The following is a 285,970-nucleotide window of genomic DNA, read 5'->3' as shown; positions in this document are numbered from 1 at the left end:
CTGTTAAGCATATGAATTTTGAATATAGAGAACAGTGAGTAAAATAAGTGATCAGTACTGATGTTACTCATAATACTGGTGTGTGGTTGGTGGTCATACACAATAACCAATAGAAAGTAGAAAAATGACCTGTGTATACTGAGATGACAGATTGGCCAAATGTCCTACAAAGGATATTTACCTTCATATAATTTCTTCTTCTTTTTTTAAACACAATTTATTCTTTAATTAGGTGATGAGACTTGTAGATGGCTTTACTTCTTGTAGTGAGATACAGATATCAGCAAATTTCTAATTGTAAGCATCCTTTCTAGATGATTCTTGTCTCCTAGCTTTCACTTCCTTATGTAATCTGGCCTTGCCGAGTCACTCACATCTAATGAATAGACTAAAACAAAAGTGGTGAGATATAATTTCCTAGATTACATTTTGAAATGACTGGCTTCCATCATTCACAGTCTCTCTTTGGCTTTATTGCCTTGTTTGCTCTGATGAAGCCAACTGTCAAGTTGTCAGCTGCTCTATAGAGTTCCCAGCAGCCAGTAAAGTACAGAGATACTTTGTTCCACGGTCCAGGAAGAACTGAATTCTACCAACAGCCAAATGAACGAGTTTGAGAGCTCATTCAGTTGAGCCTTGTGATACCTGCATTCCCGGGTGACAGACACCTTGATTGCAGCTGCGTGAGAGACACTGAGCCGCAAGACCCAGCTAAGCCATGCCCAGATTCTTGACCTGTAGTAACTGTGAGATAACAAATGGTGTTGTTAGCCACTAAGTTTCAGAGTTATTTGTTGCTTGCTAATAGATAATTAATACACCAACCATGATAATGCCCAAGAAATGAAATTTAGGTGCATCCCTGTCCCATGTCCTAATACGAGGATTGGCAGATGGTCCAGAGTTTGCTGCCTGGGCTAGAGACAAAACCTTTCTCAATTGTGTCTGTTGAGGCTTCTACTACAAAAATACATCTGCTAAACTCACTGTTAACCATATATAAGTATAAGAATATGCATTAGGATGAGAATAGAGTTAATAAAGAAAGAAAATGTAAAGATTTTAAATACCAGAAAAAATTTAATCTGTTTTAGTGCAGGTGCAAAAAATTCATGTCACTGTTACTTTGTGTATGTATTTTCTCTATTTCTTAAGAAGTTTAAGGCATTAAGATATCTAATATAGTACATATGAGATTCTGACAGAAGTAGATTTGAGTTAAATTTTAGAATAATTCGACTAAATAATTTATAATCAATGTTCAGATGTTTGGGGAAATGTTGACTTTTAAAACATTTTTTTAAGTTTTTTTTTTTTAAGATTTTATGTATTTATTTGACAGAGAGAAAGAGAGTACAAGGAAGGGGAGCGGCAGGGAGTGGGAGAAGCAGATTCTTGGCTGAGCAGGGAGCCTGATGCAGGGCTCAATCCCAGGACCCTGGGATCATGAACTGAGCTGAAGGCAGACACTTAACGGACTGAGGAACCCAGATGCCCCTACTTTTTTTTTTTTAAGATTTTATTTATTTATGAGAGAGAGAGAGAGTGCACAAGTAGGGGTAGTGTCAGGCAGAGGGGAGAAGCAGGCTCCTGGGTGAGCAGGGAGCCTGACACAGGACTCGATCCCAGGACCCTGGGATCATGACCTGAGCCAAAGGCAGAAGCCTAACCAACTGAGCCACTCAGGCGTCGGGAAATGTTGACTTATTAATTATGTAACACAGTGTAGATATTTGTAAGAGTGTTAATTTTAAATTCCTGAAGGATTTTTACATATTTAATTTTTCCTTTGTGTAAATAATTTGGATGTCAGGAATATTTTTCTTGATACACTAAAGCTCCTTGAACATTAAAAATTTATCAATATTAGATATTAACTGAGGATTTCTAAAATTTTAAATCCCTATGAAATGGCAATGCCTCCTTAAGCTTTCTTCTCCCCATTATAAATGGGAGCAACTTCTAATGACTTCCAGTGTTAACACATATTCATATCTAAGATCATTTCTCAATTACCTTTTAATGGTAATTATTGAAACTAGATAATATTAACTATTGGTCAAAAATCAAAGGTGAGTGTCTTGGTTATCGGGTATGTTATTGAACTGGTTATTGCTATGGGTGAAGCCCAGTGCTCTGCAGAATCACGTAGAATATACATAAACTTTTTTCTGCAAAGGACAGAAAGCCAAGGATTTATCCAGCGACTGTCTCCATTTGGTTGAGTGTTGCCCTTGAGAATCTTTGTACTTTTGACTGTCTAGGAACCCCAGTCCAAATGCATGAAAGGAACTCTAATTCAAATGAAAGAATGCAGAGTAACTCATACTTGAGTAATTTTTTAGGTAGCTTATAGAGGGCTGTATTTATTTTGTAATCTCTCATGTTATATTCAAATTCTCCTTAACAAGCACTTTCTTTTTTTCATAGAAACTAATTGTAGACAATGGTGAGAGTTGTAGGAGATAGTGTGATATTTCAGATAGTGACAGATCCAGAGACACTTCTTCCCAGTCTTTTGGGGATGGTTATTTTTGCTTTTTCCCCACTCCTGAAGTCTCATTCTACATGGAAAGTATAGGCATATCTCAGAGATATTGTGGGTTTGGTTCTAGACCACTATAATTAAAAAGAAATATCACAATAAAGTGAGTCAAGTGAATTTTTTTGGTTTTCTAGTGCATGTAAGAGTTATGTTTCGGGCACCTGGGTGGCTCAGTTGGCTGAGCATCTGGTTGTTGGTTTTGGCTCAGGTCATGATCTCATGGTCATGGGATTAAGCCCCATGTCAGGGTCAGTGTGGAGTCTGCTTGGGATTCTTTCACTCTTCCTCTCCCTCCCCACTCCCTCCCCCTCAGCCCCTCCCCCTGCTCCTGTCTGCACTCCCTCTCTCAAATAAATAAAATCTTGTAAAAGAGTTATGTTTACACTATACTATGGTCTACTAAGTGTACAATAGCCTTATGTCTAAAAAATATACATATCTCAATTAAACATACTTCATTGCCAAAAAATGGCAGCCATCATCTGAGCTTTCAGTGAGTCATAATCACTGATCACTGATCACAATAACAAATATAATAATAATGACAAAGTTTGAAATATTGCAACAATTATCCAGATGTGATACAGAGACACTAAGTGAGCAAATGCTGTTGGAAAAACGGTGCCAACAGACTTGCTCAATGCAGGGTTGCCACAAACCTTCAATTTCTGTGAAGTGCAATAAAGCAAAGCACAATAAAATGGAGTATGCCTGTATTTAATTCATGTGACATTTACGGCCTCTGCCCATGCCCTTACTCCTCCCTTAGAGAAGAAAGAGCAACTTATTGGATAGTTGAGTTTGGATGGAGAAACTAGGCAAGCATAGTTTATTTGTCTTGACTCCCATTTTTCTTGGGACCTACCTATACAGAGAGAACACACATAGGGTTTGACTCCTCCTGCCATAAGTGTTACAGTGATAGACCCCTCCACTTGAAATGCCTGTGGTAAGTTGTTGCCTGTGACTGTATGAGTAAGTATGAGGAAAGCCCCTGGCCTGTTAGCCAGTCTCAGTAGTAAAGGTGATATTTTGATTTCTGTCTGCTTGATTCCTCTTTGTTTTTCTCTTAATTAATACAAAATATGGTAATGAAAAGGAGGATGCTCTCTACTATTCCTAGCCCAACATTGTCCTACCTTTAAGTTACAGAAACAGTTTGAAATTTCCTGACAGACTCTTCCTTTTTGTATATACTTACTTACAAATAACAATGATTGTAATGTTTTGTAACTTCCTCATGAATGTAGTGCCTCTTCCACAAATCTCACATCTACAGTTAGATTTGCATTTTTTTTCCAAATCAGGCGTACATTTCCACAACATTGGTAGAACTGTGATATACTTTGTCATTCTTCTATGATTTTACTTCCTCACAAAACCATTCTTAATGGACAAAAGATATTTTTCTTTTATTTGTTAATAACATTAATGTAGGCTATGATTGACTTTACTAAATTATTATGACAAATTGCCCTTTTTTCAGGTATTAAAATGGACTGTTCAATGAGAAACATCTTGGTAAGTCTGTTACACTGATAACTAGGCTAATTTGTGTTCCCCGAGAAAGGCTGAGACAAGCACTTTGGGTACTGCTAGTTTATTTGGCTGGGGGTGAGGGAGGAAGTTGTGGTTAGAAGTTAGGAGAGTGAGGCAGGGAAGGAAAGTCTATAAAGGGTGTCTTTTTGACTTCATCTCTGCTGTGTGTAACTGGAGCTCAGTTCTTCTGGTGGTCCTCTGAGGAACCATATAGAAGGCACTCAGAATTGTCCCAGGCCAGGTCATTTGTCTGGTGGAATTTTCTCCTTAACTGATGAGGGTCATCCTTGAGAGAATTAACTCCCCCCAAATTCTGGGCTGCCTCTGCACAAGCAGAATGAAGAAAGGTGGAGTGAATACAGCAGGGACTTGAGAAGGGTGGGGATGCTTACAGCTTGCTCCAGATTTGTCTACCACAGCTGCAGCTGAAGCCCGAAATGAACGGAGGAGATGTGGCACAGGGCTCCAAAAGTGGCTGCTTCAGGTGTTATTCAGAAAATATTTGAAAGCGAGCAACCATTCACTACCTTCATCCCATCAGAAATCGCCTTAACTGTTCACCTGGTATGGCTAAACAATAGTTTGCTTTTTCACAAATTAAAGTTAACTTGCTTTGAGTCCTTCCAAATTCCAGAGCAGTCAGATACATCTGTATCTTTATCTATATCTGTTTATCTATCTCTATAATGACCTAGTCAAGACTTCCTTTATGTTTCACTGATGTTGAGTTAAACATGTGTAATACTTGAGTAATAATTGTGTGTTGATATTGATTCTTAAGCAACATCAATTGACAATTAAATTAGGTTGGTCCTTAAAGAGAATTTCTCCTGCTTTAGTCTTGTATGTGTGTAAGCTCTGGTACAAAAGTTGGGATTGTCTTGTGATTTCAAGATGATGACTGTCCTGCTGTGACTTACTTCACAAGAGTGAAGTCAGGGCTTCATAGGTCACAAGGCACATTCCTTCTGGAATGGTGCTATTGACAGGGAAAGAGGTCTGTCTCCAGGGAGGGAACTAAATTTGAAAGTTTGGGTTATTGAGTGGTAGGTGCTGAAGAGAATCTCTCTCTTGGAAGCCAGTCCATCTGAATAGGATGAGCAACTTAAGCTTCAGGAAAAAAAATCATTATTTACAGTCTAGATTCTCTATATTCGAGTTTTTTTCTTTGTATATTCTTCTTTTGTTGTCCTCTGGCATTAAATATGATCTTGTTGAAATGTTTTAGTTTCTTCTCCATCATGCTCATGGATATTAAATAAAGATTTGGTGTTCACCTTTGACCCTTAGCGTTAAGGGATAATAGCATTTACATTTGGTTTAACGTGGTGGTGGTTTCTGAGTAAGGGACTTTCCAAGAGGAATCTCCAGTTCACACTGTGGAGATTTCCCCTGCTTTGTCTTTTGTTGAAGAGCAAGCAAAGTACCTACTACCTTTGGGTCTCACTATAAATAGTTAAGGGTCTCCTTAACTATTGTTTCACTTCTACACCGGTTGATTTTATTCATCTGTCTTCTAAAGCACATTGAGTCAAAACCACCTTTTGTACTGTAATAACAAATGTAGGGTTTAATTCGTCACCACAAACTGTTTTATTTTGATGATCTATTTAACCACTTAGCATTAGGGATTGGTTCAGAGGCTGGTCTTATTAACATCTTTATGAACGATGTGGAAAAGAAAGTGTTCACAGTGAAATTTCCAAGTTGCCAATGACCCTAAGCTCCTCTAGTTAATGAAGTGCCAAGCTGATGGGGATAAACTGCCTGAAGACCTCATGGAGTTGCGTTAGTGGACAGAAAATTGAGCCATAAGATAATGAGCCATTGCATTTAGGAAGAAAATAGTCCAAAGTATACCTGCAGAGTAATGGGCTTGGAGTTATCCATTACAAATCTGGGATCATTGTAGACTCTTCTCTGAAGACAGTGATGGGTTCATTAAAGACAGATAAACATTCTGACAATCACCAGGAAGTGAAGAGAAGAAAACAAAACATTGTATCCTCTTCTTACAGAAAATCATCATGCAGATATACCTGTTATTCATAGTTCTGATCACTATATTCAAGACTTTACCGAAAAAAAAAGCACTAAAGGGTAAGACATCTGAAACAACCAAGAAGAACGGCAAGGGTACCCTGTAAGTGTAGATTTAAAAGATATAAACTCCAATATAGAATGGCAAAGTTTGAGAGAAAATAGAGCCAAGACCTCCAAAATATTTAACGATTCTATTTTGTATGTGAAAACTGGCTAACTCTCTTAAAGGAGGCAAAACAAAGACAAAAAAAGAGGCATTTTTAATTGATAGTTTCGACAGAGAGTGGATTTATGAAACTCATTTCCTGGAGAGAGAGTTCTTGATGAAAGTAGAATTTCCAAAAAGAATGGAATGAACTCTTGTAATGTGCATTTAAGTTGTTATTTAAGGGGGAAATGATGATTGTGGATTTATTTCTAGCTTTAAGCTGAATATCAGTATGTATATATGCATTCTTATTTATTACCTATCCTTTGGTATCCATCAGAGGCAGGAAAAAAAAAAGGCAGCTTCTCAGGACCAATAGTTTCATGAGTTGAGAAGTTAAAAATGGAGATGTATAATTAGTACATGAGTTTCTCAAACATCTGTCACATCATATTGTTTAGTTACTATTGAGACAAGGCAGTGAACATCTAACAGATTTAATTTTTATAAAACAGAAACATTTCTCAACATTTTTCTTTCTTAAGCGAATCAATGAATTCTCATCTGGGGGAGACCAGCCCATATTAGCAAACTCCCTGCCAAAACAACGTGGAAACTCAGGAATTTCTTTATGATTTGAGTTCATGGGTTTAAAAATACTGGACCACAACCTTACTCGTTTGGGTACTGTTGATTTTCAGTAGCTAATCAAGAGTACCCTGGTGTAAATCAGTCAACGCAGTGTGACTGGCACTTGATAATATTCAAAGACAATCTTAGAATGGTTAACGTGATAGCCATGCATAGACACAGTCTACTTCTAAGAAAATTATACTTTGTTGGCCACAATCTGTTCTCATTAGTCTACCCAATTTTTAAGGATTAATGATAGTAAAAAATGATCTAAGAGGCGGTCAACAAATATTTTTTGAAAAGGTCCAGGTAAGAAACATTTTAGGCTTCCTGGATCATGTGGTCCTTGTTGTTATTGGTCAGCCTCGCTCTTGTAGCACAAAGACAGCCCTCGACAATACGTAAAAAGTTAGGTGAGGCTATTTGTTCCTATGAAACTTTACTTCCCCAAACAGGCACCAGGCCTGATTTGACCTTTGGGTCAGCTGACATCTAAACTAAGGGTGAGGGCCCCCGGGTGGCTCAGATGGTTAAGCGTCTGCCTTCAGCTCAGGTCATGATCTCAGGGTCCTGGAATGGAGCCCCGCCTTGGGCTCCCTGCTCAGTGGTGATCCTGCTCTCCCTCTCCGTCTGCCTCCCCCCCTGCTTGTGCTCTCTCTCTCTCTCAAATAAATAAATAAAAATCTTAAAAAAAATAAACTAAGGCGGGGGGCTGAGATTAATGAAACATAATTTATGCAAGCTTTCCAAAATAAAGACATTAAATAGACGCCTCTATTTCATAGGAATCCCCTTTAATTTAACTTGTGTTTGTGGTATACCTTTACTTTTAAGACTTGTTCTGCTCAGCCCAGGTTTTATGTTGGAAAGAATATGGGATTTGGGCGGAGAAGGCCTGGGTTCAGGCCCTGTTCTTCCACTTGTTACTTGGGTGACCTTGAGCAAGGGGCTAAACTTTTCTAAGTCTTGTTCTTTCTTCATAAAAATGGGACTATAATAATGCTTAGCTGTGAGACTTAAATAAGATTAATGTAAAGGATTTTGTAAAAATCACCTACAAATACTTAAAGACAGCAGCAGTTACTGTTACCACCATCCAGGGTTGCTGGCCATTTTTCTCTCAGTATCTTTCTAAGCTTATTAGCTCCATGTACTCTCCCTAAATGAGAAAAAAAGCTAATCCAAGGAGGGTCTTGCAATATCATATACTTTATAAAAATAATTAAATTGTCCATTAATAATAAGCTTTTAAGAAGTGTACATTTGTAGAGAAAAAGAAACCTTAGAGTTTATAAAAACAAAAAGTAAGAGAAGTTATAGTAGCTGACATTAGTGATAATAGGAGTTTAAGAAGAAAAGAATATTAGAGGTTGAGAAGTTAGAGACAATAAGCAGAAGATGAGAGATAACTCAAGGGGCAAAGCCAAAATAGGGCTAACAGTGGGAGTTTAGGAGGGAAAAGAATTCAAAAGGCAAAGTTAATGAAAGTAGGTTCAGTTCAAGGCTAGTATTAGAGTCTGCCAGCGAAGCACTGTCTATAGGAAGCTTGCAGCTCTGGGTTTATCAGCCCCATTACCAGTGTGACCATTTGACTTCTATACTTTCAGTTATTACACTTAGGACCTTTCCATTTGTATCTGTATTTACTGACAGGCATCCAAAAGATAAGAACCAGGGAAGCATTTAAAATAATAGCCCACAGTTCTGTTGGTTCTGTATTTCTAATCAGAGAAAGCTTCCTTGGGAAAAATGACGCCCATGTGCCCTGACTACAAAATGAGTTAAGATAAATGAAGATTAAATAGCAGACTTGTTAATCAGGATTTGGGGTAGACTTACATTTTCACAGTCCATTTTCTTGCTCTCACTTTCTCGCTCTCTCAAGCCTGCATTCCTGCTTATACATTCTCACAACACACATCCACACCCACGCACGCCTGTCACACTTTCTCTACCCAGATGGATGAAATGGACTGAAGTTGGGTGCACCAATGTGTCTTTTATAATCAGTATTCACTGTCTCAGAGTCAGACAAATGAGGAGAAAATAAAGAACATACTTTTTTTTGAAAGCCGAGAAATGACATTCCTATTTTTCTTCCTGATATGACTCAAACTAACCTATGTAGGTACCACGTTCATATTAAGTGGATATTTGGTTGTACCATCTGGCAAACAGAAGGTTAAAAGTATGACTGTTTAAGGAGAAACAAACAATTCAAGAGGGTTTTATTTTCATTTCAGAAAAGAAGTATTTGGAGTATGTCTCCTCATCCCCAAACATAGTTATTTTCAGTCATTGGATTATATGTGGACTTGGCTACACCAGCAAAAATATAAAAACACACTGAAGAACTGTATATTATCTTTTGTTAATTTGAGTTTTTAGTGGCTTTGGAAGTTTGGGCTTACTGGGAAGAGAAGAACAGTTAAATAATGGGAACAAGAAGATTGGGAGGGACTTGATACGTGAGGGAAAGGAATTAATTGCTTTGTGGAGAAACATTCTGCAAATTCTATGAAGTGCTATCTGGGGTTCCCAAAGATCGAAGATCTTTCAGAAAAAAATTTAAGGTCAAAATATTAATGGCACTTTCATATTCTTTTCTGAGTTTAAGAATGGAAGAAAATGTGTTTTGGATACATCCTAAGTATCTGGAGAGGGGGAATACATATTCTGGTGGTAGTAGCATCTTTCTTTGTTTCATTTTCAGCGATTGAGGTATCACTTGGTAACGAAAAGCAGATTGAATAGGACTTTCCTCCAGGCCCCAGATCCTCTATCTTAATAAGATAAATCATTCTATATTCTTCTTTCACAAAACTTCTTTTTTCCTGATTCCAAACTTATTTCAGCCCCTTCTATACAAAAGAGAAAGATTCCTAGTACTATGCTTTCAGTATATGTTCTTCCAAAAAGATCGAGACAGTCCATCTAAATTTTATTATTTTTAGCCCAATTGATGGAGAAAGCAAGAAGAAAAGATGAAAGCGTTACAGGCTTCCCCCAGAACTCTCCTCACCCCAGGCTGACAGGTGTATGATCTTCTCCCCATCATCCCAACTCACTCACAGAACAGTAGCTTCCAAACATAGCAAGACCATTATTTTAACCAGTAACTAAAGTGAAGACTTGAAGGACTGACCTGAATTGGATTGAAATTGCTTATCTCTAGATGGCCTTTTAGATAATTATAGATACCTGAAGTAATCAAACACAAGCACCTAAGCTTGCAGAGCAGCTTGTCAAAGTCTGTTTGCTTAAGAATACCCTGCTTTTGCTCTTTTTTTTTTTTTAAATGCATTACAGAAGAAACACTCCACCATGGTAACATATGATGAAAGTGACACTGATTTGGAATGTAAATATATGCAGGGTGTTTTAAACCGACAGCATTTTGTATAAAAAAGTACTTTTAAAAATATATACTGTATTTGAAATTCAATTGACAGAGAATAAAACAATAACAGTCATTCTATTGTAATTTTTAAAGCATACATTGAAAGAGGATATTCACTCAAGGTTGTAACTTTTTTACTTAGTAAGAAAAGAGTGAATATCTTACTCAGTTATTTTTTAGTACTTGGCTATTAAGTGAAGCTGGTTGAAAAATTGGCTTTTCATTAGGTGGAATCCTATGAAATTGCTGACATTCAAGTTTTTTAACCTACATGGAGGCTAATTTCACATGGTTTAACTTAAAATATAAGGCTTCTTCAAAGGAACAATATCTCTCCAAAAAAAAAGATACTCATTAAAGCAGTAACCTTTTTGTGTTTTTTATATCTTGAATGGCATCTAAAGACTTGCAATTATATCACTTAAAATTTATTCCTGTAATTTCTCAGGGCTATTTTCTGGAAATTGTATGAAAAATTTAGAATCCACATGGATTTAGGACTCTAATCTGGACTTACATTTTTTAACGTCTTGAATAGAGCCCTATTTACACGTTTTGTTGCATTTACACACACATAGATCCGCCACCACAATCAAATCGTAAAACTTTTCCTTCACCCCACTTTATGCTCCTCTACAGCCAAGGCCCCCGCATACCCAGGCAACCACTGATTTGACTTCTATCACTATAGATAAATTTTACTTTTTATAGAACTTATGGAAGTGGAATTACATAGTATGTACTTTTTTTGTTCCAGGCTTCCTCCAGCATAATGTTTGAGAGATTCATCCATGTTGTTGTGAGTATCAGCAGTTCCTTTCTTTTTATGGCTATGTTATAGTATTCCTTTATATGAATACATCATAATTTTGTTTATACATTCACCTGTTGATGGGCTGTTATTTGTTTTAAGGTATTGTTAAACATGCTATGAATACTTGTGTACAAGACTATGTTTTCATTTTTCTTTTTTAAAGATTTTATTTATTTATTTGTCAGAGAGAGAGAGAGCACAAGCAGGGGGAGCGGCAGGCAGAGGGAGAAGTAGGCCCCCTGCTGAACAGGGAGCCCCATGTGGGACTCGATCCAGGACCCCGGGATCATGACCTGAGCTGAAGGCAGACGCTTCACCGACTGAGCCACCCAGGCATCCCATGTTTTCATTTTTCTTAAGCAAGTACCTAGGAGTGGATTTATTGGATCATATAGTAAATATGTGTTTAAATTTGTAATAAACTACTAAATTATTTTTCAAAGTGATAATGCCATGATTTTTGTTTCATAGCCTCTTTATTAATTTTCTTATTGCTGCTATAACAAATTATCTTAAATTTAGTGGTTTAAAACAACACATATTTATTACGCTATCGTCCTGGAGATCAGAAAGACAAAATGAGTCTTCTGGGGCTAAAGTCAAGGTGTCAGTAGGGCTGATTCTTTATGGAGGCTCTGAGGGGAGAATCCATTTCCTTGCCTTTTTCATATTTACCTGAATAATCCAGGATAATCTCTTATCTCAAGATTCTTAAGCAAATCACAAATGCAAAGTTGCTTTTTACATATAAGGTAATAGTCACAAGTTCTGGTGATTATGACCTGGATATTTTGGTGGGCCATTATTCAGCCTACCATACTCTCTAAACTTGTAATCAAGTAATTTCAACTAAAATTACTCATTTGGCCAAAACTCTAAGGATGTGTACATGTTTTTTGTGGGACTTCCTTAGGCTTACTTGGCTACTTGCGTTTGGTGGTTACTGTGTGCCAAATACTAGTACGTTGAGCTGGCAAAACCACAGGGTGATGTAGGATCAGGCTTTTTTTTTTTTTTTTTTTTTTTATCACTTAAAGGGAGATGAAAGTGTGATCAGCTGGTGGGAAGGTGAGAATCTGAGATGGCCCTACTAGTAAGCTTTAGTGGTGGCCAGAAAGGGCTCTGCTTACTTACATTTTGGGTAGTCTAAACCTCAGGGGGAAAGCAAAAGTCTGATCAAGTCTGTGGGGATTCCAGAGCAGATGGTACCATGGTGGAGTTCCATGGGGTTCCACCTCCAAACTGCAAAGCTTAGAGAGGCCCCAAGTCCAGCATCATGCCTGAGAGGTGGATTGGAAATGCTGGAAAAGATAGATATCTGATCACTTGATTCAAGAACAACCTCTCAGAGCCCCATGGCACGCTAGTGGGAGAGACAAGAGCTAAACATAAGTCAGTAATCCCAAAAGGGGCAAATAGTTTATCCGCTAATATCTGGAGGCTGTGACAGGACAGGCTTGTCAAAAACAGGACAGGCATCAAGTGTGCACGTGCACCCAAAGACAGAGTGAACAAAACACTCATCATTGGCCAAATGAAGACTGAGGATGCACACTTCATAGATGGTCTTGGCCTGATGCTGGAGACATACTGTAAACCTCATAGAATTTAGATTATCCTTGAGGGGAGGGAAAAAAGAAAACCATGAAATAATAGATCTTTTAAATCCAAAGAGATTGAGGCACATCTGGGAATGACTGAGCCACCTTGAATTAGGAAGACTAAATTTTCCCTTAAAACAAACTTGAGAGTTAAGGGAAATCATTTACAGAAAACAAAGGTTACATTTTAGCAAACCTGACATGTCCTCTGAGAGCATTGTGCTCCTTAAATAGAGAGAAGGTATATAAAAATATTTCAGCAAAGGTAATGCAATCACCAGGCTTGACAAAGATTCCATGACCATACATACTGTTCCTTGAGATTTCAGGTTCTTTGTTCCTAGGATCATCAGGAGTGTTAGCCCTAGAGATTTTTTTTTAGAGATTATTTTAGAGGTTAACCTTCCTTTAGATCCCGGGGAAGATTGTAAGAGGTAGTGTGTGTGAAAAATTTATGGAAAGTCGTACTCATGTGTGAAAGACCATTGTTTTCATTTTTTAAATGGCAAAGCCATGTTCTCTTAACTGTGGTCCAATTCCTTTTCTATAGTATCAGATAGTGGTCTTTCACATCATGAATCCCCCTTTCGTGCCCCCGCCTACTATACGATGACAGCGTCCTGTGATGGCGAAAAGGAAAGTGCTCAGGTTCTCCCGTCTTTGAGTCACACAAAGCAAGGGAATATTATTAGGTGTCTGACTAGTTGTTAATAACAGCTTGAAAATGTGAGTGTTGCTGGGCTGTGAGTATTTCCTAAAGTTCATCATTTTGGCAATTTAATGTGAGATATTTCATAAGGGGGGGTGGGAAGGAGAAGATGCAGATTTCGCCTCCATTTCTTGTTGATTGTAATCATGTTTGTCACTCACCTGTTTGAACTGCTAAAACCCTTTAGGAGCCTGATGGTCGAAGCCTCCTGTTAAGTGGAAAAAAGTCTCCCCTGCCTCTTAGCAAATCATGGTAAACATGTCAACACGTTAGGGGATGTGGTAAACTTCTGAATATATGAACATCTGATGAGGAGATCTTTTTGATCGGAACTTTTGTGTTGGTTCAATAGGCAGGACTAGTTTTCCACTTTGTTTACTTTCAGGTAACTGAGACAGTTAGACACACATGCTGGGACCTGGGGTCAGCTCTCTGTGAAATGTATGGAAACACATTTAACACATGGGCCTTTGAGTTCCCCCGCCAAACCCGGCACCTCTCCTAGTATTTTAAATGGGAGGTCCTGCCTCTAAGATGGTGCCTAGATATTCTAAAATAGATACATTAAATTAAGTACAAAATGTGGTTAGCTTTTTTTTTTTTCTGGGTGTTTGCAGCACATTTGTAAAAGTTGTTAAAAGACTTGTTTTGCTGAATTTTCATTAGCACATTCTTAGTGAGATAGTAACATTCAATATCACTGACAAATATATTGGGCATCTCTAGTAAGAGTTTTCTAATTATTGGATTTGTAGTTATTCAGGAGCTGGCAGAAATTCTAAATACTAATAATTTAAGGAATCTAACAATTACTGCGATGACCCGAATAGTCTAGATGGTAATAACCACAGCTACACTTACTGAACACTTACTGTGTTCCAGGCATTGCTTACAGTGCTTTCCATGTGTTACCTTATTCATCCCAACAACCCTCTGAGGCAGGTGCCCCTATCAACCCCCTTTATAGATGAGGAAACTGATACTGTTTTAAACACTGTTCTCTAGTTCACAAAGCTAGTGAGTGGTAAAGCTGTAGTGTGAACAGAGTCAGTCCAGCTCCATAACTGGTATTCTTTTTTTTTTTTAATTTTATTTATTTATTTGACAGAGAGACAGCGAGAGAGGGAACACAAGCAAGGGGAGTGTAAGAGGGAGAAGCAGGCTCCCAGTGGAGCAGGGAGCCCGATGTGGGGCTCGATCCCAGGACCCCAGGATCATGACCTGAGGCGAAGGCAGACGCTTAACAGCTGAGCCACCCAGGTGCCCCTATAACCAGTATTCTTAATCACCACCCTAATTATATTCCACTTTCTTTAGTCTTTATTTATTTTATTTTTTAACTAAGACTTTTTTTTTATGGAAAAATCGAAGGGAAGGTATAGAGGTTTGCCATATACCTCTGCCCTCCTGGGCACAGCCTCCCTCTTTATCAATATCCCCCACCAGAGTGCTACCTTTGTTTTAACTGCTGAACCTGCACTGACACATCATAATCACCCAAAGTCCATAGTTAAATTAAGGTTCACTCTTGGTGTTGTACATTCAGTGGGTTTGGACAAATGGATAATGACATGTGTACATCATAATGGTCACAGAGTATGATACCCTAAACATTCTCTGTGCTCTACCTATTCATTCCTCCCCCCTCCTCCCAACCCCGGGTAACACTGATCTTTTTATTGTCTCCATAGTTTTTGCCTTTTCCAGAATGTTATTTGTTAAAATCATATAGTATGTATAGCCTTTTTAGATTGGCTTCTTCACTTAGTAATATGCAGGTAAGCTTCCTCCATAACTATTCATGGTGAGATCGCTCATTTCTTTTTAGTACCGAGTAATATTCCATTGTCTGGGTGTACCACAGTTTATTTACCCATTCATCTGCTGAAGGACAACTTGGTTGCTTCCAAGTTTTGGCATTTATGAATAAAGCAGCTATAAACATCAACATGTATTTTTTGTGTGGATATGATCTTCAACTCCCTTGGGTAAATACCAGGAAGCACTACTGATGCGTCTTATAATAAAAGTGTGTTTAGTTTTGTAAGAAATCACCAGAGTGGCTGTGTCACTTTGCGTTTCCACAGCAATGAGTTCCTATTGCTCCGCATCTTTGCCAGCATTTGGTGTTGTCAATGTTCTGGATTTTGACCGTTCAAATAGGTGTATAATGGTATCTTGTTGTCTTAATTTACATTTCCCTAATGACATATGATGTGAAGCATCTTTTCATAAGATTATTTGCCATCTGTATATCTTTTTTCATGAGGAGTATCTGGTAAGATCTTTGGACCATTTTTTAATTGGGTTGTTTGTTTTTTTATTCTTAAATTTTAAGGGTTCTTTATATATTTTGGATAATAGTCCTTTACAAGATCTGTCTTTTGAAAATATTTTCTCTCACTCTGTGGCCTGTCTTTTCATTTCCTTGGCATTGCCTTTTGCAGAGCTCAAGCTTTTAATTTTGATAAAGTCCGGCTTATCAATTATTTCTTTCATGGATTGTGCCTTTGGTGTTGGACCTAAAAAGTCATTGCTCCCCACCCAAGGGCATGTAGGTTTTCTCTTATGTTGACTTCTAGGGTATTTATAGTTTTAGATGTTACATTACGTCTATGATCCATTTTGAGTTAATTTGTATGATGTGTGTAAATTCTGTGTCTGGATTAATTTTTTTTTTCATGTAGATGTCCAGTTGTTTCAGCACCATTTTTAAAATAGTTTTATACCTTTGCTTGACAATCAGTGGTTAGTTCTCATCTACATTAATTGTAGATTTTTGAAAGTGGTGACAAGTATATAAGTAGCCAACATATGGAGCTTGTTTGGTGAATCTTCATCCTCATTATGTTTTCTGAACAACTGCACATGGATACGGTATGGAACGTTCCTTATTCTTTTGGCCCAGACAGCTTTGTTGAACATGGTGTCGTTGCACACATCTGGAGTTCCCATCTCCTTCATGGCAAATTTCTGGGTCTCTTTGAGTGCCTGAGGAACACGATTCTTGAAACACATTCCATGGATGTGCTTGTGAATGTTGATGGTGTATTCTCTGGTCGTACCTCTTCAATGGCAGAATGGCTCTTCTTCTTTCCACCCTTCTTTGTGGGAGCCATTCTGCCAGGTCCTGGTTGGAATGCTCAGCACCATTTATTGAAGAGAGTGTCTTTTTTTCTTTTTTTAAAGACTTTATTTATTTATTTGAGAGAGAGAGAGAGAGGGAGAGAGAGGAAGAGCACAGAGGAAGGAGCAGACTCCCTGCTGAGCAGAGAGCTGGACATGGGGTTTGATCCCAGGACCCTGAGATTATGACCTGAGCTGAAGGCAGACGCTTAACCGACTGAGCCACCCAGGTCTCCCTTGAAGAGAATATCTTTGCTCCATGTATTGCCCTTTCTCTTTTTTTCTATTTATAAGGAGCTATTTATATACTCTCTATTCTGTTCCATTGATCTATTTGTCTGTTCTTTTACCAATACCACACTGTCTTGATTACTATAGCTTTATAGTAAATCTTACCCCTTCTTAGTGCTATCATAAAGGGGGAAATATGAGCTTGGTAAAGGTTAGAATGTGAAACTGACATGACTTCCCCCCTTTTTTCTTTTTTCTCTTTTCTCCTGCCATATGCCTAAGTCTTCTGACTGAAGGGACTTTAGAACTGAGGATGTCTAATGAGAAAACTGTCCTAAGTTTTCCCTACCTAAAACTCACTGCATTATTTTAAGTTTTATTTTATTTTATTTATTTTAGAGCGAGAAAGAGAGAGAGCTAGAGCATGGTGGGGAGGGACGGAGGGAGAAAGAGAGAGAAACTCTAAGCAGACTCAGTGCTGAACACAGAGCCTGACCTGGGGCTTGATTTCGCAACCCAGAGATCATGACATGAGCCAAAACCAAGTGTCAGTGCTTGACTGACTGCACCACCCAGGTGCCCCTAAAACTCAGTGTTTTGAGCCTACTTTGCTAAATTGGTCCTAGACCTTGTAAATAGGTTTTTGTTAGTTTGTTTTGGTGGTTTTGTTTTTTTTGTTGTTGTTGTTTTTGTTTTTAACTATTATCTTCCCATCAGAGGGGAACTTAGTTTCTGAATCCCAGTGAATGGCTGGGCCATTGATTTCCTGGAGTTCCAACCAGCCTTTCCACCAAGTTTTAACAAGGTTATACTCCATCCAGTTTTTACTACCCATATCAAATGAACATCTTAGTGATAATCTAGTTTTCCCCTGATGCTGAGAACTGATGCTATCTAGAACTTATATGTACTCAAACAGTTTCTTGAACTTCTCTTGTCTCAGCACTTAATATACAGTTTACTTTCTTATCTTTTCATCTAGACTCTCAACTTTCTGAGGACAGAAATAGTGTCTTTTTTATTATTGTATCTCTAGGACCTAGTAATATTAGTTGACTACATAAAGGCCTATATCAGGCAATACTCTTTCTGTTGTTAATGATAGAAAAATCCAACTCAAACTAGGTTAAGCAAAAAGCAAAAAAAAAAAAAAAAACAAAAACAAAAAAACAAAAACAAAAAAAACCCAACAACAACCAAAAAAAAACCCCAAAATCAAACCCAAAACAAAACAAAATGAAATCTCCCAGCACATTAGTTCATGTAACTGTAAAGTCCAAGACTCAAGTAATGTTTAAGAAGCTTGTCTTTCTTTTTTCTCTTTCTCTTTCTCTTTTTCTTTGTCTTTTCTTTTTTCTTTTCTTTTCTTTTCTTTTCTTTTCTTTTCTTTTCTTTTCTTTTCTTTTCTTTTCTTTTCTTTTCTTTTCTTTTTTACTTTTTGCTCCCTCTGCTGTGTTTGGCTTCACTCTCAGACAGGCCTTCTTTAGGTGGAGGCTCTTGTTATAGCAAATGCAAATTTTAGTTCTGATTGGACCCAACTGAAGTCAGGTAGTATTAGTCATCCAACTTTGTTCTTCTTTTTCAGTATTGTGTTGACGAGTCTGGGTCTTTTGTCTCTCCATATAAATTTTAGAATTAGTTGATGCCCACAAAATAACTTGCTAGGATTTTGTTTGGGATTGTATCGAATGAATGTACAGACTAGGTTGGGAAGAACTGAATCTTGCGTCTTCCTCAATATGAACATGGACTATCTCTCCATTTTAGTTTTTTTATTTCACTCATCAAACTTCTATAGTTCTCTTCATATAGATTTTATACATATTTTAAAAGATTTATTGCCTAAGTATTTCATGTTTGGTGTTGGTGTAAATGGCGTTGTGTTTTTAATTTCAAATTTCATTTGTTTATTGCTGGCATATAGGGAAGTTAATGGCCTTAACCTTGTATCCTGAAACCTTGTTATGATCACTTATTAGTTCCTGGAGGGGTTGTTGTTGTTGTTGCTTTTTCAGATGTTTTGCATGGACAATCATGTCATTTGTGAACAAAGATATTTTTATGTCTTTCTTCCCAACCTGTATTCCTTTTCTTTCTTTTTTCTTGTCTTATTGCACTTGGTAAAACTTCTAGTATGATGTTGAAAAAGAGTGGTGTGAGAAGCTATCTTTGCCTTGGACCTGATCTTAGTGGAAAGTTTTGAGTTTTTCACCATCAAAGTAGGATGTTAGCTCTAGGATTTTATAGATGTTCTTTATCAAGTTGAGGAATTCTCTATTCCTAGTTTATTTAGAGTTTTTATCATGAACCAGTGCTGGATTTTGTCAAGTTTTTTTCTGCATCTAAATAGATGCTCATATGATTTTTATTTTTTAGCATGTTGATGTGATGTATTACATAGATTTTAGAATATTGAACTAGATTTGCATGCCTGGAATAAATCCTACTTGTTTGTGGTATATAATTATTTTTATACATTGTTATATTCAATTGGCTAATATTTTGTTGAGGATGTTTGTATCTTTGTTCATGAGAAATATTGGTCTGTAATTATCTTTTCTTGTTATGTCTTTGTCTAGTTTTGATATTAGGATAATGCTGACCTCATAGAAAGAATTAGGAAATATTTCCTATGCTTCTGTCCTCTGAAAGAGATTGCAGAAAATTGGTACAATTTCTTCTTTAAATATTTGGTAGAATTTGCCAATGAGCCCATTTGGTTCCGGTGCTTTCTGTTTTGGAAGGTTATTATTATTGATTCAATTTCTTTAATAAATATAGGCTATTCATATTGTCTATTTCTTCTTGTATGAATTTTGGTAAATGTGTCTTTTAGGAGATTAGTCTATTTCATTCGGGTTATCAAATTTGTAGGTATAGAGCTTTCCATGGTATTCTTTCATTATCCTTTGAATGTCCGTAGGATTTGTAAAAATATCGCCTCTTTTATTTCTGATATTAGTAATTTGTGTCCATTCTTTTTTTTTTTTTTCCTTAGTTAGTATGGCTTGAGGCTTATCAATTTTGTTGATCTTTTCACAGTATCACCTTTTGGTTTTGTTGATTTTCTCTATTAATTTCTTATTATCAGGTATATTGGTTTCTACTCTAGTTCTTATTATTGCTTTTCTTCTGCTTATTTTGGATTTAATTTGTTCTTCTTTTTCTAGTTACATAGGTGAAAACTTAGATTATTAACTTTATATTTTTTTTCTTCTATAGTAGATTAATGTAATGCCATTTAAGCACTGCTTTTGTTGCATCCCACAAATTTTAATAAGTACTAGTTTCATTTTCCTTTAATGCAAAATCTTTTAAAATTTCTCTTCAGATTTCTTTTTTGATCCTTCTGTTACATTGGTGTCTGCTGTTTAATCTCCATGTATTTTGGATTATCCAATTATCTTTGTATTATTAATTTCTAGTTTAATTCTACTGTAGTCTGAGAGGAGATGCATGATTTCTGTTTTTTAAAATTTGTTAAATTTGGTTTTGTCACACAGATTGTGCTCTGTCTTGGTGAATGTTCCATGTGACCTTGAGAAGAATGTGTATTCTGCTGTTGCTGGATGAAGTTGTCTATAGATGTCTATTGACTGTTGGAGTTTTTGAGTTGAGCTAAATACTTACTGATTTTCTGCCTGCTGGATCTGTCCATATCTGATAGAGAGGTGTTGAAGTTTTTTCCAGCTATGATAGTGGGTTCATATATTTCTCTTTGCAATTCTATTAGTTTTTGCCTCACTTAGTTTGATGCTCTATTGTTAGCTGCGTACATGTTAAGTATTAGCATGTCCTCTTGGAGAATTGATCCCTTTATCATTACGTAGTATTCTTTATCCCTGACAATTTTCCCTGCTTTGAAGTCTGTTCTGTCTAAATTTAATATAGCCACTCCTGCTTTCTTTTGATTAGTGTTAGTATGGCATATTTTTCTCCATTCTCTTTCTCCATTCTCACATTCTTTTATATGTGCCTTTATATTTAAAGTGGCTTTCTTAAAGTAGACAGCATATAGTTGGGTTGTATTTTTTGGTCAATTCTGACAATCTTTGTCTTATAATTAGTGCCTTTAGACCATTGCTGTTCAAAGTGATTATGGATATAGTTGGGTTAGTATCTATCTTATTTGTTGCTGTTTTCTTTTTGTTACCCTTGTTCTGTATTCCTATTTTTGTCTTCTATTCTTTTTTTGCCTTTTGTATTTTTAATTGAGCATTTTATATTATTACATTTTATCTCTTTTCTATCAGTTATACTTCTTTTTTTTACTTTTTTTAGTAGTTGCCCTACATGTATAGTTAATACAAGTCCAATTTCAAATAATATTATGCCACTTCACAGGTAGTGTGAGCACCTTATAATAACAGAATAATCCTAATTCCTCCCTTGTATCATTACTGTCATTCATTTCATTCATATAAAAGCATATATTAACATAAGATAGATACACAAGCATACATAGTCAAATACTTTGTTGCTATTATCATTTTGAACAAACTATCATCTATTAGATCAATTAAGAATAAGAAAAGTAAAAGTTTCTATTTTACTTTCATTTATTCCTTCTTTGATATTTTTTCTTTCTTTATGTAGATCTGAGGTTCTGACCTATATTAAGAACTTTAATATCTCTTGCAAGGCAGATATACTGACTACAAATTCCCTTAATTTTTATTTGTCTGAGAAAATTTCTCCTTCACTTTTGAAGAATAATTTCACAGGGAACAGAATTCTAGGTTTTTTTTTTTTAATCAATACTTTAAATATTTCACTCTACTCTATTCTTGCCTGCATGTTCTGAGAAATCAGATGTAATTCTTATCTTTGTTCTTCTGTATATAAAATGTTTTTCTTCTCTGGATTTTTCAGTATTTTTTTCTTTATTTTTTTGTTTTGTTTTTGTTTTTCTTTATGTTTGATTTTATGTAGTTTAAAAATGGTATGCCTAGGTATAGTTTTTTTGGTATTTATCCTGCATGATGTTCTCTGAGCTTCCTGGATCTCTGGTTTGATGTCTGATATTAACTTGGGAAAATACTTAGTCATTATTGTTTCATTATTTCTTCTATTCCTTTCTTTGTCTTCTCCTTCTGGTATTCCTGTTGCATGTGTGTTACACCTTTTCTAACTGTCCCATGGTCGTGGATATTCTGTTCTATTTTTGTTTTTAGTCTTTATTTGTTTTTTTTAATTTTCAAGGATTCCACTGATATCTTCTAGATCCGAGATTCTTTCCTTACTTCTCTCCAGTCTACTAATGAGCTTATCAAAGGTATTTTTATTTCTGTTACAGTGTATTTAATCTCTAACATTTCTTTCTGGTTCTTTCTTAGGATTTCATCTCTCTGCTTACATTGCTCACCTGTTCTTACATGCTGCCTACTTTATCCATTATAGGTCTTAGCATATTAATCATAGTTGTTTAAATTCTTAGTTTGATAATTCCAACATTCTTGCCATGTCTGGTTCTGATGGTTGCTCTGTCCTTTCAAATTGTTTTTCTTTTTTTTTCCGTAAGAGACTCTTAATCATAGGAAACAAACTGAAGGTTGCTGGAGGCGAGTGGGTGTGGGGGGATGGGATAACTGGGTGCTAGACATTAAGGAAGGCACATGATGTAATGAGCACTGGGTATTATATAAGACTGATGGATCACTGATCTCTACCTCTGAAACCAATAATGCATTATATGTTAATTAATAAAATTTAAATAAAAAAATTAAAAAACCAAATTGGTTTTTAAAATTTTTTGCCTTTTAATATGCCTTGTCTTTTTTTTTTTTAATAACTAAACATGTTGTATTACTGCTATAAATAAGCTTTGAGTAATATGGTGGTGTGGTGTTAAGGGAGGGGAAATTTTTGTTTCTTTCTCTTTTTTTAGAAATTATATTTAATTTTTTAAAACATATTTATTTTAGAGAGAGAGAGAGAGCAAATGTAGAGGGGAGAGGGGCAAAAGGAGAGGGAGAGAGAGAATCTCAGGCAGACTCCCCACTGAGTGTGGAGCCCAGGTGGGGCTGAAGCTCATTACCCTGAGATTATGACCTGAGCTGAAACGAACGGTCAGACATTTAATGGACTGAGCCACCCAGGTGCCTCAGGAGGGAAAGTGTTTTATAGTGTATGATTAGGTTTCAGTCTTTTACTGTGCCTATGTCTCTGGACTATGAACCCCACAAGTGTGTCTTAGTCTTTTCTTCCCCCTTAGGTGGGATAGGATGTCTAGATTGTGTTAGAGTTGGGTATTACCCCCTTTTCATGTGGAAGGCTGGAGCTGGCTGGGGTTGAGTATTTCCCTCTTCCCAGAGCCAGTTAGGCTCTGATAATACCCCAGCAGGTTAGGCTCTGGTTAATTAGCTTCCCCCAATTTCCAAAGGAAGAGTGCTTTGACGTATTTCCAAATGGTTTCTTATCTCCTCCCCTTGCTGGGAGCATAAGAGGATTTTTCTCTGATATTTTCTGTGGGAACCTGGTCAAGTTCCTGTAGGTAAATCTTGCAATATTTTGGAGACTCCCTTATCTCTGAGTCTCCCCTGGAGTTTTAACTCTCAGACTTGTCCTCACTGAGCCTCTAGCAATTTTTCAATTATAATTCTGGTATCCTACACCAGCACTTTCTCCCTTGTTGGTTTCTCCTTATGAGTCTATCCTCAGGTAAGCCATGACTCCTTGTGTTCATCTGCCTATCTCTCCAATCTCGGGGGCAGTGGCTTTCCCTGTGTCCTCCCCTCTCTTATGGATCCAAGAAGAGTTGTTGATTTTTCAGTCTCTTCAACTTTGTACTTGTTAGAATGGACTGGTGTTTTATGCATGGATAAGTGGCTTCTTAGAAATGGAACCAAAACCCGCAAGTCTAATCTCTATTTTTTTTCCTTTTCCTTTTTTTTTTAAACTAATTTCCCCTAATTCTGTTGCTTTTTCTTCTTTTCTCTTTCCCTATATCTTCGTCACCTCCTTTCCTCATTTTTACTGGTCTCCCTTGCTTCTCATACTCCCTTCTCTTTCTCTCTTTTTCCTCTTTGCCTCACTTCTACTAAGGTTACATTTTCCAAAGTGTTCTAAATGTAGAAAATGTATCACTAAACAAACATAAACCTTGGTACCCAAGTTTTAATTAGAGACTTTTAAAGAAGAGAACAGGTTAGGCTCGTGAGTTCTAGCATTGAGAGAAGTGAGTGGGGGGAGATTATTTTACCATTTGGGTTGAGGCTTCATCCAAAGGTATTTAAGGCATTGAATTTCCATTGGTATTCAATATACTGGTCCCAAATACCTTTTTTTCTTTTCTATTTTGTTTCTCCAGGGGAATTACGAGGGGGGAAAAAAAGCAAATAATAAGGCAGTATGTAGACGTGATTCATTAACCATAGAGTGGTTTAAAATGTGAACAAAACTCGGAGTGGGAAATGACTCACTGAGAAGCAATCCAGGGAAAATCTCCTATGAGAAAGAAAACTATTAGCTGAAAGACAGGTGGCCTTTGGAAAAGTTGTTATAGGTCTTTAATAGGCAGAACACCTGAGAGGTTTGTTCATGCCTAAAGTTTATTAGTAATTCTCTTCCCTATTTTAAAATACAAGAATAGGAGTGGCTGGGTGCCTCAGTTGGTTAAGCATCTGACTCTTGGTTTCAGCTCAGGTCAATAATCTCGGGGTCATGAGATTGAGCCCCATTACAGGCTCCATGCTCAGCATGGAGTCTGCTTGGGATTCTCTCTCCCTCTCCCTCCCACTCTGCCCCTTCCCCTGCTCACAGGTGCGTGCGTTCTCTCTCTCTCTCAAATACATAAATACATAAATAAATAAAAATAAACTATAAACAGGCAATATTCATACAGAGCATCCTATGTACTGGGTACTTTCTATGAATTATTTTATCTTCATAGTAACCCCATGAGGCAGACATAGGTATTACCTGCATTTTTAAGATAAGAAATCTGGGAAGTTAAGTACCTTGTCCAAGAATACACAGCAAAGATGTGACAGAACCAGCACAAGACTGAGGCCACCTGGCTCTAGAGCCCAAGTCTTACTCCGTTAGGCTGCTTTAACAGAATACCATAATTTGGTTGCTTAAACAACAAACATTTATTTTTCATAGTTCTAGAGGCTGGGAAGTTCAAAGTCAAGGCACCAATCAGTGTTTGATGAGAGCCCACTTCCTGGTTCATAGACAGCCTGTTCTCAATGTGAGGACATAGAAGGGGCAAGGGAGCTCTCTGGAGTGAGTCTCTTTTATAAGGGCATGAATCCCATTCATGAGGGCTCTAGCTTCAGGACCTAATAATTTCCCGAAGGCCCCACCTCTAAATACCATCACCTGGAGATAGGTTTCAACATGAATTTGGTGGAGGACACAAACATTAAGTCTGTAACAGGTCACCAGCATGAACACTTTTTAATATTGTTTCCCATTATCAATAAATGATTAATTCTTTGGTGAAGGCATGGGAAGATGATCTTTTTTCTCTGATAGGAAAGTTCTGAGAAAGGATAGGAGAGATTGAGTGACTAGAAGGGAAGAGAAGAGAAGGTGAGATATAGCAACAACTGAACAGAAGCAAAGGATGATAATATTAAAAATAAAAATAATAATACAACTCAATGCCAAGAAAACAAATAATCTGATTAAAAAATGGGTAGAGGACCTGAATAGACATTTTTCCAAAGAAGACTTACAGATGGCCAACAGACACATGAAAAGATGCTCAACATCACTAATCATCAGGCAAATGCAAATTAAAACTACAATGAGATATCACTTTACACTTGTCAGAATGGTTAAAATAAAAAATGCAAGAAATAATAAGTGTTAGTGAGGATGTGGAGAAAAATGAATCCTTGTGCACTATTGGTGGGAATGCAAATTGGTGCAGTCCCTGTGGAAGAAAATATGGAGATTCCTCAAAAATTTAAAAATAGAATTACTGTATGATCCGGTAATTCGACTACTGGGTGTTTACTCAAAGAAAATGAAAACACGAATTTGAAAAGATATAATCACCCCTATGTTTATTGAGATATTATCTATAATAGGTAAGATATGGAAGCAACCCAAATGTCCATCGAAGACAAATGGATAAAAAAGATGTTTTATGCACGTGCGGGCGCGTGCGTACACACACACACACACACACACACACACACACACTGGATATAACTCAGCCATAAAAAAGGATGAAATCTTGCCATTTGCAACAACATGGATGGACTTAGAGGGTATAATGCTAAGTGAAATAGATCAGAGAGACAAATGCTATAGAATCTCACTCAGATGTGGAATTTAAGAAACAAAACAGAGGGGAAGGGAAGGAAAAGTAAAATAAGACAAAGAGAGGGAGGCAAACCACAAGAGACTCTTAAATATAGGGAACAAATTGAGGGTTGCTGGACGGGGAAATGGGTGGGAGGATGGGGTAATTGGGTGATGGGCTTTAAGGAGGGCACCCTATGTAATGAGCACTGGGTGTTATATGCAACTGATGAATCACTAAATTCTACCCCTGAAACTAACACTACATTTTATGTGAACTAATTTGAATTTAAATAAAATCTTGAAAGAAAAAAAAAGAAAACAAACGATCAAACAAAATGAAAAAGAGACAAACAAAGAAACAAAGATAAAACCAGACTCTTCAATACAGAGAACAAACATGGTTGCCAGAGGGGAGGTTGGGTGGGGATGGTAAAATAGATAAAGGGGATTAAGAGCACGTTTATCTTGAAAGCACTGAGAAATGTATAGAATTGTTGGTTTATTATATTGCACATCTGAAACTAATATAACACTTTGTTAATTATATCTGCAGTAAAAACTATAATTAATAGTAATATTTCTTGTATGTTTCATCTGTTATGGGAACTCTGTTAGGCAATTTGTATATATTACTTCATTAAATCCTCAAAAATACGTTACAGATAGATGCTTTTATTTTACCTACTTATATATGAAGAGACAGTCATGGAGAAGATAAGCAACTTGACCAACATTGCACAGCTAACACCTGGCAGAGCTAGAATTCGAACCCAAGCCGAGATGTTCTTTTTCCTCAACCACTTTACTAGGCACATTGGAAAAACCTCATAATGATAATTTGGGGGTAAGTCTATTCCTTTGTAAAGGCACCAAATTGATCATCTTTTGGGGTCTCTGACATTTTACTTGTAGTTTAATCATTATAGTCTAAATAATTTGTACCCCTCCTAAGAATTGTTACTGAGAATCACAAGATTGAGCAGAGATTAGGAGGTTCATCTGGGGATAGCTATGTTAAAATTTTAACAGTGGGGCCTAAATTTGTAATATTTTGGCAGTCTTAATGACCATTCTCCCTTCCCCCTGCCAGGAGACCATGTACTTATAAATGAGCAAATGGGAACTATGATGCTGAGTCAGGAGGCATGCTCAGCTGCAGAGTGGACAGTATGACCCAGTATAACATAACAGAGGGACTTTTTGGAGGAAGAGATTATGTAAACAAAAGAGTTTCAAAGCCTAGAGAGAGAAAAAGGCTGGATTTAGCAGGCAGGAAACAGCAGTTTGTACTGGAGGTGGTTATGGTATCACTGTGGCTTCTACTCAAGTCAGCTCTTCCAGCATTTAGAGAGAAAGATGAAAGGATCTTGGTCTCTCAAAGACCCAGAGGACCAGAGGCCAGAGGCAATATGTATTGTACAAGATGGAGTTGGAGCAAAGTCTGAGTTCAAACTTCAGGGTTTAGTCTAAGGCCTGTTTATTGAAAAAGCAATCCCCCTGGTGGGGATTGCAGAATTCTCTGAGTCCTTGAAGGAACTTGAGTCCTGTGGAGTGGTTTGCCTGGGGAGTGATTGACTACTCAGGATCCCAATTAGGAATACCCTCAGGAAAAGCGCTTCCTGGTGCCGGCAACATTCCCCTGTTTACCCAACAAACATTTGCATTATCTACTGGCAATAATGACATGGAGAGACAGACTGAAGGAGGTTAGACCAGAAACCAGAGGACCAAATGGCAAGGTTAAAAAGGTGAAGATAGAGATCTTTGTTTTTGTCAGCATTATAGGTCATTTAAAGATAAAGCATTTATCCCCAATTTTCTAACTTCTGCTTTTTGACCAATTTGTGCCTTATTTTTAAGGAACCAACTTTTGACCTGACTGATCCTCTTTATTGCATGTTTGTTTTTATTGTATTAATTTTTTTCTTACATGTATCTTCTCCCCCCACCCCCCATTTTCTTTAGGTTGTTCTTTTCCTCTATTGAAATGTTTCGGGAAAGGGATGTTTAGATAATTGAACTTCAGCCTTGCTTTCTTTTGTAGATTCATTTAAGGTCATAATCTCAGAGTCAGCTGTATTTCATGAATTTTGATAAGCAATATTTTTACTGTTACTCATTTAAAATATTTTCTGGACTTCAAGACTGTGATTTCTCCTTTGGCCTTCAATTGTTTAGAAATGTATTTATTATTTTTCAAACACATGTAATTTTTTTTATTGGTTTTAGTTTCTTTCCACTGTGGCCACGCGTTGTACATACTTTGTACCTAATTTCAGTTTATGGCCCAGCAGATGGTCATTTTTTGTCAGTGTTCTGTGGGCAACCAAAAAAAAAAAAAAAAGTGTATTTTACAATTGTTGAATATGCAGTGTCTGTTGTTATGTGACAATAGTTCATATTTGTTAGCCATGTTGATAAAATCTTCTGTATCTTTCCTAAAGCTTTTATCTGCTTATTCTATTAGTTTCTGAGAGAAGAATGTTATAATATTCTACTATGGTTATAGATCTATTTATTTTTTTCAGTTCTCTGTATTTATGTTTTTCATGTTTAGAATTATTGTATCTTCCTGATGAATTGAGCCTTTTGTTCTCTTGAGCCCTACTAATGCTTGCCATAAAGTCTTTTTGGTTGGATATTAATAGGCTATATCAGCTTTCTTTTGGTTAATATTTGCAGCACATACCTTTTTTCTTTTATCCTTTTATTTTCAATCTTTCTGTATCCTTATATTTGTTTCTCTGTGGGCAGGAAATCGTTGAGTTTTGTTTTTTTAATTTCACTCTGATAATGTGTCTGTTTTGGGAACATTTAAGCCATTTACATTTAATGCAATTACTGATATATCTGGATTTAAATTTCTATGTAATTTTTATTCACCCCAACTCATTTTGATTTTTTGTATCTTTGTTTTTTCCTTCTTTGGATTGGTTCCATATTTTTCCTATTTTTAAAATTTCTCTATTATCTTAGTAGTCATACATTCTTTTATATTCTCTTAATGGTGGCACTAGAGATTAAGGCATACTTCTTTAAATTATCAAAGTAATCTAAATTAGTACTGTTTTCTTTTTTTCTGGATGATAGAAGAATCTTAGCATTCTTTAACTGCATTTATGCTCCCTCACAGTTTTTATACTATTGTTGCCATCTGTTTTGATTCTTAGTAAATATTAAAGCTCACAAGACATTATTGTTTTTGTTTAAATAGCCAGTATTTATTTTGAATCTCTGAAATTCTGTCTAAGACCATATCTCTCCCAGCTTCAATACTTTTCAGAATTTTCTTCAGTATGGATTTGAAATAATTAAAATATTGAAATAATTAAAACAATTTATTTCTCCTTAGTTTTTAGATGTTGTTTTCTCTCAGTGGCAAATTCCAAGTTGAAGTTATTTTCTTTAAACCATTCCATTGTCTCCAGCTTCCCTCATTTCTATTAATCCTTCCCAAATCTCTTTTTCCTTGCCTTCCTGGTTCTCCAGTTATACCTGTGTTAGATTTTCTTCAATGAATTTTTTTTTTTTTTTTTGAGAGTGAGAGAGAGTGAGCGAGAGAGAGCAGGGGGAGAGGCAGAGGGAGAGAGAGAATCTCAAGCAGACTCCCCATCATGACTTGAGGTGAAATCAAGAGCCTATCACTTAACCGACTGAGCCACTCAGGTGCCTCTCTTTGGGTCTTTTATGCCTTTAACATATTTTCTCTATTTGTCATACTTTTGTCTCTTTTTGAATCTTTTCATCTGACTCACCTTCAAGTTCATTAATGATTCCTTTACCTTCTCTAATCTGGTTATAAACCCTTACATAAAGTTCCTGATTTGGGTTATTGCATTTTTCCTTTCTAAAATGTGCTTTATTTGGTTCTCTGTCAAAACTATTTTATTTCCTTTAACATATCAAGCATAGTTATTTTAGTGTTGACATCCCTGTGGCTCTCTTTTTATTTTCTCATGTTTTTCTTGTTTTTGATCAGATTGTTGTTTTGTGTCCTCTTATTGCTCTTTACTTTATTTAAGGTTTTCTTTCTTTCTTTCTTTTTTTCTTTCTTTCTTTCTTGACTGTGGGGGAGGGGCAGAGGGAGAGAGAGGGAGAGAGAGAGAATCCCAAGTGGACTCTGCACTCAGCATGGAGCCAGAGATGGAGCTGATCTCATGATTCCAAGATCATGACCTGAGCCAAAATCAAGAATCCGAGGCTTCACTGACTGAACCACCCAGGAGCCCCTCCTCTTATTCCTCTTGAATTTGGATTGCATGTCTGATATTGCATATGGAACATTGTAGAGATAACTTCAGGCCTAAGAGATACTGTCTTTCCACGGAGAGATTTTACATTAGCTTCTTGGATATAGGGACACTCTTCAATGCCTTTATTTCAGTTAGAGATTAAGATAATTTGAAGCTTGGCTCCAAAAGACCTATTTTATCTTCTGTTATCACTGACATTTTTCTAGTATTCTGAAAACAGTGCCTTAGCTCTCACCTTACCACCTGTCCCAAATCTTTAATGGCTATCCATTGTCCATAGTTTACAACTTCAAATTACAGGGTTGGTATTCATAATTCTCTTAAATATGTTCTTTACTGACCTTTCCAGTCTTATCCCCCATTATTCCTCAAAATGTACTCTCATTTTGTGAAAACAATTTATCTAGTGCCCTATTGATATACTCACCAACCTCTCATTTCTGTGCCAGCATTCTCCTGCCTGGAAAGCTCTCTTCTTCTTCCAGATCTTCATTATCTGCACCTAGAAGGCCTACTCCAAATTTCATCATGTTTATGAAGTCACTTTTTACAATCAAGCTCATAGCATTGTTGGCCTCCTATGGATTCCCACACCTTTTATTTGGCAAGCATAATGCATTGGCTATAGTGCTAGTTATGACAACAAGAGATTTATTTTCCCAGCTAGGTGTAGGATAAATTTCTTATAGCAAGTGCTTTGACTCTCTCATCTAATTATTTCTGCAGCATCTAAAAATTTCATGTGTAATAGTTATGAATAAAATAGTTGTTTGTACAATACAAATGTTTAAGCCTCCGTGGTTTTCTTAATATCTGATAAGGCCATTTGGTCCTGAGTGCATTTTATATCCCGAGTCAACTTTTTTTTCAGATTTAAGTAAGGTGAAAATTCCTTCTGAAAGCGTTCTTATGGACCCTGAGAGATAAACTACATTATTTTAATACAATTATTCTTTAATTAAAACAAAAGTATTGGGCATAAATATATGATGTGTATATATACACACTATAATAGTATATGTATTATGTGTGTATATATGGGTGTGTGTATATATATATATATACATTATATATAATATAGTATGCATATATTCTTCAAACCTGCAAATCCCCAAAAAACTTGTCATCGGCCTTGGAGGAGTTCAGTCTACAGATTCAGCTTGGCAAACACTTGCTTCCTTGTTCCTATAGTATCAAAATGTCACACATTCTCAATCCTTTATAAAGAGCCATACTTGATTGCATGCGTACAAAGTAGTATTCTAGAATTCCAGTACTTTCAGAATTCCAGGAATTCGTCTAATTTTCATAGCTAGAATAATAAATAACACTACTATCTCCTGATCTCCTTTTGTGTTGGTAGAGCAGGTACTTTGGTTCTTTGTTACACATCCTCTTTGCCACATCTAATATTAGCTGTGGCTACCATGTTTAGTTTGTTTGCATAGAATCAGACTCATCTCATGTTGGTAGCACTTACTATATTGTGTATTTCTACTTTCTTCTTCAGGGACCTCTCTAAAACCATGGGAACCTACCGTGCTTCTTGGGAGTGTAGGCATGTTAATGCTCCCAGGGTGGCTGTCTGTCAAAAGAGTCCACAGATAAATGCTCCAGACTCCTATTTCTCGAGTGGACATTTCTGTGAGTGTTCTGTACGTAGGCAAGAGGTTCTGGGGGTAGGGGAAGTTGAGGTCCTGTTAACTAGAAAGTGAACTTGATTATAAAGCTTTATATTGGGTTTGCTCCTCCCCTAATTCACCCCCTCCTCCCTCATTCCTGTTTCCAGAAGTTATTTTCCATATAAACTACCTCAATCTGAGTCCTTGTCTGATGTTCTATTTTAGGAAACCCAGATTAAGACATTTAGATAGGTTTTTTTTTTAATGAGTTTAAGCATGAACTACGACTATATTCATTTAACACATATTTGCTGAGGCCTACAGTGTTCCAGGCACCACTCAAGGTTCTGTTGGAGACGAAGAATTAAGACAACAAAGGGTCTCCCTTTATCAAGCTTGCATTGTAGTGCAAATCACAATCAAGTCCTCAGGTTTTTCCATAGTGAGTAAATCTGGATTAGGTCTGTAAAGGAGCAAAATTGGAGAGAAAGATTGGAGAAGAAATTAGAAAGATTCACAGTCTGAGGTTGAGGAGCTGGTGTTGGTTCCTCATACAGAGAGAAGCAGGGAGTCACTAGATTCCTGGAGGGAGAGAAACATATTTACAATTTGTTAAAAGTTGGGGCACCTGGGTGGCTCAGTCAGTTAAGCGTCTGCCTTTGGCTCAGGTCATGATCCCAGAGTCCTGGGACCCTGGAATTCTGGGATCTAGCCTCATAGGGCTCCCTACTCAACAGGGAATCTGCTCCTCCCTCTCCCTCCGCACCTTCCCCTGCTTGTGTTCTCTTGAACACTCTCTCTGTCAAATAAATAAACAAAATCTTTAAAAACAAAACAAAACAATTTGCTAAAAGTCGAAGATGGGAAGGGGCCAGACCCAGCTCTGCCTCTGTCACTATTTCTCATAAAGATCCAGCCTAGTTAATAAATAGATGCTTAATAAAGTTATTGATCTGTATATAAATAGAAGTTCAAGTCCAGATTCTATTGTTCTCTTTGAACATGTAATTTAACTTCTCTATACTTATTTCTACATCTATAAATAAGGATAATAACAATACTGATCTCAGGATTGTTGTGCAGTACAAATAAAGGATTATAAGTGTAAAGCACAGTTTAAATTATAAAGCAGATGTGAATATCAGTTGTGGGGTCTGAAGGGCAAAAGAATATATCTATTAAAGTCAGGTTAGCAAATGTGTGTGTCAGAGAAGTTCAAGGTTCATATGGAGGGTTCTGTGACTACTGAATCAGTCATATTTTGCTTTTCTCATCCAGTTGGGTCGAAGTACCTCAACAGTCAAGCTACTTGGTAATTTGACATCTGATATAGGTATTACTAATTTGCTATGGCTTATAGTCCATGCCTAATCTAAATGGTGCCAAGTGTTTTGTTGATAATGACATCGTAAGTGTAAATACAAGGAAAGCAAGAAAACTGACCTTTTAAGAACAACCATATAGTGGTATTCTTTTCATTTGAAGACCATGGTGCCAAAGCTGCAGCCTCATTGATGTTAAGCAGTATGGCTCTATCACTTTGCATATTTTCTTTCTTTTTCCCCTGCATGCTCACAAATGCCAAATTAAAAAAGAAAACAGCATCCATGTGAGCCATTGTCCTCAGAACTATTAGGCAAGCGAATGAGTATTTCATAGACTTAACGTGACAATGAATTACACGTCCAAAACAGGTTGTGTGTGTGGCTTAGCAAAACAAAATTAAGAGTCATTCTAGGGAAGGACATTGCCACAGCTTTGGCATAATTAGGAATCATCATAATCAAATACAGGAAATTGGCACATCTGCTTTTCAGGCTGTTGATCCAACTGTGAGGCTGCCTGTGCGCACTGGCACGAGCGGTTCTGATGCATCTCGATGTGTTCTGCAAAGCTGTCTTTGCATAAATATTTACATAATTTTCTCCAAACACCACTATAAGCAGTTGTTTTTTATCACTTTTTCTCCCTTGGGTTATTATTTCTTCCCATCCCTACTCCTGGTGAAGGAGTGATCACTTGTTATTCTAAGGATTTCTCTTTCTTCAAGAGACGTTGAGAGGAAAATCGTGGAACCTGAGAGTTTTATAAAACGACACCGAGATGGGAGCAGTACATTTCATTTGGCACATTTTTCTAAATATGCAAAAAGAAAAGCTAGACACAACCCAGCTGTGGAGACTGCAAAGGAGAGCGACAAGAGAGAAGCTGGAGAGAGAATTCACTCGGGGTTTGAGATTGATGAAGAACACAAAGTCAAATTAAGTGAGGTGGGATAGCATGGCCTTCAATAAGTGATCTACCCCTCCTCCCATTTGTTCTGTTATTAAAGGTTTAAAAAGCCTCCTACAGAAGCACTGGTTGAGGAGTTCCTTCACTTTCTGTCACTTAGTTCTGATAGTTTCCTCTTAAAATGATCTAAAGGATCTCTTTTGTCTTTCCTGGTTTTGATGTTCTGTTTTACATTTTTGAAACTACACATATTTTTAAATGAGACATATTTCGTACTTTAAAAAATCCAATTTAAAAAACTACCATCTTTTCTATTTTTCAAGCATTGTTTTGCTTTCCAAGGTACACATTCTAATTTTATTATTATAAGTTTTACTAATAACATTTAAACTGTAACATAAAATATTTGATAATATTCCAAATATTTGTATGTGCTCTCCAATGTGGAAGGCCTATTTGTTCCATGTTAATATGAAGCCTTTGCCTTTGACGCAGACTTTTGCAGACATATCCCAGGGAGCATGGAATGTTTACATTTAATGGTGGTGTAGGATACATTTTCATAACAAAATGACTGGATGGTTTACATGGGGAAATGGTATGTTTCTAAAAGCATTAGAAAGAGGCTGCTTTTCAACAATTTGGAAATAAGAGAAAAGATTCTAACTAGAAACAAGCAAGAAATCTCTCTTAATCATATCCCCCACTCTGATTTACCTTAATATACAAATTATGAAGCATTGTCAGTTTTCAGTTGTATGGTTAGTTATGTGTAAATTGAATGAGTGGGGGGTGTGTGTGTAAGGTGCTTATTTTAAACTTTTTGGTGAGCTTTACATAGTTTGATTACAGAGTATACATCACTTAGTTTCAATAAATTCTTCTGCTATATTAAACCATATTGGATCACAAGAATCTCTTTAAGTAGTATTAAAAGGGCTTTTTCCTCTTTTTAATCTGCCATCCTTACCAGGTCTTTTTTTTTTTTTTTTTTTTTTTTGAGAGAGAGAGAATGTGTCAGTGGCGGGGGAGAGGTGGGGGGGAGGGGCAGAAGGAGAGGGAGAGAAAATCTTAAGTAGGCTCCATGCTCAGATTGGAGCCGTCATGGGGCTCTATCTCAGAACACTGAGACCAGGACCTGAGCCAAAATGAAGAGTCAGGTGCTCAACCGACTGAGCCACCCAGGAGTCCCTTTAGTGCATTGCTTTTTGTTTTCATGCTATTTCTTCATGGAACCCAGATAACTGTTACAGCACCAAAAAAATAAAAGTTAGGTAAAGGATGAGAAGTGGACTGTTTGAAGGTGTTGTGTTGATGACCTAGTTTTGTTTTCTTTCAGTCTCTTTTTCTCCTGGTGTCTGTCTTACCCTTCCGCCTCCCCATGCCAGACTTCTCCATTCAGTTTTCCACATGAACTGGTAAAGGCTCCATGTCAGTAACCACTGAGTGCTTTCATTTTGCCTGTGGAAACCTCTGGGAGTGTAGGTCCTCAAAATGATCCAATGAGTCAGAGTCAGATTTAGGAATAACATCATGTGTCCAGAGTTTGATCCACAGTTGTCTTGTACCAACAACTGATTCAATCTTTTATAATTTTAGAGTTTATCCAGACTGTTTTTGTATGATGCACACGTACACCTATGGGTATTTTTAAAACCCTAAAACCCTTGCATACTTACGGCGGTGGTGCTGTCTGTGTATCTACAAATCATTTTTGTCCATCTATTAATGAAACATTAAAATTTCAAACTTTGGGGGCACCTGGGTGTCTCAGCCGGTTAGGTATCCAACTCTTGATTTCAGCTCGGGTCTTGATCTCAGAGTCCTGAGTTTGAGCCCTACACTGGGCTCCATGCTGAGTGTGGAGCCTACTTAAAAAAAAAAAAAGTTTCAAACTTTCTCTTTCCTTCTTAGTCTAAGAACTATGGATTTTGCCTCTTCCCCGCCCCCCCAGGTCCTGGGAGTAAACACCTATGTTATGTCTTTAACTGGTCATGGTTGTGATTTGATTTAAAAGCTGAGGAATTGTCAGCAACTTCTTTGATCCTATCTATATCTCACAATCAGCTAGCAATTTTAGATTTTTTCTGCTTGCATTTATGTAGGGCAAGACTTTTTTTAACTCCACATATGTCTTAGCATATTTGCATTTTATAATATAGTTATTATCATCCCTGTCTCTACTTAAAGTTAGTCTGAGAATATGTAATACATACTTCAGAGTTTGAGAGACAGTGTTATGTGGTGAAAAGAGCTCTTCGCCAGGAATTTAGTGTTTGTGTCCAGGAGCTGCAGTTTCTCATCTGTAAGTGAGGAAATTGGACGAGAGAAAATTTTAGTCAACGTTCATTGAGCAACCACCATGTGCCAGCAACTGTTGTAGGTGCTACTGAGAAAAAGAGACAGACCCTCAGAGCTTGTGATATTATTGGAAGAAAAGTCAGTTCATAAGCAATTACAATAAATTATAAAAAGTCTCTATTAGGAAATTCACAGAATGCTAAGGGTGGATTTATTCTTCTCCAGAGAGAGTCAAGGAGAAATTCTTAGGGTAAACTATGTTTAAGATGAGAACAGTGAGTAACAAGTAGCAGTAAGACAAAGAGAGGTGGAGTAGTATTTAAGATAGAAGTCCCCATATGGTATCAAAATACTATTATTGGGTCATTTCAGCTGCATCTGCATAATAGTTGGGAAAATAAGATTACCTACCTTTTAGAAATATGCAACTTTGGGCTTGATCTGTAATGATAGATCCTTACTTATTTTTAATTTCTTATATTTTTCTTCTTCAAGAGCTCCCTTGGGCCTGCTAATTCAGAAAAGAAATGTTCGTAATTTGAGCTGCATAATTGCCGTAAAAGAATATTGAAGCTGGAAACAACCTGCAAGCTTATTGAGTCTAGCCCTCTTATTTTGCATGTTTCTTTAGGACAATGCTCAAGCGACATGTCTACTAACTTCTCATAGCTGGTTGAGTTTGCACTGTATGTAGTTTCTGCTTCTTGGCTTACTGATGGTTCAGCTCTCTCAGGTTGTCTTTTATAACGTGAGGATAAATAAATGTACATTTCCCTAGTATTTTATATCCAAGTAGCAGGAGAAGAAAATTATAAAAAGGAATAGAGGCAGAAATGGAATGGGATAGTGTTTTTGGTTTATTTGTTTTGTTTTGTTTTTGGCTCTCTGGTTAGTGGTTTCATCACGGTGGTAGTTATGAATGTGTTTCTAAAATTAAAAAAAAAAGGGCCCATTCACTCTTGCTTTCTTCAGGTTACATTTTGGTGTTAATTATATATCTATGCTAGTATTGCAATTGAGAAATAAATATTATTTTCACCTAGAACAGCTAATATGAGTTTGAATTTCTCTTTTTTCGTAATGACATCTAATTTTTTGGTACTATCTTTTAAGTTAGAGATTACTTAATAAATGCATATGCCAGTTTGGTTGGCCGAATATGATAGTGGTTAAGAGTTCAAATCCTGGCTTAATTGTTGGTTAATTCTGGACTCAGTATTTACAAGCTATGTGACTTTAGGCAAATAATGTAACTATTCTCTATAATCCTATTTCTTTATCTGTAAAATGGAGATGAGATTGTGATGGAGATTTAATGAGAAAGTTTATGTAAAACATTTAGCCTAAGCCTGGAAAAAGGTTCACTGTATGTCAGTTGTTATTACTGTTATGATTTATAAAAAGACAAGTTCTCAGTAAAAATATGGTTGGAGGTGGTCTCCAGAAACACTGCTCACAGGAGTATTTGTCAAAGCAAATTTAAAAAATTTTTACATTTGTGGAATGGACCAAACTAGTTTTGATATTGATGTTACAACTGCTGTTGCTGGAAACCAGATTTAGTTTATGGGTCTTGGCTGCCAGATGAATGAAGTGGAGAGCCAATTTTGTACAAGTGGGCCCCACATGATTCCTGGGAGTGTCCGGAATGTGAGGAAGGCGCAATGTGTGTTACTGTTGCAAATCTCTCTTCCTGCCAGGAGTGACATTATCCGGATAGCTTGGCTCAGCCTGGTCATCCCACCCTGTTGGCAGCAGGACAACTGTGAGACAGAAACAAATAGCCTAAGCTAGGCGAAATAAACCACTGGGGAACGTGGGAAGAGGGTGCAGAGCACCCCTGGCAATACAGATAAGACAAGGAAGAAGTTTGGGTAGAAATGTGATAAAATTAAAATTGAAGTAAATCAACCCCATGGGATTCCAACTGGAAAAGGTGGGATAATATATTTGAGATATTAATCAAGCTTTTCTTGGCATTTTCCATTCCCACTGTCCTTTTTCCTAAGCTCATCCTCCAGCCCTCCCTCTTTGCAGACTGAACTGGTTGGCACATGCCAGGCAGACAGATGACACAGAGAATCAGATTCTACCTGTCCTTTCTTTACTCTTTCCACAAATATAAATGCCTTGGTAGTAAAGAAGCCCCTCTGATTGTAGATGCACCCTGAAAAAAAGGGAGTGGAGACTTACTCAGATTGACTGAGATTGTTCAATTACTTGAGGGACTTTCTACCCCAGTAGAAATTTAGTAGCTAGAACTAAGGAAATAATACTAACTTCTTGAACATCTGAGTTTGAAGACAAGGTTCAAATGTGAAGCATATATAAATTTTTTAAAAAGATTTATTTATTTATTTATTTATTTATTTATTTATTTATTTATTTTGAGAGAGAGAGAGAATGCACATGCACCTGTGCAAGCAGGGGAACGGGCAAAGGGAGAGGGAGAGAGAGAATCTTAAGCAGGGTCCATGCTCAGCACAGAACCTGATGTGGGGCTCCATCTCATGACCCCAAGATCATGACCTGAGCTGAAATCAAGAGTCAGATGTTTAACTGACTGACTCACCCAGGTGCCCCTGAAGCATATATAAATTATATATTTTTTTTCCTCTTAAATTTCCAGTGTCTATCCAAAGTAGACCTTAGGTAGAATATCTTTAAAAGATTCAATATTCTCATAATAATATTAATATTATTTTGTTGTCCTCTCTGATGTGTCTCCACCGGGTCCCGAGACTCCTTGATTGCCATAACTTCAAGCCAACAGATGATCCTTTCTACTCAAGAAGATTCATGTATATTGTCTGTCTTGGATTCATCTGCTTTTGCCTTTCATAATTCCTACATCCCCAACTGAGCCACGTTGATCCATAGGTAGGGGCATCTTTACCCCCTATTCCGTAGGAAGAAGTTACAGAAGATAAGACCTTCCACCCTCAGCAACCTTAAAGATTTAAGTGTCAAAATTGTTCATGGGGAAAATGATGGGGAGAACAAAGGCAAAAGAAATGCAGCTAAAATTAAGTCTTCTTACAACTTGCAGCCCATGGATAAATTCCTGAGACATGCAGAGCGTGACATTCCTCAAAGAACTCATGGCTGCCTTAATGTTGATGTTTCATTAAATACTTAAAAACAACCTTGTCTTGACAGTGGCTAGCCTTCCTAGGTTTTGGAGATCTTGCTTTCAACGTGCACAATTCCCTAGAAACTTCTGTTATCCCTAACCCCCACGAACTGAAAAGTTTATAATCAGTCACTCCTCACAATCCCTGTGCAGCTCTTTCTGTCCCTGGGTCCTGTCCCCATGCTGTAATAAAAGAACTTTTGCAAAGGAAAAAAAAATAAAAGGATTCATACTCTTGCAGCACTTGTGAACAAGGAAGTATGAGAAAGTTTCTTAGGAGGATTTCACTGCTCTTCTCTATAATCATGAATCATAATCATTTCTCGCTGAACTGAACTAAACCTTTACCTGAGGGGTAGATCTTTGTGTTCATCCTTTCAGCAAACATTCATTGAACACCAATTATAGGTCAGGCAGCATGCTTAGCATTGGGCATATATTGACAAGAAGCAGATATGGTCTCCAAGGAGACCAAATATGCAAGTAGACACGCTAAAATTCTATGTGAAATAGTAGTGATGGAAGTATGGATCTTAGAAGTAATTTCACATAAGGTTATTTAATCATTGACTTAAATGGAATGGATAATCTGTAATTTCCTCTCTCAACCAACATTCCCTTTCCCTAAATAGCTTTGGAGAGGGCCAGGATACTGAGAACACTGTGGGCAAGTGTGTTCTCATTGGTTGATCTGGTTTGCTAATTCGAAGTATAAGACTTCACCTCTCAATCACTCACTTAACATTCCAGTACATTTTTGGAACAACAGATAATTTTGGAAGCTGCCAAGCAGATGGATGAATGGTGACTGACTTAGCAGATCTAGGAAAGCTGAAACCTAAGCCTACCAATAAACTAATTAAAACTGCTGAACCCTGGGAAGGCTCCCAAATTGAAACCACCAGGTGCTTCAGAAGTTGGGAATGCAGGGCAGAGCTGAAAACAGGGAATGGGTTGACAGTATTATGGCGAGGAGTTCCCAGTTCCTCTTTATTCCCACTTTTTCCAAGCAGAAGCCTGAAAGTTAACTGGTTGAATCCAAGGATTTCTGCTCTTGGAGATACTAGATTCAGTTAAGTGTGGATATGTTGGGAAGATACCATAATAAACATGGGGGAAATGTGAAAGTCTACATTCTCAAAAATGAGACTCTCAGAAGCCATTTCCATGGGGTTAATACCCAGAATATTGAAGGCTCAATTTATATGCCTTAGGCAGGAGATTGTAGGATTCTTCTGTGGAAAAACATAGCTCATGAAAAAACCCCTACAGATATTGTCAGGAATACAGCTTTTTTAGAATTGAAAGATGGGGGGGGGGGATGTTTGCATGTGAGGCAGTGGTGTAGGGAGTTATATCCCATCTTTTATAGCTTGTAGTCATTAGTGAAAAATCGGGATATATCATAATAAGCTTGTTATTTGTAATTACATAGTATTGAAAATATTGAGATAATACAAGAAAACGGCGCTAACATATTTGAAAATGGATTTATCAACTTTCCTCCTTCTATCAAGGATTGGGAGTTGGGTAAGTAAAGGAGAAATGTTTTACTCTAAAACACGCGCACACACACACATGCGCACACACACACACACACACAGACAATCAGTAGAACACCATGTAGTCAAATATCTGGATTCAAATTTTAGCTTCTCTACCTATAATCTCTGTGACCTTGATCACGTTGCTTAAATTTCTGAACTTTAGTTCTCTCCTTGGTAAATGAAAAAATAGGACCAAGCAGACAGTAAGCAGTCAATAAGTAATAGCTACGTTTTAAGGATACTTTGAACATTAAATGAGTTAGTATATTTAAATACTCACCTAATAAAGCTTAACTAATGCTATTATGACAATACTTTGTGAATGATGGGAAGGAAAAATCACCTCAGAGTAAGGAGAGGAATATATATTTGGCTCTGAGTACACACACACACACACACACACACACACACAGTATATAAAAAGAAGGGGAGGTGAGTGACGGGTAGAACCAGATTAAAAGAAAGAATATCAATTCTAGGAAGAAAGAGGATGAGAGGTAAATTTCCTAATAATCTTTTGTTGTCCCACCTTAACTCCTTTGTGGGACAAGATCGTTTATAAACAAATCCAAAGTATTTACTGAGTACTTGCAATGTGGAAGGCATTGTTTTTCAATTACAAAAGTACATAGTTGTTCTAGTTCATAAAAGTGCTTTCACTTATATCTTTTCACTTCATTTTCATAATTGCCTATAAAAGAGGTAGAATAACAATTCATAGTTGGTTTATTAGGAGGTAAGAAATGAGGAAGAGTGGTAAAAAGAAAAGGAAACTATAAAAATTGCCTTAACATTAGCATAGCTATGGAAGCAGGATAGAGATAATAATTTTGTTACAGCTCCCTATTTTTATGACTCAGTGTGACAGTTTGTTTATTAATTTCAGTGAGAAGTACAGTCGCCAAATTAACTAAAATACTGATATCACCTGGTTTGCACCTTCTCTCTTCTGTTAAAAAAAAAACCAACAACACATTTCCACGGAAATTCAAATGAGTTAATAGAAATGCAATCAGAACAGTTATGGGATGTCTTAAATGGCTGATATCATCAGATTATGACACATGATGTCCCCCAATGCACCCTAAGGGTGTATTTGCCAAGTAACCAGAATGTCCATGTCAGCTGGCCGAGTCACCTTCATCTCTGGGTGGTGCTGAAAGTACGCTGACAGAATTGTGTTCCTTGACTTCACGCAGACCATCTGGTGACATTTATTCTTCAGCTCTATCAGTGCAGTTGGTTAGGTTACAGCCTTCTCTTATATCAAGTCACATTCCAGGCTTGCCTTCTTGATGAGTATTATATATTTTAAATGACAGTTGGAAAACTCAGTTCTGCAGGGATTGGAAATGAGTAATATATCCATATGGTTTTCTCATATTCTTTTAAGTACATCTTTAAAAGAAAGCCCAACAATTAACTAAAATGAACTCGAGTTCATTTTGATAAGAATGAAGCTAAAGATGATTAATCTATTGGATTAAACAAATATGGCATTAGAAGCGTAGGTGCTAGTGTCAGAGTGTAGAATGCACAGTCTGTGATCTTCTTTATATTGTGTGTACATTTAAGATACTATCAAACTCTTTTAATCACCACCCTTATGTTGGAAGCTTTGTTTGTCTTAGCTAGTGAAATGTCACTTCAACAAAACCAAAAGAATTTAAAAAAATACCCACATGCTTAGAAAGCAGAAAATAGCAAAATGTGGGAAAAAAGTCATCTTTGCAAGGAAAGGTCGGCAGAAACATATGGATCCCAAGTGAAATTAAAATAAGGTTTCTGTACAGACTAGATACTGTGGCAGATAACGATGCCACAGGCCAGACAGAAGGTTCCCAAGGCCCCAGGCTGCTTTCTTACTTCTGCTCGGCTGAAGACTTTATCCAACATTATTTTGGTGATAACACTTGTTATACATCCTCTGGATCCTCAGATGCTAAATCATCCTGTATTAGACTTCATCCAGGAAACCTAAAGGCCAACCATATTTCATCATTTCTTAAGTTTCAGTGATTATAAAACAGCCATCTGTACATGTCTGGAAGCATATTTTTATTTGGGTTATTATTTGATAATGTACAGACAATCCAATCTCCAATCCTCTCTAATGTGTCTATTTAAAAAAAGTCCATAGGAAATTTTTAAATGGTTGTATTTTTTATATTCATATTTTATTTAGTGGAAATGTACATAAGACTTCTTGCACCCATATTAAACAGGAAAAGAGTAAGTAATTACATAGAATGACAAAGCATATGTTCATTGAAAATGATTTGACTGTATTATCTCATTGATTTTTTTTTAATTAAGCAAACTGCCCATGTGCTTAGAGTTGGAGACTCTATAAGCATCCTCTATAGAAGGCTGTTCTGGAACTTTCCATCTAAACATACTCTTTTACTCTTGTTTAATATTAATGTATTAACCTATCTTGTTTTATGTATTAGACGCTTTTTATTACCAATCAGATCCAAAGTAGGAAGAGAGTAGTTTAGATGCTATAAAAGTAGCTTTGAGATTCAGCCCTAGCCAATAATCCCTCCCCTTAGGTACAGATTTTTGAGCTTACATGGTCAAAAACATGTGACCCTAAGCCACCTGCAGCAGATGCCTGACACGCTGACATTAGATGTTTATTCTTTGAGATTAAGGCAAATATGCAAGTACTGTTGGCCAGTTTGGAGATGGGGTAGAATGGTAATACATTACAAATTTATTAGTGATGCAAATATTAGCTGGAAGAGCTTGTTTGTCTAGAACAAGGATCGCAGGAATGATTACTTCAATGGGAGCAAGAGCGAGAGCGGTTGAGATACAGCATGATAGAAATGGGAAGTGGGATAGAAGTTAGTAGAGAGATGGAGTATGCTGTTTAAGGTTATGTGGTACCAATCAGGTTCCCAGCAGGCTAAAGAAAACATTCAAACTGGATAATCCAATAGAGAGATGATTTATAAAGGATGGGGAATGAATAGGTCCTAGGAAGGAGAAGATTCTAGAAGCAGAGACCTGTGCAGAGAGGGCCACCTGTAGAAGTTGTGCTCTTCAGTGGGAAGACCCTGCAGAGCAAGGGCCAAGGCATAGTGGAAAGCAAACTACATGTGGCATCCATCAAAAGACTTGAACTTGGGTGCCTGGGTAGCTCAGTCAGTTAAGCATCTGCCTTTAGGTCAGGTCATGATCCCAGGATCCTGGGATTGAGCCCAGGCTCCAACCCCCCTCTCATGCTCTGTCTCTCTCAAATAAATAAACAAAATCTTAAAAAAAAAGAGACTTGAACTTAAGTCTCTGCTCTGCAATGTGTACTAGCTAAGTCTGGATACTTGGTGCCTCAGTTCTCTCATTTAGGAAAGATGATCTTTTCCAGAAAATGATTGTGAGGGTCGGATTCTATAATTTGTATAAAAGTTACAAATGCCAAGCCTGACGGAGAAAGAAGGTTGAAAGAAATGAATGTTTAATCCCAAGAGGATGCAAAACTTAAAGGCACAAGTAAAAAGAAAGGAGGACCTTCTTTAGCTGAGGCAGGTCCTAAGGCTAATACATAGGAAGTAATTAGTTTACATATATGCGCTCACAGACAAATGTTTCAGAGACATATGTGTATAAATATGGGATCAGTAAGTCAGCAAAGCTAGGATGAGAGAAGGACAGAGAGGGAGAGGAAAAATACCTCCCCTCCACCCCTAAAAAAGTCCAAAACTTTTTCCTGAAGCATTAGGATCAAGAATATTAAATATCTGTTTTGCTAGTGGAAGTCTGACTAAAGGAAGAGCCAATAATGCAGATGCAATCACAGGGTTCATCCCCTCACATACTGGAAATGGAAGATCTTGAACCTTTGAACAAAGTGGAGATTGCAAGTATTTTGTCATATTTCTTCAGAAATTTATTTCATATTCACATATACATTTTTAGTCTGCACTATTAACTTTCTTAGTAAGCCACAGAAGGAGACTTAAAAACACTATTCTTTTTCCTCCTTGTTTCCCTATGGAACTAGCTTTCAGTTTAAATCCCAGCATATAGTAATATATGAAGAATGTCAATGCACTTTACTTTCTACAAGATACTCTTGTAAGAAAAATTACTAGTTAAAAGGGATGATACACTTCTTAAGTCTGCATCAGGGAAAAGAGAAATTATTTGTTTGATCTCATGAGTTTGGTATTGTGTTGTGATAGCATCTAACACGAATGCAGTTTAAAATTCTATGTGAAGTCCCTCTGTTTGGACTGTCAATTCAGGGTGGAAAACCATTTTGTTAGAAGTGTCAAGAATATGATGAATGGTGAAGATATCAACTGTGTTAGCTTATTTTTTTGACTGCCACATGATTCTTCTTGTACTATATCATGTATGAACAAAAAAGGCATTAATTCAAAGACTAGAAATTCAATGAGTTTTAAACTAATCACATCAAGGTGCAATGAATTTATCAGCAATATCTTTTACATATTGATGTCTGTGCACACTCCACTCCCTTGGTTTATATTTGTGCCACAGAAAGGAAATCATTAATGAATGCCTTTAAAATGCAAATTTGTCAAGGTCAGAGTTTCAAAAACAGAAGCGTGTTGGTTGAACCATGCACTGCATTTTATTTCTCTTTAGTAGTTGGTTGGATTATCAATCAAAATGTTGACTATAATTGTTTAAAAATTAATTTATAAAAGCTATTTTCAGCCTTTCCTTTGTCTGATGTGAGAGAGGAGATAGATCAGTACATACAATATAGATATTGCACTCTGGAACTGAGGTATCCCAAAGAATGTGGCTGAAAGAATTTTTGCAAAGTGAATCTTGCGTCCTCGATGACCCTCTACAAAAAAAGGGCTTATGCTTCTTGTAGAGGATACCCTTTGAAGTATCTCCCTAGCACCCCATTTCTAGGAAATGTCCTCTCTCCACCAGGGATGGTGCCCTGTCGGCCATGTTACATGTTCATGGTTGATTACACGTTCATGCCGCCGGGCTTGAGCTGCAATCCAGGGTGGACACCTGATCCAACCTAAGTCAGTACAGCAAAATCTTCTTGCCTGAGAATTTGAAATTAGGACCTGAACCTTCCAGGTTAGACTGTAGCCCATCCGTAAGTGCCCCATTTTAGAGCTTAACAGTGTTTCGTTTTGTCTTTACCTGGTTCACATTGGCATCTGTTACTATAACCAAATTTACTTCTTTCTTGGGATGACCTTCATGGATTGAATTCAAGACTGGTTTAGAAATGGCAGGCTTACTATTTACTGTCAAGTCATCCTGGGACCCTATTCCAACCACATGTTCTTCCCTCTGCGCCTTCTCATCCAGTCCGTGCATAGATGCTCAGCCTCCCAGCTTTTTCGCAGGCACATCTTACCTCTAGGCTACATACACTTCTCCGAGGCACAGGACTTCTCTTTACCTTTCCACTCTTAAGAGTGTTATTCTTCTGATTTTACTGTTAAACTCACAGTTTTGAATGAACCTAGGCTGTAGTATGTCATTGAAGACAAGATAGAAAGCAATAAAATAATACTAAATTGTATCTATTTTGAAAATAGTTTTAAGGACTCTTGGCTCTTCAGTTTCTTTCCCCTCTAACTTGTCTTAGCCACAGCAACCTGAACATTCTTCCAAAAGCATAGCTCTGTTCAAACCTCTCTGATGTTTAAATTTATTGTCTTCACTTTTTCTACACACAGAGTACATACACTAAAATGTTTTTATCTAAGGTAGAGGTTGGCAACGTTTTTTAATTAAAGGCCAGATAGTAAATACTTTAGGCTTCTGGGCCATATGGTTTCTGTCTCAGTTACTTGACTTTACTATTGTAGCACAAAAGTTGCCACAGACAGTGAGTAAACAAATGGGCATGGCTAGGTCCAATAGCCTGGGTGGTTCAGTTGGAAGAGAATCTGATTCTTGATCTCAGGGTCATGAGTTCAAGTCCCACAGTGGGTGTGGAGCCAACTTAAAAAAGAAAAAAACAAAACCAAAAAACCCTTCCACTTTATCTATAGAAACAGATGGTGGGTAGGATTGACTTAAAGTACTCTACATATTAGACTTTATCCAACTTTGCTTTGCTTTCTACTCTATCCTGTCATGCACTGAGTGCTCAACTGAAATTAAGTTTCTGTGTCCTTTAGGTGCTCTGTACATTCATTATTCTATACTTCTGTTCCCTTGGATGGGGGCTGGGGTGGGGCAAAGGGAAACTGATTTCTCCAAGCACATTTGCTATACAAAATGTCTGTATATCAACTTTAAGATAATATGTAGTCATACTATTTGTTAAAAGTAGGATGATAATATTCCAGAGAAATCATAATAAAATGCATGATTAAAATACAATGCTAATACTATGATACAAGTAATACCATGAGACAGATAAAGAAGATAGTAAAAAAATTGTGCTTATTTTTAAAAATATGCTTGCTCTTCTACTTATCTTAATAACTGATGTCATCCTTCTACCAGCCCCCACTCTCAGGTAGAAGCTGGTTATGCCTTTTCTTCCTACAGTTTCTTCCCTTCATCTGTATAAATCTTAAAAGTGCGATCCATCTTTCAAGATGTAGTTTAAATACTCCTTCCTTTATCAATCCTGATCTCTCTGGCTAAGAGTATTTCTCATTCTTTGGAATTCCTATCACAGACCATCATACTATTTTAGTCTTAGTATTATGGTTACTTGTGATATAGGAAAGACTTTAGGATTTAAGCCAACAGCCAAGAAGGATTTCTTGAGATGCCTTTGGTGCAAAAAGGTGGTTTTATTAAAGCACAGAGACAGGACACATGGGCAGAAAAAGCTGCGCTGGGGTCATGAGAAGTGGCTGATTATATACTTTCAAGTTGGGAGGGGGTTAGGGATAGTGTAAGTCTCCAAGGAATTTTGGAAGCAATTTGGAAAGGTCATTTGTTATTGTCTAATAAAACCTTAGTCATGAGACCCTTCAGATGTATATCGGTGGGTCATATGCTTAGGGGATGATTGCCAACACGTATCATGCGGGGGTAGAGATAAAAGAAGTTTCCAAAGGAACGTCTATAATCAAGTAGACTTATAGGATCCTGTGGGTTGGGCTAAGGTTGCCTTTTGCCAGTAGCAAAGTATTAACAGCCAGGCAGCTGATTTCCTAGAAGAAGCTCGCTCTGCTTGTTTCAAGGACTTGTCAGTGGGCTAACGGTAGTAAGGAAATTTAATCATTTTTCTTCTACCTTTGTTTCCCACATCAATTTGTTTAAGTATCTTAGTTCAATGAGTAAAGATATAACTGGAGTATCTCTTAATAGGTCTGGGTATCCCAAGGATTGGTGCTTTGCGGAGAGTAGGCATTAAGTAGTTACATGATTAATACATTTTAAAAATTTGTAAAAATGGATTTCTTCAATTGAAGCTCCCTTTATTTGATGAAGAAGTATTAACTTTGTATAAAGATCAGGGCCAAAAGCAAACCTCTGGTTTAGTTACCTTTAAAAAATATCCTCAGGCACTATTAGTCCAGTGTTATTGAACTTAAGTTGGTATTTTTGCTAGCCAAATTTGCTACATGTGAAACCCATTGGCCATTTGGGGATTGACAACTTTCCTACTGCTCCTTTCAAAGAACTTCCCAAGAAAACTGGGATAGATAATCTATGTGCCATATGTGCTGTTAAAATAAAGTTGGATATGCACTAATCAAGCGGTTTCCATGAGAAACACAAGGACTCAAAACTATGAAAAATCTTTTTAATTGTAGTACTTATGGTAGGCACTCCAAATAGCAAAATTACATTTCAAACTTTTTTATCTAAAAAAATAGTTTATACCAAAGCTTAAATATCTTGGAGCAGAAACACTATGGCTGTGTAAATGTTATATAAAAAAGTTTGAAACAAGCAAAAAAAAAAAGTATTTTCATGTTGCCTACAAAATCTTTAAATTAGTGCTTAGCTTGAAAGAGCCTTTCTAAAATTTTTTTTTGCTTTATGAAAATGGTGGAGACAAAGGTATAGGGTGCCCCTCGACCATGACAGAGTGCAGGGAAGAAAACAAGGACAGACAAACTTGAATTCTCTCAGCTGAATGGATTAGCTAAGAATGTCACCATTTAGACATTGTCCTTAGGTATAACTCCCAGGATCATCCCGTCGTCCTTCTTATTTGTTTGTTTCTTTTGAGGAAGGTGATAGATATGAAAGAATTAAGATTGAATACTGTTAATTTTTAATGCACCCAGCATCAAAAGCCAACTGGTTGAAAACTGGAAATGTTGATCAAAAAGACAATGTCAATAGAAGCATCTTAAAAACTATAAATTGTTATCCACATTTGTTTTTATTGTTATTTTCCAAGTTTTATAACATATCATAAAATCAATATTACAAAGATAATTTAAACTCTTCCAAGTTTTTCTATATTGTAACCCCTTAAAAGTAGGTGTAAACATGCAACTTGTTTGTTTAAAGTAATCTGGGAGAAACAGATTGAAAGATTACTTACGTCCTTTGTAATTTTAATCATTCTCAGCTGTAACTTGTTTCATCTCCCTTCTGAGTTGTCTGTTTCTATCTACAGTCACTCCCGTTCTTTGAATTTGTTATTTAAAATTCCTACTTTTGTGTCCATAGTAGCTAAAAAGATTTGTACTTGTCTTACAAGATTCTCAAAGAAGTAGATTGGATCTTCTTCTTCTTTTGAAATCTAATTTCTCTTTTTCCTCCAGAGTCTGAATTTACCAAGCAGAGGAATAGTATCAATTACGTGCAATGGATAATTTAAAAATTCCCAATTTCTTATCTATTTTCTTCCATTTATAGCCTTTTATTGAAATTATGAATGGCAGCAAAATGACTAAGTTAAGGTTCATAGAGATTACAGAATGTTAGAAATTGTAGATGTCTTTGAAAACAGATCTGCTGTAGCTACTTTAAGTGAAAGGGACTTATTAAGGAATATAAGTAGCTCATAGAGTCATTTAGATTGTTGAAGAGGGAGAGCAAAGGCCAAGCATTCAGGATCCCCAAGAACACTCCAGCACCGCGCTGCAAGGGAGCTGCCTGCTGGTTCTGTGGAGATGACGGAGGAGGTGAGCGGAGCGGGAACCACCTAAGGAGCTCCAGATGCTGCCTCCAGCGCACAGCCTCCGTCATGACCTGCACCAGCAAAAACGACACCCGTGCCCTGCCCCTTTCCTCCTGTAACTGGGTTCTGATTCAAAGTATTTAGCGTACGTGGGTGGGATCTAAACCTGCCTACAGGGCAGTTTAGGAAATGCCCATTCTAAGCTTTTTCTAGCCTGCAGAAGGGCATGTGTAGAGGGGAGTTAGATCAGTGTTGAGTGAGTGCAGTCAGGGTGTCCTCCATTTCAGTCAACTTTTATCTTCTGTTTTCCTTGATTCTCACCTCTTCCCCAGCTGGGACGCCGATAAACAGCAAAATGACTGGAATTCGAAACTTGGAATATGAATCAAGTTGTGTCAAGATGCCTCGAGGACTTATGAGAACTATTTTCCCATTTCCGTCTTTGTAACTTCCTTATCTGGTGGTGAAAAATGTACCTTCCCTTTTCTCTATTTACTGCATTTGTCAACCCTTTTGTATGTAATCCCTTTCTTACCACCATTGCTGCCTTCCCCCGCAACACTGATTCCTTCATCATGCAGGAGTTCTGGCATGGTCACCACTCAGACTCTGACACTCTGAACCTTGCTGCTGCATTGCCTGGGCACTTCCTACACCCATTTGGGCTCTGACACCCTCGGGCGTGGGGGGGGGGGGGTGACCCTTGCAAAAATGTCCTCCATATATTAGTTGGGTTTCAGAATCCCCCACCAGGCTGCTCCCTGTTCTGAAGCTCTCCTTAACTCTGCTTGGGTTCAGCCCCACACCAAGTGGCAGCCTGGTGCAGAATTCCTCTTCACACTGTTGGTTCTTATACCCTGCACTCTGCTGCCAGCTGCCTTCTTGCCCCACTCATGCTCCCACATTCTGGACAGCTTGTCTTCCAGGGCAGACTCTCCTCTGCCTGTTCTGCTTTGACATCCTGAGCTGGGGTGACACCCATGCATGGAAGACCATAATTGGGTTCCAGCTACTCCACAATGAGCGTCCCCCTTGTACGGAAGTTCTTCTGCCTTCACTTAGGCTAAGAAACCTCACACTGGTCTGTGCCAGCTCTACACACACACACACACACACACACACACACACACACCCTCCTCACCTGGCCCGTTCTTTGACTCCTTATGTTCGGCCACTCCCTCCCACGTGGACATTTCTCTCACCCTTCTCGGGCTCCAGTACCCCATGCCAGGTGGCCCCTCCCTGTACCAGAGGGATACGACTCAATCTGCTTGGCCTCTGACGCCCTGCTCTGGACTAATGTAGCTCCTGTCCACCCTGACACCATTTGCTTGCACCCATCTAATGGCTTTTGGTCTGAATTGTTCTGTAAGGGAATGGAAAGGAAGAGAAAGAAGAGATAGAGTTTGACACCTGGAACATGGTGTCAGGGAAATGGGAGTACAAATGAGGTAAGACTCAAAGGTATGGTTGTGTATGTGAGGACACAGTGACTGTCACGTTTCTCTGGAGCACAGAATACACGGGGGTCTTGTTGGAAGTGCCGATAAAGAGCTAATCTGAGCTGCTATGGTAGAGCGCCTTAAGTCGTTAGGAAATGATCTCCCATTGGCAGTTGTTAGGTAGGTGATTGATGTGATTGACTTTGCACTTGGGAAAATTAATCACATTGAAGCGTGTGGGTGTGGGAAGACGGAATACTACTAGAATAATTCCACTGAGCGTTGAGAAACTGATCCGGAGAAGAAGGGAGGCAGTTACATGACTTTCATTCCGGGAGACCAGTCTGAGCCCGACCTAGTTTGTGAAGGTCTGACATTGCACAGGAGATAAGACTTTTATCAACCTAGCTGCTGCGTAGCTTGGCTTTCTGGGGATGTTCTGGACGCTGTGGCTGCAACACCTAGATTCCTCTGGGACTGAGGCATTCATTCCTCACAGCCAGGAGCTTGGCTGCTGACAGCTCCCAGCTGAGTTCCTTCTCATAATTGCCCTAAACCAAAGGAAGCTGCTTTGCCCAAGGGTATGCTTCCTCCGGAGGGGGAGCCCACATTTAATGACTGGTCCCTGAAGGGACACAAAACACTGGCTCCGTGGCCTCACTCAATTCAGGACTGTAAAAGACCATCACAGCTCCAGAGCGATGCTGGGGTTGGCTGAGGCTTCCTTTGCAATTGGGTCATGGTTCAGCTTGCCCTCTGACCATTCCTATCTGCTTCCCTCACCCTCCAAGTTGTGCTTCTGAGAGAGCATGCTTCAATATACCTCCTGCATGCAAATCTCAGAGTCTCAGGTCCGTTTCTGGGAAACTGGATTTAAAACACACTTAATCTCAAATGCAGACTCTGGTGTCATGTGCAGAGATATTAATTTAGTAGTAATCACACTCTCCGGAAGCATTTCCTCTGCTCTCAGGAACTAGTTTAGGTACTGGGGAAATCTACTGTAATGACTGTACTCAATACAAGTTAAAGAAGCTTTGTCACCTATAGGCATGAAGATTTATTTTCTTCCTCTGAATCACTGTAGATATCATATAATGAATCACTCCACATGTAATGTGGACATGAATCACTTCCGCTGTGGTACTTAACTTCCAGGAGAGTCATATGTGTCATTGTGGATGTCATACAAAGATATTTACTCAAAATAATAGAGATTATGTGACTTTTAACACATAAAGGATACGTTTATTTTATTTTTCTATGTTTATAGTTGTTGCCTTTTTGCCCTTCTGTTAGTTGTTTGTGGGGGTGGGGGGAGATGGAAATAACTTCGTGATAAGATATTGGAAAGGTGAACTCCTGAGAGCAGGGAATAAGATTTGTGCTTAGAACAGCAATAGATACATAGTAGGTATCAAGAAACAGTTAAATGAAAGTCAGTCAAAGGAACAAACAGGAGAATAAATAAATAAAATCTAACACAAATTCCATAGGAGCTACCTACCAAAAGAGGTAGACGATGATAGTGAACACTTTAAATTATCAGGTGTCAATCTCACGCAATTTGAACTGCATGAAACGGGAGTTTAAAGTGTTTTTGGATTTATTAGCATATTTTATGTAACAGTGATAAATTCTAGCATCGAATTAGAAGTTTGGTTTGGTACAGAGAGCCATTTTCAAAGACTAGAGGCCTTAATGGATTGTGAAGTAAAATACTTCAGCAGAAGTCCAGATAACTTGATAAAAGAAATATCATTTTAGATTTGTTTACCTATTTCACTCTGACCTCTCTCTCTCTGCTTAGACATCTGCATTCCCTATCCCATTCTTGATTTACACAGGGTTGCAGCAGGTCTATCGAGGTGCAAAAGTCAGTTTGAAACTTTACCTGGCTAGTGTCCAGCTGACACAATGCCCAGGGCCTCTCACTTGAGACAGGGAACAGAAAGCGTTGCTGTCAATAGTGCTGCTTCTTCAGTGAAATTGCCAAACATGCCCTTGCTTTCACTGTCCCTCACTATTGCTTGGGAATAGGGTGGTCAACAGCCCCCTTCACCATGGACCATCCCAAGGGCGCTCCAGTTTTAGCGCTGAAAGCCCTGTCTCCCTGGACACCCCTCCGTCTGGGGCAAATCTGGACAGTTGGTTGTGTCCATAATTAATGACCTTCCCCTAGTTTTTGCTAGGTAAAAGAGATTTGATTAATTATTTGTCTCTCCAAGGTGAGGCCACTTCCCTGCTTCATTATAGATCTTACATGAACAAATTTCCAGAATTGGGCTCAATTAATTACCCAGACAAACAGACACAAAAATGTAATATGCTTTAGTATGGCAATTAGTTCTGCTGGTCTTGTAGTCAGGACGGAAGAACTGAGTAGGAAAACACGAGGAGGGCCTGAGAATTTTGAGGATGAACAAGTTTTAAGTTCAAGATATTTTGCTTTAGTTTAGGCCTAGGACACGATAGGTTCTTGGATCAATTTGTGGGGTCCCAGAAGATGAGCAGGCAATGAATCAAGAAGCCAGGGGAGGTGGGAATCCAAACTAGTGTAGCCAATTGGGAAAACAGTATGGAGGTTCCTCAGAAAGTTAAAAATAGAACTGACGACCCAGCAATTGCACTACTAAGTATTTACCTAAAGGATACAAAAAATACTGATTCAAAGGGGCACATGCACCCTGATGTTTATAGCAGCATTACCAACAATAACCAAATTGTGGAAAGAACCCAAATGTCCATCTACTGATGAATGGATAAAGAAGAGGCGGTACACACACACACACACACACACACACACACACACACATGCTGGAATATAACTCAGCCATCAAAAAGAATGAAATCTTGCCATGTGCAATGACATGGATGGAGCAAGAGTGTATTATACTAAGAGAAATAAGTCAGTCAGAGAAAGACAACTACCATATGATTTCACTCATATTTGGAATTTAAGAAACAAAACAGATGAACATAGGGGAAGGGGGAAAGAAAAAAAGAGAGTGAGGCAAACCATAAGAGACTCTTAACCATAGAAAACAAATTGGGGGTCGATGGAGGGAGGTGGGTAGGGGATGGGCTAAATGGGGGATGGGCATTAAGAAGGGCACTTGTTGGGATGAGCACTGGTTGTTATATGTAAGTGATGAATCACTAAGTTCTACTCTTGAAACCAATATTACACTATATGTTACTAACTAGAATTTAAATAAATACTTGAAACAACAACAACAACAAAATAAGCTAGGCGAAAAGAAAGCCAATAAATGTGAGATTAAAATACTTCATCATGAGTATGTAGTGAGCATCCTGTCTCATATTTATCAATCTTTTGTCCCCCTTTTAAACCAGGTGTTATTACTTTCTGGCAGATTCCCCCCGCCCCGATTTTATTCAGTTATGTACTGATATGGTATTAATTGCTAAGGGTATATCATATCTTTGATTCTGTCTTGATTAAAAATAAAGTTGAAAATGGAGACCAGCTTTAATCAACAGCCTGTTTCAGCTTTGCTGTGGGAAGGCAAGGAGATCAATGTATCCACAGCTGGGCCCCAAGGTGAAAGAAGAGGAGGTATAGCACAGTCCTGGAGAACCCATGGCTACAGAGGAATCAAAATTTTGGAACCTCAACAAAAGATGAAGCCAAAGAGAACAGAATTAGGAAGCTTTGAATACAGTCATCCCTTTCCATAGCCTTTCTTCAAAAGCTCAATTATTTGAAAATAATGGAGGCTTTATGTTTATTTCTAACAAAACTGTAAGTTATCTTCCACTCAGCCAGCCAGCCACTTGTCCTCTCAGTACCTTCTCTACTGCAGCAGGTAAGTGGATGGTACTGGAATGTCCATCTCCAGGTGGCAGATATTTCCAGACTGGGGGTCTGTCTGAGTTTATTATGAATGGTGAGCTCTATTCATATCCCTCAGTTTAGCTACTATAGGGGTGATGGTCCAAGGTACCATTTTTTTGTGCCCTGATACTACGGTAGCCTCCTGACTGGTCTCCTTGCTTTCATTCTTGCTGCTTCCACATCCATTGTGTCCTATCAGCTAGAATGATCTTTGAAAAGCAGAGATCATAATACTTTACCCTCTATCCCACCCCATGGGTTAAAACCCTCTAATGGACTCCTATCACACTTAATTACAAAATATCTGAACTGTTTGTCACAGTCTACAAAGCACCACATAACCTGGCCCCTGCCTGCCTGTCTTACTTCATCTTACCCACAAAGCTCTAGCCGTTCTGCTTTTCTTTCTGTTTCTCACATGTGCCAAGCCAATCCCTACGGTGAGCTGCAGAAACTAGGAGTGTTTCCTCTTTTGGTTCTCTGAATAGCTGGTTGCCTTTTGTTAGTCACCTGGCCCATCATTCTCTATCATATTACCATATTTTAACTCTGCAAACCACCGGCTAAGATGGACATTTACTTATTAATTTTTTCCTCCTCCACCAGACTAGACTGCAAGCTTCATGAAAGCAGGACTTGCCATCTTGTTCTGTGCATTAACTGTAAGTACTAGAACCGTGCCTCATAGATAATTGGTACTCAGTAGATCTTTGTTAAGTGACTGGTTTCTATTCCCAAAGAGCTTACCAGTTTGGTTGTACATGGAAGATAATGTAAATGAAAAGTTAAATACACATGACAACAAACAGAAGAGATGCTAAAAGGCAACATGTGGTTCAGTACTATATGAACTTTTTCTCATAAAGCATCGACTTAGATACAATGTAAAGGAGGAGGGGACACCTCATATTCCCGTCAGCGAGACTGCAAGTTCTAAAAGCCAGTTTTAACAAGGGGAAGGCAGAAGTCACAGGTGGAGGTGATGGGCAGGAGAGAGGAGAGAAGGCAGAATGAGTAAGCAGAGAGGGTGAATGCAGCTTCGGCTCCAGCACAAGTTTGGCAAGGAGGGCCTAGCTTGCTGCAAGATGAAATTTTTAATTATCTGGAATTTGGGGGAGATGACAGTTGGATGGAATATTTTGAGGTACAACTTTCCAGTCCTAAAGAGTTCTGCCAAGGGCCTGACCTCAACCCCCCGCCCCCCTCCCCCCGCCTGTTTTGGCTCTATGAGAGGAAACTTCAAAGTCGGTTTATAAACAAAGAGGAAGTTGCCTTACTTAGGTAGCCCCGCGGCAAGTACTGCAGGCCCAGCGCCTGCGGTAGTGGGGGTGGGGCGGAGCGGGGAGGCCACCACCTCCCTTGGAATGGCTAGTTTCGAGTCTCAGCCACGGCGTGCCGTTTTTTCCGCACAGCTGCTGAAATAGGCCAGGCCTGCAGGCTACGTGGGTCTGTTTAGTTTTAGAGGACATTTGTTGTTCTAAACTCCTTTTCCCCTTCCGAAATCTGGCAAGCCTTAGTCTTGTACCACTCCGCACGAACACACAAGTGTGCGTGTCTGGCTTCAGATCAGGCCCCGCCCTCAGACGCTCACTGACACACAGACAGACCTGGCCAGATCTTGCTCTTGGCCTTGATTGAAGCGGCTTCTCTGGAGCCACTAGCCGCAGGGCCCGCTCAGCCTCCTCCCTTAAAGGGGACCGCCCGGCTGCGCTTCGCCAGAGCGGAGCCCTAGGAAGAAAGTTTGGAGTGCCGAGGCGAGTTGGGCCGCGGGATAAGGGAACCAGCGGACGGGGATCTCCACTCGAAGTTTGTGCGGCCGTCCCCGCGTCCCGGGGGCGTCTGCGCCGCCGCGCACTGCAGCCGCCGGACTTCGGCGCTCCGGGCTGCAGGGCACTGCCGGTCCGGTTCCGCGGAGGGTGCTAGAGGCTCGGCCAGAAGCCGAGAGGGAACTTCTCTTGAGCGCTGTCGCCGTGGGCCCTCATTGTCTGCAGGAACTCTCCGGAATCCGGAGGGGGAGGACTGGATCGCTCTTCCACTGGGATTCGCCAAGAGTTCCGGCGGCAGCTGCGGCGGTTGCAGTGTCTCCCTTTGTCCTCCTAGGACCTCCCTCCCTTCCTTTTTCCCTCCCTCTGTCAGTTAGTGGGTCCTGCTGCCCCGGGCGCCGGCGCCCCAGCAGCTCGCTGTCCCCCACCCAGGGTGCGTCCCTGGTAACTCTTAACCACTTCAGCGTCCCCATCGAGTCGAGCCGAGGGGGCGGCGAGCAGGAGGCAGCCGCAGGCCCCTGGCCGCAGGATGGTGGCGGGTCTGTCTTTGGCCCGCAGTCCCGGGAGCTGGCTCGTCCCCGGGCTGTGGCTGCTGGTGCTCAGCGGTCCTGGGGGGCCGGTGAGCGCCCAGGAGCAGCCCTCCTGCAGAGGAGCCTTTGATCTCTACTTCGTCCTAGACAAGTGAGTGCCGGAGGGAGGTCCAGGGTCTTCTGGTAGTGGCACTGGATGAGCTGTGGCTGGGGAGACGGAGATGCGCGTGAGCCCTGGGGAGTGGTGCTAGAAAACCGACGACGGGTGCTTTGTGCTATCCCGGTCCGAAGGGCAAGCGCTTTCTTATCTCTGCGGGCTGGGCGGTGGTGATCAGAGGAGCCCGGAGCTGCTGGGCTCTCTGGGGAGGTGGGGTAGTCACGGTTTGCCAGTCCTGGGGCCTCTTGGGAAATGGGAGAGTGTCTGTTTGGGGTATCCGTCTGCGTCCCTGGAACCCAGACGGGCTTCTCGGCCCCCTCTGTCTTCACCCCCCCTTGAGCTGGCTGAAGTTTGCCAGGTCTGATCCTGATAACAGCGCTTTCGTTGTAGCCAGGAAAACCCTAGGGTTAACATACTCAAGGTGGTTTGCATTTCCTGTGAAGGAAGGTTGTGTTTATTTTGAAGAGGTTGTGTTTATTTTGAACTGCAAACAGTTGGGCAGGTGGTACCCGAAGAGGGGTTGGCTTCCCTGATTCTTTTAGCGCCAAAGTTTCAGCTACCGATACTGTTACTTTGCTTGAAGTAGAGGCCAGGTTACCTCCACGTGAATGTTTTGGTTTTGTTTGTTTGTTTGTTTCTGATCAGTTCAATTTCATTTTACAGGTCTGGGAGTGTGGCAAATAATTGGATTGAAATTTACAATTTTGTCCAGCAACTTACAGAGAGATTCGTGAGGTATTTCTTCCACTTTACTTTTCTAGGCAGGGGAGTTTGAGGTGGAGGGAAGTAGACTGAAGTGTAAGGTAGTCCTTTTTTGAAACCGTTTGCAGGGAAAACCTCTCCTGAAATGTTGATTTTTAAGTGCCTCAAGACCATTATTACACGCATGTAGTTATTAGGACTGCCCTTCAGTGGTTCAGGGCTTATTTCATCTGGATGCCAGCAACTTGGCTCAGGCCCTGGGGAAGCATCTTCAAATACTATTACAAATGTCTTTTCCTTTCTGAATTTTCATCTGTTTTGAATTTCAGTTACGCTTTCTCATAATTTATCACATTAAACAAATTTTATGCTAATAGTATCCATGATATATTTTTCTTTCCACACAATTCTTAGCATTGTAGAGGTCCTCATTAAAAAGAAAAAAAAAAGTGTTGGTAAACTTCAAATGAACATGTGTTAATAACCCACTACCAGAAAAGGCACTTGTGTGTGTTTAAAGAAACGACTTGTGTTTACCCAATGTGTGGGTGTGTGGCTGGTTTAAAATTTAACTGTTCTATATATGCAATCAGCCTTACTAGGAAAGACTGGTTTTTTCTCCTATAAAAAGCCTAACTGCTATGAAATCCAGCTTACTCTCTTATTTAGAGGTAACTAGGAATTAGTGGCATCTCTATTTTAAAGTAACCCCAGAACACAAGGCTTTTGAGCCTTTCCTCTTCTTTTTCTTTCTTTTTTTTTTTTTAAAGGAAAAAAAATGCAATGAGCAAATGCAAGTTTATCAAGATAATGGAAAGGACACAAAAAGGAGCTGTATCATTAAATATTGCTTCTTTCAGTCTTGTTAGCCCAAATGTTTTCTGTAAAACAGGCTTGGATGATCAAAACATTTTGAAAGTCATGTTGCAAGTAACTTCAAACAATCTGTAGAGGCCTAGGCAATCCTTGCTTTCAGTTATTGGCAGCAGTAAACTTATCCCTATAAAAATGTATGCTTGTCCATGTTCAATCATCAGTCTCCTGTTTAAGAAGCCAAGTATAACACTCTCATTTCTGGACAGGGTCTGAAGTAAAACTGTCTAGGAAAGAAAAATAAATAAGGCCTTATATCTTTAAATGTTAAAGGCAGCGGAGACAGTTGTTTATAAATTTTCTGATTTAATCCGAGAGTGTGCAGAGAGTATCACCTAGATTTTGATTGAAAGTAACGGATCATTTCAATACAACATTTTGAAGAAGTGGGGCTTTTATTTATTTGGTCTGGTTTGCAAGTTGGAATTCTATGATACACAGTTCTCTGGCTCAAATTTAGTTGCTTAGTTACTAACTCATAATACATTGTAGAAAGCGAATCAAGGCTGACTACTGGAGACAATGTCTTCAAATATGGATAAGCCTTTGAGATCATTCTGATCTTCAGTTTATAGGTCTTAGTTTCCTGTCTTCAGTTTCACATCTTAGCAGTAGTTGAGTAGAGTGTCTTGGAGACAAGAACCATTCTGTGAGATAAATGCCTAAAGCTTAAAAGATGTAGCTACCTGGGGCAGGTGTTGCCAGTAGGAAGTATGGTGTTTGAGACTCGGACAATTGAAAATGTCGAATCAAAACTGAGTTGCTAGTCTCTTTCACATTGTCCATGATACTTTTCAAGTATTCTTGCTTCTGGGTCACTTTTGTCTGAACTCATATCATAATTATGGTAATTAAATCAAACTGACTGCTCTCCAGCCCTTAATATTGCTAATGACAATCGCTCAGGAGGGTCTGGCATCCTTTAAAGAGATGAGGTAGAACAGGGAAAATACTTAAGGGAAGAAGTATTTTCTACGAAAGGATTTTACATTGGCTCAGAATTCATCTTTCTAGTGAGTTTCTTCCCTAAATGGTGTTATGGGTCATGGAGGATTGTTTGAGTGCTGAGAAGCACTGACTAAATCCAAGATGGCTTACGCAGTAATGTTAAGCAGAGTTAGTGTATCTATTTAGGGAGTTCCATTTAAAAGAAGCCTGGACCATCAGAGTCTGATTTTAACTGAGACTCCATAGTTATGTATCTGTATTGTATCAATATTTCTTTTAAAAATGTTTTAACTGCCTCTTTTCTTATTTTGCAGCCCTCAAATGAGATTATCTTTCATTGTGTTTTCTTCTCAAGCAACCATTATTTTGCCATTAACTGGAGACAGGTTAGTGCATTATCATTTCACTGTAGGCTTTTAGTAGAGACTAATCTTGGAGGAATGATTGATATTTCCAAGTGGTGATTCAGGCCTCCCAGTGGAATCAAGCAAATGCACAGACAACTCAGCTCTGTTCACTAATAGAGGAGAAAGGAGGTATGAGTAATATAAAAGAGCAGATAATCTGAAAATGAGTATCGTTCTTGTTGGCTGTGGAACGTACAATGAAACCCAATCTGCCTTAGTTGTGTATTCACTACTTCCCACCTTTCCCCTCTCTGTTACTGTAAGTAGTTCTACAGCTTTCTTGTTTAAATGTAATTAATCAACTAGGAATTTGCAGAACATTAGGGAGGAGAAAGATACAGATCTCTTTGGATAATTTACTAGATTCAGCAGCCATTCCGCCATCTCCCATCCTCTACTCTGAGATCCACTGATGCTGAATATATTTACATTTGTAAAGGAACTTGCTTTCTATTTTTTATTTTATTTATATATATATATACACACACATAATACTACATATAAACTTGTAAATATATGTAAAAATATATATTATATATTATATATAAATACAACTATAAAGATTATACATGTAAATGAAAAATATATATAATCTTGTGAAAGATACGGCTTTTTCCAAATCAGTGCCGTGGTATTTCATATGACCATTTCTATGTCATCTGAAACCATGTGACAAGTTAGAAGTACTCACGGACATATTTTAAAGAATGGCTGCTTTCCATGGGATCAGTTTTGAGGACTAGACTATGAGTTCCAAAGTGGGAAGGGAGATTTTCTTCTTCATTTTTTATATCTACTTTATTGAACACTATGTATGAAAAGATAGTTTTTGCTCAATTCTTGTTGAATGAATGGATGGGTTAGCATTATTTTGAAATCATATTTCTCCAAACTGTCATTTTAGTAAGGGAGACTGGTGTACTTTGTTTTGCAGAATATGTGGATTTCTGAAAAGCTATACGTGAATACAGCTTTTTTTATAAATTATTTTTTTCTTTAAAAATGTCAAGAAAATGTAATATTTATTTATGTATTTTGTTTTTTGTTTCAACTTTTTATTTAAACTCTGGTTAAGGAAACATAATATTCAAAGGGACTCAGGGAGAGAACTTATTTATATTTGCAGAATTGATTTGGAAAATTATGTTTATATATATATAAATAAACTTCTAATTGATTTGTAGTTTCAGTTTTACTTTTTCTGGAGAGGAAATACCTCTGTAGATGAGGAGTCCAGCTTACGACCTCTGTCTTCTCATTGATACTTTCCTTCCATGCTTTCTGGTGTGCGCTGGGTGTCATCAAGAGTCAGAACAGTAGTAGTCCTTTATCACCCACACACAACAGCTCTGCTAGTTTTTCATTGCCTAGCTTAATTTTCGAAGATCCAGATAGATCTCCTCATGGAGTCCACTCATTAGGAGAAAGAAAGAAATGGTAACATTTACAGAGTGCACATGTAGGGAAAAGCACTTAGCATAACTCCAGACACAGAGTAGACTCTCGGTAATTGTCACCTGCATATGCTGTGCCAGGTGCTCTGTGAGGCACTTTACATATGGCTCCTCCAGCATTTGAAGATGAGGTGTAGTGATTGGCCAACAAAATTGGTATTGCTTAGAAATGCATGGAAAGGGTTTAGAATGAAATCTAAATTAGAGATTCTTCCTTTATCATTTGGTTGAATCTAATAGAGCGGAGGACTGGGATGAAGAGGCTTCTATTTGAAGAGGTAGCATAAACAAGCATGTTGCAGTTAAGAGTCACTGAACCAATTTACTAGCCAAATGGTCATGGACAAGACACTTAACCTCTTTGTGCCTCAGTTTTGTCCATTTCTGTAATGATGACAATGATGATGGTGATAACAATACCTGCCTCATAAGGCTGTTGTGAGAATGAAGTCAGTGAATGTGGAGAATGCAGGACAGAGCCTGGTGCATATGAATTCAAGAGGTGAAAGCTCTGTCGTCATTATTATTTGTTACTACTACTACTATTACTATTTGGACCTAGGGAATACGTAGTATTTTCATGATTAGTGAGGAACGATGCTTACATAAAGGGATAAATGTCCTGCTTGAAAGGATTTATAATATCCTAGGAGGAATGTTAACAACGCTACTTACAACTTATATACAGGTTGCTCCTCTGTCCCTTTTCAAATAGAGAGACGTTGGTTTTAACGAATCGCACTATTTGTGGCATGCGGACTTAGTGTGGGGTGGCAGAAAGTTCACTAGGAAGGCCTAGGTTAGAATTATAGCTGTGCCACTTACTGATTGAGAGACGTGGGGCAAATCATCTACTCGGTGTGTCAGTTTTTATGTGTGTAAACCGCAGACATAATTGGCCATGTTCTCTTTCTTTTCTTTTTTTTTGAATCTTTATTATTGATACTTTTCTGTGCTTTCTTAAGAGAGTTGTCGTAAAGATCAAACTAAGACAATGCAGAGAAAAGTACTTTGTATATCTCAGAACAGTCTCCATTAAAGGGTATTATTTTCTGCTCCTAATTGTTCTTTTACTAATTTTATTAAATCAGTGACTTCTCAAACTTCTCTGTCCTGGGTATTTGGGTATTGGGTCACTTTTCATCCGTTACCTGCTCTCAAGTGTATAGAAACAGTTCACATTTTTAGATACACAATCACTGAACAAATGTTTCCACAACTATTGTGGATCTTTGTTTCGAAGCCTAGGCATCGGAATTCTACTTATCAACTTTCTTGATGTCATACATCATACTCACAGACCTGAGTAAATGAGACACATGGCAGGTTTCACAATTTCGGTTCTATTGCTCACAATTCTTCATTTCTTTTCTTATTATGAGAAGTACTTCTTTCATGTTTCTCAGAGTGTTGCTAAATATTTTCGGTAGTGATGAAGATTGGAAGGTAGTAAGTCCTTACGATAGAGCAGCGTCTTATAGAATTTCAGCATGGGGTCCAATACTATGTAGGTACATGAATAGAATAATAAACTTGGCAAGAAATGATCAGTTAAACATTTTATATACTCATAAAAACTTTACTCTTTTAAGTGTTTCAGTTTGAAACACTGTCTTCTCTTCTCTTGCCGCCATGATTTTTATCCTCTCTCTGTTAGCGCATTCGTCCACTTACCTACTACCTGCTGGCCTACCTTATACATGATGTATTGAGTATTATGGGCTCTGGGGGTGATACAAAGATGCATAATCTAGTGTGTGTGCGAGTAAGGAGTTTGCACATAAATAGCTCAGGGCTGTATTATAGGATCAGATCAAAGAAGAGTACCATGTTGATTCAATATGGACAAATCTGGCTCTCAATATTAGAGAATCTGAATCAAGAGTCATTTTTAAGGATATTTTTAGTTACTATGCTACATAATTGAGGATAGTGAATTATGTTCACTTCTATTCAATATGATCTTAATGATGTAAAAGTGATTTAGTTGAAAACATTTAGTGAACAATTATTATGTGTTAGGCAGTGTGCAAAATGCTTTCCATTCATTACCTCATTTAATCCTCATATTAATACATGTAATACATACTATTATTATCTTAACTTTACAGATGAGGAAATGGAAGCCAAGAAAGGTAATGTAGCTTATCCAAGGACATACAGTTAATACGTGGTGAGGGTATATTAGCCAGAGTCGTCTTTTAAAGTATAAAGTAGGGCATGCCCCTCTCGTGCTTATGACAGATCTAATTAATGGCTTAGACTAGAAAGCCCACATCTCCCAATGGCCTAAAAGCCCTACCTGATTGCCTTACCCAGTCCTGTCCTACGACATTATGTGCCTCAGTTTAGCCCACTGGTCTTTCCATTCCCTGAATAGGCCAAGCTTGTTCCCACATTAGGAATTTTGCTTTCTCTGCCCGAGAACTTCCCCTGGCTAGCTCATTCTTATTATTTAGGCATCATCCCGTGCAGCCCCTCCTCTGAGACCCTTAGCCTGGCCATCAGGTCTGCAGGCACCCTGGCTCTCCTCCCCGGAAATCCGTCATGATAGTCTCTTTGGTTATCACTTTTTGAAATTATTCTGTTAATTAATTTATTTTAATCTCCATCACCCTAACATAAATTGCATGAGAGCAGGGGGGTCTTCTTTGTCTTGCTCACCTATACATTCGATACCAGTACAGAGCCTGGCACACAGTAGATGCTCAACAAGTACTTGTTGGGTGAATGGTTAAATTGGTCTGACTCCAGAGCCTAGTTATTAACTACTCTCATATATTTTCTCCTTTGAGAAATGATAAATGATGACTTAGATTTGCTAAGTTTCTTTCCTGCTCTTGTAGATCAGTTATGACCATTTCCAACTCTCTTTTCAATGTATTTGTCCCCAAATTGAGAAAGTCGTATCATTGTTTGACCTGAGCACACTAATCAATTACTTAGGAAAAAATTTTCCATAGGCAAACTTACAGGAAATCAAAGAGAGAAGTCATTTGATTAAGTTTAGATAATATATACATTTCTATTATTTGAAAAGATTTCTTCTTATTCCTTAAAATCTGAATTAAAATTTGACTTGTGGGGGCGCCTGGGTGGCACAGCGGTTAAGCGTCTGCCTTCAGCTCAGGGCATGATCCCAGCGTTCTGGGATCGAGTCCCACATCAGGCTCCTCCGCTATGAGCCTGCTTCTTCCTCTCCCACTCCCCCTGCTTGTGTTCCCTCTCTCGCTGGCTGTCTCTATCTCTGTCAAATAAATAAATAAATAAAACCTTTAAAAAAAAATTGACTTGTGATAAAACAGTCCTTCATAAGAATTGGCAACTTATAAATTGGTTCATCAATTTTGCACAGAAATTTGGCAGTATCTGTAAAAGTTTAGAAGGTTCCTATCAGCCATTCTACTTTTTAGGATTGTGTTCCACTGAAATCCTAGCACCAGTGTGCAAAGATAGGTAAGTGCAAAACTGGACACTGCAGTGTTGTTCATAATAGTGAAAATTGTATTCAATCTAAATGCGTTTCAATTGATGTACTTAAATATATATATATATATATAGACTGGAAAATCCATGTACATTTACATAAAATATATCTAAGATACATTAATTGAGAAAAGCAGGTGGCGGAACACTCTGTTAAGTATGATTTTATTTTTCTAAAATAAAAACAAAAATCTTTAACTGTTTTTATGGGGTGTGTGTGTGTGTGTGTGTGTTCATAAATTCATGGAAAAAAGTTTGGAAGATATGCAACAAACTCCTGACGACAATACTGTCTTAGCAGTGAGATTCAGGGTAAGGAAAACCTTCATTTTTTAATTTCCATACACCTTGGCTATTCAATTTTATTTCAATATTATTATTTGTAAAAAAAAATTAAACAAATGCTCAAACTTAAAAAAAAAAATGTTACTGACTTCTTTAGCCAGACTTTCTTGGGGTCAGAATGGAATTTAGGGGTTGGAAAGAGAAAATATTCAGGAATAGCACATACCCAGTTGCTACCTTGGGGGATCCTGAAGGCTCCTTGTTAAAATGAAAACACCAGGAGTGGACCTTGAGTCAGGTAGACACAGAAGCTATATACTAGTTGTGTGACCTTGGGCAAGTAATTTCACTTCCTGCTGGCCAGTTCTCTTGCCCATTAGAAGGAGCTAATCGTTCCTACCATATCACAGTATTGGGATGATTAAATGCCTATGACGCATGAGAAGGCCTAACTGATGTGGGAAGGAGTCTAAGGTCGCAGTGGGATTTGGAGGTTATCAGTGTACACTACCATCGTCATTTTCATCCTCAGGTGCCAGGATTCTAGCAGTAGTTTAGAGAGGTCAAATGAATTTGCTCGAAGTGACACAGCTAAGTAGTTCGAACCAGAGTTCACGTCCAGGTCTGACTCCGGAGCGTGAGCGCGTAACCACTGCATTGCCTCAGACTTACTGTGTTCCCTTTTCTCCACTTTTCACAATTAGTCAGAATTTGTCATAATTCAAAGGCGTATTCTTCCTCTAAGTCTATTCTCTTCTCTTGCAAACCAGTGATGTGGTGAGAGGAAGTGAATGTAGTTTTTTTGTTGTTGTTAATTGTGTTAGAGAAGTGATTACTCCTGGCTAGGAAAGTTTGGGCCACACATCATGCTAATCCTGAGAGGTCTGGGCAAGACAGCAGCTCAGATTCTAGTCATGGCTATGCTAATAGTTACTTTCAATGCAGTCCCATATCTGCTTTATATTCTAGAAAACGAAATACATTGTTACTCAAACCTGGGAGACAAACCTGGCACACCCAAGTGGTAAAATGCAGACATCCATTTCTCAGGCTCAGTAAGGCATTGAATGGGAAAGTGGGGTAAAAAACTATACCAGATGCAACCAGTGTGGACTTCAGGTGTGACCCACGTACCACACTTTGGTAAGCGCAGACTAAGCTGGAGAGATTTTTTTTCACCAAACCCAGAGTGTACAGAGCGTTCTGTAAGCAACTGTTGTTGAATCTAGGACTGCTACCTTGGATTCATTGGTCTGGACTCTGGACCACAGAGACATTGGCATATGTTGGCTTTAGAGTGACATGTTTAATAAACAATAAGCAAGTTTTGATTCATGACAAACACCGCAAAACTTAGTGGCTTAAACAGCCATTTTATTGCCGTTCACAATTCTGTGGGTTGATGGCTTGGCTGGGGGGGTTTCTCTGTCCCGTGTGATGTTGCCAGATGCTGTTGGCATAGAGGCTGGTTCTTGATTCTGGAGCTCAGCTAGAGCTCTGTAGTGGAATTACTTGGTTCTCCTCCATGTGACCTCCTCCTGTGGCATAGCTTCTCATGGTATGATGCCTGGGTTCCAAGAGAGAGCATTCCAAGAGCAAGTATTACAAGATGAAGGAAACAAAGTCCCCATTTTTTAAGGGTTGGACTCGGATGTCCAAGAACATCACTTCCTCCCTATCCTGTTGCCAAACAGTAGTAGGACTAGGCCAGATTCAAGGGGGGAGGAGATAAATACCATCTCTTGGTGGGAGAATGGGCATATAGAGAGTGGGAAAGAATCGACAGAGGTCATATTGGAGATCACCTCCTATAGATTTTATGAAAAGTAATAATGAATTTCCAAGATGAATCTCTTTTGAAATAAACATGTCAACTTAGAGAAAAAATATAAACCTTGTATATAACCAAAATAACAAATTAGATTGGTGATGTGGGCTCTAGTCTCTAGATTCTAGTGTGACCCATAATCCATCTCAGTAAAGTTTGAATGCGAAATGTCCTTTAGTTTTATTATTTTTTATTAACCTCTTCCTCTCATTCCTTTTATTCTTTTCCATAAATGAAAAATATTTATTAACATTAATACATTTTTTACTTTTATATTTTTAATATTACTATTATGTCTTTCTTGAGTCACGTTAGAATAGATTGGCACGTTTTGCTTTACCTCCATGATTTTAAATAGTATATTAAATTTCAACTATCAAGGACTTAAGAATTAACAATAGCTAGAAATACTTTCTAGTACAATGTGAGGATGGAAGTTTTCTTAACTAGATACGACTGCGAATTTTTAAAAATATCTTAAAAATTTGAGCTATAAAAGAAGGTTGTTGGTATTCAACTATTTATTCAAGAGCAGTAGTGCACACTTATGCATATGATTTGTTTGTGTGATTTAATATAAGGTTTTAAAATTGTGTGTTTTGTGAGGGATGAGTAAAGGGATAGTTCCCAAATGAGGCTTGTAAACTGGGACTAACAAAGCTGATAATTCATACTTGAGTTTTGTTCTATGGATAAAGAGACAGGAGTACAGTGCAGGGATATAAACAGTTGGTATTGATAATTGAATACTGTGTGCTGTGCAGCCTACGGAGTGTTCTGCATGTGATAGTACCTTTAATTTTGATTAACTCCACTATGTAAGTACTGTCATCACCCCCATTTTTCAGATGGGAGAAATGGAGGACCAGAGAGGCTACATAACTTACCCAGAGTTGCAAAACTAGGAGGTGTTAGGGCTGGAAATTGAGGCCAAAGCCCCACTGCTTGACCTGTATGTTGCATTCATTGATGCAGAGTGACGTAATGGAAGGATTGAGGGTTGGCTGGCAGATAACCTCACTCGATCCCTGACACGTGATGTGATAGAAGAATAGTAACTATTATCTGTGTAGCACTCATTTGTACTCACTTTCTTTCTCCTGTCTCTCTTCTACCTTCTCTGTCCAGGCACTGCTACCTTCTGAATGCTCAAAGCTGCCAAATAACATTATATTATAAATATCATATGGGCACCCAATAAATATCTATAAAATGAATGAATGAAATCCCAGCTGGACAGGCATTATTATTTATACTTTATGGAGATGGAAATTGAGCTCCAGGATAGTAAACTGCTGGTGTATGCAGTTGATTAGTTGTAGAACCAGACCTTCCGTTCACCTCATTTACTCCAATCTATAGGTTCTTCCTCCCTCATTACATAGCTTCCCATTTGACTTCTTTCCAGGACCTTCTCCCACCAAAGTTCAATATAACACCTTCTTTCCTTCCTCCTTTTTCCTTTTCCCTCCTCCTTTCTGGTTTCTATATCAAAATGTTTCAACTCTCAGTTTGCTGAGGGAGCTCTCCTTGTAATCAAGGAGAAAGTAAACCAGGTGAACAAAATCCTACTAACGTAATGGGAAATGACTAATATCAACTTAACAACAGTAGTACCTGTAACTTACTCAGTACTTCTTATGTGTCACTGAATCCTCACAATGGCCCCATAGGGTAGATACTTTCATCCCTATTTTACAGATGAAGAAATAAGAATAGGGCTTGGAATTAATCTAAGTTCTCTCTAGCTATAAGCTGTGCCATCCGAGAAACTGTATTTTATAGTTTGAAAGATTATCTTAGTCACCCCAAAACCCTTTCAATAGAGGACTAACTGGCAAAATAGTTAAGGAAAAGAGCATTCCAATAACATGGGAAGGTTTTAAGTTAGATTAGATCAGAGGTGCGTGCCTGGGTGGCTTGGTTGGTTAAGTGTCTGCCTTCAGCTCAGGTCATGGAGTTCCCCATCAGGCTCCCCACTCAGCGGGGAGTCTGCTTCTCCCTCTGACACCCCCCCCATGCTTTGTCTCTCACTCTCTCTCAGATAAATAAATAAAATCTTAAAAAAAAAAAGATTAGATCAGAGGTTCTTAATTCTGGCTGCACATTAGAATACTCTGGGGAGTTTCCGAAAAATAACCCTGAACTCATCACAGACCATAAGTAAATTAGAATCTCTTCAGTTAGAACCCAGAAGGGATTTTTTTTTAAAGCCCTTCTGTGATTCCAGTCTACAGCTGTGGTGGAGCCCTATGGTGCCTCTGTGGAGATGTGTGTGGACTGCATGTGAGCCCTTCTCATCATCACCATGCAGACTCAGTGCTCACGTGTGGTCGGCACTCCGCAGCTGCATGTAGTTGAGTGAAATCTGGAAAGAGTTTTCAAATTTGGAAAGTTAAGATGTTGTCCCTTGGAAAGTTCAAGTACGATACAAATGCATTGTATAAACATAATATCCTTATCACAAGTAGAAGGTACTTAAAATAAAAAATTGTGCCTTAATTGTGTTAGTCGGGCAAGTCAGAATTCTCTTCCAATCATTTTATTATATCACTATTTACAGTATATATTTATTTTAGTTGTGACATCGTAGACACCTTCCAAAATCCAAAGAGTTCTGTGGATGGAGAAAAGCCACTGATGTGGTGCAGTGTGTGACAGTGTAGTTGCTGTGTTCCCTCCCCTCCCTTTCCCTGCCCTCCCATCCTTTCCCTGCCCTCCCATCCTTTCCCTCCCCTCCCCTCCCCTCCCCTCCCCTCCCCTCCCCTCCCTTCCCTTCCCTTCCCTTCCCTTCCCTTCCCTTCCCTTCCCTTCCCTTCCCTTCCCTTCCATCTCTTCCTTCCCCCACTCAGCAGAGAAATTGCAGAGATACTAACAGAGTCCAAAGTGTTACTTTATAGATTAAAAAAGTGAGTCAGTGTGTTTTTGCCTCTCTTTCTCCCTCTCTCTCTCCAATCAATATAATTACAAAGTAAAAAATTAAAAGAGTTGATTATGAATTTTAGCCCACTGATTCTTAACAAAAAAATCAGAGGTTTAATATCCCATTTTATTTGTTTCAATTCTGTCTCTTTCCAAAAAGTATTGGAAGCTGCACTGAACATAGTAACATTGCAGAAAGATGGTGACATATAAAAAGATAAGGTAAGATCTTGGGAAAGAGGACGTAGCAATATGATAACCATAGGAACTTAGCAGGCTTTTGTGAATGAGCAAGAAATTTACTGTGGGCTTCCCAACAGTGAGGGCAAGAAACAGTTGACATAGTTGTAGTTAGCAGAAAGGAGGAAGTACATAGTGATTACTCAGGGATGACGAGAAACTTCTGCCACGAGACCTTCGAGGGGATGTTATGTGTTATGATAGCAGCACCCTTGACTACAGCTTCACAACAAATACCAGAGTAGTTTCAGTATCACTGTTCTTGTAGCTGGAGTCATAACGTTAAAACCAAACTTGGTGCGGTTCTAAGATGTTGTTGGATTCGAGCTTTATAACATGTGCATTTTTGTTGTTGTTGTTGTTGTTCCCCACTTGCTTATTTTTTTTAAAGCTTTCTTAGAGTCATAGTATAGATGAATGAGTTCTCCTTTTTACCTACGACATCATTTTGCATCCCCCCGATTAGCTGTTTACTAATAGATCAACTTAGAACTTATTTTTAGTTGCTTGGCATCTTTCGAAGGCCTGAAATCTGCCCTGTCTTGTTTTGGCTTTCATTTCCCCTAAAATGACACTGGTGGAGGCTGACAGACTGTGTAGTTCCACTGGAAGGAGATAAGACCAGGGCTCATGTGTGTTGATGTTATCGACTGTTGGCAAGAAACACTTTGCCTCCAGTGACGATGCAGCTGCAAAAGTAATGCTGTAATTCAGTGCTGCTTAGAATATGATGGTGTCAGGTATGGTTATGCATAGAAAAGCCGGGGTACTCTTCTTCTTCCAGTGAAATAAGCTAGCTGAGTCCTACCTTCCAAAAAAATTCTGAATTCCACATTGGGCAAGTTCTTGTAACTTATCCTCTGTGGTTCTTAGAAGTAATTAAATGATGAGGTTAATCTGAACTGAATGGAAAGGGATTTTTACCATGCAAAATCTGTATTTGTACAAACTTGAGTTTCAGTTGTCTTTTTTTCATTTCCTTTTTGGCAGCAAACATTAATGCTTGAGGACACACTGCCACTCATTTCAAAGAAGCACCAAAAATTTGGTTTTTGTCTGCATTCAGACAAAATCAGTTTCAAGTTGTGTCTGTAGATAAGAAACATAAATATTTAGATAAAACAAGCTTATAAAGTAGGTAATTTACTCTATCATCTGTGAAGTTACGAATCTTTCCTATAATAGATTGAAAAATTTATTGAACACTTGCTTTGTAAGAGGCATTATAATAAGTAATAAGTGCAGAGTAGGGGAATACATTATACATGGTAGACCCAGTGACAGTCCCCTGTAAACTTCCAGTCTAGTTGAGAAGTGAGAACATTAAGTTAAATTAAATCAGTTACATTATTTTAAAGTAGAAAGGTTTTGAGAGAGAAAATTATTCATTGTAGTAGAAGTTGATCATGGGGGTGCCTGGGTGGCTCAGTAGTTAAGTGTCTGCCTTCGGCTCAGGGCATGGATCCCAGAGTCCTGGGATCGAGCCCCACATCAGGCTCCTCTGCTAGGAGTCTGCTTCTCCCTTTCCCACTCCCCCTGCCTGTGTTCCCTCTCTCGCTAGCTGCCTCTCTCTCTGTCAAATAAATAAATAAAAAATCTTAAAAAAAAAAGAAGTTGATCATGGCTATGTTTTGGAGTACCTTAGAAAAAAGAGTATAATGAAGTTAAAGATAGGTTCACAGTAGGCTGATTTTAAACCAAGTATTAAAAGAGACAATCAGTGTGGATTGGCAGAGATGACTAAATCAGGAAGGAAAAAGATTAGTATCACACTTTGAAACTTGTCTTATGTTTTTGGGAAACTCCTTGAGATGGAAAACTTGTCTGATAATAGTTTTCATTACAGTATCAACATATAAGCAGTAAGTTACTTTTAAAACATGAGTGAAGCTCTGGTGTGTGATTCATTTATTTCAAATATTCGAAATACAATATTGCAGCATGATAAATTTTTTTTTACTATTTTTGACATACATTTTAATACTGTATGATATATATTACATGTATATGATTTTATTTTAATAGTGTATGATGTATGTATATATACATCATAATCTCCTTTTATGTATGACTCGTAAGTTCCTTGATGGTCAGATAATATACTTTTTATAATTAATCTTTCATCTATCATTCTTAGTAGTGTGGGTGCTCTTTATGTTTTATTTAAAGCATTATACTTCAGTTTACCATTGCAAGACTTTTTTATTTAGAAAGGTATTTTTCTTGGGGCACCTGGGTGGCTCAGTCGGTCAAGTGTTTGACTCTTGATTTTGGCTGGGGTCATGATCGGAGGGTCGTGGGATCGAGCCCCATGTCTGGCTCCTTATGCACTGAGCGTGGAGCCTGCTTGAGATCCTCTCTCTCTCTCTCTATCTCACTCTCTCTCTGCCTCTCCCCCGCTGGCACGTGCTCTCTCTCTTTCTCTCACACGCATGCACACACACACACACACACACACACACACACCCACACAAAAGTATTCTCCTTTGGTTCTTTTTAGAGACTAAAATTCTGAAAACAATATATTAAGATCTCTCTTCTGATACTTTAAATTTAAAATGAAATTTTGAGTTTTTTGGGATTGTTTTTGCTACCTTGTTTTATTTCTGTCTTATGATTCTTATGGTTTCTTTATTTTTCAAGGGGTCTTTGGAACCTATAGTAAAAACCCTGAAAAATGAGTCTTTTCTTACTTAATACACACAAAATAGTTTTTAACAATGTATTCATACTTTATTTAGACATACTGCATTGGGACACTAATTAGTCATGATGAAAAAGATTATTCTATAGTTTTTCATTCATATTACCTCTTTCAAGAATCCATTACCATCCATCCATCCACTCATCCATCCATTTATTCTTTCATTTGTTCATCAACTATGTACTAAGTACTGACAGTATTCAAGAGAATGAGCTGGTGTCTGAATGGGTGAGAAGATGTTATGAGAGTGACTAGATTCTGAGACATATATGACTTTGGAAAACAAAAGTAGAAACTGAATTTCTATAAGTAAGGGTTAAGTAATGTGCCTTAGAAATTTTCAGATAACAAAGGAAATTTCCAACTTGTAGGGAAGTGGATAAGTGTTTCAGAAATGCTTTTTCACTTAAGCTGACCTACACAATCCTTGTTTGTTTTGGACGAAGGAAAATGTTTTACTCCTTAGCATTTAGTCAAAAAAACATGATAGGAGTTACTGTTCTCAGCTCAAAATGCCGAGAATATACCTAGATTTTAAAGATATTTTACATTGTCAGTGCTTTCATTTTTTGTAATTAAAATACGAATGCTATTAAATACTTATTAAAATAGCAAAAAGTATGAGAAGTTATCTGTCCTCAAAGCCCATGTTCTTTCCTCTTACTGAAGAAACCTTAATTGTAATATTGCCATGTTTTTTGATAAGTGCTTTTTGTGATCTTTGCTCATTTATATTTTGTTTAATTTTATAATATTTTTCAGAAGCAAAATCAACAAAGGCTTGGAGGATTTAAAACGTGTTAGTCCAGTAGGAGAGACATACATCCATGAAGGACTAAAGCTAGTAAGTTCTTTTACATTTATAAGTATGGGAGAGAATGTTTTCTTATTCTGTAATGCAATAAACTGTAACTCTCTAGTAAAACTCAAAGACCCCATTACATGTTTATCTTTAAACATTCTTTAAAAATGCTTTCAGTTGTTCTAAGGATGAGACTGATTTACCGTGGTGGTAAGAAAAATTTGGATGGCATTTTTTGCTTTTTAAGGAATTTTTCATTTTCTGTGTGTTTTTTTTCAGACTAGTCAATCTAAGCTTAAAATTTATATCCTTTAAACCCAATAGTAACTACGCTATAATGTGAATCAATGCATGTTTCAAATAAAATAGTTACCACAAAATACCCTGTTTTAAAAGCCAGTCTGTAATATTTTGATTTTGTGAGACTCATAAATTCAGCTTGATGGAACATGCTGGTTAAAAGTTAAGATTAAATTGTTAGTTGGATAATTATTCTTCATTTTCAGGCAAATGAACAAATTCAGAAAGCAGGAGGCTTCAAAGCCTCCAGTATCATAATTGCTCTGACAGATGGTAAGTTGGACGGTCTGGTGCCATCATATGCAGAGAAAGAGGTGAGTATTGAACTGAAACTGTTCTTTATACCCCAGTGTACTTTGCTGTGTGTCTCTGTACGTATAGCCTAATATTTGAGTAATGCAACCCCCTTCCCCCTCGGTCTCTCTCTCTCTCTCTGCATAGGCAAAGATATCCAGGTCATTTGGGGCTAGAGTTTATTGTGTTGGTGTCCTTGACTTTGAACAAGCTCAGGTGAGTGCAGATCTGCAAACCTTAATCTAAATGACATAATTGTCTTAAGGGTAGTTCATCACATTCTTTTCACTGATGACTTACTGTGACACTAATTGGTTGCTAAAGATTTTCTATGAAATGATTTTGAACTCTGCATCAATAAAGTCTGATTTTGATAGGTTTCATTACTGAAAACAAAACTGAAATTTCTTGAATATTCATTTGGTTGGGAGGAACTGATATTATAGAACACATTTGGATTAAAATAATACGAATACTCCTCCTTGAACTCAACTGACAAGATTATTATGACAGTCTTATTCTGGTGTTTTAGTTTGATTGAAAACTTGACCCATAGGAGCGCAGGGATTTGGGAAATGTGTTTAGAGGCAATCTTTAGTAATTTTCATTCCAAATTCCAAATTTTTTCATTGTTTTGAAGGTTTATATATTAATTTTTTTTCTGCTCACCAGATGATTTTACATTTGAATTTTTGGTTGAACACGACTAAGAGTCCTGTGTCTCTTGACATTTACAGCTAGTAGAGCTCTGCACTGTTTTGAGATTCAAACTTGAGGCCAATGGAAAGGGGCTGTGGCTGATTCATTACATTGTGATACATTTCGAGTAACACCAGTGCCATCTCCTTCAATTCCTGACAGGCCACACTGGTGAATTAATCCTGTGGTGTAATTTTTCAGATGAACATAACTGAAACATAATGAAGTGTGTAAAATGTATGTCTCAACTACCCGTTAATTAAATGTTCCTCGTTTTTCTAAAGCTGGAAAGAATTGCTGATTCCAAGGATCAAGTTTTCCCTGTCAAAGGTGGATTTCAAGCTCTTAAAGGGATAATTAATTCTGTGAGTATTTTTTGGGGAGTAAGAAAGACCTACGATTTTAGGTGCATTTTAAAACGTAAGAAGTAATCTTGATATCCATTCGGGTGGTCCTTATCTTGAAGAAAGAGATTAAGAAGGAAGTTTGTTTGGTATTGAGAACACGGTGTTCATTCTGAAGATGTGGATTTTGTTTGTGTTAATTGTTGGTATTAATGCTTATAAATTGAACTCTGTGAGCCTGGGTTTGAGATTTCAAGTTTAAGATCTTTATGAACAGTCTTAGACACTTCCACCCTTTGAGCATGGAGTTCCTCACCGTCTTCATATGTTGGAAGTTTTATAGGCTTTCTAGAAGAAGTGTAAGATAAAAATCTGAGTTGGAATGTGTGATGTCTCCCTCCTCCAAACACGGTGTTTCTTAGCTGTCAGCCAGGCACCGTGCACCAGCAGCTGAGTATTTGATTGCGGTTGTTCTTGCCATTTTAATGACTAATAGTTTCACGGGAGCTCATAGTATTTCTGTTTGAAATTCAGTTGCACTGTCTCTGGTGATCGTTAGAATCGGGGCTCCCCTGAAGAGGATAAGGGGAAGTGGGGTGATGAAATGCAAAGCAAAACTCCTAGGCTCTCACAGCTGAGGTTTATGTTTCATTTTACTGCCTTTTGCTAGAAGCACTAGGAACAGTTGCTATTAAGTATTTATGATATTTTGGTAAACACCATCCTAAAATGGAAGTGAATAATATATATTCTCTAAACCAAAGCTTTTCCTTTCATCTTTAGGTATTTACTGAAGGGAAGAAAAAAAAATAAGTCTCAGGGTCCTTGGACATTTGGTTCTGGTGTTTAAAATTTCTCTTTAGAGATCATGTTTTTCAGAAGCCGAATTTTGTTTTTAAGTAGCCTGTAGGTTTTTTCCCCCTAATTCATGGAACTTTTCAAAGAAAAAAAATATGATTTGGTTCTATTACATATCAGTACGTCTAGTAGACAGGCCAAATGTAAATACAGGAACAGATATTTTTTATTATTTTAGGAGTTTAATTGTGTTTAGTATTTAGAAAAAATTGCAGTGTAAAAAATAGGAAATATTTGGATTCATTTTTATATGAATATTTATATGGGTTTATATTTGGATTCAAGGTAAATACTCTGTAACTGTGATTTGTTTTAAAATACAGGAAAATGGATGGACAATGCAAAGGGGAGGATAATTTGATCCTGTAAATAAACAAACCAGTGGATTATATTTTAAATAGTATTTCATTGTGCTGGGGAATTTGCGGTTATTTTTATAATTATGGTGGGAAGGAGAGAAGACCTCACTGGGTTATTCCCTTAGGAATTTTTTTTTCCCCCTCTGTATAAAAGGTTTGCTTCAAAATCCTCGGTGACTAATTGGTTTTAAAAACTCTGTGGGTTGTGACTGCATACTTCTCCTTTAAGAAATTAGTAGTTGACTACTAGAGGAGATAAAGTTGTTGCTTTGTTATCTTTATTTGTTAAGTTTCATCGATTTTTTTTGTATGAGGGAAACTTTAGAGTGGAATTTCTAACTACAGTCTTTCCGGCCTGAAGTTCTTGATGGACTTTAGCTTGAATAAGTTATGTTGGAAGAGTTGGCATGGAATTAGAAAAATTTGTGTTATTTTAGCCACAAATGGCAAGCAAAGCCTCTTGAGTTTCATATGGTGGGGGCCGATGAGTATAGTGTTCATTCTACTATAGTTAAACTTCAGCTATTTTGTCAAAAAAAGGAGGAGCCAATGATCCTTAGGGAAGCCAGCCTCTGGGGAAACCCGGGCAGTAGTTACATGGCAGAGCTGACAGGTAGACAAATGGAGTCATTACAACCGAAGTTGATCTCACTAATGGTTGAGATTTTTATCAACCTGATGATAGCTTGGGATTTTTGTTCACTTTGTAGAAGTCGAAGGCAGTTCAAGCACTTTCTGTCTCTTCAAGACAGGGATTGCTCCGTCTCTGGTAGTATACAAAAGCTATAATTCTGCCTTAAATTTGAATTGCACTTTATACTTACAAAGTACCATTTTCTCTTCAAAAAATTATATTTGGTATTTAAAACAAATATACTGTATCTATTTCTGGGTAAGGGCAGAAAGAAGAGACTATCCCTTTATTCTTGATGATTTACCAAACTGGTGGATAAAATTGTACTGTGGAATGGATTGAATGCAAAGCTAAGCAAACTTAAATAATCAGAAAATGTAAGTTCTGAGTCTGGTACTTTGAAGGCAAGATAATTGCTAAATTGAGAGATGATTTATTTATTTTTTTCTTTCTTGCGGGAAGTTATTCAAATACATCTGGCCTTATTGTCAATGAGTTAATTTCTTTGAAGTTAATCTTTAATTGAGAAAATGTAAGCTAATTTTCTTGTTTTCTTTGTCCTCCCTTCACTGCCCACCCAAATCCAGTGACCTAAATGGTCTGGTCCCCTTGCTGTAAATCACATTTTGTTAAGGCATAGTTTGTTCAGAATCAACTTAATCAGCGAGGCTGGGAGTTTCATTTTGGAGCCTTCCTTCTTTGTAGTTAAAAAAAAAAAAGAAAAGAAAGACTGTAGTGTTTCTGTCTTGTATAACTTCAAAAGTGAGTGACTGAAAAAGGCTTTTGTTATGAACATTTTGCATGTTAACAATTTAATACCTTCTCTAAAATTTATTTGATTCAGAAAATCATTTTCACGTTTTATTTTGATTTGGAATGAAAGAGATCATTTCAAAAATTTTAGATTTCTGTCCAGGCAAATATGATTATCTAATAGTTTTTGGAGTATTAGTTTAACCTCCAATTTTAATTAGAAATGTGAAGATTTAAAATTCATTAATAGCTCAAGTAGGTGCTGGTGAAAACTTTTCCTCTACTTTTCCTCTTTTTCACCTCCCTTCCCCCCATTATCTGATTTATTCTTTCAACCACTCATTTATTGAACTCTAACCATGCTTAGGGCACTGTGTTAAGCTCGAAAGAGAGGACATAAACAAGACAAATTCTCTGTTCTAAAGGAGCTTGAGAATAATGATGACTTGAGGTTTGGAATTTGGTGGTGCCTGCAAGAATTACAGAATGTGGGGATAGGGAGGAGGTGGGAAAGGTCGGTGAGTCACTCTCACTGGTAGGAATCCTATCTTGCAGTTTGCGTTAAAATGCCGGTATGGTTGGAGTACAGTTAACAGAAGGATGGGATAAGTTTGGGTATGGGAAGTCATGGGAGACTTTTGGTGGTGGAATTTGAACTGTGCTCTGATAATTGGAGCAAATTAGAAACAAGGAATATAGAACTTCAGAAAGAGCCTGGGCTGAGTGGCTGAGGCATAGGAGGGAGTGTGGCTTGGCTTGGATTCTGGAGGAATATGAAGAATAAATGTTGACAGGCAGGCTGGATCCAGATTATGGAAACTCTCAAATGTTTGAATGGGGAATTGACACTTATTTCATAAGTAATTGGCGAATGATGGAAAAGCAACTTAAGGATGAGATTTATATGCTAGCTGAGAACGTTTAGGAAGAATATTCTCATGGTACTGTACAGGATAATTTGGAAGATGGAAAGGTGTGTTTAAGTCTCTTGCAAGAGTCTTTGTGAGATACATGGTAAAAGGAAACCTAATATAGTGAAGACAGTATGAAATTAGGAATAGGAAGACCTGAGTGTGAGTTCCAACTCCGCCACTGGCTTGCTATGTGACATTGTGTACTTTCTATTATGTAATCTCTTTAATTTTAAAATTCTCATGAAGTCAAATGGGGACAGTTCTATTTCACTGGGTTGTTTTGTGAATTAAAATGATTAAGAATGGTCTAACTCAGAAGGGCTGGGCTTTCAAAGATTTGGTAGGAAGCTAGGAATGTCAGGACGTTGGGACCATGTAGGATGGGGTTATTGATCTTTCTGCAGGGCAGTCCACCTAGAGAGATGGCTGGAATTCTAAATAATGACTTAGGTCTAAAAGGGCATGGGCTTGATATGTGAGAGGATCAAATCTACCAGGACTTCTAGATGGTGTAGCTAACCAAAATCAAATATTTGGCCGTGCCCTAGTTCCAAATTCTCAGGCCTTGGGGCTAGGGCTCAGCCAACCCACTCAGAAAGGAGAGTCCCATGACAAAAACTATGTAGAATTTCGGGACCCTGCATTTAGAAAAGAGCTACTGTTCTTGTTGGGGAACTTGTAGAGCTGTTTAGTGATTCAGAGTAGAATCTAGTTGTTAAGGGGGAAACAGCATCTTCAATGGACCATAGTTCCCTAGGGCGTATTTTAGGTACTGAGATTCTAGGTCTGTCCCAGTAAAACTAGGTCAAGGACTGTAAGGAAAACATGCCCTGGTCAGAATCATGTCAGGAACAGGGTGGGGCAGAACCTCCAGGGATACAACTTTTCTCTTGCTGAGCCAAGCTCTGAAGGCTCTGGAAAATATTAGTTGTTGCTGTTATTATTGTGATGGCAGTGAAACTGGAAATAAGAAGGTGAATTCAGGGAACCTTAAAACGTTAGAAGAACCTGAGAGATCGCTGGACATAGGTTGAAAAGGACGGAGAGGGGAGTCAAATGTAACTTGGGCATTTTGCCCCGACTATTCTGAATGATGGGAAGCAGGGAGGGTGAAGGCTGTTTTTACAGAGAGGCCCAGAGTGCTAGAGGACACGGTGGAATCAGGCAGAAGGGCAGAGGGAGAAGTTGAATTGGACCTGGGGAGTCCCCATGGGGAATGTCCCTTAGGGATGTGGAGGCCCAGGGAAATATTCAAGTCAGGAAACTTCAGAACTGACTCATTGTTCCTCCATTTGTGTTTTCTCCCCTCCCATTGCCCACAAACACAAGGATATAATTCTTCTATTTTCCACTTTAGATTATCTTTAATACCTTAGAATGTTAAACAATTATTTTTGGTTTCTTGGAAAGGTGGTTGCAAGGCTTTTCTTTGAAAATGAAATTTTATTTGAACTAGTCAGACTGACATGTGAGTACCATGTGGTTCAGCGTTTCATTAGGTAGTGCCGTGAATGGTAGCATTCAAAATAAAACAAAACCACAGATTGGTGAATAACATGGAAAGAATAAAAATAAAAATACTCTGTGAAAAACCTCCCTCCCTCTCTTTTTCCCCCTAAAAACAAGACCTTGGGGTGTTATACTCTTTGCAGTTATTTCCCCAATTGTTTTTTGATAGAGTACCTCAGAATGTATTAAGCAGAAGCGATGAATCAGTTGTGAAACTGGTTTTATAAATAACCCAGATCCAAAAGAATTAAGAACACTATATCCTAGGCGATGGCAGCTAGTGCCAGAGTTCTTAAGTACCTAATGGGGAAGTAGAGGAGCATAAATATAAATAGGAAGGGAATGATCACTCATACGTGTAGGAAATTTAAATAAAACAGAAATAGATTATTCATAAAGGGAAAAAAGTGAATATACATTTTAAAAAATAACTTCATTCGTGGTGTTGAAAATGTAAGCTTCATCTGAACTTTGCACCAAATTGTTTTTATCAGTAATGTCTATTGTTGTTTTGAAAAGTTTCTAAGAAAGGTGTTACATTATGTTTTAATGAAATGAGAAGACACTGCAAAATCATTTTCTATACAGGCAAATAATTTTCATAGAAGAGGTGCCTAATGAGCAATCTGATAAGACCTCAGTTTAAGTGATTTTAGCAGGTTCTGCTGTGAATGTTGACTGCTCAGTTGTGGAAATCTCTATTTATAAAATCATGGTTTGATAAAAAAAAAATCCGAAGTCTGAGCTAACTATAAAGATATATTCACAGGAAAAAAGCCCCAAACTGGTAGGACTTACTCAAAATTGGAAATCAGTTTCCAGACTCCTTAAAAAAGGACTGGCTATCATGTGAGGCTAACTATAAATCAGTTTCTTCTGGGCTTCTGTGTATCCGAGGATCTTTGGTACTGAATGTAGATGAACTGTCTCATTATAACTTCGTTCACATCAGTGGTAGGAAGGTTGGGGCTGTAGTTCCTCCTCCTTCTTTTTTTGCCTAGTGTCTAATATAGTATTGGATACGTAGTTATTGCTTAATTCATATTTATCAATGAATGAATAAATAAAATCTCTGCTTTTTGAACATATTTTCAAGTTTTTATAATATGGTTATGGTGTATTTAAGCATTAAAAAAAAAAACACACCACTTTTTTTTTTTTTTTTTTTTGGGCCAGAGAATACTTTACTTTGATTTCATCTTCTTATTTACATTCCTCTGTATTATGACTGTGGTTACAAAAACCAAGTTCATACTAGCTTAAGAAGAAAAAAAAAAGTTATTGTCTTATATAACTGGGTGGTCCAGAGGGAGGAAATTGCCTCAAATACAATTGGATCCAGAGAATCAATCCATGTTCTTAGGATCTCTCTTTGTAAATTTCACCTATGATTTTATTTGCGTCATTCTTTCCTTGTTCAGATGAGTGTCAGATGAGGGTAATTGCCAAAGATTTCAGGCTTTGGGACCAGATAGCATTGAAAGAGAGAGCTGTCGTTTCGGGGCATCAGCATACTCTGTCCCAGACAAGGACTCTGAGTGACTCAGTTGAGTCCAGTGCTCATTCCTGTCACCATATTTGGACCAGCCTGAGTAACATACCCACCTGGTGACAAGAGGTGAGCAGCAAGGCGGAGAGGGAGAAGGCATCATGATCCGTAGCCCCACTAAGGATCCGTAGCCCCACTAAGGACCACACGGAGTGGAGAACAGTTTCCTCAATTCAAAGGGAACACTGTTCAGACCCACGTAAGGGTGAAAAAGTGTTCTTGGTAGGAAAAAAATGCAATAGCTATTATAGTCCCTTATATTCAAATACCTTTAAAATATTTTTGTCATATATTCTAACAAGGTGCTTCATTACTTCCAAATTCCAATAAACTAAAAAATACAAATAAAACATTTGTTTTAAGGTATTCATTTTAGGTACTGGAATTTTATAATCTTGATGTCCGTAGTCCAATACTCTGTTTGCATTTCCATGATAATTTTACTGAATAATAACATTATTTTTTCTTTATTTGATTGGGACTGTAGTAGGAAAATCAAATCTACTTTTAATAAATACAGCTTTGTGACATTCTGTGAGAAAACTAAATGGGTACCATTGGGTTATATAGCCCAAATTAAGTGCCGGATGTTTATTTCTTTTTTTTTTTTTTTTAAAGATTTTATTTATTTATTTGACAGAGATAGAGACAGCCAGCGAGAGAGGGAACACAAGCAGGGGGAGTGGGAGAGGAAGAAGCAGGCTCATAGCGGAGGAGCCTGATGTGGGGCTCGATCCCACAACGCTGGGATCACGCCCTGAGCTGAAGACAGATGCTTAACCGCTGTGCCACCCAGGCACCCCCAGATGTTTATTTCTTAACACCAGTCTGTTGGGGCTACAAAAGACAACCTTTAGAGGCTCACCTGTTCTTGCAAACAAATTCAATCCAGTAGGACATTGAAAAGAAAGATGAAATGGTTAAAATTTATGGCTTACGTGTACCACCAGTATGAATTATTATGGATAAAAGCATGATTTCCCAGTTACATCTTATTCTTTCCTCAAATATAATAATTCCCAATTTATTTGGAAGCATTTTTTGAATACTGTGTTTAAGACACCTTTCTGGTGTTGGGTTACAAATACGGACATGGTACCCCTGACTTTCTGAGTTCACCTTTTTTAGGTATAGGTGTTTGTAAAGCTAATAGACGAGTTGGTAAGGCTTTGTTTTTCTATTCTTGTGGCATAGGGAAATATTCTATTTGCCACTCTGGATTTTGAACAATCACATAGAACAACAGACTTAGAATGCTTGACAGATAGATTTCATGTTTCAGTTAATAAAACAAGAGAGTGGGCAAATAGGACTAATATGAAATACTGCATGTATCAGAGTGAAAAACATGTTGGGATTCCATTTCTTTAAAATTTAAACAAATAGTGTATTTGTTATAACTTTATCCATATTTTCAATGTGCTTGTTAGGGAAAGTCTATTCATCCTTAAAGAAAGCATTAAGTGCTTATTCTGAGTTTGTGCTGACCAAAAAAAAAAAAAGAGAGAGAGAAAAAAAGAAAAAAAAAGAAAGAAAAGGGGGAGGCAGATAACTTTTGTTTCGAATCACAATCCATTTTTGGCAGATTTCTATGTTGTAGTGAGAAAGGAAGACCTGCTCGTATGATTTGTTATGAAAATTGCAGTTGTGAGATGCAGAGGAACTTAAACGTCATTTGGGGTTTTTGTGTCATGATTTGTGATATAGGCATATTTTCACCAACTGTATAATCAGACTATTCATCTGTTATGTTTGGAGCTGAGAAGAGTAAAAGGCAATGATTATAACTCACATTCTTCCTTAGATTTCTTGGAGTAAAAGTTTGTTTAAAATTCGTCCCTTGTGCTTATACAACTGGCTTGCTTGCGAAGGAAGAGAGAATCCATTTTTAGCGATGGGCCAGTGCGGAGCGCACTGTATTGAGCAACTGGTATTTTGAAGTATTTTTTGAAAAATGAACTCAATGAAAACATGTGCTTACAGATAATTTTTTGAAAGATTTTATTTTTTTAAAGTAATCTCTATACCTGACATGGGGCACGACCCCTCAACGCTGAGATCAAGCGTCACATGCTCAGTGGACTGAGCCCAGCTGGCGCCCCATGATTACAAATTATAACTGTTTTTCATTGATGGATTACCTCTTAAAGAAAAATTCTTTTGATAGGGATGTTTGGCAGCCAGAGAGAAAATAAAGATCATCTGAATACTGAAAGCTAAAAAGCAAACAAGAGAAGATTGTGAAAGCATCCTTGGAATTGTTTTAGCTGCTTATTTTATGCATGCGTATGGCTAATTGCTAAGGCTTCATTTTGTTGGGACCTTGGGAATAATGCTGTTCAGTGATTTTTCCTTATGAGATATAAACTTGGAATCCTTCACATTAGGATGAACTCCTGTAGTGCTTAAAGCTGCTCAGTGAGGAAGGAAAAAAAAAAAGCTTGCTTTTTTTTTTTTAAGATTTATTATTATCCTTACTGATATTTTCTGACATGTTGTATGTCATGGAAATTAGCAGTTTCTATCTGTTAAGGGCATACCTGGGGTGCTTGTAAATTACCTATAATATTCTATTGTAGACGACGTTATATACCCAAAGTCGGTGTTAGAAATTTATTGCTACAATGAATATTTTTAATTTTTAATAAAGTTGAAGAAAATGTTGTAGATGTCTAGGTAGCATATTGAATTTAAGTGTAATGAAATAATCTATTTTTTGGGGAAAATCTTTAATATTTAGAATTAACTTTTACAAATGAGGTCAGAAAGGAAACCAGTCAGTTGGATTTAATTTTGTTTCTCTTTTCACATATCCTATCTAGAATTAGCCCTCTTTTCTTAAGAAGATACATATATATTAAGTTCATGTATCTTTTCGTGTTGTTTTTATCGTTTCTTAAATTTCTTTTTTTTTCCATTTGGCTCATTGCCTTATCAGTGCCATTGATTACCAAAATTTGTACTATGCAAATAAGCTTTCTCTTCACTGTGTGTGACTGAAGATGTGATTTGATTAATTCAGGTAGCGCCTAATTAAGCTCTGTATTTTTTTTATATGCTTAACTGTTCAGTGTTACACACCTCATTTATTTGTCCTATAGTCAAAGTGCTCATGCTTTTTATTAGAAAGTTTTACATTTACTTTTCGATTAATTCAATAAACATTAATTAAGCAGCTGCTATCTTTAATATTTTGTGTTATCTACTTTTTATATTAGATTGGGTTTGAATATATTGTATTATCATTCATTAAAAAACTATCTAGTTTCTTCTGGAACAGGCTCTATTTTATTTTCCATATATAATAACCTTTCTATTGCCATTCAGAAATTGGAAAAAGTACAGATTTTAAAACCTGTTTTGATTTATATTAGTTGTGGGAAATTTCTTTTTTTTAAAAAACTGATTGTTTGATCTTCAGATCATAAAACCTCGATATGTCTCCAAAATTCAACATCAGCTTCAAAGACACTGCATGTCCTAAGTCATAGGCTGCCTTCATTTCCCCATCTTAACTAATTCCATGCTAAATTTTTATCTTGGGTGTATCTCAACCACAGCTTTCCACTAATGAATCCCATTTTATCTTAAATGCCAGAAGAAAAATGCCACAACTATATACATTGTATGCATTTTTTTCAGGCTCTTATAATATGGCTTTTACTACTTCTTCCATGTCCCATATCTGTTATTATAACATGTATGCATGATGTAAACATGTTGAGGAACTTACAAGATCTCAAATCAATATATGGTTTCATATACATCTTAAAATATCTCAGAAAGAAGAAATCAAATATGATGCTATCTGATTATTTCTGTTGTAGATGGCTCCTTGATAATATTGCCACTTTCCCTGATTATTATTCTGTAGTTATAAAGATCTGTTTGTAACTTTATTTTTTTATTTTTTATTTTTTTAAAGATTTTATTTATTTATTTGACAGAGAGAGACAGCCAGCGAGAGAGGGAACAAACACAAGCAGGGGGAGTAGGAGATGAAGCAGGCTCCCAGCGGAGGAGCCTGATGCGGGGCTCAATCCCAGTACTCTGGGATCACGCCCTAAGCCGAAGGCAGACGCTTAATGACTGCGCCACCCACACACCCCTGTTTGTAACTTTATAGGGAAGCAAGATAAATGGCTTTGTAACCAATAGGATTCTTAAGAGTTGTGTCTGATTTAGCAATCTTTCTCACCTCTACCCCTGCAAATATTGCCAATTCTGGCTCCAGAGTGCATGTCTGCCACTTGTTACTTTGTATGTAAATTTGGCCTAGAGTGAAATCCTGCAACCTGACCATGTGACATTAGATGTAGGCCCAATCCAAATTAATTTGGAACATGCCTGGAGTAGTCAGAGTAAAACACCATTCTGGTACTTCATTCAAGTCACTCCGCAGAGAAACGGCAGCACAATGGGATCTACTTTGATCTTCTGCCAAACATCTATAATCTCAGAGAGGCCAGCAGGCACAAGGTCAGAGCTGACTCCTAAGGCTGCATCTGGTCTTACTGCTAACCAAAAGCTAACTCAGAGGGAGGCATAAATAATCTTATCTTATTCTATCCCCCTCCCTTGCCAAATAGAGAAATTCCATGAAATTAGTATTTATAGTGTACACTGAACTAATGAGAGTATTTGGATGATCAGAATTGCACAAATAGTGAATTAAAATTGGACACGACCAGTTAGAAGCAACAGAAAATAATTATAATTTGTAAGAGTGAATGCTCTTGTTCCACTTGCAGTTTTATACCAAACAACTTGGAAGAGGGGAGATATTTGGGTTTTGACTTTATTATCATAATATGGGGCAGGCTTTTTATCATGTTTAAAAGGAAGCATTCAAGACAGTTACATGTTATTTTTTATTTTATTTTATTTTTTAAGATTTTTATTTGAGAGAGAGAGAGAGTGTGCGAGTGTGTGCTAGCATTTGTACTAGTGTGCATGGGAGAGGAGCAGAGGGGTAGAGAAAGGAAAAGGGAGAGAATCCCAAGCAGACTCAGTGCTGAGCACAGAGCCCTATGCAGGGCTCGGCTGAGCACTCAATCCCAGGACATTAAGATCACGACTTGAGCCAAAACCAAGAGCCCGAGACTTAACTGACTGAGGCATCCAGGCGCCTCAAGACAAATACATTTTAAATAGGACAGAATGCTTCGTTAATGAGAAAGGACAGTGACTGTGATTATAGAGGTTAAATATATAAAACCATCTTTAGGCATTTAATTCATGGTTTGGGACAACATGTTGGAGTGTAGAATTTTCAAACAAAGTACTAGAATTTAGAATTCTATGTATTTTAACTTCTTTTCTATTATAGATTTGTATTGGCTTATAAACAAAGTCTTGCAGATGGTCTTGTGTATACCAACAGCTACTCTGCCTAGACCTCTCTCTCCTGGAATTCACACCTTCCTCTCCTACCTAACCTGTGCCCTGTGGGTGCAACTGTAGGTTAAAAAGTTTTTAAAGACTCTAGTTCACAAATATACGTAAGAGGGAAAGAAACCAAGAGAAGAACAGCAAAGAAACAGACCTCTGTCAGGCAGACATATAAGCAGATCTCATTTTCCCATGTGGGCATCGCATTTAAAATAAAAAAAAAAAAGATTTTATTTATTTATTTGACAGAGGGAGAGAGTGAGCACAAGCAGGGAGAGTGGCAGGAAGAGGCAGAGGGAGAAGCAGACTCCCTGTTGAGCAGGGAGCCTGACTAGGGACTCCATCCCAAGACCCTGGGATCGTGACCTGAGCCGAAGGCAGACGCTTAACCGACTTAGCCACCCAGGTGCCTTGGAATTGGCAATTTTAAAACAAATCTAGAAAAACCCCAACAAATGTAGGTGAAAGCTTAGTGACATAGTTTGAAGATAAGAAATAAGATTTAGAATGTTTTGATAGTATAAAAGGAATCTGGGCAAAACAGGCAGATACATTTTCACTAGTTTTTGTAATGGTTAGACTCTGTCAGAAGCCTGGAGGGTAGCAGTGTACACTGGTTAGAAGAACAGGCTTTAGAGTCAGTCAAACCTGAGGCGATCTGGCTCTGCTATTTAAAAACTAGTCGTTCTTACTTAAAAAATTAAAATTAACAAGATCTCTCTAAAACCTCAGTTTCCTCATCTATGAAGTGGAGATAAAAATAGTATATATTCATAAGACTTGAGAGGATTAACTGAAGAAATTCAGATAAAGTGCTTACCACAGTTCCTGGAACATAATAAGTTCCCCAAAATTGATAGATATTATTACCACTGTTAGAAGTTCCTTTGAATTTTTGACTCCTGATATTTGTACTAAATTTAGGAAGTTTGACTTTTGGTAAATTTGACTTCTGTTATCCATATTAATATTTGAGGATTTAAAAGTAGGGTGTAGGTAATAATGTACCTATTATATTCATTTATAATTATTCCTTAACACTAATACTACTTTTTGAGTGAACAGATGCTTGTGAGGGAACAGATGCTTCAATAGAATACTTTTTTTCATGGTGAGCATCAAGTTCTTTGCCAATTTATATATATATATAAATGGACTTCAGAATCTCAAATGATGCAATTTTGCATCCAGTGTGTGCATGACTTAAAGTGCCCTGGTTTTATTAATAGCATTTGGCTTGTCTTTAAATTTGGTCTATGGTGCTATTAGCTCTCTCTGATGTCAACCAAGGCCGACCTTTAGTGGAAACTATTTTCTGTTTCTATTGAGATATAATGAAGACAGATGGCAACACATATTTGAAGAAACATCCTTACAAGATGCGCCGTTGTACAATGATGGAAGTGCAGAGTATGAAAGATAATGCATCAATTATTGTAGATGGGACACCTGATCCAATGTTCAATCAATCAATAACAGTATTTAACTTAGTAAAAATTAACTAGAGTGTTTAAAATATTTGTCCTCTCTGTCAGTTGTCATTTAGTGATCACAATTTTAATATAATAGACCTATTTTGATATCTTGAACATTTGAACTTGTGCGTAATTACTTGTACCGAGAATAGATTATAAACTGTTTCATGTTTATGGAACTGATTGTTTAAAAAATTGAATGATGGAAACTATCTGCATACAAACATTGAATTATTTTGACTTCCAGTTATTTTCTTAATATAGGAACTCTAGATGGAAAAACTAAACTTAGGACAGATTTTATTTTTTAAAAATGCACACACTTTCTTTTCTCTCTTCTTCCCCACCACATTCTTTCCCTCTCTTTGATTGTTTTTCACTTGGAAATGGTTTGGGTGGACTTCGTTTCAAATTACGGGTTTCTGGATTTACAGCATTCACAGTTTGTTGGAGAGCTAGATGCTTTTTCACATAAATTAACTTTATTCTGCCTTATCTTAGTCATAATATGATTGTTGACTTGCTTACTAGATAGATATTTTTAGTATTCTCATTAATTCATGCAATCTGTATTCCCTAAGCATTTATTGGTTGTACTGTGTGTACAGGACCATGTGCTGGTTTCGAGAGGATTGTACAGTATCATAGCCTGTTTTTATACTCAAAGAGTTTGTCTTCTAATAGAGGAGATGATTCATATACCCAACTAGTTTAACATAAGGTCCAAAGAAATAAAAAAATAAATCAAAACAAACTTTAGAGAAGGGCAGGTAATGTCCTATGGAGAATTCAGCTGGATTCCTTCAGGTGGTGATGCCACTTTTATGACTCATGGTCTAAACTGCTTGCCTTTCAATGAATGTGTTCCTCGAGTCGCTCTTCCATTCAGTAATATAATTTCTATAAATATCATTTTATTAAAATAAGTACAAATATTAAACTAATATAAACATATTTTGAGGTATGAATGTATATTATACAATTTACTGCAATAGATAACCAATCTTTAGCTCTTCTTTAGTTTCTGCTCAGCGTCACTTGATTTCTTTAATCTCAGACTTGAATAGAAAATAAATTTCTAAATGATCTTGAACCTTTTCTTTAAAGTCAAAATACCTTACAGGGGATAAACAGGGTCTGGCTTCAGAAATGTATAGCAACAACAGTCCTTAAATGTGTTTATTCTCCAGTTTTCAGGAGAGCACCATAAGAACTGATCATTTGATCTTGCTGCTGGAACTATCCTTTTATTTATTTATTTATATTTATTTATTTTTTTAAAAAAGATTTTATTTATTTATTTGACAGAGAGAGAGACAGCCAGCGAGAGAGGGAACACAAGCAGGGGGAGTGGGAGAGGAAGAAGTAGGCTTCCCAGCGGAGGAGTCTAATGCGGGGCTCGATCCCAGAATGCTGGGATCACGCCCTGGGCTGAAGGCAGACGCTCAACGACTGAGCCACCCAGGCACCCCTTATTTATTTATTTACTTATTTATTTATATTTAGAGAGGGGGATAAAGAGGGAGAGAGTGGTAGAGGGAGAGAGAATCTCAAGCTTGCTCCGCACCCAGCATGGAGCCCAATGCAGGGCTCAGTCTCAACCACCCTGAGATCATGACCTGAGCCAAAATCATGAGTGGAATGCTTAACCCACTGAGCCACCCAGGCACCCCTGGAACTATCATTTTAAAATTATGCAGTGGATTACATCAGATTAAAAAGACACATGTGTCTTTTGAGATCTGATTTAATTATCGTCAATATTGATAGGAGAGAAAACCAACACTTTCACAGAGGTCATTCTGGGTTGCATCTTCTTTGACACGGCCTTTGAAAATCCCATAATATCTTCATGTACCTTATTCTAAGGAATCCTTAAAAAACAGTTGCGATTTCCAACAGATTCAATCTTTAAACGTCTCATAATTTTTCTTGATGCTTGAAACATTTTTCAGTAATGCCGCTAGAGGTGTGCCTAAAATAACTAATAAAGAAATTGTGAACTGAAAGATATTCCTTCATAGGCGCCTCCTTAACGGGATCTGTCTTAAAATAAATTCCTCAGACTTGCTGGCAAGTAAAATAAATTTGGAGGCTTTGTGTTTTCCTTTGACCCTTCCATTTGCATGGCTCACTGTTTTTATCTCAGATCGGGCTAGCCAAAGCCATAATGCTCCATTTTTGTTAGTTGGAACCTTTTTAGCTCCATATTCCTTTAGCAAAACTTTTCTGTTCTGTTCCCTTCCAAGTCTTGTTACCTGTGTAGTGATAAAATATTTAAGGATGATACTGATTTGAGATACTTCCCCTCCAAGAGGTGTGTCAACCTTTGACGGTGGTCCTCAGTTCTGTCCCCAGTTCTTAATTGAACAATAGTACATACTCCTGAGAGGAGTGAGTGTTGATCGTAGGGGATAAAATAGCAGACTAAGAGGAGGTTTTTGGGTGCTGAAAGGTCTTTGGGTGACTATGGAATGAATCTCTGGTCATTTCTGAGTTTAAATAGACCTCATCCAGAATTTCTCAGTATAAAATTTTGCTGTATTTGTTTCCCAATCACTAAAGCTTCAACTGCTTTGTGAAAGTGGGTTCATTGCGAAGTGATCTTAAAAAGTACAAATGATTTCCTTTCTCAGGGATGCATATTCAGCAACAAAAATTCCCAGCTGGGTTTTAGAGTCTGACAATTTATCCTTCTACTGTTATTAAAGAAAGCACGGAAAGCGTTTCTGTTTCCTTCCTTCCTGTTCCAGTTATGAGCAGGAGATGTTAGAGCTCACTGTACATCATCTGTCCTCAACTCTGTCAAGAAAGGAATGTCGTCCAAAGATCATCTGGAATTTGTCTGAATTTGATAATGTAGTGCAGAGCAGTTCTAAAAATAAAGATGGGATTGTTGTGTCCATGAGGAGCAGCTGATTTCATCATTGTTGTTTTTTGCTTGTAGCCTTGTGCCTTGTATGGTGGTTTCTGTTTCTCGGAACAAGCTCAGAAGAGCCATTCTGTTCCTGCGCTCTGGGAATGCGGGAGTACAGAGTCTGTGTTTTTGAGGATAATATTTGGCTCATACAGGGAGCCTGTGTTCTGCAAGTGTAACGTTTGGTGCATATGAGGAAGATTAGCATCTGTGGGAATGGAGGCTGAGAAATCGGATAGAAACGCCACAGTCAAATAAAGAAGTGTTTATTTATTGTATTGTGTTGAATCTCTTAATAAAAAACCTCTTAAATTAGCATAATTGAAAGGAGGTCTGGTTTGCTCTCTTGTTTTTGCCTGATAGGGGAAAGTCAGTATAGATTTTATGGCTACCGAGAAAGTTTCGTTGTCTTTGTGTTCAAGGCTACCAGACATTGAGGTAACATCTGCTTTATCTGTGCTTATCTGTATTTACTCTAATCAAATAAGGATTCCTGCAGAATACAGTCTTGGAATATACAGTGAAGAAATCTTCTAAGAGCTTGATAGCTGTATATATGACAGTTAATAGATTTTCTCTGCCATCTATTGAAGTTAACGGGAAGACCTTACGATTATTAGCGATCTTTTAATTCACTTTACATGTTAGAATTTAGTTCTCTATCTTGGTCTTCTTTTTTCCTTTTTAGATACTAGATCGGTCATGCACTGAAATCCTGGAATTGCGGCCTTCAAGTGTCTGTGTGGGGGGTAAGTGGTTAGAATTTAAAAATACCATGTAAGAAATTGTATTTTTTCCCCCTAGTTAAATTATATGATTTGAAACTCATGTTGGAAAGAGAATAACAAAATTAACTTTTTTGGCATCCTTTTCTGTAAGAATTTTTAAATAATTCCTTGAAATATTTCTATTTTAAATTCAAATTTTTTAAGATTGGAGTGTTATTTTAAATAATGAACATATTGTGTGGCAGGCTTTTAGAATTTTCTGTATATTTAGTTCATGTTTGAGACCTTTCCTATGACAAGTAAAATAAAATATGAATTTTTTTCTTTTATCTGATTTTACAAACAGTCACGTATCTGTGGACTTTGAGCTCCATGTCTTGACCTGGCCAAAGTACAGTTCCCACCGGTTCAGGTCACACACGGAAGTGATGGATGGGCGGATGGCAGGCAAGAAGCAGGTGGCTTCATTAGCTGACACTGAGAACAAACTCAGGTTTTAGCACTTCCAAGCCATCCTTACCCCAGGAGAATGTGATACTCTCTGGCTTATTCTGTTTCTTCTTCAAGGCTGACCTGGAGTTCATTTTAATTTAGAAAAGGAAGAATACTGGGTCTAGTGGAAGAGGAAATGTGCTGTGTAATTTCCCACAGAGCCTTCCAACCACTGGAGATGGTCTGAAGTTCTGTACCTTGTAGACTCCCTATCTAATGGTCATTGAGATGTTTAAGAGGAATAGTGCATTTGAACATCCCAGGGCATCCCTTTGCCTTTATGATTTTACCTAATCTTCATAACAACACTATTTGACAGTTTTATAATCCCTGGTTCACAGATGACGGAACTGAGGCCAAGTGGTTCAGTACTTCCTTTAGTAATTGTCCTATTTGACTCTTGTTTGTCCAACTCGAAAGCCGTGTTCTTTTCACTGAGTCACATTTTAAGTTCTACCTGCACTTTGTAAGGGGAATTCCTTTTATAATGTACTTAATGAAGAGTGGCACAGCAATATTTTCTTCCTCAATAAATAACTGTATACATGTTAGATTATGGCGATAGGAGATTGTCTGAGAAGACTGAGAGTTAAGCATTGTTGAAATAGTTCACACACCGTCTTCTAACTAAACAGCAAACAGTTAAATGCTGATCAAGATATTTGATCAGTTAACCTGTTCTCCTAGCATTTTATTTTACTCTCTAACATGTAGTGACTGCTCCTCCAATAGAGAGTCCTGAGCGGGAAGTTGAATAAACTTTCTTTAGTAACTGGCCATAGATTGTTCATAGGCCAACATGGCCTCTGGTGAGTTACAAGTTTGTCTGCAACAGAGAATGAAACTGCGATTAGTCATGTCCAGAAACCATTAAAGAACTCCGTATGAGGTGTCAGAGATGAAAGAAAACACAACACATGACTGGTCTAAGAAACAAAGAACGTGAATAAGTAGTTTTCTTTACATTCCCATACCTTAATACCTGAGAGTAGAGAAAAACAAGAAAGCTTCTTTCCTGCTGATATTTTCCTAAGGATAGAATTTGGGCAAGTTCTTTCTTTCTTTCTTTCTTTCTTTCTTTCTTTCTTTCTTTCTTTCTTTCTTTCTTTCTCTGGGGGCAGAGGAGATGGGGTGAGGGGAAGTTTCTGTGGTATGTGGGAATAACTGTTAGGTTTCAATTCTAATATCTTGGTTACTATTGGAAAACACTTTGTTTAAAAAATAAAATAATGCCTTCCTATGTGGTGATAAATAATATCTTCCCTGAATTTCACTAGAGAGTCCAAGAAAGAGAGTTGGAAATAAAGCAATGTCTTCATTGTTCCTAGTGGACTGAATACTGTAAAGACATTCATTCTGTGCAACTTGACCCTTTCAAGTTAGGTTTTTTTTGTTTTTTGTTTTTTTTGTAAAGCAGGGATTAAAATGTTTATTTTTCTTCTTCTAGATGAATTTCAGATTGTTTTGTCCGGAAGAGGATTCAACTTGGGCAGTCGGGATGGGAGTGTTCTCTGTACCTACACTGTGAATGAGACATACACAAAGAGTAGGTTCCCCATAATCTCATTGTTGCTTGAATATCTGCATAGCATATAAACATCAAGTGTTTTCCTCTTCTTTCCAACTGAAATTAACTGTGCTTTATTTTTTAAGCAAAGGAGAAAGAAATGAAGTCCAATGATAGTACAAATAGTAATAAAATTATTTTTGTTATTTAATGATTACAGCCTTTGTTTATAATTTAAGAAATGCTGAACCCTATCCTAAAAAGCCTGATAATGGTCTACTGGTCTAATGGTCTAATAGCCAGTAAAGGGCAGAGCTGAGAGTTGAACCCAGTTTTCCTGACTGCACTCTGTGTGGACGACATCAGCTGCTGGATTTAACTGCCTTTTTCTCCAGATTTATTTATTATCGCTCTTGCCTGAAAATCTAACTCTTTTGGATTATTCTACTGCTTATTGCCTTATTTTATTCTCACTAATTTTCTTTATCTAATTTCCCAATAATTTTCCAATTAGCTCCTAAACAAAGGCTTTTTGTCTTTTGGATATTTTATATATTTTATATTTTTAGATACTTCACATATTTTGATCTTCAACGCCTGCTCAGCACTGTTTGTTGATAATTCTTATATTTATGCAGTTAGGTTTTATCTTCCCCACTGTGGCTTTCAAAAAAGCAGATGAATATAATGTTTTTGTCTCCATTCTGCAAAAAACTCCTTCAATAGATTTTAATATTCTGAGCATTTTGGGTCTCTTTTAAAACATTTTTTCCTCATCGATGATTATATTGGCTTCTAAAATTTTAATCTGTAAGGCAGATGCTATGTGAACTCTGGTAGAATTATTTTTTGAGAGGTTCATGTACAATTGTGCTGTTTTTCTGATGTACCAAACACTCCAAGAGCACAGCTTTGGCTACGTACACAATAACTGTTCAGTGTGTGTTTGTTGAATTAACGTGGTGAGGATCTCAGCATGGTAAATGTCATAATTAATTCCTCTCTTTCCTGTTAGGATCATCATTTTGGTAAGGCAAGACAATAATATTTGTACCAAACTCTTCCTAGTCGATTCCACAATTGAAGAGGACAAAATAATTTTATTTTTATTCATCTGAATCTAAGAGTTAGCTTTACTTGACTCCCTTTGAGTACATATTCGATTATTGTATAAACATATTTTTTCCTTTGCTACATAAGATGAAGTTTATTAAAGTAAATCACCAAAGAAATAAATGGAGTCAGATTGTATATTCATTCCTCACATTCTGGGATTATTCATTTGATTTTGTAACTTTTCTGAATATTGATAGGCCAGATTTTTTTCCTCATATATTATTAAAATTATTAGGGCAATTTAAGCATTTAGTTTTATGAAATTTATTTTTATTGTAAGATACAACTATCTTATTAAACTCTTGAAATACATTTCATTTTTCCTCAGATAGTCATCTTTTCTCCATTGTTTTTAAATCCTGCTTTTAAAATATATATCATTTATCCTCCAAAGCCTAAGATATTTGAAAAATGGGGATGGAAAAGATGATAATTTTATAGTATCTACAAATATTTGTGAATTTAGTTTAATAAAAAAATCATAACTCATCATTTACCAATACTGTATATCAATGAGGCTTATGATCTCTATTTTTTCATTTTCTTTTCCTTCTATTTAGCTTTTCATGCTAGTATATCTAATGTTTCACTATTGAAGCCTGATTGCCATTAAGTTTTTCATATTATTAATGAAACCATGCGAGATACATAAAGCTCTGTATTAATTCAGTGGCATTTTGTTTTCTAGGTGTTAATCCAGTAAGTGTGGACCTGAATTCTATGCTTTGTCCTGCACCTGCCCTGAATAAAGTTGGAGAGTAAGTACTTCATTAAGAACAGTTTTAAAACATATTAGCTACAAATTACTAGGAAATGGTGACAAATATACATTAATTATTTTACTACCTCTTTTTTCTTCTTTTTTTGATGTACATGAAATAGTAAGCTCTAGACCAACCACTCTGGTTAGTACTATAACTATACATAATATACTCTTAGTAGGTTGAAAATGTTAACGTCTGCTTTATCTTGTTTCTTAAATATTGATTAAAAGGCCCTATAAGTATTCACCTGGAGGGGTATAAGAACTTTGCTGGAGCCTTTAAATAATCAGAGCTACAGTCATTATTTCGAACTTTAGAGTATTACATTTACACACGCACATACACACACATGAGTTTAAAGTGAGATTTTGACTAATTCCTATGCTATTTAAATAGCAGTATTAAAGAGCAGAAGGAACATGGCTTAGTAAGGCATACCTCGACTCGACAATATTTGTGCTTTCATTTGTATCCAGGTCCTGTTAACGTCTGTTTTCTCAAGATCTTTGGTATAGCAATAAACCATAGTGATAGCTGGTTAAAATAAGGGATATTTAGTTTGGAAGAAGAGATTTTATTTAAATCACCTGAACACAGATAATTTCATTAGTAATTTAGTATTTCCATTTGTGATTTTTTTTTTTACCCTCTCTATTATCAAGGAAATGATTGCAGACAGTTCAGATGTTCCCTAGCCCAACAGTAGGGGATACAATATGTTTAGGATAGTAAATAAGATGCAGGACTACTTTATATTGATCTCACATACAGAGCAGAGGTGAATAAACTATACAAAGTGTGTTAGCTTCTCCTGGTTTTTCTGCTTCTGTCCTTGGCAGGAGTGATCCTGTTAAGACAGGTCATTTATGGGGCGCCTGGGTGGCTCAGTCGTTAAGCATCTGCCTTCGGCTCAGGGCATGATCCCAGAGTCCTGGGATCAAGCCCCGCATTGGGCTTCTCCACTGGGAGCCTGCTTTGTCCTCTCCCACTCCCCCTGCTGTGTTCCCTCTCTCGCTGGCTGTCTTTCTCTCTGTCAAATAAATTAAAAAAATAAAAATAAAAAACACAGGTCATTTATGTCACCCATCCACTTAAAGTCCTCGATTTTTTCCACTCAGAGTGAAAAATCTAAATATTGCAGTGTTCTACAAGGTGCTATAGGATCTGGCCCCCCTCGCTCTGTCTTCCTTTGCCCCTTCTGTTATGGTCACACTGGTCTCTCTGCTGTTCCTTAACCACATTGACACTTTTATACTCATTGTTCCCTCTGCTTGAAATTCTCTTCTCATTCACTTGAACCTTCTTCAGGCCTTGTTCAAATGTCACCTTCTTGGGAAACAGTTCCAGGTCACCGTATTTAATCAATACAGTCTTCCCTCTCTTAAGTTTGGCACTCCCTCTTCCCTTGTCTTTCATGGTTAATTTTTTCTCCCATGCATTTATTTGTTTGTTCTTGTGTCTCTTTCCTGTTAGGATAAATTTTGTTTTGTTTCTTGCTTTGTCTGTAACACCTAACACAATGCTTGACACACAGCCGATTCATAAGTGCTTGTTAGATGAGAGGATGTATGCACTTTTCTCAAGGATTTGGAATTACTAGTTATTTATTACTACGTATTTCTATAACTAGTAATTTACTTTTTATAAAGCAAAAAGAGTACCTTTGATTGTTAGGGGGCCAGGGGCTTATATCAGGTAGGAGAAAAATGACCAGAATCTTATGGGGGGAGCATGTCATTTAAGAGAACAGAAAACTCTCTTGGCTTTTTAATAGCAGTGGTTGGTTAAGGAAGACAGTTTACTTTCTTCTCCAGTGTAATTATAAAATGCAGTATGCCCTTTCTATCGCAGACACTGAACTTGTTGTCTCTAGACTTTGCCTTTCGGCACTCTCATTTTGAAGAGATTACTGTAGAAACTGCTGCTATTCTCCAGTGATTTGTAGATCCTGTACCCAGGAGACGTGATTTTAAAAAATCACATAGGACATAATAAATATGAGACATGAGAAGTCATCATTTGCTTGGCGTTTGACGTTAATATTTCACGTACAAGCAAACTGAGAATTTGGAGGGGAAGGAGATCTGTCTAAAATTATTTTTGGTTTCCCTTCCCTCCCTCCCTCCCTCCCTCTTTCCTTTCCTTTTCCTTCCTTCCTTCCTTCTTTCCTTCCTTCCTTCCTTCCTTCCTTCCTTCCTTCCTTCCTTCCTTCATATCAAGTACATGATACCACTGAGGCAAAGCATGAGAAGGTTTTATTTGTTAATATATTGGCATTTGGGGACATCATTATTGTTCTTCTAAGTATGTTGCAAGTAATTTGGACCTTTCCTTTGCCTTGACTTTTCTTCAGCTACTTTTGTAGGTGATGAGCTCTCTTACGAGATTGGATTAAAAGCAACACAGTGGAAACAGTTTAGCCTTGTAAGGTGACTGATGCTTAATATGTTTGCCTAATTAGCTTTTGGCTAAGGATTCAAACCCATTAAGTAGCTAGTTAGTCTATGTTTCAAATAAACACATCTGGCCCAACAATGAATGAAGGTTTTTCCTGTGTGAGGGTGACAGATGTGGTGATGGTTCCCCCTGTTCTCTCACTTAAATAATTAACAACACCCCGGTGCAGTAACCCTACACAGACGGCCTCAAAGCCAGATGCGTAGTCTCAGAGCTGGATCCGTGGACACGTGCCTCATCTCATTAGCCTGCTCTATCAGTTCCTTTCTCATCTTTATGTTACCTCCTGAATTCCGTTTGGTTTGAGGATTATTCTTTTAGAAACCTAAAGGCTGGTGATTTTTAGTTTGTGAGAGGGTTAATTTGAAGTTGTTCTACTTGGAGATGGGGACAAAGAATATAGCAGTGGAGCTAGGACTGTAGGTGTGCATTTGGAAATCGATCTTGTGAAGTGAGCAAAGGTTAAAGCTATCTGGGCAAATCTTACCCAGGTGTATCATTGGTTAGCATTCTTGAAATAGGTCTTTGAAGTGCTTTCTTTGAGAGAGATCTCTGTTTATCAGATTTCTTTATTTGATATAGATTTCCAGATTGAGATGGATGGAATTTTTATTTTTTTTAATTTTAGGATTTTATTTATTTATTTGAGAGAGAGAGCAGGAGAGAGAGAGCACAGGCAGGGGGAGGGGAGGGGCAGAGGGAGAAGCAGACTCCCCGCTGAGTGGGAAGCCCCACGTGGGCTTGATCCAAGGACCCTGGGATCATGACCTGAGACCAGAGGTGAGGGCAGACGCTTAACTCACTGAGCCACCCAGGCGCCTCTGAGATGGATGGATTCTTAGTATTTAAACAGGAAGAATGTAAAGGTGGTAGTAATGAGGTGGTTCTTTTGTATTTCTTCATTGGACACAATTTAGTTTTAAAATGTCATATGATTAAACAAATGATCTCACCCAGAAAAATCTGTAGATTGTTTGGGAGTTTATTTCTGCCAGTGGCTCCGTTGTACCAAAATGTCTTAAGTTTGAATAGGAAGGACTCTGATGTTCCTTGACTCCTTCCCCCGGCAGGGCGTTTGCCTCATGGGGTAATGTGCAGGTGTCCCCAGTCCTTGCGGCGTGGGCTCATCCTCTGACCCTTGTTTAGTGAGACGTCAACAATAGCACAGCTGCTCTGCAATCGTTGAGATCTCAAACCTGTAATTTGGCAAGAAGAACAGAGCAAATTGGGTAAATATACATAAACACATTGTGAAGAAAGAAAAACAGAACAGAATGAACCAGAGCCTTATCCTACAGCTTGTTTGATAGAGATGATTTAAGGAGGCATATGGTATAGTTAAATGTGCTTTCAAAAACATTGGCCAGAATCTTCTGGCAAATATGAAATAAATATCTAAATCAGATGAAACTGATAGTATTAGTTCTCTTAAAAGGCAGTGTGGGAAGACACTCGACAGAGTGTTTTGAGTAAGAAGTGGTGGGACATTAGTGTATGTGGAAAATTTTAAGCGTGTGATATTGAAGGATCATTCACATGAATGGTGTGGCAGACTTGGGGTTAGAGCCTGACTTGCTAATACAATCTTGTTATTTTCTTCAACGTGGTTATTTTTTTAAATATAATTATTTTGCCTGGAATACAATTGATTCATTCCTCTTCTCTTTCTCGGTTGGACAAATTCTGCCTTTAGCTCAGCTTCTCACATGAACACTTCTTTTCAAAAATATACCTATATTTGTATGGGCATGGAATCCCTAATAACATGATTTTAGTCACAGGTGATATAACAGCGCCTTATTCTCTCTTTTGTTCCTAATGAGGAATGAGACTTGATTTATTTATTTTTGTCATGGATACTAAGACATTAGTTATATCTTTACTTTGAATGTAAACATCAGAATCTTAGTGCGATCTAATCTAATCTAAACCTTAGTAAGGCTGAGGATGGTCTCTGTTTCTTTATTTCTCTACCTCCCCACCCCAATGTTAGAACCATTTATCTTTTCTTTCACATGGTGTCTTCCTTCCTTCCTTCCTTCCTTCCTTCCTTCCTTCCTTCCTTCCTTTTCCTTCCTTCCTTCCTTCCTTCCTTCCTTCCTTCCTTCCTTCCTTCCTTCCTGACATTTTATTTATTTATTTGAGAGCACAAGCAGGGGAAAGGGCTGAGGCGGAAGGAGAAGCACGTTCCCCACCAAGCAGGGAGCCTGAAGTGGGGCTCTATCCCAGGACCCTGAGATCATGGCCTGAGCCAAAGGCTCAACTGACTGAGCCACCCAGGCGCCCGTATTGCTTTCTGATTATACCCATAAATGTGATCAGTTCTCCTAATCTGTTTTGCATCTCCATCCTAAGTATTATATTTAGTTCTGGAAATTGTCTTTTAAGAGGAACAACAATTAATTTGAGCACATCAAGGGGTGGCCAACAAGATGTTGCCAAGAATAGAAATGTTAAATAGGGTGAAATTTAAACTCCTGAAAAACACATCGTTCAGGTGTGACACATCAGCTGTCTTCCAACGTCAGCTCTGTCATGTGAAAGACAGATTTGACTTACCCTTTATCGCTCCGAGGAAAGCAGAAGGAAAGAGTGGAAGCTGAAGGGAAGCACAGTTCAGCTCGATGTAAGGAAGATCTCTCTAACAGCCAGAATTATTTAGAGAGTGTTTTGGTAACCAGGGGTGTTCACAGAGGGACAGATATGCGATGACATAGAGCATACCCTTAAATCTGCATTTAAATCCTCTTGAATACTGCTTCTAAGTGTTATATTATCAAATTTTTTTTATTGCTAAGGTATTTGACATTTTTGGATGAAAGGCGCTAAAAGTTGAGTGATTATTTCCAAGTATATTTTCATTATTTTATTAAAATATGCAAAACAGTTAAGAAGGGGTTATATACTGAAAAAATTTACAGTACAGCTTGAGGTGTGATGTGCGGCACATTTCTGAATATGGCTTTTTTTTCCTTCTGAAATCTAGCAGTCTTCATATGTATTAGTTTACACATATATTGAAATATTTCAAATATTATTATTATTATTTTATTTTTTTAAATTTATTTGACAGAGAAAGGGGGGGCGGAGGGCAAGCAGGGGGAGCAGCAGAGGGAGAGGGAAAAGCAGGCTCTCTGCTGTGCGGGGAGCCCGATGTGGGAATTGATCCCAGAACCCTGGGATCATGACCTGAGCCGAAGGCAGACGCTTAACCGACTGAGCCACCCAGGGCCCCCCCCCCCAAATTATTTTGTTTAAGAATCCTTTAACCACTTTAAAGAAAATATCCTTAGACAAAACACTAATTTACATATATACTCATCACTAGAAATGGAGTCTTTATTCACAAATATGAAGACTTAAAAGTAACTTTTAAAAAGCTCTGCAGCATATTTAATAGTAGCCCTTGATTTCAAAATACCTTAAGTCACCGCAGTTCTAATAACTTTTTGAGTAGTTGGCGGCTGAATTTTCAGTATGTGCAAATCGGAGTAAATTATTTATTACTTCTAGCAAACGTCTTTCACAATTTTATTTAATTTTTTCATGTTTGTTAATGGATCATAAAATGGCAGCCTTTTATTGGATATGCATAAAGTCAATAGTAAATGAATACTTTGCAAATAGGCGACTGTGGATTGAAATGTCCACCGTATTTCGTGGTGTATGAAATTTCTTAATTCAGAGTAGCTCTGACATACGGCACTGAGCTATTCTGTTTTGGAACTCTCCTACATCTTTAAACATTAAATAAACTCACTGTGACCTTTAGGACTTACCAAATTTTATGTATTTAATTATATATCACAATACTATTTAGTAATTTTTGGTGTGGAATTAATTTAGTTTTATCACTGTTGAATACCAATTGATATTAAAATGCATTTCAAACAATCTTTTTGTTACGGCGAGTTGTTTACGTTTCTTCTATCCTTCTAATTTTTTTTTTTCTTACATGAGCTCTAGGCCCAACATGGGGCTTGAATTTAGGAACCTGAGATCAAGAGTCTCATGCTCTAGGAACCGAGCCAGCCAGGCACCCCTATCCTTCTACTTTGAAAAAATATTCTAAGGATGGAACAAAGATTGAATTAAGTATTTGTAAGCAATTCTAAACAATGTAGAACCAATTTACAGAAAAAGATGTTGGAAGTTGTCAGTTCTCAGTCTTCTCTTCCCTGAAAACCCCTGCATTATGCCCTATGGGTCAGTTCCGTCTCAGAAGTTTTCCCTTTGTCTTTCATGATTTTATATTCTCACTTCCCTGGCTGTTTCTTCTCGGATGTCACTGCAGGCTCCTCTTCTTACAGTCCCTTAACTCAATTATCACGATGGTGGAATTCCTGACCATAAATACATCTTCTCCAAGGCTTCCTTTTCTTGATGATGAGCTCCAAAATCTCCAGACAAGATCTTTTCCTTAGCTCGAAACCCACTATCCAAAAGTCCACTATCCAAATGTCTGCTGGATTTTTCACGGGCACATTCAACTTGAAGTTCCCAAGTTAAACTTATGTACTTCTGCTCAAACTCGCTCCTTCTCCTGTGTTTCCTGTGCAGCCCACCTCACAGCAAGACAGAAACTTGGGTCATCTTTAATGATTTCCTTCCTCCTTATCTTCTACATCCAGTAAATGCCCAATCATTTTTATTCTAACTCCTTTTTAACTCCCAGTTTTCATTTTCACACCACCTTATTGCCACTATTTCAGTTCAATTCGACTTTGGTTCTTATTTGAAATACACTGAGACATTCGTAATTGGTCTTTCTACTGTAGAATTTACTCTTCCAATCCATGCTCTACCCTGTAAAAAGAATGATATTTGTAAAACACAGTTCTGACAGTATTTCTACATTGTTTAAAAACTCTTTAGACTAATTCCAAATGTCTAAAAGCTGGTATCCTGGGTTTTTCATCATCCTTCCCTCCTCAAGCCGTATATTCTCAGTCTCACACTCTTTGTTGCTGCCATGTTGAATGGTTTTAGTTCCTTGACTGTTCTGTGCCTTTCTTACCTTCCAGCCTGTCAAATAGTACCCCTTCCTCCTGAATTCCTTTTCTAATCTCTTTTCCTCATTATCTCCTGATCATTCTTTAGGTTTCATCTTTGAGTGACTTCCTGTAGGAAACCTTTGTTGACGTCCCCATGGCAAAGCGGAACCCGTAGTGTCTCTCACAGCTGGGTCCACAGCACCCCTGTGTTTACACCTGTTTCAGTTAATATCACACTCTATTGTAATTGTTTATGTGGCTCCCTTTCACTTACGTTTTAATACTGTGTTTTATTTGTTATTGCAACCTTGCTTCCAAGCACATCCTAGCTTGGGCTATTGTAAGCAATTTACAAATATTTGGTTAATTAACTAATAATTGAGTGATCGAATGAACTTCCTGGCAAACATTTATAAACCAATTTAGAGTGCCGTTTTAGGTTTGAGGTTTAAGCACACAGCCCAACATACCTATGAAGTTGGGTTTAATCAGATTATGTTTTGTAACAGGAAGGAAATACCACTGAAAAATTTCTTTACACCAGTTGCATGAGGTTTATATACTAGGCAGTCATTGAACAGGTTAGCTCTCTATACGTTCATATAGCAGTGAGTAGAAGTTCTTTAAGCCAAAAAGTGTTAGGTAATTATTTTATTGCTGCTATATATTTTTCTGTATTGTCTGTGTTATTTTTTAGCTTGGATCTAAAAGATTTTATATAAAAAGTACCTTGTTATTTTAAATAATCTGCTGGAAAAATAGTCAGGTGTTAGAACAATGTGAGAATACCTGCTGTGTTCCAGCCACTCTGTTGGATATTTTAGGTTTATTATGTTATCAAGCTCTCCTCCCCCAAACAACTCTGAAATAGGTAAAATTTATCCCGATTGTACAGATTGAGGGGTGCAAGATTGAGAATGCAGTCCCTAGGCGCCTAATTCCTCAACTCCTGGGCTAGATCTTCCCCATTTATAATTTTATTAGATTCGTGGGATAAATAAAAATTAACTCTCCCCCTCACTTCTCACTTCTGTGTGGAATTAAGTAAAACCAACATGACTTTCATACATTTTTAATCCATAATAAAGTCTCTATTTCTGAGAGTGTGGGTTCTACCGTTAGTAATACACTAACTAGAAGTAGGGGTTATAGGGGAGTGAACGATCCATAGGTACTAACAGAACTGACATGAAGTGTGACAGAAAACATTACATATATTAGAGTTTTGGGGTAACGAAAGGTCAGGGTATCAGGTTTGGGTTAGAGGGCAGGGTGGCTTTATCAGTCTGCGTGCCAGCAAAGGAGTAGCGTAACTTTGGGCAAAGGTATCATTCATGGCAGGCCAGTATCGTACCAATAATTTCAAAAATGTTTTTCTAAAGAAACAACAAAATTTAAAAGCAGAAGTAACTTTAATGGTGTATTTTTTATGTTATCTTAGTACTTAGTAATTACCATTCTAGTTAACCATGAGCAATGTATGAGTATAGTAAAAACCTGGTGGAGTGATAGTCCTCTCTTGCCGATGAGAGACATTTAAATGCAAGACCCTAATGTATTTATCAAGGATTAAGGACGTATGGGTTAGAAGTAAAAGCACTTTGACTACAGAGTCAGAGAAGTTCAGTGTTTGGGCAGGTTACCTTTGTAAGCATGGGTTTCCTCACTTGGAAAGTAGAGAAGATGCTGCCACCCAGCTCAGTGTGTCCCTGTGAGGGTTAAATGAGAAGAGGAGCACGGTGTGTCTGGCTTGTCGTAGGGACTCGATAAATGCCGTCATTGTCAGTGCTGTTGTTGATGGCCATGCTCTGCTCTCAAGAAGGTGCAGATCCTATTGTTTCAGTTGAGTCACGTGTCAGAAGAATCATCAGGTGGCTTTCCATATCGGTGGAGAATTAACTCAGTTTTATGTGACACGAGCCACATTATACCGGACTGAGATTTGGGGTAGTTCACGGTTGTTTTGGTTGCCTACAAAATCTCATCAGCATGTATTTCTGCTACAGGAAAGAGTGAATTTGTTGTAAGATATAGCTTCTGTTCTTATTTCATTTGAATAAGCATTAGGGTCTCTTTTTTTTTTTTCTTTTTCTCAGTCTGGAAGCATTAAAATTTTTAATGTTTCCTTCATTAATTAGACAATGGCTTTATTTTTGGTGAATTCTAAGCACCAAATTATAAACAACTTCAGTCTATATCTACTGAACCCATAAAAATTGAATCAGTAATTTACTTGCAACAATCATATATTATTGTGAATTAGATCATCTTCCCCCAAACTAAAACCATGCCTACCATGTGATATGCTTCTGGTCTGGTACATGTTTTAAAATAGAGGAGTTGGAAGCTAGGGGAGATTATTTTTGGATTCAATTATGCTTCGTCTTCAAAAAAAAAAAAATAAAACAAAACAAGGCACTTAGTTCTGCAGAATAAGCAATTGGGTTGAAGTTTTCTTTCTTAAATAAGCCACTTGGCATTCTGTGGTGAGCTAGTTCAAAAGTTCAAGCAAGTTGATGTAAATAAACATCTTAAGTTCTCATTCATTTCTGGAAATAGCTAAACTTTTTTTTTTTGAACAAAATATTTTGGAGGGAATGATTTACAAGAAATATTTTTAATGGGTGTATTTCTGAATTTTGATGAAGAGTTCAGCTCCAAGTTTGCTAGGAGTATCTTTCCTGGTGGCTCTGTTCCTATATGAATCCAAACTAACTATCACATTGAGAAAAGAAACACGTTAAGGACTTTGATTTCAACAAGCCTGTACGGTCTGATGGGAAGACTTCACAATTAGTTAGAACCCTACCTAGCTTTACAACTTTAGGCAAGTGTACCCACAATTAGCATTTCTGGGCCTTATGTACCCCATCTGCACAACCGTGAAACTACTACTTACTTTAAGGGTTGTCGTGAGGATTAAAGGAGATAATGTCCATAAAATGCTGAGGGTAGTGTCTGGCACATAGCGGGGACTAAATAATATTTCTCCTCTCCCCTCTCTGGCATCATAATTGAAAATTTTACTGGTGGTTTGAGATTGCTTCTCTTTAATCATAACTCTCTGTAACTAGTAGAATTCGGCTTTCCATTCAAGGGATAAAGAAGAAATCTTCTAAATATAACAAAATTTTTCTAATTCAGAGTAATTAGTAATTTACTAATTCATTAATACAGTAATAGCTCCAGTTTTTAGCCATTAATTCTTGGAATTTAGAATGTTTTATGAGAATGGGAGTACGGCACTGTATAGAAGCTAGATTACCAAAATGTTACCTACCACTTTCTGCTTTAATAAGTGGATAGCTTTGAAATGTTGGCACACTGATTATTAGAGGATAGCATACTGTGTAGACTCTTTTGGAAAAGAGCTATTTCCTTAATATTTAAAAATATCCTTATCTTTTTTTTTGCCCTTTTGATATCTTGTTAGAGCTATTTTTTTTCCTTGTTAGAGCTATTTAATAAAAAAAATTACCATGGCTGCCTGGCGGCTCAGTCGGTTAAGCATCCAGACTCTTGGTTTCTGCTCAGGTCATGATCTCAGGGTCGTGAGATCGAGCCCTGCATTGGGCTCTGTGCTGGGCATGGAGCCTGCTTAAGATTCTCTGCCTCCCTCTCCTTCTGCCCCTCTCCAATGCTTTGTGTGCACTTGCGCGTGGGAGCTCTCTTTCTCTTTCTCAAAAAAATTAAAAAAATAAAAAATAAAAAAAGTTACCAACTCCTGGCTGACTGATTCCAGATAATTAATTACTAGAATCTGAACTAATGAAATTTTAATTATTATTAATTTCTTAGAATTTGAAAACATGTTTTCAAAATAAGAGCTGTATTCTAACTCTGATGTATTTTAGGCATGAAAAAAATTATCCTTTCTTCTATCTTTGTCAAGATATTTTAAAATCCTGGGACCATCTACAATAATTACCTACAAGTAAATTGCATTCTCTTTTTTCTTCAGTTTATTTCTCTTGCATTATCGCTTTCTTTATAATTTACCCTTGAGTGGTTTATTATTTCCAATTTTTTATTCTTACTGACCTTATGAGGATAGTAATGTCTGAAGATAGGAAAAATAAGCTAAATAGGATCTAAGGGTTTTTTTTCCCTTCTTTTTAGGTTTTTGTGAAAACAGTCTCAGCATTTCTCTTAAGGAATTTTTTAATGGTCCTATTTATATTAATACTTATTCAGGAACAATTAGATCATTTAAGGAATTTGCCTCTGGCTACTAAGTAAGGACTGGACCTAAGGAAGAAAGAAAAAAACTGGGATAACTGACCAAAAGTAAACTTTCTTGCTGCTTTTGAATGATATAAGGAAATAAAAATCTTCCACATCCTCTGGTTTTTTATTTGTTTTTAATTATTTTTTTTTTTCATTTTCTTTCAGAACTCTTGATGTTTCAGTGAGCTTTAATGGAGGAAAATCTGTCATCTCGAGCTCATTAATAGTCACAGCCACAGAATGTGTAAGTAAAAAGTTTGCATAAAGCTCCTTTTTAAAAATGATTCCATCCAGAAATAATTATGGACTGTCAGTGTCGTTGCATGCTATAATAAGAAAGATGCAAACAGTGATACTGGAGACCACCACAAGGAAAACTCTGTATAGAATTTATTTTAGATTGTTTCTGTTTTCCCTTTAGCTTCATTAAAAACAGATTTTAAGATAGCATGAATTTTATTTTGATATTTATAAAATTCAAAAGTCATATTTAAAATCAAAATGAGGTCTCCTAGGAGAATGATTTTCAAATGAAGCAGTTTCCTTGAAACATTAAATATCACAATGGAATAATGTTTTTTTCTGTTATGAAGGTTGAATTATTGTGTCTAAGACATTGATTATGTTTTTGAAATTACTAGTATATCTTAACGATGACCTCACATTTCGTCTATTTTAAATGTTGGTGCTTTCTGAGTAAGTAATTTGATTTTGATAGCTTGAAATATCCTAGTTTGGAAGTTTGTTTTAGTTGAGATGATTGATTTGTATTACCTAAGACGTAATCATAGAGAATGTAAACATTTTTAAGACTGTGTTTTCCTTGTAGTTAATTTTTGGGGTTCATGGAAAGTTTTGGTATTCAATTGTTGAATGTGAAAATAGAACTAAAAGGGACTGACTACATGGCTATTATTTTTATGAGTATATTATCTTTGTAAAACAGATGTTACTCAAAACAAAAAAAAAACCCCAAGTTCTTGCCCTTCAAATGACTAAAATTACAAACCTAAATATTTTCTAACATCTCATGGTTTCATGGCTTTATATTTTGATAAATTGGAGAGACATCCTTCCTTCAAAACGAAATAACTCAATATTACCTGTATAGAGACAGTTGTCTTTCTCATTGTAAGAAAACATTGCAAGGAAGACAGACTTCCATAGGGACGCTTGGGCCACTACTGAATTCTCTGGATAACTCTTTATTAACACCTGTCTCTGTTTTGAAAATACGTAGGGTTTTCTTTCTCTTTTTATTTGCAATTCATGTTGTAAGTTGTAGGTTTTCTGATTTCTCAATATGGTTGGGGTTACAAATATTTTGTGGTTATATAGTTTCTCAGTGTTTAGCTCACTGAAATAGCATTTTTTCTCCATCCTTCCTCTTATTCTGCACCTCTAGCCATCTTTTTTAACCTCTCTTCCATGCAAGCAGGAAAACAAGTTTCTGTATCCCATAACCACTCACAATTTTGGTGTGCAAGGATACTAAGGTTAAATGACTCATTTGGAATTTACAAATCATATACTTTTATGGAAGTCTTCCGAGGCCTTTCCGGTTCTCAGGAGAGCACACTATGACTCAAGGTAGTTTAAGAGTAAGGTGATTTTTTAAAAAGGGGCATGAGTTGTGTCAGAGATGGATAGAGTGTAGGGGCAAGTTGTAATATTAAGTAAGGGAGTAAAGTAATTTTCATTGAAAAGGTGAGATTTGAATAAAGACTTGAGGAAGATGAGGGAGTGAACCCTGAAGATGACCCAAGGGAAGAGTGTTTTATGTAGCAGGAGCAGCTAGAACAAAGCCTAAGGAGGCGCTATATCTGACAAGTTTAAAGAAAGGCAAGGGAGGCCACTGGGCTGGAGTGGAGGTAGCTGGGAGAGCAAGGGCCTCAAGATGAGTGGGGGGAGGGGCACAGATTATGTAGGGTTTTGCAAGTCATTTTAAGGACTTGAGTTTTTCTTTTGAGTGAAATGGGGAACCATTGGAAGGTGACATGACATGGCTTAATACTTTGAAAAGATCATCCTGGCTACTGTGTAAAAATAGACTTCGCCGGAGGGGGCAAATGTGGAAATCTGGAGACCAAATACTTGGCTATTTCAGTAATCTAGGAGAGGGGAGGATGTCTCCACTGAAGAGACAGCAGTGGAGATGGTAAGGAATGATTGGATTCAAATACATTTGAGTAAAGGTGGAGCACATGGGATGCTAGACGGATTAGATGTGGGTGTGGGAGAAGGACATTAAAGATAATTCTAACCTTTTCACCTGAGCAAGTAGAAGGATGAGTTGTCATCGGGTAGAGCAGTGTTTAGAAGAAGATGAGGACTTCTGTTTTGGAAATGTTGAGTGAAAGATGTCTATATAGCCACCACAGTGGAAATACCATACAAGCAGTTGAATATACAAGTCTGGAATTCTAGAGAGAGGTCTGGATTGGAGATACACATTTGTGAGTTGTGTAGAGTGAAGTAGTTAACAAAACTCCACATGATTTTTACTGAAAAAAAAAAAAAGAAAAAAGAAAGTGGCTTTCACAAGCTTAAAGCAGAAGGGAAAGAATACCAGAGAATGTTTTTGTTTGTTTGTTTGTTTGTTTGTTTTAATTGGAGAATAGTTGACATAGTTGTATTAGTTTCTGGTATACAACATAGTGATTCGATATTTATGTATAGTTCGAAATGGTAACCACAAAAGTAGTTACCATCTGTTGCTATACAGTGTTGTTACAATATTGTTGACTACGTTCCCTGTGCTGTACATTAATTCCCTGTGTTTCATTTATTTTATAACTGGAAGATTGTACTTCTTAATCCCCTTCACCAGTTTCATCCATGCCCCCTCATACCTCCCCTCTGGCAACCACCAGTTTTTTTTTGAGAAAAGTTTTGTATTCTTGGAGGAGTCAGGATAAACTGGGTCCTGAAAGGAAAGCAGGATCTAAGCAGAAGAGGGGAGGGGAAAGCAGATCACAGATAAATAGAAAAATGAAATTGAGAGTAGATATATTTGGTTAGAGTGAAAATGGTGGCAGGAAAGCTTGAAATTAGAAAATTTAGACCAGATTATCAATAGCCTAAAGAAAGAAAACAACTAGGTGGAGTATAGACTTCATCCTGTAGGTCTGTGGTTCCTAAGCTCCAGTGCACAGAGAAGTCAGGGCTAAAATGAAAAAAGGAAGGAAAATGGATTATATTTTTCATAATGCTGGATTTATTCAACTTGCAAGAGTTCTTTTATTCTGAAATTTTTCTTTATGCCATTTTAATTTTAAAATATCCTTTGGGGCATCAAAGCGGCACAGTTGGTTGGGCGACCCAGTCTTAGTTTTGGCTCAGGTGGTGGTCTCCAGGTCTTGGGGTTGAGCCCCACATTGGGCTCCACACTCAGCGTGGAGTTGGCTTAAGACTCTCTCTCCCTCCTCTCCTCCTCCTACCAGCACTTGCACTCTCTCTCTCTCTTTCAACTAGATGGATAAATCTTTAAAAAAATAAAATATCCTTTGATTGAGGAAAGGATAACTGTAATAATTTGTTGGGTCTGTCCTTCCTTTCTTGTTTTTGTCTCTCCTTCCCTCCTTAATCCCTCCCATCTCACCTTCTCTCCTTTCTTCTTTGAAGTGAGAGAAATATGTAGTGATAAAGAAAAACTGTGCCAGACGAAGTTAAACAGCTAAGGAAGACCTTATTCAAAGCTCTTACAGGGGCACCTGACTTGAGCATGCCACTCTTGATCTCAGGGTTGTAGGTTGGAGCCCCATGTTGGATGTAGAGATTACTTAAAAAATAAAATCTTTAAAAAAACCTATTATGATAGGGGAGAGAGATTGAACTCAAGACAGCTGGGACAAGGGGGTGGAGGGAGTTGCAGGCCACCTGTATATGCTACCTGGCTTTACCCAAAAGAAAAGTAAACTTTCTCCTATTTTCCTGACAGGAGGTGGTGTTAAAACTTGGAGCCAGGCACCCATGACATTAGGCCCCTGCCCTTCCGCAGAGACTGGGGGGTTGGGGCACCATCTTGTTTAATGATTACATTTCAAAGGGCTAGTGCTCAGGTTGAGAAATACGCTCCCCCTGGGATCTGTAAAACGGGAAAGAGACTTTAAAGGAGATTTATATACATTTCAAAGAGGCAGAGAAAGATTTTGCAATTAGGAGTTTTCTAAAGCAGATTCTCTTAAAAAAAGGGAGATGAGGGACCGATTGCCAGGAAGAAAGCTGTCTAAAGTTTAATCAGGCTGAGGGGAAATTGTAAGTCCATCTTGGTCAACAGAATAAGTGAAGTGAGTAAGAGAAGGGATAGCTCGAGAAATGGGAAAACCAGGACACTTACCATATAAAGGAGCCAAAGGAAAATGGAATTCCAATATGAAAAAGAAGGCAGCATCAAGTGCTTCAGAGAGGTGAAGGAGCCAGGGTCAGAGGGGTCACAGTGACTTCGATGCTTCAGTCCAGATTGATGATTGTTAGTCTTCTGTGTAAATTTTATTATTCCACTAATTATTGTAGGATCACAAATACTATAATTCGCTTTATCATATTGCTAATAATCATAGTACAATTCGTTTTTCCCATTAGAATTAGCCATTATTTTGTATTCAAACTCAAATGCCTCTAGCGTGTGGTAGTAACATCGTCACTTTACAGGTATGGAAAGTGAGACTGTTGCCGTGAAGTGCATCTGCCGACGTGTGCCTTAAATCTGTATTCAAAATAGAATAGGATAGTGGGTAATATTATGATAAATACCCGGGCATTGCAATAAGTGATACTCAGCCTGTCAGGCATACTCAGATATGATGAGATGCAGTTTGTAGTATTACTCATTATGGGATGGTGCCTTTGGCTTTCTCAGGCATTTGAAAGCCAAACAAAATAAAACACCATTACTTTGGCAATTGATTAATCCTTGTGGAAATCCCACAAATAAAGAGCCCCTCTCTGTGCTAAAGGGCTTCCAGGCTCAGTTCTGCTAAGACCCTTACGTCACTGAGCTGTAATTTCCTGTTTACTTCTGGGCTTTTCGTAGCTGTTTTGAGATGTTGACAGCAAGGCCTGGGCCTTGCTCACTGCCTTCCTCCCAGTGTCTGGTCCTTACACAGGGCCTGTGCTCCAAAATTACTTGTTAAATGAGTGAATGAAAGTAGCTGTATACCTAGCTTAAAAGTGGGGAAATGAAGGATTAGATTGAAGAGATTTAAGATGAGAGCCTGAGAAGGGTTTGTGTTTAGACGGTTATTTCTCTTCATCTATCTCAGAAGATCTCCTCATTGTGTCTCTGCTTAAAAAAAAAAAAATGAAAGGTATCTTTTTTTCCCCCCTTGGAACTACTGTTCTTCTGACTCTTTGGACATAACAGTATCCAGAATATGTTTTCTGAGCATGTATTAAGTACCAGAACTGTGCTAAGCACTGTAGATGTGCTAAGCACTTTATGTCTCCATTTAACATACACAACTCAAGAGGAGGCTATTCTTATTACCTTAATTTTACAGATGAGGAACAGAGAGCCACCTCCCATCTCTGTGCACATTTATGCAAACACGTTAGAAGGTGCTTCTCCTGTTGGGTCGACCCAGCTCTCAGCAGGGTGCCTGACTCGGTGAGAAAGAACGTTGGCTGACTGCAGCCCTCACTGCCCCTGAGAGGGGGGACTTGGAGTCTAAAGGCTCTGGCGGTTCAATTACCTGCTCAGTTTCACAGTCAAGTAAATGCTAGAATTGAGAACCGAATCCACGTCTGTCTTCCCCCGTCCTGAACATTTGCACAATCTGCCATTTGTAACCAGGTCCTAATTTGATTTATATAAAACACAGGTTGGCAATTTTTTCCTGTAAAAGGTTGGATAATAAATAGTTCAGGGTTTGAGGGCTACACAGTTTCTGTCACAGCTACTCAACTTGGCCATTGTAGCACAAAGGCGTCTATAAACATTATGTAAACAAATGGGCGTGGCTGCATTCAAAAAGCTGTGTCCCCTGAAATTTGAATTTTATGTAACGTATTCTTCTTTTGATTTTTTCAGCTATGTAGTAATGTAAAAAAAAAAAAAAAAAAAAAGTCTTAGCTTGCCAGGAGTCTTATGAAACAGATGAGTTGATTTGGCCTTTGGGACATAGTTTGCTAATTCCCGATAGCGAATCTTCCAAGAGAATCCAGAACATGAAATCATCACTCATTTCGTGACTTTTTTCTTCCCCTAACACTAAGTCCATAGAAAAAAAAAATTGTGGAGACCCATTTCCCTTTTCCTGCATCTCTCTTTTTCGATGGTGGTTGCTGTGATTAATTATTTCCTAGGTAGATTATGACAGTTTTTTGAAATTATTTGAATGATTCTTCTTTCCCATAGTTATGTGTTTTGAAATTTTTGAGTGATTCCTCTTTCTCAGAGTTATTTTACAAGTAGAGTAGTGACCGATTTGTTTTTATCCTTCTACGATTCTCTTAGCTAGAATTTCAGTTACATTGGGCAGAGTGAAGTTTTTGATTAGAAAACTTGCTTTTAATGAAGAAAAGGAAATTAGATGCAGACCAAGTTCAAAAACTTACTGTGTCCAGGAAGACTACAGACTATAGTCTCTGTACCCTAACCTCAAGCTCAAGGTTCTGGTATGTCTTCAGTTAACCCTTAAAAGAGTTTTGACTTCATAACTTGAACCATCATCTGGGTAGTAAGTCTCAAACTGGACTCCTCAGCTAACTTGCACAACCTACTCTTTGACAGACATCTGAGAATGCCATTTTTTCAAAACTATGGTTAGAAAGATTCATTCCAACAAATGGACAGTTGAAAGGTCATCCAACAAACGGACATTAATCCATTGTAACAGATGGCCAGTTCTTTCTGTATTCAAAAGAACTACCATTTTTTCAGAAATTTGTGTTTCAGACCTTCTCTTTAGCTTCTTCAAATGCTACCAAGTCCCCTCAAACTCTGTGTTCCAGCCACCATTGTCTTTCTCTTGTGTTTGCAAGAGGTCACTAATTCTGCCCCACTTTCTCCGTGAGCTTTCTTTCTTTTTCCTTCTTCCCTTCCTTCCTTCCTTCCTTCTTTCCTTCTTTCCTTCTTTCCTTCCTATTTCTTAAGGATTTTACTTATTTATTTGAGAGAGAGACAGAGATAGCGACAGAGATAGTAAGGGAGAGCACGAGTGGGGAGGAGAGGGAGAAGCAGGCTCCCTGCTGAGCAGGAAGTCTGCTGTGGGCCATCCCAGGACCCCAGGATCATGACCTGAGCCGAAGGCAGATCCCCAAGTGACTGAGCCACCTGGGTGCCCCTCCCTGGGCTTTCTAACTTCCTCAGAGCCCCGGACCAGGTTAGTTGCCTCCCACTTCCTCACATTTGTGGTTATTCGCTCACGGTTTGTCTCTCCAACTAACCTGTAAGCTTCATGAAAACTTGTCCAATTTTGTAACTTTGGCATGTGCGTAACTGCGTAGGATTTAAAGGGAGGCATTCTACTGGAATGAGAGGCTTTTAGTTTCTGTCTGTGACACAGATCCATGTGTAATCATGGCTAGTTTCATTTGACTCTTAAGTCTGCAATTTGCAGCCTGCTCTCTGCTCACAGGACTGAAGTCTATGTGTTTGACCTTTCCTTAATTTGTTTATAAAGCTCTGTGAACAATGACATGATTTCCCTTTCAAGATTGAAGTCTTTCATGCTCTGATAATGGCTCTGGCAAATGAAAACAACGGAACCAGGAAAGCCCGAATTCATATCCAGTTAACTGAGCCCATGTCTGGGACTAGGGGCATCCAAGGACTGTGTCTCATACACTTACAGCAAGGTTGGGTTACACGACAGTCTTGGCTTCCTCTGGCCTGTTTTTCATCACACTTAGCTAAAATGTGAGAAGGATTAGGTCTGCAGGTCTTTAGAAAATGTGTATTTTCTTTTTAATTTTATTGAAGAGGAACCTTGGAGTCAGTTGATGTGATAATATTGCCATGATATATGTATATTTACATCTGGATTTGCATAGTATTTTATTGATGTTCCTAATGGAGTCCTTGTTTTGGAGGAAAAAGCAAGATTTTTAACTGCCTATCATGGCGAGCCCCTCTGTTTTATATTCTGTCAATACGATTTTCTGAATTTCCGGCTATTGACACATCCATAAAAAGAAAAAAAAAGGTAACCACTAAATGTTTAGCAGTTTGATATCTTCTAGTTGCATGTTCCTATTTCTGAACACAGAGTTTGAATTCTAAGAAAGGAGGAAACCAAGTGTTCTTAGAACCTTTTTGAAAACTGTATAGCACAGACAAAAATGGTGAGCCATTTCCATGAGTGCTGTGACTAGATCCTAATGTGGGAAAGGACTGGTAGGGAATGCTGTATTCATTCCGTCCATAAACAGATTGGGGGGGTGTCTCATATAAGAGGCAGGATCATGAATTTATGCATTTGAGAGCATTTCTCTCATAGGATATCACACTTTTCTATGTATTTGTTTGACATTGTTTTCCTGTCCTATTCCTGTTTGCCTAAATTTTAGAGCTTAGCATAATCAAGGCTGTGGAGAGTCACACGATTTGTTTATGAATGTTTAGAATTCTGTGTAGAAAGATGCCCTTTGAGTATTTCTTAAGTAGCCTGATGTATGTTCTGAATTGTTTTCTTTGGTTTTAAGGACAGAGAACTTAGATATTTGCCTGGAAATTTTCTGTAAAGTATTGACATTTTCTCTCTCTCGCTCTCTCTCTCTCTCTTTCTCTTTCTCTCCCTCTCTCTCTGTCACACACATACACAGACAGACAGACAGACAGACACACACACACACACACATTTCTATGTGCCAGACGTTGATTTAGACATTTAAGATACATTAATAATGAAATGTTGAGCTCACATTTTCATTCTACCAAACTCCACAACAAGAAGTTGCTACATGAATCCATGTCTTTTTATTTCTTCTATTTTAAGTTAATTCTTTACGGTGAATATAATGTAATAGCTTCTTCTAGTGCCTTAAGAATGATCTGGTAGTGAATGGTAGCGCTCAGTGAAGATAGTGCGTGCGTGTGAAGTTTCCATAGTTATTCTTGTTGTCTTCTGAAAGATAAGGTAAATAAACTGATCAAAGATGCTCAGTGATGATACTTTGGTGGTATCGGTTTTGGTGAATTTGCAGCCTTATGTCAGCTACATAAATACCTTGTATGCTTGTGACCTCTTCCATTCAGATGCGCAACCAGAAATCAAAGGATAGCTTTAATTGTTCATGTGTAGTTGATTCTTAATCTTCTGAAAATTTCTGAAAGTAATGAATGTTTTATAGTTTATGTTGCCCTGAGAATTAGTTATTTTAAAAATAGATTTGTTAGAACTCAAAGGCTGCTAGTGATCGCTATCTATAAAAATGAAGTTGTTTTGGGATGGTTTCCACGCGGCTATATGCTAATGTTTTTTTTTTTCTTCCATTGTGATAATAAGAGATGATACGGGGAAAGGATACACATGTCAAGGTTTTTCTGATTAGCTGAACCAAGTATATTTTGCTAGTACTTCCTTTCCACATCTTTTGAAAACTACCTTCTGTTCTCAGTTGTTTACATGTAACTGTTTACATAAAGATTATTATCTCTTTGTGCATATGTCATTACGTGTAGCATTTTGCTTATTAAATGCTTAAAAAATTGCTTAAAAAAAGATTTATTTCTCTGTTTTGTGGGGGGAGGAGCAAAGGGAGAGAGTCTTAAGCAGATTCTGCACTGAGCGTGGAGCCCCATGGGGGGCTCAATCTCACCACCCTAAGGTCATGACCTGAGCTGAAACCAAGGGAGTTGGACCCTTAACCAACTGTGCCCTAGGTGCCTTGTATTGCGCTTTAAATTCCATTAGAAAATGTTCTGACTGAATGCTACTACCATTGACACTTAAACATGGGAAAGTCTCTCAGCTTTGATCAATCCCAACATTTCTCATTGTGGATTCTAGGGAGTCCTAGATTTACAGGATATTTAAAATGGGAAAAAAGATGCTTCTGTGCTGGTGTCAGTTGAGCTTCTTTACTGCAAAGCCACTCGGAGCTTTCTGGGTATGTTAATACGCATGATGATTTTCTAAGGGAGATAGCATAGTAATGGCTTTTCCACAAAGAGTTTCATGCTATGGGAACAACTGACTTTCTTATTTTTTTTTTTTTTTTTTAAAGATTTTATTTATTTATGTGACAGAGAGACAGCCAGTGAGAGAGGGAACACAGCAGGGGGAGTGGGAGAGGAAGAAGCAGGCTCCCAACGGAGGAGCCTGATGTGGGACTCGATCCCGGAACGCCAGGATCACACCCTGAGCCGAAGGCAGACGCTTTAACGACTGCGCCACCCAGGCGCCCCCTGACTTTCTTATTTTATGGATTAGAAAACAGAGGCTCCAAGAAATTAAACAACTTGCTTAAAATTAAACCTCTAGACTAATACTTTTAATACAGTGCCATTCTAAGATGGATACTGGTGGGTCCCCCCACACCTTGTCACCCCTCTCTCTATCAGCTCTTGGGATAAAAGTGGCTCTTACCCTGACCTCTGGGCTTGTACTTCTTTTTTTGTTTTTGTTTTGTTTTGTTTTCTTTTTTTAATTTAAATTCAATTATTGAACATCACACCAAAAACTAATGTTTTGTTTTGTTTTTTAAAGATTTTATTTATTTGAGAGAGAGAGCATGAGTGGGGGGGTGGAGAGGCAGAAGGAGAAGGAGACTCCCCACTGAGCAGGGAGCTTGGTGTGAGGCTCGATCCCAGGACCCTGAGATCATGACCTGAACTGAAGGCAGACACTTAACTGACTGAGCCACCCAGGTGCCTCTGGGCTTATACTTCTTATTTGTTTTGAATGACAGGAAATGTGTCTCTGAAAAACTGGCCATGAAGTCCCAAATGTTCACCTGGAGAGTATATTGATTTATTTACAGTTTTTTCTTCCCTGCATTCTTTCCCTTGAAAGAAAAAGAAAAAGAAAGAAAGAAAGAAAGTAAGAAAGAAAGAAAGAAAGAAAGAAAGGAAAGAAAGAAATGAAACAAAGAAACGAAACAAAGAAAGAAAAACACAGAGAATAAAACATTATTACTGGGGATACCAGAGAATGGGGTTTGGGATATACACCTTGTCCCCTGGGGAACTTTATTCCCACACTAAAAATTCAGTAAATACTAGTCTTTGCGTTTGTGGCTTTTGCAGTCTTATTTCTTTGGAGTTCATTCTCTTAGTAAATCATTTTAAATGCCAAGCATGGAGTATACATTGGTAAGTAGACTTTCTAGAGCTCACAATAAATAGTAACAGAAAAGATAAATTAAAGAAATAAACAAACAAATAAATTGTGATAACTGCCCAAGATTGAAGAATAGAGAACTATGAACTGGATAGTAAAGAGGGGGCATTTTCTAGCCAGAGGGTGCAAAGAAGGCTTCCTGGGGAAGTGGCTTAAGGTGAGCCATGTAGGATGACTAGGTGTTGGTTACAGGAGGGGGGTTGGAGGCAGAACCCAGAGCAGGTTCCTTAGGGCTGGACGAGCTTGGCATCCGGAAGTGAGAGGACACCAGTGTGGTTCTTCTGTGGGGAGGGCTTGAGCTTCGGTGCGAAATGTTCTGATGTGTGAATGCATGAGGTTGCTTTCTTGAATTGATGCAGTGTACCTTTCGCCAACAAGAACCATTGTCGTTGGGGCTCCTAGGTGGCTCAGTCGGTTAAGCATCTGCCTTCGGCTCAGGTCGTGGTCCCAGGGTCCTGGGATCGAACCCCACATTGGGCTCCCTGCTCAGCGGGGAATCTGCTTCTCCCTCTCCACCCACCTGTTCGTGCTCTCTCTTGCTATCTCTCTCTCTCTCTAATAAATAAATAAAATCTTTTTAAAAATTAAAAAAAAAAGAAACATTGTTGGTTTCTCACTTGCTTGGTGATTTTTGATATTCATCTTGCCCCATCATTTAAATATATAATGCAAATAGCGTTCTATCATCAAAAAGTCTGGGAAAATGCTGCGTAAGTTTTGTCCAGAAGTAATGATGCTTGTGATCAAAAACTCTTTCCCAGAGACAAATGATAGGGACCATGCGGCCCTTTCGTATAACCCCAGAGACGATTTTTCTTAAATTCTTTTAAGGCATAATTTAAAACTATTTACAGCACTTTGGAAGATTTTATATTTATTATTGCCTGTTTTAACATAACAGGTATAAAATAGAGTATAAAGGAATTTACAGAATTTAAAGGAATATAATGAAACTCTGATTTGACATTGTTATGCTTTCTGCATCATTTTCTGGTATTTCTTTAAAAAAATATGTATTTGGGATTTAACCCTATGCTTTACTGACCACTTTGTTTTTGTCTTCTGCCTCTTCTAGTCTAGTGGGACTGCAGCCATCATTGCTATTTTGGTGTTACTGCTACTACTGGGCATTGGTTTGATGTGGTGGTTTTGGCCCCTTTGCTGCAAAGTGGTGAGTAAGGAGGATTTGCAACTGTATTCTTGTGAAGCAGTGAGATGTAAAGTAAGGCCTGAAATGTGAATCCGTGCCAGTGTTCAACAACAGCAAAGTTTCAGTTAGCAAATTTAATTTTAATAGTTTTTATTACTCTCATATATTCTAGAAAAAATGCATGCCAATAAATGTTCATTATAAAACTTCATCTAAAACACATCTCAGAATCAAGTTTGGAGGGAGAAGGGGAGATGAAGGGGGAGAGGTAGTAGGGATAAAAGAATTTCAAGTAAGTTGAATGATGTTTTCCATTGGATTCATGGGGAGAAGTTGATAATCTTGTTTTCTTGTCAGTACTTACTGAATCCTTCATTACTTCTTTGAAAACTCTATCTTAGGACCTTCTCTATTTGCCTCTCGGAAAAATATTTTAGAAATAAGTCACGGGCACATGTTAGGGTGTCTGTCAAATCGGCAGCTTTGAAGTTATGACAGTTGCTTTGCTTGTGTTATCTTTTGTGTTTGAGGAAAGTCTTTGAAAGAATACAGGTTTCTATTCACTTTCTGTTGCTACTGTAACAAATTGCTCTACATTTGGTGGCTTAGAGCATCACGGATTTCTTATGTAACAGTTACTTGATCACAGGTACAAGATGGGTCTCCCTGGACTACACTGGGCTAAAAGGTATTGGCAGAGGTTCATTTCTCTCTTAATGCTCTGGAGGAGAATCTGTACCCTTGGCTTTTCCAGCTTCTAGAGGACACACACGTCCCTTGCCTCATGGACCCCTCCCTCCGTCTTCAAAGCCAGCATCTCCTTGACCATTCTTCCGTAGTTACGTCTCCCTCTGACTCTCAACCCAGCTGGAACAGGACTTCCAATGTTAAGGAACCATGTGAAGAAATTGGACCCACCTGGGTAATCCAGGATACTCTACCCTCTCAAGATCCTTAACTCTCTCAATCTGCCAAATTTCGCTATGCGATGGAAATTATTCATAGTTCCAGGGACATCTTTGGGGTGCCATGATTCTGCCTTCCACAGTATAGGCTGTTGGGTGGTAGAGTTCAGCACATGGCAAGCAGCAGAATTTGGATTGTTCAGGTTTCAAGCGTAGCCTGAAGAAGCACTCATTCGGAGCGTACCTCCTCCTTAGTTGGATAGTATCCTTTTATTATCGACGCATTGTGCAGAACTTCCTATTCTGTGGATCACAGTGGTGTTGTACATAAGATCACGAGACTGCCTTTTTTCACCCTCACCTTTGCTGACTCATTTCAGTTTCAGTGTCACTTCAGGCACTACTCTGCGTTACTCCAGCAGTTATTATTAATGATACTTCAGTCTGCTTCCATGAGTCAGCTTTACAACCTCAGAACAGTCGCTCCGTGGAAGGAGGCACAGAATTAACTGAGACAGCGGTAGAGACAAGAAGCATCCTGTCTCTTTGCTGAACTAATCCGTTTCCTGCCATAGCAATTTATGTCCAAACGGTTTCCTGTTGTAAATCTCGACTATCCTGATATGGTTCTTTTAGGGTGGCTCGCATTCTTGAGTCTCAAGCTAAAAAGCAAAAAAGTGCCCAAATAGGATTCAATTTTTTAATTTAAATTTTGTGGTGGCAGATTTCCTTCCTTCATTACTTTGCAATTTCATTTATTATTGATCAGAGAGCTCGAAAGTGTCAAAGTATATGATTTTTTAAAAGATGTATGTGAAAACTAAAATAGGCTTCTCTGGGGCCTTGCTAGATACGCTCAGGTACAGATCTTGACCGCCATTTTGGATGTTACAGAGAGGACTCAATCTCCAGGTGGGGAGAATAAGTTCATTTACAACCCTGAGACTAGAGGTCGTGAATCCCAGAGTTTATTTCTTTATGCAGAGCATAGAGGGATGCCTTAAAGGTGTGTTGTCAGGACTTCAGGAGGGTTTCCTATCCCTACAAACATTATGAATGCTTACTAATTTCTGACACTTACTTAATAGAGAGACCCACCTGTATTTGACATTTACAACTATAGATTAGACGGCAGCTAGCCCTGAGTATGAACTTATATTTATACTTAGGCATAAATGAATCATAGCAAATGTTTTCTAAGTTAGCTTTAAAATTTTTTTTTTAAGATTTTTTATTTATTTATTTGACAGAGATAGAGACAGCCAGCGAGAGAGGGAACACAAGCAGGGGAAGTGGGAGAAGAAGAAGCAGGCTCATAACAGAGGAGCCTGATGTGGGGCTCGATCCCATAATGCTGGGATCACGCCCTGAGACGAAGGCAGACGCTTAACCGCTGTGCCACCCAGGCGCCCCTCTAAGGTAGCTTTAAAAGCAGGGTAGAGGCAAAATTCTGTAGTTAACCCTTGGCAATCTGTGTCAGTACTATATTAGGAACTGGGGGGTACAAAAATGACTATAATATGATATGGAAACTCACATTTTAATATGGAAACACAGAAATGTGGGCAAAGTATAATTGGAGGGGCATGAGTGCCCCAGCAGCAATGTTGGTAAAGCACAGTAAGAACATAAGGAGGAGGGATTTGCCAGAGTTCCGGGATTGGCTCAGAGAAACCTTCCTGGGCTGATGACTCCAAACTGACTTCTGAATAATGAATAAGCTGTTTACAGTTGATGAGGGACATTTCAGATGAAGCGCGTGTGGAATTACATTGAGTTATTCCAGCATGCTTTGGGAAGCACTAGGCTGGCTTACCTAGTGGTCGGTGAAAGGGAACAGCCAAAGATGGTGTGGGATTTAGGCAGGAATCCCATTAGGGAGGCTTCCTCTGTCTTTTAGGAAGTTTGAACTCACCCTGGGGATGATGAGAAGCCACTGGAGAGGTTGGATCCGTATAATCCCCTCAAAGAAGCTTTGCTCGATTTATAGTAGGTCTGCCCAGGTCTGGTCCTGGTGGGGACTGAGTTTGCATCCAACTGAGTTTCCATCAGCAATTGAAACGGAAAGCTGGTGACAGAAAATGCCCCTTAGAGATGGCCAAAGCAAAGGATCGCTAACAAAATAGATAGGAATATAAGATGGAAGCTGAGCGAGCTAGAGCAGAATGAAGAGGTCACGTGAAAGAAAAGGGGCAAAGGGACCCATAGCCTCGTGAAAAGGTCTCAAGTGTCAGAGGGTGTTGTAGTGCAATGGCAGGTTATTTGTTTTATTTTGTTCCTTTCAGAGAATATGTTGGTGCAATGCTGGACTTAGAATGCAGTTTGCTAAGTAATTGTTAGCAGTTAAATTATTAGGGATCAATTTAACTTTGACTATATTGTTACCATAATATTACTTTCTAATGGGAAATGAAATGTATTTGTTTCAGCTTGGTGTTGTATAAATTTTGTTTTGTGTGAGTGTTTTTAAAGTACTAGTGGCAAATATTTAAATCTCATCTTTGAACTGAAACATGACGAAACAGCTTAAAATGTCTGTTCTCAGGCATCTTTAGATTATGTCAGCCATCCACCTCCTTGGGAATCCTACTCTTGGGAGCTTTTATAAAGATAGAAAGTCTGGAAATAAAGCCCTGAACAGAGGCCCTAATACTTTTCACACGTTCTAACTCATTCATTTCATATTTTATGTAAATATCTTATGAAATGATTTGTTCATTGTTCGGAGATTAAAATTTCACAGATGTCAAATCAATAACTCAAAAACGACAGTGTTACTTTTTCATTTTAGACAGTGGTACTCATTTTTTTTTTCTTGCCCGACATAAAGGGAAGCTCTCAGAGCAGTAGAGATAAGATTTCCAATGGTGGTGATTCTCCCTGAAAGAAAGGGCAGGGCAGGTGAGGCTCTCCAGGGTTTCTTGCCACTTAGAAAAGCCCTTGTAATAGGCTGAATAATGGTCCCTAAAGATAGGTCTTAATTCCTGGAAACTGTGAATGTTATCTTCTATGGCAAAGGGGCTTTGAGATGTGATTAAATTAAGCTCCTGTGCATAAGGAGACTAGCCTACAGAAGGGGAGAAGGCAGTGTGACTGGGAGGCAGAGATTGGAAGATGCAGCTACTAGCCAGGGAGTGCTGACCGTCGCCAGCAGCTCGGGGAGGCAAGCAACAGCTATAGCCCAGGAGCCTGTAGAAGGAACCAGCTCTACTAATGCTTTATTTTAGCCTTATAAGACTCAGGTCAGACTCCTGAATTCCAGAACTGTAAGAAAATAAGTTTCTGGTGTTTTAAGCCATCAAAATTGTGGTAATTTGTTACAGTAGCATTAAGAAACTAGTACAATCCTTAAATGATTCTGATATTTCCCAGGGTTGGGAATCACGGCTTAGGGCTATCGATTTCGGCAATTCTTATGTAATATGGTTTCAGATCAACTCATAGAAAAACTGTTCATGGAGTCTAAGAGATTGTAAAATGGAAGACAATGACACATTCTTCAAAATGTTAGCAGTAGTTACAAGGCTATTAGAAAATTAGTATGCATTTTTTAAAATGAGAATTACCTTTCTGTTTTGTTTTGAGTAACTGTAAAATAAATGAGCATAATGTTTTATATATTGAGTATAATTTACTTAGTGTTTCAGAGTGGAAAGGAATTATTGGAAGAAACAGGCTTCTAATTAGAAGCATTCGAGGCATATATGTTGTTAGAACCATTTGACAACAGGGACCCATGGACAGCTTTCTCGGGTGCTTGTTATTTGCTAGAAGAGGCCAGTACCATCCCATTTGTATTCAGATATTGAGCCACTAAATCCCTTGAAAGCTAGAAGGTGACCTTTTTACTCTGTAGGGAAAAGCAAAGAACTTGAACGTTTAACTAAATAACTATGCCTCTGACACTATGACGTAGACCTCTTTCACTGTACCAATTTGGTCTCAGGAACAAGAAACATATCAAAGTCATAAATACCCCCTCTAGAATATTTTATATTAAAATTTTAACCAAAATCCTCAAAAAGTTACCCTATCAGGTTAGAAAATGGTACTGTTTTGGTGATACTTAAAGGAAATTAAGATTAAACAATTATTTATGTGATTATTTGTTGAACATTTCTCTAACTTTATAGTCTAATAATTTCCTGAAATCAAGTACTGTGTGTATTTTACTCCTCATTGTAAACCAGGCATCTTACACAGTAAATACTTATCATCCTTGAAGTATTTCAATTCTTAAAATTGAAACACTTGGCAACCTTTTATCTGGAAGACCACTTCAAAATAGGGTACCTTGTTGCCAGTTTTAATCAAAATTCTGTCAACCATGGGGAGGCATTTTGCATGAGAGGATTTATGGTACAATCTTAGTTCTTTGTGTGACTTTCACTGATTTTATTTAAAAGGTATCCTCTATAATGTATGTATCTATAATAGGAAGTGTGGCCTTTGCCATTCTGTACAATAGGAACTAAGATACAAGTACGTAAGGATTGTTAATTGTAATAAAATTCTGAAGCAATTGAACTTTTGTCTAGTTGCTTCTACGTATACCACACAGGGATTTCTACCCTGAGGATTGTCAACTTGGGTGGGAAAAAAAAAAATCTTTATTTTTACTTCCAACTGAAATTTGTCATTTTCTTCATTTATAAATGTAGGTCACTATCCACAAAGTATTGGCAGTTCTGGAAACTTGGTCACCAATAGTAATCACAGATACCCGATATCACGTCTAGTTCTTCACATATTTTTAAAATATCTTTTCAACTATCATAACTTCAAAAGTTAGGGTAGTTCCCAGACCTACTATTGTTATCTCATTATTTAATGAATTATTCATAAAGTAGAATATATTTCTATATCACAAATATTGTGAGCTTTTTTTTTTTTTTTTACAGATTGGATAATTATATCTCAATATAATTGGATTCCTTAAAATCCTTTGTATTTTAATTTAGCCTAATTATTCTGGGAAGGGATCCATAGATTCACCAGATTGCCAGAGAGGGGCATAGAATAAAAAAAGGTTAAGGAAAAACCCCTGCAGTAGAAAATCTGGCCACACAGGATGCTTTTAATCTGAGTACTTAAAAATTTTAAATCTTTCACTTCATTTTAATGCATATTTTCAAGGACAAAAGAAAGAGACAACATCATTTAAAATGTTGCAGAATGGTGTCCTCCGTGTACCGGGGCTTTTCATGACAAAAGAAATCTAAACCAATGATACTTGGAAGACTTTATCGAGTAATAATCATAGTGAAAGAGCCCTCATGCAAAGCAGAAATTTTTAGGCACTATTATTAGTGAATTACAGAGTGTATTGCAAACTATTCCGTAAGGGGGAAAGTTCTCATTTTTGTGTGAAGTTATTTCTCACCATCTGTTGAAGGGTCTGTATCCTGCTCCTTGAGGATCCTCACATCCACCCTTTACAGCTGCTTTTCGTTAACAAAGACATCAGCTGCATCCTTCCTTTTTCCTTAAATTAAAAATGGGGGCAGGAGAGGTTAAAAAAACTAATCGCGTACGGAATCATGAGTGAAATATTAGAAAATATGGATGTTTTCATCATTGTTTAGCTTAGAAGGTATGTTGAGTTTATGGCAGATTTGTTTTACTATCAGAATGGCAGAAATGACAGTCCTATGGTTGTATCATTTGGCATAACCAGACACTCTGCAGAATTACAGATGTAAGGCTAATGAGGTGGCAAACAAAGGCTTTCTGCAGTGTTGTCAATTAGAGTGTGTTATACAGCTGCAGATAAATATCCGAATATGCTAGAAAAGATAAATGTTCACTTTGCTCTAGTGTCCTTGGCCAAAGTTCTCCATCCTCAAGGGAAAATTGCAAGCTCATTTTTCCTTGGTGCATTTAAGACATTACATAAAGATCTCATAAATCTTAATTTGAAAAACCATTTTAAAAAGTTATCTTTTTAAAGCCCAATTTGCCTATAAGTAAGTTGAGCTTTCACGATGAGGATATATCTGACTGGAGCTCCATGGAATCATTTTCTTAGCCAGCAACAGCTGTGCTGTTCTTTCTAAATAGTAATAATGCTCCTATATTGCACTTGTTTTTTATTGTTGAGTTGGGCTCTTGGTGCCTTTATTGAGTTACTTTGAGAGTAGCCTGATTTTTTTTTTTTTTTGGAATGCACAATAAAACAGAAGTAATTTAAATTTTAATATGCCTTTCTTGCACTATTAATTAAAATGATTTATGTTTGGTTGCCTCCTTGAAATAGAGTGTGATGTTAGTACTTATTGCTTCCATGGTGATGTTTTCCAACAGAATATCATTTGCAAAACAGGATTTCGAACTCTTCCTGGTCTTAGTTTATTTGCTTTGATAGCAGCACCTTTCCTTAACTCTTGGCAGAATACACTCTCACACTCTTCTTCCCAGTCCCCATTTGGCATTTTAAATTATATTTATTGTCCAGACCTCCCACCGGTTATTTATTTGTTCGAAGCAGGAATCTTTGATCACTGATGAGGCTGTCAAGGAGGAGAGGAGAGGGCGGATGAGGTAGCTCAGACCATATTTTGATCTGGATGATGAAAGCATCTAACTTTGTGAGATTCAGAAAAAAACTTCCCAAATACTAGTGTAATAGAACTTTGTGTTTCTGCACTTCAGAGGAAAGGCACTACACTTGCTCTCTGATCTTATCAAAAAGAGAAGGAAAGGAAGGCCCACATCTATTTCAGACAAATTTTTCTAAACACTGAGAGTGACTTCTCTATTGTTTGTGGGCTCTTAGTCACTTAGATGACATTGCTGATAAATTGGGCATTTGTTTTTGTCACTGGCAAGAATCAGTCCTGAAACACTACTTGATCTACGGGCGTTGTACAGTATCTTTTTTTTTTTTTTTTTTTTAAATCCAAGGCAGTTCACTGTTGACAGTTCTTTTCACTCTTTTCTGAATATTGGAACATATGATTGCATCAAGCTGGCTGCAGGCTCCAGTGCTGACATTTTCTAGCGCAAAGAATGCCCACATCACTCGAACATTTGAAAAGTGTTAATGAGCAGATCAAAAGGACTGTTGCCTGAAGCAGCTAACTTTTTTTTTTTTTAAAGAAATCGGCTCTCCTCCAAACTGAAATCTTCATTCTAGCAGCTAAGTAGATGAGATGTAATCCTCCCTGATGATGATAATAACAAATGAAAAAAAAATTGGAGGAGAATCAAACTCTACATATGGTTCATAAAATGGTGAAAGTGTTTTCCAGAATCTTCAATACAGAACTAAAGGATGCTAAGTGGAAAAAATCCTGGCAACTAGGCAATATTATGCCTTTTAAAATCTGCAAATTCTCATAAAATATGGTGCATATGAATACATCCTTTTCTGAAATGGATGTGTTCTTGCACTATTTAGTACAAGAATGGGATTCTCATGACTGTTATTTTTAATGTATTTACACTGACAGTAAGGTTTCCTTTTCTCCTGCACTAGTTTTGCTGAAATGTAAGGATATCAGTTGGACACAGATTTTTTTCCATTTTGACTTTTGAGCCAAATGGCTTCAGATTATTTTCACCCTCTTTTGTTACTTCTGAGGCCCTGTAGTAGAGTGGCGAGAGGGAACATTTTGAAACATCACATTAAAATAATTTTATTTCCTGTTCCAGCATTTCTAGGTCAGTGATGTTGGGCATATTAATTAACAAGTTATGTCTCTATAAAGTGGGAATGATAACCTCTATCTTTCATAGTTACTATAAGGTTTAAATTAAACTCTGTCTATCTTCCTACCTACCTACCTATATCTCTACCTACCTACTACTTATTCATCCATCCACCCATGCATCTATCTATCCATCCATTCATGCATTCTAGCAATTAACAACTACTCAACACATCTTCGGCCTTTTCTTTTACACCCTTTCCCTTTGCAGTCTGAACCTTATTTTAAAAGGATGTCATTTGACAGAAGAAGTCGAACTTAGAGTTTGGAGATAGATGGATCTGGGTCCTGGATTTGAGTTCTAATTCTGTTTTCTCTTTATGTACCCTTGGGCAAGTTATTGAAATTAGAGTCTCCCTTTCCTTATATTTAAAATGGGAATAAGTATAGTAACTTCACAGGGCTATTAGGAGAATAAGAGAAATATAGAGTGTGTGACATATAGCAGCACCAATAAAGGGTGATTACTGTTAATAGTAATAATAGCACAAAGATGAGCCTTGGCTCTGGTTCAGTTTCTGAAGATTCAGCCTTAGCTCTTTGTTGTGGTGGTGGTTGTGTCCCTTAATTTACTTAATTTAGATCAAAATTTGATTTAAGTAGAGTTTTAATGGCTGTATTCCATTGTTAACAATGTAGAAAATACAGATTGGATCTATCTGAGATTTAGGTCCAAACTAAAATTTGAACAATGAAGATATTATACATGAAGAAAATTAAGAGTTCTCTAAACATTATCAGTAACATTACATTTTAAAAACCTTTCACTATGGAAAATTCAAACATGTACAAAGGAAAAGTCTAAAATAATGATTCCCGTCTGTCTCTTTCAGTTAGCTTCAGTGATTCTCAGTTTATGGCTGATCTTATTTCATCTATAATCCCCTCCACTTACCCCCCCCCCCCCGCGCCAAATTATTTTGGTGAAATATCAGAATCATGTCATTTAATCTGAAAATTTTTCAGTATATATCTTTAAAAGATAAGCAGTCTTTAAAAAGCAATATCCATTGCAAGAAATATTAAAAGGGATCCTTTCAGTGGGAAGGAGAGACCAAAAGCAGCAAAGACTAGAAAGGAACAGAGATAAATCTACAGAACGGTGACATTACAGGGAATACAATGGACTAAATTCATACCTACTAATAATGACTCTGATGTAAATGGACTCAATCATCCAATGAAAAGACACAGGGTATCAGAATGGATTAAAAAAAGACCCATCGATAAGCTGCTGACAAGAGACTCATGTTAGACACAAAGACACCTCCAGATTGAATGCGATTGGGTGGAGAACCTTCTGGCTGCTAATGGACACCAGAAGAAAGCTGGAATAGCCATACTTGTATCAGACGAACTAGATTTTAAACCAAAGACTGTAATAAGAGATGAAGAAGGGCACTCTATTATAATAAAGGTGTCTATCCAACAAGAAGATCTAACAATTGTAGATATTTATGCCCCCAACTTGGGACCAGCCAGATGTATAAATAAATTAATAACAAACTCAAAGAAACTTGTTGATAATAATACAATAATAGTAGGGGACTTTAACACCCCACTTACAGGAAGGGACCGATCATCTAAGCAGAAGATCTACAAGGAAACAAAGGCTTGAATGACATGGTGGACCAGATGGGCATAACAGACATATTCTAAAGCAGCAGAATATACATTCTTTCCAAGTGCACATGGAATATTCTCCAGACTAGATCACATACTGGGTCACAAATCAGATCTCAACCAGTACAGAAAATTGAGATCATAGCATGCATATTTTCAGACAACAATGCTATGAAACTTGAAGTCAACCACAAGAAAAAAATACATGGAGGTTAAAGAACATCCTACCAAAGAATGGATGGGTCAACCAGGAAATTAAAGAAGAAATAAAAAAATACATGGAAGCAAATGAAAGTGAAAACACACAGTCTAAAACCCTTGGGATGTAGCAAAGATGGTCATGAGAGAAAAGTATATAGCAATACAGGCCTCCTTCAAGGAGAAAAAGAAACGTCTTAAATGCACAATCCAACCTTATACCCAAAGGAGCTGGAAAAAGAACAGCAAATAAAGCCTAATACCAGCAGAAGGGAAAGAATTAAGATTGGAGCAGAAATAAATGATGTAGAAATAAAAAAAAACAAACAGTAGAACAGATCAATGAAACTAGGAGCTGGTTCTTTGAAAGAATTGACGAAATTGATAAACCCCTAGCCAGACTTATCAAAAAGAAGAGAAAGGACCCAAAGAAATAAAATCATGAATGAAAGAGGAGAGATCACAACCAACAGCACAGAAATACAAACAATTTTAAGAGAATATTATGAGCAATCATATGCCAACAAATTGGGCAATCTGGAAAAAATGGATAAATTACTAGAAACATATAAACTGCCAAACCTGAAACAGGAAGAAACAGAAAATTTGAACAGACCCATAACCAGCAAAGAAATTGAAGCAGTAATCAAAAGTCTCCCGACAAACAACAGCCCAGGGCCAGAGGACTTCCCAGGGGAATTCTACCAAACATTTAAAGAAGAATTAATAACTTTTCTTCTGAAGCTGTTCCAAAAAATAGAAATGGAAGGAAAACTTCCAAACTCATTCTATGAGGCCTGCATTACCTTGATTCCAGAACCAGACAAAGACCCCGTCAAAAAGAATTACAGACCAATATCCTGATGAACATGGATGCAAAAGTTCTCAAGATACCAGCTAATCGAATCCAACAGTATATTAAAAGGATTATTCACCATAATCAAGTGGGATTATTTGTCGGCTGCAGGGGTGGTTCAACATCCACAAATCAATCAATGTGATAAACCACATCAATGAAAGAGAGGATAAAAACCATATGATCCTCTCAATAGATGCAGAAAAAACATTTGACAAAATACAGCATCCTTTCTTGATAAAAACCCTCAAGAAAGTAGGGATTGAAGGAATATACCTCAACATCTTAAAGGCCATATACAAAAGACCCATAGCTAATATCATCCTCAATGGGGAAAAACTGGAAAGGTCAAGAGTGTGACATGGAGGTCTTCTCTCACCACTGTTGTTCAACATAATACTGGAAGTCCTAGCCTCAGCAACTATACAATAAAAAGAAATAAAATGTGTCCAGATTGGCAAGGAAGAAGTCAAACTTTCACTATTTGCAGATGACATGGTACTCTATGTAGAAAACCTGAAAGGTTCCATCAAAGAATTACTAGACGTGATACATTTCAACAAAGTTACAGGATATAAAGTCAATGTACAGAAATCTGTTGCATTTCTATACACCAATAATGAAGCAGCAGACAGAGAAATCAAGGTATTGATCACCTTTGCAACTGCACCAAAAATCATAAGATACCTAGAAATAAACCTAACCAAAGTGGTAAAAGATCTGTATGCTGAAAACTATAGAACACTTAATGAAAGAAATTGAAGAAGACACAAAGAAATGGAAAAACATTCCATGCTTTTAGATGGGAAGAACAAATATTGTTAAAATGTCTATTCTACCCAGAGCAATCTACGTATTCAGAGCAATCCCTATAAAAATAACACCAGCTTTTTTCACAGAGCTAGAACAAATAATTCTAAAATTTGTATGGAACCAGAAAAACTCTGAATAGCCAAAGTAATTTTGAAAAAGAAAAGCAAAGCGGAGGCATTACAATTCCTGACTTTAAGCTGTAATAATCAAGACAATATGGCACAAAAACAGACACGTAGATCAACAGAACAGAATAAAGAACCCAGAAATGGACCCACAATTGTATGGCCAACTAATCTTCAACAAAACAGGAAAGAATATCCAATGGACAAAACACAGTCTCTTCAACAAGTGGTGTTGGGAAAACTGGACAGCAACATGCAGAAGAATGAAAGTGGCTCATTGTCTAACATCATACACAAAAATAAATTCAAAATGGATGAAAGACCTAAATGTGAGACAGGAAATGATCAAAATCCTAAAGGAGAAAACAGGCAGCAACCTCTTTGACCTCAGTTGGAGCAATTTCTTACTAGACACGTCTCCAAAGGCAAGGGAAACAAAAGCAAAAATGAAGTAATGGGATTTCATCAAGATAAAAAGCTTCTGCACAGCAAAGGTAACAATCAGCAAAACTAAAAGTGAACCTACAGAATGGGAGAAGATATTTGCAAATGACATATCGGATAAAGGGCTGGTATCCAAAACCTATTAAGAACTTATCAAACTCAGCACCCAAAATACCAAATAATCCAGTTAAGAAATGGGCAGAACATATTAATAGATACTTTTCCAAAGAAGACATCCAGATGGCTAACAGACACATAAAAAGATGTTTAACATCACTCATCATCAGGGAAATGCAAATCAAAACCACAAGGAGATACCACCTTACACCTGTCGAAATGGCTAAAATTAACACTAGAAACAACAGATGTTGGTGAGGATGTGGAGAAAGGGGAACCCTTTTGCACTGTTGGTGGGAATGCAGTGTGGTTGGAACTAGAGTGTATTATGCTAAGGGAAATAATTCAATCAAAGAAAGATGCAAATATCATATGATTTCACTTATATGTGGAATTTAAGAAACAGATGAACATAGAGGAAGGGCAGGAAAATTAAGATACAAACAGAGAGGGAGGCAAACCATAAGAGACTCCTAAATATAGAGAATAAACTGAGGGTTGCTGAAGGGGTGGTAGGTGGGGGGATGGGCTAAATAGGTGATGGGCATTAAGGAGGGCACTTGTTGGGGTGAGCACTGGGTGTTATATGAAGTAATGAATCACTAAAGCCTACTCCTGAAACCAGTAGTACACTATATCTTAACTAACTTGAATTTACATTTAATAAAATAAATAAATAAATATATACATACATACTATGTTAAAAAAATAAGAAATAACAATGTAAAAACTTATCCATGATTCTAGTAATATACTTAACTAGTAATAATTCTTTGATGATACTCATTTTCAAAATTATTACTGTTTTAAACTTCTGAAAATTTTAAAACAAAATTCAAACATTTGACATTAAAGTGAAGCAGTTCATATTTTCCAACAATTTTTCTTCTTAGTCTTGAGATGCAGATGTGTACTTGAATTATCAGAAGCCATTGGTTCTTGGTCATTAATTTTCTTTTACCTTCTTTTTTAGTTGAGGGAAGTGCAGAGGGAGAAGAGGGTGAGAGAATTTTAAGCAGGCTCCATGCCTGGTGCAGAGCTCAAGGCTCATAACCCTAAGGTCATGACCTGAGCCGAAATCAAGTCGGATATTTAACCGACTGAGCCACCCAGGTGCCCCTGATTAATAATTTTATATCATGATGGTGTGAAAGGTTAGGGTACCCCAGGCCTGGTAGAGGTCATTTAGATTCGATCTCAGTCTTCATTCCTCTCCCCATAAAGAATCAGCCATATACAATTTCATGAAAGAATATATTGAGTCATGATTCATAGAAAAGACTTCTTGGTTAAAATGTTGATTTGTGGCACGTGAGTGGTTCAGTCCTTAAGCGTCTGCCTTCGGCTCAGGTCATGATCCCAGCGTTCAGGGATCGAGCCCCGCATTGGGCTCCCTGCTGAGCAGGGAGTCTGCTTCTCCCTCTCCCACTCCCCCTGCTTGTGTTCTCTCTCTCGCTGCCTCTCTCTCTGTCTAATAAATAAATAAAATCTTAAAAAAAAAGAGTACATTTAAAAAAATAAAAATAAAAAAATAAAATGTTGATTTGCTTTTGGATTAACGGGTGGGGAAAGAGAATAAGTTAATTTCCCTATCATCTCTTGCAAAGCAAGTTAACTTGTGCCTTGTGAGTTTATGAAAAAGTCAATGAATCTTAGAAGGAAGATTTCGGTAGTAAATTCCTGCTCTCTTTGAAGGGACATACCATAATCTAGTGGAAAATGTTTGCATTTTGACGTTAGAAGAACCATTTAGTAAAACCTTGTGCAAGGTATTTGACAATTTTTGTTCTTGTTATTCACCTGGAAAGTGAAGGTACTCATATATCTATGGCATAAAGATAAAATGAATCAATGAAGGAGTTTTTGTGAATTGTTAGGTGGTTGTTACCTAGCACTGCCTGACAGACCACTCCACAACCTAGTGTCTTCAAACAATTTAGTGTCTTCACAGTTCTGTGGAGACTGGCTCAGCTGGGAGAGTCTTGCCCTGGGGTTCTCTCATGTGATCGCAATCAGGGGTCAGCTGGGCTGGAGTCATCTGAGAGCTTGACAGGCCTCCAGGTCCGAGAGAGCCGTGTTTGGCACTTCAGCTGGGATGGCTGACGTAGCTGGAGGCTGGCCAGGCACCTCTCATCAGCCAGCCCTTCTGTAGGGTTATCCTGGATTTCTTCCTCCTCCTGGCCCGATGGTCTCAGGGTAGACTTCTGGCCTGACAGCAGGCTTCCTCCAGGGTGAGTGTCCCAAGGACGTTGAGGGAAATGGAAAAGCTTCTTTTGACCAGCTGCAGAAGTCACACGGTACCACCTCTGGCTCATGCTAGTTAGTCAAAAGCCAGTTACAGGCGAGCCTATATGCACAGGGAGTGGCATAGCCATTGAGAGACAGGGCTCACTGGGGACATCGTTGGCACTTCCACAGTATGTTACTAGGCAAGTTATTTTTGCACATCTTCGCTATCTCCTCGCTGTGGCACCAAAATTTTTACTTTTGTTTTTTGTTGTTTTGTTTGTTTTTTGGGGCAGGTTATCAAGGATCCGCCTCCACCACCACCTCCTGCACCGAAAGAGGTAAGTAAGTGCCTAATGAGTGATGTGGATATTTTTTTTCTGTATTTAGATATTATCCCCAAATTTGATCCATTACGTTGTTGTTGGAAAACTGTGATACCTGTGTATTGACTTTGGAATTTATGAAAATTAATTGTTATTTTTCATCTTCTTATGATTTCTTTCATGTGCTAGAGGAATAGGACCATCAAAAACTGATAAATATGGACTGGCCATGAGGCTCACTAGTGCATAGAGACTTACTTTACTTTTTCTCTCAGTATATCAATAGTCCTGATGTTACTTATTTTATTTATAAAAAGTTAGAAGATCCAAGCTGGAAGTTTAAAGGTGTTCATCCTTTCTTCAGAATGATTATTACTTTTATATTAACTCTGTTTGTTCTCCAAAACTGTGTTGGCAACATGAAATATGGAAGTAGTGCATTTTCAAAACTTCTTAACTGCCTATCTTTTTAGTACCAATTTTGCAGTTTAACTTAACGTGTGTTGATGCTTTATATGCTTTTTGAAAGGCCATCCTAAATTTAATGTCCTATCTTTTTAAATTTGAAGTAACAAATAGAATTGGAAAAACAAAACAAAACAAATGCTGCTGCTCCTAGTTAAGGAGCAACTTCTGGTGATCTGGTGAAATAAAGGAGATTCTGAAAACTGGAAGGACGGGAGTCCTTATATTCTGCAGAACTCCACTTGAAATGTATGCGTGTAAGCATAAGGACATCCAAACACCGCATATATAATTGTTACTCCATTTCTTCCATATCAATGGCATTAGTCAGAAAAATGTTAAAATGTGTGTTAGTTTTGACTAAACAGTATTTTAGGAAATTAATTAAACCCATTGTTAAAAACTCGAATCTCCATAGGAAGAAGAAGAACCTTTGCCTACCAAGAAATGGCCAACTGTGGACGCTTCCTATTATGGTGGTCGAGGGGTTGGAGGAATTAAAAGAATGGAGGTTGGTACCTTTAAAAAAAAAATAGAAGCTGCTAATCTGGAATGTGTAATTCTAGAACTATTAAGCCATGGAAACTGTGCTTTTCAGAATTTCATAATACCATCCAGTTTTATTTAACACTGGGTCTTTTTTGGATCACTTTTTTTTTTTTTCCTATGGAATCATCCTGGCCATTTCAAAACTGTTCAAGAAGAAACTTCATTAGTCAAAGAATTGCATTGATAAGACGTTTGAACTCTCAAGGGCAAAACAAAGTTAGGGTTTTTCTCACTATTTTGGAAAAAATTACTGCAGACAGCATCAACTTTGTAGAAGCCAGCCCCTTGAAGTAGCAACAATGCTTGTCTTTGAAAAGATCCAGTAGTTATGTACTATTTAGGGATAAAAATGTTAAAATATTCGGTGGTACGGGTATGACCTTATCCCAGATGTAGAGGAGGCACGTATAAGGCATTTCTTTTACAGCTTTTAGGTATCACTTATGAACAATCATAATTAATTTTAAATATCATTTATAGAATATATTGAACTTTTAGACTGGCTCAAAGTGTGGATTAAAATTGAACTTTAATATTATACCTTTAAAGTGGAACGAGGTCTTCTGACCACCACAGAAATAGTTTTTGAAGTGATGGATTAATTAATAATAAGCAGTTATCGCCAGCATTGAGCCCTTAACCACAGCATAGACAGGCCAGCATCCCACCTCAAGGAAAAGTTGGAGGAATTTTCTCATTGATGGGCCGACTTCATCATTAAACACAGATCCTGGCAAGTCTTCCTTATTAGTTACCCTTTAACTTGACTTCTCGATAAGAAGGACTTTTTATGTGTTCTGCAGTCATTTCACATATCTTCTCCTCTCATATGGGCTTTGTCCTGTTACTGCCGGCAAAAATCAGTGAGCTAATTAACAACCTTACAACTGTTGGCGATTTTCTCTTTTTTCTACATTTCAATAAAATTCAGATTCTCAAGGAGAGTTTCCCCTTTCAGAGTAAATTTCGGTATTCTTCCGAAGGAGCACAGACCTACTTCATGTGGTTGTAATTACCAAAGTGGTGATTCAAGTCATCTGATAGTCTCACTTTCTTGACCACTTTCGATCTTAAAAGAATGCACACTTTCCCTAAAAGCATGCCACTTTACTGCTGAAATACCCTCTGAGGCACGTACCTCACTGCTCAGAAGCCATGGAAAAGGCAGGTGCTAGAAGCTGTTAAATTTGTCTTTTGGAGAAGATAGTGCCCATGCATCTGCATGTGGATACCTGAGAATATCAAACAGTCCAAGAGAACGTGGTTAGGCTCACTCTTGTTGTGTGACACAGAGCAAAGGTCATTTTCCTTCTGCTTCCCTTCGTTCGGTCATTCTAGGCTGGGAGGGGTGGGGAAAGAGTAGATTAGATAACCTTATGTGTATGAAAAATCAACTTGTAAATAAAAGAGTTACATATGGATATCTAAATATGGTCTATCCCAACTTATTTTTAGTTTATTTCACCTCATTCCAAAATGTGTGTGTAAAAACTGTATGCAAGGGGGAAAAAAGTTTGACAAGATACACTACAAAATGTGAGTAGCTTTCTCTGGAGGGAGTGATTTTCAATTTGTGCTATGTATTTCCCTGTTTTTTCCTAGCTCTTTTGACAATGAGCATGCACTACTCTATATTCAAAATAATAAATTTAATTCCATTTTGAAGTCTACACGTATAAAATACCACATGACAGTGAGAGAAGGATATGCTAGTAAGTGAGCCTTAAGTGAATAATGTTTTTGTTGAAAACACTAGGAGTCGGGCTAGATTTTTGTTAGTCCGGTATTTCAGTGTATTGAAGATTAAGATCTTTCTAAAGAAAACTAAAAGCATACGCATGAGCTCCTGAAGTGGTCCTGAATTAAAAGGAATAATATTGGTTTATGGTCAAGATAGCCAAGGGCTCAGGGGCGCCTGGGTGGCTCAGCGGGCTAAACGTCTGCCTTTGGCTCAGGTCGTGATCACAGGGTCCTGGGATCAAGCCCCACGTCAGGCTCCCTGCTCAGCAGGAGCCTTCTTCACCTTCCCTCCCAGCTCATGCTCTCTTCTCGCTGTCTCTGTATCCTCTGTCTCTCTCTCTCTCAAATAAATAAATAAAATCTTAAAAAAGAAGGAAAGCCAAGGGCTCATGCACATTCGTAATTCACATTTTGAGTTTCAGGAGATACTAATTCTTAATATGTGAAATTACATTGCCAGTCCTTTTCAGTTTAAGAAAATTTATGTAAAGGACTCATCCACTTTTAATAAACTGGGGTGCATTTTAGCTTTGGACAATTTTAGCTACGTCGCATGCAGTATTCCATCAATGAGATGGAATGGAGATGAGAAAAAAAGGAGAAAATGAATGTGAACATTACAAAGGGGGAAACAATACATAAAAGTACACAATAAAATTGAATTGAGAATTAAGGATCATTAAGCTCTCTCAAATCTGGTCTTATTTAAATTTAGGGAAATTAGAAAACATAATCTATTTTTAAACCATGCCTATTTAAACCCGAAAGTATTTCCCTTAAAAAAAAAATACCTTTACCTGGGAAAAATAAATGGAATTATAGAAATTATTTGCACATCTGAATTACAGAACAAATTTTTGTAACTAATGTTATTTTAAGCCAGGATAGGGATTTTACTTAGGTTTTTTTTTCTTACTCCTCCTTTAAATTAAATATTTAAACGCTATGGTAATGGCAATTTGCAGAAAGCTGGAACTGAGCTGATGTTAATAACAGCTGTTAGCACAACTGATCCACAGTATCTAATGCCTTCAAATGTGTTTTTCTGCCAATTCAGCGTGAAACTGTTTTTGTTTCTTTTCTCAATTCTGAAATTGCTCCTTTATGATACAACCTCCTAGTCATCCAAATATACTCTGGAAATTATGGAATTTTATTGTTTATTATGAAAGCCAAGTAGAGTTGGAAGAATTTAGCTGTCAAGCTTGCACTTTGTTTTTTTTTCATAGTAAAAAAACCAGGTATATTAATTCTGCTAAAGCTCCCTTTAGCAATTTATTCTTGTTTTTTTTTAAAAGCCTTTTTGACTATCTCAATGTGGATAAACTAAAATATTAAAATGTATACATATAAATGTATATCTATTTACAGGCACACTTCGTTTTATTGCACTCTGCATATTGCGCTTCACAGATACTGTGTTTTTTTACAAATTGAAAGTTAGCGGCAGCTCTGCATTGAGCAAGTCTATCAGCGTCATTTTTCCAACAGCATTTGCTCACTTCCTGTCTTTGAGTCACATCTTGGTAATTGCAATATTTCAAACTTTTTCACTGTTGTTGTATTTGTTATGATGGTCTGTGATCAGTGATTACTACTTGCTAAAAGCTCAGATGACGCTTAGAAATTTATAGCAATAAAGTATTTTTTAATTAAGGTATGTACATTGTTTTTTTAGACCTAACGCTATTGCACACTTAATAGACTGCAGTACAGTGTAAACATAACATTTATATGCCCTGGGAAACCAAAACATTCATTTGCCTCATTTATTATGCTGTTTGCTTTATTGTCGTGGTCTGGAACCGAACCCGCAGTATCTCTGAGGTATGCCTATAATTGCTTCTGAGAGCTTTAGGAAAAATCTATAAAGTATTTCCTGAGTTTAGACTGTGGGATCGAGTGAGAATTATTTGCCGCGTTGTTTGTGATGATGGTGATAATGATGGTGGAATAGCTACTTCATGAACTAACACTCAGGATTTAATTAATGAATTTTCTTTAGACCTCAGCAACTCTGTTTCAGAGTATAGGCCTTTAAGAGGTGAGTCTCTAGAAATACACTGAGCCAGAACTCCAAATCAGGGGTCCCTGGGTGGCTCAGTCGGTTAAGGGTCTTGACTTCAGCTCAGGTCATGATCTCAAGAGTCCTGGGATCCAGCCCTGTGTCGGGCTCCCCACTCAGCGAGGAGTCTGCATCTCCCTCTGCCCCTCCCCCTGCTTGTGCTCTCTTTCTCTCTCTGATAAATAAATAAAAATCTTAAAAAAAAAAAAAAAAAAGAACTCCAGGTCAACCACCTTCGTGTTCTTTATCTGAGAATGGTGCCAGTGATCCTTGGAGGAAGAATATGATTACCCTTACCTCTACGATATCAACTGTGAAGGCTAGGCTGGGGAGCTGTATATATTAAATCCATGATTTTTGAATAGATGTAACATTTATCTACTTACATTTTTATTCTGAATTACTTTTCTGAGTTATGACATTTATTTGTTTACTTAGCTGTGGATCTTTTTTTGTTTTTTGTTTTTTCCCTTAAAAGTGAGACTTCACAACTGCCAGGATATATATCCTGGTTTTAGAGTTTTTTAGCTCAGTTTAGCTATATCTAAAGATTTCATAAGTTTTAGTTTATCTAGATGAAGACACTGTGATTTGAAAGAGAAGGTCATTTCTCTGTAAAGAAAGCCAACTAGCTAGCTCTAAAGGTTTAATGGTGTTTAAAACAATTTTAACCACCTCATAAAGAACATTCTAGTACCACTGATCACACTGAAAGATACAGATACATTTTAATGACTCAACAGGGTCCACTTGAGGTTGAAAGCCTATTCTAAAATTGTAGTAAAAAAGGTAAAAACATCTAAGTCAGCCTTATCAAAAAGCTGTGAGTAGTTCTTTCTGTGAACAGTCATCATCTTTATCCCTACCCACTAACTCAGGTCATTAAAATCCTTTTTACAAAGTATTGAATTTTTTTTTCCTTTGTGGAAATCACTTAATTCTGGTGAGTCAGTGTGTCCTGGACAGGCCTTCGTATTTCTTTGCAGAGCTTCACTTATCTTTGTCGTCTTTGTTAATGTCCTTGGCTTTTGTAGGACTTTTTCATGCTTCTGGCTGGACAAAGTCTTTCTCCAGGGGTCACATCCTACTCCCATACCCATGAGGAGATAAAGCTTAGCTCAGCTTCAGCTCTTAATTCCTGTTCATTGAAGAATAAAGAAAATAATTTGACCTATAGTTTTTCAATGTCCAGAGTTTTCAGAGGAGGAAATACCCTAAAATTTGTGGAATTCTCTGGTGTCCCTGAATTTTTCTTTTCAAAGCAGAGCCTTTTCAGATTTGCCTTCCTCAGTGAAAAAGTGATACGTTGAATAAACATAGATGAGCATCGGAAGTAAAGACTGAAAGCTACTTTACAGAGTCGAATTAGTAAAGAAAAATCATACATACTTATTTTACTTCCAAAGGCTAAATGTTTAAATCATACTGTTTGACTTAGGCAAACTTGATGAAAAGTTTGGAAGGAATGATTTACTCCTTTGTGTAAAATACATTTGTAAAATACATGTAAAAATACATTTGTAAAATTCAAACCTATTTGAAACTTACTAACTTATTTCAGGTTCCAATCCCTGCCCTGTCACTTGCTAGATGTGTGGCTTTGGGCACATCACATAACCTTTCTGTGCATCAGTTTCCTCATCTGGAAGGAAAAAACTAAAGTATTTATAGTATCTATCTCATTGCATTTTTTTGGTATGGATTAAATTCAGTTGGCACATAGTAATTGTCCCCATCATCATCTATTCCCCCCAAGGCCATCGGTACATATGGGTATGTATTTAGCTGGAAGGGGAACATACCTAATTAAATCTCAGAATAGGTGGATTTAGAGTTAGTATACTACGCCTCTCTTTACTCCAAGATGGTGAACCAAAGGACCACCTGCTAGGTAAGAGCTTGTTCTTCTAGGACACTGATGTCTGGTCCAAGGGTTTTCCCTTTGTTTTAAAGGTTCGTTGGGGTGATAAAGGATCTACTGAGGAAGGTGCGAGGCTAGAGAAAGCCAAAAATGCTGTGGTGAAGATTCCTGAAGAAGTGGAGGAACCCGTCAGGCCCAGACCACCTCGGCCCAAGCCCACATACCAGCCTCCTCAGACAAAGTGGTACACACCAATTAAGGTAATTGTTGACATTTTCGGCGACTTAACTGAGAAACTGGAGAAGCTATGACTTCTTTAGCTCCCTGTAGCTCCCAGCTGTCTGCAGGAGGACCAAGGTGCATCAAGAAGCATCATTCCTTAGCCATTCTAACAACTATTTCCCAGCGGCAAGAACCTTTGTTTTTGTTATTTATTTATTTGTTTATTTTAGGAAAGAAATGAGAGGAGAGAATAAGACCTTAGCATTTTAACTCTTTATTTATTTAGTGCATAGAAGTCGAATACACGCCCTAGGAATTTACAAATCGTGTTTCCCCGTAGGGTCGTCTTGATGCACTCTGGGCTCTGTTGCGGCGGCAGTACGACCGTGTTTCCTTGATGCGGCCTCAGGAAGGAGATGAGGTGTGTATGTGGGGACGGGCAGGGAAAGAGCTGAGTGCTTGGATCAGTATGATGAACGTAGTGAGATAATAATCAAAGAGAATTTAAAGCCCTCCTTACAGCTGGGGAAGGAAGGAATTATTGTCTTGTGCAAGTTCCTGTTACATGGGGCACTTGATAAATTGTCACCTATTGTTAGAGTTCCTCTTCAGGCCATGGTTTAACACGAGTCCCTTCTCAAGGGATACGTACAAATGACGGTCTGTTGTACGCATACTGAACATGCACACTCATTGCTTCAGCCTTGGATTTGGACGACACACGTTCTGAGTTTTTACCAAGTGGGGAGGACAGACTGCGGATTAGTAGTCGGAGTCTTTCTCTACCGTTTCCTAGCAGTGAGGTCCAAGGAATGTGCAGAGCCTCTGTTTCTTCAGGTATAAATATATATTTCTGTGCCTTCAGTGGTTGATGTAAACATTTCTTAAATATATCAAAGTGTCTTTTGGTAGTCCTCCCTCAGCCACAGTTTCAGTTACCCAGAGTCAACCATGGCAGATAATCCTCCTCTGACACGTGGGTGGAAGGTCAGTAGTAGCCTAATGCTACGTCACGATGCCTACGTCATTCATCTCACTTCCTCTCATCACACAGACATTTTGTCCTCTCACATCATCACAAGAAAAAGGGTAGATACAGGACAATAAGATAGTTTGAGAGTGAGATCACGTTTACATAACTTACTACAGTATATCACTTTAAATTTTCTATTTTATTACTAGACATTTTTGCTACTCTCACTGCACTTAATTTATAAATTAAACATAGGTATGTAAGTATAGGGAAAAACACAGTGTATTTAGGATTCAGTACTATCTATGGTTTCACGCATCCACTGGGGGTCTTGGAACGTATTGCCTGTGGATGAGGGGTGACTATAAAGCATTATAGAAATCTGCAATGGTGAGATACACACACACTCACATTAAAAAAATACACACACACACACACACACGTGTATACATTTTCCCTACTGAGGAAACCTATTTGATGTTTTTTGTTTATGGAAATGTGGCTAGAATTCCTCTAGTGTTATGATTTCTTTAATATGTTAGCACTATTTTCTATAGTGTTGATGTAAGAAAAACTGTTGCAAACATTTTCATACGTCACAATGGACAGGTTTGGTTCAGACACGACACCCTTAGTAATAATAACAGGATCATTTCATCGTGTGTCAACATGATCCTCGTCCTGACCACCAAACCTGAAGTGAGGGAACTTTATTCACTTCAACTTCAGAGGACTTTAGGTTCATTCAGATTTGATAGGCTATTTTGTTAAGGATGAAGTGGTCCATGAAATTAGTATTTATTTTATAGTGCCAAACTAAGTTACGTTCAGTGTTCTATATTTTAGTTTGGTGCTTTACATACAAAAACATCCAAATCTTCAAATTTTACTTCTATGAAATGAGGTTCATTTTAAAAACATCTGAGTTCAGCCATTTAGGAAATCCAGTTTGAGAATTCTCAAAAGATCATTTACCCTTTGCTTGGACGATGGGTAGAGATAACCAGGTGGTGTATGAAGGAGACTCTTTCATTACCAGAACACTATGGTTAATAGAAGGGTCTTACGTTTACTGAAATTTGTTCTTCTGTTTAAATTCATGCATGATCCGGAGTTCTGCTTCTGGAATAACACATGGCAACTCTCTTCACTTTTCAATATGCTAGGCTTTCACTTTATCTGTTTTAAAATTGTTTTCGTGCATCATCTTAGTTTTCTCTCCTCCGGATTCGACATTAGTTCATTTGCTCAATAATTTTTATCTTTTAAAGTGTTGAGTATTGTGCCAGCACTGAAGATACATTAGCTGGCAAGGGCAGACAATGGCTCTAGCACTCTTGCCAATACAGGATATATTCTTTTAAGTCTCATGATTAAAATTTAGTCCTCGTTCCTACTAATTCCAATTTAATTCAATAATTTTTGGATTATAAATGTGCACAATTAATGACATCAGGTAATACTGAGGGGTGGGTACAAACTATAGCCTTTGCTCTTAAGAAACCTAAAACTTGTCTGGGAAACAAGACATATAGGAAAGTCATATTTATTCCAGAAGGTGATCTGAGCCATAGTATAAGTAGGTATTGAGTACTCTTGAGTGCACAGAAGAGAGATTAAGTCTCTCTGGAGGAACTTGGAAATGCTTCTTCAAAAATATAGGCCTTCTATCTTTAAATATGAATAGGATTTCAACAGGTGGAATTAGGTGAAATGAGCTTTTCTGTGGATGAAGCATCAAGAGCAATGTCTCTGAGGCAGCCAAGAATACAATGATTTGTGGATTGCCAGATAATCTGGGGGTTAGGGATTGAAACCAGAATGATAGGTTGGTAATAGGAAAGAAGGAATCTTTAAGATTGGAGAAATAGATATATTTGTTTTTTAAATAATGCATTACACTCATTCATTCATTCAACAAATATTTATTTAGTGCTTAACAAGTACCAAGCACTTTACTAGATACTAGATATAGTATTTTTATTATCTACTGGCATTTTATTTTATTCATTTTATTTTTTTTATTATGTTATGTTAGTCACCATACAGTACATCATTAGTTTTTGATGTAGTGTTCCCTGATTTATTGTTTGTGTATAACGCCCGGTTAATATTTTTAAAAAATTATAGTGCTAGAGGGGTGCCTGGATGGCTCAGTCTATTAAGCCTCCGACTCTTGATCTCAGGGTTGTGAGTTTCAAACCATGTATTGGGCTCCATGCTGAAGCCTACTTAAAAAAAAAGAAAAAAGAAAAACTTTTAGTGTTAGAATATTGTACGTGTCCTACCAGGACAAATCATTATTTGTTTTTCCATGATTTAAGAGTAATCTTTTCATTATTTTGACCATGATTTCCTTTGTTGTAGTCATTTGGCCACACTTTTGTCTATTATAGCCCCAAAGACTTTTATTCTAACTCTTAAGGGCAAATTGTTTCAAAATTCAGAATTTTTAGGAATCTGATATTGCCCATGTATTATATATTTATGTAAAGCAGCACCTTCTGATTACATTATTTAGACATTTTTGCTACAGAAATATTGGTTACTGCAAGTAGACACAGACTATTAATAGTCTCAAGTTCAAGTCAGGTTTTGCTTCCAAATAAATTTTGGTGACAAACTGAGCACAAAACGTAAGAGCTTTCAAAGATTTTGTATTTCAGAGGTGTATATAAAAGATAGATCTTACTGTGTGTGATTAACTAAGTGTGCAGTTTTCCCACCATATACCTATGTATGCTCCATCAAATATATATCAATTGTATGTGTATCTGACACAGTATGAGTTTGTCTTTTTTCATAAGACTTACTCTCGTACAGCTTTACTGCTTCCAACATTTCGTCACCTCCAAGTTTTTGTTACTTATTTCAAACCGTAGTTAAAGCCTCAGTGTGGCACTCCATGAAAGCTTTCCCTACAGGCTGATAATCCAGTTAATTGACATTAATATGGTAAAGCTAGGAACCCACCCAGTAGTACAATCTCAGTTTACCATCTTTTTTTTTTTTTAGTAATTTTTTTTTAGCGCAGGAAAGGGGCAGAGGGAGAGGGAGAGAATCTTAAGCAGGCTCCATGCCCAATGCAGAGCCCAATGTAGGTCTTAATCTCACAGCCCCGAGATCATGACCTGAGCCAAAATAAAGAGTTGGGACACTTAACCGACAGAGCCACCCAGGCACCCCCCAATTTACTCACGTATTCAAAAGAATATTTAATGAATTTTGTTAAATTATTTGATGAATTTATGGTATAATGCATAGTATATTTCCTTATCCAACCAAACCAATGGTGCAGAATTATTTAATCATGGAAATTAGGTAAGCTTGGCATGATTTGCTCTTTTGTTTCTGTTTCTTGCGTAGTGAAACTTACAATATTTATTATTTTTTAGACTGGGGATTGGTGTGAAGTCTATTACAGTTATCAGCATATCACCTTTTTTCCTTTAGACAATCTGGGTCATCTTTGCCTTTCCTCCTTTTTATTTCCCACCTCCCATTTTCCATGTTTCACAAAGATTATTAAGAATATCTGAGTTTCTGTCCACTTCACATCATCAACCAGGTATTCTTTATTTGATATAGTTAATTCCAATATAAACTTCCCATCCCACATACATACATAACAACTATAACCTGTATTTTTTCAGAGATTATAGAATTACACAGAAAAAAAAAACCCATTCCAGTATGTTAGTAGAGTTACCATTCTGTACATTCTTAGGACAATCGAAGAGTCCTGGCATTTTTTATGTTTACATTATGTTTTAGGAAACCATTATACTGTTTTGGTTGCATGGTCTCTAGAATGTTTCCCTCCTTTCCTTCCTTCCTTTCTTCTTCCCTTCCTTCCTTCCTTCCTTCCTTCCTTCCTTCCTTCCTTCCTTCCATCCATTCATCCATCTTCATTTTTCCTGTTTGTTTCTTCTTGAAAACATTCCCCACTAGACTTTCACTTTCAGGTTTGCTAATTTCTTATAGGAGTTTATGCATTTCTTACATACTATGCTGATTTTCTTTTTGGCTTCTTTTGAATGAATGAAGCTTTTCAGTTGCTCTTTTCTTATCCTCATGAGCACAGTAAATATTGTTACTGACAAGGCCAACCATGTGACTCTGTGATATTTGTGCCCCCTCAAAATCTGCACCAATCATAAGACACATAATCATAGTAAATATTTGGTTAACTTTAAAAGACTTTACAGTAACTGGAATACATCAGATAATTTTATCCAAAAAAGTAATATTTAATTATTCATTTATATAAAATCATGATTGCTTGGTGCAGTGGCATAATCTGTATGGATACGTGAACATCCCACAAATTTGATTTTAAAAAAAGAGCAATCATATTTTTTTTTATTTAAAGATTTTATTTATTAATTCGACAGAGATAGAGACAGCCAGCGAGAGAGGGAACACAAGCAGGGGGAGTGGGAGAGGAAGAAGCAGGCTCATAGCGGAGGAGCCTGATGTGGGGCTCGATCCCATAACGCCGGGATCACGCCCTGAGCCGAAGGCAGACGCTTAACCGCTGTGCCACCCAGGCGCCCCGAGCAATCATATTTCTTAAATTCCAGTACCTTTTTGCCATTAGAGTATCTTTCATTTGAGAAACAAAGTGATTTACCTAGTGAGAAAAAGAGGACCCAGAGGTAGAAAGAGAATCAGGATATAGTGCATATTTTGCACTGCTAATTTTGATGTACATTTGATGTGTGATATTAAAATGGGATGATTTGTTTTGGTAATGCTTTATTAATGCATGAGAAGAAGACCACGGTTCACCATTACCTTCTACTTACTGTGGCTAGCTAAGCCCTCAAAAATTAAATGGAGTGGACTGTGTGATTTTCACCAATTCAGTGTATGTAGATATGGTTTTTCTCCTAGGATTACATGGAGTGGAGAAAATTTTTAATTTAGGAGACTAAGATATCCAAGTGGCAGTGTCTTCCAATTCTCTGGCTATTCTTTGTCTTGAATACTGTAGGTAAACCAGAGAGGAATCATTGAATGAGAAAACTAGTCTTCGAATTTTTTGGATAGCTTTAGATACTTATATTCACCTGTGATTGGATACCATAGCACTTGGAAGGGTAAAATCCTGTCTTCAGCCTTACTCCTCTGAAACCAGTCTGTACTTAATCAAACTAAGTTAGATTACTCAGTCTGCTCATGAAAGGTTTCAAGTATGTGTGTGTACTGTATACATAATTATAGTAAGGATAATCAATTGTCCTTCCAAACCGTTATCACTTTTATTTCACAAACCTATTTTTCCATTAAATTTTCCCGTTAAATAATAGGAAATTGGTAAATAGTATTCCATTAGCTTAGATTAGATACCTTGATGCCCCCCCCCCAAAGTTTGTCTTTGCATATCAAATAATGCATTGGAAAAATGTTCTTAGCTATTCCAGGGCAATCTTTTAAAAAGAAACTTTCTTATCAACATATAAATAGGTAATAAAGTTTTGCAAATAATTTTCCTGTGGTCATAAAACCTTGTGCGTGTTTACTTTGGATGATACTTCTTAGAAGTATTTGTATAATGGCACACAAGGCGTGTGTGTATGAAGCAATCTGTACATCGTAGAAATTACGGGAAGACTTTTGGAAGAATTTTCTAGTCCTTGGAAATGGATGCAGTTTGTTTCATTGCGTCAAGAAATAAGCAAGAATGTTTTCTCCTTTGTGAATTTCAAAGGAGTAACATTCTCTTTCTGAAAAAAACAAGGCAAAACAAACTTAGTGCTGCTTGAGAGACAATAAAATAATTGTTTTCAGGTTGTGGCTGTTGGTTCCAAAATCACAGCACCAATACCTACTCAACAGCATGTTTTCTACCTTGGAAAACAATCTCGTCATTTATTTATAAATTGTTTCCTGCAGATCCTGTCTCTTGAGAGTTTAGTTTAATAAACAAATCAGCGTACGTAGGGCTAAACCGGGAGTCAAGCACATTTACTCTGCGAGTCCCGTCACGCCGAATTTCAAGCCAAATGCTCTCCTTTTTTGGCTCCGAGGCCGCACCGGGCTCATTTGCAGAGGAATTCACTGCTGAATTGACGTCCTTGATCAAGTAATTGAAGTTCAGGCATAAAGTATCAAAGCGGCGCGAGAAATCTCTGGCTCGGTCCCTCGCTCCCGCTCCCCTTCCGCGCCGCCAGCTCCTGCCGAGGCGGCGGGGTCCGCGCGCCGCACACAGACCAGGCCCGGGCTTTGATTGCGGCTGCAAGTCCTCCGAGTCATGAATGTTTCAGCGCGCGGCGCGCGAGGTGAGGGCCGCGCGTCCAGGTGTAAGCTAGCAGGTTGTCGCCGACATCTGCTTGCAGCAGCGGCAGCGGCCTCCCCAGCCCGCAGCGAGCGGCCGGATTGTCAGCGGAGGTAGTTGAGAGCGGCAGAACCATTTTGGTCTCACACTCGCTGCCTGGAGGCCTGAAACACCAAAGGTAGGAGTGGGGGTGGACACAGCTGCGCTCCCAAACTTGCCTTAGGCACAAATAAAGAGATCTAATGCAGTTTGACTCCGTGGCGGTGGGGAGACGAGGACAGAAAGCCACTTCAGAGACAACTTAGCGCTGCAACATCTGCCGCCAAGTTTCCAGGGAGTGACGGGGGACAGCAGGTACACATTGAAGTCTCCACATAAACAACCTCCATTAAGCCATGGACTCTTTTGAAGGGCCTCCATCAAACATGCTGGAGTCCGCAGCAGGAGTTTGTTTGCTTTTCAAAGCAGTGTTTTGTTTTTGCAATAACAAGGTAATTTATAAATCATGCATTACCATGCGTGCTCCTTTTGTATTTGAAAAGTGAGAGTTGGAGAAGCAGAAAGGCAAAGAAAGTAGAAAGCGCAGCACTAGTTTTGGAGTTGTTCCACGAACCAATTAAATCTCCGAGGAGCTTCTTGGCTGTTATCGAGGTTATGTTAACCTTCAGACCGCGGTCCCTCCTTCACCAGTAAGCAGACATAAATTTATACGCTGCAAGAGAAGAATCCTAGGAATGGTGACACGGTGAAATGCAACCGCCGTTTGTTTTTAAACTTCTGTCATGGGGCTTCTTACTACATGGAGGGGAAAGGAAATTATTTTCAGATGGATGTAAATTTTTAGTAAAACAAAATTTAGAAAATTCCATTAGCTTTAATTTTCTATTTACAAAGGCCTTATGCCTAGAGTTGGATATTAAAAATAAAATTTTAAGTCAGTAGTCAGAACTGCATGTTCAGGGAAGCATTTTTCTTTTTGAGGCGTTTTCCCACTCTGTCTTCTAGATTCAGCCAGAAAAAAATTCCAGAATGTGTATACTTTTCAGTGGGAATATTGCAAAAGCTCATAATTGTGCACACACTCATATGGCAGAATGAGAATTGGTTTAAATATTAGTCTGACAAATAAAGCTCCAGGGTATGGTAATATAATATTCTGTGGTAATGTAAACTGTTATTATGAATAAGATTGAGGCTCTCTCACCTGAGGAACACCTGCAAGGTTACGGAGATAAAGGTGCTAACTCAAAGGGATCTGTGGAGTGGGAGTAGCCAGGGACAGCGGCCTGGGGAGAGATGCTAGAATGTGGCCAAGTTTTTAGCAGTCAGCGGCGAAATAAGCAACAGAATTGCATAGTGAGTTTCCAGTTAAGCTAAATTTATTATGTTGGGAGGACTTTTATTAATTGTGCAGATATAATTTTCAGGTTTCGAAATGATGGATGGCAACTGCTTTAGAAAAAACGAAAGTCCATTTTGACAGAACCTAATGTCCGTCCTCTGATTTTTATTGAAAAATCTACAGGGAAAAAAAAATCTGAGAACATAGATAGCACAGGTTCATTTAAAAGGCTCCAGAGAAACCTGATAATCTCAATGGCAAATGATTAAGGCTGCACCTCTTGTTTATATCTAGTTCTAGCTTATGTTCCCTTTTCTGCCTGTCCTGCACCTGAATTCCCAATGTTCAAAACAAACTGGCCTCACGGTCTTCCATGGCAGCTTCTTCCAGGATCCTAACTGTCCCCAGGATCTCTGCGGGGTCCAGCACGCTTACCAATCACCCAGTGCTCAATGCTATTAAACTAGTTCATCTTCAGACTGACTTGCATTTTGGTAGCAGAGATTGTGGGCCACCTGCCTTTAAGTTCCCCATCACATTTGCAAAATATAAACCACTTGTGGGTGTTTCTGAAACAGATCGAAACCTTCACTCAAATGAGTTGGTATTCCAAATGTTTTCAGTGTTTGGAATTATGCTGCTAATGACTGCATTTTTATACTTAGTTTTTAGGTTCCATCTTAGTATTTTGTGTCCTGTAGCTGGACTTTGCAATGGATTTTTTAAGAACTGTAAGAAAACCCTTCATTTTAGCCTGAGTCATTGAGGACATTGTACACAAAATGCTCCTGACACTTTCAGACCTTTTCTTTTTTGAATTCTTAAATGAAAGAATAGAGAAGAATATCAAGATTTTTTTAAAAACTCAAGTGATTGCTTACCTTTTATTTTTGTAAGATCTGAAATTTTATGTGATCCTTGTAACTAATTATGATTGACATGACTGGGAAAGACTACCATCAGATTTTTCTACCCTTTTGTTATCACTAGTATCTTCCATTCTGAGTATCTCTTGTCTTTATATTTTGGGGCATCCTTAAAATACTTTAAATATCCTGCTTAATGTAGTAGAAGTAATTTACTTTGGTTTATATATATTTGAAAGATAAATTTTTCTAGAATAACAGAGACATGCCATTATTACTACAATCCCACTGAGTATGCGTATATACGTGTGTGTTTACTATAAATATATCTGTGTATATAGCTGTAGAAGACATTTTCTCACTGTATGTTATCAACTGATGCCTGTTTCAGTGGAAAATAATAATTTCATGAGATAGAGTACTTTTTTTGATACTACTTCTTAGGTTAAATAAAACCATCTCTTAATTATGGATAAAAGCTGGCAAAAGTGTTGACACAGTTTGGTTCCCTGAAGTGAAAGATGTGAAATGTAATAATTTAAATACCCAAAAGATTTATTTTTTCAAAGAAAGTATAAATAGAATCTGGATACTTAATTGGCTTCTTAACCCCCCCAAGCCAGGCATAATTTGAATTTAAAGGCCTGATACATATTTTATGTATTAACTTAGAAGTTTAGATTTTCTTGGTTAGATTTCTTGGTTAAAATGGATCAACCAGCTTTTGACAATCAAGAGACAAAAATTAGTATATTAGTGTACATCCCCTCTTTTCAAATGAATGTGCTGATTTTAGAAAGAAACGTTTTTTCCCATCATCAGTGAGCTTTGACACAATAAAACAATACTTCAGAAAATATCAAGAGTTGATATTGGTTGTCCAGGGCTAAACACATTATTTTCTTAGCCTTAATATACAGCGTTGGTAGAACATCTCGAGGACATCAATTAAATCTTCAAACTGGGAGCAGAAATGTTGGCACAGATCTAATTTTTGACTTTTTTTTTTAACCATTTCGAGTACTTTACCGCTTTTTATAATTTTAATTACAGAGGATTAAATATATTTAAGTAAATCACTTTGTAATTTCTAATAGTTTACAAAAATCTACATTATTTTGCATGTATTAAATATTCAGTTTTCAATTTAGAGCTCAAAGTACCCAGTTCAAGAGGGGAAAAAAATGCATTAAATTTTGTAGACAGTTCATTATTTTAACAAAGTACATTATGATGGTGCCTTCATGTCTACCAGACCCCCATTTATAAGTTTAGTTTAAGGAAAGCTTCATAACTCAGTTAAGGAAATTGGCTTGAGTAGGAAGCTTTTATTGCTCTCTTATTCTTCAAAATGAATTTATATTAACACATTATATAAATATATACTTTAAGGAGAACTAAATGAGTTTTTTTTGCTAAATATCTTTCATTTTTATTTCTAAATAAAACACTAGGACTTTTATAATACACACTTTTAATCTCTAAGTCCTTTTTAAAATTGCTTCACATAATCTTTCTATTTTCCATTAATTCTGCACTGAATCAAATTGCAACCTCTAACACTTGAGAAATTTGAAACTGATATAACTTTGAGATATAGAATAAAAATGATTTACTATTCAAACTTTGCGAGAAATTGTGTTTAAGAATACCAGTAAACATTCACTTGTTTACCACTATATGACTGGATGAACTCTTTTACTTCAAAGGGTTATGAGGAATTTCTTGAGTTTTTTTTTTAATTAATGAAGTTGCGATAGTTTTTACAAACTTGTTCCCATTTCAAAACCATTTTACTCTCTGATATACCTCCCATCTCTCTCCTTAGAGAGCTCTTTCCACTTTGAGAATGTGGAAAAAAAGATGTATTTGATTTCCTACACGTTAGATTTCCACAATGTTTTTTAGCAAGCAGGTTAGTTAGTATACTGAGATAATTTATATTATACCTATATTTTAGAATCTTCTCCAGTACTAAGCACATTTTTGTTTTGGATCAAAATTAGAGATTTCAAACAGTTTTTTCCTTAAATCAAGCACTGTTTCCTGCTTACAGTAAATTCTTCTATTAGAGCCATTTCCTGACACTAATGGTATCTTAACAAAGAGTTTATTATGAATTCAGTAAATTTTATTCAAATAGCATTAAGATCTGCCCTAATGGGAATGGGCTATACACACATAAGATTATATGGTTATGCAATTATCCACACTGATATCATATCATATATCATATCAAATCATATCTTACTTGCCTAACAAAGTAAATCTGTAAAACATATTTCAATAAAGAATTCAAATAGCACATTTATGTATATATAATACAGATAAAAGCTCTATCTAACATTAAGAGTGTTTACTCTCTGATATCTTTTTCTACATGGTTCATTTCTCTCTCTCCTCCCCCCTCCTAACTTTGGTCCATTCCTAAGGTTTAACCCTTGGTCTACTGTTATTCTCACAACTCACTCTTCTCTAGAGAGCACATGGACTCGCACTGCTTTGCTATCGTCATTAACTACATCATTTTTAGACAATTCCCTCCTGTCTCCTGAATTGTACTTGCCTATCTCTGAGAGCTTATATGAATTTCTTCTTGGATGTCCTGTTGTGACCACATCATGTGCGTTCAGCTGGACGTATACTATATTCTCTATGTATGGCTTTCAAACTGTAGTTACTATATAGCTTTTATGTCTGTTATTCTCTCTGCCCTTGTCTCTACACCTGATGGATCTAAGTTGATGCCCAGCTGACTTCCTGGTTTCCACAACTCACTGAGCAGGGTCGAGACTTCAGTTCTCTAATTCTGCGGACAAAATCTTATGCCAACAAATCGTAATATTTCACTGTAATACGTACAAGATACTGAACAGAATTCTGTATATTAACGTCTCTTAGTTTCATTATAATTGATTAAAAATGAAAATGAGCTATTGAATACATGCATTAGACTCTAGTGATTCTTAAGAGATATGTCATTTTGACTTTGTACACTTCAAAAGTTTTTGTAATCATGACTTACAATTTTAGGTTCATGATTCTTCCCCTGAGACTAAGCTACCAAGAATATCAAGACATCAGAGCAGTTCTGAAATTTGATAAATTTGAATTATTTCTTATAAAGGTATGGCTGAGGATGCTGATACATAAAAATGTTATATGGAGCTGAGATTTATCATTTTGGATGATAATTTATAATTAAATCTATTAAACATTTTCTGAGTTATAAAAGCACGACACCATTTTCTTTTAGGTGGAATTCTGAACATATAAAGACCTACCATTTTTATTAATTCTCCTTATCAAGATATGTTTGTTATTTTGCTGTTTGCAGTTGCATTGTTCTCATTTTTTTTCTAAATCAGATTTAGTCTTTGCTTCATATTTGATCCAAGAAGAATTTTCAGTGATTGAAGTTCTTGTGAGATCTGTATTTGTCCCAGTGAAATCAAACATTAATGTTGATCTCTTCCATAATCATCTCCATGCAGGGCTGTGTATGGCTTATGCTAGCTTTGAGTGCCTTGTCGGTCCAGTTTATAGAAATGCTGGCTCTTCTCAGCAGAGAGAAGGGGGCTGATGATTGAATTCAGTTCATACTCTCTAGAAGAGGTGTGATGGCTTTATCTGTCCTCTGAATCCAGATTTATGAACTAGTCCTGTGCTCTTAACTAGATTAGTTCCTTTTCCATTAACTGCTTAAAGTAGGGCAGCTGTCTGAGCTGTTGGTTGTAAATTTGCTAATGTCTACTTTGTTAATCTCAGATACAAAAGGCAACAGAAAACAGGAACAAAGTTTTAGGACCTTGGGTTTTCACATCCTGAAATGAACATGGAATGGTCACAGGAATGAGAAACTGAAGAGATAGGAAGAACTGTTACATTGGGGAAAAGGGGATGACTTCTGTCATTAATCTTAATTAATTGCCAAGAGTTTTAAGTCTGAGTTATTAATACTGAAGTTAAGCCCTTAATGCACTGTTCATGCTTTGGCATCAGATGCTCTTTTATGAGATAAGAGGTTTAGGAGGGAGAGGAGGGTGTGTGTGTGTGTATGTGAGTGAGAGAAAGAGGGGGGAAGAGAGACTTACATAAATATTTTCATTTACATCTTTCAAACATTTCCCTGGGTTAATACTCAGGCCTTCACCTTTTGACAGTTACTGTAGGGCAGTTAAGAATTATAGATAAGTAACAATAAATCCCAATAAAATCCCTAGGTATAGCATCAGCAATAAATCTGAATAATATTACTTTCATGGTTACCAGCATACAAAATACTTCCCTGAAGAGGAAATGTCAGAATATGGGCTAAAATAGAAGGAGGGAAGATCAGGAGCCCAAAGATGAAAAGAAGGGAAGAAAGGGGAAAAAGAAATGAAAAATGGGGAAGAAAGATTATTCCTCTGAAACACATGCAGGCAATAAGAGATTCTAGCATTTATTTAAATAATAAGCTGCAAATTATATGTTTGTAAAGTTGCCTACTCCACTATAGTGAGGCATTAATCATTTGGAATGAAATTGACCCTTGAAATGACTAAGACATCTTCTTAAAATCTTTCTTTTTTTCCTCCCTGCCTCTAGCTGTTCCATTCATGTTTCTCAGGTTAATCTCCCTTCACTATTAAATCTATGTTATTATTTTGTGATACTTTCCAATGTGAAATCACAGAAAACTATATTAATTATGAGTATTTTGGCTATAGAAAAATGGCTTGCAATTCTTCCAGAAGAAATCTTTAAAAGCACATAAGGCTCAAAATTTAAGAATATGGTTTCAGGATTAAATCTCATGTTCACCATGTAAAAGAAAAAACAAAAAGGTCTGCAATGAAAATATACAACACAGTGAATTAATTTAGTTTTTACATGTATATCTGACTTCTGATGACTGATCTAAACTTCAGTGGCAATTTATAGTCCGTGGTTTAAATTTTATTGTCTACAAATTTGAAACACAGATTTAGCTGTGAGACATAGATGTTTACTCTTTGCAGCAATGTTTTCTTCTTTTTATATTAACTTTAAATATAAGTAGAAAAAACATGAAAGTGAAAAAGTATTTTATTTATTCATCTATTTATATTTGTACATAGTAACTAATTATTGGAAAGACAAGCAAAAATCTGCATATGTCAAGAGTTTAGATTTTAATTTATAGGTAGTGGACAGCCAGTAAAGGATTGGAGCTGGGCAGTAATAACATGATCAAATAAAATTAGAATTCAGCTCTTGAGATGTTCTCAAATAAATTTGTGACAGGAGTGGAGGTAATTTGTGTTTTTCTGTATAGCTTAGCCCCGTTATCAATGTTTTTGTCTTTGTGTATAGTCTTTTTATTATGAGTTACAAAGAATGATATAAAAATTTTGATATAGCAAGTCTGGTGGATTGTCAAGAGGTCAAGTGGTTCCTTGGATAAGGTAGCACTTTTTCCGATAGGAATCCTATCCCCCCCCCTTTTTTTTCTTTTTTGCTAGAGGATGGATATCAATTTAGGTTTATTAGCTACAAAAAAAGAGATTCATGGCTTCAGATATTTTTCTTGATTTTTCAGGGGTCTTCTTCCTTGCTTCTTAGGAATATATAGATAGATAACTGAAGCTCAGGCTTGTGTGTGTTCATGTGTACATATGCATGTGTATGTGGGAGGTGTTTATGTGTCTAGTGGGGACAGCAGTGCCTTCTATCTGTTGAGGGCACTCCTAACTTCAGGAAAGAAGAAATCTTTCATAGCGAAGACTTAGAATTCAGCTAACAGTCATTGACTACCTACTACGTCTTAGGTGTGTTCTATTAGGTATATTCAGCTCTTCATAGTGCTGAGAATTAGGTGCCTATGTTATTCTCATATTACAGATGAAGAATATGAGACACACAGATATTTAGTGAATTTCCCAAGGTTTCGTTGCTGGAAAGTAAGAGAGCTTAGATTCAAACCCAAGTTTTCTTTCTTTCTTTCTTTTTTTTTTTTTTTTTAAGATTTTATTTATTTATTTGACAGAGAGCCAGTGAGAGAGGGAACACAAGCAGGGGGAGTGGGAGAGGAAGAAGCAAGCTCCCAATGGAGGAGCCTGATGTGGGGCTCGATCCCATAACGCTGGGATCACGCCCTGAGCCAAAGACAGACGCTTAACGACTCCGCCACCCAGGCGCCCCCAAACCCAAGTTTTCTGATTTCTGATTCAGTGAGCACTCCATTTTGCCATGCTGTCATTTTACAGTGCAGCACTTTCTTTTTCTCCCTATTCAGTCAATAACTGACTGAATTGAGACAATTATACAGGTAGGAAAGTACTTTTAAAATTTCAGTTTTGAATCTGATTCTTTTGATATAGAAATTATTAATTTTGTATCAGTGTCTATATCAATAGTGTTTTGGAATATATACAGAATGCATGCATATTATTCTCTTTCTATATGTAATGTACATTTAATTTTGCACGCATCTATGAATAGAAGATAACATTTAGAAATGGCAGTGAATTCCATAGAAGGTTAATAATCTGCATCTATAAATAAATACATATTTAGAATTGACAATAAATTCCACAGAAAGTTAATACGGATCTTTTGCATCATAAAGGACCTTAGAAGTTGTGTAATTCACCCCTTCCTAGACAGAAACTTCCCCTCCAGTAAAGTTCTATGCTCTAGAAAAAAGAGCATGTTCAAAGGCTCAGGAGGGCTGGAATAGCTGTGTATCCCAGGAATAGTAGTGTGCTAGGCTGGGCAAGAACCTGGGAATTAGGGAAGTAAATTGCAAGAAGAAAGCAGGATTACAGAAGCCCTAAAGCTCTTGGTGACATATTGGTAAAATCGCGACACTGGGAGTTCAGGGACTTGGATTCTCTATACTGTCATTGATTAGCTTGCAACCCAGCACAAATTGCCTCTTCTCTCTGGTCCTCAGGCATCTCATGTGTAGAGAGAAATAAATGATCACAAAGATAGCTTTGAATTCTAGCAATCTTGTCTTTTTTTTCTAATTTCAACCAGGCAAGCTGTATGAAGACAGGACTTGTCCTGTCATGTTCACAGGGCTATCCCCGGGACGTTGCGCATCGCCTCTCAGACAGTAGGCTTTAATAAACTCTGATGAGTGAAAGAATTTATGGAAGTAGAAAGTTTGGCCTATTGTTTACAAACCTGTTTAAGCTAATTCGTACTTTTTTAGTAATTAGACATTTTGTAAGCCCATCAGTAATTTAATAGTACATATAAACAACTTGAAACTAATATAACACTGAATGTTAACTTCACTGGAATTAAAATATAAAAATAATAATACATATAAACATTTTACAAGTTACTTTAAGAGTTAAAAAATTGCGTATATTCCTCACAGTATTCTGAAACGTGTTTGAAAACTGTAACAGTACTATGATTTTAGATCTATAATGGATATTTTGCTGCTATATGCTTTAAATAAATTAAAAATAACTGCATATGGAAGTAAGTAGAAATAACACAGATTTAAGAGAGCAGTACATTTAAATGTCATGCCAGTTTTCTGTCTTTATAAGACCAGCCTATTTCTTACTGCTTTTCTTCTTTCAAAAAGAAGATATTAATGTGTGATATTGGATTATCTCCATTGTCATTTTGATATGTTGCAATGTGCTGCCTTGTGTCACAACTGCAAAGTAATTTAAACACAAATTTTCTTTTATTTAATGCTATTATAAGCAGTGAAGTACTAATGTGTTTCTGTCATTAAATATATATAACTACATGGAAACCTTCTCCCATTGGGTCACTCTGAAATTGATTTTCCAACTTGAGTTATTAGTAGTGGACAAATGTTAAATGAAAATCAATCATTTTGATTTAAATTAACCAAGTACACTACTTTTATTAAATGGTGTTTTCCCTAGCTAGATGATAACACTTTTGGTGATCTCTAGCCTTTGAATGCTTTTAACATAAACCTCTAAGGACAATGGTTTAATCATAATTTTATTCTTATTGTAGAATTACCTTACTCTTGATCAGTTAGATAAAAATATATTTTAGATATTATTTATAGATAAAAAATTCTGCATTAATATTATTTTAATATCGAATTCCTAGATCTTTAATATTTCAAATATTAAATTTCAAATATTTCATTAAGGATACAATGTGCATAGAAACAGCAATTATAAAGAGAATTATAAAGATCGAGCAAGACATGGAAACACAGTAATTTTTAGCTTCTTTTTCTTTTAATTCCTCTTTTTTTTTTTTTGCTCAGTCATATGGTAGTTCTATTCTTAATTTTTTCCATAGGCTGTACCTATTTATTTCCTTACTATTTTTAATTGCTTATTTTTAAAATTTATTTTATTATTTGTTTTTTAATTGAAGTACGGTTGAGACACAATGTTACATTAGTTTCAGGTGTACAGTATTTAGTGGTTCAACAACTAGTCTGTATGCCATGCTCTGCTCACAAGTGTAGCTGCCATCTGTCCCCATACAGTGCTATTACAATACCGTTGACTCTGTTCCCTATGTTGTGCCTTCCATCCCTATGACTTTAAAACAGGCAAAGATAAAAAAAATCAGGAAAGACCCCAATGCAACATATACCTTAGGTAATTATGGTGATGTTGGGGGCAGTGTCAGGATCCAAAACTGTCATGGCCAAGATAGAAAGTCAAAACTTGAAGAATAGACTTAACTAAAGAAATTGTTTAAGAATATAATTCTCTGGAAGACAGCGCACATCACCATCATTATTAATATCATCATTAATAACAAAACCAAGCATAATCTCTAGAGAAGCACTTGTGTACCAAATACTATACTAGTGACCTTACGTATGTTGCACTAATTTTTAGAACAGCTCAATGCAAAGTACATTTGTCCCCATTTTATAGAAAAAAGGAAACTGAGGCTCAGAAAGGTCAGGTAATTTGCCAATCACGTAGGTAGGTAGTGCTCGAGTGGTATTAACTTTCTTTGAACTTTAAATACATTATTGGAAACTTTAGTTTGCTAATTAAATTCTACTTTAATTTATGTTTCAATTTTAATTGGCCAATTATACAGAAAATGCACCACAGTTTAAAATTCAGTGTTTTAGTTGTAATTTATATGCTCATACACTGAATTGAGAAAATTATACCACTGAAATTAAATTGAAGAGGCCAACATAGAAATGGAAAATACTAGTAAACTATTTAAATAACCTAAGAATCACTACTGACTATTTAAACATGAAATATCCAAAACATAAATATTAAGCATTTTAATCAATCACACTGGTGGATATATTGGGGTCAGAAAATCATTTGTGGATTGATTTTTGACCATCTGTGGATACTATGCAGGGACCCACGCTTAGGAACAATTATAAAACATATTTTCCTTAAAAAAATAAATGAAATATAAGTTGTGGTAACAAATCAACAGGTTACTCTTTTTTGTTTTTAAAAAAAATTTAATCCCAGTGTAGTGAACATGCAGATTCTATTAGTTTCGGGTATACAATATAGTGATTCAGCAATTCTGTACAGGACTCAGTGCTCATCACAATAAGTGTGCTCTTAATCCCCTCACCTATTTCACCGCTCCCCACCCACTTCCCCTCAGTTTGTTCTCTATAGTTAAAAGTTTGTTTCTTGGTTTGTCTCTCTTTTTTCCTTTGTTTGTTCGTTTTCTTTCTAAATTCCACATATGAGTAAAATCATGTGGTATCTGTCTGTCTTTAACTGGCTTATTTCACTAGTATTATACTCTAGATCCATCCATGTTGCTGCAAATAGCAAGATTTCATTCTTCTTTATGGCTGAATAATACTTCATTCTCTGTATGTACCACATCATCTTTATTCATCCATTGATGGACACTTGGGCTGCTGTCTAGTTTGGCTAATTATTGTAAATAATGCTGCAATAAATGTAGGGGTGTATATATTTGTTCAAATGAGTGTCTTTGTATTCTTTAACTACCCAGTAGAGCGATGACTGGATCATAGGGTAGTGTATTTTTTAATTTTTTTTACAGAACCTCCATACTTTCTTCCACAGCAGCTGCACCAGTTTGCATTCCCACCAAGAGTGCACAAGGATTCCTTTTTCTCTACATCCCCAACATTTGTTTCTTGTGTTTTTTTTATTTTAGCCATTTTGACAGGTTTGAGGTGGTATCTCTTTGTGGTTTTGAGTTGCATTTCCCCGATCAGTGATGTTGAGCATCTTTCCACGTGTCTGTTGGCCATTTGTATGTCTTCTTGGAGAAATGTCTATTCATGTCTTCTGCCCATTTTTAAATTGGATTATTTGGGGCTTTTTGGTGTTGTTATCTAAGTTCTTTGTATATTTTGGATACTGACCCTTTACAGATAAATCATTTGCAGGATCTTCTCCCATTCAGTAGGTTGTCATTTAGTTGTGTCGGTTGTTTCCTTTGCTGTACTTTTTTATTTTGATGTAGTCCCAGTAATTTATTTTTGCTGTTGTTTCCCTCGCCTCAGGAGACATATCTAGAAAGATGTTGCTATCATCAATTTAACAGGTTACTCTTAATATTAAACTTTTAAAATCATTCTTTCTCATCTATAAAATCAAACTAAAAAGAAGAGTTCGACCCAGAGGCTTAGATTATGACAGTTCCCAATTATATTTTCCAAATGTGCTTCGTATCAAAATTCCTATTCACTATAGAAAAGCCGTAACTTTTAGTTTAGGATACTGTTGGCACAGTCTTGTAATTTATTGTTTATAATTCCTTTTACAACGTGCTTTTCAGGATATTCCATCATCGTTTTGGACTTCAGTTAAATTTATATTAAATCTACTGTTTATTTTCCTGATCATCCTCTCTTGCTTCAGCTCTCATTTTTGATCTATGGAGCAACTGATTACACTTGTCAAAATTCTCCTTTGATCTAGCTGAAAATAGAATGCCCAAATTATCCTTCAAAAAACCTCACCACAGGGCGCCTGGGTGGCTCAGTCGGTGAAGCGTCTGCCTTCGGCTCAGGTCATGATCTCAGGGTCCTGGGATCCAGCCCCGCATCAGGCTCCCTGCTCAGCAGGGAGTCTGCTTCTCCCTCTGCCTGCTGCTCCCCTGCTTATTCTCTCTCTCTCTATTTCTCTCTCTCTCTGTCAAATGAATAAATAAAATCTTAAAAAAAACCAAACAAACCCTCACTGGGGTAGCTTTTCAAGTTTCACTCTCTTTAGGTACATTAGTGAAAATTGAGGCAAATGGGCTGCCAGCCGTTACTTTTTTTTTTTAATTTTTTTATAAATAAATTTTATTTTATTTTGTTTTTAATTAGCATGTAATGTATTATTTGTTTCAGGGGTACAGGTCTGTGATTCATCAGTCATACACAACACCCAGTGCTCCCCACAGCACATAGCCTCCCCAGTGTCCATCACACAGCCACCCCATCCCCCAACCATTACTTTTAGACAAATCACTAGCGTGTAAGTAGTGAGCTAAAGGTTGAACATGTGAAGGGCTGCTTCCTCTTCAGTCTGCCTGCCATCCGTGCTGTGCTCTACAGTGTGTTGGTCCTTACGTCTCTCTTCTATGTCACAGGGGAGGCCAGGGCTTCCTCATTTTAAAGCCATCTTTGATTCCGTTTTTGATGAGGTATCTTGAAAGATTTTCGTGTCATGACACACTGACATTATTTTCTTTTTTATGTTGCTGAGAAAATACCTCTTTACCAAATTGTAAGAAAGATTAAGTCTGTCTTACTTCCAGTGTATCATTCTGTATGCTCCCTCTCATATAAAGATACTGATACTAATAGTAATAGTAATGATCAGACAATGTATGTAACAGAAGGCATAAGAACAATGTCCATATAAACCAAATTTTAAAGCTGAAGTTATAATATTTAGAATAAACAGCTTTCTAATCCTTTCTAAACATTTACTGCTTTGTTTTTGAAATATTTTTAGAAGAAACGGAAGACACAGGAATAGTCGATTGTATTAATACAATTATAATATATGGTCTATAAGATTACAGGTGAATATTTGATTTTTTAAATTATTAATGCTTGAATTTTTCTTTTTCAAAGTATGTTGAAAAACATGAGCATTTAAACACAGTTCCTACTTTTGTCTTTTTTGAATTTTTGGTTAAAATGGTTTTTAGTAAAATTAGCCTGAGAGGAAAATGAACTATAATCTTGTCAGTAAGCACTTTAAAAAATTTAATGATTACTAGATAGTCCCTACCTACGAGGAATTTATGATCTAGTTGGGGCAGGAGATAAAGTAAAACTCACAAACTATAACTCAAAGCAAAGCAAGTAAAGTTCAATTAACAAATAAAAACAAAAGCAGAAAATGAAGCCAACTGAACAGTCTAGATGGATTTTAATTCCTAAGCCCATTTTCTATTGTATGTCCATGAAATCTATGATAATGCTATTGATACTGTATTTTGAAGAATTAAAATAATATTTTTGCTTTATATTCTTAGTAAAACATACATGACTGCATTACAGATAATCTGTAATATATATTTACAACAAAGATGGTATGATATACGATTCAGTTATACAGCTGCAGTTCCACAACTGCAATTCCACAAACAATTGGTGGTTTAAAAAAATGAGCTAGAATTAGGATGTGAGAGGCGTAAAAATAAAATTATTCATTTCTTTTTGAACATTCACTATTTTAAGCAATTTTGAGACCCCAAAATATTTAGTACGCAGTCCTCAATAAGATTATAATCTACTCAAAGGACCAAGAATACACATATAAAAATAAAATAATGAACTGTATAGAAACCAATTCAAGGCAGTAACAGAAGAGATGTTGCAAAAGTGTTGCCTAATTAATTTCCAAATGAATGGTCTAGACATTAATTGCTGTTGGAGTTATCAGGGAAGAACACTTCAGACTAGGAAGTAAAATGACAGTTTATAGATGAAGAAAGAATTGAGTTAATCTTGAAGGATTTGCAACAGGTGGAGAAGGTAGGAGGGTTCTCATTTGTTCCAGGACAGTGGTTCAACTATTTTCTTTAGCCACATCCAAGCTGTATGGAGGGGAATAGTAGGAAGCAAATCAAGGTCATATCCAGTTCTCAAGGGTCTAGTGTATTTGACTTACACTTAGCAATCAGTGTCCAGCAGATATTTATTGCACTGTTCCTCAAGTTCTTTAAAACCTTTGTGCCACCAGAAAAAGATATATTATTGAATTTTGTTTTCTTCATGAACACATTTTTAAAAAGTATTAGCTTGGTGGTCAACACTTTATATACTCCTGGATAGGTTGAAAGAAAGAACCAACGTCTGGGCTAATTCAGGGTCCACCCAGTGAGGGCCCCGAGGAGAACAAGGAACAGTGGGATTTCATCAGAATGGGAAATAGCAATTAAAAGGGGCTCCTAACTGGACTCGATGACTAAGCCTCTGGATGTTTGCCAGAGAGATGAAAGGAAGAGAGGGCACCTGATGATGCTGCCATGGACTTGAGCTTGAAAGAAAAGTTGGAAATGCTCAGTAGGAAGTTAGAAATACTAGATTTGTCGGAAAAAAATCTGACCTGAATATGGAGACCCGGAGAGACTCCTTAGGTAATTGAAACTGTGGCTGTGTTTAAGAGTCTGAGGATCGGTTTGGCCTACTCTATATTGGTTATTTTCTCTCTTGTAGGTCAAAACCGCATCTGCTTTATTTTTTTTTAAATTAGAAATAGCTTCCTGACTGCTCCTTGGCAAATGTTCTCATTTTCCGATTCTTTGCCATTTTTGGTAGTGTGAAATATATAAAAATGGAAGGATTTGAATGATCTACAGTGGAAGGTGGATGGATAGAGACAACGAGCAAGGAGGGAGAAGAAAGAAGAAATAGTAGCTTTGGTTTGTAAAATTCTGAAGCTAGTAACTTGCAGCTGTTCTCAGCAGCTTAATTCTCTTAAGAGATGGAGATATGTAGCTACGGGAGATGTGGCTTTTCTTCTAAAGCAGTGAGAGTTTCATAAACGAACGTGTGTAATAACTGAGAGACGAGGGTCTGTAGGCTCTTGTGAGCGGTTGAACCTGCAAACAGGTGTTACAGAATGATGCAAATGACGACACTTGAGGTGCTGAAAGGAATGGTACAAATAGTAACCACTGACGGGTTGGATAGGTTGGGGAAAGAGTATGAGTGAAGATACGTTACAGGAATTGGGGGCTATTTCTACGACTGTTTCCAAGATGGATGATCCAACAAAGATTCTTAGGATGAGTATTTAGTTAAAAAAATGTACAAGATGCTGAGTAAGACAGTGAATATGGAGTGAGAATTTTTGAAGAAATTCGCTAGTGGTTTTGTAGCCTTGGTTGGAACCATGCATATTCAAAGAGGACAGCACTGATCTCATAGCCATTCTGTTCCCTTCCTAAGCGTATAAATATAGGCCTCAGTTGTGTGCCTTATTTTTTTAAATATTGGACCATAATTCATAAGTTATACTATTTGTAAGTTGATGTATTTTCAGCAAAACTTTGTAACAGTGACATACGTTCCCTAACAGAAAGCAATTTTGACGTAGACTTGACCAACTTGTTCAGAGGCTTAGTGGATAAACTAAACTTTGCCCCATACCTTCTATGTGGCAGCTGTGTTACATTCCGTTTTTAATTTAATCCTTATAAAAAGTAGGCTCTCTGTTCTACACAAAGGGATTTAACAAAGATCAAACAGGGGTTTGTTTAAACTCACAGTTTAAACTCTAGATGACATCAAACCTTGCACTTACAGTATGCTGGAGTTCATGCCTTATAAAGACATACTCCACCAAGAAGTGAATTCTTGGGGCGTTGAGGACACAAATTTTATGTGCATGTTTCTGTCTATGTGATTACTTATGTTTTCCAACCTGCTGTATTAGCCTGCGCTTTCCCAGGAAGGACCTCCGTAGAGATAAGGATTATGGCAGTATGGTTACCCACCTGGGACGGTGACAGCTGCTGCAGCTGAATCCAGCCCTTGTCATCGTTAATGACCTGCATGTGACACTTTATCCCAGCCATCCTTGTTTAGTGTACAATGTATTGCATTAAAATAATTACTACCTGTCATCCTCTATTTAACAGACAGCTCCTAGTCATCCCAGACACGTAAGCATCAGGTGACGATGTACCAAACCCACGTGGCCCCCGTGCCTGCATCCTGTGTGTGGGTACCTGTGTCCTCTGCCTTTCCTTTCTTCCCATGATCTTCAGATACACTTTGTACTTCAGTGGAAGCATTTTCATTTTGTCATTCGTATTGAAAGCTCATCTCCTTGGTTTTTAAATAATAGCAAGACATTAGGGGATAACATTTTCTGAGCAGAAAGCATGGCCAAAGGATGTAGAGTCTATTTGTCCTGCTAAAAATACTGGAGATGTGAAGTGGAAATCAGAGAATGAAATAGGGCTCAAGGAAAGATGATGACTAAGTCCAAAAGGTATAAATCATGTATAGAGGGTGTCATAATGCTGATATTAAAAACTTTGTTTTAATTTAAGGATCTGAGTTACTGTTCCAAGGACAGTTTTCTTTTCTTCTTCCCACCTTCCCTCCCTTGCTCCCTCCCTTGCTTTGCCCTTTCCTTTTCCCCTCCTTCCCTCCCTCCCTCCCCTTCCTTCATTCCTTCCTTCCTCCCTCCCTTCCCTCCCTCCCTCCCCCTTTCTTTCCTTCCCCCTCCCCTCCTCCTTCCTCTTTCTTTCTTTTCCTTCCTTCCTTTCTTTCTCTTTCTTTCTTTCTCTCTCTCTCTCTCTCTCTCTCATTTGAGGGAGACACAGGGGATTCACTAAGTTACTGAAATGGAAAGGACCTCCATCATGATTTTAAGTCATCATAATATTGTTACAATATATATTGAATGGGTTTAGAAATTGCTTTGTCCCAGAGATTGAAGATTGTCACTTTTTTTTTTAAAGACATATTATCTTTGTTTTGCTTAAGACCCTACTCATAGGCATCTGTTATGGTTTATTTTACTTAAGAGAGTCTAAAATGTGCTTCTGAATTTCTGTGTATCTTAATTTGACAGCTTAAGAAAACAAAATAAGTCATGCCTGAAATTTATAATAATGCATGCCTTGTATTCATTATATGATTTACCCTAGCTTTATTGTCAAAAGTCCAGATTCAAATATTAGCTTTTGAATTTACCAGCTGATTGCCTTGAGCAAGTTATATAACCTCTCTGAACCTTTCAAAAAAACCCAGAATTTTTCAGTTGAGGCTTCTTATCTGAATCGCAGTACAGAGGGAATATTTTAAGGGACAGTTTTTCATTCTCCCAAGGATGCCATACAGTGAGCATAAGGCTTGGGTGAGAAGTTAGTGTATCATATACAGATAGGTGCCTCCAAAGGTCTGAAGGCACTCATGGAACCCTGGTTGAGAAAAGCTAATGAGGCTAAAAAATTTTCCACCTTACACATTTTTGCCACTGTTTTTCTCATTAATTGAGAAAGGCTTTGGTTTTGCAAGCGAGAAGTGAATGCAGTTGACTAGCTATTTATTTTTCTCTTCCCAGATTATCACTCAAGGAAAAGGAGGTCAATTTCTCTGAAGCTAAAATTAATTTCTCAGATATGTGCCTTCTGGATAAAGTATAATTTTATAACAATAATGAATAGAGAGGACAGAAGTCTGTTTTTAAATGGGCTTATTCAAATTTGTATTTGTGATATTAGGTTTATATTAAGTTTGGGAAGCAACCTGTTTTAGAGTTTGGTGATATACTGACAAGACACTTAACAATAGGTAATTATTGCGCATGAGTGTACGTTTTTGCAATAAGTTGTACCATCACTCAACAGTGACCTTGTTAGGTGAGGGGGAAGGCAAGGGAGACATACACGGCCTCTCGAGAGCAAGTGGAGTGATGCGTAGCAGGAGAAGACACTAAAGATTTATGGTCTGTGGCAAAGGAAACACAGATCTCTGCTTGTGCAATAGTGTTTTTGACATCACCCATAGTAAGGGTGTTTAGAGCTCTCAGTTAAAAAATGTTTTACTGGGATAAATAATAAACAATTTTATGTTGTTTGTATTATGAGCTTATCTCGCTGTTTATTCTTTGTAGCGCTTAAAACATGAATGATGGTCATGCCAGAGCAGTCTTTGTTGTAAATAGGACCTTGCCGCCCAAATAATCGGATGTGTCTCATTGAACCGGTCTATAAGAACACATTTGTGTTAAGAGGAGGTGGCAGTGCAGAACAGCATAATTATCATTTTTTCTCCCAGTTTCATATTTTGCTTTTGTGAACTTTCTTCCCTGTTTCCATCAGCTAGTCTTAAAATGAGACAAATGTGAATGATCCCTGAGCCCAAAATTTGAAGAAAGAACAATTCTGATGGAAGAACTGCTGTCCTCAGATAGATGTTCTCAGTGGTCTCAGCATAGCCCCATCTGGCTAAGAAATAGGGATTACTGTTCAGTTATGGGAGCTCACTCCTGTTTGCTTCCACCACAAGAAGCAAGCATCTCACACGCATAGTAGAGATTCGTAGCAATTTGAAATAGTGTCAGTGTGGGTATATGAGTCTTCACTTTAGTAAGAAAAGAGATAAAGCATTGTGCCCTTTTTATTTTCTATGGTATCTGCTGCCTAAATTTTTAGGATTAGGATGTAAACTATCTGGTATATACCTTTAGATAGCATCAACCGTCCTGAAAAATAAATGCCTTTTAGAAAACAAAAACAAGGAGGGTTTTCTGGCTCCTCACCTATTCTCATTCTGTGACTCTTCCTTCCTTCCTCCCTCCCTCCCTCCTTCCTTCTTTCCTTCCTTCTTTCCTTCCTTCTTTCCTTCCTTCTTTCCTTCTTCCTCCCTTCCTCCTCCCTTCCTCCTTCCTTCCTTCCTTCCTTCCTTCCTTCCTTCCTTCCTTCCTTCCTTCCTTCCTTCCTTCTTTCCTTCCTTCTTTCCTTCCTCCTTCCTTCCTTCCTTCCTTCCTTCCTTTTTAGTCGAACAGTTCATGAGAACTATAGGAAAACCATTTCCTCGGATGGTTCAACAGGAGCAGACTAGGGCCACCCACAATCAGAGACTGATTGACGTGGGGTGCTCAATTCTGAGCAATTTGAAGGGCCATTCCCACTTCAGAGATCCGCAGTGGATTGGATGAGGTCTCTTGAAACTGCAACACAGCACAAATTCTCGCTTTGCTCCGTCCTCCTTCCTTCACAGAAACACGGCTGTTTCTGAAAGCACTGCCGGAGCGTATTTTGCAGTTACCTTAGCGTCTGTTTACAGGTGGACACGACCTCACTTAGTCACCCATCACTTTCTTCTATACCTGGGCTCTGTTCCTCATCGTACTATTTACTAACTCTGTGGCCCGAAACACATTCTTAGACTCTCTAAAACACATTTTCCTTTTTTCAGTATTTAAAATAGAAATTGTTATATAAAAGTACTTTATCACACAGGGTTGTTTGGAGATTAAATGAGATAGTAAGGCACATAGCCCAGGGACTGAAACCCAGAAAGTTCTAAATAAATATTTGCTATCATTATTTTTACCATGATAATTATTACATTTCCCAGATTGCAGCCTCTGTTTCTTAATTTCATTCTAACTACATTTTCCTGCTTTATATAGTCTGCTTTCGAAGCACTTACTTTCCCCCTCAGCTTTTTTTATTTTTATTTTTTAAATTTTAGGTCATTCTGTCGTGACCAAATCTGGGATATGTATTTATGTGTCAGAACACATATATTAAAGTAAGGCCTATTTGTAATGGCCAAAAGAAATTTAATTTACGTTCTCATTGTTGTAACTCAGACCTTTTTGAGCACATGGGGCTCCTTCCTCCATTCTTGTTATATCAGAAGCAGAATGTCTCAGTCTTTTGGGGGAGTCCTGGAGGAACACCACAAAATGGGTCTGAATGCTGTGATCCAGGGGTACCTAATGAAAACTGAGTGTTTCAGTTTTACTTGTGTTGAGAATCTCCCATCAATACACAGTAGTTTTATTAAGGCAGAAAACGTAAAATTGCCTCCCTGCTTTATGCTGTGTCATATAAATACCCTGCTTCATTTCTGTGGAGGTTGTGTGAGCTAATACATGTGAAACGCTGAGCTCATTGCCTGGCAGAGAGTAAACACTCGATAAATATTACCCACTATTTTAGCCATTAATTCTAATACATAGGAAGTCAGTGCATTTCTTCCAATAAAATGATATAAGATGGGTGATGGCTGACGTGAAAATCTGGAAGCTGACATTGTAATGGGAATTTTGAGGAATGAGATCATTCCATATTTAGGTTAACTGCTGCTATAGAAAGAAACTTTGAGGCATCCTCCTAAAAAAGAGATCTCCACATTGAACTTCTGCACACATTGCTTCACGTGCTAAGTGGACTTCTCATGGAGCAAGAGCTCTGCACCTGCTTGCCCTCTCATCCGTCCCTTCGGTGGGCAGCACCATGCAGAAGGCCTGTGGCGGAAAGGAGAGAGGAGGCCCGCTCTCCCCGATGCAGCCCTAGGAAAGATGAGTCCGTCTCCAGTAAAGCTGCTGGAAACTAAGTCTGGGTTCAGGAGTTAAGTCAGGTAATGCTTTAAAAACCAAGAGTGACCTGTTTGAAAAGCACTGAGGCTTAATTTTAGAAAGCCTAAGTGTAGAAAATTGTCATGTCTTTAGGCAGTTACAAAACAGCTCTGTAATTTGAACGGAATTTCTTTATCGTCCTTTTGGCCAGAGCCACTCTGTTGCAACCTCAGGCTCTAGGGTGAAAACACGGGGCTGGAAGGAGAGAGAATCAAAAGGGCCAGGAGTCCGGCAGCAGGGGTGGACATGCTTAATGTATTTAAGAGATTAATAGGCTATTGAAATGAAAATTGCCAACACAAAGCGTGTTATCCCAAACTCAACAAATGTAAGTATAACAACCATATGGGCTACAGCTTAGGCCGGTGGCTTGCTTTTATATTGTGACAGGCAGAGAGTAGGCTTTTTTTTTTTTTTTTTTTAGTGTGAAGGCTTAAAAAAGATACCTTTTATTTGTCACACAAATTAGAAATATACACTTAAGTACAAGAACCCCTGTTCACTTTTTCCCCCAAGCAGTGCGATACATCATTCTTTTGGTGCGGTGCCAGAACACGATACTGTAAAGATCTGAACGTTTTTCTCTTAGTGCAGCAGTTTAAAATGGTCTTGTGATTTAGTGGCTTTTAATGAGTATAACAGTAGTAATTATTCCTATATATAATACAATATATTAACCAGCATGGATAACAAAGTAGCAATACTTAAGGTAATGTACTACTTTCTCAGCATTATTTAAATTTTTCTGTAGGGACTGAATTGGTTATAGAGAACTTGGCATGAAAATACAGAAGCATTTTGGATGCATTTAATGGGCTTGAATTCTAGAGCGCTCTTCTTGCTCCTGCTTTTCTGTCAGCGTTCTGCAGTTCACAAAGACATCCTCTAGAGTAAAATATTTTGTTAATTCGTATGAGTAGCACCACCAGAGATGTCGGGCTTTGCAAGGCCTCTGGCAGGTTTTAATTAGCTTGATTCAAACCCAGAAATGAATGACATTTTGCCTTCAGACTTAGCAAGATTACTGGCCATTTTCCTCAGTGCTCTCTCCTTGTGACCACCTCTGTCTAAATGGACAGTAGCGGTGTTTATAACCAGCCTCGTGGAAGCTTTTGCAAAAAGTTGAAACAACACATTCCTGAAAATGAGGAATGGGGTAAGGCAGTCATTTGCGAATAAAAACTAGAATGAAATAGTAACCAGCTGTCAAAATCTCATTTCTTGTTTTTACTGAAAAGCAATGAGTTATTCAATTGTATTGGGGGGGGGGTTAAAAACACCAGCTCAGTGCTAGGTACACAGTTAGTGCTCAGTATAAACAGATGGCTCCATAGAGACTGAATTGCTCAAATTGTACTTTGAGTGACACACGACATTTGATGATTTCTCTATTTTTAGTTTAGATAATGAAAGAGCAACCTGTGTTTTGAAAATGGCACAGTCTAGGCAGTATCTCTATCAGCGCAGATAAGTCGCACATCAGAGTTGAGAAGTAGCCCGAGTGGCAAAAAAAAGTCGCTTGCAAATAGGCAATGTTTGTGCATGCACTACAGTGAGAACTTCGGTGAAAACACGTCCAAACGTCAATAATCAGAAACCAGCCCCACTAGCCTAAACCTTTATGGATATTGTAGTTTTCCGGAGAATTTCCTCTTCTGACCTGTTTGTTCTGTTCTGTTTTAGATGGTTATATGAGATTGGTTTTCAAGGAACTTAATTGAGCCAAATCTGAATCTTTTGAGGTTTTCCTATTACTGGTAATTGGCTCATTAAGAAACTGAAATGGGCACCTTGTTTTCTTAATGCTACTGTGGAGACTATAGTGATTGATTCCTATTCTCTATAACTGAGTTAAAAGCTTAATTAAGTTTATGGGTGTTTTTAAACTGCATAAAATTAGGGCTAATTCATTTATTTCTTAAGAGTAAAGAAAAAGATCATCAGTACATTTTTCTTTGTAACAAAGATTAAAATGAGACATGCCTTCAAATGATTGAATGAACACGTGATCAAATTATTCGTTACTTGCTGACTTTGTTCCTGGGAATTGTATAAAAGATAGCAAAAGGAAAATTAAACTATAGTTCCAACCTTCAGTTAGTACCCTTGTGTCTGTAAGCATCCTTATAGAGAAGTATAGTCTCCAAATCTTGGATAGTACTATTGCACCTTGATGATAAGGGCAAAGGTCATTATAGTCCTGAGTGCAATAAATAACTGGAGCTTAAACTGAATTATTCTAAATATTGTGCAATAATTTTAAAATTAATTGCTTTCTAATTATTTCATGTTAGTTTTTTTTTTCTTCTTTACTATCTTTTAGGTATAATGAAGGATTTTCATTTCTTTTGTATCATTGTCCAGTCCCCGAGACCAACTTGAATTCTGTTGAAATATCTCACTAATTTCTTTCCATCAGCAGTTATACCTGAACTTTTATGAGGAAATCAATTATTTTAAAAAGAAAAGAAACTTTAATAGAATTAGAAAAACGTGAGAACATTTCGGCTGTTCATTTAGGGTTTGGATGTGGGATTAAGGGGAAAGCCTCTCGTATGGGATGTCTCAGAGTAGGGTTCTAATGCAGGGCTACCAATTATGGTGCTGATTTAGGAAAAAGAATTGTAATAGTTTTGAAAGAGAGTAACCAAGTTCAGATGACAGAAGATCTGAAAATAGCACAGTTAAATAGCATTATATCATTTTAAAATTTATCTGAATAGAGATTAAGAATCCAGCAAAAAAAAAAAAAAAAACCAACAAACAAAACTTATGGACTCAATAATGATATCATTTGTAGTATTTGAGTGATGATTGAAACCACTGAACCCCTTTAAAAAGGAGCGTCACAATAATACTGGCAATGGTGTCTAGTTACTTCCTACATTTAGAACTGAATGCTATCTCATTAGAATATGTGATCTATAATTAGATTATAATATGTCAAATCCCAGTCGATCACGTTTTCTTACAAATTTAGGATGGGATCATAGCTCTTGGTCCTTTTTGGCAGAGGAAAGATGCACTTATGGTTTAAGAAGATAGATCCTACTGGAAGCTAAGCCATCTCTTGAGAGTATGCTAACTGAAGTGTCATTCTTTAATACGGCTATCCAACAGCTAGACCATGATAGAAATGCACTGCATATTATCACAGTGATGTGAAGTGGCCAGTGTTCCAAAAACGAGTAGCCAGTGTAGACACAAGTGGGCACAGCATACTCCTTTCTAATCCACCTTAGATTTTCAAGTCCTTTGATTGAATTGTAAACATATCTTATAATTTCTTTACATTACAGTTTCTGTAGCTGAAAGAAATAAGACTTTCTTCCTACTTGAATCTGCATACCTTAGGCACATAAGCATAAATAGCAATGTACTTCCCTACATTTTGGTTTCTACTATGCTTCCTCATATTAGTGGGTTGACCTGGCCTTCACCCATTACTGCTGCTTCTGGCATTTCCCTGTTTCAGGTCCGCTTTTTGCCATACCATCTGGCCTTTGAGCTTCTCTTCTTATCATCAGTATTTCTCCCTAGACAATCCGCTCCCAACTCTTTGTTACTACTTCATTTTCACATTTGTGAACCGTGATGTACCATCGCAAGTTACATATAATTTCAGGAATGCTGTTTCTAGGTGATCAGATTATGTCCTGCATAAAGGTGGAAACTGAGGGAGTAATGGAGGGTCATTGAAATCCAGCCCCCTTTGTGCTGGCCAAGCTGAGTCAGCCTGGAAGAAAGGCTGCTTGTTCTAATCGGCCAAGGTGGTGCCTTTAAAAAACAAAACAAAACAGTAACATATAATTTTTAAGCTCTTCACATTGGTGGAGGGCATTCATTTTAATTTTAGGAGCATGTTATAAACCTATCTGTTTTTATTTATTTATTTTTTTTAAGATTTATTTATTTTAGAGAAGGGGTAGGGGCAGAGGGAGAGGCAGTGAGACTCTTAAGCAGATTCTGCACTGAGCCCAGCGTGGGGCTGGATCTCATGACCCTGAGATCACGACCCCAAGAGTCCCACACTCAACTGACTGCACCACCCACGTGCCCCTAACCCTGTCTATTTTTAGCAATGGCCAGCACTATTTTGTTTTCTTAGGCTGCTCGGAGTCAATCCTCTGAAAGCATGCACGATCTCTCTCCAACAACTGTGTGTTTGAAAGTTCTGAACAGATAGATATTTCTTTGGTTTGGAACTTGACTATAATGAAGGTTCTGTTTTTTGCTCCATTATCTGCTTTGAAGTTATATGTAAACAATTCCGTGCATCAAACTATTTGCCAGTTCATCTCTGTTAGATAGAAATAGTCGTAGGAATAGTAGTAGTAGGAATGGCGTTTATTAGTGTTGATCGTGTGTCCAACTTGGAGCTTCCTGTGCAAGCCCATAATTCTCCCACTAACTCTATGAGGCAGTACAACTTCCCACATTTTATAAATAAGGAAAATCAGGTGAAAAAGATACGTGTTCCAAGTCAGATGACTCTCAAATAGTGGGTTTGGTTTTCAAAGACAAAAAAGCTTCCATTCTTTTTTTTTTTTTTGGAAGACATTTATTTTTTAGAGAGAGAGGGCGCAAGCAGGGGGAGGGGCAGAGAGAGAGAAATCCTCAGGCAGACTCCCCACTGAGTGCAGAGCCCAATGTGGGGCTCGATCCCAGGACTCCTAGATCATGACCTGAGCAGAAACCAAGAGTCCACCACTTAACCAGCTGAGCCACCCAGGTGCCCCAAAAGAGCCTCCATTCTTCCCACTCCTTTCATCTTACTCAAAAGCATTGACAGTCATTTACTAATACTCTTGTTACAGAAACTCTTTTCTGTTGCTTTTTTCCGTACACATTTTCTTAAACATGCCACAGTTTATATTTGAGAAAAAATTAAAATTATTAGCAGCTATTTACTTTCTTCCAATAATTTGATTCAGTGGGAAGACTACAACTGAGAAAAAATAACTCCATTTTTTGGTGTATGTGCAGAGATATGGGGTACAATAAATAGATAAGGTAGCAAGTTTTCTTTTAAATGTTTCTTATTACAGAACAAATATGTACTTATTAAGGAAAATTTGCAGAAGTTTCAGGACAAAGAAGAAAAAAGTATCTTCCCATATGAACAAACCGAAACTATTAAAGACAGTATTACTGCAGGGTGCTTGCGTGGCTTAAGCGTCTGCCTTCGGCTCAGGTCATGATCCTGGGGGACCGTGGGATCGAGCCCCATGTTGGGCTCTCTGCTCAGTGGACAGAGTGCTTTTCCCTCTCCCTCTGCCTGCCACTCCCCTGCTTGTGTTCTCTTTCTCTCTCTCTGTCAAATAAATAAATAAAATCTTTAAAAAAAGGAAGTATTACTGCAAAACTTTTTATGAGCCTGTTTTTAAAATATAACTAAAATCATCCTATATAAATACTGATTTCTAGCCTTTTAAAAAATTATATGATTATCGTTCTTTACATTGTCACATGGTTTTTATGATAACAGTCATACAACATTTTACCAAGCATTTTACTATAATCAGTTTAGGAATCCTGCGTTTGGCTATTTAATAATTTTTCAATGATGGGAAGGACACAATTTTAACTAATGCAGCAGTGATGACTTTTATTGCAAGTTGGGGATATTTGAGGAGCAAAAGAATAGGTGTATAATAAAGAATTAGGAAGGAATACCTTTTCCCAAGGAAAATGCATCACTCCTTGATGCCATTAAGAGTTGTGAGGGGCGCCTGGGTGGCACAGCAGTTAAGCGTCTGCCTTCGGCTCAGGGCGTGATCCCGGCGTTATGGGATCGAGCCCCACATCAGGCTCCTCCGCTATGAGCCTGCTTCTTCCTCTCCCACTCCCCCTGCTTGTGTTCTCTCTCTCTCCCTGGCTGTCTCTATCTCCATCGAATAAATAAATAAAATCTTTAAGAAAGAAAAAAGAGTTGTTGTGAGCCACTGAAATAATTATACAAGGAATTTCTTTCCTCACCGCTGTTGCTTTCCTGCTGGACCGCCTCCTTCACTCATCTTTTGCTTTCACTACACTGAATCACACGTTTAATGTTTAACCTTTTCTCCTCTTGGTGGCAGTCTTCGTGAAACAAACTTACCTGTGAGAGAGGCACAGGTAGGATTACTAAACAAAGATAATTTTATTAATGTTCTGCTTATATTTAGAATGAACAAAATGTGAATATTAAAGGGTTACGCCTATATAATGGATATTTTGTGGGCATTCCAAACATAGAGTGTGGTGATTTGAGTTAGTTAATATTTTCTCTCTTTTTCTTTTTTATGACAATCTTTAAGGAATGTTATATTAGCAATTTACAATAAATTTGAATGTGTGTCAGAAGAGTTTTAACATATAAGCGTATGTTGCCCATGAGTGCCTTTATTTTTCTTTGATATTTGTTCAATCAGCAGTTTATTACTGGGTACCAAGAGGCAGCACTAAACAAGACAGATCCAGTCTGTCTTCTTGTGGAGTTTACCTGTAGCTCAGGAGACAGAAAGCAAATATTTAACTATGGACTCTGAAGTCCTGTGAAGAGTGATATGAGTGAGAGTAACCGGGAGAAGCATATTTGGCATATTAGTTCTTAGCCAACAGTAATTTCACGTAACGGGAACTATAAAGGTAACGAAAGGAGGTAAGGAACTAGAGAATGGGTGGGCAGAGTCTAAGATACTCAGACGCACGTGAGTATGTGACTGTGTTCGGGCAGGTGCACAAAAGACATTATCCCCTTCTTGTATTATCTCTGAGGCTATACCCTTCATCGAAATACCATCTAAATGAATACATTTGTGGCAAATCAGATGAATTAAATATGCTTATTTGCTCAAGAATTTCTGTTGTTGATCTGGGAACAAATAGTGAGCTCTCGCAGTTGCAGCTTTAACCTTGCCAATCACAGACTTCCTGTAAGTGCACTGCAGTTATTTGGAATCTTTTCTGGGTTGGCGTTGGCATTCTTTTACTAGATTACATTTATGCATTAGTACCATCTGTGCCTGCTGTACCTTCTGTGAGTTAGCCCTGGCCAAATGACTGGCATTTATCTGGAAGGAGAGAGGGAGAGAGAGCGGGAGGGAGGGAGAGAGAAACAGAGAGAGAGAGAGAGATGGAGAGAGAGAGAGGGAGAGGCAGGAGAGAAAGAGAGAGGGGGGAGAGGGAGAGATCCGAGAGCATTTCTTTTACCCGGTTGGCACAGTGGAGTTTAGGAAAGGAGACACATCAGTGAGCATAAAATATTTGCAGCTGGTGCCCCCTGACTTCAGCCCTTATAAAGCTAACTACTCGTTTGCTTTCTCTTAAAAAATAAAAATATAATAGTTATTTACTTTTAGCCTGGATATGCAAAAGAAGTTAAAACCAAGCATTTAAATAAGGAAATATAACAAAGCACATTTGCAAAATTTTCAAGTTGAGAAAAATTATGTACGATTTGAATATGTGTGCACTTATATGACAGTGAATATACATAATGTGAGTTTGGTTTTGTTGTTTAGATTTGGTAGACTGCTCGAGTTGGACTCTATTTTGGTAAATGTGTTGAAATGTAGACTTAAGAATATTACAATCATGTAGGAAAAGTAAGGCTCTCTATTCAACATATAATCAGGACACTGAATTTAATCTGTAGAATCTTCATGAGATTCTCCATGTTATAAACTACAGTTGACCATTAAGCAATATGAATTTGAACTGCATGGTCTTTATTAGTAACATTTTCATTTCTCTAGCTTACTTTCTTGTAAGAATACAGCATATCATACATATAATGACATACAAGATATGTGTTAATTGACTATTTATGTTATCTGTGAGGCTTCCAGTCAATAGTACGTTGTTAGTAGTTAAGCTTTTGGAGAGTTGAAAGCTATACGTGGGTTTTCAACTCTGGGGGGTGGGGCACGGCAGCCCCCTAACCTCTGTGTTGTTTCAGTGAGAGTCAACTGTATGTGGTATTACAAAATAGATCAGCAACTCCCATACCTAAAACACACTCTGGAAGTGTCAATGGAAATGAATAACTCTCTGATTACTAAAAATAGATGTCAAAGAGTTCCAGCTCATTTACAGTATTATCTATTTTTATCTTCTTTCAGCGAGCTTGATTATCTGGTTTCCCTACCAGTGGCAGATTAGAAGCAGGACATTAGAATTGGGGCAGAGAGGCTACAAAAGATGGATACAACACAGTAATGAGAGGTCAGCATCGCAAGGGAGAGAATGAGAGAACTGACAGACGCAAGTTTTAGACCAGCAGTGCCACTGGGGGGTCAAATGATGGAGGAAGAAAGAGCTTCATATTCCACATTATGCCCTGATATACGCCACTACGCCCTGGTATAATAACCAATATTCATCATTACAAAGTTTTATCTTGATATGAGAACATGTGTCAACAACTCCGTTTAAGAAGGTGGAAGTGTGAATACGTTGTCAATGAGAGTTCCATCCAAAATGGAAAATAGATAGTTTTAGGACTTGATGTAGCTAATCTACACCTATCCTTACATACCAGCTGGTATTGTGCTTTCAGTTCTAGAGATCCGAGACACTTTCTATGGTTTCAAACAGGAAAAGTCTCTCTCATAGAAGTTCCCCTAATATATTTTATACTCCTTTTCATAATATTCTTCAGACTTAATTTATAATGTATTTAGTTTCTGTATTTCCACTGGATTCAGGTTTCATAAATGTGGGCATTTTTTTCCTGTATTTTCATTCTGTAATATTTTATTATCTCTAATGTAGTTTTTTTTTAACAGATTTTATTTTATTTATTTGAGAGAGAATGGGGGAGAGAGAGAGAGCATGAGTTGGGAGAGCAGCAGAGGCTGGGGAAACCAGCAGCTCCTTTGCTTCCTACTCTCAATTAAAAGGATAATTACTTGTTCCACTCTGAATGGCTTATTTCCCAACGATCACATACAGTTAAGATTTTGTTGGATTCTGTTAGAATCTATTTGGGTTAGGACAGTAATATATCTAAAATAGAATTTTGAGTTCACTTTTGAAGTGTTAAATATTTTCTTGGCTATATATCATATATTAACCAATAATTCTTTCTTTCTTACATACCATCATTAGTTTTATCACATTAAAATGAACTGACTAGCTTGATAAATAAAATAATAATGGGGATGCCTAGGTGGCTCAGTCAGTTAAATGTTTGCCTTTGCCTCAGGCCGTGATCAAAGGGGTCCTGGGATCGAGCCCCACATCGGGCTCCCTGCTCAGTGGGGAATCTGCTTCTCTCTCTCTGACCCTCCCCCCCACCTGCTTGTGCTCTCTCTCACTTGCTCTCTCAATGAAGAAATAAAAACTCTTAAAAAATAATTATGATATATATATAGGTAACCACATATTAATAATTTATAGTAAAATTTGTTGTCTATGTTTAATAAATTAATAAATGTTTTTATTTAAACATAAATCTTCCATAATATTCCTAACTTAATTATTATGGGTATATGGTATATTTTTGTATATCTTGAATTTACCTTACCACTGAATTCTACCAATTATGATATTTCAGCTGGTTTTAAAATCCTATAAATAATTGTTTATCGTGGTAAAATATGTATGACATAGACGTAACAATTGTGGCCATTTTTAAGTGCACGACTCAGTAGCATTAGGCACATTGATATGGTTGTGCAACCATCACTGCTGTTCTTTGCTAGAACTTTTTCATCATCCCAGTTGAACGATAACTCCCCCTTCTCTCATTCCCCTAGCCCCTGGTAACCATTGTTTCATTTTCTGTCTCTTCGAATTTGACTACTTTAGGTACGCCCTCAGAGTGGAATCATATAACATTTGTCCTTATTTTCCTTAGCATAATGTTTTCAAAGTTCATCCATATCATAGCATGTATCAGAATTTCTTTTTAAGCCTGAATAATATTCCATTGTATGTATATGCCATATTCTGTTTAACCATTTATCTGTTGATGGACTTTTGGGTTTCGCCTGGCTGTTGTGAAACATGCTGCTATCAACATGGGTGTGCAATAAGGACTGTACGATACCTGCTTGTCCCTCCTTTCCGTTCTTTGGGGTGTACACCCAGAAGTGGGATTACTGGATCATCTGATAAATCTGTGTTTAGTTTTTTGAGGAGTCACCATTCTGTCTTCCACAGTGCACCATTTTTCCTATCCCCCAGCAATGTGTGAGGATTCCAATTTCTCCCCATCTTCTCCAACACTTGTTATTTTGTATTTATTTATCTTTTTTTTTTTTGATAATAGCTATCCAAATGGATGGGAAGTGGGATAATGATAAGCTTTTTTAAAGTTTCTACTTTTCTACTTATTTTTCCATTTGTAAACAGGTAGTATGTACTTCCAACTCAGGCTGGCATAGGAATACAAAGATAAAAGACTTCTATGATACGTTATGGTAACCTCAAAGCAGCTCTCCCATATAAAAAACATGGTTGGATTTCTTAGTTCATTTAAAAATATCTACAGACATGTTATGTTCAGCTGTCTCCACATTTGATGAAATTGATTTGTTTTTAAAATAAAATAGTTACTTTCACATGCAAGTCTTTACAGATCTTTATAAATTCTCATTTTCCTTTCTAAGCTTAAAATCAAATCTCTTAATTTGCTTCAATATGGCAACCATCTCACTTCTCACATAAGCTAACATAACCTTTAAGATAGGAAGCTGACATGTGGTTTGTAAAATAATAAGGTTAGAACTCGAACCTTACTTCCGACATCGAGTTAGACACATTTCCTATCTCATCAACAACGTGGTACAATAAACTGTTTTCATAGACATGATTGGGTTGCTATGTTTTGGTAAGTTAAATATTTTGGTTAACTGAATTTTCTCAAAAACATGCCCAAGAACATACAAATCTTAAATAGATTATTAATTCTTACAGAAATTGGATTCAAATCCTCATTCACAAATATTGGCTTATTCATCCAGTGCATATTAATCACTATTAATTCTGCACATATTGAAAGTTTTCCAAAGCCAACATTTTGGATCAATTTTTAGGATACAGTTCTCCCAGCATAAAGACCTGGGACATTGAAGTGATTGTTGAAGAACACACTGATTGGTGGGAGATCATTTCTAAGGTCATTTTGTCAGGTATAATTTGTCTTTTCTCCATAAAAGCAAACAGCAACAAAGGAAACATGCTTAAAAATTTTTTAAAGCTGTCTTGAGAACAGCTGAAAGATGTTAAATTTTTTTTTTTGTCAGACTTTGGTTGCTCAGTTCTTGTTCATAGACACCACCTCTGATAACGCAGTTAAGTGGATGCATGGAAATTATTACACTAATAGTACTCACTGGTTGCTGTTAATTAGTTTAGTCACTGGCTGATTTGCACAGGTGTTATTTTTAATATTGCTCATTACAAAATGACCCCAAGTCACACAAAGAGAAAGATTCTCATGATATAATCCTTTTAAAACCTATGAATAAATTTTGGAGGACCTGAACAATGACCTCTTAACTGTGGAAATTTTAAGTCCTGAAGGTTAGTGTGATTACAACAAAGAGATTATGTTTCTGTTACTTCTGAGTCTCAGTAACCTGCATGGTTTGAAATTACTGTAAAGTAGCTTTTGAACCAATATTTGAGCCTGGAATTCAGATTTGCTTTTTATCATTTCCATATGCTCTGTTTTAAACGTATGTTAAACTGTATATTTAAAGCTAGAAGTACCAAAAAATCCACATAAAAATATGTTTTCTTCATTATCAAAAGCTTCAATGCCATCATCATTTGGAAAAAAGAAAAAACCCAGTGAATATAATTTAAGTCTGTAAAACAGACTTTTAATAGCACTGAATAGAATGAACATCTGGCTTTCTTTTTGCAAGGTGCATTGATGTTGTCAGAAGAGAATAAAAATGCTCATACAATGGTCCATGTTTGGGGTTTGCCAATACAAGAATATTTTATTCATTCAGTCTTCTCTAAGTTCCAAAGATAGGTGTTGCCTTTGTCGAAAAAATACAATGATATATATTTAGAATGACCAATCGTTCACATTTAATTCTAAAAATGTGCTGCTGCAGTTGGATTTTTCTCAGGGATGCCATTCAAGCAACACATTACATTGTCATCTCACATAGCCTTTCTGTGTGTGACGATGGGATGCCAGGTTAAAGTATGACAGCTTGGCACAGCTTTTATTATGGCATTGTATTGATGCATGACTCCCTCTCTTTTGTTTCAAAGAGATATTTTAAAGTGGCAAGGTCTTGGAAGTGAATTTTCATTTTCCTATTTAAAAAGTGTACCAAGGGCTGAATTTAAAGAAAGCAAGTTTCGTGAACACTAGAGGTTTTGCAATGGCAAGAGACAGTCTCTTGCCTTTTCCTTCCATGGGTCCTGACTCTGACGAATGTTCTGTGCTCCAGTCCTGCCACAGAATTAATAACTTTCTAAACCTTCTCACCAAAGGAAGAACAACTCCAACAGTGCATTGCCGATTAAAGACACACTCATTAATTTTAAATAAGGTGTATTAATGGATATTGATTTATCAAGATGTATTTGTTCTTTCAAAGAATGTTTTCAGTCTTTTTAAGCCCAAATCTTTACTTGTTGATAAAGAGCTCAGTATTAATTAAATCGTAAGCTTTCACATTTGTCAGCGAATGCCACCAATGTTGAGAATGTTTTTAAAATACATGTTTTGGAAAATCGGCATGGATTGTGCTATAGTGCTTTCAAATTCAATGATATTAATAACTAATAACTGTGGAATAATCCCTCGCCAATGCATAACTTAGTCTCTGGAATTTTATGAACACATGTAGAGATAGCAAGTAGTATGCCACTTGTGTGAAGAAACATCATGTTTCTTCAAGTATTGATATCTTTGACAGGGGATAACTGAGGGATAAAGGAAAATAAATGCCCAGGAAATCAGTTAATTAAGTGGGCACTGATTAAATGTTTCACTACTTCATGATATGTTTACATGTGGTCAGGTTGCTCATAATGATTACTTCCTGCTTGTCAAAACATGTGGTGATTTAGAGCTAAGAATCGTAATGGACTTACAATATCTGCTTTTATCTCTATCTCCTCCGTTGGTGGTTTCAAGCACGAAACAGACCTCACTTTCTACCATCTGCTCTCCATTTAAAATTGACATCAAGTTCAGTTCCTCTGTGATGCCTACTCGTTTCCCAGCTTAGAACAATTCTACCCTGCAGTTCAGCCATCTCCCTATTATGCCTGACCATGGGGTTGGCATATAGGAACTGGGAGATCTAGGATGGCCTGAACATTCATGTCTCGAAATAAGCCAGGAAGACTTTTGTCCATGGAATGATGGCCACTATTGCTGAATTACAAGTCAGTTAGCAAAAACTGAAGTACAGTTTTATAGTTTTGTGTTTCTATGTTTAGACAAGTGAACCATTGTATTTTATTTTATAGCTTGCTAATCATTCTGTTGTTAGATTGAACGATCTCAATATTCATATGGATATCGATGTCAGTTATATATTTCAGAGAGATATTAGCTGTGTTAATCAAATTTAATATTTCAAACCCAGTAGCTATTAACTCTGCAGATACTGTTAAGCACTTAAACTGTATGGTGAACACTGTGTTAGGAGTTTGCAAAATGGTGGGAAAAAAACATCAGGTCGGGGTCTAGGAAAGAAGATGAAGCTTAAACAAAGATTTGTTTGTTAAAAATAAATTAGGAGAGCTGTTATAATGCTGAACAAACTCTGCTATCATCCAGAGTCTCTGTTTTTTGCAGTAGGGTAAGATATTGGGCTAATGATATTATTTTTGGTTTAAAAAATCATTTTGGCTTAGAATAGCAGAATTGGTTTTTCTAAGCTAACTGAATATCGACTCTATATTCACATCAGTATATCTATATATCTTCCTATCTATCAATCATTCTATCATCTATCATCTATTTTGCACAAACACTAGATCTACTTGTAGATAGACCTAAACTCCAGTTTCTAGTTCTGGAATTTACGTTGAGTAATTACATATAGAGAGTCAAATGGAGATTAATCAAAATCAATCACTTTTTGTTATTTGGCTCTTCTGTGTACATATCTTTAGCTTTTTTGAGTTCTGTGGCCCAAGAAGCAAACCGTCCTTTGTACGTAGAAGTACCTATAAACACACCAGTAAGTTATTAGTAGTTGGAAACACTATCACTTCAAGTCATGTTTGTTTACTTATTTGAATCTATATGCTTTTCTGTGTATAAATGTTTAAACTTTGCAAGTTTATTCTTTCTGTTTGGGGAAATTATGTTAGATTAATTATATCTCTAGAGATGGCTTAGTATTTCCACAATTATTTTGAGTCAGTCTTGTTAGTCGATAGTTGTTTAGACTAGGAATGCCTGTATTGATTAAGGGGCAAAATTAATGCATGTTTAGTTTCTTTTCAAACTGTGAGCAAAGGATTCCCATTAAATGCCATTGTATTCTCACTCATCAGTGAAACGACATCTGGGTCACAGTGGTATCTGTCTTTACAATATAAATCCCTATGGCTGTATTTGAAAACTGTCTGCACATAAAAGCGGGGATAGACTTCATGCTGTTATCAGCCTAATTTTAGTATATACAATTTAAGGTGCCGCTTGAAGTTTTGTTTTCCATGGTATAAATTTAGTAATAAATGTAGTCATTTGGCTGCTGTGCTAGCGGTCTAGAATGGAGAGGTATAATGTGAAGAATTTTAATCCACGTTACTTATGTGTTATAGAAAAGCATGTATCATTTCATATCATCCATCTAAATATTAGTCTCTAATAAATAAGCAAAATTAAATCCTGACTTTGGGGATTTGGATGTCTTCTCATTAGATATAAAAATGACTTCAGCAATTGTTTAAAATTGTTTTTCCAACATGTGATAAAAAATAAGTGAAGCATAAATTTGTTGCTCAAAAATTGAATACATACATATGTCTTCTGTTAGGACTGAATGCCTGGAATGAGTTCACTAAATACTTGCCATGCGGAAAGAAAGCAGTATTTCAGTAACTAATTTTCCAGCTAAACTGATAGGTGGATTTTTTCATAAAAATTTTTTATTTATAATCTTCTAGACAGTAATCTGCAATTGTCCTTAACAATGAAGATTTGAAAACTATACATTTCTGTAAAGTATCTTTAATTGATATTATCCATACACCATCAATTTAAAAACTTAAAGTGTTTGGTAATTGGTTTTCTTTGAAAAATCCTTAATTTCCAATTAGCTGGGAATTTTGCTGTCCGTCAAATGACCCAAAGAACTGTGAATTCTTTTAAGTGGAGAGCTAGCAAAAATCTGTGTGAATCAAGTGCAGGCTGAAATCATCAACATATTTTTAGTTATTAATTTTTCAGTGGGACAACATATACTGTTTCAGGGTCACAAAAGTGAGGATTTAATTCATAGAAGCTTAACTAGAGATACATCACTGCATCCCTAGGGTCATATACATTAGGAAAATCTCTCAGTGAATATTTTTTCAGTGCTAACGATGTATACGTAAGTGTTGAGGATTTCTCTTAAATGTGCTAAAAGCAGTGTGATAAGACAAATTAAATTTCTCAATGCCTAATTTCCTAGGAAAAATTACATGAATTGCTTGTAAAAGTTTTGCTCTGTGATATTAACATAAAATTTTAAGTCTAGAAATACTCCAATGAAAATTAGTATTTTCATGCAGCATTCTTCCACACTGAATAAATTAATTTATTCTATTTCTCACCTAATTAAACAGTAGTGATGTAATATGGCTTTCATTTGGATTTTTCAACATTTTCCTAAATGCATAATTCAAATATGGATTGTTTTCAATTAGCCATTATTTGATATAATGGTGGGAATTTGAGTTCTTTATTTTGAATGAGTGTGTGTCTGTGTGTGTATGTAAGAGAAGGAGGGAGAGAAGGAAGAAGGGAGGGAGAATATTTTAATACATGTGAATCTTAAGTTTGAAAAGTAACTCATTTAATAGTTTAACTCAATCTACTGTAAAAGAGATGAGAGGGATCCAGATGTTAACTTTGTATAATTAGTAACTTCGCTTTTTATTTTTTTAAGATTTTATTTATTTATTAGAGAAAACAGAGAGAGAGAGAGAGATCCTGAGCAGGGGGGAGGACTAGAGAGAGAAGCAGACTTCCTGCTGAGCAGGGAGCCCAATGTGGGGCTTGATCCCACGACACTGGGATCAAGATCTGAGCCGAAGGTTGACGCTTAACCGACTGAGCCACCCACGTGGCCCAGTAACTTTGCTTTTTAAAAGGAGGAATTGTATCAGTTATTCCTACAAGGCATTGCATGATAGGGTCTCTGCTTCCTCTCTGACCTCATCTTCCACTTTCTCCATTGCTCAATCTGTTCCTGCACACTCTTTTCTATAGATATGCCAAGGATGCTTTCATCCCAGGGTCTTCGCACTTGGTTTCTCTAACAGGATTATTCTTCCCCCAGGTAGTCACAGTTTCATTGACTTCCTTTGAATCTGTGCTCAAGAGCTACCTTGAACACTTTTTATACAATTAGAACTCCTCCAGTCCTGGTTTCCAATGGACTCATATATACTGATACTTTATACTGCCTTACTCTGATTCAGATTTGCCTTTATCTTTTGGCATGGATTATTCACAAATGGTGCTGTGCACTTTTTCAGTTGGTCTACTATTAGGTATGCCAAGATAAATCAGAGAAAGCAGGTGGTAAAAGCCTGATCCATCATATTGCCTAGTATATATTTTTGACATGGCCCACATTAGTGTTTCATAAATTTATTTTATTTTGGCATAAAATGTTCCAGACTCATCCTTTACATTTTCTGTTTTAAAATGGGAATAATCTATTCAACTCCGACGGGCCCTAGATCTTTTTAGTAGATAATGGTATTTAGAGAACACATTTTGGATATTAGGGGTGCTAATTGTTATTGGGCTGTCATTGTGTCTAAGCATTTTAGTACATAAAGCTAGAAAATTTAGTCGTTTTGAGAAAATCATGAATTTATGGTATATTTTCAATCCTAATTTAGCATTAAGAGATTTTACTGAGTATTTTAAAATTTATGCTTGTATCACCTTTCTCTTAACTTGGCTTTAACAATGCTAAAGTACTTACTTGCTCTAACCTATTATATACATGGCTACATACTACTAATAAAATGGTATTAGTGAAGTTAAGATTGATGAATGAAATAAAACATTTCTTTGCTGCTCTATTTATTCTTGGATTATATCCTATTATTGATACACAGGCAAAATACTGTTTTAGTCACTTGAAATAATTTTTTTCTGGGTGTAGTTATGTATCCAATTCATTTGGTTCAGTTTGTTTCCAGTTCTTATATCTCTGTATTTCATTTCTATTTGTTCTGTCCATTCTTTATTCTGTTTCTCCTTCTCTGCTCTCTTTTGGGTTAACATAGTAACTTTTTGTAATCCATGTCACTTCCTCTGTCATGTTGCTAATCTGTAGCTGAGCTGGTTCTCAGTTTGATGCCTTCTTAGTTATTTTTAGTTCACTATTAAAATTTTTTGAGGGCAAGGTCAAGGATTTCTTTCCATCAGAGCTCTCTTTCTTTCTCTGTCTGTCTCTCTTTTTCTTTTTTTCTCTGCTTTACAGCCACCTATGAGCTTTTTTGATTGCAGGGGAGTTTCCTTTGCTCTCCAGCTGCTAGTATCCCATCCCCTCACTCACACCCGCTGCCACTTTCTGTAGCTTGAGAGACCAGCTTCCATATTGATTCCTGCCTACAGCTTTTGACTGGCCAATGCCTTGCACTCTCAGAAGGCCTCATGAACCTTGGAGGGATTTTTCTCAGTTCTCCTGCTCCCGAGTTGCAGCAGGCTGCTGCCTTATCATTTTAAAAGGCCCTGGGTCCCTCAGGGTTATTTTTCTCATTCCCCAGACCTTCAGTGCACTGTTTCCTTCCAAAGGGAAGGTCCCTTTGGAGAGGGAAATATTTCTCTTTTGTCCTGACTTTCTCCCAGCTTTCAACTGACTACTTCCATGTTCTCAGGGAAAACCTGATATACTATGGAAGGATCTCTCTCAGCTTTCCTGCCATGTCCTCAGTTTTGGCAGCATTCTGACTTGCTCTTAGTGAAGGCTATTTTAGTTTGTAGGGATTTCTTTTCTATTAAATGTTTTTTGAAAATGTAAAATATTTATGATTGCATTTGATAGCATAAAAGATCTCATTGACATTATTCTCCACTCCACCCTGGGCCCCCCTTCCATCTATCAGTAACTGTTTCTATTTTCAAGGGAAATATTGGCTTTTTATTTCCATTTGAAAATATAAGTATATATCAATTCTAGTGTATTTTTCTTCTTTGTATCATAAAATATAGCATAATGTATATACTATGCAGCTTGATTTTTTCCATTAATAAATCCTGTCCATTATTCCACAATTGTATATAGAGATCTCCCTCATTCTTTTTAACAGCTGTATATGATTTATAATATTCCATTATCTATCTGTATCTTATAGTTAATTCACCTTGTCCATTACTGATGGATATTTGGATTATTTTCAGTCTTTTGTTACATACCCATAATGCTACACTGTGCATTACAGAGCTTATATACTGTTTTTCTCTAGCTTTAAGTTATATTTTAATTTTTTTATTGTTGGTTTAAAACCTAAGATACAATTAGTACTCTAATTGAGATTAGAAAGTGGAAAATTATTCCTACATTACTTATGAATTGTCCAACTAAAAGAATATATGGAATTCTGATTTTACGTATATAATCCTTTTGGGCATCTACTTCCCATTACAATGTATCATGAGGCCCAAGAAGGTATTGTCAACAGTGTTCTTGGAAAACTGTCAAAATTGTGTGTGTGTGTGTGTGTGTGTGTGTGTGTCACACACACACACACACACACACACGTCTTACAAGCAGTAACTTTGAAGGGTCAATTTCATGTCTTATTATGAGGTATGGATTAGATGTTTTATTAACTTCCAGCTATATGCCTGAATCTCAAGAAAAACTAGGAGACCAAGCTGAATATTTACAAAGTAAATGTTAACAGTATGTGTAGAGTCATTAAAATTTTGCAGGTGCCATAATAGAATGAAAAGGGGAAAAAAAACATTTGAAAGTAAATTTGTCAAGCAAACTCAGCACTTCACTTCATGACATCTACTGAATATCTATATGGGGTGTGGTCTCCGCCATAAAATGGGGCATTTATAGGTTGAGCTTCCATTACAAAAGAGAATGTGGGTTTATATTTCAGCTCAAAATCTTGCACTTTTATTTTGAGCACAGAATATAGAGATTATCTTATCTTATATATATATGTTATATATATATATATATATATAATTATGTGTTTATATATAAATTGCTCTCTCTCTCTATATGTATCTCATATATAGATAGATCTCTGTCACATATATATGAGAAAGAGAGAAAGATGATAGTATGTGCCCTCTCTTCAGTCTTGTACCTACAGTTGCTGCAGAAAATCTCCGCCCAAAGAGCCTATTGTGTCCTCAAGTTGGCATTCTTTCCTAATAATCATGATTTCCTGGACCTCTTGAATTGTTTTGTGTCTCTTTCTATATGTATCTGTGTTTTGTATACAGTTTTAAATTTGAATCACTGTTTACAGTTGCACAGAGCATGAAGGTTTAGTAAATTCTTTTTAGAAGTGAGATATAAATAAATCAGCGATCTGTGTTTGAAAAGTCTAACTAAAGTGCAGTTGTATGCTTCAGCCTGTCAATGGATATTTATGAGGTGAGCATAATACTATAACGGTTATAGCAGTGAAATATATCCTGTGCAGATAGCTAGTAAAGGAGTTCACAAGCGTTAATGCCAGCAGAATTTTAATGCTCAAGAGATGGGAAACATGGCACTTGCTCTGGCTAACACTACTATTACTGGCTACAATGAAAAGGAAAGGTGAAATCAGTTTTCAAAGTTTTTAACAGAGTTGGGGTCTATGCACTTAACCAACAGCAAACATGTCAGTTGCTATTGTTACCTTGTTTTCATCTCTTGTTTAGTTAACTTCAGAGCAGTAACAGCACTAGACAGTTTTATTTTGGGCATCAATTTCCCATTTCTACGTATGATGAGACCCAAGAGAAGGAATTGCCAACAAGGATTTCTGGAGAAATGTCAGAACTTCGTACTCTAATGGATACTTGTTAAATGCCTGAAAATCACTTAAGTGAAGTTAAAGCTGACAGATTCTAATTGTGAATTTAGACTTTGTTATGACCAAAGTTTTATTTGTAATTTATCCTTGATACATTTTGTTCCTTCTTAGGCTGAGGGAAAGTGGGTAGGGAGTAAAATTCTGCGCAGAGCTCTACTCTAAGAGATGAATTGATGTGTTAATACATTTCAAGTTTATAAAGAATGAATCATATTATGCTTATTTTTTTTAGAAGCCAAAGAAAACAAAGTAAAGCTTTCAGTCATTAGACTAGGGTATTTATTCTTATAGAAGAGCTTTTGGGATTTTATGAGGAGTATTATAGTTTTAATATGCTTCCATGTATAAACTTCAAGTTCTATGTTAATTATCTAAGTTAACTCAGATTAAGTTCAAATTAATCATCATTTGATATCTGCTATCTGCCGAGTACTTCATTAAGTCGCACCAGAATAAGAAAAGGCAACAAAGAAGGGAAGTAGACATGATATCACCTTTTTGTGTAAGGTAGAAGTTGAGGTAATTCATTTGTTGGAGGGTTTTGAAGGTTAGGCTCAATGTGGAATCTTCATGATTAAGAAAGTTTAAATTTAAGAAAGAAATATCTATTAGTTTACATTTACTATAGCTGATCTACTTCTAAAGAAGTCTTAAGAAAAAACCTACCATAAAACTTCAGAATAAATATAAAGAAATAATTATGGGCCAAAGTCAAGATACAGCTATTCCAGAAAGTGAACACTAAGGGTGGTAATAACTTCTAGAACGTCATGTGCCTGAGCTTTTTGAAAGGCAACTCACAAAAAAGAAAGGCTGAGTCATGGTTGCCATTATATAATATAAAGGAAGCACATAAACTTACCAGAAGCGACAAGCTTTTTTCTAGCTAGCTGATCAGTACTTAATCCCAAAGTTTGGAAGAGTGGAAGTCAGGACCTCAGAGTCAAAATCAATAGGGTTTTCTTCATTTGAGTTTGTATGTCTGTAATTAAACCTCATCAAATGAAATGAAAAATAATTAGGTCTGCCATAATTTAGGCATTGAAGTGATTTTAAGAATTCAGGTGAACTATGAATCTCATTTTTTAAAACTATCCAATTGCTTAAAGTAAGTGAATCTGAGTCACTAAGATGAATCTGGTGCGTAGAACAAAAGTGGTCAGAGAAGGAGCCCTGTATCTACAGCTAGTTAATTAGCAATGACACTCAAGTAAAAGTAGAGATTCATGATAACTTCTTTTCAAAATTATGCAGAAGAGAGAAAACTTTCACTTTTTTGGTCCATAAATACACAAGAAAAAGATGTCATTAATTCCTATCTTTGCTGCCATAATGTAATTCTTCATGTATTTGTTGGATTCTTGAAAGACTCCAGAAGATCATAATTTTAATGTCCATCACTGTTTTCATAAGCATAGTTCAGATCTATTTCTTATTGCATATATAGTTATACTATTGTGGCTTCGAAGCACTGTTTTATTGCTTTCCTCAAATATTTATTATGTCATTTTTCCTACCTGTCCTCCTTGAAAAAAAATGTTTAGAGAAGGAATATGTAATGAAAATAACATTTTTAATGTTTCCATGGCTTTTGGTGTCATACTTAGCTAATCTGGAGAACATCTTTTCACTTAATATTCTTTCTAAAGATCTTGTTTGACGGTTGTAGACAATACAAAAATATGGTCTGAGTGTATGACCTATGACCATTGCATTACCAAGGATTTTGACTTCATTCTCAGGTGGTCTTGTCTCTCCTTTTCTCACACTCCCTTTTGAACAGATATTATTTGTAGACATCAGGTACAAAGTAAGTAGTACTATTAACAATTGTAATAATGTTTCCTCCAAATTATTTAGAAAATGTATAATTTGGTGATTGTAATGGAAACTACAATTGAGCAGCCGTTTTTGAGAGGAAAAGGGACCAAAATCCCGTTTTGATGTTCCAGGCTTTCTTCTCCAACAATATTTGTTGTTCCTTTTAAATATTCCCATGTACTGGATATTTAAAACAAATTTATTGTTCATATTTAGAGAGAAATAAAGAGAAGTTCTAAAATCTGAAGTTAGCAGGTATATTAGGACAAACAGGAAAGTCTCCTAAAATGACAATCCTTACCCTAATTTAGAAAGCAGTATGTAGCTTTTGCCCTGTTGAGAAGTCTGGATGTGATTTATGTAGTACAGGGTATCAGCAGGGTCATACCAAGGAGCGGGAAAGAGGGGATCCTTTATCAGTAATTGAAAACTTTGTTTTCAGGTAATTCTTAGATTATTTACAATGACGTATGAAACAGTGTGTCTTCGTAACCTTTCCTGAAGTGCTAAGGAGTTGGAATAACAAAGTCTCTTTAAAAATGTGGAATGCAAATAAATAGTCACCATTTGGAGAGGACACAGAATGATGGTGTGTAGTTGTGCACAGAGAAATGGTCAACAACAGAGGACAGGTTTTCTAAGTCTTTTGCAAAAGCCAGTTATAAAATGCAATCAGAAAGAGATGAATCTCTTCCCTTGCTCCCTGAATCCTGATTCTCAGCCTCTTCCTACTTCTCAAGTGCATTCCTCATGTATACATTTAAGAAACACCAGTTTTATATCAGTTTTAAAAGCACCAGATTGCAGAAAGGAGCACTTTCATTTAAATCCATTATAGAAGGAAACATAGGGTTTGGCTTTGATATTTTTATTGCTAAGATAGTAATGCTGTACTTTAAATAGCAATAACACAGTTCTATTTTACATAGAGTTCTTTCCACTCTAAATTTCCCCTACCATCATGTAGATGAACTTGCTGTGGAAAAGATCTGAATGAACCATCATGCTTTGACCCAATGGGAAAAATATGACTTCATGATTCATCTTAACATTGACCTGTTCTTGTGTGATCATTATTATATTATGGTAGGAAAAGTAGGTATTCTTATGCTTCTTTGTAATTGCTTTAATATTCAATAATGATTTTTTTTTTCTTTTCTAGGGCCGGTGCATAAACTTCTCCCGAGTTCCATCTCAGTAAAAGGAAAGCAGGAAGACCAAGAAGGTATGAAGATACATCTTCGCCCTGCTGATTTCCAACCAAATGAAAAAAAAAAAAAAATAAGTGCATTTCAGAAGTTTTTGGAAGAACAGCTTTCTTCCTCTCAGTCAGGAAATGTTTTCTCTGCCTTCTGCTTTGCTCGCACCAAACATTTTTAAATACTTGTTCTGCCATCTACATGAGAGTTGATGAAACCCAGTGGTAACTCATGATTCATGACATTGAAAATAAAGACTCATGTTATTCTACATGCTATGGTTTATACAAGAAAGTTTGTTGCAATGTGGAGAGGAGGAAAAAGCAAAAACAACAGCAGGAACAGGATATCAAAACAGGGACCACGGTACAATTGCCCGTGATGGATCTGTAACGGAGAGAGGAGTGTTTTACATGGAAACATGGCACTTGCGTTTTTATATCACAAGATTGTCCGCCGCAGGCCGAGTATGAAATTTCCCAGCAGGCCAAGCAAACAGAGGAGTCCGTCGCCTTAGAGCTATGTCAGATGACAAAATCCTCCCAAGTCCCCTATCACAGTGTGCCTTACGGGAAGCTTCTGACTGGAAAATCTTGTCATTCTAACACTGAAAAGTGCACACGCATGACAAAATGTAGACAGGATGCCTCCAGGTATTGGTAGCAAGCAAGATTTTGCCCTTTGGTTTTTGAAGACACCTTTCTTTCATTATGCACTCAGGAAAAGAAGAAAATTAATAGAGCGTTATTCCACAGGAAGACAGCCTCTAACTGGAGATCTTCAGTGGAGTATGAGGGACTTGTGCTTCGAGAACTCATCCCTGGAAGTGGTAGATTTACCCCACTGTCTATGTTTAGGGTTTAGTAGTGCATAAAGCATTAATATCTGTAAACATACCGGGAGTTTGTTTTGCTTTTAATTTAAAGGAAGCGGTAACCACAAAGCTTCCGCTCAGGGTTTTTCCTTCCTCCAAGTCTCCAAGGGCTCTTCAGCGTCACAAGCCAGCAACTCTCTTTGCATGAAAATTTCAAAGTTTAATTAATATAATTAAAGGCAACAGCAAGCAGCAGCCTGTGAAGATTTTGCTCATCTTTTTTATGCCTTTTGACATTGAATGACCTATTACTGTATGCGCATTACTTGGATTTTGAGGGGCACGCTACCTTGGTTATGATTCCGTAGAGAAAAAAAGACCTCCTCTCATCAATTTATAAATTAAATTTTCAGGAGGGTCGGCCACTACAAAACATCGAAATGTATGTATTATAATTTTTTAGAAAAACCACCATCGTGTCACGTCGACGATGCCAAATTATGTTAGCGTGAGCGGAAACACTGTGGGGGAGGAAGAAGGCAGCAGCTGAAGAAAAAAGCTCAAATGATCTAGTCACTTTCGATACTGTACTTCAGATGCGAAATGGATATTCGACTGGAAACCTGACAAAGCGCGCCTGCTTTGATGTGAACTGGTATAGACAATGACCAGTGGCTGGGTCAGTGGGATGTCTCTCTGTGAGCACAAAGGCTTATCAAATGACACTAAAAATAAGTTCAACAACCATCACATTGGAAGGGAGAAGGCGAACATTTCATGTTTGGCGGGCATGTGAGTGCACAAGACGGAAAGAGTGATTCGGAGCATCCCGGTGTAATTACCCCCATTGTGCTCTTAATGGAAATTTCAGAGGACGGGAGTGATTCTGTTGGTTGGTGTCCAGATTTGTGGCACGGCTCCAAGAAGCCTTACACACACAAGTATATATATACATGCGTATCCTCTAGCTTGAATCATTTGCTCAAGTTTATTTATGTCACTGGCTGGCTGGATCCAAAGTCATGTGTCTACATATTCATAAATAAAATTTTACCTGTGCCTCTGCTACCATTTTATTTAAGCCCACATAAACTCAAGCTTTGTTTGGCTAAATATATAATTGTCCTGGTTAGTTTCAGGACAGAATCATATTCAGTTCCAAGATGTCACTTATGGTCACAAATGATACTATTGGCATTAATTATCCATGTGTGCAAGTGTGACCTGGAAGCCTGATACACGCCCAAGGAGTTCTTGTAGACCTTTGCTCTACATTTGCATCCGGGACAGCACGTTTTGCTGTTTTCTTAAACTGGCGCTTCATTTCTGATCCGTGCACACCCATAAATGGTATTTAAGGGCACCAAAGATTCTACAGAAGCTAAGGCTGTGTCTTTGGCAGTCACTTGGAATTTGTCTACTATTGTGTGGCATTTAGATTTTGCCACATAAGCAATGAGAGTAAACCTCTGTCTTTAAGGGACAAAAGAGCTTTCCGTAGATGGTAACGTAAATGGGTTTCCAGTTCTAATGCCCCTATGAAGAGCTCTCATTGAAGAGGGAGAGGCAATGGTCTCTATGTAGACTAAAAAAGTACCATTCATAAAGTTCAAAGACAGATGGAATTTCATTGCACTTAAAGATATGAACCAGATCGATGCTATTTTCTCTCATTTTGTCATTTAGCACATAGAAGAATTTGCTTTGAAAGAGTGCTGTTTACTCACCAAAGATCTAAATACAAAACCTCTATACCTTCTAAACAGGAAAATAAAATATTAGAATAAAGCCATTTCTATAAGTTTAGTAACATTTTTAATATTTTGTGGAGAGAAAGAGTTCCTGTTTAATTTTCTGGACATAATGTCAGTCAAGATCTACTTTCCGTGTGTAAACGAGGAAGTCTTTATCCATAATCCATTTGTGTTGCATAAGGTTGCAGCAACAATTAAGTGGGAAATGATTCCTAACTTATGTGTCTACTCTGCCTGGAAAGAAAGTTTTGAAGGCATCTATATATATTTCATAACAATGTCTGTTCTTTATGGATTTGATCCATAAATATTTATCTATCTGAAAACTTTGATACTTGGAATGTTTTCCTTAAAGCATTTGGTGCTCCAAGAAAAAACATTTGGTGCTAAGAGTTGCAGCACTGATGCCTTTCCCCAAGTTAATTCTATTTTAAAATTTTATATTTCCTTCCCAATGAGATGCGGAGTAAAATTTGAGACCTTCCATTAAGTAGGGAGCAGCATCTGTCACCCATAGATAAGTCTTCTTTTGACAAAAATATAGAAGGCTTAAGCCTCCTATATTTCAAATTGTTTGAGAAATGATTTGCTTATATCCCCCCTGAACTTTATTCGAACCATTTTAAATCATAAATTATTCAGTATTTTTCTAATAAATCCTTCCTGCGTAGAAGATCTTGGTGTCTCTGTGAAGTTAATAACTTTACTACCTAAATATCACTGACCATTGTTTACTGCTCAGAGGCAATTTATTAGTTTCGTTTTAAAATCAAAACACTCTCTATATTATGGCCAAAAGGTATTTAAAACATTTTTTGATTGATCAGTTTCCAGACATCATTTTTGAATTTTAAGAGCGTGAAATATAATTAGATCACACGCACCAGTGTCGTAAAGCCCTGTGGCTTCCCCCTCCGTGGCAAAACCCGGGCAGCATCATATTACTTTCGGAAGTCTATCAGGCTTGTATTACTAAAAAGAATTTGGGTGGTATGTCATTCAGCAGAGAAATATATACATTCTTTATTTTAATATGAAAGGAAACATATAATCTAGAATTAGAGTATCTGGTACATCTGTCATCTATCTAAAGAAAGAAAGGGGATGGGTGAGGCTAGCGTTTGCAGATAACGAAGTTGAGGACCGCCATTATTCTAGTCTAGGGGTTAGAGCAATACTTTGCTCAGCGAATTTCTATGGCATATTTCTGAGAACACTTTTAATTTTGGTATATTCCTACACTTGCTAGGATATAATTCAGTCAAATTGACCAAAGGAAAAAAATTTTGAGAACTCATAATGCAGCAAGCCCTGCGCTGTTTTATGAAAAAAAAGTACTTTATTTTTGTGCTCTTCTGCCAAAAGAAAATGCTGATTGAAAAGTACACTGTAGAACATGCAAATTTATTAAAATGTGCTTGTTCAGATTACACGACCTATATTAAGGTAATATGGGGTGTCTGTGCGAGAGAGAGTGAGTCCGTGTATTGTGCTACACGCATACCCTCTTAGCTTAGGGAACAGTGATGAAAGAGCTGGCCCATGATGCCAGGGGCAACTAACTTGCTGAAATGGAACTGATCGGCTTCTCCAACGTAGACTGGAGACGGACTGGAGATATCTCAGGCTCCTTCCAGCTCTGACAACATTTCTGCGAATATAGTCATATTGGAGGTTCTAGTATTTATGTATTTCATATTTTTAATGACCGGCCTCATTTGGAGAGCACAGCACTATTAGCTCTGTAAACTGCCATTTAGTTACCAAAAAGACATTGAACCATTGTACATAATTTTATAATTAGCCATAATAGAGTAATTTCTCAGTTAATTTCTTACAACTAGAATTTGTCAAAGAGGCAACTGATAATAAAATTTATATCTGATGAAACCTCAGAAATGATGTGTAAAAAATATTGGGAAGTATATCTGTGTATTTCGCTCTGACTTTACAGTCATAGCAAGTGTCTCAAAGGCATATATAAAGATGTATAGAAATTGTTACAATACACTTATGCTATCAATTTTAATGATGAGGTACTTTGTATGCTGCAGAAAGTTATTAAACCCTTCTCTCCCTTAGTCAAAATTAGAAAACAATCTTAATTGACAATAACTGTGCTATGTTCCCCATAGGAAGTATTCAAAATGGCAAACATTTTACTGAATAATTTGAATACTACTTAGGATATGTAGTATGTTAGAATTGCTAAACTTTGACAAAGTCACCATTGTTTCATTGTAGAAGAAAACTGTGGAAGTAAGAAAAAAAAAGGATGCTTCACATTGTCTCCTAATCACTGTAAAGTTATTTATGTTTTAGGTAAATTATATTTGCAAGATTGTAAATGTCAGTGGATAATCCAAAAGAAATTGTAAAATGTACATTTAAGTAGATCTCAATTTGGTTAGAAACATCATGAGTTAATCTTATAAAATATATACTATCCAAAAGATATGCATTGCCTTTATGCACTAAAAGGCAAGGTGAGTCAACAACTTAGATACAAGAGAAAGGAACTGAGAGCTTCCCAAGTCGTAGATAATAGAAAAAGGAAATTGTTACATCATGTGCTAAATTAGAAGCAAATGTAAACCTCTAGCCATGCTTCTGTACTCCACCAGCTGATTTGCGTAAGTAACTGGGGAAAGAAAAACTCACAATATAAAATAAGATTGACTAGTTCTAGCAGATGACACCTGTAAATAGAATTTTTACCAGTTGAAATTCTGATGTGAAATGAGATGATTATCATTATCACACTAAAGTTTTCTTTTGAGTTCTTTTTTTAACATCCTATAATCCTAAAAGTCTCTGTTAATTAAATAGAGCAATGACAGACCTTCATCTTCTTTAAATACTTTGTTTGTGTGAGGCTGTCACATGGAAAGAAAGATTATATTTTAAACAATATGTTCAAGTGGAAAAAAATCTTCAGCAAATTCTTAATGTTTAAAAAAATGGGAGAAAGTTCCAGGACTTTTGTAATTAACATCACGGGGTTCTTCATAAGGAGCTGGGTGTTTCAGAAAGATTGAAAAGATTTTAAATATATTTTTTAAAAGGATGTCAAAGACTATATTACTCAATATTCAGTGTGTTTTATCTCATTTTAAAGGATATCGGTATGATTAGAATAATATAGCACAACATTAAAAGCAAAAGAAAATCACACTGGCATTACTGTTTGTTCAATATCTCTGTATTCCTGCCACCATCCAGAAAGCACTGAAATGATGTATTTATATCAATGATTTTAAAAATTTAATTCAAACAATAAAGAACGACCAGTTCAAGAGTGGTTTCAAAATTATTAAATCTATTGAACTGGTAAAGATAGTATAATCATCAAATTATTTTTCTAATCATATACAATGAAAGGGATTACTGTGCTTTCAAAAAGATGTCCCCCAACCCTTAAAAAATCAGTCCAATAATCTCAACCCAAGGTCATTATGCATATGTTCAGAATTTCTAACTTGGAAAAAATGTTCTTAGTATCAATTAAATTGAGAAGAGAGGGCTTGCATTACTTTTCTGTCGCTTCTATCACAAATTTCCACAAACTTAGTGGCTTAAAACAACACAAACTTCTCCTCTTCAAGGTCTGGAGGTCCGAAGTCCAAAATCCATTTCAATGAGCTAAAAAGTTAAGGTTTCAGCAGCATTAGTTCCTTTTGGAGGCTCTAAGAGGAGGATTTATTTCCTCGTCTTTTTCCGCTTCTAGTGACCACCTGCAACCCTTGCCTTTGGCCACTTCTTCCGTCTTCAAAATATATCATTCCAATTTCTGCCTCAATCATCACATCCCTTTCTGTTTTTCTGATTTCTTTCCTTAAAATCCTTCACATAATCATAGCTACAGAGTCCCTTTGCCATGAATGGATAACAGTCACAGGTTCTGGGGGTTAGAACATGGACGTCTTGTGGGGGCATTATTCAGCCTACCACAAAGATTAGAATGACTTAACTCTCATTAAATATTTCCCTTGTATCTAACACCCTAAGAAAATACGAGTTGCCTTCAACTGTCTCCATTAAATCCTTGCCTGCCCATATTCTTCAGCTCTTGTCATCACACAAGGGATTTTGTTTTTGGAGGAATTCCATTTGTCCCCATTCTACTGCTTCATAGTTTACTTGAAATTTTTCTCAGAAAAGGAAAAATGCCAGAGGATAAATTCTTGGAAGATTTTTTTTGCCAGATGATAAACCTCACACAAGGCTGAGAAGCATATGGGCAGTTTTTTTGTTGCCTCTGGAGAATTTACCTGGCCTATCTGCACAAGCCCAGAAGTTAACCTAGATTTAGTCCCTGTGATACTTTATGCCGTCCTACGGAAAATCTAGAAGGTATCGAAATACCACTGGAGACAAAGGACAAAAATAAGTTGATGTTGCTAATTTCAGCAATATACCTATAAAATGAACTTGATAAACATTTCTTAAGTTATTGTATTGACTCTATTGTTTTAAATCATGTGGCATTCACACATGGTATACCTTGTGTTTACATAGGTCATTGATTGCAATCTTACATCTCATACATATTATATACATATATAATGTATGTATATTGTATGTATTGTGTATATGTATATATATGTCAAACCATATATATATATACATATATATATATATATATATATATATATATATATATATATATATATATAATAGTTACCTGTTGAATTTTCGGTTGTGAAATGTATGTTCTGGAGTGACATCATATATGGAACCAAGTATGATGTCACTGCAGAACATACATTCCACAACCGAAAATTCAACGTAACTACTGAATGCCTGTCGTGGGCCAGACAATGTGTGGCTCACTAGGGAGGTGATATAATCAATCAGCTGAGCTGAGCTTCTAGTGGAGAAGAAAATACCTTCAATGAATAGGTAACAAGTGGGGTGAGTATTTTAAATGTGCCGAGTGCTGTGTTTGCAAATACTGATGATTTAACTGGGTTGCAGGTTTCAGGGGAGAACTGGAAGAAGAACTTTTTTTTTTTTTTTTTTAAGATTTTATTTATTTGAGAGATAGCGAGAGAAGGAGAGAGAGAGCACCAGCCATGGGGAGAAGAAGACTCCCCGTTGAGCAGGGAGACCAATGCGGGGCTTGATCCCAGGACCCTGAGGTCATGACCTGAGCCGAAGACAGATGCTTAACCAACTGACCACCCAGGCACCCCCAAGAAGCAAGAACTTTGAAGGATAAGGACACAGAGAAAGAAAGAAGAATGTTCTAGACTGTGGAAAAGCATGGCCAGAGTTAATAGAAATTTAGGCTGTCTGTGATGACCAAGAGATACAAATTACAGAATAGAGAGCCAAGAAGGGTGGAAAAAGAGGGGGCAGGGTGGTTTAGAAAGGGATCAGAAGGTCTAGGGCCCTGTTCACTCTTTTTTACTGTCTCTTCAGGATGGAAAGAAGTCGTTCAGCAGGTGTTGGAGGTCTAAAGCAGGAAAGCAAGAGCCACAGGTTGACATTTTGAAGCAGAGATTAGGGAGGAGACCATAAACGAAAGGGTGTATCGCAGATACTTCCCTCCTCAAACCCCACATCCCTGTGCACTGTCTGGATACTACATTTCTGAGCTTGTCATACCTCCTGGAATTATGGGAGCATTTGTTTTCTACTGCTTCAATTAAAACCTACCCCTCAGTTTTAAACAGACGCCATGTGTTTAAAGTTAGAACTAGTCATTCTTGCTTCACACTTGTATTTTTCTCTGTTACTTTTAAAGATTCAAAAAGAGTACTACTAGTTTGAATAAATTGGCCCACTACCTCCCCCCACATCCCGTCTCTATGGGACTTCTCAGCCCTGTGCCGAGATCTCTGGGGTCTGACCTCCACCTTGTCTCTCGTTGCCACTCTCAATTCTTCAGCCTTACCCCCACATTAGCTAGAGGTGCCCCGTGGTCTCGTGCAACCAGTTCCACGGTCACAGCATGTTCTGCCCAGAAGACCTGGTGTAATGCTCGTTAGGATGTCACTCCTATCAAATTATCCTTCACTTCCGGGGCTTCTGCTGCAACTGAGACAAGAAGACTCCTATTTTAACGTTTTGTTGTAATTCCTTAAACAGGCACCATTCTTGGTGCTGGGGAAACAGTAGCGAAGAGTGACGGGATCTCTGCCATCGAGGATTTTACATTCAAGGGGGGAAGTAGGAAATAAACAGTGGGACTTCCAGAGATGCTCTCCTAAGGTGTCAAATATACAGCACCTGCCAGATGTGCTGTGAAGGAAATAAAGCAGGAAGAGCTACAAACTGCGTAGAAAAGGTTTTACAGCTGAGGTGGTCAGGGAAGGTGTCTCTGAGGGGGTGAGAATTCCAGGTAGAGGGAAGAGCACATTCCCAGGGGCCGAGGCGGAAATGAGCTTGGTAAGAGCACGATGGTGAATGGAGGAGGGCAGAGGGGTTGAGAGAGCGTGTCTGTGATGGGAGAAGAAAGCGAGGTAGCAGGAAGCCGAGCTCGTAGGGCTCCCAAGGCCCTGGAGGGAGATGAGACGATGCTCTCACCTGGTAGCAAGCCGGCTCCCGGAGGAGCTGAGCAGGACAGTGATGCGTTCTGATTTATCCTGGGGCGGGGGAGGGGATGATGCTAACTTCTGTGTGGAGAGGAAGGCTTGGGAGGCCAGAATGGAAGCAGGGAGATCTGCGTAGGGATAATTTCATATATGTGTTTGCCGAAGAATAGTGATCGGTACAGAGGAACTCTATTTCAAGTTGGTGTTATTAAAAGCCACACCAGGGAGTCAAAACTGTCTTGTACTGCAGTCGCTTGTGTGCTCGGGTAACCGAATAATGACCTGCCTTTCCTCTCCGCTTTGTAGTGAACGCGAGAGCCGGGCAGGCTGTGTCTGAGAGCTCACCTCAGTCAGGACGGGCTCTTGCAAGTCATCCCTTGGAAGCTTCTGCTGAGTTCTCCCACCTGGAGGGAATCTCAGCTCTGAGCTCTGCGACAGCGGCTGAACAAAACCGAATTTCTCTGCGTAAACAAATCTTGGAGGCATTTCCCCCTCCCCTGAAATAGAAGGGAAATAAAGTGGAGAAAAAAGAGGAGAGAGAGAGAGGGCTGAGCAACAGTATAGGAGGTTAGAGCATAAACTAAGAAAATGACAGAGGGAATGGTTGTGCTTTTAAGAACTTGGAGGCCTGGTATTCTGTTTTGCACGGCCTGCGTTCCTGCAGGGCAAAGCCCACCGTCTCAGAGTTTCATCTGCTGACTCTGTGTTTGTGTCACTTAAGGGAGTGGCTTGAGTCCAGGAAAAGCTTTCAAGGGGTGATAAAATGATCCTTAAGATCAATATAAAAATGAGCCCCTCTGAAAATGCGTAATAATTTTGAGAATCGGCCATTCCAAAGCTGATGAATGGGTTAAGGTAATATTATATGGCTCTTAAACAGCAAGGTGCCCCCCACCTATTACCTGTTTTCCTAGAATAACATATATATTATATATACACAGTAAGAAGGGAGAGTGATTTTGAAGTCAATAAAACTAACATCTATTGCAAACATTGTTCAGGTAGCAATCTTGAACAAGACATCCATAAAATTGATAAACTCTAAACTGATAGAAATAAAAGGGATCAGATTCTCCAAATTTCCCCTAAAATATTACATCATGTGCCAATGAATCTTGAATTCTTAGGAACAAATTATTAGATTCTGTACATGCAATAGGAGTAACGTTTACATCTCATATTTTTTATTTTATATAGCTGCATACATACACACTACTTTTAGGGAAATACATTTGTATTAAAAAATGCTATAGGGGCGCCTGGGTGGCACAGCGGTTAAGCGTCTGCCTTCGGCTCAGGGCGTGATCCCGGCGTTATGGGATCGAGTCCCACATCGGGCTCCTCCGCTATGAGCCTGCTTCTTCCTCTCCCACTCCCCCTGCTTGTGTTCCCTCTCTCGCTGGCTGTCTCTATCTCTGTCGAATAAATAAATAAAATCTTAAAAAAAAATGCTATAAATGAGTCAAAATACAAACCTTGCGCACTTCACAATCCTAAGGATATCCCTGATTATTTACATGAAGCATCCTGACATCTGAAAATAATGATTTCTTAGCATGTTTAAAGAAAACAAGGCAAATCACTTAACATTAATAACTCGCATTTATATAACCTTTTATAATTTTCCGAAGTGTTTCCACGTCTATTTTTCACTGTTTCTGTTTAATAAATATATCCTGGCCACATACTACGTATACAGTGCAAATTTGGTGGAAACCTACGTGAATCTAGTGTGAAATTGTGGTGTAAGGGTATGGGTGGAAGGTGAAAAAAATGGCCTTCCCATGATGCTCAGTAAAAAGAGTCTTGCAGCATGAATCCTGAGTGGCCCATTTAAAAATAAACCCTGATCACATAAAACAAGATTTAATGCTAAATGAGGCCTGCTTTATATGGGCAACCCTAGATAAACTCTGTACCGCTGAGAGTATCTCATTTTGCTGCCACACAATTTTCCGTGTATATTAACGGCCTTCCTGAGGAAGCAAAATACTTTTAAATCATTTAATGTACTTTAAAACATTACTTTGGTCTAACTCACAGATAAGTTAAGCCACATAAAAATTTAATATCCCCTAAGGGTAAACAAAACAAAACAAAATACCATAAAAATGATGAGGTTAAGAAGGTTGACGTGATTCCTAGGAAAAATGAAGGTTTCTGTAGGAAATTGTTTTCAGGGCCAGCTGAAGGACATTATGATAGAGATCATTGCTTTAACATAATTTCAGAGGCAGTTAATGTTGAACAAGAAAGGAAAGAAAACCCAAGACAGTGAAAGGATAATTAATTCAGTCTTGGTTTTAATTTCCAAGGATCATATGGTGAAGTGACCCTTCAAAACAGAAAACTGAACTAGATTTATATTTTGCTTTTTTACTTTGTGATGATTAACTCTTCCCGGTATTTATTCTATTTTGACATCAATGTTTCCCCTACATTTTACTAACTGACCCGCGCGAAGCCGGTGAAGAGCAATGTTGCAGAGGGTGACGTCAGGCACCGAAATATTCCCGCCTCCACAGCACCCTCATTTCCCCGTAGCCCCTGGAGACGGCATTTCGTGCCTGGGGGTAGAAGAGGTTAGTCGTGCTTAGCAGCCAGGAACAAGACCCAAACGAAGGCAAACCATGCCGAAATTCAGGGAGTTGCTTCTGTTGCCAAAGACGGACCAAGACGGTCAGGAGCCAACGCCCAGGGTTATAAGTGGTGAAGAGCAAAGGTAGGAACAAAGCCAGAGAGGGAAAACTGCCTTGGATTCAGGTAGACTTTAGTTTCCCCAGTGGGTATCGGTGCGTGCCTGCCTTGTGCCCGTCTCTGCTCTAAGCGAGCGGACCCCGCAGTGAGAGAGACAAACTGGTCTGGGCAGTCTTACTGGCAGGTGGGGACTGACGTTGAACAAGACGGTGCAAGGTCATGGGTTCTCCAAAGGCGAAATATGAAGTGCTAAAGGGGTGTGTAATGGGAGGGGGCTCACCTCGTCCGAGTCATTAGGGAAAGCAGGGAAGTTGTCACTGAGACTGGGAAGGTGAGTAGCGTTTGTTTCTTTCTTCCCTCCGTTCTTTAGTCCTACTCACTCAGCTACCTAAGTCTACCATAGGACAGCGGACTGCCTGGCACATAATAGGCTCTCAATGAGTATCTGTTAATGAATTAAAATGATTATTCAGGCTTCCAGTTCCTCCACGACTGAGCAGTCCCGATTCCTCTGCTGTCCTCCCTATTACAGCCCCAAATTCCTGCGCGTAACACAGCAAAAACATAGGAAGCCCGTGAAAGGTGGAAAGAAGAAGGCAGAGGTCCTAGAACTCAAGGAACAAAGCGCAGGTGAGTCCCTGGCTTTCCTTATTGCCTTACCTCGGAAAGGGTGCCGCAGAAACCTCCAGCTGGGAATCCCCAGCAGGACGGACCTAGAAAGCCCCAAGGAAAGCCTCGTTCAGGAGCCCAAGGATAGGGCAAGGGCGGCTTACCAGCAGAAAGCCTTCCTGGCAATAGTTGGTCAAATCCAACCAAATGACGACAGGAAAATACCACCCTCCCCGACCCCGGTGTTCTCAGCGGAGCTGAGTGGGAAGTCGCTGTTCCAAGGCCCCGTGCCTCCAGCCCTCAGAGCCTCCCCACGCCCCAGAAGCAGGCTGCGAGCACCTGTTGGCCTGCTGGATTCCATCTCCCATCTAGTGGAAACAAGTGGTAGTGAGTTGAGGGGTTACCCTTAGCTAGCAGCCATGAGACTTAAGGAGCGGCGGCAAGGCTGGACGAGTCACCATTATACTGTCCCCCACCCCCTGTGAGCCTCCACATGCCCAAATTCCATTTTTGGAATTGTTGCAACATTCGTCTTTGATTACTTTTGTCATGTTTACGAACTGACCCATGTGCCATTTCCCTTTTTTTAAAAATTGTAGCACCAGAGTTAAACTTTCTCTGTAAAAGAGTATCATTAACACGTGTGTGTGTCCGTCTGTGTGTGTGAACATCCTTTTGAACTAGTGTAACTTGTCCGTTCCCATTCGACATTAGAAGGCCTCAAGGCCACGCCGTAATGAGATTCACATTCTGGAGGCAACATTAGTATAGCAGGGCATTTCATGCTGTTGTTTCATAATTTGCCTAATCAAATAAAATGAGATCAAGCATTACATTGGAAGGGTCCAACCTCCCCATTCATGCGAAGTTATATTTAGCTAATCACAGAAGAAATTACTCTTTTCCCAGAGTTTTGTTTATATTTTTAAGCAAGTGAGAAGTCAGAATTCAGTGTTTTCTATTCCTCTTCTATACTCTAGTGAGACCATTTCCCCTACTAAGTAAAGCCAACATAATGAAAACACTGGATAGGGCTTAATTAATTAATTAGTTAAATCAATATGTATTTATTGATTACTGGCATCATACTAGTGCACTTTGCTGGCCACTGAGTCATAGCAGTGAAAAAGACAGACACATGATCCTTGGCCATGAGCAAGCGTCTTATCTCTAATTTCAATAGTTTTTTTATAGCTGATGCAACAAGTTACCATAACTCTCATGTCTTCAAACAACACAAATTTATTATCTTCCAGTTCTGTAGGTCAGAAGTCTGATGACATTTTTTATGGAGGCTATAAGGGAAAAACCCGTTTCTCTGAGGTTACAGGATTAAGGTGTCTGGGTTTTTTGCTGGGCTGTCAGTGTGTGCCACCCCAGTAACCGGAGACTACTCCATCCCTTTGCTCATGTCTTTCTTCCTCCACCTTCAAAGCCAGCAATGGCAAGTCAGACCTTCCTCGCTTTGCGTCTCGTGGGCCCAGTCTTTTGTCTTTCTCTTCCACTTTCAGGAAATGATTAGATTGGGTAGGTAACCCATGACAAACTCCCATTTCAGGATCTTCATCTTAATCACATCTGCAAAGTTCTTTTTGACATGTCAAGTAACATATTCACAGGGTCTGGACATCTTTGGGTGAGGGGAGCATTATTCTGTCTAAACTAAATTAAAAATTACTCAGATGTTCATAATGGCATTTGAAATTTTATGTTTGTTTAAATTTCAGATAAATCCAGTTTATTTAAACCCAGGTGGAAAAATTCTAGTTTTCCTTATGCCAGCCAAGGCCTCTTTTCGAGTAATTTTGAAAGTCTCCACATTCTCAGGTTCTTGGTCTACAGCCATTGGCCACATCCACCATACAAGCCCCTAATTCTGAATTATTGCTTCCAAGTTCCTGTTACAAAACTAAGGAACACTCCTAGAGGACATTGAGTCAATCACCAATTGACACCATTATAAAAAGAATATGTGTGTGTGTGTGTGTGTGTGTGTGTGTGTATTTTCCAGTATCATATACAGCTCTACTGCTGTTGAGAGTAAATAACTTTTCTGGAAGACAATTAGCATGTGTATTCTCTACAATCAAATAAGTTTGCTTTATGTTTCCTGAAAAAGAAAGAAATCACAGACAAACAAAAATATAGCCATATGATTAAATATTACAGCACATTCAATAATAATAAAATATTGGAACCCATTTAAATAACAATAATAGGGCAGTGAAAATTAAATTCTGGTACATATGATGTATTGAAGAATACTTGATTGCATGGGAAATGTGTATGAGATATATATACACTTATTTAAAAATACTAAGTTATAAAATGTAGCTATACTATGATTTCATCATAAAAACAAAATCACGTAATAAATGCACATAAAATTCAGGTATATAAATTTAAGTACAGCAGGAGATGCACACAAAAAAGTTGAGTGATAATAATGAACGGTGGCATTTCAGGTAATTTTATTTTTAAGAAATTACAGTTTCACTCAAAAGCAGATATATTTCCATTTTAAAGTGCCATTTGGATTGCAATCTCTGATGCAGCTATTTATGAATATCCACAATAAAAGAAAAGAGTGAAATTAAAAGTTAATGGTGTGAGATACAAATAATACGATAGTGAGATGAAGAGGGAATTGAATGAGTTAAGGTAAAAATTAGAAAGAACCTAAAATTCGAGAAGCTAGATCAACAAAAATCAACATTATCAGAATAGATGCTGCAGAATATTTAGTCACACTGAAAACACAGAGCTCTTTTACAATTAAGAAAAAAGAGATAAGAGGTAACAACCATGATGATGAACTGGAAAGACCTTACCCTCCAACTCACTCACCTCCCTAATCTACTAATACAACCTACTGATCAAATAGGCTTTTATTCAGCGATTCATAAATTAGGGAGCATCCGATGTGCAGGTAGAAAGGAGCTCCTAAGAGCTGTACAAGGAGAGAGACTTTTAGAGAGCAGCGTGAGCAGAAACAAGGACATTATGCTGGGGATTTGCCGGTTGGTTAAAGCCCATTTTCCTTACATGGAGCGAGGGTCAGTCTTGGAGCCCAGTGGGGCGGCATGTTATCCTAGATTCTACGTGTGGGAGAGTAAAAACGTGTAAATTATTTACTGAGTTTGGTATTTAGAATTATTTATGTTGAAAATTTTTTAAAGTCATTTCAAAAGTAGACATTTATATAAGTCAAGCAGAGAAAGACAACTATCATATGATTTCTCTCATCTATGGAACATAAGAACTAGGATGATCGGTAGGGGAAGAAAGGGATAAAGAAAGGAGGGGGTAATCAGAAGGGGGAATGAAACATGAGAGACTATGGACTATGAGAAACAAACTGAGGACTTCAGAGGGGAGGGGGGTGGGGGAATGGGATAGGCTGGTGATGGGTAGTAAGGAGGACACATATTGCATGGTGCACTGGGTGTTATACACAACTAATGAATCATCGAGCCTTACATCGGAAACCGGGGATGTACTGTATGGTGACTAACATAATATAATAAAAAATCATTAAAAAAAAAAATCATCTAAAAAAAAAAAAGTAGACATTTATAGAGTTAAAAATAAATTATTTCCAAATAACTGAGGAAGACAAAAACAAAGCTAAGTGAATTAAAATTGCTCATAAGATCATAAAAAGGAGCGATTAGATAAACATAAAATAAAGACAATGGAAACTAAAATATCAGAATGACAGAAGGAAGACCAAATATATCATTTACAATTGCAAATAAAAATGATTTAAATTCTTTCGTAAAATTCAGTGGTTTGCATTTTATCATAAAAAGATTAAAAGAGAAATAAAAGTAAAAGTAAGTCTAATTAAATGACACAAAAATATAACAGCTAAAATAAGTAAAGCAAAGCATAAATCAAAAATTAAATTTAACACGTCAAATAATATACACATACAAATAATTAAAAAGTTGATTGGTTAATGAAAGATAAAATACAAAAATCAAAAATTCAAAATGTCTGAAGACCAAACATACAAGTTAAAACTGCTAATGGAATTTTCAAATTTCCTAAAAAATTCAGTGGCTCATGTTGAGTAAAAGAAGGCCCCCAAAAATCATTCCTCTTATATCATGTCCAAGGACAAGCAAGACTAAACTCTGATGAAAGAAATCAGGCAGTGGATACATGGGGGGTTTGCAGAGTGTTGGATTTACTGGGAAAGAGAACAAAGGAATGTGTTGGATATGATGAAAATGCTCTGTAATCAGTGGCTCTTGAAGGGTGGTCCAGACGAGCAGCATTAAGTATTACCTGGGAACTTAGCGAACATGCAAATTCTTGGTCCCCACACCAGACCTACTGAAACAGAAACAGGAATTCAGAAGGTGGGACCCAACAATCTGTATCTTCACAAGTCCTCTCACAGATTTTAAATATATGCAAAACTTTGAGAATCAATACTTTATTTTAGGTGACACTTACATAGATATAATAAATTATCAATAGAGCTAAATGTTTAGAAACATATAAATTATAATCTTTTTTTTAAAGTCAAATATAAAGACTCACTTTTCAAAAAAAAAAAAAAAAGGCTTACATTCTGGGATGAGGATAAAAATAACATAAGACTAAAACCCACCGAATAGTGTAAATGCCAGAAGAACATAGAAAAATTATCAATGCATAAAATTTTATAAGGAAGACACAAGTGAAAATAGAGAAGCAGATTGTCAGAGGCACCTGAAATTAAAAGAATGTGATGTCTCATGACTGGTTTAAATATTCAAATCAGAAGAAAAGTTGAATGGTTTATTTCAACAATATTTATTGATTGCTAGGTGATATGAGGTTAATATATAAAAAGGAAAATGCAAGTCAGTTTTATGTAATTAATTGGACATTAATTAATTAATTTAATTAATTGTATACTTTTTAATGCTTCTTTAGAAAACATGAGATATCAAAGATCTCTTAGGACAGAGATTTCTTCAATATTCTTCTCAGAGATTTGGCTTAAAAACAGGCTTAGTGGGGGTAAACAGAAGGGGGAATGAACCATGAGAGACTGTGGACTCTGGGAAACAAACTGAAGGCTTTAGAGGGGAGGGAGTGGGGATTGGGATAGGCTGGTGATGGGTATTAAGGAGGGCACATATGGCATGGAGCACTGGGTGTTATACGCAAGTAATGAATCATGGAACTTTACACCAAAAACTAGGGTTGTACTGTATGGTGACTAACATAACATAATAAAAAATTATTATAAAAAAAACACAACAGGCTTAGTTGTATGGAACAGGGAAAGTCTCTATATTCAGATAACCAGTCAATTACTGTGCAAGTGCTAAGAGCTATGTTCCATTATAATCAAAATATGAATTCTAAGGTAACCAATCCATCATACTTATTATATATTTGTACAATGCCTTTTTTTGTTCAATGCCTGAATGCCTTTTTATGGATAAAATGTAGTACTCTTAAAGTAGTATATTGAGGTATTTAAGGAGCAGTGTGTCGGTGTTGTTAAAGTGGAAGTTAGTGTCATCTCATTCTAGAAAGAAATTTTAAAATCCTTTGATGTCTTTATGGGCAATTTTTAAAAAATTCAAATGCTTGATAAATTTCTTGATAAATTTCATTTCCCCATATGACACCATTATGAGGTTTTCTTAACGTTAAATTTAATTCACAGGAAAAAATATATACTTCTGAATGGAGAAACAAACCAAGGGAAACAATTAATTTTCATAAAACTTATTTATTCTCAATATAAGACATCATAAGGATAGTGAGAATCCAGCTCTGTTTGGGGTGGTTCTCTAAATTAAACAGTTGGAGAAATAGGAAAATTTTTAATAAAGTCTCTCCTGATGTAAAGGCAAGGTATAGAACAGAGGTTTTTATACTAACTGTGGGCTGTGGTGTAGGAAATATCCACAAGGATGTACCATATCATCTCACACTCAACAACTATAAAAGCAGCAACACTAATGATCTCTCAACTTGACCTCCGCATAGCTTGGCATTTTCTGTCCATCAATTCATCAACCAATCATGACATTTAGAAATCATAATTGATTTCCTCCTTTCTTTATTCTCCTATTTTTTACTAGCACTAGTTTTCCCTTTCTCTTCTTTGCTATTCCTATTCCAATTAATCTAATCTTAGGTAGTACTGTCCAGTAGAACTCTCTGAGATAATGGAAAACTTCTGCAAATCTACACCATCCAATATGGTAGCCACTAGCGTATGTGAGCACTTGAAATATGGCTAGAAAGACTGAAAAACTAAATATTCAACTTTATTTAATTTTAATTAATGTAATTATGTCTAGTGCCTATTATATTGAACAGCACACATCGTTGGCTTCATAAACTTGTTTCATCCATACATGCATTTGGTCATTTAAAAATACCTTTTGGAGGAAACCTACAATGTACCCAGGTATAGTGAAGCTTCAAATTCCCAAAGGGTTTAGTGGCTAAGAAAAGAAAGTGGTAGAGGTGTGTGCACAGGGGGTTATAGGTGAGTGAACAGATACTAACTAGGTGTTGAGAAAAGACTTCTTGAGGAAGGTGGTGCTTGAAATGAGAATCAGTGGGTAAAGAGTAAAGATGAGTGAAGAACAGGTGGAGAGGCATGTATGATATTAATGAAGCAAAGGAGAACATTGTCCACTTGAGGGGAAATTCTAAAAGTTCAGCATGGCTGAAATCTGAAATTTGAGGTAAGGAAAATGTCATGAGATGAGCTTAGAAAGTTAATCAAAGACCCCAGTGTCATGTCTAACCATTTTCCCCCTTATTTTAAAGTGCTTAGTAGATAATGGTTAGGTAATGGACTAATCAAGGTTATTTTGGTTTTTAAAATTTGTTTATTTTTAAGCAAAAGAGAGGTATAATTAGATGTGGAGTTAGACAAGTTATACAGGATGGAGAATGGATTGGAGGGTGCAAAATTTGTGAGGATGTCAGTTGGGAGATTGTTGCCATGGTCTTAGCCTGTAATGATGGTAGGGAGAGAAAGTAAAATGTGTTGGAAAAAAATTATAAGGGAGTTAGAATCAGCAAGATTTGTGATTGATTACCTGTATGAAGTGAAGCAAGTTGGGGAATCAAGACACCCCACAGGTTTCTGATTCTGGCTCATTGGACTTGCAAGAGACTGGTGATGTCATTCATTAATGTGGGAGGGTTTGGCCCAGGCTAAAAATTATTTCTAAGATAATTCACTCACATGGCTGTTGACAGAAAATCAGTTTCTAGACATACGAACTTCTTGATAGAGTTCCTTGAGTAGTTAGAAGGTTTCTTCCCCCAGAGCAAGTGGTGAGAGGAGAGAGAGAAAGAGAGAGAAAACAAAATGCTTTTTATGACCTAGTTTCGGAAGCTGTGCGCCATTACTTCTACATTATCCTGTTTGTTAGAAGGAAGTCAGTAAGTCCAGCTCACACTCAAGGGGAGGAAATTAGGATTCACCTTTTGAAGGGAGAAGTATCAAACGATGGGTGTATTTTAAAAACTACTACACTAATATAGGGGAAATACGAGCTTATTTATTATAGCAGTTGGCTTTGCTCCAACCATTGTAGGAGAACTATGAACTTAGTTCTGATCCTACTCATTTACCTTTGTGAAATATACAAATGACAATTTCCAATGGACTGTCAGGGAACACCTGCAGTAGAAGTGTATTGATGAAAGTGGAGCCCAAAAATGACTCTAAAAGCTAATAGTCAGACTGTGTGAGGAGAACCAAGAAAGAGTGATATGTAGAAGTTAATGAATCATAGTACTCTGAAAAGGAAACAGTAGATATAATACACATTGACTTTAGGTTGTAAGTTACTCCTGGAGAGGAAGAAACAGAGAAAGGATGGGGATTATTAGGTATTTATGTTTTATTTATTTTTTAATAAGATTTCAAGAAAGTATGGCAGAATGTCTGTATTTATTTAATCTGAATGATAAATCATGAGTGTCTATTTATGATATGTATTTTTATATTTGAAACACTCATGTATTTGAAGTACCTATAATATTAACAAAGTTCAAAAAATGCTTAACTTTGCAAAATCCCGAAGAAAGTTAAGTGGGGCAAGGACTGAAAAACATCCTTTGGGTTTTGTTTTCAAGTGGTCACTAGGGACCTTGATAAAAATAATTTCAGTGAATTAGTGACATAGAAGCCAAATTTCAGTGGGATAAGAAGTTAATATGGAGGTTGACTGGGAAGGTCAGAAAGAGGACTTTGTAAATCAAAAGAAGTTACATTTTTGTTACTGCTTCCCTCTAAAAGTTTTTTATTGGCCAAGGGGAAGAAAGCCAGTAGAGAAGGAAATCATGCAATATCAGACACAAGCCCCCAAAGAGCAGAACAAGATTCAGAATTCAGATAGAAGCCTTGTCATGAAAGGGACTAAAATCTGGATATCTGTTTCAGGACTCAGAAACTAACCCATCACAAAACTGTCCCCTTGCTGGGAGTACCCACCCAAGTTACACAGGCTGGTTTCTCAGAGGCAGATGGTGAGATGGAGTTTGGGGTACAAATGTTTATTGGGGATCAATGACTATGAAAGAATGGTAATCATCTAATGAGTTTTTGTGGCCCACTGGGAGAATAGCTGTGGATCATTCATACAGTGAAAGTAAATGTATCAATATGGAGAAGTCCCAAGAACAGAACATTGATTGAAAAAAGCAACCTGCCTAAGGATATCTGCCATATGATAAAATTTGTGTAAATTTTTAAAACAAACAAACCAATAATATATGCTATGTTATGGATAAATGAAGACAGAGTGGAAGTATAAAAACATCTGTGGGAATGGTGCACATCAATTTAGTTACCTCTGGTCGGCATAAAATGGAAAGGAAGGGAAAGTTCTTTTTTTTTTAATATTCTTTTTAAAAAATTATGATATGTTAATGACGATACAGTACATCATTAGTTTTTGATGTAATGTTCCATGATTCATTGTTTGCGTATAACACCCAGTGCTCCATGCAATACGTGCCCTCCTTAATACCCATCACCGGGCTAGCCCATCCCCCCCCAAAAAACCCCTCAGTTTGTTTCCCAGAGTCCATAGTCTCTCGTGGTTCATTTTCCCCTCTGTTTACCCCCCCTTCATTCTTCCTTCCTTCTCCTAACGATCTTCCTGCTATTCCTTATGTTCCACAAATGAGTGAAACCATATGACAATTGTCTTTCTCTGCTTGGCTCATCTCACTTAGCATAATCTCCAGTCCCTTCCATGTTGCTGCAAATGTTGGGTAATCGTTCTTTCTGATGGCTGAGTAATATTCCATTGTCTATATGGACCACATCTTCTTTATCCATTCGTCTGTTGAAGGGCATCTCGGCTCCGTCCAGTTTGGCTGTTGTGGACAATGATGCTATGAACATTAGGGTGCATATGGCCAGGAAGGGAAGGTTCTATCCACGAGGCAAGTTATGTCAAGCCTCATGCTTGACACATAATAAACATTATAGGTGTTAACTAATTTAATAATAAAACATGTTAACATATGTTTATTCTTACTGGTGTATATACAGGCATCTGTGATATTACTTCACTTTATTGTTATTATGTTTGAAAGCCCCCATACTTTTATGATTTAGGACCCTTTCCTAATTATACAAGGCCAATAGTAAGACTAATTTTCAACATGATATGTGACTTTAATCTAAACTTTCTGAGGGCCAAACCTCTATGAATTGGTGATTAAGTGAAATGGCCAAGTCAGTCACACACTATTTGACTGGCTACACACATGCATACACACCCACGGACTTCCTCTTGGGGTAACATAAGCACCAGTAACCTCATTTAAAGGCTAAGGCCAAGTGCATTCGTCTTTTCTCTTTATCTGATGAATTCTTCAAGGGCAGGATGGTGTCTCTTTATGCTCTGCCAGCCAGCCATCCCTGGCATATTGTGAGCACTCAATAAATAATAATTACTTCAGCCCCTTAATAAACAATCATGCATTTACTCAATAAATAATCATTAACGATAAATAATGAAATGACTGAAAAGAATGGCAAAACTTGAGAAAAGTTATAAATGAGATGTACCTGTTTGAACCCAATTAAATGTGATTTCTGTGGAAGGTGTACTTAGAACTTGAGCCTATGAAGTTCATACAGGTATTCTATGCCTTGGATTTTAGGACGCTCTTGTTCCTTTAGTTCATGTTATCACTGATATCTCTGCTGTATTCACATACATGTATATGGAGCTGTGTTATGCATGTGTGTGTGTATATATGTGTGTATGTGTTTGTATATATGCATATCCCTATATATATGCGTGTATGTGTTTGTATATACGCATATCCCTATATATATGCGTGTATGTGTTTGTATATACGCATATCCCTATATATATGCGTGTATGTGTTTGTATATACGCATATCCCTATATATATGCGTGTATGTGTTTGTATATATGTATATCCCTATAAATATGTGTATATATGTTTGTATATGCACAAACACATTTTTTCCATCTCAATCCAGATTTCACTGATTCTTGGCAAGTCTTTGAGGCATTACACTTATTTTTGTCAGTATGTATGCGGGAAGAATCTTCTCCATTTTGTAACACCATTGACTGTGGTGGCCTATTTGTGTCCCCAGTCTTCTATGCCCCATGTCCTCAAGTATCACAAGTGTTAGCTAATATTAGTATTATCAGATTACTATTTAGTTAATCTCATAAACTAATTTGTAATGAGGTATTAAAAACTCAAAGAATTATTTTCTTACTTTAATATGGACTGTTGATACTTTCCTCTGAAAAAGTGAATGACAGTATGAATTCCAGACATAGATACTGTCCAGGCGCGCTGTGTGGGACGTACGGTTCAACAGGGACTGTTTTGTAGCGGTCAGATCATGGCAGTTGTACAGATTCTTGCTACACAATTCAGACGGCAGGTGAAAAATAAATTCACCCTGTCATTTGTTCTCAGATGTCTACCATTTTCACCAAACAAATGAAATAATGCAAAATACATTATTTTCCTTTACCTTTAGGTCGTACAGACATAGTCTTATTAAAATTTAAACCAACTTTCAGCAGTGCGCTTGGAAAACAGAACAGCACATTAAAAACCATGTGACGTGTTGTAAACCAATCTAAGTTGATAAGGTCACAATTATCTACCGAACTTCCTGTCTGTTTCTCACTTGGACTTACTGGAGACTCATCTATTTCCTCCTTTCCTTTCCATAACTGCAACTGAAGTTAAATACTCATCTCATTCAGGATCCGAGATGTGCCTCTCAAAAAAATGAATGAATGTCTGCTTTTTCTGAGTTGATTCCACAGAGCAACTTTCAAGAGGGAACACTCACTTGAAGAACTATGTAATTCAGACAATGCTTTTATTGATGGGAACAATTTCGCTTAAGTGTGAAAGCTTTTTAAAAAGAGGATAATGTGAGAAATAGATGTAATAAAAGGAAAGAGCCCTTTAGATGACAATGGGGTGATAATAAGCACTTGATGCTGTGCTTATGACTTATTTTGTTGTTATTTTAGTCTAATGACCGGAAAGGTCCTTTAAAAATCATCTGGGTGGATATATATATTACATGGAGATAATAGTGTAGACGGTTGTTTCCATTTGACTTTAAAATAAACTTCAAAGTCAGGAACTTTTTGTATTATGTTGGATTGTTGAATTATGTATTTTTGAGAGGCATGGTTTTCATATGCAAAATATCTTCCCAACATGTGCATGTTTTAAAAGAATTCTTTTACTCAAAATGTAAAAACACAAAAACAAATACCTTAATTCAACCAGGGAAATTGGTTGATGAGTCCTCTAACGGAACAAGAGTCACCTCTGCCCCTTTAAAACTCACCTTTGCCTCTACTGCCTAAGCCATCACTGAAGATTAAAGACAGGCTTCAAAGAGGGCTATTCTTCATATTTTACCTGCTCGTTAAATGCCAAGATAGTTTTTTACTCAGTTATACATCTGCCAATGAAAATGGTGAGCAAAGACAACATCGAGGCCATGTTTTCCTTTCGATCATTGTTCCCTAGTGAATTACAAGGTTGTGAGCTCTCCTACAACAATTTATATTGACCCAGCTTCATAAATCTGGTACAGGAGACTGCGTTGCTGAGCTATATGTTGTGATCATGTCTCTCTGCTAACAACATTAATCATTCGCTTGAGAGGAAGTAGCAGTTCAAGAATGTCTTGTCGGGGCTCTTGTCAGGACGTCTTCGCCAAAGGCTTTAATGTGCCCTTTCCCCTTTGGGTGTCTACACTCCTCTCTACAGGTTTTCAGGCTCCAGCCTACCTCGGACTCTTTTTTTAGGCAATGTCAGGATGAACAAAAATATACAAAGAATCATATACTCATGGAAAAATACGATATTTGTCAGCCACAATTTCTAAAGATGGAGATGAAGTTAAAAGGACACTAGATACACTTTTGTATGAAAAAATAATCTTCCATGTTTAGAATCACTTGAAGTTGGAGATGTATTTGAGATAAAATGATTTTTATTTTCGCCCTTGTGATAAACTGCCTTGAACTCATTTTTAAAACACATCATTTTCTCCTTAAGAAACTACTAAACTTAACCAGAAACTAGCCAGCACATCTGTCTCTGAAATGTTCCAGGGGAAGACAGTAACATGACTCTCGCAGGTTATGCATCTGGCCATCAACATTTTATTTGGAAAAAAAGGAGGGCTATGACTAATACCCAGGAAATTGTGTTATTTGACACCATATTATATTAGAGAACAAAACAACACAACAAATTAGGCTGCTATAAATGAAATGACATCAATGAGATTGTTTTAGGTATCACGTACTGTAATTACTCCGTTTCTTCCCATTGTCTTAGTGACTAGACAGAAGCGTTACTATAGAGTTTTTACTGAAAGTAAATGAATAATATGCCCTATTAAAATCTGATTTTTCATTTGTCCTTTTGTAACTATAGTAACTCTTATGGGAGATTTTTGTTCTAAGTGCAAAGTAATTTGTAATCAAGTAGTTGGTTATATTTAAAAAAGTGAGATATACTTTGTTGAACACATTCCTCCTGACGCTAATGGCGAGTGCATAGAATCTTTCTCTCTTTCTTTCTTTCTTTCTTTCTTTCTTTTTCTTTCTTTCTTTCTTTCTTTCTTTCTTTCTTTCTTTCTTTCTTTCTTTCTTTCTTTTCCTTCCTTCCTTCCTTCCTTCCTTCCTTCCTTCCTTCCTTCCTTCCTTCTTTTCTTTATTCTTCTGTATTTTTAAAAAACTTCCATGAAGTACAAACGGTGTAGGGGACACTTAGTTTTAGTTCTCAGGACAAATATGACAACATTTACTGTGGAGAGACAAATAGAAAAGCCCTCAGAATTTATTCTTTTTCTTGCCAGCGTAAAGCATGTGCTATACTTTTAGAAAATATGGTTCCAATCCTTCGTTCCTTCATTTGTGATCATTTTTTAGAAAACCACTTAAATAAGAATTTAATTGTACACAATTTATCAGACTGATTTCTTTCATATTGATGGCAGTTTTAATTACTGTTGATAATATTGATTTGCCAGTTATGCTGAGTCTGAAAATAGAGAGGTCAATTGAATTGACTTTTTAAAGTGTATAAAATGGTAATAATTATCCCCAGCCCTTTGTGCAAAGATTCCTGCCATTAACTGGCAACTTGTGAAGTCATGGATTCTCTCAGCTTTATCTGTATGATAAAGACCATTTTTAATGCTGCAATCTCATGACGGATGTAGAGCCAGATTGCTGAAGATTTGTTCGCTGCTTATTAAGCCATCTTATACCATCTGTACCTGGACTACATTTTGCTTACAATAAAATTAAAATGAGTCTGTGGGTAATGAAGACATTTAAAGGAATGCTGGATAATACAATTCAAAGCACTAAAAACAATACCAATGCTAATATTTTGTACAAATACAATGCAACATGATAGTAAAACCACTGTATCGATAGCATTTATTCTTTATGATGTAAAATAATGCTTACAAATGATAAAAACACACAAAAAGTTAAAGAAGGAAAAAGTCCCTCATAATCTTATAGGGATTCATGTGGTTTTAGAACTTTCACTCTCACTTTTTTTCTCTTCGTAGCTAGTTAGTAAATACAAATTTACAAATTACAGTGTGTGTGGAATCTTAATCTACCCTGAAGCAAAAACAGTTTGCATGGTCAAGAAACCCTTCTTGAACACACAAAAATAATCTAAGTCACTGAAAAGAATAGAGTAAAAGGTTATTTCATAGGGCAGGTCTTTGACAATATCTCTCCTCCTCAACTGTAAAGCTGGTTACTTTACAAAACTCAGATCAAGTTTGATGTATCAGCAGGTTTCTAGGACTAGCCAAGAAAAATAAATAGTTATGGAAGGATTGAGATTATTATAGGCATTTTGAGATTTTCCTGTAGAAGATTATTTTAGATTTTTTTTTCTAGGTAGGGGAGTTAAATGACAAGAAATGAAAGCAACTGCTTCGAGGAATGGCATGGTAATTATCACAATATCAAGAAAATTGAATTGATCCGTCTTTAAAAAAGCGAATCTAATTAGAAAGCACAGAGAAAACTTATTAAAATACTTGAGCCACAGTCTTCCTGGAACCTTTTACAGTATCATTGATGTGCTAAAGAGTTTTAAATCTTTATCTCCAGTGAGGTCTCTCTTCTCACTCCAGACTTGTGCACCCACTGCCCGATACCAACCTTTAGAGTTTAGAGTCAACTTCTACTCAGCGTGTCCAAAATGGAACCTCATACCTTTTGCCCAAGCCAGGAAACAAAGGGGGAAATCCTCTTCCCTTCGAACTCCAAATTTAATCAATAGTTGTGTCCTGTGATTGTACTATTTAAACATCCCTTGCCTGTGTTTCACTTCTCTCTATCCCATGATGACTGCCCGCATTCCGACCACCACTGCCTTTCACCCGAATATGCTACGATAGCCTCCTAGCCGGCTTCCTGGTCTCCTTTCTCTCCAGTCCACATTGCAGGAAGGGGGAGAGATGGCAGGGGGTTGGTGAAGAGGGGGAAAGTAAGTGAAACTCTGATTTAGACTGATCCCCGACAAAATCTTTAAATATTTTCTGAGTACAACAGTTGAGAGAGGATTGCGGTGGCTCTTACGACCTTTCTTGCTTTCCTCTCTAGCACGTCTCTCTAAACCTCTTGCCTTAAAGTCACTGAAATATACATCAATGTAACACGTCACCCCCTTCTTAAATCTGTGAACATGTTTGCCTTTGTTGAATCTTATGTTCTACCATTTGCCTGGCTAATCCCTACTCATCTTTCTGATATTATCCCTCAGATCACTTTCTTTTTTTCTTTTTTTAAAGATTTATTTATTTATTTTAGAGAGAGAGTGCATGCACCTGCACGGGGTTGAGAGGGGGAGGCAGAGGGAGAGAGAATCCTCAAGTGGATTCCCCCCTGAGCACAGAGCCCTACTCCTGGCTCCATCCCGGGACCCTGAGATCATGACCTGAGCCGAAATCAAGAGTTGGATGCTTATCCGACTGAGCCACCCGTGTTCCCCCCCTCAGATCACTTTTAAATGTAGCCTTCACTGGTCCTAAAGGCCTGGCTGGATACCCCCTCCCATATACTTCCAAAGTACCCATGCTTTCTTCATCAGAGGGCCTACCATATTGCATTGAGATTCCTGACTTCTTGTAAGGTATTAACCAGGAGTTGTGTCTTTTTTTTTTCTTTTTAAGATTTTATTCATTTGAGAGTGAGGGAGAGAGACAGCACAAGTGGGGGGAGGAGGACAGAGGAAAAGGGAGAAGGAGACTCCCCGCTGAGCGGGGAGCACGATGCGGGGCTGGACCCCAGGACCCCAAGATCATGACCCTTAGCCGAAGGCAGATGCTCAACCAACTGAGCCCCCCAGGTGCCCCAGGAACTGTGTCTTTTTAACCGTTGTATCCCCAGGTTTGTATTTTTCAGATTTCTCTCATTTCTCCCACCTATGCACTTTGGCTCCATCCAGCTGGACTATCCAGAGCTTGGTGAACTCGTCCCTATTATTCTTCCTCTCTCCATTACTTTTCCTTGAAATCACCCACATTTCCCCAAATCTCACTTGTTCTTCAAAGTTCTGCTCATTTGGCACCCTATCCAGGAGCACTTCCCTGGTTACAAAGTGCAGAACCCTTAGAGCTTTTGTAACAATTAGGTACCAATTAACTGGACTTGTATGTTAGATTCCTTTCGGATGGTCGTCTTCTCTTCCTTATAGCACTTAGGAAGAGCCTATGTATTGTGCATCTGTGTTCCCTTAATTCCTACCTCTTAACACCAGTACCAGGAGATAAATGTTTAACGTATAAATAAATGCCCACTAATCTCCAGTTTTAGAATCTCACATGTCAAATACACTAATCTTTGTCTGGGTGTCTCTCTTCCTGACATGCCTTCTCTTCTTCCCCTCTGAAATCCATCTGTCCTTTTCCTGATTTACCTCCTTAAAGAGACATTTCAAATATCAAATCCTCCAGAGAACCCTTCATGAAATCACCTGCCGTACTCTGACTTCTCTCCCACTCTCCTTTTCCTGTATCTTCCTTAGTATTTTATATTATATTATATTATATTAATTATATTATATTATATTATGTTATGTTATGTTATGTTATGTTATGTTATGTTATACCATATTGTATTGTATTACTTTGTAGATGTTAACATATCATGTTGGTTATTTTCAGGTTATTTCAAGGATATTTATTTTGTCTCCTAAAACAACTTCTAAGTTCTCGACAGAAGCTTTCCACTAGGACTCTCCGCTGTGATGGACAAGGTCTGCATTTGCGGAATGCAGCAGAATACTCACGAGCCCGATGTAGCTACTGAGCACTTGAAAAGTGGCTAGTGTAACTGAGGAACTAAAATTTCAATTTTGTTTAATTGTAATTAATTTACATGTAAATAACAACACATAGCCAGTGGCTATTATATTGGGCAATGCAGTTTTCAATGCCAAAGAGAGACTATTTTAAATTATTACTCTTCCCTAACGTGTCTGGTACCTAACAGGAAGCAATGCCTCATGTTTATAAAGTATTTTACAATAAATACATAAAATACAATTAAACACAGATCCCTGCTTGTTTCAGAATTACTCTTTGATGCAGGTAAGATAAATATTATTAAACCCAATTTTCAGATATGGTAACCAGGAGGGTAATTGACTAAACGCCAGGTCATATGAAAACCACTGGCAGAGTAGAATCTGGCCCTTTAAAAAAATATCCTAGTCCTTTTCTTGTCCACATTATGTCGACACTTAATGAATGGAATTATTAAAGTAAGAATTTATTTAGATCACAGAATCTTCATTAACTGGTCATTTATTTACACATTCAAAAAATATTTATTGGACCCCAGCGATGAACCAGGCGTGTTCCGAACCGGCAATAAAATGGTGACTCTGTGGCTCCTTGCTCAGAAGAGGCTGAGTGGGTGGCGGCTGGGGAGGGGTAGGGAGTGACAGTGAGCGAGCAAATAAGTAAGTAAGTAAGTGAATACAGAGCAAAAAGTGCTCTGAATAATATCAGCTGGGTGGTGAGGTAGAGAGTAACTGGGGAAGTCTCTTCAGGTAAGTTTACTCAAGGAGAGTTCTCGAAGGATATAAGATATGAACTGAGATCTAAAGGATGGAAAGAGCTGGGAACTAATTCTAGGAGCAGGAACAGCAAGTCCTGAGGCTGAGAGGGATTTGATGACCTAGAGCCTGGCGCAAAGGGTAGGGGCTGTCTTCGTGGGCTCCGGCTGCCATAACAAGATACACAGACTGGGGCCTTAAACAGCAGAAACTACTTTCTCACAGTTTTAGAAGCTGGAGGTCCAAGATCAGGGGGCCAGCAGGGTCAAGTTCTGGTGAGAACTCTTTTCTCGCCTTGCAGACAGCTACCTTTTTTTCACTTGGCCTTTCCTCCGTATGTGTTCGTGAAGAGAGGGAGGGAGAGAGAAAGAGAGAGAGAGGGAGAGAGAGAGCTATCTTTACTATCTCAGTTTTGGTTTACAGTACACTTCTGGTATACAATAGAGTCCATAGCAAGGCTATACTATGAAATAGGATTAGAAAGAAAAGTGGACTTCTGTCATGTCGTGCCTGGTAAGGAATTTGGATTTGATTTAGAGAGCAAAGGAAAAACATATAAAAATGGGAAAATCTTGAATGTTAACTCAGCTTTCTTTCAGCTTCTAAAAACTGTATTCATCCAGTGGACATTTATTAGCTCCTGTGTAAGAGAGACAGTGTGCCAAGCTCTAAGACCGACTGCAGGGGTCAATTCCAGGTTAAAAAAGAAACTCATGGGGAAGCAAAATCTTTCCAACAAAGAGTTTGGGAACAACTCTGACTCCTATCTCGCAACATACAGAAAAAATTAAATGGAGATAGACCATAGACTTTAACGTAGAAACTGAAGCTACAAGCTTATAGAAGCAAACACATGAGCGTATCTTCATGACCTTTGGGGTAGGCAAAGAGTTTGTAGAAAGGACAAATATGTATAATATAATGCATTAATTGTCAATCAATTATAACAGTGTAATACAATATGCATTACAATTAAGTACAATGTATTACAATATATATAATACGATATAATAATTGAAAATCGGACTTCATCAAAATTAATAAAAATTTTTGCTTATGAAAAGACACTTCAAAATGAAAAGGCAAGCTTGAAGAAAATATATACAATGCATTAATCCGATAAAGGATTGTAACCACCATATATAAAAAAAAGTCTTACAACTGAATATTAAAAGTACAAGCCATAAAAATATGGGCAAATAGACACAATAAAAAAAAAGATATATGAAAGGTCAATAAATACAGGAGAAGATGTTCATCATTAGTCACTGGGGAAATGCAATTTCCCTGCACTCACTAGAATTGCTAAAACAGAAGAGATACCAAATGTTGGTTGATATAGAACAAGACAGCTCTCACATTTCTAGTGGAATCGTAAGATGGTATAACCAGTTTAGTAGACCCTGCTACGGTTAAATATACACCTACCCTATAGCCTAGCAATTCTACTGCTTTGTGTTTACCCAAGATATATAAAAACATGCATCCGACAAACACTTGCACATTCGTGCCTGTAGTTTCTTTGCTCATAACAGCCAATAACTGGAAACAATCAAGAGTCCATTCACATAAGAATAGGTCCCAACCTGTGTTATATTCATTTGATGGAAAAATAGTAACAAAAATACTAATACATTCAACATCATAGCTGAATCACGAAACTATCACACTGAGCAGAAGAAAACAGCATGAAAGAGTACATACAGTGTGATTGTGTTTATGTGAAGTTCGAGTATAAGAGAAATTAATTTATAGTGATAAAAACTGTAAAATAAAGTTCCAGGGAGGGGTGAGGATGATTGACTGGAGAAGAAACCCTCAGTGAGTAAGAGAAATCTACATCTTGAGTGCCTGATGGTTACATAGCGTGCCATTTTTCAAAAGTCATCCAATTCCACACATCAGCTCTGCACACTCTACTGTGTGTAAAATATACAAAATAAAAAATAAATTTCCTAGTAACATGCGATGAGTAATAGGAGGGAAGTGCAAAGAACGGAATAATGATACCTCAGCATCTGATCGAAATAAAAAGGAATCAGGAGTGAAGTTTATAATCGAATCCAACTCATTCCGGAAGCCATGTTGGGCCCAGACACGGAGGACTGGACTGACTTGGCAATGGTATTTCACTCTACCAGGGACATGGGCCAGGCTCAGTGGCTGGATTCTTCTGACTTTTCTTCCCACCTTTTAAGTACAAACAGATACTCCAGTAACTACCAGGAGATTCTGATCTTAAGAAGAAGACAGATTAAAACTTGTGACCAGGGGCGCCTGGGTGGCACAGCGGTTAAGCGGTTAAGCGTCTGCCTTCGGCTCAGGGCGTGATCCCAGCGTTATGGGATCGAGCCCCACATCAGGCTCTTCCACTATGAGCCTGCTTCTTCCTCTCCCACTCCCCCTACTTGTGTTCCCTCTCTCGCTGGCTGTCTCTATCTCTGTCAAATGAATAAATAAATAAAATCTTAAAAAAAAAAAAACACTTGTGACGAGATCTGAAAGCTCCCAGTAGTGGCATCCGTCGACTTTGTCAGGTCCTGAGTTTGCACTCTGCTAGAAGGGTGGAGAATTTTCCATTTTGGAACTCATTTATGTTGTTGTTCTGTTGCAGCCTGAGAGTGCTAACCTCCAGGGCACGGGGCAAGCCTCAGCTGTTTAGCCTTAGTATTAAGAGAAGGGCGGTTCAGCCAGTTTGGGAAGGGTGGGGGTGTACATTTTTTATGTGTTCACTTGGTAATTTTAAGGACATGCGTAAGGCCAGTGTTTTAAGTTCAAAATCAAAATGAGACAAATTAAAAGTCCAAGACATCAGATTAAAAGATTTTCAGATTTTTTTTTTAAAGATTTTATTTATTTATTTGACAGAGATAGAGACAGCCAGCGAGAAAGGGAACACAAGCAGGAGGAGTGGGAGAGGAAGAAGCAGGCTCATAGCAGAGGAGCCTGATGTGGGGCTCAATCCCATAACGCCAGGATCACGCCCTGAGCCGAAGGCAGACGCTTAACCGCTGTGCCACCCAGGTGCCCCAGATTTTCAGATTTTTTAGAAATGATGAACTCCGCACAATGGAAACCAACCATCCTCTCCCCTCGCTCCTTTCTCCCTCTTCCTCAAGCACCAACATGCTTTTGCATGTGATATTTACTATAATTCTTGTGATGACTCTGAAAGATGGAACATCAAATCTTTACTGATTAAAAAAACAAAACACTGAAATTCAAAAGATTAACTTGCCCAAGTTTGCACCACTAGAAAGTGTTGATGACAACTGAATTAGAGCCCTTATCTACTTCCCTGCAGAGCTGTGAGTCTTTCTACCTAAAAGACACACTTTTTTAAAAAAAAGATTTTTATTTATTTATTTGAGAGAGAGAGAGAGCACAGAGGGAGAAGCAGACTCCCTGCTGAGCAGAAAGCCCCATGCGGGGCTTGATCCCAGGACCCTAGGATCACAACCTGAGCCGAAGGCAGACGCTTAACGACTGAACCACCCAGGTGCCCCCTAGAAGACACACTTCTAACATAGAATTCCTTCCAGGGCTATTTGTGTCGAGCTACGTGGCCAATCCACACACTGAAATTTCAGGCATCTGAGGAAGAAGCAATTTGCAAAGACAGTTTGGGGTGGAGGCTCCTTGTATGACACTACACTTGCTCCTGGTCACTTGTTCCCGGTCTTGTCAGGCTGGTTCTGTGCACATGGAGCCTAAGCAATGCAGAATGGGGGGCTCCGTCTGCCTTCTGCTGTGCACGCTGTGGGGAAGGCAGTGTCTGCTTGGCCTGGGGCGACTGTTATAAGGACTTGGCGTTTTACGTTTGATTGCCTGGTGACTTCATAACATTACCACTCAATCTATTTGGAAAGCCTCTAAATTTGGTTCTTCCTCCCATCTAACCTGGCCAGCTCCAAAAAGGTGGCTCATTGACTGCACTGTGATTGGTCCTCAGAGAGCGCCGTAGAGAAGGAGGTTTTCATGCAGCTTTGCAAATCATTTCAATATATGGCTTATCTAATTATGTTTTACTGAAGCTAATTTTCCTTATCTTTAAAATCAAGATATTGAACCTGTTGATTTTTTTTAAAGATTTTATTTATTTATTTGACAGAGACAGAGACAGCCAGTGAGAGAGGGAACACGAGCAGGGGGAGTGGGAGAGGAAGAAGCAGGCTCCCAGCGGAGCAGGGAGCCCAATGCGGGGCTCGATCCCAGGAACCTGGGATCACACCCTGAGCCAAAGGCAGACGCTTAACAACTGAGCCACCCAGGCGCCCCAGAACCTGTTGATTTTTAAGATCTCTTTCTACAAAAACATTTTCTTTTCTATTCTGTAATATGCTATGCATATATATTTCTGTGTTTCTTAAAAATACAGAAGTGTAAATAGGATGGATTCATTATTTCATTCGTTCATCTGTTTTTCCATCCCACAAATATTTATTGAGAACCTACCAAGTGCCAGGCACTCTGTTGACTCAGGGGCAGCAAAGATCAATAAAGCACGGGGCTCGCCCACGGGCAGAGAGATGCGTGCATAGAGTTGGATAAAGCTATACAGTACAGAAGGCTGGTGCCATTCTCATGGGTGACACTCTTCCCAGAGATGACAGACGACAACTGCTCTTGCTTTCATCCCAAAACTTACGAAAGGTCCATTTACTTCACAAGCCGACAGGCACACATCCCTCTAGCAATGCTCTTATCTTTTGTGTAACTTCCTCAGAACCAGGAATGGTTTTTTTTTTTCTTTTTTCTTCTTCCTTTTTTTTTTTTACATAAATGAATAATACAGGAGGCAACCAATAGCCAGTTTATACTCCCTGCTGTCCTTCTAAAGCTTCACAGCCCAAAATAAAGGTGCTGCGGAGGTGGGGAACCCAATTTCCATTCCAAGTTTCACACAGTGGGTTTCAGTCAATTAAAATTTCTGTTCCTAAGATACAGTTGCTTATGGAGGCAAGTAGCACCCACATTTTCTGGAAACAGTGATCTTGGTCTAGAAGAACGGTCTTCCCCCAATATCTGCGGAGATGCCCATCAAAGGTTTCTGTTCCGCTGCCGGATGTCACAAAGCTGATTTCATCTCCTTGCTCAGGCATCAACTTCCTCTTATTACCTGGGTTTTGACTCCTCTAAGCAACACAACAAACATCTTAGGGGGGAAACAACATGTTTGTCATTCTTTTTATCCTCACTAATGCATTGGAAGGAGGCCATCTGGCTGCCTTTTGGGTAAATCCATTTTATAACAAGATTTTTTGTGTGTGATTCAGTAATTAAACCCCTTTGGATAGAGTTCAAGATGGACCTGCCTTATGCTGAATTCTGCTTTAGAGCAAACTGTTAGTCACAGGTGCCAGTGAATTTATAAATCAGGATGAGAAATCTCTTATAGATTTAAAAAAATTAGTCATCTTCCTGAGTTTCCTTTCACCTTAGGTGCACTCTTCGTCAGAGGTGAACAAGGTGAGAATGTGCTTAGGATTCCCCTGGTCCAACATGGCTGATTGCTCTCTGCCATCTATCCTAAATCTAACCTCGCAGAGCTGAAATGTTGAAGGGAAGACAGGAGAGTATCAATGCTGTTACTCATTGCTATAGGCACCATAATAGACGTATCTATTCACTCATTCATTCAGTAAACATGTACTAGCTGAGGGTACAGAAATAACTAGAAAAGCTTGTGAGCGCAACTTCATTATGACATGATTTATTAGAGACCCAATACTCTTTTTTTGTTGTCATGGTTATGTGGGGGCTTCAGTTGTCAAAATGTGATATGACATAACGTCACCTTTGGAATATTTTCTAAGAATAATTTAATTTTTTTGGATGAATTACGTTGCCATCTCTTAAACTCAAAAAATATAAATCAGTACAAAAATATGGTTAAAAGTCAAGTGTTCAGTCATGTTTTTCTTCATATCTTGTGGGAAAATTTTCAGCTTCTTGGCTACTTGTGCTCCCAATTTCTTTTGCCGTGAGTCATGGAAAGTTAATATTCAGTTTGAGAATTTTCTTCTGGCTGCTGATTCCTATGAAAATCCCTTTGCAACACATCATCGATTTCATTGGACACCATTTGCCTTTCTTCTTGTTTTCTACTTTGCACACACTTTTTTCTTTTCTTTCTTCTTCTTCCTTTTTTTTTTTTTTTTTAAGATTTTATTTATTTGTCGGAGAGAGAGAATGCACAAGCAGGGGGAGCAGGAGGCAGAGGGAGAAGCAGCCCCCCGCCTGCTGAGCAAGGAGCCTGATGAGGGACTCAATCCCAGGACCCTGAGATCATGACCTGAGCCGAAGACAGACGCTTTACTGACTGAGCCATCCAGACGTCCCTGCACCCACTTTCAGTTTGGTGAGATGAACCATTCCTCAACATGCCTATGTGTTCTCTCAGCTATGATCTAGCTATAATGTCATTCATCTCAGCAGCACTGAGAGCTTGTCTGACAAGGAAAGCAACCCTCTATGACAGTTACTTGGGTAACAATTCACTTTTATATCAAGCTAAGTTGTTTCATCTTTTAACTAGATGATGCGCTTGGAAACTCCCCTCAGGCATAAGGACAGCCTGCTTTGAGAGGAGTGGGCTATTTGAGCTCCGGCATTTTCCCTCCTTGGGCATAGATTTCTTTCCTTTTGAGCCCCCATGAATGGTCACTATGGTCTAGTCTCCTTGAGCAGAGATGGAATGTTCCCGAATTTCTGAAAATTCACCAGATGGTACCAGACTTCAGAAAAAAGTGGTGACTTTGGCCTCCTTGTGGCTTCTGTGTTGACTGCCATAAGCCAACCTCCACAAATGGACAGCTAATGTTTACAGTTAGAGAGGAATGTACTATATGACTTAGGTGTCTAGACTCCGCAAGGACTGAAGGGGTAACAATGGGTTTGGGGGCATAAGACCAATTGTTGGAATTACATTTGGGGTCATACTCGGGAAAGGTTTTTATCTTGCTCTCACTGAGGTTCTTAAAAGCTGCTTATACAATTGTAATTCACTTTGAAACTTCCCGAAAACAAACTTCATCATGAGATTTTTAAGGCATTTATCGTGCTGGTTGGGTCCCATACTCTAAGAGAAAATTATCTAAGTAGAAGCCAAGACATGCTGCCATCCAGACATGTTTCTAGGGAGGCAAATTACCACAGGTGTGAAAACTTCTCAAGAGCTCATTGAGTTTAGATAAAATTAAAAATAGTTCATTGCAATATTGTGAAATATATTTTTGTCACACGTTCTTGTGAATACTACGGCATGATTATTTCAGAGGATTGTCAAACTGATCTTGTGTTCACAGGATTTTTGTGTAGTAGTGATTTTTTTTTTTTTTTTTTTTTTTGGTTTGTGGGTTTGGTGCTTCTTGGCCATAGGAATTGTTCTCTGTATAGTGTATGGATACTGGAAAGGACTGACAGACATGCTGATGAATTTTACAGCTTGCTAGCTGGAAGCCCTCCTTGCTAGTGAGGGTAAATTCCAAAGATTTCCCTATTGAGAGTAGTCTTGGGGACATGTGCTTCCTTGGGTAAGAGTAGGACAGCTCTCTCAGACTGAGGCATCCAGGGCTCACGATCTGGGCTTGCATCAGCGACTCTGAGCTGATCAAGTCTAAAGTGAAAAGGGTTGAGGGGCACAGTGAATATTTGGAATCGTAAACTTAATGCACATCAAGAGCATTGCCTGTGCTGGTCAGATTAGTGACCAGAACAATGCAGCGTATCACTGTGTAAACGAACGACCTGTTTTTCCAAGAGTCAAACCTGCTAAATACCATCAGGAGAATAGCAGGTGGGGTTCCAGGTAAAAGACCACGAGACTTTTTTTTTTCCTCTGGCGGAACTTGCAGAAATGCCACTGATGGAAGAGCCACGATCCCATGAAGAGGCCGGAAGTCTTTGAAGGTTAATAGTTTTTAATTTTTATATTTCTTCTAAGATACATTAAACTATCCATTTAAATTTTATTTGAATTCAACTATGTACAGGGGTTTTAATTAAAACAAGTGTTCACCTATCATTTCCATTCTCCATCCCTGAGTTCCACTTCTCAACATGAACCCTTTTGGTTCTTTCTTCTGGTATTCCTCTCCATTTGTCTAAATAGCAGAATAATAGTGTCATTTCCTGATTGAAAACTTTTAGACTTTATGGTTTGATTTCTTACTACAGATAATAAATATTTACACCCACTCCCCCTGCACCCCTCCCTCAGGTGTACACGTTACCTTCCTCTATCACTCTAATATAGTTGTTTTGCCACTTTGGGTTAAGTCAATATTCAGTATTTACATTATTGTTATTACACAGATGTCATCAATTACTGAGCCACTTGATAAAGTGGCTTTCCTATAGTACAATTTTTGCATTTTTTGTCTTTTCTAAAGTTAATAATTCCTTTTAATTAATTTATTTATGCATGATTAACTCATAAAAATCTATGAAAGAACTGACCAAACACATCAAATAAACTATTTATTTTTCTTTGAGTTTTTTATATTTCTCCAGGAACTTTCAATTTTCTTCTTCAAATCTTGCCTGTCAATTGTCAGATCTTCTGGGATTTCTTCACAGCCATCTTGTCCTTTTTTGTCTTGGGTTTCATAGTGCTTTCATGTTTTCTGCCTTTTTGATGCTCTCCCTAATTCTGTCGGAGTGCTTTCTCCAGTAGCTTTCTGAGAAAGGTTGTGTAAGAGATTGATGTTTTGAAGCATTGCATATCTGAGGATATCTCTATTCCATTTTCTCAGTCGTTGGTACTTTGGTTATGAGATTCTGGGTTGTATGTTATTTTTTTACTATCTCCTCTTTTAGCTCTCAGCATTGCTGCTGGGAAGTCTCATACTGTTCTGATTACTGATCCTTGGTAAATGACTTTTTTTGTTTCTCTGGAAGCTTTTGCAAGCTTTTCTTTCTTTTTCCTTCCTTCCTTCCTTCCTTCCTTCCTTCCTTCCTTCCTTCCTTCCTTCCTTCCCCCTTTCCTTTCTCTCTCTCTTTCTCTTTCCATTCCTGGTGTTCTTGCTGAGATCTTTAAATCTGAAATCACAAACACATGTTCCTAAAGGAGATCTAGAAAATGGAAAACTTACCTGTATTTTGTGTTCAATCACTTCCTCTTTGATTTTTTTTTAAAGACTATTTTTCTAGAACCCCTATAAATTGGATGTTGACCTCCCAGACTGGTCCTTTTCTGACCTCCCCCCACATTTGTTTTTCTTTTGGCTCTACTTTCTGAGTCAATTCCGAGTTCTTATTGGTCATTTATATTTCTTCTCTCATATTTTTAAGTTCTAAAAGCACTTTCCCATCATCTGAATATTTTCCGTTTAAGTTATCCTGTCCTTGAGGCATAGCTGTAAACTCACTTCTTACCTCTGTGAGAATATTAATTGAAATCTTAAATTAGTCTTTTTTTGGTTTTGGTCTCTTCTTTTATGTTAGATTCTTTTTTCCAATGTCAGGTTTTTCTTTATATTAAAGAGATAAGATGTGCACCTGTTTCTAGAAGTACAGATTATTCTGAGTTTTCCTCTTAATTAAAATAAACTTATGAAAACATTATATAAAATTTTAATTAAATGCTTTTTAGGCCTGCACAAAAGAAAGAGACCAAAAACAAGGTGGAGGAACTGTTGAAGTTCAGACACACCCAAGCATGCCTTTATTCTGAGGAATTCTAAAGAGAGAGACTAAATGAGACTGCTGGATTGGGTGGGAAGCTGGACGAGTAATTCCAGCTTTACCACTCTTTGGACACACCTTTAAATATGTCTTATGTCATTTCTCATTGCCTTGAGTCTGACTTCAGCATATATAAAGGTTTTACTTTTCCCCAAATTTTACCATTGTATAAAAGCAGATGGGTGGAGTGAAGATTAAGGAAAAGGGGCAAATACCAATAGAATTCTTGATGGGTGGAGTTTTGGGAACTCTTGGTCTATTGGGAGCAAGGGAAAGCTTTCTACCACTTAGCAACAGAAATTTAGTGGAAGATACATTTCTTTCACTTTTCTCCCACCCCAAATTTTTCTTAGGGGTAAATTGAGCTGGGTTTTCCATAGGTGATAACTTCTCTCCTTTTCCAACTTGCATATGCCATGTTTCAACATGGATTTTTGTTTTGTTTTGTTGTTTTAAGGTAATAAGCATGATATCAGATATCTCTTTATGCAATGTTATATCCAATCTCCTGTTTGTCACTTATTCAGACCTTTCTTAGTAACTGAATCACTTATACTTTCCAATTGGGAAAGCATGGCTAAAGCAGGAAGATTTTCTTTCTCCATATTAGTCACAGGTCCTTAGTTCATTTCCCTGTCATTGTTCTTCCTTTAAACAAAATTTAAAATACATTGTTTCACAAATTAGCCAAGAAGAAGAGACATTATCCCTCATCCTTTGAGTATGAAAGAAGAGTAATAATCTAATATCGAGAGCCTTTAGAGTAGTGTCTAGCTTAGCAGTACTTCAGAAACACAGTATTAGAAAAGAGGAAACGTATGTCTTAGCAAGCAGGTGGCTGTGCAAGAAAAGAATCTCTGTAATGGCTGGTCTGCATTTCTGGAAGCCGGAAATACTGCACAAACACAGCCTTAATAGAACCGTAACAGACAGTAGGGTATGACTTAGTGATCAAGCAATAAATAACAAAGAAAAAAATTAAGCTACAGGTGTTACATGGTGAAGTGTGAAATGGAAGTCCTGAACTATGGAACAGAACTTAGCCAAGTAACTTCCGCATTTCTACAAGACTGTAAAATCTCTGGATTGAACTAAAACCTTTTTAAGAAAAGAAATTATATATATATAAATATGTTTTATTCATATGTACTCTATCTATTGTGGCAGAAGTTGTTTCTAATTGGCTGATTATCATCCATTCAATGATTTACTTTAAAACCTTAATTGAAGTGCCCGTTCTGTGCCAGGTCTTCAACTAGGCACAGTGGATGCAGAGATGTTGCAAAGTAGAGATGCCTAGTAGTAGAAACAAACAGCAACTTTCCGATTAGCACTACAGGATGATGGGTTCTGTGGTGAAGGGAAGCAAAGGATACTATGTAAGGAGGGCCACCTAAGCCAGCCTAGAAGACTTTCAGAGGGAGCTGGTATGAGGCCACATGAGAGTGGAAGGTTAGGAGGGTACTTCTAAGTAGGGGAAGAAACATATACAAAAGCATGAGAGACTTGGCTCAAATCAGCAATTTTGAGTTGAGCATTTGGTATATACGGTGGAAGGACTAAGCAGGTAGATTTAGATGAGATTATGAAAAGTGTTGCCTGAACTCACTGTGAAGCCATTGCAGGATTTGGAAAGACCGAACTGGTGGCAGTGTGGCATGCAGGTTAAATGTTATTACAAGTAGGCGTTGGGTGACGAGACAAAAGCCTGTTACATACGGTAAGAATGTGAGAACTAATGAAGTCACAAACCAAGGTAATCACAGTTGATATAAATGGATCCCCCAAATTTAAGAAATATTTTGAAAAGTAGGATTAGCTGAAATTGATGACAAATTTGATGTGGAAGAGGGGAGTCAGGGAAGATGATGAGTCAAGTCTCTGATTTGAGCAATGGGTATGGGTGCTGCCATTTATGTAGTTAGATAGTCTGAAAAAAAGAAACAGATCTGGAGGAAAACTAATGGGTTCACTTTGAGATGGGTTCTGTTTATGGTGTCTTTTTCGGCGTCCAAGTGGTAATTTCCATAAGTGGTTTATATAAAAAGCTAGAGGTCAGGAGGGTGATCGGGGCTTAGGCGTGTACAACAGGGAGTTATTGAATAGTGATGGTAGTAGTTACCATTAGTATGGATGTTTTAGCTAACAGGATTGGCCGAGGGTTAAACCTAGAGACATGTTGACTGTTAAGGAGCTGATAGAGAAATTATAAACGTGACTCAGAAGCAGTAGCTGGTGAAGTCAGAGTATAACCGTATGACAGTGGCCCGCCAGGGTCAGAAGAGTTCAAAGAAAGAGCCTAGGTTACAGAGGTAATTGCTGCAATGTGGTCAAGTAAATTAAGGACCAAAAAGTTGAAAGAGTGATGATACAAATTATCATCCCAAATAGAATAAGTCTGAGAGTGAATGGACTGTGATGGCTGTTTTAGGAGTCAATTCGACTGGACCAGGCCTGGATATTTGGCTAAACATTATTTCTGAATGTGTCTGTGGGGGTCTTTCTAGATGAAATTAGCATTTGAATCATGAGACTGAATAAAGCAGATTGCCCTCATCAGTGGGGGGGAGCAGAGGCCTGAGCAACCCTATATGCAAAAAAGAACACACCAACAGAGAGGGAGAAGTCAGAGAATTGACCACAAGAGAGAGTAAGTGAACCACTGTTGTATGACAGCTGGAGGATATGGCTTTTGAATTAGCTTTTGAAAGGGGATTGGAATACCTTGTCTAGAAAGATAGGAGAACAAATGAATAGGAAGCAAATATAGCAAATGTGTGGGTGGGTGAGCGTGAGGTTGGCCAAGTTTCCACCTGATGGTCTCTGTTTTCTCGGTAAAGCCTGTCAGGAGGCCTAGTGCTGAGAGTGGAGGATAGGATTACAGAATAGGAAGCACAGGAGAAACAGGTAAGGCTGCGTGGTTATTCTGGAGAGTGAGAGACAAGCTGATTTAGGAGCACCATAGGATTTTCAGGCAATATAATGGGCCAACTGGACACTGTTAACTTGCAGGGACATGGACCTACAGTTTCCTGCTTTATTCTCCCCCACCCATTTTAAGTAGTAAGGATCGTGGCATTGGTACAACAAATTAATGCACAAAGGAGTGATTCAAGTTCTGGTTTATTGTCCCCATGGGAAATGGGGACAGAAGGAGGCTGACTGATGGGAAGGAATGGGGAAATCAATAAACATCAGGTCTCACTGAAGTAAGGAAACAAAGATGTTCTTAGTAGAAACAGAATAGCTAGAAGGATAGGAAACCGTGTGGAGAGAGTGGACATAGAACTTTAAGATTTCAGAGGTGTGTTAGCTCTGGGTGACGGTGAAGTCCCGGCTGTGGCCCTGGGTGCGTGTCTGCAATAGAGATGAGATATGTTCTGGAGCTGATGTTGGCTAATGCAGCCACATGAAAGTAGACATCACCAAGAACTATGATACAACTCAGAGCACAGCGAGGAAAACCTTAAACCAAATAGCAGTGGGATGACTGAAGTTAACAAAAATATGGAGGTGATGTGGGTGATCTAGCTACACATTCTTGCAAGAATTTAGAGAAGTGAAGGTTTCTTGTGGCGTTCAAAGGTTTCATGTGGAGTTCAAAGTGCACATGCTACCTTTCAGTGTAATTCTGCAGTGGGCTTCTAGGTGGGCGGTATCATCAGACAGAGATTTTCACCCGGACACCGAGATCTAGGAAACATTCTGTGAAGAGAGCGGAAAGGTTTGCAAGAATAAGAGGACCGGTCATGAGAAAGGATGAGAAGGACCAGCTGGGCATCACAATCACCAAGAAAAAGGTATAACTGAGAGGTCAGTCTGCATTTTGGGAAGTGGGCAAGCAAAAGAGGCATTCATTTATCAACGCGTCTATCTTGCTCTATCCTTCCTAGCACTGGAAATGTATGCTTACTGAGCATGGGCTGTAAACTCCAAGACAGCAGAAGCCATAGTGCTTGGTATTAAAGGAGGAGATGAGCGCCTCCCGGGAGTGAACAGTACGGGGCAATGGTTAAGATGAGCTCTTAAATCAGAGAGCTCCAAGTCGGGATCCTGGCTGGGGAACCTTGGGCAAGTTGTTTAACTTCCTTAAACTGCAACTTCTTCATCTATAATTATAGCTTTTGTTAGTAACCACACTTCAGAGTTTCTGGAAACACCCAGCACCTCGGTGGCACCCAGGAAATTGCAGCTATTACTGCCGCTACTGCTTGTAACTGTTCTATTTGTTGGGATGAAATCTGGTCTGACGGTAATTTGTACCTAGAGCTCTGAGGGTTTTTGTTTGTTTGTTTGTTTTTAAACCAGGCTTCCAAGCAGAATTGTGGTTAGAAATCCTAGAAATGGTATATCAGTCTCAGAATTAGTTAACTCCTTAGAAGGAGAATGCCTTCCTCGTTTTTAAAGAAAAATTGCAACATTCTTACCCAGTTACTTTACCCAGGTGCTTTTTTGGTCACCGAGTTTTTTGTAAAACGTGGACACACTGAGCAGAACTACAAGGATGCTCTTTTTTATTCTGTGAATAGTACAGATATTTTACCTGCTTCAAATCTACTCTTGCCCTGGAAAAAAGGCGAAATATTGCAGGAGTGTGTTGCTATGATTCCTGGATAGTTTGTATCTTTCCTGAATTTTCTTTGATTTTGTAAACTCTTGAGCTCCAATGACAATTACTGTCTACAGTATTCACTTTTCCCAGAAAAGTATACATGAGTTATGAATAAGAAACCTTAACACAAAATTATTTAAGTTATTTAATTAATAGGAAATTATACTGTATCATATGTGCCCATGGAAAATTTGGGTTTTGATCTCTGTCAGCAAACCCACTTATCTTACCTAATCTGCTATTTTATTTCCCTGGGTTTGCATTGGGATCTTGTGTTTTAGTTGCATCTTGGCTCCCCCCCCCCCCCAATTGACTCTAATTTCTTCTCTATTAGCCCTGAAAACATCTTAGTTAGGGATAAGTAGCACATTCCTTCTCCAGAACTCACTCTAATACCCTTAGAATGTACATGACTCATGGGAAAGCCGGGAAAATCACTTCCAATCCATTTACACTGATTCTGGCCCAGCCTACAGATTCCTCATGCTCTGATCCTTTTGCTTTTTTGCTTTAAAAATCTCCAGGCTGCAAAACACCTCCCACCCACTGAAACAACTTTCCTTGCAAGCCTTCAAAATCCACTCTGATCTTCCCAGCTGGGGGAGGTGACTTGATTCCTTTCAATGTTGGAAACCACTTCAGTGTCCCTAGTTCTCCCGTTTCCCCCACCTGCCAGTGAACTTTGGAGCCTTTTCAAGATTTTGCTCCAATGCTAAAGATCAAGTCCAACCTCCAGGGGCAGATCCTTGATTTTAGCCGTGGGGTTTTCTGAAGAATTTAAGGATTTGACATGAATATTTTATTTTATTTTATTTTATTTCATTTTTTAAAGATTTTATTTATTTATTTGACAGGATAGAGACAGCCAGCGAGAGAGGGAACACAAGCAGGGGGAGTGGGAGAGGAAGAAGCAGGCTCATAGTGGAGGAGCCTGATGTGGGGCTCGATCCCATAACGCCGGGATCACGCCCTGAGCCGAAGGCAGACGCTTAACTGCTGTGCCACCCAGGCGCCCCTGACATGAATATTTTAAATGAAAACTTGAGACATTTTTTTTCAGCAGAGCTATGGCTGTGAATCTCTCATGTCTGCTCTTCTGGGTCCGTTTGTGCTACTGGACAGGGACACCTCCTGAAAGCCCGCACAGTGCAGGGGGTCTGGGCACGATGGCAAGACAATGTTGCTTTGATGCTGAAGCTGGCCAAGGTCACTGGTTGGCTTACCCAGTAGGAGTTTTTGCAAAAACTACTTTGATGAGAGTAAAGTAAAACTCCTATTTTTTTCCTCCCCTGGAAGCTGTAGTAAAAATGGATCAATAAATAATTTTGATTATTTTAATTAATTTTGATTAATTCATCCTAAAGAGAAATGTGAGGTCATGGGTAGGGGCAGTTGCTGAAACCCTACTGAAGCAATGCTGATATTGTTTTCAAGGTCAAAGTCTAAAAAACAGTGAAGTTAAACTTAGCTTGTCTCTCCTACGGCATGTGTTGAAAGTAGAGATTCAGGGAAATGTAATCTCTTTTATACACAGATTGAGTTATGTAGTCATGAGTTTATGCAATACTAACGAGCTTTAATCCAAGGAGAAATAACTTGATAAAGTAAGAATATGATGCCTGGAACAACCAGAAAACCTGAAAAAAAAAAATGTTCCTTCTATGTTGTGGGTCTAAAGAACACTGCAGTATTAAGCAGAATGAGATAAAATTTTTCTACCTCTTTTTCTTCTGCCGCTCAATTTGCTACTTAACATCCTCTCAGTCATAAGTGCTGAATGATCTGTGGGGGAATTAGAATCTCAATCGGGCTTCTGTCACTGTACCTGCAAGTGCCGGACTTGTTTGGAACCAGATGCAATTGAGCATTATGGGTTCGTTTTAAAAAAAAATCTTTTTCCTGATTAAAAGATAAACTCATCCCCACACATGCACACACACATATATTCCTAAATTGATGGTTAGATACATATTTAGGTATGCAATTATTAGATTGTTGTGTATGAGTAAAGAAATAGGGGAAATTTAAAGCACTGAAGTAGTTTCAATGAAAGCATAATATTCTATGTGTATTATTTCTTCAAAAATGTCTCACAAAGGAAGGGAAAGAGAATGAAGAAGCATATACCTCTGAAGGTATTGGGGCCCAGTTTTACCTGAAAAGCTCGTGTGGACTTTATACTTCGCGTGTATATATAGCTGTCTTAGGCTTACTAAATGTATAATGTTTTTTTCTTTAAAGATTTATTTATTTATTTGAGGGCGCAAGAACAGGAGGAGAGGCAGAGGGAGAGAATCCTTAAGCAGTTTCCCCACTGAGTGTGGAGCCCAACACAGGGCTGGATCCCAGAACCCTGAGATCATGACCTGAGCCAAAATCAAGAGTTGACCGCTTGACTGACTGAGCCACCCTGAGCTCCCTAATGTCTTATATTTACAGTAACCTTTCAAGAGCAAGAAAAAAATAATGCCAGTTTTTCTTCCCCAAAGAAATGAATTTTCTTTGAATGAATAACATGAATTTTCCAAAAAGATATGTTTAGTTTTTATCCTACAGTTTTGTGTACCACTGGGCACACTGGAGGGTTGCCCTCATTCAAAGGGTCAAAGCTCTGGCTGAACAGTGAAATCGCTAGGGTACCTTTTAAAAAATGCCAGTGCCCATGCTTCACTGAAGTCCAGTGAAATCTGCATGTCTGGGGAAGATTCTCGGCATCGATATTTTAAAAAATCTCCCCAGGGGAATCTAGCGGGTACCCGGGGGAGAGAATCACTGCTGTAGCTGGAGACTGACTCCAGTTTGAGGACCATGGATGAGGTTATATTAGATACTATCTATCATTATACCTGTCTTCACATCATACTTCTCTTTGAACACGTTTCCCTCGTCACCAGGACCGTAGGATAGCTGTTAAGTACGATAGTGACCTGATTGCAGGGAACTGGAAACTCGGTCTGCAGTGAAACCCACACCTAGTGTACAGCCCAATGGGATCCTGAAGGTTGGCATCCAAGCCACTGATTCCACAGCAGAGAAACACTCATTCTAAACAATTTGGGTGTTGTCCCCCCCCCATGGTAACTTCCTCCATCTAAAGAAAATTTTAATTTGATAAATTCCAAATTGTTGATTTTTGGAGGTATTTAATAATTATAATTTTATCAGTTTGACTTTTAAAAACCCCACCAAATTCTCCTACAGTATTTTCAGTATTTGCTGAAGGATGACATCCCCCTTGCCTTAATCATGTGCCAGATTACTCGTAAACCTGGACCATATGCCACAGCAATTTGCTGATGGGCCCAAGCTGTTTTGGTAGATAAAAAATCCAAGGGGATTAGAACAGCTCAATCCTCACTGTGAACAGAGCAGCGGCAGTAGGGCCGCTGCATGCTCATTTCTCTCTCCTTGTCCACGCATTACCTAGGTTCTCTTCCTTCAAGTCACTGGTGACCCCAAAACTGGACATCACACCGATGCCTGAAAGTGTGTATTTCCCTCGAATGAGGCTTTCTGTAGACACTTAGACAGAAACCACATTTCAGAGACACGGATCATGCAAGCAATGGGATAGAAATCATGATGTGCAAAAGTCAGGAATGTTTCCCCAGTTTTGGCTTGAGGATGGTCCTGGTGGGGTAAACACTCTAGATTGATGAGTAACATGAAGCCTCCTTCTCCTTTATTGGGCTCCTATTTTCTGCTCAGCGCAGTTAATGGTGATACTCTCTGTCATCAATGTTGGAATGACTACAAGTTTTTCTGCTTATAATGACGTGAACCTCTATGATTTCACTTCAGAACTTCCATGACTCTTGGCGCGCCTGGGTGGCGCAGCGGTTAAGCGTCTGCCTTCGGCTCAGGGCGTGATCCCGGCGTTGTGGGATTGAGCCCCACATCAGGCTCCTTGCTCTTCTGGGAGGCCACTTCTTCCTCTCCCACTCCCCCTGCTTGTGTTCCCTCTCTCGCTGGCTGTCTCTATCTCTGTCTAATAAATAAATAAAATCTTAAAAAAAAAAAAAAAGAACTTCCATGACTCTTGAAATCAGAATCAGGTGGGTGATTTTTTCTTCTTCTTCTTCTTCTTTTTTTTTTTTTGAGAGAGAGCACGTGTGTGAGTGGGGGTAAGGGTCGGAGGGAGAGGAAGAGAGAGAATCTTTTTTTTTTTTTTAAGATTTTATTTATTTACTTGAGAGAGAGAGTTGCATGAGTGAGAGAGCACAAGCAGGGGGAGGGGCAGAGGGAGAGGGAAAAGCAGACTCTCCACTGAGCAGGGAGCCTGATGTGGGGCTTGATCTCAGGACCCTGAGATCATGACCTGAGCTGAAGGCAGCCGCTTAACCACCCGAGCCACCCAGGTGCTCCAGAAGAGAGAGAATCTTAAGTAGACTCCATGTTGAGTATGGAGACCAACTTGGGTCTCGATCTCACAACGCTGAGATCATGATCTGAGCCCAGATCCAGAGTTGGACGCTTAACATACTGAGCCACCCAGGTGCCCCTCTCCTACCCAATTCAGGGAGGGTTTTTCTCATTCATCTGATGTGTGTTGTCTGGAGGGAATTTAGGTTTCTCATTTTTCCAAATTATCACTTTATCTGCTGTGTTTCCATCTTCCCCAGTTAAGAAAGAGGCTGTAAGAGAGAGAGAAGCAACACCATCAAGGAAAGAACTATTTATATTTCTTATTATTTCACACCTGTCTTTGTTGGTCTCATTCTCTCCTGCTCTATATCAACTTTTTCCATGTGGTACATGATGTATTTATACATAGCTCTGAGTTCCTATCATCCCAATTCAGGGAGCTCACGGGAATGACAAAGTTCTCATAAGCCTCTGCAGGAAAAAATCGAGGGGTGTTGGGGCCATGTATATGTACCTGAACTGGTGCTCGTGACCATTGCATTGGGATCCTGAGTGGTCAGGCCAGAGTCACATGCCTTACTTTGTACCCAGGTTCCAGTGGATGGGTTATTATCCGGTCGCTCCCTGTCTTTTCCACATTGATATGGAAGGCAAGGTGGTACGGATAAATGTGCACGTAATTAATGTGAGCGCAAGAGCTTAGGATCTGAACTTTGCTAGTGATTTTTTGGAATTCTGAAAGCTAGGGAAACATATTTTTTAAATTATTATGCTTCTACTGCTGAATCCTGTCCCTGAAATGGCTTTAAAAAGTGAATACATTTCAGGGGCGCCTGGGTGGCACAGCGGTTAAGCGTCTGCCTTCAGCTCAGGGCGTGATCCTGGCGTTATGGGATCGAGCCCCACATCAGGCTCCTCCGCTATGAGCCTGCTTCTTCCTCTCCCACTCCCCCTGCTTGTATTCCCTCTCTCGCTGGCTGTCTCTATCTCTGTCGAATAAATAAATAAAATCTTAAAAAAAAAAAAGTGAATACATTTCGGAAAATAATTCTTTTCTTATTCTGAGACCAATTATATCATTAAGGCCACACACAAAAATCTCTGCCACATGGAAAATATGTAAGGTAGATTTATTTATAGTGATTAGAAAACAAAACAACAGCATTTATGACGAGTGTTCTGGGTTATAAGAAAGGTCTTTCAGCTATCGACTTAAAAGATTTCAAAGTCCCTTTTTTGTCAAAGGAAAGCTTAGTAATAGCAAGCTGCTTAAAGATGTATTTATTAGGTTCTGATAGTTAAATAACCATCTAAAAAATTCTTAAAATCTTCAAATATCTTAAGTAATTCTTATAAACAAAGTACAAGATGTGGGAAGTGTGAAATCAAAAATGTTTTCACTCATTAGAGATGACCTTAGATAGTTTCACCACTTATGAGTTATCAGGACATCTGTAACTTGTGAAAATGATTTTCATATTTTATTCCCAAATATTATGTATTTTCCCTTTATTTTTGAAAACATGTAAACATACAAATGCACATATTGAGGGATATAGCTTTCATATTTAGTTATACCAAGTTGCTAAAGTACGAATTAAAAAAATCTATTTAGTAAGACATTCCAACAAAAGCATCACTAAGTATACTCCCAAACTTCTGTGTCCTTGCTCCTTCACAGAAAGGGTCGCCGTTCCAGAGGCATAACAAGTGGGTGCCCTGGGATATAGAGAAACATCAATAGAGTCAACTACATTTTTCACTTGTGTACTGAAGGTCCAGTAGGGGAATTATAACAGTTTTTTTTAATTATTAACAAAGAAAAGAGTGAATGGAAGATCAATGTGCTGGTTGAAGGGTCAAGCAGATAGAGACATGGAAATCTGTTTCCAAATCTGTTTCCATACAACCATTTTAAAGAAAGGCACGAAAGGCCTTTCTTGAAAGGGTTTCAAATAGGTTAGAAAACCCAGACCGATTTTTTAATATGATTATACCAATTGGCATCTGTATGGGGTGCCTTACATGTCCTGCCTCGCAGCTTCCTGGGCCACTTTCTACCCCAGTCGTTGATGCAGCAGCAACCAGGGGTGTGCAGGGGTCACAGGACGGGCTCTCCTCAGCTGCATGGCCACATCTGGGCCTCCACAGAGTAGGGAAGGCTGAGATTACGTCAGCTGGGGCTAGTGCTCTGGGGACAAGTGAAACAAGGGATACGTGTAAGGTGGTGGGGGCAAACATCACAGCGAGCTCCAGAGAAAAGAAGAAGAAACTTAAGAACCGTGAGTACCGTGAACGCAAACAACTTCTAAAAGGGAGACCAGAGTGGGCTTGGAGCTGGAGGGGGGTCTGTGAGGTCAGGAGGTTTCTTTTGTTGCCGTCGGAGAGATGATCGCATGCATATAAACTGTTAGAAACTATTTGGTGGAGAGGGAGAATTGGAGAAGAGAAAGAATTGCAGGCATTCTGGTCCTGTCCTGGCAAGAGGTCACGTGACCCAGCGTACATGGGACCTTAAAGCGCCCCACAGGTTGTGCAAGATGGCAGGCTGACTGGAAGCCCGGGAGACTATATGCTCAAGGAGGCAGAGAGGTGGCGGTGTGGTGATGCAAGCTGTGCGGGTTGCTTTTTCCTGGTTTCTCTTTCCCTGTTAAATGGGAAGCAAGGTCGACAGCTGAAGTGAAGGTGGGAGCAGCGGTGTTGGGCATATGAGGCTAGAGAAGGGGATTCTAAATGGTCCTCTAGGTGTGGGGGAGTGAATGGATTAGGGAAACGGACGTGGTTTCTGAGCAACAGCGGGGACCTGGTTAACAGAGGTGCGCGTACGTTTAAAGCTGTGTGCTTTCCCCAGTCTTGTTCAGCCGGGTGGAGGAGCAGAGCATTCAGAGCGTTGGACCTAACCAGGATGGGATTTTGTCAGCCCGCTGTGCTAAAACGGGAGACGTGCTAGGGGACCGAGGGGTGCACAAGGGAGGATTTTCATGACAGCAATGGTTTTATGCTAGAGAGATTCATGGTTTCTTTCAAATATATTCTCTCCTATGACCTCAGCCTTTCTCCTAACGGTACCGCCTCTTCTTCATCGAACTTTGGGATTCCAGAATCATTTTGTATCTTCTTTCTTCTCATATCCAATTACACCAACCACCAGGCAGCCGCTGTCATGCCATTTCCACCAGTGTCACTGTCACAGAAGCAGTGTGGGAGCCTAGAGCAGGGCAAGGTGGGTATGGAGATTCTAGAAGGTAGAGTTCACTACTATTCTTAATTAGGCAGGCTTCTTCAGAGGGCGTATCCAGGGGAATCAGGAGGAAGCTGAGTGGTCCTTTGTGCACTAACCTCAGTAATCGGACTTCAGGGTAACCTCTTTCTGTAAATAAATTTCATTGGAACACAGCCACATCCATTTCTTTGCCTCTTGTCTAGGGCTGTTTTTGCACCAACAGCAGAGTGGAATGATTGCAACAGAAACTGTAGAGTCGGCAAAGCCTAAGATGTTTACTATCCAGCCACTTAGTGGAAAAAGCTTGCTAACTCCTTCTCTAAAACTTGAAAGAAAGTATCCAAAGTGGGAGCTCTCAAACTGACCAGTTGTGGCCTTCGTCATAGAACTGAACCCAGTAACATGTGATGAAAACCTACAATGTTCCCAGAGGGCTATCTTCAAAAAGATCAGATTTCTCCGTGAGGTTAGAGGGAAATTCCTACCTCTCATTTCTCTCTCTAGAATTATTCCCTAAGACAAGACAAAATACATGAACTGCACCCAGATTTAAACATTAATTTTGGGATGTTTGCCAGACCAGATGGTTAGAAAAGCTAAATACCATTGATTTATTTCTTACCCTTTATGAAGCAACATTAGAGACAATGGACCTTATCAGAACAAATGAGAATAAACAACAGAATGCAGATCAGAGGAGAATTAAGAACAAATGCTATTGGATTTTATTATGCTATAATTAATTTTGTATATAGAAAAGCACTAATTATTAGCAAATTGTAAACTCCACCAACCAAGCTTTTGCTCCTAGCAGCTGGGCAAGGATGGACTTTTCTGTTTCATGAATGTCACTTTTCCTTGTGTGATATTGTGACCATAATTTCCAGTACCCCGAGAATGCTCTCTTGCAAATGCAAGTATTCATTCTTCAAGTGCCTTTTGAGCACTTCGTATACTTTAGAGGCTAGGGACATGGGGTCCCTGCAAACAAGACTGCAGGATAGTGGTGATTTGCAGCCGGACTGCAACACTAGTTCTTGCTTCTTTGGATCACAGTCCCTTATGAGGATGTGATCAAAGCTACGGATCCCTTTTTTGAAAAACACCTACAAAGGCACGTAGGAACAAAATTTTATATATAATTTCAAGAGATTATTTTATTTCCTGAAGGTCATTTGTGAAAGTGCGTTTGGGGGGTAACCCTGTTTTTAGAATCTTTGTGGTATAGCACAGACACAACTGAAAGAGTGAGCCAATGTGTACGTGCGTGTGTGTGTGTGCGTGCGTGTATGCATGTGTGTGTGCGCGTGTGTGCGTGTGGGCGCATGTACAAATGTCTTAGTTTCTTCAGGAAGTTAAGATGGAAACGTATTTTCTAGGTGGGAGGATCGGTTCCTGCAGAAAGTAACGAGACAGGATATGGCGGGGAATTGAGGGAGTCAAGGCGTTTGGAATGACACATCCTGAGGGAGGGAGACTCACGCCTTGGGGGAAGAGCTTGAGAAGAAACTACAGCTTGGCTCACATCAGGTTTTGTATATTGTATGAGTAGACTTACCTTTTTCCCTTTGGGGATCATCTATCCCTAAGGGGGCACAAGCCATTGGACGTGGCATTGATCATAGAACACTTAGGGACCCATATTTGCTTGCTTCTGCCTGGTTGTTTATTGCTGATTTTCTTTCTTTTTTGTGTGTGAAATAAAGTATATGCTACTCAACAAGGATCTTTATGTCTGTCTTCCCACGGTATTTAATTTTATAGCAGTCCTGCTAGGTAGATTTTCTTTTACCTATTTCACCCACAAAAACACTGAGATCCAGGGAGGTAACTAACGTGCTCAAGCCCACGCAGCTGGAATTGAACATCCTTTTCTTCTGACTCCAGCTTCTATACTTTTTCCTTTAGGCTTAAGCTACTGAGCCAAATAAAATTTTTTTAAAAAAGAATAACTGATCATTTCTGGCTGATGTAGAATATTCCCTTAGAGTAAGTCGGATTATTAATTAAAGCCATACTTTTTATTACATATTTTTATTTAGTAATCTTCCTCAGAGCAAGAATTTCGGAGAGTATAAGCCTTATTTCTATGTGTTAGTGATCCTTCACTCCTACCTACCCTTATTTTGGTTTTCATTTTAACAAAGAGAAAGCTGGAGGGAGCCTTATCGCTGGGGTTGAACTGAGCAAACTGGACAGACTGGAAAGAATTGGCAGGGCTAAGAACCTGGATTACAAGGCATTGGGAATTCCTCCAAGACAAGAATTCCAAGCAACAGACAATGTGTGCATCATAAAGAGAATTACACATCAGGAATTAAAAAAAAAAAAGTCTTTAGCCTTCTCCAGAGGTGACTAAACACGTAAATACATAACCATGAAGTGGAGAAGGCACTGGTGGCTGAAGGAGAGGAGAACATCTTCACAGATAAACTCCTCTCCAGTGTCAAGTGTGGCTTGAATTCTTCCTGTGAACGTTGCTTTGGGGCATAATAGTTTATTGCTAGAAAGCCTTTCCAAAATTTAAACCTAATGCACACCTTAACTGTTATGGAGAACTATTGAGAACTCTGTTAAAGAGGTGGTAGAATAAAAAGGGGACCGTGTCCCGCAAATCTGGGCTGTGATCGGGTTAGAATCCTGCGCCATCAGGGAGACCGGGCTTAGGTGTGTCACTTTCACGTCCAATGAGTGCAATGGAAATACTCAAATCCGATAGAAAAAGCAAAGACGACAATGACTGAAGATGCCAAAGGGGAGACTTCAGTGGATGAATCCGACTTGCTTCATAATTGTGCTTAGGACCTGCTCTGAATCTAATACAATAAGATTCATAACTTAGTGAAATAATTTATAATGAGACTTTAAATCATACTCATGAGAAAGGGAAACAAATTGTCACAGACACCTCCCCATGTCGCATAAACGACGGGGAAACATTTCTGGCCCAGAACTTGTTGAGTCCTGTTGGTCTGGGCATGCCCCTCTGGACAGACAAGCTCCAAGCCTGTTCACACAGAGCCAGTCGAGTCACAGCCCTGTGTCTGGGGAAGTTTCTGTGGCCTCTCTGGCACGCTTTCCCTCAGCCGCATCCCCAGCGTGGTCCCATTTCGCAGCCTTGATCATCTACTCGGAACCGGCCAGGTGGAGAGGGAACAGCTGCGAAGGGACGAACGTGAAAAGCCCCAAGGATTCTACAGAGGTCCAGAAACCCCTTCACTAAGTGAACTTGAGGACACGTTCATCAAGCACAGGGACAGCGTGAGAAGAGAGAAACAAAATGCAAGTTGAGTGAGTGACCACATTGCAGGGCAACAGACCTTTGTAACAAGGCTAGAAGTTTTGTGTGTTTTTTAGCCTTTGGTAATAGGACGACGGACACGTTTACTGAACCCGGGAACAGATGCCCGTGATACAAAAGGGCAGAGAGTCCCACAGCAAATACATCGAGTCCCACCGTATCTTCATCATGGAAATATGTATTTTAAAGGTCCTTCCGATCGTTCAGTGTCACTGCTCACATCGTGACTCATTTTTTTTAAAAAATCTGTTTCTAAAACGACTCCTCCGTACTGTCGATAGATCCGTAACATGAACTAAAATAATTTGAAGGGAGTATCAGTTGTTATCATTCAGTCTTATCTCACTCCCCTAAATTGAAAGACATTATTACTAATGCAAATCTCAGAGAGATGCGAAGCAATTTCCCCCTCTCTTTTGGTTCTTTGAGTGATTTTCATTGCTGCTTCGTGATTTACAAGCTGGGTATTATTGTGGCGCTCTTTAATCTCTGTGCCTGCGGAATTGCAGCTACAAAACGGAGGTAACATCAGGATCTACTGGGTACAGTTGTTTGAGAATTAAGTGGAATAATATATGTAATGTGCTTAGCAAAATGCTGGAACGTAGAAAACGCTCAGTAAGTGAAAGCTATAATCATCTTTATCATCACCATCATTATTCATTTAAATTCAGGTTAGTCAAGAATACAGTAATTTTTAAATGATATATTTTATGTTTGAAGATAGCATAGAACTTCTGATCATTAACTTTACATAATTATTGCTACTGTCTAATTTGAAAATGTATAAAAAATTTCAGCACCCTCCAAATTTGCGTGGTAAGGGTGTCATATACCCATAGGAAACATTTTTTAGTTTTTTCGATTCTAAAAATATCCAGATTTAATTTTCAGGCACGATAATGTTGAATTTGTGACACATCTGAAAATCTGAAAGATTAAAATTGGTTAATAATCATTTGCATTACGTATTTTATCTAATCTTTAAATCTAATATGCCAGCACAGAGTCTGTGATGCTTTGGACTGTGTTTATTCAAAGAAAACATGGAAACATTTGTATACCAGTGTGGAATGCTAAAAAATGTGCCACGCAGAGGAAGTTGGAAGCAATATTTGTGAGCCTCAAACTCATCTTGTTTGCTGTCTTTTAGGGCACCAGATTCCCAAGCTTTATTGAGAAATGTTCAGAGATGAGTGGAAAGTGTTTTGAAATCAGAAAAGATGTGCGTCAGTGCCTATCTGCCACAGCGTGGAGACCGCCCTTTGTTTAAAGGCCAGCCAAGCATTGTCTTTGGATCTTCATGTTCACGTCCCAGTGACATAACTGGGAGTGTCGGGTTGAGATCCCTCCAGACTTGGCTACTTGCTGGATTGTTTTAGATCTAACTATAAGAATAGTTTCCAGGCTTAGAATCAGATGTAATGAGAATAAAATACCCCCATAAATTAGTGTTCTAAAAGCTTCACATATAATTTAATTGAGGTAGGTCCTAATGTAATAAACAAGTGGTTTCCCAGGTTTCTGTTTAGAAATATAAGGCTTCCGGTTGGTAACACTCTCATGTTTCAGGAGTTTTTCCATTCTGGCTTCCCACATCAGGTTTCCTGACAGTCACTTGCTTAGACATTCTCCAAAGGCGGATTCTAGGACAAAGGCTTTTGTGCAGGTACTGTACTCACGGATTGCTGGAAAGCGAGAAGCAAAGGACACTGAAAGCCAGATGTGGAGGATTGAACAGGAAGGAGGAAAAGCCAATGTAGGGATGAATTAGAAGGTTGGCCACGCCAGTGGTGCTCAATTCTGTGCTGTTTTTGTTTTTTTCTAAAGAGCCTTATGGTAGGTATTTCAGAATTGACCAACTGAACATCAAAATAATGGGCACATCCTTTAGCTTCTGCCCCCCATTGGTCAAGGGAAAGCATACTAATGCTCTTTTGCACTCCTGAATGTGCATGGGTTCTTACGTACTTCCCACACAGGAGCATCAAAACCAAAACCAAACCAAAAGCAAAAAACCCAGGCAGAAGTTGAGGGATACTTAACGCAGGCCTCAGTCAAATGTCGTCAGGTTGCACTGACGAGAAGCTGGGTGAAGCCTTCAATAGAACAGGCCAGCACAGCAGTCCTGGAGTAGGATGTGGAGGGGACATGAGGCAGAGCTCAAGGTGTATCTGCCACCGTCCATCCCTTTTTACCTCTCAGTTTCATTCCCATCACAGAGTCCCTTTCAAGGTGGTGGGCAAATCGAGAGGACTTAATGAAAGGAGGTTAGTTGATGGGGCGCCTGGGTGGCTCAGTTGGTTAAGCATCTGCCTTCAGTTCAAGTCATGATCCCAGGGTCCTGGGATCGAGCCCCACCTCAGGCTGCCTGCTCAGCAGGAGCCTGCTTCTCCCTCTCCTCTCCACTTGTGCTCTCTCTCGCTATCTCTGTCACTATCTGTCTCTCTCTCTCTCAAATAAATACATAAAAATAAAATCTTTTAAAAAAAAAAGGAAAGAAGGTTAGTTGAATGAGCTATAGTCCTCACTGCTTGAACCTAAGTCCTAAGGCCAAAATGAGTATTTTCTTTCCTCCACTGTCTATTTTGAGTTTCCATTATACTTGACTAGTAGGATGGTCTAATTGTGTGGCCGGTGGAATGACTCCAGACCTTTATCCTTAGGAGTCTGAAGCGTCAGTTGCTTGGCCCTCATTGGGCCGTGGTTTCCGTATGTGCTGATTCTTAGTGACCACTACGTGTTGAAGCACCAAAAGGCATCCCAGTGAGTCTCTTCTGTTTCAGATCCAGTCCCCCCTGTCCCCAGTGCATTGCACCAATTCTCACTCCCCCGTGACAAGTAAGGTCAATTATGATCCCCTGCAGAGTTAACTCTTTGCTTATTGATTCGCTGGCATGATAAGCCCAACATGCCCAGATGGTAGTTATACGTTCAAGTATACTAGAATGCTCACAGTGTGCCCTGTGAAATAAGTCTAATTACAATGTAACCTAAAGGGATGGCGACAAGGAGCATGCATTCTGAAAGTGTGTCACCAGGAGTCATAGAGAGAAGTACCCACCCTTGGTTCCCAGACCTGTATATCCGATGTACTGGGGACACAGAACCAGAAATGAGCCATTGGTTCAGAATATAAACCACATTCTGGAGGACGGCACCCCACAGGGTGCTGTACCCCGGCTGGTACCTTCGCCAGACCTTTCTACTACTCTATTCTCTAGGTAGCTATTCTACTCCAGCTGATTGCTCACGTAGTAATTCTAAAGGGTTCCGTGGATATGTGTCTACTGTTTTCTTTCTTTTGCTGTAAAATTGGTCTGTCTTCTCAAGATGAAGCGGATAGAAGAGGGAAAGTGTAGGACAGTTACAGGTGCAACTTTCTGTGCAACTTAAATAATGATGTTGTGGTGGATGCAACCCGTAAGGGAAACAAAATTCATTTTGCAAATTATTCAGTAAATCCAAAGTGCTATGCAAAAGTTATGGTTATTTACAGTGATCACAGGATAGGGAATTTTGCTAAGAAAGCCATCCAGGCTGGTGAAGAGCTCTTTATTTGATTACAGATACAGCCAGGCTGATGCCCTGAAGTGTGTGGCATGGAAAGAGAAACGGAAATCCCTTGATGTCTGCTGCCCCCTCCTCACTCTCCTCCTTTCTGGAACTTAGCTGAAGTTCTGGCCTTAGCTTCAGGAACCTCGAGTACTGCAGGCAATTTAGAAAAAGAAAATGCAATTTGAAATTCTGAATTTGCAAAGTACTGAAGAATAATTTATAGTAATGAGTTGAAGAATCAACTTTTTATTGTCTTCTCACCAGCGGCAAAGTGTTTTGTGCCAGTGAATTTTTGCAGTAATGCAGTATAGTACATTTTTAAACCTTGCATAAAGAATAAACTTCAAAAAAAAAAAAAAGAAAAAGAAAAAGAGGACAGAGTGTGTGTGCAGACCCTGGGGCAGGCACAGCGCAAGTGCCAGGAGCCAGGAGAATCAGGGGAAGTAGGTCCGTGCTGCTGCAGGGGCTCAGACATGAGGGCGGTTGTTACCAAGAATCCGAAGCAACAACTGGGCTGTAAGGACCCTGTTCTGTGTTTAAGAACATAAGCTTCAAGAGGCTGGAAGCAGGTCTGTTAGATTCCCCCTTTCTGTCTTGAAAACCGTGCAGTTTATTATGAGGATGTCTTGGGTTTGGGGCGGTTCTCCACAGTGAAAAGAACTTCCCGGGGCACCACAGATGACACCTTCCATGCTCAGTTTGGGACGGGGTGTGTCTCCATCCCCAGGCAGAATGGAATGGTGGAACCGAATGCTTCAATGACATCAGTGAAGATGAAAATGAGGAAAATATGGCATTAGATCTATAAGAGAAACATGTCATCCAGTTTCCAGACCAGACAGAAGCTTCTTCTGTAGAGTACTCAGAAGTGGAGTCTGCCTTAGCTCTGACCCCAGCGGGAAGGAAGAGCTGCACGAAGACTATGTCTGCTCACTGTACGGAGCCAGACCTCAATGCCAAGAAGCGGGTGCTGTACTTCATCCTATCTGTGAACTGTTTGTATTTATTTATTTTATTTTTTTTATTATGTTACGCTAGTCACCATACAGTACTTCACTAGTTTTTGATGTCGTGTTCCATGATTCATTGCTTGCATATAACACCCAGTGCTCCATGCAATACGTGCCCTCCTTAATACCACATCACCGGCCTAGCCCAACCCCCCACCCCATCTGTGAATTGTCATAAACACGTGTGATTCATTTTTAAATGTAAACACAATAGCTGTTACTGTGAGGCAATGTCGTATGTGATACCATGCCAGCGGTTCCGGTATTAGGTAGACACCTTAGGAGTAGTGCTGGAGGAGCTCTGTGGGTATAAAAGAAAAACCCAGGTGTCGAGTTTGGTCAGGACGATACAGGATGGAAGAAGGCCAGTGTAATGGACTTGCAATCAGGTGGCGATTCGCCTCAATGTAGGTGTCACCTTGCTGCTGGTGATAGGGCATTCAGTAGTGGTAGTAGCTAGACTGTTCTGGAGGGGAGACAGCCCATGCTATAGAGTCCATATATAGCCTTTATCTCTGGCCCAATGGCCACACCATTCATAACTCGTTGTGTCAGCACCCCTGGGCTGAGTAAATAAGACGACTGACAATTACAAGATGGACCATCTTGTGCAGCTGGTTGTTGATTGCCTCTTTTGTGTCGCGTGTCCTCAGGAGGGATTGACGTGAGCCATGAATATTTGCACACTCTATCCACTTCCATTGTTCCATCTACTCTACAGACTTCCCTGCCTATAAGTTTTGATTATTGTCCCTTCAAGCGCAGGAGTCAAGGTATAGTCATAACTCCATCACTATCCCCTCCACACATGGTAAACAACAAGCTGTACCACTCACAGTTTTTAACACCGATAGAACTTCCTTCACCACAGTCTTTTGGGACCACCTCCGAGTGAGGCTGTGGTGTGGCAGGAGTACATTTCTGGCTGGTCACCATGTATTACGTATTGCCATCTGTGGACCAGACCTGAGCTTTTCCTTCTCCATCAGTTGGTCATAATTGTTTCAGGTTGGGTTTCCCAGGAAGCAGACTCTGTTTAACACGTAAGAGGTTTATTAGCGTGTGCTCTTGAGACCCAGACTGTGGAAGGGAAACGGAGGGGGCAGGATTAGGCAGAAGGAGAATTGAGTTGTGACAACTCAGGCAAGACAACAGCATTTCTCAATCTGCTCCTGGCTATCTGTTGCTTAGGCTAAGTCTTGAGTCAGTATGACTGACAAGTAGGGGCTCCTTTCTTCCACTCTGCTCTTGCTCATGGAAGAGAGACTCTACTTGGGGTACAGCATCACCAAGAATCCCTATGCTGGAGAAGATGTCAGTAGACAGTCCAGCAATAGCTCAGTTATTGCTAAGCTACCAGCCTACAATCTACTCCAAGTGTCAGCGTTTGAGCAAGCCATCTTTCACATCCAGCTCATTAGACGTTCAGATGATGGTAGCCTCAGCCAACATCTGAGTGCAACTGTATCAGAGACCTTTAGAGTGAATGGCCCAGCTAAGCTTTCCTCAAATATCTAACCAATACCTGAAGAACAAAGTAAAATATTTGCTCCCATAATTTTGGGGTAATTTGTTAAGCAGCAAAAACAACTGATTACTATGTGCCACGTACTCAGCTCTGTGCATTATCTCCACAACTCCCTTAATTTTGTCTATACTGCAAAGTGAGTGTTATTGCATTTTAGAGATGAGGAAAGTGAGTTTCAGAGAGGTTAACACTGTCATAACGTTACACAGCTAGGAAGAAGTGAGTTAGAATTCAAACCCGAGTCTGCCTGACTAACTGAAACCTGAAAAGTAAGATCAAAAGAATCTTAAATTTGTAGAGTAAGGCCTACCCTTCAAGCAGCAAAGAAAGAAAAAAAATTGGCAACATATGTGAGATCAATTGAATTAGAAATACCCACAATCAAATAAAATAATTAAAACACTTTCTAGAGTTCAGCATGTGCAGGCTGGAAATGAAAAATTTGGATGAGAGGGCCCTAGTGAAAAACAAATTTAACTATTACCATATGAACATTGTTGCCTGAATAGTGATGATGCCAAATGGCTGAGCAAAAGGTATCGGAAATAATCTGTAACAACTTTTGTAAAGATGTTTTGGCATGGAAGTGTACAGCAGTTTCATTTTGAAATACTGAAAAGCATGAGTGAAAACATAATTAGTATCCATAAAACGTGAATAATTACAGTGCTTTGCTTTAAATGACCTTTGATGAAATTCTAATTCTTCAATATACCATTACCCATTTAACCTAACATAAAAAAGGAGAAATCATTTTCTTTACTTTTCATCCTTTTATGGGTCTACCATCAAATGAAAATATCAAACTTAAACTGCTGTGTCATATGCCAAGATTGAGGGACTATAATTATGCTTGTTCACTCACAAGACTAAACATATTTTTAAATTTGTTCTGATTATGTTTGTGACTTGTAATTTATTTATACCAAGTAAACATCTTCCATTTTTATGCTATTGGACTTACTGTTTTGTCCATATTTACTCTTAATATTGGCAAAGATACTTTTTATGACTAAGTAGCCCTTTCATCCCTTCACTTCTTTGATTGCTCTGGTGCCTTCCTCAAAGGTTCTTTGCTTTATCTCTGCTTAGTATTCGGTATTTGGGGAATAGGTTGGATGTTTATGGTACCTCTATTAGAATCTGCTTTGTTTGATCCATGGTTCTCAAATATTTGTGTGCTTAAGAATCATCTGGGGGAATGAATGATAAATAGAACTGTAGATTCCTAGGCCACATTGCCTGGGATTCTGATTGGAAGGCTGTGGGGTGGGGCCAAGGGATCCATATTTGTAAGGAGGACTCTAGAAATTCCTTTCGCAGAGGGTTTGAGTACCATCTTTGGACAAACACTGTCCTAAGTATTATGACAGTAATTTTAGTAACTGCTATCAGATTGTAGGATGCCATTTACCATAAACTGCTAAATGTATATAGGTCTCATCCATATAGTTTTTAAAAATAAGAAAATGAAAAACTTCCATACTTTAAAAATATTACTTGAAATGAATTAATAGCTAAACCCTTAAAGTAAAAACAAAAATATTTATTATAACTGTTTGGAATTATTGCTAAAAACATAGTTTTTTTCACAACTTAAAGGTATACATCAAACTTAGTACAGAATATTTACTTTCCAAAACCGATCATAATTGTATAGGATATGTACTATATCATAATTATCTAAAACCATTAACATTTATACTTATTAGGTAAAATAATCATTGTTTAATTTAATTTTGCTATCTAGCTCAAAGTTTCCATGAGAACTTGCGAATGATAAGAAGTAGCCAATGTTGAAATGGTTACATAGAGGTTGCATAGTGCTGTCGGGCTGGTTGCTTATTTATTTGTGTACTCTTTTGTCTCTAAGTGTCAGAGGTTGATATAAAGCCTATGAATGCTCCTAATGATTTAATTGCTCTTGGACTTGATTTATCTTTACCAATATACTCTTGTCCTTCAGGCTATTTACCTCCAGTGTTTCTACTTAGAATTTTCCCTCATGATCTACAAAATTGTCATATCTTATCTCAAAATGATCAACTGAAATTAAAAATGGAAAGAACAAAGCCACTAAGATTTCCTTCACCATAATTCATTTTTGTATTCATTCAGCAATAAACCTACCAAATGATCTCTATTACCAGACACTCCCCCAGTCCTCAGAGTGTAAAATAACACAGAGCAACTGCTCTCTAAGATACCTGTTCTAATGGCCTCTGGACTTAAGAATCACAAGTTATCTTAGAATTTTTCTGAAGTAATTATTTCATTTCTATATCCCCTCTTTGTTATTAAACTAGTTAGTGTTATATATGAAGAGAAGGAGCTTTGAAATCTGTATTTTTAAGGACTCTATTCAAACCCTCTTTCACCAATGAATCGTGATGGGAAATAAGAACAATTTCTTTATAAAATCAGGATAATAATATTTAATTCACAGAGTTTTTAAAAAGTATTTCAAAATTCTCAGATAAAATATGACAACATGGAGGCTCTATGTGCAGAATGAGAGTATGAGTTCTATGGACCTACTTCCCTGCAAAACTAATGACGAGTATTTAAAAACAACCATTTAAAGTCTCTGTAGTTGGATGTAAGAGCATACAGCAAATAAAGAAATATTTATTCAGGAAAATCTACTACAACTTGACAAGAACAGTGAGTCGGTTGTATTTGAACCAAGAGCCACTCCCTCCTAAGCCACAAGGAAATTCTACTCTAGAATTGTATAGTTAAGAGCACTGGGCTCTCTCTCACTCTAGTTCCAAGTCAGAGCGCTATTTCCCAGAAGGGGTAGGACAACAGCATTTCTCAATCTGCTCCCGGCTATCTGTTGCTTAGGCTAAGTCCTGGGTCAGTATGACTGACAAGTGGGGAATCCTTTCTTTCACTCTGCTCTTGCTCACGGAACAGAGACTCTACTTGGGGTACAGCTCACTGAGAATCCTGAAGCTTTTATTTTCCTGGTTTGCCATGCTGAGAAAGGCAAGCTGAGAAGACCCGAGGCTACCATCTGCCCTCTTTCTACTCAGCACTCAACTACTAAAGCATATGTCTCAGAGAGAAACTTGACCATTGTCCGCACACCTAGCTGCAGAGTTATCACTAATATATTTTGGCTAGAGGGAGAATCAGGATGTATATTATAGAACTTTGAATCTCTTCCCAAAGGAACTCACTTCATTTGCAACAGAGTGTGGAGAACTTTAAACCAAAAGTTGCTTTCAAAATCAGTGAGGGTTGTAGAGACAAACAACTGATAAAAGATTGGTAGATTCATTGGGGATATAGGCAAAAGTGTTGGCTAGCTAGTTTGCCAAAGAGAGCTAGGGAAAGAGACAGCTGGGAGGAACATTCCTTGGGCTAGAACAAATCTCAAACACTCACCTTAGGAGCTGTGCCTTCAAAGGAGCCCACATTTGGCTGGATCAGTCTGTTGAACAATCCGTGCCCCAGGACACTGCTGAAAACAATGACGCAATTAGCTGGCAATTACTGTAGTTTAACAGCTCACTGTCTGCAGAGAAAGAGCCGATCAAAGAGAGTCCTGCCAAACCACTGTCATACCAGGGGGACTGTGGGCTGGTCAAGGCTGTATGCCTTGAACAGCATCAGAATCTTCACAGAGTAGTGGGTGGGGTGGGGTAGGGTGGGCAATATACTTCACTAAAATAGTCCAGCTAGTCATTAAACAAACCAAACCAAACCAAACCAAACCAATAACAATGACAAGCCCTGGAGGGGAGGGACCAGTACCAGAGTTGCTACAATGTATTATCTGTAATGTCATTCCCCCCAAAAAAGTGTGGGACATGCAAAGAATTGAGAACATATGATCCATGCATTGGAAAAAAAGACTGTGCGAATGACTAGATGTTAGATTAACAAAGACTTCAAAATAACTATTACAAATACCTTCAAGGAACTAGAGAAAACCATGATTAAATAAATAAAGACAGATTATTATGACAATGTTACAACAAATAGACAATATCAATAATAAGATAGAAATTATTTAAGAAAAATGAAACCTTTGGCGTTGAACATTTCAGTAACTGAAATGATAAGTTCATTGGAACGACTCAACAGTTGCTTTGAACAAGCAGGAGAAATAATTAGCAAACTCAAAAAAAGATTGATAGAGATTATGTAATCTGAAGAGCAGAGAGAAAAAGGTGAAAAAAAAATAAACACTCTCAGAGAAATATGAGGCACTACTAATACACCAGCATACAATAATGTGAACACCAGAAGTAGAGGAGAGAGAGGAAAGAGAGAAGAAGAGAAGAAGAAGAAGAAGAAGAAGAAGAAGAAGAAGAAGAAGAAGAAGAAGGAGAAATAACAGTGAAAATGTGCCAAATTTCTTAGACAACATTAATCTATATATCCAGGAAATCATTAAAAAATTAATTTCCGCGTCAGCACACCACACAGGATAAATGCAAAGAGATCCACAGACAAGTCATAGTAAAAAAGCTGAAAGTCAAAGGCGAGGAGAAAATCTTGAAAGCAGGAAGAGAAAAATGACTCATCATCATTAAGGGAACTCCGCTAAGAGTAACAGGTAAATTCTCATCAGAAACAAGGGAGGTCAGAAGGCAGCGGGATAGCAAATCCAGTGTGCTCAGTGCAGGAGCTGTCAACCAAGAATCCTGTATTCAGAAAAGCTGCCTTCCAAAAATGAAAGGAGTGAAAGAATATATTATTCACAGATCTACCTTTGAGAAATACTGAAAGAATTTTTTTCAGGCTAAAAGCAAATCCACACACAGACAAAACAAAGAACATCTACAAAGGTTCTTATGTAATGATGAAAGAGTGTAATGTATGTTTTTCTCTTTTCTTAACTGTGTTAAAAACCAATTGTATAAAAGAAAACAAAATGCATATAATGAATTGTTGAGTCTACAACCTAGAGAAATGTAATATATTTGCCATTAACAGCACGAAGGAGATAGGAGAGAACACAGCTCACGTGGGCTAAGGAAATGACTCCAGATGGTAGCTCAAATCCACAGAAACAAGTGAAATGACAAATACTGAGTATTTTTGGTCTTCCCCATCACCCCTTCTTGCTAAATGTGATACTGACTTTATATGTTGTTTCTCACCCTCTCCTGGAATCCAGGTACTTCCTGCTCTGGTATGCTTTTGTGATGCAGGAGGTAAAGAAGAGGGAGCAAAGGACAAGAGGCATGACCCAACAGTCAACAAGGGATCTCTCCACCTCATTTCCCAAGGGGGGAGTCAGATCTAGGGAGGGTTAGAAGTTATATGTGAGGAAAGAAGAACTAAAGACGCATGGTTATAGGGTCTAGTCATGATATTCAATCAATTTAAGCAGAGAACTTCAGAATTTATTTTAAAATTAACTTTTATTTGCTCTTTTGATAGATACCTCTCTGAGCTACACTATTCTTAGAGGAAAAGTGCCAGATACATTCCTTACCAGTTTTCTCACACTTGTTTCAAGTCTTTCAACAGTGTTTTTTAAATCCTGTGTCTTGGACACTTCACCACTTGGTTCAAATAGTACTTTCTTTTCCTTTTAAAATTGTTAATATTAGTTGGAAACAATATTATTTTATCAATAATATTATTAACATTTCTCAGCCAAATAAGAAGTAGTTTGAAATAGAGTAATTGAGTAAGGGGTATGTATTGTTGTAGTTTTCACCATAAATATCCTGGTGTCTCTGGACTATCTGTTTCAATTCTTTAAGTATCAAATTTCTTTTTGTGTCTTCCTCAATGTCTTTCATAAGTGTTCTGTAGTTTCTAGAGTATAGATCCTTTACCTCTTTGGTTAGGCTTATTCCTAGGTATCTTAAGATTTTTGTCGCTATTGTGAATGGAATCGATTCCTTATTTCTCTTTCTACAGTTACATTGTTAGTGTATAGAAAACCAGTTGATTTCTGTGCATTGAGTTTGTATCCTGCCACATTGCTGAATTGCTGTATGAGTTCTAGTAATTTGGGGGTAGAGTCTTTCGGGTTTTCCACATAAAGTATCATGTCATCTGCAAGGAGAGAGAGTTTGACTTCTTTTTTGACAATTTGGATGCCTTTTATTTCTTTTGTTGTCTGATTGCTGTTGCTAGGACTTCCAGCACTATGTTGAACAATAGTGGTTGAACTGTCGTGTTCCTGACCTTAGGGAAAAGCTCTCAGCTTTTCCCCATTGATAATGATATTCGCTGTGGGCTTTTCATAGATTTTTTTTTTTATGATATTGAGGAATGTTCCTTCTATTCCTACACTCTGAAGAGTTTTAATCATGAACGGATGTTGTATTTTGTCAAATGCTTTTTCTGCATCCATTGAGAGGATCATATGGTACTTGTCTTTTCTTCTATTAATGTGTTCTATCACATTGATTGATTTGTTGAACCACCCTTGCATTCCAGGAATAAACCCCACTCAGTTGTGGTGAATAATCCTTTTAATGTACTACTGGATCCTATTAGCTAGGATCATATTGAGTATTTTGGCATCCATGTTCATCAGAGATATTGGTCTGTAATTCTCCTTTTTGATGGGGTCTTTGCCTGGTTGTGGGATCAGGGTAATGCTGGCCTCATGGAAGGAGTTTGGAAGTTTTCCTTCTGTTTCTATTTTTTGAAACAGCTTCAGTAGAATAGGTATTATTTCTTATTTAAAAGTTTGGTAGAATTCCCCTGGGAAGCCATCTGGCCCTGGACTCTTGTTTTCTGGGAGGTTTTTGATTACTGCTTCAATTTCATTACTGGTTATTGGTCTATTCAGATTGTCTATTTCTTCCTGTTTCCAGGAAGGCATCCATTTATTCCAGATTGCTTAATTTGTTGGCATATAGTTGCTGGGAATAATTTCTAATAATTGTTTCTATTTTCTTGGTGTTATTTGTGATCTCTCACCTTTCATTCAAGATTTTATTAATTTGGGTCTTTTTTCTTTTGGATAAGTTTGTCCAGTGGTTTATCGATCTTATTAATTCTTTCAAAGAATTCTTTCTAGTTTTGTTGATCTGTTCTACTGTTTTTCTGGCTTCTATTTCATTGATCTCTGCTCTAATCTTTATCATTTCTCTTTTCCTGCTTGGTTTAGGTTTTATTTGCTGTTCTTTCTCCAGCTCCTTTTGGTATAAGGTTAACTTGTATATTTGGGATTTCTCTAATTTTCTGAGAGAGGCTTGGATGGCTATGTATTTCCTTCTTAGGACCACCTTTGCAGTATTCCATAGATTTTGGACTGAAGTGTTTTTGTTCTTACTAGTTTCCATGAATTGTTTAAGTTCTTCTTTAATTTCTTGGTTGACCCAATCATTCTTTAGCAGGATGCTCTTTAACTTCCAAGTGTTTGAATTCCTTCCAATTTTTTTTCTTGTGACTGAGTTCCAGTTTCAAAGTATAGTGGTCTGATAACATGCAGGGAATAATCTCAATCTTGTAGTATTGGCTGAGACCTCATTTGACCCAGTATGTGGCCTATTTTGGAGAAAGTTCTGTGTGCATTCAAGAAGAATGAGTGTTCTGTTGTTTTGGGGTGGCATGTTCTGTATATATCTACAGAGTCCATCTGGTCCAGTGTGTCCTTCAAACTCTTGTTTCTTTTTGATCTTCTGCTTAGATGATCTGTCCAATGCTGAGAGTGAAGTGTTAAAATCTCCTACTATTAATGTATTATTTTCGATCTGATTCTTTATTTTGGTTAACAGCTGGCTTATGTAGTTGGCTGTGCCCATGTTGGGGGAATAGATATTTACAATTGTTAGATTTTCTTGTTGGATAGACCCTTTAAGAATGATATAGTGCCCCTCTGGATCTCTTATTGCAGTCTTTGGTTTAAATTCTAATTTGTCTGATGTAAGAATTGGTACCCCAGCTTTCTTTCGAGGTCCATTGTCATGATAAATAGTTCTCCATCCCCTTGCAGTCTGGAGGTGTCTTTAGGTTCAAAATGAGTCTCTTGTAGACAGCATATGGATGGGTCTTGTCTTTGTATCCAATCTGCAGCCCTGTGCCGTTTCATGGGAACATTTAGGCCGTTCACGTTGAGAGCTACTACTGAAAGATATTTATTTATTGCCATCCTATTATCTGTACAGTCCCTGTTTCTGTGGATTGTCTCTGTAAATTTCTGGTCTATATTACTCTTCGGGTCTTTCTTTTTTTATAGAATCCCCCTCAGTATTTCTCGCAGGACTGGCTTAGTGGTCACTTATTCTTTCAGTTTCTGCCAGTCCTGGAAGCTCTTTATCTCTCCATCCTTTCTAAAGGACAGCCTTGCTGGATAAAGTATTCTTGGCTGCATGTTCTTCTCATTTAGTACCCTGAATATGTCTTGCCAGCCCTTTCTGGCTTGCCAGGTCTCTGTGGACAGGTCTGAGGTTATTCTGATGATCCTCCCTTCTTACGTAAGAAATCTCTTTCCCCTAGTTGCTCTCAGGATGGCTTCCTTGGTTCTAACATTCGTGAGTTTTATTATGACATGCTAGGGCATTGGTTTGTTCTCCTTGATCTTGGGAGGGGTCCTCTCTGCCTCTAGGACACAAATGCTTGTTTCGTTCCCCAGATTAGGCAAGTTCTCAGCTATGATTTACTCAAATATACCTTCTAGTCCTCTCTCTCTCTCTCCATCCCCTCAGAGATCCCAATAATTCTGAAATTGGAATGTTTCATGGCGTCATTAATCTCCCTAAATCTGTTCTCATGGATTGTCCCAGGCCTCCTCCTGTTCCTTCCTTTCTACGGTTTATCTTTTCACTCACTAATTCGTTCTTCTGCCTCATTTACTCTAGCTGTTAGAGTATCCAGTTTAGACTGCATCTCATTCATAGCATTTTTACATTCGGCCTGATTAGCTCTCATTTCTGCTCTTAGAAATTCTATATTGCTGCTAATGGTTTTCTCAAGCGTAGCTATTGACTTCATAATTGCTACCCGAAAGTCTATCTCTGACATCTTGCTTATATCCATATCCATTAGGGCTGAGGGAGAGGCCACTGTCTCTGGTTCTTTTTTTTGTTGGGAGCTCCTCCTCCTATTCATTGTGTTGAGGGGTGGTTGAGGGTATGTACAGAGTCCAAAATATCAACCACAATCCAGGCAGGATGCACGCTCGGAAAATCCGGAGTGGTGGGAAGGCACACCAAAAACCAAAGCCAAAATGAAACCCAAGAATAAAATTTATAAAATTAAAAAATTTTTAAAACATTTTTTGGCACACCAAAAAAACAAAGCCAAAATGAAACCCAAGAATAAAATTTTATAAATCTAAAATTTTTTTTAAAAATTAAAATTTTTTTTAAATAAAAAATTTTTTTTTAATTCAAAGAGGGGCTGAGGGGATTGGGGGGGTCTATAATCTCTCAGTGAGGGCAAGGTAGGGTGTTTCAGGTCTTCCTGAGTGTATTTTGTTCTCTTTGTTAGAGGACACTACTTCCCAGAGTTACAGGGAAAATAAAACTGGTGTATATATAAAGGTAATATTGAATAGGGAAAGAAGGACTACATTGAAGCTTTTATCTATCTATCTATCTATCTATCTATCTATCATCTATATAAATAAAGGTGTGAAAAAGTACAAGTTAAAAAGCTACTATGAAATATGTTATATTAAACATCTAGTTGAAATGAGAAAAAGGCACAAAGAAAAAACAGGGAAGAAACATGAGAAAAGATAAAAAGAAAGAAAAAGTTGTGTCTGAGAAACACACAATCGGAGAGGCAACACCTGGAGCTCAATATAGTATTTGCCCCTGGTGTTGGGGTTTTACAGCTCTACGGGGACCTTCGGGTTGTCGTTCTTGTTCTTCCAGCGTGTCTCGGGGGAGGCCTGCCGCCCTGTTTTTCAGGCAGCCCTGCTTGGGTGGAGTTGCCCTGCCCCCGATCAGCGGGCGGGGCTCTGTGGAAACCCGTTTTTTGGGCTTTTGTTCCCTGGCGGCTTTCCATGCCTTTTCTGAGGGTCACAGCAAAGGAAAATGTCTGCACCCAGACCTCTGCCCTAGAGCAGAGAAATCACAGCCTGCTCTTCTCTGAACCCTCCAGAATACAGAGTCTCCGTTTTCGTAAGCGCCGCTGAAAACCACAGCCTCCCACGGGCGGTTCACATCCCCAGCGGCCTCTCAGTGGTCCACTCAGGCCCCTGCTTTTCTCTGCCCTTTGTGCTTCTAAAACTGTGAGCAGCCGGCCCCCTCAGCAACTGGATCCTGTTCGACTGCTCTTATCAGGCCCTTCCCGCCCGCCGGTCGTGCTCTGCAGTCGTCCCGAGTCCCCAGCTCAGGGCTCAGGACGCTTTTGCGCTCGGTCTTATATCACTTTCCAGGGGCCGGCTTATGGTGGCTCCCCCCCTCCTCTGTTTATCTTCTGATACCTGCCTGGGGGATCGCCACTCTGCCCTTCATACCTCCCAACCGTGGATTTTCTGCTTGTAGACCGAGATATATATTCGTATATCTCAGGCGGATTGCGTGGGTGTTCAGAATGGTGTGGTAGAGATCCAGCTCAATTCAGGGGGCCATTGAGACAGAGCCCCCTACTCCTCTGCTGTCTTGCCCACGACCGAGTATCAGATTTCTTACCTGCTAAATGATGGAGCTGGCTTGATCATGGGTCACATGGATAGACTTCATTCAGCAGGTCTATAAATACCCCAAATTTTATGCACAATTTTCTCAGTACCTATATTTGTTTTTGTTTGATTTTAATCGGAAGTTTGCATAGCGCTCAAGTGATTTTCCAATGGGAAAATGATTTCCTTCAGAAGGATAGAAAACTCTGTATTGAGTGTTCTAAGGTCTCTTATGGCTTTAAGATTATACAATACCATTAACTAAGCATATTTTGTCTTTTTTTTTTAAAGGTTTTATTCATTTATTTGGCAGAGAGAAAGAGAGAGAGCACAGCAGAGGGAGCAGCAGGCAGAGGGAGAGGGAGAAGCAGGCTCCCTGCTGAGCAGAGAGCCCAATGTGGGGCTGGATTCCAGGACCCTGGGGCCATGACCTGAGCTGCAGGCAGAAGCTTAACAAACTGAGCCCCCCGGGTGCTCCTATTTTCAGACTTAAATATTATAAACTTGCTTACATCTTGCCATTAGAAAAGATTATTTCTCAATTTATTCAGTGTTCAGTCATACATAAAGGAACTCGTTCATATTTACAAACGCGTTGCTGGAGTCTCCTAGTATGAGTTCCGACCTCTGCAGTCCTTCGATTCACAAAGGAGTTGTGATTGCTCTTATACAGATATCAAAAAAGAAGGACCACCCAGGTCCTTTTTTTTGTTTGCTTGTATCTATTTCTTCTTCAGCTGAGGAGTCCTAGTAGATCATTCAGTTCAGCTTTGAATGTTGAAAACAAGGAAACTGAAAGGAAACTAACCATTTCACTGATTTGCTTAAAAACACACTTCACGTCTTAAATAGCTGTGGGGTTAGTAGCATTCCACTACTCTTTCCAGTCTTTCTAGAGCCTTCTTTTGCTTTCTGCTGAGACTTTACAGTTCTGTTTTATGCTTAGATAGTCATGAACAATACTATCAGTAGAGAAAAGTAGAAGACAGTGGAAAATATGATAATGTGATTCAGTCCGTGTGGGATGAGGTAAGAAAAAAAGTATTTAAAAGTCTGTGTGCTGGTAAGCTCTGAAGTTGTTGCATCTCTGGTGAAGATAATAGAATAATTTAAATACTCTTGTCTGTTAACTGACACACAGATTACACTTCTGCTTGAAAGCAGAGACTGCAACTTTGGTTACAATGTAACTAATTCTTTAGAGTCTTAGCTAACGATATTTACAGATGCTAGGGTGTGATTTGGTATACAAAATGAGGGAAAGAAGGCTGATTTTATGTGTAATGTTAAGTGCAGCGAAGACACGTCTATTTTCCTTGATGTCTGACGTAGTCAAAATCACCTCAAAGTTTAAGGACCTTTATTTATCCCAGGTAAAATCTAGCCGGTTTAGTTGAGTTCTACAGAAAATGAAACCACTTTCTCCAATGAGTTAGGGATATACTTTTGTTTGAATCTTGTTTATAAAGAACAGTGGAGTATTTTCCAGGTGATTGTTTCTGATAGAAGCATGTAGAGCTCATGAAAGAATAATCAGTATGCATAAGCGATTTTTATATGACCAGCTGTGAAAGAATATAGGACAATTTTATATCCTATAAAACAGGATTTAAAATGTATCTTCAGTTTAAGAAGGTATATCAGTCAGTGTCCTGATGGGGAAAAAAGAAACCATTTTAAGTCTTTCAAATGAAGAAATTCAATGCAGGGAGTTGCTGATACATTAAGTGGAAGACCTGAGAAGCCAAACCAAGTTAGGTTGGGGTAACCCAGAGATTAGCCAGCAGGAAGCCCTGACCTTCCTAATGGATAGAGTACCAACAGGAAGACAGGATATTGCTAGAACCCAGGAACTGGGGCATCTGGTGAGAGGAAGAACCATATCAGATGCTGCCTGGCAGGGGCTGGAGCCCCGGATAAAATACAGCTCTTGCAAGAACAGTTGCTGGAAACAGAAATGTCCGTATTTTCCTCTCTTCCCTCATCCTGTGTGAATGTTGCCCATTACTGAGTTTACTGGGAAGCTAGAGAGCAGGGAGCCTGGTCAAAGCCAACGATCGTAATGCAGAGCAAAGCAAGGAAAGAGTAGAGCGTGAATCTGAGAGCAGACGGGCAGAGGCCCAACAATGGAGGATATCGTCTCTTTGCAGAAGCAATGCCAAATGCTAAAACCATTACGACAACATAAGAAGATATGTAACCAAGTGCTCAAAATTGCACAGGTAGAAACCAGCAGGGAAGTTAAATATCAGAAATGCTTCTGTTAGAAGGAACATGGGTACAGAGGTCAGGAAAAGCTGAGATGCAACAGGCCTTGTCCTGTGACTTGATGATTTGGAGGGAAAGCAGGGAGACATTTGAGGGAAGAGGTAGAATCTAAGAAAAGTGATGGGGCACCTGGGTGGCTCAGTCGTTAAGCGTCTGCCTTTGGCTCAGGTCATGATCCCAGGGTCCTGAGATCGAGCCCCACGTTGGGCTCTGCGAGGAGTCTGCTTCTCCTGCTCCCTCTGCCCCTCCTCTCTGCTCGTGCACGTGTGTGCGCGCACTCATGTGTGCTCTCTTTCCCTCTCTCTCTCAAATAAATAAATAAAATCTTAAAAACAAAATCAAAAACCAATCACTGGACTAAAACCAAGGGTCTGTAGAGTTGCATTCTTTTCTCAAGGCTCTAGGGAAGAATCGCTCACAGGTTCTAAAGGCCACCTACGTTCCCCTGTTGATGATTCCCTTTCTCCATCTTCAAATCCAGCAAAGGCTGGCTGATTTCTTCTCACATCACATCACTCTGACCTCCTCTTCTGTCTCCCTCTTGCACTTTGAAAGACCCTCGTGATTACATTGGGTACACCTAAATGGTCCAGGATAATCTCCTTATGTTAAAGTCAGCTGAATAGCAATCTTAATTCCCACTTTCCCAGGAAACTTAACACAGTCTCAGGTTCTGGGGGTGAAGAGGGGGGGCCATTATTATATGTTACAATAGAGCATATTGTTAAACCCCGAATATAAAGGCTCCTGTTAACAAAAAGTAGACTGTTTTCTCAGATCAGGCATTATCCTACAGTGTTCAAAGTATTATCTGTTTCTCCCTTTTTAGTGAACTGGAGGCCCAAGAAAAGTCACGTCAAGATAAATTACATCTGTGTCTAACTTGTGTGGTCCATATTGCTTCTGTTAATTATTTGTGTCCATGGCTAATTAAATCCAGAATTTAATCTAATCTGTGTGTATATGAGGAGAATGGGGAGTCTCTTCTTGCCAGTCCAAACACCAGAAATTCAGCAGTAATGAAGTTGTAATGCACTGTTCTTTCAAGTTGGAAATCAAGAACGAAGAGTGTGGGCAGTATTTCTCTGGTAGTGAATTCACTTCCAATCCTATTGTTCGAGAAGCCGAGTGTCAACTGCTTATGGACATTGCAATAAGATTTCAGAGTATAATGGGGGTTAGACTAGATTGTGTTGAAGATACATTCTATCATGTGTTTTATCATTGTCATTATATCAACACAAGGACTTAATAATGACCTGGGAATTGTCTCTCACAGAATAACTCAACCAAGAAGCCATCAGGCAGCAGGACAGAAAAGGGGTCTATCTGCAGCAGAAATTGCTTGCATTCTGACCGGTGAAATCATGAAAAACAAGTTGGGAAAGGACAGAATTCTGAGTCACATAACAAAAGAAGCTTTTCAGTTTCCAGGGAAGTTTGGACAACTCTCCTTGGGAGACTCTAATAAGGTGTACAGAGCCATGAATTAAGTGCTCCTGTGAAAGAGGGTTTTAGAAGCCAGAAGAAGATAGATGTTTAAATATGCTTATGCTATTTTATTTGAAGCCAAAAAAGGAGACACTTGAATTGTTTGTCATATCTGAACTGTTGCTGGGAAACTAAGAAAGGTATTTCCAAAGTAGGATGCCAACGAACACTGAAAAACCTTGGGGGCTGCTTGCCAAGACTGTAAACTCCATTTGTCACAGAGCCTGTGTAGTACAGAGTTTCTTCTAAATTTATCTTCTCCATTTGTTTTTGTCATAGAATTATAAACAATGTGAGGTTAGACACACGAAAGAGCTATATGTGTTGCTTCTTTTAGCTCTGTCAGAAGCAGCTTTGTTTAATATCAACTGCACTGTTAAAATCTATGAGGGCTCAGATTCATTAGATCCTGAAGTTTTGAGGGTTGTCGATGCTGTCTTGCTTCTTTCCGTATGCTCTGAAATGCCCTGCTCCGTGGCTAGTACATGCTAGGTATTACGTACCAGCCCAGACTTGTAAACCAATGAATGAATGAAAGAAGAGAATGAATTACTGACTAAAAATCCATATAGAGGGGTTTCTTCAATGTTTTGTGAAATACAGTATCAAGGAGATATGGCAAACAGAACCATATGAAATTGTTGAGACATTATTGTTTTCGATCCACAGAATGGTCATTTCTTATGGTTCATCTGAGTAGATGACGAGTTGGTAGTTCACTTGTCTTTCCTTCCCCCGAATATACTCACAATAAATCACAATTTAGTAGGCCCCTATTAAGAGCCAGGTATTCAGTGTGCTTGGGTGGCTCAGTCGGTTAGGCGTCTGCTTTCAGCTCAGGTCGTGATCCCAGCGTCCTGGGATTGAGTCCCTCATCGGGCTCCCTGCTCAGGGAGGAGTCTGCTTCTCCCTCTGCCCCTCCCCTCACTAATGTGCATGCACTCTCTCTCTCTCTCTTTCTCTCTCTCAAAAATGAATAAATAAAAAGAACCAGGTATCCAGATAAGTGTTTTTACATGTTATCTTCTTTAACCCTTAAAAAAACCCTGTGGTAAGCAAAATTCGAAAATGGCCTCCAAGATCCCCACACTTGGCGTGTATTTTTGTACACTCTCCCCAGGACTGTGAATCTCATAGAGGTTACTTCTGTAATTACGTTATGTTACGTGACTGCTGACTTTAAGAGAGACTATCTGGGTGGGTCTGATCTAATCACATGAACCCTTTAAACCTGGGTTTGGAGGTCAGACAGGGAAGAGGTCAGAGATTAGAAACAATAGATTCCGTGTGAGAGGTTTCTCCTTTGCTGGCTTTGCAGATGGAGGGGCCACGTGGCAAGGAATTTGGGCAGCTTCCAGGTGACAGGAATGGTCTCACACCTACAGGTAGTAGAAGAATGAGGGTATCAGTTTGACAGCAGCAAGGACAGGAATTCTGCCAAAAGCTTTTGCACTCGGAAAAGGACGCTGAGCCACAGATGAAAACCGTAGACCCAGCTGACAGCTGAGTTTCAGCCTGGTGAGATCCTGAGCAAAAAGTCCTGTGTGATTCACAGAAACTGAGAAATATCACATTTGTCTTGTGGTCAAGTCCTTATGTTTGGGGGGAGGTAATCAGTTACACAGCAATAGAAAACTAATGCAAATCCTCTTTCACTTCATTTTATAAAAAAGAAATAGAGACTCAGTGTTAATAACTAATTTTGTCAAGGACAGGCAGAAAGATTCTAGCACAAGACTTTTGACTCTGTGGTTAGTATTTTTTTCTACTGTGCCCTACTCTTTGGAAAGAAAAGAGGGTTGGAAGAGGAAGTGAGAACTAGAGAATTAGAGTTTTGTCAAGTCGATGGTACGTTCTCATGTATTTGGGGTCACAGAACGTGGTAAGAAAGGTCCCTTACATGTGGCTTTATTAAGCTTTTTATAACTGGATGATTTAACAAGGAACATACAGATCAAAAGATACCTGGCAAGAAAGAATCACATGGTGTTGCATAAGATTAACTGCTTCTGAAGTGAGAGATACATTTGTGGTTTGTGGCAACTTCCAGAGTTCATGTGATTCCTTCTTATTTCTTTCTTTCTTGCTGAGCAAACAACACACCAAGCCCAACATTTGATGAACGAGTTTCGTATAAATCACATTATGCTAGTTCATCATCACATGTTGCAATGTTTCCCGTTATCTCCAGGACTAAGAAAAGCAGTCTATAGCATGATTGCCAGATAGGTTCCACATCATTACATTGAACAGTGTGTGTGTGTGTGTGTGTGTTGAGGATAATAGCATCAATTTCTCAAACTCTGTAATCCACTTAGAATTTTATTTTATTTAAAAAAATAGATTTTATTATTGTTTTCAGCTGGTGATGGTCATATTTTATAAAAATCATGTAACTAAAAAAAGTCCTAAGAAAATTTATTCATCATCCCCAAACCTATAAATAATTTTACTGCTTTTTACTACCTTTATTGTAGACATAGTTTTATGTATACTTGCAGATAAAAAGAATAGAACAAAGATAAATATACTATACTAATATTTTAATAATCAATAAAATAGAATTTTACTTGGACAACAAATTAAAGGTAGGCTGAACTGCAGATTTATCTGCTGCTTCTGTGAGGCCCAGACGCCAGCCCCACTCTGTGCTGGGACATCTTGCTGACTCCACCTGTCTCTGCAGGTCACCAGATCACCAGGTGCCCTGGTCAACCTCAGGTGTGTGGACTGGGCATTGCCCTTCACTCCACCTCCCCATCCAGAAAAAAATTTCCTTATCACATGACATGTTAGTTCTAGAAGAACCATCCCAGAAGCAGAAGTGGGAAAACTTTTTCTGTAGAGGGTCAGGTAGTAAATATTGTGGGCTGTGGGCCGCCCATGATCTCTATGTGTGTAGGGGGGAAAAGGGTGCATTCTGTAGCCTTTGACACATTTAAAAAAACATTCTCAGCCCCAGGGCTGACCAAAAATAGGGTTCTAACAGCACTGACCTCTGTCTTGGTACCTCTTGAGCCAATAAGACTACAGCTCTTTGCTATGTTGCTGGGCCTGGGAAAGTGCCCTCAGTTGAAAAGCCATGTCGACACACGTTTCACATCGTGAGCTTCCCTTTTGCTTAAAAGCTTCACTTTCCTCCAGCTGCTGCGCGCTGTTGGTCAACCTCCAGTGGTGCAAATGGTTGTTCTGACAGTTTTTGTATTTCTTCATAATCATTATCTGTGCAATGAGTTCATTCAATACAGCTATTCTGTAAAAAGTGGGAGCTCTGTATAATCTCTTTGTCATTTTGTGTGATTTTTTCCTATTCTATCATTTTCTGCTTTTAATCACATATGTTCTCTTTTGCTGTTACTTTTAATGTAGATTTCCTCTCTAAATGTGTGTGTTTTTTCGGACAATTTGTTTTAAAAGTTTGCTGGTTCAACCTCACGTTTTGATTTTTTTTTTTATCTTACCTTTGGAAACTTAGTAGTATTTTTTTGTCTTTACAAAATACAATGATTCCGTAAAGGACTAGTTTGATGATTTCCCTCTCTGTCTCCTTAGCTACTTACTCTTGTGTTCCGTGGCTTTCACCTGCATTTGACCTATGTTCCAGTTCTTTACTGATCCCCTTCCGGCCTGTAAGTTTTACACCGATTCATTGTTATCAGTACTCGGGGTGGAGCTCAGCATTTGTTAAAGAATCATGTGGGCACACATGGGATTAACTACAAAATGAGCCAGTCAGCTGCTCCTTGGAATTACTGTTGCAAGGACTCCCAAGAAATATGTTATTTCTTCTGCCCTGAGGATGATTTACCTGTTATTGTTATTGTTGTTGTTAGTGCCCAAGAGGTTTATTGAAGTCTTTTTAGGTCACAGCTCTCTCTAGTACTACCATACTATCACCTTCTGCCTTTTCTCCTTCTTCCTGAGCTCCCCTCTAGTGGCTCCTGAGGCTGTCGGGAGAACCAGCTCCACTTCCCTTTGCATTCTGTGGTCTAAAACAACGTCTCTAACAGCATGCTATCCATTGTCTCCTGTGATGCACATATAGCCCTGCTTCTGGGCTGTCTCATCAAGGTCATGTTTGCATGGGCCATTGGAGATGATGCTCCTTACTGTTAAGAAAAGTCTGGAAAAAATTGGTCAAATCTCACCTTTCTGCTGTATTTTGCAAGTATTTGTATTTATATTATTTTGCAAGTATGCTTTGGGTTTAAGTTTTTCTATATTTTTAATATTTACTATTTTCCACTTGTTTCAAAGAAAAGGGGTGAGAAAAAAACTTATCATATTTAACTGGGAGTCCACGTCGGACTCTTTGAAACATTGTTTATATTGCGCCTTTCAGATAAAGAGGATAAAGTTATGGCAACGATTTATGATACTTCCTTTGTGCTTCAGGTATTTTAGAATTTCTTGAATCCTGTAGTACAAATTTTATTGCACCTTGAAAAAGATCTTCAGCCCAAGCAATCCTCATTAAAGGAGATAGTTTATAGAGGTTAATATCATGGTTTCAAAGATACACAGGCTTGGGTTAAAGTGTCACATGTACCCATACCTGTTGCATGATAATTGAGAAAATCACTTAATTTCCCAAAATCCTAATTTGATTTCTGTATGTTGGTAATGGAAATGTGGTATGGATTAAATGAGATAACACAGAGAAAACAACTGATACATAGTTATGCTGAATAAACAGTAGCAAGTATGCTTATTCTAGATTACAATATTTTTTAAAAAGATTTTTACTTATTTATTTGAGAGAGAGAAAGCAACAGACAGAGAATGAGCGAGGGGAGGACAGAGGGAGAAGCAGACTCCCTCTGAGCAAGGAGCCCAACGTGGGGCTCGATCCAAGGACCCTGAGATCACAACCCGAGAGGAAGGCAGATGCTTAACCAACTGAGCCACCCAAGTGTCCCGATTACAATATTTTCTTGAATCAAATTGTGATATTAATTGTCACAAAGTTTTATTGCACCTTCTATAATCCTTAGCTAAAAAGATATATGTACATATATAACTCTCCCCATAGAAGTAAAATTATTTTGCTGGAGAAGCAGAAAACTGATTGCTACGTCCTAGGACCTTGAAATCTAAGGGTTGAGCTTACTGAGGGAAGAATTTTGCTTATGGAAGTGTATGCCAGCTGCTGGCATGTTATCTTTTGTCTTGTCTATACTCTGACCTTTCAGCTTTATAACTTCCAAATGTTTATGTAATGAGAACTGCCCTTTTAAAATTGACACAGTGATTAAAATTGAAAATGAGTTCCAAGACTGTTCTCTAATAAATAGGCTGTATCTGAGCATACATCTGTCCAGCAAAAATCTTCTAAGCAAGTAGGCACACAATTCTTTGCTTGTATCAAAAAAGTGAAGGTGACATTTATACCGTTCAATAATTTTTCTCTCCATCTGTTTATTCAATGGTAAGATTTAAGTTGGCAAACGCTACACTCGCATTGTTAGTACTCCTAGGATATTTTTCAAATATTCAGCTTTTAGAAGGATGCATCCAGAGCCTTATTGACACATAAATTTCTTATATATTCCAACTTATAACAAAGCACCCTTTCAAGAAGAGAACTATAATCAAAGCGTAAGCCACCTTACTCCAGTAGTTCATCTTGCTAACAGACCTGCCAGCTCCATCAAAGATTCCCGGATCCCATGTTCCATTTTCCTCACTTCCGATCATGTATATGTAACTTTCTTCTCATCTGAGTAAGGAGTAAGAAGTAAACTTTATCAAATTTATTGATTCCAACATTTTTTGTTTTAAGCCAGGATCTAAGCCAAGATTACATTAAGTCATGCTAACCACATCTAGCTCATCTGTGCTCTGCTTTTCAAGGTAAATCAAAGGTGCTTTCTTTTATTTCAAATGCCTGAATCTCCTATTTGTTCTTCCATGAAGTCCTGTATCTGAATTCGTGGGATGCATCTAAATTTTGCTCATTTTCTAGGAAAAGAACATGGACATCACTGGGTCAAATAAATGTGACTCACTCGTTACATTCAAGTTGTTCCTATCATGTCTGTCCTGTGGGAGACAAAAAAACATGCCTATGGCATCTCAACATGCCAATTTACAATATTTAAACATTTAAATAGTCAAGTAATAAGAGTAGTTTTTTTTTCTGTTATTCAGTAATCTACAAAAATTCTGGAAAGATGGGAAAGTGTCGTCACGTTGTCAATGTACTTTATTATTGAAGCATGACACCAGTCTGTGTGCTTTAAGAATGGATACTAACAGTTAGAAGTTCAGGGATGTAAAGGATCTCGAAATCATCCAGTCCAACTACCCTTCAGTGCTTGGATTCTCTGTGTCGATTTCTCCCAAGTTATTATCTTATGAGTCTGTGCCTGGACAACTCTATCAATAGAATTGACATGATGGTTTGAGATGGTAAATTCTACCTTGGGACAGTTTTGACTGTAAACAAGAAAAGATGTTAAGTGATTAAATATTTCTCTGAGGTGTCCTTCAATTGGTTTCACTTCTATTCTGAAATATGCTGAAAATTTTTATTCCAATTACCAAAACAGTTTCCTTTTTAATCTATTGTGAAAAGTGTTATAATAAAAATTTAAATAATATAGAAGGATATAAAATTATATTTCTTTTTTTTAAAGATTATTTATTTATTTATTTTTTAAAGATTATTTATTTATTTATTTGACAGAGAGAGAGAGAGAGAGAGGGAGAGGCAGCCAGCGAGAGAGGGAACACAAGCAGGGGGAGTGGGAGAGGAAGAAGCAGGCTCCCAGCAGAGGGGCCTGATGTGGGGCTCGATCCGGACTCTGGGAACACGCGCTGGGCCAAAGGCAGACGTTTAACGACTGAGCCACCCAGGCACCCCTAAAAGTACCTCTTATTCCATCCTGGTAACTCTACTCTTCAGAAGTCACCACTATCAAAATTTTCTTGGAGAATTTTTGAGAAAATTCTCACCTAAAGACTCATACCTACTGATAAAAATTATATAGATTTTTAAGCACTAGTTGGCATGTAAAACACACTGTTCTGGTTTACTTTTTATTTTACAACTGATTCTTATTTTCTCATGAAAATGGATAGATCAACCTCATTCTTTATATTAGTTGCAGAGTATTCTATTGGAAAAACCCTGATATGTGTACATGCATGTGTGAGACTATGCATAGGATTATTTGGGGGGAGGCAGGGAGAGAGAGAATCTTAAGCAGGTTTCAAGCCCACTGCAGAGCCCAACACCAGTGTCCATCTGCTGGATTTTGCCTGCAGCAATTATGATAGTGGTGTTTACCTAATGTTAATTTTATATTTCTCTCAGTCCCTTTACATTTATTAATAGGATTTCTTTTATAAAAAGGAGCTGCTACTCCATTCATTTATTTACTTGATTACTTATGTACATAATTATGGACTCACGGGTATTTATTTTATTCTATGGGTTATAATTAAATACTATCCTTATTTATTTGCTTGCTCACTTTGTTCCAAATTTGGCTATTGGGAATATAATAAAATACCCAGACTGGGTGGCTTAAACAACACAAATCAATTTCTCACAATTCTGGAGACTGAATTCCAATATGAAAGTGCAGGTAGGTTTGATTTCTCCCTAAGACGTCTCTCTTTGGTTTGCACATGGCTGTCCTCTCATGGCCTTTTATCTATAAATGCAGTTCCCTTGTGTCTCTTCACAAGGACACCACTTACAGGGCCCCACCCTTGTGATGTGATTTAACCTCAATTACCTCCTTAAAGGTCCTATCTCCAAAGATAGTCAAATTGGACTTCAACATCTGAATTCAACGCATAACAGTATTTGTTTATCTTCCTGTCTTTGATTAGCAGTCAAGGTTGGCTGCCATTCATGGCCTCTCCTTCACCAGCGATCTGCTTCTGCTTAAGGCTGTCTTGTTTGCCTGATTCCTCATGCTGCCTCTCCCTCTGCTCCTCTGTTGTGTGGAAGGGCTACCAGGGTTCTCACATTTTCCATTCTCTCATTTTTAGTGCAAGCAGAGTCATTGGAGCCCTCCAGGCCCAGTTGATTATTGGAGGACTGGATGATGGGAACGATTGGCGGATGTTGATGTCCTCTCAGAAAACATTCTTAATTTGGTACAAATTCCATTGGATTTGGCAGCTCTCAGTCATATTCTGTGGTTTTGCTGTGCTTCTTAGTTTTATTTTAGATGGAGTTTTCCTCTCTGTTTTTCATTCTTTTTATTGTTTTTTTAATTGGCTTCAAGAAGAGTGGGGTGAAGTGCATTTATTTAGCCATTATCTTTAATTACAGATAAACTAAGTTATTCCTTGTTATGAATATTATGAAAGTTCTAAAGAGAGGACTGTGGATATTAATGGAGATTATATACTGATAAATGTTAAAAGCTTTCTCAAAATATTTGTTTTATATAATAATATAAAATATTTGTTTATATAATAATTTATTTGTTTATATGTTAATTAAAATAAGAACCACCAATATTTACTGAACTCTTACTCTATGCCAGGGATTGTGCTGACAATTCATAAGGAAAACCTAATTTACTCTTATAACCACTCTAAAACAGAGGTTAACAGTATTAAATTTTATAAATGAAAATGCTTGTTCAAGGCCACACGAGTGACAAATGTTAGAGTTGGGTGTTAAACACAGGTCTGCTATCTAAAATCATCTCAACCACTATGTTGTGGAGATGGTCTTTGGAAGAAAAGAAACAAAACAAAGAAATTAATACGAAAGGAATTACAACAACAAGACATACCTCAATAATTTATAATACTATTGTCTTTACTAATTATTTTATTTCTAATAACATCACTGAAATATATGTTAATTTATCTTATAAATGTACTCATAGAATAAAAAAACACATGTATGCAATTGATGTGAGAAACAAAGGCAAAAGAAAAAAAGTCTCCTTACTGCCTACAGCCCTTTGACAAGTCTTTGATAAAGGTAGAATGACCTTCCTCTGGGAGCTCAGCTGCCTCACTCAGTGGCCTCAACGTTGATACTTTGCTAAGGGCAAAAGGCAATCTTAGCCTCACCTCCAGGATCCTGTAAATCTTCTTTAACATAGAAAAGTTCCTTTGCAGACTTCACTTATCTCTACCCCCCAAGATACACGTTAGCCATCCTCTTCCAACCTTACGGCCCATTGATATATACATATGAAGGGTCTCATGACTGAGGGTTTACTGAACAGCTATGAATGATTGACATTTCACTACCAATAGCCAGACCCCTCAGGATCCTGGACACCTTGTTTCCAAAATTTCTCGGAGGCTTGTGCTATCCCTAACCCCCTCCCAACTTGAAAGCATATAACGGGCCCAGTGCAGTTCTTTCTGCCCCCAGGTCCTGTCCCCATGCTTTAATAAAACCACCTTTTTATGCCAAAGACGTCTTAGGAATTCTTTCTTGGCCTTCAACTCTGAACCCCACCACCTCAAACCATACTGACATGGTCACTATTATATATAATTCTTCACTTACAAAAGCAACATATTGCCTCTACTGTGAGTGGTCTATTTGTTTCATAGTTATTTCTTTATACACCAAATGTACGCAGGAAATGAAATGTGGCACTGGTTACTTTACACTAATATAGCCAATGCAGACTGATGCAGTTTTCTTTCCATGCCCAAACATCTATTAACATGGAGAAAATCTGGATTATCTGGTACGGAATGTGCAAAAATGAGTTTAGCTTTCAGTGCTGGACGATTGAATGCATCCTTGGATGAGCCTATCAAGGTTTAATTGAACTACAAATCCAATGATAATTGGAATAGAACTCCAGTCCAAAACAGGACACAAATATTCTAAGCTTTAGTTAATGAACAGAAGCAAATGGAGATTTCCGCTTAAATTCATGGCATCCTTTGACTGTATCAGTCATTCAAAAAACATGATGTGGCGATATTTAAAATGAATAGTTATGTAACAGTAATTAAACAGTAGCCACTTTGTGCTCAACAAATGAGACTAGAAAACTAAAATGTAACGATAGAAATTTTAAAATAATGTAAGTCCTCATCTGTATTTTAGGTTCTTCAAGGCTATATGTCTCTTTATACAATATTAGTGTGGTATTAGGTGCATAGTAATTGCTAACTACATGTTTTATTTGTGTGTATAAATAGTTAGTCTTTGGAAGAAATAGATTAGTAGATGAGGTATAATAGAGTGCATCAATTATTAAGGTCATATTGACGGAAAAGGATTTGCTGACTGATAAGAGGATATATACGAGTTCGCCCTGCAGTTGCCATTGCCAACATTGTCTCGTTGTGTACTGAATGAGCCCACTGGTTTAGAATTCCCAGAATTAGTTAAGACACATGCAAATTCATTTAACATTGTCTAAACCTCTTACAAGCTTTGGAAGCTCTGATGTTTACTTCTGAAGTGTTTTTGAAAGTGTTATTACTTTAAAAATTCACAATTACAAATGCATATAAAACTGAAAGTGAAAGTGACTGAGTAAATCAAACTGACCCAATTACAGAGATGGAGAAGAGATGAGTGGTTGCTAGGAGTTAGAGACAAGAGAAGAGGGGGAGAGGGCTGTGACTCCAAAGGACAGCGTGAAGGACGCCTTCTGCAGTGATGGATTAATTAGTTCTGTATCTTGATTGTGGTGGTAGTGGTAGGAATCTGCACGTGTTGTAAATGGCCCATGGAATAAAGTGGCACATGTTGTATCAATATCAATTTCCCGATCTTGATATTGTTCTACGTCTACATAAGAAGTAATCTTTGGGAGGAACTCGGTGAATGACATACAGGACTTCACTATTTTTGCAACTTTCTGGGAATCTATAATCATTTCAAAGTAAAAGACTAAAAAATGATTGAGCAGAGTTAATCTTGACTTGCATAATAGTTGTGTGTGTGTGTGTGTATTTTCTCACCACTTACAAATTTAATGTTTTCTACAATTCTAGTTTGAATGATGCTACTTACAAGCTGTACATACTTGGGCTTTTGACAAGCAGTTGCAGGTGGCATATCAACTCATCAAATGCACCGTGTGCTCTTGTGTTTCAGTGATGAACACATGGCATTCAAGCTGATATTTTTCTTTAGAGGGCAGAATTTCTCAAGTGTTTTGGTCGAAACACTGTTGTGACACTTGCTCGTTTCTACCTTTATTGTAACTATGGTTTTATATATTTCACCAGTACAATAAAAAAATGTGAAATACAGGAGTTTTCCTGATTTTATAGTTTCTCTGTGATGTCAAGTATACTTAGAAACAATATATCAATATTTTGTTATCCACAGATTCTTACCTGTGTTCATATATATTACACTTAGGTGAATGGTGTAGATTTTCCTCCTAATGCATAAATGATGCTAGAAGACATATCGCTGGCATGTCAGTATACATGTATAAAAGTGGATGGGAAAGATATTAGAATTTTCTTGCCCTCCCTGTCTCTGTCAGTGCTAGGAACCTTCCTCCCACAGGCAAATATCCCATCTCATTGTTTCAGTTTGCATTGCCTTAAAAATTAGTGAAATTGAACATTTTAATATTTATTTCCATTTGTGTTTCCTATTTTATGGATTGTCTCTTGTGGTGATTTGCCGATATTTTTTCTACTTAGGTAATATGCTTTTCCCAATTGATTTAAGGAACTGCTTCTGTTGATTATATAAAGCTTCTATTGTATATGATACGAATATGCCTCCTTAGTGTATCATCAATAAGAGGAGAAGAAATATGGTATATTTAAGGAATTGAAAAAAAAAAAAAGCAAGCCTGGTGTGGCTGATGCACAGAGATTAAAGAGACATAGGCTGTGTAAAGGTTTTTAGTTTTTATCCTAAAGCAATGAGAAGGCATTGGAATGTTCCAAGTTGGTGATGAGGATGGGACAAAGTATGGAAATAGTGTGTTGTAATTTAGATTTATTGTAAAAGTCTTTTAAAATAATCTATCTAAAACTCTTAACAAACAGAATGGAGCATAGTTCCAGATATCTAACAAACAGCCACGTTCATTGTTAATATGAATATAATGATCACTGTTAACATTTCTGTCAGGAGACTCTGAAGTCCCACGAGGCTAAATGATTATTCCAACGCTCCAGCTATAAAGAATCACAGAGAGCTGTTTCTAAGCTGTCCAGAGTGTGAGCATGTCTACGGCAAGCAATTCATGAGCTCACAGCACAAATCCAGCCAGGGGAGTGATACTGTTACAGACCGAAACATTAGTGCTATTAACAACAAAAATTCAATCATGCATTGGGTCACTCTCATGGGAGTCATACCAAGTGCATGTGATTAAGGCACTGGAGGCCAAAAGACTTGGTCACAATAGCATTTACACAGAATAGGTTTTGGAAAACAATATTATTCTCATTATAGAGTTAGTCTGCCAGAATTTACAAGTGCCATTTTTCAAAATTAAATAATCTACAAGCTTCATGTTCACAAACACGCACATACTCTGTGGGCCCTCAATAAATACTAGCTGACTGACAGATAAACACCCCCATAAACAGATAAACCCCTCTAAGTGAACTGTAGCCATATATTTAAAGAGGCAGTATCGAATCTATGTGTATCAACTAGAGATTAAATACATGAGAAATGTAGCAAAAATACAGTAGTGCAAATATCTTTCTAAATTGTGAGTTCCTTGAATAACAAATGAAGCCTAGCAATTATTAAAGTATCCCAAGTGAAAGTTTCATAAAGTAACTTTCTTCAACAAAATGGGGACTCTTCAAAGATTATAAACAAATCCATCTTTGTAACTTCTAATCTTTAGGCTGCCTGATAATTAATTTGTAAGTAATGGAGATCTTGATCTTAGGTATATTTCTTGTGTGATATGTGTGATATCTCTTGAGAAGGAAGGATATAAGGAGACAGCCAAGACAATACTAAAGATAAAGAAGCAGACATTTGCTTACATCCTCTTCTCTCAGTTTTTATTACACTAAAGTCTTATTAAATATCCTTACCTAAATCAATGAGCCTATCCCTAATAATTTAACTGAAATGTAGCAACAATTTGGCTAACAATCTTGAGGTCAATATTTACTTATTTATGAATTTAGGCAAGATTTAACCTTTCTGAATTTAAAATCTTTTTACCTCAAAAATGGGAATAGAATAACTCATTACACAATTTCTTTTAACAAAGTATTTTTTAAAATATGTATATTTGGTATAGTGCTGGACAATTCATGGGAATGAAATAAGTCTTATTGGGTGATATTACTTATTAATTAATAACAATAGTGACAATTTCCACAGTAATGAAGCCCCATTGAAGCATAATCTCTTTTGATAATGGGACTGTGATGGAAAGTTCTGTTGTGGTAGCTGAGTTTACAGGACGAGAGTAGAATAGCCCCTATAGGACAGGACAAGTCTGGCTGAAAGGAGGGTCTTGCTTCTCAGAGTTTGCATAGACTGGACGCTTGAAATGTATGAGTTACCCTGGCCAGACCCAGAGGAGAGAGTGGAGACCACAAAAACTTCCACGTGCTTACATTATGAGAAGGAAAAGGAGAGTGAGTAAGTTAATGACTTTCAGTAAGAGCTAAGGAGAAATCCAAACCCTGGATTGAAGACATGATTATGTTAAAGGTCAGAGGAAAGGATTTTGTTGCTGCTACCTGTTCTGTTTTAAGAACTTGGAAGCCCCATTCCTTCCAGTTATGTTGCATGTAGATTTCAGTCATGCCCTAGATGAACTGAAAATGTTTCAATGGTCACAATCACTCCAAGTATTACTTTATCTTCTACGGAGGTTAGAGATTCCTTGTAAGAAGGACTAATACAGTGATGTATTTTAAAGGTTAATCCAAGTGGTACCATTTGTGAATACTATATTAATAGAGTATTAATGAATTCTATTAATGGGGAAGAAAGTGACTCATAAATGTTGAAAATTACACTCTTTCTATATTCATTCCCTCACTTGTGTTCTTTCACTACAAATGGGGCTGAGATTGAATAGAGGGTACAGGCTGAGTGCTGTGTTTTGGCATTCCTTTTAACTTCTAAAACTACTTCACATGTTTTCTTCTTAGAATCCTTAATAATTCTGTAAGAGGCTATTTTTAGGCTAAATTGAGTGGAGAAAGTTGATGTATGGAAGTCAAAAGTAACAGGCCTAGTATCAAGTAACAGGTAAGAGGTAGAATTTGAAACTAATAATTTTTAAAATTCAGGAAGGTGTACCATATTTCTGATTGAAAAGCCTTGATATTACAAGGATGTAAAACAATCCCAATAGATACACATCGAATAAAACTGCAGTCAGAATTCCAAGGTATCGGGGCGCCTGGGTGGCACAGCGGTTAAGCGTCTGCCTTCGGCTCAGGGCGTGATCCCGGCGTTATGGGATCGAGCCCCACATCAGGCTCCTCTGCTATGAGCCTGCTTCTTCCTCTCCCACTCCCCCTGCTTGTGTTCCCTCTCTCGCTGGCTGTCTCCATCTCTGTCGAATAAATAAATAAGATCTTAAAAAAAAAAAAAAAGAATTCCAAGGTATCTTGTTTCAGCTGATCAAAATAAGTAATCTATGGAATAATGAGAGCGT

At 37.9% G+C, this 285,970-nt stretch overlaps 1 protein-coding gene, 1 long non-coding RNA gene and 1 pseudogene across 4 annotated transcripts in view; 2 read left to right on the top strand and 1 right to left on the bottom strand.

The window, feature by feature from the left end:
- Positions 1-16,192: 16,192 nt before the first annotated feature.
- Positions 16,193-16,551, bottom strand: LOC113263043 (60S ribosomal protein L31-like; annotated as a pseudogene).
- A 40,570-nt stretch (positions 16,552-57,121) lies between these two features.
- On the top strand, positions 57,122-197,628 carry ANTXR2 (ANTXR cell adhesion molecule 2). Of its 3 annotated transcripts, none has more exons than XM_057309870.1 (17): positions 57,122-57,254; positions 58,614-58,685; positions 60,788-60,859; positions 74,562-74,643; positions 75,108-75,215; positions 75,343-75,411; positions 76,179-76,259; positions 93,286-93,346; positions 95,265-95,363; positions 97,129-97,198; positions 109,048-109,126; positions 121,243-121,338; positions 136,630-136,674; positions 137,543-137,635; positions 143,432-143,599; positions 143,902-143,982; positions 195,719-197,628. In XM_057309870.1, the coding sequence occupies exons 3-17, from the start codon at positions 60,795-60,797 to the stop codon at positions 195,755-195,757; spliced, it is 1,236 nt and encodes a 411-aa protein (XP_057165853.1). In that variant the 5' UTR covers positions 57,122-57,254; positions 58,614-58,685; positions 60,788-60,794; the 3' UTR covers positions 195,758-197,628. The 3 variants fall into 3 exon arrangements, with proteins under 3 accessions (XP_057165853.1, XP_026365675.2, XP_057165852.1); XM_026509890.4 differs by having other exon boundaries at positions 57,160-57,944; XM_057309869.1 differs by lacking the exons at positions 57,122-57,254; positions 121,243-121,338 and adding an exon at positions 57,393-57,944.
- A 34,157-nt stretch (positions 197,629-231,785) lies between these two features.
- LOC125280956 (uncharacterized) overlaps positions 231,786-285,970 on the top strand; it is a 114,597-nt gene continuing 60,412 nt past the window's right edge. Inside the window, exon 1 of the long non-coding RNA XR_007187792.2 lies at positions 231,786-232,157. This is a non-coding gene — a long non-coding RNA (uncharacterized LOC125280956). The remainder of the gene's footprint in view (positions 232,158-285,970) is intronic.

The sequence above is a fragment of the Ursus arctos genome, unplaced genomic scaffold, assembly GCF_023065955.2.
Source record: "Ursus arctos isolate Adak ecotype North America unplaced genomic scaffold, UrsArc2.0 scaffold_9, whole genome shotgun sequence".
NCBI classification, from domain to species: domain Eukaryota; kingdom Metazoa; phylum Chordata; class Mammalia; order Carnivora; family Ursidae; genus Ursus; species Ursus arctos.
Note: the sequence above shows the minus strand (reverse complement) of the source record. Positions and strands in the feature narration are given on the sequence as shown.

Excerpts from the sequence above, each read along its gene's own strand:
- ANTXR2 (XM_026509890.4), top strand. The coding sequence starts at position 57,793 with ATGGTGGCGGGTCTGTCTTTGGCCCGCAGTCCCGGGAGCTGGCTCGTC. Across the intron at positions 60,860-74,561 it reads TTGCCATTAACTGGAGACAG|AAGCAAAATCAACAAAGGCT; the intron begins GTTAGTGCATTA and ends AATATTTTTCAG. Across the intron at positions 74,644-75,107 it reads TCCATGAAGGACTAAAGCTA|GCAAATGAACAAATTCAGAA; the intron begins GTAAGTTCTTTT and ends CTTCATTTTCAG.